The sequence below is a fragment of the Seriola aureovittata genome, chromosome 19, assembly GCF_021018895.1.
Source record: "Seriola aureovittata isolate HTS-2021-v1 ecotype China chromosome 19, ASM2101889v1, whole genome shotgun sequence".
Lineage (NCBI taxonomy): Eukaryota > Metazoa > Chordata > Actinopteri > Carangiformes > Carangidae > Seriola > Seriola aureovittata.
The window spans coordinates 3,172,205-3,421,640 of NC_079382.1; the positions used below are offsets into that span (position 1 = coordinate 3,172,205).

The following is a 249,436-nucleotide window of genomic DNA, read 5'->3' on the forward strand; positions in this document are numbered from 1 at the left end:
ACAGAGATTAAAACATGTACAACTACCTGCGACCATACCTTGTTACTAAATTAAATCTCTTCACTTAAGATCCCTAAATGTCAGAAACCTATAGTGCCTGCAGGCTAAACAGCTGCTTGGGAAATGATTGTAACACGTTGGAAGCCCACACACACACGTTGGCCGTAAGACAGTGGAGACTGACCTTCCTTGATGTTATTTATATGGAGTCATCAACTAAAGAGGAAAATGTAAATATGAGGCTCTCAGCGGCTGAGGCAATGAACTTTTGACTTTTGTATATGTCAAGGTTTGTCATCTGTCACGACCTACGTCCAATCCAGCATTCCAAGCCATCCAGCAGCTCCATATATAATCAGTTGTGGATGTTTTTTCCTCCATTGTTATTGTGTCTGTGTGGGTCTATGGGTGGGGTGCTTGGAGTTGATATCATGCTTTGCAGATCATCGTTGTGTTTGTGTCCATTTTAGTTGGAATTGAACATAATAAAAATAACGACATGTACGTCACAGTCCTTGACAACAAGGTACTGACCCAGTCTGGTCTTTGCTCAGAGGTGACAGATCAGCCTGGAGCTGGTTTGTTGCTTTCTGAGTCCAGCTGAGATAACACAGAGGAGTGCACCGTCCCTGTGCTTTGTCATGTTTCTTCAAACAACAACAAACTCTCATGTCGTAAAGACGAGGAGTTCGTGCCATCGTAAAGGAAAAGGATCAGAAATAAAATGTCATAAACATTTGCTCGGTGCCACGGCACCTGTACGTATGGACGATAACTCTAATGTAAACATGAGGAATCTCCACTGCTGCCGAACACAGCACAGAGAAAAAACAAGAATACAGCCTATATGTTAACCAAAGAAGGATGAAAAGATAAAGAAAAATAATGAGGAGGAAGAAGGAAAGAGAGGGACTGAAAGCTGTAGTGGAGAGATAGTTACAGTCACAACATCTGTAATGAGTCAAAGGAGGGAGGGACTAAAAGACAAACTGATATACTACTGATTTCCAACAAAATTTGGCATGTGGTAGGCAATTCAGAGGCCCACTGATAAGGGTGAAACTGTACGTGTGTGTGCATGCGTTCGTACGTGTGTGTGTGTGTGTGTGTGTGTGTGTGAGAGAGGGCTGGACTTTGTTCACAGCTGTTTCTACCATATGAGTTTATCACAGGCAGCAAAAAGAGACTGACTTTACATTGGAGCGGTTCAGCTGCTGTATGAAGTCATTCATAAACACCACTGAAGAAAACACTTATTTTTTCTTATATATATTTTTAAAAGTAAAAGGTCTGCGGAGGTTTTACTTCTGAGCCGCAGCCATGATCAGCCGAAACTTCAAGAACGTGTTGGTGGTCTCTGTGGGGTTTCTGTCTCTGTTCACGGCTTACGGAGGCCTGCAGAGTTTACAGGTAGGTGGAAGAGCTACATTTATTATTATAAAATTATAAATGTATTATTTATTGTTATTGTTCAACTGAAAACTGTAAAAAAAAGTGTCATTGTCATGGGGAATTAAGGGATTAATTCATGGGTCACTTCATGGAGGGGCAACTGATTAAGGGATTTTTCTTTAATTCCTTTTGTGCGTGTTTTACAGGGTAAATAATAGTTTGTTACTGGGTTGTGTTTTGGAAAAGTAATTTTCTTTAATTGTACCTTTAAAAAGAAAAATAATGGGTTTCAGAATTATTTTAACATTAGTTTCCTGTCTTTATAGTTTCATTATTTTAGAACATTTATTTTAGCCTGTAAAATCCATAATTCTTGATTAAATGAAGCAGGGATTAGTATCATGGTGTTTTAAGGGAAAATTAAGGCCCCACACGGGCCGATGATATGTTGTAGCTGTATTTGCCCTTTAACACACATTCTTCAGTTTCTTCTTTACATTGTCTCAAGCATGTCAAAATCATTTAGTGATGATGGGTTTGTTGCTTTAATTGTTAAAACCATTTTAATGTAACTTAAAAATCAAACAAAGGATATTGGGATAGTATTAATGTCGCTGTGAGGTCTTTCTATCATTTCATTATACACTGTTGCTCAGAAAGTTGGAATAAAATATTTTTTACCTCTTTCCATGAAATGATTGTTACAATGTGATTTATTCTTGACAGTTAAAGTGTATATCTTCTCAAAACTTTAGTCAATCTCTTCCAAACTGGTTACTGATGCATTTAAATAGGAATAAACAGATGATTGTGTCTGAAAACAAAATTATTCCAACTTTATGGGCAACCATGTATTAGAAAATCTTTAATGTTTTAATCAAACTATGATAAATTAAGATGCCATACCCTGAAAAAGTGGAAGTTAGTATCGTGGGAGTTTTAAGGGACTTATTCATGGAGGGAAAACGTATTGAGAGATGCATTTTGTGCATGATTTCCGAGGTGGTTTGCATTTTCTTGTATTTAAAATTTTATTTATCACATTATTTATCAGTGGCATACTTCTGCTGCTACTAATGACGATAAGAAATGAAATAAGAATAGATAAGAAATATCGTGGATAAATTCCATTTCCAATAATAAAAAGGATAAATTTTGAATTTAGATACCTAAGTGACACAAAATATTAGCCAAGTGTAGGCAGCATATAAAAATGTTAAAATTAAGGGTAAAATATGCAAATGAGTTATCATTATAAGCAGCTGTCTGAGACAGATGTGATCGACATTAGAACTTTGTGAAAAGAAGTATGGGTGTCAGGACATTGATCATTCTGCCCCCGGTGTTATCTGACACACTAGATCAAAGCAGAAGTGCATGTGTTCAACCAGTCTCACGTAAGACTGAAACACATTCCTGTTAAGACAAAGTAATAAACACATATAATCCTGATGCTTTGACACTGTTTCAAAGAACAAACTACTTTCAAATTCAAACATGAAAGATGACACAGTGTGTCTATATGAAAATTTCAACCAGTTAATTGAGAATTGACTCACTCCTCCATATTTAAACACTGATCTCTGCAGAATTCAAGCTCAAAATTGTCGGACATTTGGTGCTTTCACAGAATTCAGTTTTATGTGTAGAGTTTTCAAACTGAAATGAATAGCATGTAAGTAAGAGGCAGAAGAAGTTGCAAGCTACTTAAACTGACCTTCCCTTAACTAACATTGTCCCCTAATGGAGTCCTGTCTCTACTGTCTGTGTGCAGAGCAGTCTGAATGCAGAGCAGGGGATGGGCGTGGCGTCTCTGAGCGTCATCTACGCCTCCATCATCATCTCCTCCATGTTCCTGCCTCCCATCATGATCAAAAATCTGGGCTGTAAATGGACCATTGTTGCTGGCATGGCCTGCTACGTCTCCTACTCCGTTGGAAACCTCTACCCAGGATGGTAAATCATCAGTAGACTGTCAGGGTCTCAAGATGAAGACCACAACAAGTCATTATGAAATAAATATAACTGAAATAAATATATTTATAATAGATGTGAAAGGTGGGGGCTTGTCAGTACAGAGTGGAAGTTTCGGTGTCAGCCACTGCCAGTTACAAACTAACAAACAACATAAATAATTGACTAAGCTTACTGTTCTGACTGAGTCTCTAACCATTTTGATGCACACTGCTCTTTCAGCCACTGGGCCTGATCCCAGATTACTTCACTTTTTATGTGGGAAACCCGTATTAAACCAAATATTTTTACATAGTTTAAAACATGTCTGGAGAGGAACTTGACTTCACCCAAAGGTCAAATCAGAGTGGCACTTGGGGTGAGGTTTTTGTGCATTTGGGCATTGCATATAGGAGTAGTTGTCATTTGTGCTACTACAGGTGAATATCATGGAAAAGTTCATTTATTTCAGTAATTCAATTCAAAAAGTGAAACTCGTATATTATATAGATTCCTTACACACAGAGTGAAATATTTCTAGACTTTATTTCTTTTAATTTTGATGATTATGGCTTACAGCTAATGAAAACCCAAAATTCAGTTTCTCAGAAAATTTGAATATATTGTGAAAAAGTTCAACATTGTAGACTCACGGTGTCACAGTCTAATCAGCTAATTAACTCAAAACACTTGCAAAGGTTTCCTGAGCCTGTAAATGGTCTCTCAGGCTGGTTCAGTAGACTACAGGATCATGGGGGAGACTGCTGACTTGACAGTTGTCCAGGAGACAGTCATTGACACCCTCCACAAGGAGGGTAAGCCACAAAAGGTCATTGCTAAAGAAGCTGGCTGTTCACAGATGCTGTATCCAAGCATATTCATAGAAAGTTGAGAGGTAGGAAAAAGTGTTGTAGAAAAAGGTGCACAAGCAACAGGGATAACCGCAGCCTTGAGAGGATTGTCAAGCAAAGGCCATTCAAGAATTTGGGGGAGATTCACAAGGAGTGGACTGAGGCTGGAATCAGTGCATCAAGAGCCACCACGCACAGACGTATCCAGGACACGGGCTACAACTGTCGCATTCCTCGTGTCAAGCCACTCCTGAGCCAGAGACAACGTCAGAAGCGTCTTACCTGGGCTAAGGAGAAAAAGGACTGGACTGTTGCTCAGTGGTCCAAAGTCCTCTTTTCAGATGAAAGTCAATTTTGCCTTTCATTTGGAAATCGAGGAAGAATGGAGTGGGACAGAATCCAAGTTGCTTGAAGTCCAGTGTGAGGTTTCCACATCAGTGATGATTTGGGGAGCCATGTCATCTGCTGGTGTTGGTCCACTGTGTTTTATCAAGTCCACAGTCAATGCAGCCGTCTACCAGGAAATTTTCAGAACACTTCATGTTTCCTTCTGCTGACAAACTTTATGGAGATGCTGATTTCATTTTCCAGCAGGACTTGGCACCTGCCCACACTGCCAGAAGTACCAATACCTGGTTTTAATGACCATCGTATCACTGTGCTTGACTGGCCAGCAAACTCGCCTGACCTGAACCCCATAGAGAATCTATGAGGTATTGTCAAGAGGAAGATGAGAGACATCAGACTCAACAATGCAGACGAGCTGAAGGCCGCTATCAAAGAAACCTGGGCTTCCATAAGACCTGAGCAGTGCCACAGGCTGATCGCCTCCATGCCACGCCGCATTGATGCAGTAATTCATGCAAAAGGAGCCCTGACCAAGTACTGAGTGCATATACATGAACATACTTTTCAGTCGGCCAACATTTCTGTATTAAAAATCCTTTTTTTTTATTGATCTTATGTAATATTCAAATTTTCTGAGATACTGAATTTTGGGTTTTCATTAGCTGTAAGCCATAATCATCTAAATTAAAAGAAATAAAGGCTTGAAATATTTCACTCTGTGTGTCATGAATCTATATAATATATGAGTTTCACTTTTTGAATTGAATTACTGAAATAAATGAACTTTTCCATGATATTCTAATTTATTGAGATGCACCTGTATATGAAACTCTTGATATTGGGTTCTGTGGTTTTTCCAGAGCAATGGCAACAGTTTCTGCAGAGAGATGTCGGCGTCAGATTCTTTAAATGTTAGTATAATCAGCCAAATGTACTTTCCCTGCATTGATGTACCATGTGGCAGGAACATCTTAGTGACATACTAAAGGAGCATGGTTAGAATATCAAAGTAGTGTTAGAAAAACAGCAACTAAATAGGTTTTAAAAACTTCTCATGACTGACACTGTCGCCATCCATCCAGAAACCACTGATTTGATTATTTGCTGTTCAAAATAAAGTTGCAAAGGTAAAATTGGGCTATTCAAGAATAAATTTTGCTTTGATCTCTCCTCTCCAGGTACACCCTCATCCCCACCTCAGCGATCCTGGGTTTGGGTGGCTCTCCGCTGTGGTCGGCTAAATGCACCTACCTGACCATCTCAGGTAACGTGCAGGCGGCCAAGGAGGGCAAAAAGGGCTCCGATGTCATCAACCACTACTTCGGTATCTTCTTCTTCATCTTTCAGTCGTCGGCGGTGTGGGGAAACCTCATGTCGTCGCTCATCTTCGGACAGGACACCAACATAGGTAGGGAGACGGCTGAAAGTGAACTATGTGCATGTTAGTGGCAGTGAGGCAAAGTGATTAACACATACACTGTGAGGGAAAATGTATCATTTGAGCAGGCTGTCGTAAAATGGTGTGTAAAAGGAACTAGGACTGAATAGCTGGTTTAGTTTGCTCTTTAAATGAGCTCAGAATTCAGTTAGTTAACAGAAGGTAACTTCAGCTGTTGAATCAAGAGGTACAGTAATGATCAGACTTGCTTTGTGTTTACATTTTGGGCAAGTTTCATAAAGATATTTTAGACTGGTCTGTAGTGTTTTAGTAGTTAACGCAGTTTCACAAAAAGAAAGACTGACTGATTTCAAGCCCTAAAACGTTGCAATAACAGAAAAGAGAAAAAACATGGCTCAAAATTGTCATTCTCTAACGAAGTTGTGGAGCGAGCAGAAAAGAAAGAGTTCTTGGAAACCACAGTAATATGTTGGAAATATACAGCAGTGAAGACATTGCAAGTTGCTTTTGTTTGTCCAAGGAAACTATCCAGAGTCTGATGAGTTGGAAAAAGAAGAAGCCACTGAGCTGAGATTTTATGCTCCTGGAGGTTTTTCTGTATTTTTATTCTCTTTGCTGCATTTTCCTGCTGAATTCTACCAGAATGCAAGAGTTTCTTAAGGTGGCACAGTGGATGAATTTGAAGAATTAGTTTGAGCTATGAAAGTCTCGGGGTGCGGTCCGTCTGTGTGAAACTGACGCCTTGAACCAGGGGAAGCTTTCTTAACAGCCTCATGATACATTAACCTGTGATTGTCTCTGCATCCGCTCTCTACTGTCCACTATCATAAGGGCATAAAGGCATAAAATACTCCCAGAAATAAAAAAGGTGCAGTCATGAGTCTTCCTTTCAATGAAAGCGCCCTGAATTCAATGATCTAACATCATGGTTCAGATGTATGTATCTGGTATGCGTTTGCTGCATTCACTTCATTGCAGAAGTTACACGAGTGGGAATGTCAGATTTTTCTGAGAGCTCTGATACGGCACATATATATTCATATGGAAGTGCCAAAGAACAAAACAAATATAGATGCCTTGCATCAGCCAAAGGCCACTGTTCAATTAAATTAAACCCAAATTTAATGCGTATTGTGATATCTTGTCATGGCAGAGTAATCATACAACTGTCTGGATGACATGAAAGCTTTCCCATCTCTGTCATCCATGCTATATGACGTGAACACAACTTTAGACTCATGGAGATCAAGGAGGGTACATGTTGCTCAGATTATGCCCCCCCCCCCCCGGGTCAACGGCTCAGCCTCAGTTCCCGTCTTCGATCCTGCGTGTTGTTGATACTGCTGCACAGAGCCATCAGTGGGCAAAGTCTAACCAGGGACTTACAGCTTTTTTTTTATGGGTTGAGTTCAGAGGAGAATCAGAAAGAGTGTGTTAACAGTGGATGATGTTGCCAACTATGCAATATATTATTTTATTGCTGTTAAAGCTTATCAGCTAAAATGATTGCTGGGAAAGATAGTATGACACAGCTATTTATTCCATTTTTATTTCCTTTCTGGTTACGGGTCACACTGTTTATGTGAAAGTCTGAATTATGCTGGTTTAATTAGACTTCTTCATTTTCATTAATAACAGTATTTAGCACAGTGTGAATGTGTTATCGCTGCATGTTATTGAAGGTTTTCTTCCTTTACAAAAAGGGACATCTTCTGCTTCAAAGGCAATAAATACAATTCTTTTCTCCAGAGGCCAAATATATAGAGACGAAAGACATTAACATTACAACTAACTTGGCAATAGCCCCTTTCTTCCGTAGTGAAAGGATGTTTTTATCAAAACTAAAATGTATTAATTTTGTATTTTTTCTGACAGCGATCATCCCGGATGAGCAGCTGCAGACCTGTGGAGCAGCTGATTGTGGCCTTAACGTCAGCGTCAACGGCACCACCACCAGACCGGCACAGAAACTGGTGTGGACGCTCGTCGGATGCTACATTGGTCAGCAGCTACTTTGCATCACAATTAAGTGTCAAACACTAAATTAGGTTGCTCTTCCATATTGAGTCAACAGTGCAGATATCAGTAACTTAGCTCAACTGATCATGGGTTTCACTTGTTAAAGGCCAGAATGTAGATAAGAGTTTGTTTTAATTCTTCAGTTTCACTTTTAATCCAGTTAAATTTGCAAAATATGCATGTTAATGTCTCCAACTGCTAAAACGTACATCTGACCGTTAATTCCTATATACATATGTACATGTGTTAACATTCAGCAAAACGAGTCACTGTCCAATTAAATTATTGGATAAACTTAAATTAATATAAACGAACATAAATGACACATATGCAGAGATACACAAAGGCACATTAGTAAATGTAATTTAATAAGCACAAAATGGTTTCAAAATAAAACAGAAAATGAGAAGGTGCAGGTTATGGCGAAATAGGAGGAGTTTAAATTACACCGTCTACACTGTTAGTCAAACTGGAAAAATAATAACTCCAATACTGCAGAGACTCTTCATTAAACTTTATTTCATTAAACCTTTTAATATAACATAAAATAGATTTTTATCACATCCCATGTTGGTTAAAGAGCCAGTTTTATAGTTTTGCATTTTGGATTTCTCCAGAACTTACCATCCCTTTTTATTACAGATGGTACTAAAAGACATTTTGGCCTTTTGCCCGCATTCAAAAGTTGTTTAGCAGAAATCCAGATTACACCTGAGGTATTTCTACTGAAAACACTGATTAATACGGTCTCATGTCAATTCCAGACACTCAAGACAAAGACCAAACCAAACCACTGAAAAACTACAGAAAAAAACTAACATTAAAAATGTAACAGCTGGGGCGTCGTGTGGCGTAGTGGTTTAAGCAGGCGCCCCATGTGTAGAGGCTACAGTCCTCGCTGCAGTCGGCCCCGGTTCGAATCCCGCATCGGACGGCCTTTCACTGCATGTCATTCCCCCTCTCTCTGCCTCCCCGTTTCCTATCACTCTCCACTGTGCTGTCCATTGAAGGCATAAAAGCCCAAAAAAATATACTTAAAAAAAAATGTAACAGCTGTATACAGAACAGTCATACATAGTACATTTATACAAACAAATTTAATTAATATTTAAAAAAAACTAAAGCATCTTAACCCATTTTAAACGAACTGATTTTTTTGTTTAATAAAAAACAGAAAGTGGTGGCAAAACCGAGAAAATAAATCCCAGCATTAAAGAAATACTTGAGTTGTTCTTTAACACATCCTCAAATCAGCTGCACACTGGCTGTACCAGTGTATCAGACTATTGCAGCTGTCTATAGAGTCAGTGTTGTGTGTTCCTTCGCCTGGCAGGTGTGGGTCTGCTGGCCATGCTCATCATCGCAGTGTTTCTGGACAACATCGACCAGGAGCAGGCCAGTGAGTTTCGTGGGAACCGGGAGCCGTTCTGCCACACCTTCCTGGCTACGTTCAGACTGCTGAAGGACTGGAGGCTGCTGACCCTCATCCCTCTCACCATGTACAGCGGCTTTGAACAGAGCTTCCTCTCTGGGGAGTACACCAAGGTGAGCAGATCTCGACGCTTGAGAAAACTCTCCCATATACCATAAATAACTGTTGAAGCTGCACTGAAAAAGGTTTGTGAAAGGTATTTCAGAGATTTTATGACGTTTTGTTGAAAAATATGAGTGTTTGCAACATACAGCTGGACAACAGAGATTAGTTTATGCTTCAAGAGGTTTTAACATTTCGAAAAGACATTTTGATACGTTTCTTTGCTGTTTCTTCACTCTGTTTTGGTCCAAATATCCATGTTTTTAGTGCTACATGATCCACTTTGTGATTTATTTGCTAAAAAAGAATCCATACCAGGGGTGTCCAAACTTTTTGCAAAGAGGGCCAGATTTGGTCAGGTGAAAATGTGTGGGGGCCGACCATTCAGCCTGACATTCTTTGAACCATTAACATTAAATACAAATGAACTATTTTATGAAATTTTTATTGCAAATGCCATACTTCATTTTCTTTTCATTTTCAAGTTTTTGCCAAAATCACTCTGCCTTTCATATTTGAAGACCACATAAAATGAAGAAAACGTCTGTCTGGAAAAAAAAACTTTTGGGAAGATGAAACATATCTTGGTTCATTTGAAACATTACAAATGCTCACTGTAAACTTCTAAATTCAAAACAGTGGTCCGTGCATATTCAAAACTGTGGTTTTGATCGTCACAAAAAAATCAATTCACTGAGATTTTAGAATTTATCCACCTCAGAGGACTAAACACATATCTTGCCTGCACTAATGTGAAGGGTGATACTGAGATCTGGACTGCAGTATGTAGGCCTAGTCCAGGTCCGGCTCAGAAACAGTGGTTTTGATGCGCAAGACGTCACGCAGGTGAGAGTCACTTAGTCTCGTCCTCACGAGGCTCTTGTTAATGTTCATAACCGAGAATGTCTCCTCGCACAAGTATGTCGAGCCAAACAAGCTCAGCATTTTCTTAGCAAATGTTCGAATCTCTTGGAACCTGCCTTCATCCAGCTGGAGGTAGATGGTGAAATGTAAAATAGCTTTTTTTGTACGCGTGTATTTTATACTGTGGTCAACAGAGCTGGCAGGCCGCACATTATTGATTTTATGACAGAGGCTGCGGGCCGGTGAAAATTTGAACACAGGCCGCAATTGGCCCCCGGGCCGGACTTTGGACATGCCTGATCTGTGCTGTGTTTCCTTACAGAACTATGTAACGTGTGCTCTGGGGATCCACTATGTTGGCTTTGTGATGATGTGCTTTGGAGCCTCCAATTCTCTGTGCTCGTTCCTCTTTGGGAGACTCGCTCGCTACACTGGCAGAGCTGCACTCTTCCTCCTGGGTAAAACCTCTCTACTGAATGAGAGATGACTTCTCATTAAAACTAATGCTCACTCTCTTTTAAAGATGTAGTTTGCTTACCATAAAGCTTGGATATAATGATGCACGAACTGCTGATATTTGTTTGATTGTGGTATCTGTCCGTTTTCAGCTGCAGTGGCCAACTTTTCCTGCATCATTGCCCTCTTGTTCTGGAAGCCTCATCCTGACCAGCTGGCTGTCTTCTTTGTGTTTCCTGCTCTGTGGGGCATGGCAGACGCTATCTGGCAAACTCAGACCAACGGTAAGAGCCTCCCATCAGCCCTCTGGTGTACAGCGTGGAGTATAGCATGGAGTTTCTTTGCCCTCCGGATATCACTGTAAATCCTCAGTGTGGTTTGTCTGATAGTTGTTTGTCTTCATGCGCCGTCCATGATAATACACACGCGGTGTGTGTCAAGGTAATTGTTGTTAACACAAACTATCGAAATAATGAAAACTAGATGTGAAAAACATTTTGTTTACCTTCTTAAAATTAAAAATGGGGCTAACTGAACTGAAGTAACTGAAATTGTATTGAATATTTACAAAACTAACTAAAATTACCTTAGTTTTTGTCTTTGTCAATTCATTTCATAAATAACCCTACTAGTATTTTGGGCGGATATGAAAACTATCTTCCAATTGCTGACAATGAAAGTCAGGGTGAAGCTCCACAGTCCCATTTGAGACTGTGTCACAGACGAGAGCAAGTGCCTTGTTACTGATAAAACAAATACTCTCTAGAGCCACTCTCAAGTTAACTCCTGGGATTCCATCTAAGGTATCATGAGTACTCATATTCCCTAGAGGATGAATGCTTCGTTATCCACTCAGCTTTGCCCCGGAACCACCGTATTGTCAAAATTTCAAAAAGTAGATAAGAAATATCAAATTCTAATCTGCAGATTGCGTTGAAATTTACTCAGCACATTCATGTTCCAGAGGATGAATCCTTTCATTCTGGACACATAATTATTATCATTGTATTCATTATGTCCACACTGTGGTATTGTTGGATCAAGAACAAGCCTTTGTTTGCTTCTGTCTTTTCAAGGGTTGCCTGGACCAAACTGAACAAGTGCTTCTTTTATTTCCTTATAAAATCGGGACTATAAAATAATGTAATAATCACACTGCTGGAGTTTCTAACACCTGAACTTTATTCCCGCCTTTTGTCTTGCAGCTCTTTACGGCATCCTCTTCCCCCGGGACAAAGAGGCAGCATTCGCCAACTACCGTATGTGGGAGTCTCTCGGTTTCGTTATTGCCTTCGGCTACAGCACCTTCTTATGTCTGGAGTATAAACTGTACATCGTGCTGGCTGTTCTGCTGCTGACTGCCATCACCTACCCCATAGTGGAGTACCACGAATACAAGAATCCCACACCACCTGTTAATGAGGGGACCTACCTAAACCACAAGGAAACAACTGAAAGAGATGAGAACAAGATCATTTGCCAAACACGAATATAGAGACTCTGATACTGATGCCAAATTGTTCAAATTGCCACACTGAATAAACTATATGAGATATGAGAAAGGGTCAATATGAAACCTGTCCAATTGTGTTGGTCTTTACTGGCATCCAGTCAACCCTGCAAACCCTGACTTTATCTTTCACTGGCACTGCCCGAGCGTCTGTTGCGGGTTGATGTGAAATAAACTCTGATGCACTTCACTTTGGCTGGATAACTTTAGAGGAGGCTGGCGTTGACCAGGTGACTCAAAAATCTTTAAAAATGAAACATGAAAATAATTGAAAGTTACAAAATTACTCTGAGGCACTTCTGTTTTGTTCAGTTGGTCTTGACTTGGCTTATAAAATTAAAAGATCGCGCATGTTACTTGGAGCACGTGGCAAAGAAAGAATAAAGGAGTGCAAAAATGGCTAAGACCTGTGGCTAAAAGCTTAGAGCAAAGGGTGAATTGATCACGACTGTTTTATCCCCTGGGGACTGGCGCACGTTTCAGGGGCGTCACCCGTCTTCTCCTGTGTTTCCACTCGGAGAAGAGAGTCCTTTTCCACAGAACTTTTGAATAGTTTAATTTCAGAGTTTGCCAATAAACTCGCACATTCCTCATGACGACAAAACATTAAATGAAATAACATATTAACCTAATGGCCTTAATAATGAGAGAGAGGAGTAATACAAGTGTGGATTTCATATTTCATCTTTCAAACCTGGAATTAATCATGATACAAGTGGTTAATTGATCAAACAACAATATAAACATTTCCTAAAGCTAATAGTTTATAAATGTGGATTACACAGCAGTTCTTTGACTGTAATAATAATAATAATAAAGACATTCTGGATGTCATGTAGTGTGTGTTACCTCGTGTGAAGGATGCTGACAGTATGGTCACATGAAGGACATTGTCTTAAAATATACATGTTACATTTCAAACATCCTATAGGATAGAAGTTTGCAATTGAACTATTACATAGAAGCATCTCATGAGTTACAGAACAGCTAGATATTTAATTTTATATTCTTCCTTAGATCTGTGTCTGTGAAGAGAGTTCTGCTGGTCACTACCTCACTTGTGGTCGGTGAGAGTCAATACTTCAAGCCATCTTTCCTTTAAACTCACAAAGATCTGCAGCGAGTCTTTGCCATGGGAGTTTTGGTAAAGGCGTTGTGATGAGCGGTTCCCGGCTTTGGCTTGGTTTGTGCTCATTACAGTGTGGGCATGAGGAGACTTTCTCTTTTACCGCGTGGCTGATCTTTGGCCACCATATGGCATCCTTGTATCTCTCTCTGGATTTGTTTAGGCCTTGATGCCCATCGTGGATCCTCTCCAGCATCTCAGTTCTCATTGTTTGTGGGATAACTATTGCCCCTTTTCACCAGTCCGTTATGTTCACTAAGACTACTTCTCTCCATAAAATAGTCTAATGCTGGTCTAACCACATTTTGTTTGTATCGCGGCCAACCAGACTGAATGTATTTTCTGACCTTCTGCAGGGTCTCATCCTTCTCTGTCTCTGCCTTTATGCGCTCCAGGACTGTTTTAGGCCTCTCTTGCTCCTCGATAGCGTCCACGTAAGCCTGGACATCCTCGCACAGTCTTGAGTCGTCTATTTCCGACTCGGGGTGCCTTGACAACATGTCTGGTACTATTAGGTTCTTACCAGGGATGTACTCAGTGACAGGGTTGAACTTCATTAGACGGATCAGATGTCGCTGGCACTGCAGCAGAGTTTTGTCAAGGTCTCTGTTGTTGATGAGTGTCACCAGTGGTTTGTGGTCAGCAAGTGGTTTGTAGCTTTCCAGACCACACACATACATATAAAACCTTTCTGAAGCCCATATACTAGCAAGACATTCCTTTTCTATCTGTGCGTACTTCTTTTCCGCTTCATTAAGTGTACGAGAGCAGTAGGCCACTGGTTTGAGCTTGCCTCCATGTTTTTGCAGCAGTACTCATCCTAATCCATAACTAGATGCGTCAGCACCTACTACGGTGGGCAGTTTTGGATCAAAGTACTGAAGAACAGGGGTAGAGGAAATCAGTGTTTTTACTTTCTGAAGGCTGCTTCTTGCTGCGAGTCCCACACCCAAGCTACTGTGCTCTTTAACGGTTCGTTAAGGGGATGAAGGATTTGTGACAAGTTGGGTATGTATCTGTCAACATAATTTACCATGCCAAGTACCCTTTTTAACTCACTCACATTTTTAGGTGTCTCCAGGGCGTTTATGGCGGACACTCTTTCTGGGCTTGGAGCCACGCCCTCCTGACTGATAAACTGACCTAGGAAGTGAAGGGAAGTCTGCCTGAACTTACACTTCTGGCGGTTGAGTTTTAGGCCAGATGCTCGAATGGTCTCCATCACCCTTTTCAGGCGGCTGTCGTGCTCTTCCTCAGTGGCTCCGGACACGAGTATGTCATCCATGTAAACGACTGACCCCTCGTGATCCTGCAGTAGCTCTTGCATCCTCCTCTGGAATATCTCTGGTGCAGATGTTATCCTAAATGGGAGTCGTTTAAAACAGTAGCGGCCATTTGGTGTTATAAAAGTGGTCAGCTTTGAACTTTCCCCATCTAGAGCCATTTGCCAAAATCCACTGGCTGCATCCAGAGTTGTGTACACCTTGCTTCTGGCCAGTTTGTGCAAGATGCTGTCTGTGGTCGGCAAGATGAACTTTTCCCTTTTCACGTTCTCATTCAGTTTAGTGAGACCAACACAGATTCTTACTTTTCCAGTCTTAGGCTTAACCACGGGCACCATCGGTGCTACCCATTCTGTGGGCTCTGTTACATGCTCTATTATGCTATTTTCCTCCATTCGCTTTAACTCCTCTTCTACTTTAGGCAGCAGCGGGATGGGTATATGGCGAGGGGCTGCAACGCTGTATGGCTTGGCGTTTTCTTTTAGGACTATCTTTATGGGATCACCTTTAAGCAGTCCTAACTCGCCAAACACACTGACTTCTTCAATGTGATGTATCAGGCCCAGGCGGACACCGACAGATCTGCTCAGTAGGTTATCACATGTAGACTTTGCCACTACAACCCTGAAGTAACAGTCTGTTGTTTTTCCCCCTTTTTGCACCTGTATCTTGGCTAGGAATTGTCCCCGACAGGCCATTGTTCCTCCTGGACTGTCCAGTTTAGAGGTAACTGGACTAAGTTTTGGCTTAACACGGAGATGGTTATATGTAGCCTCATTTACTATAGTCGTGTCGGCACCAGAATCAATCTTGAAATTAACAGCTGTTTGGCATATCACTAGAGTTGTGCGCCATGCTGGCTCTGTATCAGTGATTACTTCATCCACTGTAACCCCGTTTTCAGTTGTAGTTTCCTCTATTGAGCATAAGAATAAGCTGTAAACTTCTTCAGTCACTTCTTGTATTATTCTGGTTTTGCATTTGTTAGCAAAGTGACCAATTTTGTGGCATTTATTGCATTCTCTGTCCTTCGCAGGGCATTTGTCTCTCGCATGCCTGCGCCCACATCTGCCACAGTGTCGTATTTCCTTTTCTTTTCGTTCTCCTGTTGCCTCGTGCCGTGTGTTTTTCCACTTACTTTTATAGGACTTTGATTTGACTTCATCATCGTGCCCTGATGCTCCAGCCTCACAGTTCTGTTGCTTCACTAGCTCTGAGTGCCTGGCCATGTCAGCTCCCTTTTTCAGAGTGCGGTCGCTTGTCATTTGTAGCTTCAGTGAAAGATCTTTGTCTTTAATACCTATGACAAGTCTGTCCCTTATTTCCTCCTCCTTTTCACGAAAGTCACAGTGAGCTGCGAGTTCATACAGGTGTCTTATGTACTGTTCAACGGACTCACCCGCTTCTTACGTCTGCGAGTGAAAACGTGCTCTCTCATAAATCACGTTTCTCTTTGGCACAAAGTGCTCATCAAACAGTCCCAGTACATAATCAAAATCCTCCCCCCTTGTCATCCTCCAAGGCAAATGATTTGTACACTTGTTCAGCCTCCGGGCCCATGGAATAAATCAAGGCGCTGACCTGGACATCGGCTGGCTCTTTGCTAAGCATCGTAGCTATCCGGTACCTGGAGAAGCATTGTTTCCAATCGGGCCATTCCTCTGGTTTAGCGAAGTTAAACTGCTCCAGCGCCGAAAACTTAGCCATCCTAGTGCCCTTCCAGTTTTCTTCTGACACCATGTGATGTGTGGTAACCTTCGTCCAACACATATATATGAGGAGACGGCTGCTAGTCGTTAGCTCGACTTTATTCAACAACATGAGAACAGTTTCCTTGCCTTGTTTACTACCCTGTCACCTATGTATACGTGCGTACTGACGTAAGCTCAGTCAGAGCTCATAACAGGTTTATGTGACAACAGGTAGCTCACATGACGGACAGGCTTCACAGTGTATAAGCTGACACAACATGTTCACTGACAGTCTGGAAATATCAGTACTGTAACTCGACAGACTTATGACTGAACTAAACTATCGTTTCTTACAGAAACACTCATAACAGTTAAACATTACCATGAACACAGTCCATTACAGTACGAAGCCTGAAAATGTCAGGGTTCTGAGGTAAGTAGGACCCAAATGCAGCCAACACATTGGGGACAGTGCAGACGGGTTTATTTCACACAAGATCCAGAGAACAACAGAGAGACAGCAGAGATAAACAGATGAACCGACCATGACAAAGGGGAGCACAAAGACTATATAGACAAAGGAGGCAAGGGTGATTGCACACAGGTGAAACACATTAGGGCGGGGCAGACAATCACCACACAAACAAGACCAAGACAGGAAGCAAAACACTGAGACACACAAGGAAACCTTATTACAAAATAAAACAGGAAGTTAGAAAGTCCAAAACAAAACTAACAAAAAGTGTCTGCCATAGCAAACCATGACAGAAAATGACGACAAAATGTGCCAAACTTGAACACAGAATTGAAAATGGCGGACTTCCAGTTGGGTTTAGTTTATGGGTCAAAGAGGCTTTTTTTGCAAATCTCAATACGGTAAACATGCTTACCGATTGTAATAAATCATCCCATCGAATTTCATGAACATCCAAGGACCTCGATGTTGATATGGCCCTGTGTTCAGGGGCGCTATGGAGCCCGCTGGACACACCCAAGCCCAATCACCATTGAAATTTGCAATTTGTAACGGTCTGGAGATCTGTGCCAATTTTCATGAGTTTTCGATTATGTTAAGACCCTCAAAAATCAAATGTTCCAGCAGAAAAATAATAATCTCTACAAAAGCATAATTCAAACATTCAGCAGCTGTTGGACTTACCTCAGGTGCTGCAGTTGATTTCACCCTGTACACAGTGTCACGACCGGCTCACAACCATGACAAGGAAAACGGGAGGCAACACAAGGAGTTAAAGCAAAGACACAATTATTTATTTTTAACCAAAGTCAACTCTAAGAATCAAAAATACTGTGAGGTGTGGGAGTCAGTCAATCAGTAGTGATAGCATGAGTGCATGAGTGAACAACGGTGTATGAAGTGTTGGACGGTCAAGAAGCAAAAAGACAGGGAGAAGACGAGGAGCGTGAAGCGTCTGGAGCAACGTTTCCCTCTGTGTCTCACTCATCAGGAAGAAAGTGGAAGAAAGATTCAAATAGCTCTTGGAACAGCAGGTCAAGGTGTATCCTGGTTTGTTTAAAGTTCGGCGAGATGATGAGGAATAGAAACAAATATTTTACTTACTGACCGCAGACTGTACACAAAGCCAGGGATGAATACTGCAAGATGGACGCTGTCTCCTCTTTTTTATTTTTTATTTTAATTGATATTTTATGACGTATCCCAGGGACTGCAGGCCTCAGGTGATGTTAACAGCTTCACAGGGGAGCTGTTGTAGCTGGCGTTTGGTCTTTTCATAATTTGTTGTGGGACGATCTACATGAGTCCCTTTCAGCCCGAGCTGTATTAGCTGCAGGGGTGGACAGTAACGAACTTGAGTACCGCACTTAGTATTTTTGTATGTTTGTATTTTTTGCAGGAAATTTTTCACAAGAGAAAAAACCAATTGCAGCCAACTCCTTGGAACCATGTTTAATATTCTAGTCAAACCAGTATCCTAGCCTTTGAAAGCATTGCATCAGACAGAATATGTCAGCCCTGCAGGCAAGTACGTGTCAATAAATGTGTTATTTAAAGTTCATGTTCATAAAGTTCTGCACCTACCTGGGTTCAAAAAGAGTTCAATACCATACGAGGTTGTTTAATCTCATTAAACATGCTCGATTTACTTTTTTGACAACACAAAGCTCACAATAAAATCTGATGGCAGCTTTACAAAGATATACAGAAGCAAAGTATGATTGATAAAGATGCAATATGGGGATCAAAGAACAGAAAAGAAAACCTTGTTTTACTCTGGTTTTATAGTTTTAAAACATGAAATGCAATAAAGAGTGTGTCTTAGAGGATAATCAGTAGCTGTGTTTCATCAGTTCACGTATGTAAATTTGTGGTTAAGTTATGCAAAATGACAATATTTCTTTCTGTACTCATATTTTTTGAAATCATAAATTTTCAAATATATTAACAGTATAGTAGAATATAACAATGTTATATATGTAATGATATCTGGCCATAACAAAAAGTAATTTTTGTAAAATTACAGAAAATGCTGCTACTTAAGTCAGTAAAAAATACTTTATTTTTCTGATTAGTTTATAAGCTGTTAAAAACAGCAGTATTGCAATTATGCAGATTTTTTTTTACACACATGACATATTTCAGTAAACTGTTTGTTCTCATACTTTTAATATGATTTTCCCATCATTCTGAAATACAGGGAAAAGGTCAAAATAATACCATCATCTGCAAACTTCTAGAAAATCTAGATGGGTAATAAAGACCATACAGGGACGACATGCTGCATTTCAAATGGTGCTTTTATTGCAATGTGTTGCATTCCCACATTCATAGATGTTATAGATTTGTTAGTCAAAGCATCATTTCCTCAAGGTTGGCATCCTCACCTTGGAAAAAAAAAGCAGAGGGATCAAATGCACGAGGTGTTTGTGTTTTGAGTGTAGTAGAGAAGTGTGTGTGTGTAAACTTGAGCAGCCACGAACATATGTATGAACAAAACCTCCAAATTTAGACTTCCAGTAGATGCAAATAAAGAGAGTTTTTAATTGTCAAACAAAAAGAGTTTTGTTTGTCTATCAGCCTACAGGGCTCTCACTCCCTGCAGGGACTGGACCCGGCCTGAGACTGATTGTCTACAACATTCCAAAGAAAAGGTAGATTTCTTTATATTCACGTTACACACCTGAACAGGGGGGTTGGGGGGTATTAAAAGAGAGAGAGAGAGCGAGAGAGAGAGAGAGAGAAAAAGAGAAAATATAACATGCATAAAATTCTCCCAGATGAACATTGTCACTCATATTGTCTTGTAATAGCTGCTCCGATGCCTCGTTAAAAACAAACTTTACATGAGTGTAATATACAAAACTGGACAAAAATGGGTAAAATGTATAATATATATTTATATATATATTTATTTATATTAATTTGTACAAGGGAGAAAGTGGAACCTTGGTCTTTTTTTCTCAAATTCTCCGGAGAAAGCATCACCGCCCCCGAAGACAACACAAAAGTGGTGAGTTAATAATAAGCCTTCCTTTAAAATCTCTGAACCATAACCAACCTCAGTCCCAATAAGGCAACACTTAACAAAACTTGACAACTGATGCTGCGGTAACTTTGACATAGAGCAGAGATTTGAACACCTGCATTAGGAATGAGTGGGTGTTTTGATTTCAAGGACTATGTAGAGTCTTAGCGGTGCACAATTACCATTTTGGACCAATGACAAGTGAGAATACTTCATATTTTTGAGTCAGCCTTAGAGAAAACAAACAAACTGCATCCTCTTTTAATTCGTGGAAATATTTCAAGAGTCAAATTGTTGAATTTTTTTGCTATGAATTTCCCTGACACCAAACAAGATTAGCTACACCAGACATTTTCCCGATCCTGCACCAGGCATTGGCCCGATCCTGGTATCAGCACACCCCTAAATAATCTACATCAGGCAGCACAAAAGTGTAACAAGACAAGCAGAACAGAGAGGACGAGCAACACAGTTAGTGTGTTGCCATTTATGTCAGTGCACAATTGTTGCTAGATAGCAGAGGTTAAGTCTCACACAACCAGACCTTTGACTTTTACTAATAAAAAGAAGCAAGTATCCACCTTGGTTCAAGGAAAAACACGTTCAAAGCTGCGGGAGAGAGGAAAAGTGGACGCCGAGTGGCTTTCGGCAGGCGGCAGCAGCTACAGAGCAAAGTGTTGACGGTTGCTGAAACTGTGTTGTGAGCAGGAATGTTCTGAGATTCAAGCTAGAGAAGGTTTTTAACAGTACGCCTGGCGTCAGCTGACAGCGCAGAGAGGAGGGCAGGGACATCACCTGAAGAAGATTGGCATAGTATTTATACTGAGGATCGGTTGGTGTAGACACAGAAAGACACTGAGAAAGAGACAGAGAGAGAAAACTACATTACAAAGAAGGTAAAGTGTGTACAATTTTTTGTCGTCGTTTGGATAATGGGTATCCACTACAGTCAAGTTCTTCATAAAGAACCTGAGCAATTTGTTAATTTTTTTAATTTAACTACTAAAACTAACATTTTCTTGGTACATTCAGGGGACATTACTTATTCTATCTCCAAATGCTGATCTGATTGAGACAGTTTCTGATGGCCTTTTCACTCCAAGTAAATCCGATATAAAGTGCAAAATTAGATTGTATTTGCAAATTCCTGGAATAATCTGATTAATCATCTACGTGTGTAAAAAAGTCATTTAAAATACAGTAAACTTTTTTTTTTTTATAAAGGTGAAAAAAGGTTTTAAAAAAAACCCTGGTTAACAAGGTTATTACTGTTAAACAGCAAAGGAGCAATCTTTACTGCAGAAAGTATATACACGAGGCACCTCAAGTTTGGTATAAAGTATTTAGTTAATGGAGAAAAAAAAACAAGTGTTCTTTTCTTTTTTCCAAGAATGAGATTATAAGATGAGAAAGGTCATCAGATATCAACTAAATTCACTGACGGGGGAAACTCCCACTAAAGGGGCTTTACTGTGAAGTAACTAAATGAATGATTCAGAATTGCTCCAGTGTTAATTCTACATACCCAAGTCAGCGTGAGGAAATGCTTGTTTCAGTAAGGTGCATAGCTAACGGTTGCAATGTTTTCTTTCTTTCCTGTAAACGAATGATAGCACTTCAGGCTCAAAAGACCTCATTGGCAAAGTTGAGATGTCTCTAAACTGACCTAACTTTGGGACATCACGTGGATTCTGTTGCTGATAGGCCACTTTAAAGGACAGATAGTGTCTAGAAAGTAACAAGCGAGGAAGGACGAGCATGCATTAACAACATTTCGGTGTGAGGAGGAGACAAATCCAAATGAACAAAAAAAGGGCCGCTACATTATGTCTTGTCCAGTGATGATGAGGTTTGCATATGATATCCATCAAACATCTTGAAGCTTTGGTCATTTACTATTGACAAATGCAAAAAAGGCTACATCAGTCAGACAGTTAGAAAATTAAAAATTAAAAAAGCCCACTCATATACACAATAACCCGGCAATGCTTCTCCATAAAACCAAGGCTCCACTCTCCCAGATCTGCTTAAACTTTTGACAACAGAGAAAATTAAATAATATGGCCTTTTTTTTTTTTTTTTTTTAAATTAACCCGTACAAAAAGCCAGTCCACACTGCTTCTCTCTCAGTAAAATCACATTCAGCAGTCGCTAAACCATTCTCTGGCATAGTTATCTGAAACACCCACAGGTACTGTGCAGGGTCTAAAGAGTAAAAGAAGAAAAGAATCAAACCAGGACATCTTCCACTTTTCCATCTTAGAGAACACCAGATATACAGTATTAATCACTTACACACACATACGCACTCACTGATAGTCATATACTTACATACATCATCAGAAAAATAAAAAAGTAGAAAATCAAAAACATAAAATAAAAACATGACGGAGGCGAGTAGTTATTTACCACAAACTCGGAGCACTACTTTTTTTTGTTGATTCTGAACAAATACATATTCACATTTCTCTGTTATATACATTATGTTAACATCTTGAAACCAATGTTATAAAAGAACCTAACCTTGTACCTGTTAATTGTAGTGAGAGGGGAGGGACTGTCGGTTCCATTGAATGGCTGTTGCATAAAAAAGATTACATATGCACTGGTTGTATTTGGCATGTTTTTTTTTTGTAGCAGGGTAAGCTGACAGTTGCTGTTGAGTTTCTGCACTTAACAGGGTTGTAGAGGAAACCATTTCCATAGGAATGCCTATTCCACGCAGAAAAGTGAAAGGAGGGAAGGGAGAAGAAGTTGGGTGGGGGGGGTGGGGGGTATCAATACTGTATGTGTGAAATCATCAGAGCAGATTAACAAGTGGACAGAAACCTTCCAAAAAAAACAAACAAAAAAAACCATTCTTCCCACTTTGTGCAGCTTCTGAATAATTTACACCGACCAAACAGTGGCACAGGACTGTCTGACTCCTGCGTTCACACTGTGAGAAACGTGATCAAATTTACAGGGAATAGCCACAATTTTTCTACAAAACCCATCAACTGGGGAAACATGAATGAAGTCCGGTTACTGACCATCATCTGCGCATCCCTGACTGAAGTGCTTCTCTGTCTTCCAAGTGCAAAATGGACAAAACAATATGTAAGTGCAGGCATGCATAAGGCGTCACAGCTCCGTCTTCCCCGGTCACCTCGCTGCTCCTGAAAGGGAGGCTACATGGGTTAAAATAACTCCGCTGTGGAACAGGTTGGCGCGCATGATTTGTATGACACATTAGAGGGAGAAAGTGGAATGGAAACCGCGTGTAAGAACTTTTGCCACAGTTCTTGACTACTGTGCTACTGCCCTATACTGTCTTCTCTTTTACTGAGCTATCCAGAGTGGAGGTAGAGGGAAGATTTAAACCGAGAAACCACAATGTTTTACATACATTTGAGGTTTGTGGGGGAGGTCAAAGGAAAGAAATCTTAAAAAACTCAGACACTGACGGTAAAACTGTTGATTACTTTGATAATCAATCATTTGTTTAACATTTATCAAACACAAAAAGGACCAAAATAAACTTTTTGTTTGATAGCCAGCAATATTAAATAACATGATGCACATTGCTAAAAGGTGAGGTAAAGCAGAAAGATTTACATGATTTTTCTTCAACAATAGCTTTGCAGGAGACTATACTGACGAGGTCTTTAGCCTCACAGCTGACCAAAACATGGCGACCACTCAAACAAGCTGCTCACAGTGTGAAAACATGGTCAAAAGGAAAGGTCATGAGGTAATAAAAAGGTGCTCATTAAAAGGCCTACTGATGATTTATCCACATGCTTTTATAATAAATATATACACACAGAAAAATAGAAGAAATAAAAACCCATCTCAGAAAGTCTTTGTGTCTGTTTGAGTCCAAAAAAGAAGTTTGAGGATTTAAATTATGAAGGAAGAATAAAGACTGCTCCTGGGCAACTGTTTGGGTTTAAAGTGAATGGATCTGCATATTAGTCGTGTCTAAATCCAGCTGTGCACAAAGTGGCTCTGACATCATACAACATTGCAGGAGTTGGTTGGGTGGAATGTCGACCTTGCATACTATCCCTCTATATCTGGGTAATGTTGCATATGGTGAAGTATCTCTGTAAGAAAACAGTACACAGGAAAGCCCTATTCCACTGACGTAGCATCAGACTGCATGTAGCTGAACCTAATGTGAGGGATGAATCAGGTAGCTGTGAACCTCATTGTACAGGGGCGGATGAAACGTCCTAATTTATCTGAAATGTGAGGTCTGTGCTGCATGCAAAAAATAAAAAATAAAAACCCTCTCCACAGATTCCACTTGAAAAAAAAAAAAAAAGAAGAGAAACAGTGAACCGGAAACAAAATAAGATTCACACAGGATTAGTTCCATCAGGGAATGTCTGGTTTTGTGCTGGAGTACAGACGTGGCAGATTTGACTGGAGGAAAAATCGCTGAAGACCTCTGTGGTCGTTACAAATCACTGGATGTTCCCTGATAAAATTTGTCCTGTGTAAAAAAAACCAAAACAAAAAGAAGGGCTTAAGAGACTGATAAAAAACCAGATGTAGTCTAGCATCCTACACTTGAAACCTTTGGGTATGGTGGTGGGACCATATGTGTATCTTCACATATAAAGAACATTTAGAGGCAACATCTCTGCAGGTTTTTTTTCCTTCCTTTTTCTGAATTCCTGGTAAGGTGCGTACTGTAAGTAGCACAACTTCTTCCTCACGTGCGAAAAAAAGTGGATTTTTTTCTCCTTTTTTTAAAGTTAACAGAGGTCTGTTATCGCTGAGAGAGACAGTGTCTGACTGAGCAACAGTAGTCAACAGAAAACTGTATGTGTGTGTGTAGCCAGTGGAGTGAAGTCTTCATCAGGGAACCAGAGGTGGAGGGAGAAGAAGAGGGTTAAATCAAAAAATAAAAAAAAGTAATTCTCGACGAGAACAACTCTGATTAGAAAAAACAGGTTTGCAGGAGGTGAGGAGAAAAAAAGAAAGAAAAAAAAATACATTTTTTGTGACTCAACCCCATCCTGTTTTCAATTTCATGACAGCTTTAAATTAATTATCCATCACATCTTTGTTAGGAACTTCTATTACTAAAGCCTCTACTTAAATGTCATTATATAGGAACAATATCCCAAAGCGCATCGTTTGCTGTGACGAGGTGCGCGGTGTTGATGCGGCTAAGTACCGTTAGCATCACCACGGGTCACAACATCACAGCAAAGAACACGGTTTGAGGAATTGTTATGCTTTTTTTATACAATGGTTACAAACACATGTACTGTCTGAAAAGTTTTTTTCTTGAAAGTATTGTACATACATAAGAATAAAAAAAGAGGAGAAAGCAAGAAAAGATGGCTAACTAGCTCCCTGGTTACCACAAGAGAAAGCAAAGCAATCAAACCCGATCCCCCCTCCTCCTCCTCCCGGCACCCCGATCCAACCCCCCCCCCCCCCAGAAAGTGTGGCTACTTGCAGCGCTGAATGGGGACGCAGAAGGGAGCGAGCTCTAGCTATATTTAAATTCAGTCGCTTCCAAATTTCTTTTCACATTTGCGAAGATGGAATTAAATTTCCTCCTCCACTGCAACACTGAGCAGTATTACAATATCCTGATGCCAAAAAAATAATCTCAAAAAACAGGAGCTGACATTATTATTAGAGTTTTTTTTTTCTTTTTTTTAAAAAGGTAACTTAAAAAAAAACCTGGATCAAATCACATTTATACATAGTTTTGCTGTTCTGAGTAATCAATTAATTAATTACACTTTTCTTTTTTTTTTTAAAGGAAAGCAGTTACAAGAGAAGAGTGAGCTCATCCCCAAGTCTTTGTCCTTCTGTACTGTACAATACTACCCGCCTGCATGGTGCACATGGCAAACAACACTGATAGGCTGAGAGATAGCATGAAAGATACACAGAGAGAGAGAGAGAGAGAGAGAGAGAGGGAGAGAGGGAGAGAGAGAGAGAGAGAGAGAGAGAGAGAGAGAGAGAGAGAGAGAACCCAACAGGGCTCTGTATTCACAGCTGCGGAGGTGAGGGGCAAAATGTGACGGACAGACAGTTAAATAATCATAACAGTCTTTTTTTTATACTTTGAAAATAATAAAAATAAAACCTCCTCCCAGGGGAGAAAGACACGTAAGTTCCAAACTGAGCAGCATCCCGTCTGTCTCCCATCCATCCATCCATCCATCCATTCTGGCTGTTGTCAAAGCTTGTTCTGATGATCATGAAGATGATGATGATGATGATGATGACGGTGAGAGCAGAAGATTTTTTTTTTAAACAAAAACAGAACAATTCAACCAAAAAAAAAATCTTAAAATAAAATAAAAATAAAAACCGAAGACGTAATAGAATAATATGTAGAAGAAGAAGCAGAGCTTGGGAAAAACTCAAACTTCCACCAGGCACTGTAGCTGATAGAGAGAGACAGTCACAGAACCAGCTGATACTGAGCTTCTATCCCACAATGCCACAGAGGTCTGAAACCTTAACATTCCCACATCGCTGAGAGACAGGTAGAGAAAAACAAAAACAAAACACAAACAAAAAAATAAAAAGCCAGAGGTGCTGCTGTGTGGGATACTCCCACACTTAAAAACGCCGAGCACAGCGGTACGCCGCCAACTCGTACTCCCAAGATGCACTGCTGCTGCGACGGCCCGACAGAAACCATCCGATCGGAAAAGAACAAAATGGAGGCCGGCCCTGATTTGACAGTGACGACAACTTGGCAAATCTACAATGATGTCGCAGTTGTTTTCTTGGGTCAGGAAGCAGGAAGTAGGTCACCAAGGAATGAGCAGCAAGACAACACTGCCTTTAATAGGCTGAGGCAGACAGACAGGTTGTCAGACAGATTAGACAGGCAGGTTTAAATACACTGCTGCTCCTTCTGACTTGAGTCTTTTCTTAAAGTACTGGGCGGTAAAACAACCAGCCCCGAACCCCCCCCACCCACCCACCCCCGCACAGAAGTGGTTAGGCTGTGTAACTCCACCGACAGCCAGACCTCTCTGAGCCTACTCTGTGGCCGTCCAAACATCCATCCTTCTATCCATCTATCCGAAAGGTGAGACAGAGACAGCAATGGGTCTGGTGCGCTGACCTCCGAGGAGGAGGCGTAGAAGTGAGAAGTAGAGGGAGTAGGAGAGCTGAAGGGGTGGGAGGTGTCACTCGGTCAGCAGCTGCTGGAGGAGGCTCTTCTGCTGGGCCTGGTTGTTCTGGGAGCCCTGCGGCCCGGGGCCTTTCTGGGACGCCGCAGCGCCGATGGAGCCTTGGTTCAGGTAGGAGTCACTGCCAACCAGGTTCACTGTGCACTGGACGTCCGCAAACACCTGAACCTGCTGCACCTGCAGAAACATGAACAATGATACCAGGACCAAACAGCACTGAATTGTCTTCTGACTAATACTGAATTTTCAGGGAGATACAGATATTCAGATAAGATCCTTTATTAGTCCCGCAGTGGGGACATTTTCAGTGTTACAGCACCGTTACATTGGTCATTATCTTTACCAGCAGAATTGAATTTTAGAGCAGGGAAGACAAAAAACTGACCAATGTTGTAAGTACTGTATACCAGGGTCAAAAGCTATAATAGGTTGATTGGTCAAATGTGTGTTTACATTCTATGGACTAATAACAGTCTCTGCACCACAGAGTCAGATGTGTAGGAAGGTAAACGGATGGACAGATAACACCACACAAGCCACTAACCTGCTGGTCGCTGCAAACTGAACCAACGTTGCTGAGGTTACTGTTGCTCATAACAACCGGCTGGCCCATGGGAGCTAATGAGCCGACACCACCCGAGCCTCCGGCCATGGAGACGGTGATGCTCATGTTGTTGTAAACCCCCTGCTGGCCGAACGCCTGCCCTGCACTCTGTCCTGACTGACTGAACAGGCTGTTGCAGAGAGGAACAAGACCGCGCGTCACATGGAGGCCGGGTCATTACATATACTGATTACACATACAACTATAACAGAACTCATACATAATTATCGCGGGAGCATTAACAACAGTGTACGCTTCCTGACCTGTTGCTGACCATGCCCGTCTGTTGCCAGCTCTTCATGTCTGGTGACTGGTAGCCAGGAGGTGGGGCTTGCTGAAGCAGAGGACTCTGGGAGGTTGAGTTTTGAGGTGACAACAACGGGCTGGTCGGGCTCATCTCAGGAGGGAAGGATGGGTCTTGCTGGACTATAGCTTTGGAAAAGAAACGAAGGAAGGAAGTTTTTCATGTGTGAAAGTCGAGATAATTTTAAATGTTTTGAATGATCATTAAAAATTTATTCAACTGGGAATTTGCTTTTATTTTTAAATTAGATTTTTCTACCTCTTAAAAAACTAATATCTTTTCTGTGCCGTTCAGTTGCTGCTGTTATCTTTTGTGGCAAGTGATTATTGCTTTCCTTGTTCTTCTATTTGCAAGAATTGTGTTTTCTTTCCCCTTGAATTCTCTTTCATGAAATACATGTTTTGTGAGTGGCACTGACTGCTAAGCCCTTTCTCACAGATTCTGACAGGTTGCTACTAGTTGGGAATTGAACCTTGACACTTGCACCACCCACCACTACTTAAAATACTCAAAAAACAGAGCAACAGAGTTATTTCCTACTCAACTCAAGCACATAGAAATACTTCAAAAAGCTGTTTGAGTGCGTAAATTACACTCTCAGTGCTAAATACGTCTGCAAGCTCCAGGTTTATGAGAGGCAGAGAAAGTCTGTACATGTTAAGAGGAGGTGATGTTAACAACCTTGTTAAACTTTCTGCATAAGGAGGCGCTACCGAGTCTTAACAACCAAAACTTTGTTGTGATTTGCCTATCTACAACGGAGCAGCAAAAACAAAATGTATTTTATTCCAGACTTTGATCATTGAGTGAGGAGCACGTCTCCTTGGACTTACCAGACCCTCCAAACTGCTGAAACAGGCCCTGCTGCAACGAGGAGTTCACGGTGCTGCTGAACTGGCCCTGCACGCCGCTCATCAGCGTCTGGTTATTCAGAGGAACTCTGGCGGACAGTTTGCTGTCCAGAGGGCCCCCGGACATGGGGCTGAAGTGACTCGGTGAGGTAGGGGGGTTTCCCGTGATTGGGTTGTACCCTGGTGGGAAGTTGAACTGCTGCTGTTGCTGCTGCTGCTGTGGTTGAGGCGTCGTGGGGGGGCCTTTGGGGACCCTGGCAGTTCCAATGGGCCCGACAGCTCCGGTCGGAGTGCCTGCCATGTTCTGCCTCATCAGCATGACCTTCTGCTGGAAAAGCTGGCGCTGGCGGTGCTGGATGCTGTAGAGTTCCCGCTGACGCTGAGCCAGCATCTGGGCATTCAGTGGAGGCTGCTGGGAAAGATGGTGTGGAAAAAGGATAGCTCGGTCTGTATTCTCCATGTAAATACACGACACAGGTTATTATCCATAAGGCAACTGAACTGTGAGTTTCAGAAAGCCACATTCAGACCTGTGAGGAAGACCTGATGCAAGATCGATGTGAGACCAATTTATTAACTACAGTAAGGAAGAAATCACAAGCTAATAATTTGGTTTAAAACAAATGTTGTAGTGTATCTTCAAATATTAAATTTAACTATAGTTCATTCAATTTTATGTATTTATTTACTGGCATAAAGACATTTAGAAAAAGTAAACTAAACAAAATGTCTCTTTATGGAATCTATAATATTAATTATTTACTTAAAAATTTTTAAGTTTTTAGTGTTTACTTCTGCTTAAAGCTGCAGTAGATGTGGGCAGCAGAACAAGCTGTAAATACAACATTGCTAACAAGTTCACCATATCAACATAAAAGGTGATGATATGTCAAACAGTTGCTTGTTTACATATCCAGAAGCTACAGAGCGACTTCAGCGTTCATTTGAAGTCATGTGTCTGGCCACCTGGGAAATATACTGTATGTCCAATATTCACTCTCTTCCTGCTGAGTTTGGCCTCTACCAACTCCTGAGGGAAATGTCTGGATTTTTAGCTGCTAAATGATCCACTGTGTTCACCAGCTAGTTCCTAACCTAAAGCTTTTTGCGGGAAAAAATGCATAATATTTTAGCAAAGCCGTGGCATTTACGTAAACTCATTCATTTTTATTTTTCAAACCGTGTAGAAAAGCAGCACTGTGTGGTGAGGCCGGCTGTATTTGCCACCACTGTTACTCACTTGTGAGGGTATTTGAGGCTGTTGAACCCCCTGACGAATACCCATGTTCACATGCTGGGCTCCTGCGGGAAACTGGTTTATGCCCGCCAGCCTGCTCTGGAGCTGAGACAAATTGACAGAGAGTAAATAATTCATCAGAGGCAGGACTGGTGTTCAAGGGAAGACAACATTTAAGACAGAAGAATAAATTAGATTACTGAAATATACATATATATATCTATCTTTTATTGGAGGAATGAGGACAGATGAGAACAGCAAGGGAGATCAGTTGAATATTAGTGATGTGAGGGAGGAAGAGGGGGAGGGGAAGGGAGGGAAGGGAAGAGTTCTTTAAAAATGATTTAGTAGGGTTCAGACGAACACAGAGAGCTACAAGTCAATATTCTGTGAAAAACAAATGCTGAGAAGATGAATGGTCAGTCAGGAGGAATCACAAAAACGTCTATAAACACAAGCCGCTGCCTCCGTGTCCTCACCTGCTGTGGGCCCTGGAGTCTCTGCTGCAGCTGCAGGCGCAGTTGGTTGGGTGGCAGCCTGAGCTGAGTTCCTATCCCCTGGGGTCGCGTCATGCCTGGCCTCAGGCCCATGCCCATCCCACCGGGGAAAGTGCCCCGAGGGGCTCCAAACCCCAGACCCTGGGGCCCCACCGTGGCCAGCTCTGGAGGAAACTGAGCTTGAGGAGCTGGTGTGAATTGGGAAGGGTAGGTGGGGACTTTAGGGTCCATGGAAACTGGGGTGGCAGTGGGTTGCTGGGTTTGGAAGTTTTGAGGCAAAGGGTCAAAGCAGCCACCCTGGGGAGAGAAAAACAAAAACAGGACAAACAGATGTTAATGATATGTTTCTTTATTACAAATTAAAACAGATGATAGTCATGTCATTTGAAAACAAAAAACTTTTGTTACATTCAGAGAAGTGAATTTCTGTTTTTCAAGGTCATGATTTCAAAAATATTCAGTAAAGTGTGTGTGATTCTCTGGCATTCTTTTCAAATCAAGAGTTTTGTCACCGTATTTGTTAGAATGACTAAAATGAAGCACGAGAGCCAGGAGCAGCCCTTGATAACAGTCTATACATATACATTATGAACAGGCTGTATTGTGATGCTAAACTTAAGTAAGAACTACAGCAGTTGTGACAGTAGGAATTACCTGCAAAGTGAAAACAGAAAGCACATCCTTACCAGTCCAGCTGTTTTATTTGTTTACTAAATCCAGTTTGGTGACACAAAAACACAGATCAGAGGCTGCCAACATATTATAGCAACACTATACAGTTAATGATGACTCACTGATGTTTAAAATTAAACATGTCTTTACACCTAGTATTATAATCCTCAGCACACTCTCACCTGTACCAGCTTATCGATACCCAAGGCCTTGTCCAGCTCTGCTAGCTCACTCTCATCAGTCCCACTGAGGAAGGAGACGAGCTGCTCTAAAAGAGCTTTCTCGTCGTTTCGGCCTTCAGGTGTGGTCGGAGGGCCGAGCACTTCGTCCAGCGTACAGGGCACGCACTGTCTACTCACACAGAGAGACACAGCCTCTTAGAGAGAGCACAGCTGCACATAATCACCCACACTGCCACAGAAACTACAACTACACAGGAATGGGTTGAAAAAAATGATTCTAGACTAGAAAATTACAGTTAAAAGAAGCTTAGACTGATTGTTCATATTTACTCTTGTGGTGATGCCAGGGGAGCCTGTAAGGGGGTTCCAAGACCATCAAAAGACAAGGATTCAGACAGGGGCAGAGGCTGGAACTGGGAGTCTCCCACGTCCATCTTGGTTAGGCCTGCAAGAGAATTGAACAGTTTTAAAGAAAATAACACACCTCAGTGAGAAAAATGATGATAATACTGAACCTTGACTTAAAAATGGGAGGAATAAATAGCAATAAATTTAGCCACAAATTCATGTACAGTCTGTAGCGCCTTGCAGTATTTAAACAGTCAATAATGTAACATAGTACTACTACACAAAATTTAGTGTCAAGTTACTCTACAGACATTTTCAGCCTGGGTGCTTTTATGTTATTGTTTTATAACACAACATTCAAGGTGTCATGAGATGATTTCGAGTACATTTTCAACGATCAACTGCCGACTCTATTATGTGATGTACCAGTGCTTGAACTGAATGGATTGATAACTTCTGCCTCTGGAAAGGGGCTGCTGTCTTTGGGGGTCTGAAAGGGGTCTCCCTGTCCCTGGGCTTGCGTCTGGCTTGGAGTGGGGGGACTGCAGAAATCGAATGACGACTGACTCTGGAGGCTACAACCAGAGGGCGGTCCGCCATCACTGAGCCCTGGGAAACAAACACACAAACAGGTAAATGACAATGATGCACAGACCTGTGGAATAAAATACTGAAACTCAAAGGAAGTGAATAATTGATTCTGGTTCCATGTGTGGCCTGTTGACGCTGCAATGCCTCCCAGCAGCCACTAGGGGGCATATAGACTAAGAATGTGTAGGTAAATAAATGAGTGAATAAATAAAGACAGCCCTTTGGATTGTACTACTATCCTGGATACTACTACTACTACCACTCCTGATAATAATAATAAAAAATACGAATGATAAATAAAAAATAAATAAAATAAAAACAATTATTTAGAATTCATTAAAAAAAATCAATTAAGATTCTGAGAAAGGCACTTAATATTTTGTTTATTTACATTAAATCTAATAACAAAAACTCAGTGTGTTTCAATTAAAAACTGTCTCTGAACTGATGCGCACTCCTCATGTCAAAATATTTCCTTCTCTGCATGACCCCCCCCCCCCTTCATTTAAGCTGAACTGTACCTCTGTTAGGAGTGCCAGGAGGCTCTCTCTTCACATTTACATTGCGGGGAGTGTTGGCCTCACCGGGCTGGAGCTGGGTGGGTGACTGCAGTTTGAGCTGGGGGGAAGGGGAGTGGAGCTGGGGTGACGGCGACTGCAACTGTGGAAGAGACTGGGGCTGGGACAGGGGGGACTGGAGCTGAGGCACGGGGGACTGGAGCTGAGCTGGGGGCTGGGCCTGGGGTGCCGGAGATTGAAGTTGGGGGCCTGCTCCAGGGGTTGTTGAATCCTCACTGCCCTGTTTGGCCCCACTTGGGCCTCTCAGGCCAGGCAGCAGCTGGGTGAGGGGGTCCATGTCAACAGGGCCACCGGACATCTAATGGGGGGAAACGCAGAGTGAAGCAAAAACAAATGAAAAGGCATAGAGATTAGGAAGATGGTTATAAAGAGAGGATTGACGAATGGAATGAATGGTGTAAGAGCAAGAAAGAGTAAAGAATGAAGGAATAATGGGTAAGGAGAAAAGAGGGGCACATGATCAGTGAAAGAGAGATGGAGAGAGACAAAAGGTCAAAGGCCAGTCAGCTTCAAAGGCTGCAGCTGGTAGCTGAGCCTACAGTGGAGACAAAGTCCAAGAAAATAAACATTCAGCTTGATTTATAACGACTGTCAGGAGACTGCCAATGCAGGAACGAAGCTCAGGAGAAAAATTTCAGTCTTTAATTGTGTTATATTCTTTTTGACACTATTCTTGAATTTGACAGCAACAGTAGTATGCAGGCGTGTTTGGTGGACACATGTTATGGGTACTGGGTCATTACTGTTATGATTTGGGTTTCATGACGGTGTGACTGGACCAAGTTAGAAGGGGTTTGGCACAGTTTAAGCCAAGTGACTCAGGCTGGTGGAAAGTGTGTCTGGTCTACTGGCCAATCATAGCTTGTAGTTTATTTGGTATAGTGACAACAAATACATATAATATACTGAATATCAGCTCCACACTAATTTTTAATCCTATTTATGTGTTTATTTTCATGTTAAAACAGTAATATATGGACATATATTTTTGATTTTTATCTTATAAGTTTTTCTGAAAATTAGCCTTTTATTAAATCCTGGCAAATGCAAGAGTATCCCCTGGGGTACAAGTACCAGAGTTGGGCATCACTGCTGCAGCAGACCCCCAGTGAGGTTTTTAAACTTCTCTTATCTTTTAACCTTTAAATGTGTTGTTTTGTTAGTTTAAAGCTGCAGTGGCTCATTACAACAGACATCACTTAACTGGATCCCTGCAAACCTGGGTAAGCTAAAAACAATCCTGCAATCAAGCATGAAGTGATAGACTTAAGTGAATGATAGAGGGACATATCTGCTATTGGTTGCAGCTGAAATCCTGCTGTTAAGGCCTACTCTTCAGAAGCACAGCTCCCTGGCTGGAAGTGACAATGTCCTCTTAATATCACCAACAACTGTACCGTGGAGTCTCTGCTGTCCTTGCGGCTGTCCCGGCGGTTCTCTCCGACAGGACTTGATTTGGGGCTGATGCAAACCGAGCTGCTGGAAACTCCCGCAGGTTTGGCTGCACCTCCCGCTGCAACAGTGGACCCTAAGCACGGCACCCCCTCCCCGCTGGCTCTCTTCTCCACCTTTACCCTAACCGTCTGCAGGCTGAGGGCAGATGGAGGAGGCAGGTCTCCCAGGTCCTGCAAAAACAAATGATCGTTTCAGTTAATATTTTTCAGGGCACCATAACTCCAGGAGTTAAATAATTTGGATTTTACAGGGCAGATATAAAGGCTTATATTTTATTTTTTCAGGAATTAAATGATTATTCTTTTTCACACTGACAGTAATCAAGGGAAACAATCAAAACATGGAAATTTATTTTAGGCCACTTAATACTACTTAGCTGTTTTTTTTATCAATTTTTTCCACAACATTTAAAATAAAATAAAAGGAGTGTTATCTTACAAAATCACAATCTCATCAGAGAATTAACAAAGGTACAGGTAACCTTCTCGTCTGTATCCAGGAGAAAGCGGAGTAACTGGTGGTCCTGCGGCTCTCTGGAGCTGGACTTGGGAGCTACTGTGCTAAGTGCTGGACTGGCGGGCGGCTCCTTCTTGATCTCTACTTCGTTTTTGTTGACTCCTTCCTCTGTGGTGGTGGCATCGTTGGGACTATTGTCCTGGAGCAGCCGGTGGAGGATCTTATGTCGTTCTGTTAGAGTACTGTGGGAGGCAGGGCACGGAGGGACGGGGAGGGGGTTAGGAGGATGAGGTGACGAGGTGCAGTTGATGCTGCTGTTGTTAGATTCAACTGCTGTCCCATTGCTTTCCAGGAGCTGATTGAGCCTGGGGGTACCCAGCTGTGAGGCAGAAGGGAGGGTGGCTTTAACAGAGTCCTCTCCCCCCCCTTCGCCTCCTTCTGGGGGTTTTGCCGATGGAGGCCGAGTAGAGGAGCCGGTGGGTGTACTGGCTTGTCTCTGAGGGACAGGAGAGGGCAAGGAGAAGGACCCTGTCGACCCACCGCTGGCACCACTACCACTATCACCACTAGACTGCTGCCGGTTGAGGCTGCCTCCGCTGCTTAGTGCCCCGGCTGGGGAATGGAGGCCTGGTGTGGAGGGAGAGAAGGGGTTCCCTGGTACCCGAGGGCTTCCCCCTAACCCAGGGCTGGCCCGTGGCATCCTGGGTGACATAAAAGAGGTAGGGGTGGCTGTGAGTGGGCTGCTCAAAGGAGAGGGACTGTTGACCTGTTGGGGACACGTCCGACTGGGCGTCAGATAGCCTGTGGGTGTGGCTGGGTTATGTCCGTGGGAGGAGGCGTTGCTGTTGTTGGGGTGAAGGCCTGAGCTGGCGAGGCCTGAAACTTGGGTTGAGTTGCTGCCGGGAGGAAGGGTTGGGGAGCGGGAGGGAGTTTGGGCAAGGCTGCCGAGGGTCGGTGGAAGGCTGGGGTTAGTGTTTTCCTGAGAGCTAGCAGTGTTGTGTTCCCTAGGAGAAAGGAGGAAAAGAAAAGACAACTGTAACCTGAGGAGAACATGTCGCAACACAGGAACACACACTGTCAAACTCAAGAGGCGCAAATTTAATCCTGTGCACATTTACGTGCTGATAAGTATTCTAATTTTGAGACTTATCGTGATTTTACATCTAACATGGAGATACTTGGTTATTCAGTTTCCAGTATTCAATTCTAATAATCCAAGTTTTTAGATCATATGTACCAGTGCTGGTATATCTTTGACTCTTTCATTTCTGAGTGAGTTAACACAACAGTTTAGGTCGCTTTCTTAAATATCCCCCTCTAATCAAAAGAAAACTGCAGCAAAATGAACACGTCCTCTGTGTTCGCAGTGTCAGACTTTAACTTTTATTTCAGACAGAAAATCAATATTAAACAGGCTATCACTGTATTTTTTTGTCTGCCTTACTAACTACTACGTAACTTGAGCTGACACTGCACCTGTGAATGATCAGACACCTGGATAAGGAGCACACATGCTACAGTATCCATCTGACAGATCCAGGTTTCCCAGAACCACGATGAACCCGGAGACTCCGCTATAATCTGCAACACCATCCATGCGCACACATTAGACAACGACAATCAATGTTTGTTTACCAACTGTTACAGCTTCATATATATATATAAGTGCAATTAAGTCAATTAATTTATACCCAAAATGTCTGCCTTGGGCATCTTCAAGCCTAGTGATCACATCTTTTCATCATGCCCACGCTCACAATTTCAAAATGTGTAAAAATTGTGACTAATTTGCACATAATTGGGCAGCAGTGTCATGAAGCTAAATTAAGCTCTTACACTTAATGCTATGCCAAGATGACACTTTCACGTGTCACAGTAGGAAAAGCGCGGATAAATTAAATCATAGAATTAATGTTGGCTGCATTCCATTTAGCGGCTTCAGTTTCATGGTCCTGGTATTGTGCGTGCTGGCTCCCTGTCACAATGTCATGGCTTACTGGGATGCTTGAATAGAACGGAGCCATTGTTAACACTTTTTCTACCATGACAAGTCAGAGTGTGTGCTGTGAAAAAGGCCTAATTTGTTTGCTTTGCAGTTGTGGTTGACAAACTGCTATAAAACTATTCTTGAATTAGATCCAAAAAAGGATCTCAATGCACCAGTGGCGTGCATTTAACCTTGTATATTTGTGTGTGTGTGTCCGTCCATCACAGTACCTGTCAATAGTGTGAATGCCCATGATGAAGGGCTGTACGTCAGGGTTGGGGGGGCAGCAGAACTTGCAGCGGGTCTGAGCGCTGAGCGGGGTGCCATCACTTAATGTGAAATGGTAAAGCGGGCTGATGGCGCTGCCGTGGGTCATCACTGTTGGAAACACACACACACACACACACACACACACACACACACACACACACACACACACACACACACACACACACACACAAACACAGTGTTTAGACTTTGGTCTCATGTCCTGTTTTCATTCCCCAGATGTGTCCAGGCTTCAAGAGCTCGGACTCCCCCCTAAGGCCTAAGTGATACCTTTACATCATAGCTAATAATTTAATTATCCTTTTCATTTAACGCTTGATTTAAGTACGTTAGCGATGTCTCCCATTCACTTTGTGATACAGCATGAAGAGGAAACATTTGCTATGGAATGAGAAAGACATTTCTGTGTAATTTGCTCCACCTCGGCTTGATCCTATCATCCTTGTGATTTACTGGCTCCATATCTGACAAAATTTGAACATATCATGAAATATTTTTATTTGAACTACAATTGTCTTATTAGGCTTTGCAGAGACTTTTAACCAGAGGATTTTGTTTCTGAGTGGGCGTCCATCTTTGTCATGTTTATGTGAAATAGTTCGGCTGCAAGCTTTTAAACTTTTAGAACCGACCTAGATCACTCTCAAGATGTAGTGGACAGAGTGATAATACTGCCTTGCTGTTAGAAGTTTGAATATGACCAAATCAATCTATCATAGCAAAGCACAAGAGTTTTCCTTTTTTAGGCAAAAAAAACCTGTAAAAATCTATAAAATAAAATGTCTCCAGCTTCTCAAATTCAAGGATTTGCTGCTTTTCTTTCTCTTGCTACTAGTAATTGAAATATCTTTGCTTTTTGGTTGGCCAAAAAAGCAATTTCAAGACATCAGTATTAGCTCCAGGAAATTATAACAGGCATTCTTTTCTTTTACTATTTTCTAATGTTTTATAGACTGAATAATTTATACAATAGTTTAAAAACAAACAGCAGTGGAATCAAGTACAAAAGTAATTGTATTGACTGTCTATTCTAATCCTTTCTCTTCTGCTTTCCTTTACAATCTATTCAGTGCATTGTGCTATATAAATCTGAATATCTCATCTTGCACAAAAACATGTGCTGCAAGTATGAAAAGTTATTGAAATTTAGCATTCAATTCAATCTATTATAATGGCACTGAAGTAGTGCTGAAACTCTGGTAACCATGGCTAAAGCTGGCAGAGAGTGTGCCAATGATTTCTGGGAGCGAAGCTCCAACAATCAATTGTGGCTACTCACCCTCATGCAGCAGCTTCTTGGCGTGGGAGGGCTCTTTACCCTGCGGCTGAAAGAAAGCGTAGATACACTTCCTGACCAGGTCCTCCCAGCCATGCCGGCCTGTTGCTCGCAAAGCACTCGTTTCTATGGAGATGATCTTCCCTGGAAGTGAGCACCCCACACAGACACACACAGACACACACAAAGAAGATCAGTACGCACCGATTTCAACATCTGCACTGACCTCTACACATCCAGTGCTCACAGGTCTGTGACCCTGAAATGCTGTTTTTTTTTTCCCTCTGAACTTTTTTTTTTTTTAGTCTGGTTTTCAGTCCAATTCAGACATACTACCACAATACATGTGACCCTTGACCCCTTGTCAACAACACCACATATATCATCATTCATTGTACACATACATAGAATGTTTGTTTGTTGCTCTTTGTGTACTTACACACAACAACAATTTCCAGAAGACAGATAGAAAGATATGCAGCTAAAAACTAGCAGCAAAACTGACCTATGATAGGCAAACATAAACATGTGAAAACAGGTGAAAAAAATATATAACAAACAACAGTAACAAACAATGTCTTTATACAAATGCTTCTGTAAACTGTACAGAATACAGCAGTGCAAGGCTGCAGAGTGCAAATACAGCTGGAATAAATTCTAAATGGGTAACGTAATGATTTACTTTATACACATTAATTAGGTGGTGATGTGCAGTATACATATTTATAGTCCTCACTATCATATCAATATCATACCCTGTGTGTGCGTGTGTTACCTGTGGGGTCCTGCTTTGTGATGAAAGACTCACTGCTGACAGGCTGGGTGCGAGGTATCCGACAGGCAATACAGATCAGGCAGCTCTGCAGGTCTGATGAAAGAAAGAAAAGACACAAGCGGTGAGGTTTGTGTTTGTGTTTGTGTGTGTGTGTGTGTGTGTGTGTTGTGTGTGGGGTACTGTCAGCCAATGGAAATAAGCCAAAGGGGCAAACAAAGAAAACACAGATATGGTGCTTGTGTCAGCCAATGTCATAACTCTCAAACATGAGAATGCACAGTGATGAAACTAGACAAGTGAACTCTGCTCGTCAACTCATGATCAAGTTGAACCTCGTCATCGAATTTACATAAAATACCGGATTTATATTTTTCTAAAATCCTCTCAGATACATACAGAACAGCAGAAGATACATGACAACCTGTCAAAACCCAAAAGTCTGACCATCATTTTGGTTTCTCTGTATAAACGAGCCAATCAAAACCTGGAGATGTGTTGAGTGAGCCGTCAATCACATCTGTGAGGCAAACAACAGACGCAGGGACTTAAAATCAACATTAAAAATAGAAAGAAGTAGGTGACAGTCAGCTCACTTCTATAAAACTGTGAATACAACTCTACAACCTCAAGGCCAGCTCTTGTAAAAATGACTGGAGCTCAACAGCACAGTAAATCTGCAATGCAGGAACTACATCACACGATTTTATCAAGACCATTGCACATTGCACCAGCGGCTCCCAAATATGACATGTCCTCCCAAGAATCTGCTCAATGTCCAAACTGGTTAGATAGTGAGGAATGTGATGGTGGGACCTTGTTTTAAAACCTTGACTAAAAACTATGGAAGATTAAAAACTACTGATTACATTTTTTTTTAGAGAGGAAAACCAATTATTTTCTTAAATAAGATAAATTTCTGACATATCCCACATTTACTATCTACAGGATAAATAGATACAAATGTCGTAAGAGTACCTGAAAGAAAGATTAAACCTTTATTCTGAAATAATAGTGCCAGGGGTCAGGAGGATCCATGTACACTTTTCACAACGCACTGCTGGCAACTAAAATATCTCAGTAGCAGAGTCACACCCGGGTCTGCATGATTCCACGATCTTCTGTGACAGGCTCTAATCTTGGAGATCAACTCGAGCCACATCAGTTTGAATGACTGAGCCAACATGTGAAAAGACAAAAGAGCTGCACCAGTTTTAAATTAACCTCATGTGCGATGTTCAAAACAACAGCAAAACAGAGCTAAAGGCAAAATATGAAATAAAATAAAGGGGAAAAATACAGACAGACATATTATAATTATATCATAATCAGCTTTCCTTGCTGCCATCCTGAGTATATATTTAAACTGGCTTTAAAAAAAAAAAAAAAAAAACATCTGTTGACTCTGTGTAGGAAAAGCTTGCAGACTGTGTTTGCATATACCATCTCCCTCCTCCTGCAAGGCCCGCGGCTGGGAAACGGTGAAACACTGCATGATCTCGTACTGCTGCCGAGCCTCCAGATTTTCTGAATCCGCCTCGTCCGGCGGCCTCTTCAGCATGCGACAGTTAAAGGTGTGGCTGTTCCTTCGGCCAGGTTCCTGTGGCCATGGCACACCGTTTACTGGACCAACAGAAAGAAAAAAAAAAAAGAAAACATATATAATATATATTGATGCGGAAAATCTACAAGAAACTGCCATAAGTTCCAGATCTGTTGCAAATTAAAATCAGGGGCTCCACCAGTCTAGTGGGCTGTAATGATCATCTGATTTGCATAACATCCTGCTGAATATGATCTGATCTGATGCTGGGCTGTTTTGATGCGTATTGCTCATGTCTGAAAGTTAATGTTTTCTGCTGCTAAGTGTGGTAAGTTTGTCAGAGAGAAGACAACGATTGTGGAACTGCAAGAGCACATTCATCCTGAAAGAAGGAAGCTGTGTGAGAGGAAATATTAGTTCAATCACTTCATGTTCTTAAGCTTAATAAAAAGATTGGTTAGATTTATGGTAAAAAAAATTTTACTTAACAAAAAAAAACAACAACATATTGGTCTACTTAGAAAGCTTCTCAGTTTTTCCAGATCTGTCTCAAAACAGTTGCCAGCTGCCCATATAGCCACTGAACTAGTTTTGCTTGCTGTCATCATTCCTTCTGTTCATACTGACTATAAAGAGATTGTCTCTTGCAGTGATTTCAATACAGGTGATTGGGGACACGATCAGTTTTTGTTTTGTGCAAAAATACATTTCAGACTTTAGCAGAGTTAGCCAAATTCGCAAAACATGATTTCGGCCTTGTGAACGCAATATCTCCGTAAAGGAATTTCTTTTAATTTGCTACAAACATTGACTTGGGCTCAAGGATAAACTGATTAGAATTTGGTTGTCAAAGGTCAAAGGTCAAGGTCATCAGACCTCACAAAATACTTTTTGCCATTAGCCACTTAGCCATTACTCAAAACTTAACACAGCAATTCTCTACTCTAGATAAACAGGGATATAACCTGTATTGAGTCTGAGTGGTGGAGGCAGACAACCGCGAGACTGTAACTCTAAAAACACTGCTATTGCTTTTACACCTGCTTTTTACAGACGTTACATTTCAGTCACAGTTTTCTCCACTGACCACTGCTTTACAAGAGAGCAGTGATAAATCAGAGGCAGCATCTGTTTGTGTGAATTTCCATTCCCTCTTTCCATATTTTGCGCCCCCTAAACTGAAACACCTAAAACACAAAGTATTTCATGAGCTCAAATGAGTAATTTTCCTCCGTTTCACCTGTGCGCAACCTCAATGTGTTTTGCTTTTTTCAGTACATAAGAGTAACATATTTGCAAATCCTTAGTAAGCAGCTTAAAAAAATATTACAACAAGATGCACTGAAGGACCCTCCTGTGAGAATAATATGTGTGTGGACAAGTTCACTAATAATGGCAAAAAATCCATTTGTTATCAAGTTTCTCTGCCAGAGTATATTTTGGAGAATGCAGAGCCGTTGTGGCTCCGAATTAAAAAGGATTAAAAAGATCAACAGAAAATACAACAGTTCAACCTTGTCGCCTACTGAACCCTGTTATCTTTCGTCCTCACACGACCCCCCTCTCCTCCTCCGTTTTCATTATAATCTCCTCTCAAGGTTGCAGCTAAAAATTAAAATAACATTATCACAGTGAAGAAAGTCATTGTTTCATTGTTTCACTCCTCCCTCACTCCTCAAACTCACCCACACACACACACACACACACACACACACACACACACACACACACACACACGCGCGCTAGCATGCACACGCGCCGCCTCTCTGCTCTTACTCCACTCTTTCTCTCCTCTCCTAGCACATTTGCCAGCACTGTGTGGACCACTTACAACTGTGTTAATTCAAAATTTCCGTATTTCATCCTCCCACCTTTCTTCATAGCTCCTCAAACTTGCCTCAGCTTCAAACTTGCCTCGAGTTAATTATCTGTATTAAGGACTGTTTACTGATTTTGCTGCCAAAGCCCTTCTCCCGAGTTTTATTGCCTCCTTAATAGGTTTCATTGGCATGGAAACCGTCCAGTTTGAGGACGCTGAAAATATAATTACCAAATATCTTTAAAAAAATAATAGCCATTGGCATCTTATGCTAGGATATGTAGTATTACACAGCAGATTGCACACACTCCTCCTCCTCCTCCTCCTCAGTTAAAACCCACGGTCCTTGCTCACTCACCGAGGCTTTTGGGCAGCAGATTGCGTACAAATTCATTGTGGTCTCCCACGTGGAGGATGCTGTAGACACTTGAGGTCATCAGCTCCTCCTGGGTGTATCCGAGGTAACTCGTCACGTTCTCAGAGACAAAGACGATGCGGCCCTCCCGGTTGACGACAAAGAAAAACCCATCGAGGGCCTGGGTGAGCAGGAAAAGGAGCAAGAACAGAGGGAAGAGGAGGAGCAGAAGAAAATCAGATTATGTGTGTTGAGCTGGAGTAAAACACTCAGCAGTGGTGGTGGTGGTGGTGGTGGGGGAAGATATGCTGTGTTTGTATTATTCACCTCTAGCAGCATGGGCCCCAGTGCCTCTTTCTCCACCAGCCCCTGGCTACTGGAGGAGATGTCGCTCTTCTGCACCTCGTCATCTGGAGACAGAAGAGCTGCTTTCTCTGTCAGGAGGAAACAAACACACGTCAGCAATGTGGATACATATACAAAAGAAGTAGCCACAGTCTCTATGTACACCTTTAAATCATCTGAAAGTTTGAGACTTAAACCCCAAAGCCATCAACATATACACTCCGAAAAAGGTGTATATTTTCTGAATGTTTTTCCATATATACTGTATATGTACTGAGAATACATTACGATGTAAATGAATTCTTAAAGTCTGTGGATAAAACGTGATTATGAGATATGATCAGCATAAAGAAATCACATTCTGATAAATATTTGACAGTGGTGGCAGAGGTGATGTAGGTGGGTAGATACACAGTTCATTTTCATTTATTTGAATTTTATTAGTTTGAGAAAAAAAAGAAAAAAAAAAAGATTCTTTCAGTGTAATAAAAACCTATAATTAATTTTGTTCAAATTATTAATTAAAAACCCGAGTGTGCAAACTTCTTCACAGCACAGATCATGGTTTAACTTCTCACGGTTAACCATGTGCTTTGTGTGTCTGCGTCTGTGTGTGTGTGTGTGTGTGTGTGTGTGTATCTGCGTCTGTGTGTGTGTGTGTGTGTTCCTTCACCCTGCTCACGCCGTTTGATCTGCTGGATTTGGTCCACGGTGCTCTTGAGGATGTGGCACTTGTCGGGCTTGACACTGAGACTGGCGATGTCGCCCATGTTGGACGACAGCAGCTCAGCCAGCTCCTCGATGTAGCGGCACTCCAGCTCCCGTCTCCGCTTCTCCAGGCTGCAGCAACAGACACACACATGGACGTAACATGAGTTTCAAACACGAGATCACTCGCATTTGGTCCTTTTTTCAAACATACACAATTGAAGTGACTTGTAATTCAAAATGTTAGGGCTGCAACCAACCAGTAATTTATTCATTATCAATTTTTTTGCTGTTTGGGCTATAAAGCAACAGAAAACAATGAAAAAAAACTCATTATATTTTTCCAGAATCCAAGGTAATTCAACACAAATAATTCAAATTGTGTGGTTTTTTTCTTTAGTTCAGTTCAGAAGTTCAGTTATTCAATTTAATAGAATGCAAAACAGAGGAAAGCTGCAAATCTTCACATTTGAAAAGCTGAAATAATCAAATATTTGGCATTTTTGCTTTGCGATCGACTTAAATTACGTGATTATTAAAATAATTGCAGATTAATTTTCTGTCCATTATTTCTTTCAGCTGTTTTAACCTCAAAACTACTTGAAATAACAACGCTTGATTACGGAGAAGGCGGAATCAATAAGAGTAGGAACACCATGAAATTAAAAGTGCAATGCAAATGAATAAAGCAAAAAAAATAAAAATAAGATAACTTTTATAAATCAGTTACTCAAATGTATTTGTTGACAAAAATCATCATTTGATATATAGAACATATATGTTTGATGAAATGTTTTCAAATATTCTGTTTGGGGATTTCTTTAGATCACACATTCTGAATAAGCCAACACTGAAAACTGTAGTTGTCAATATGGGCAAAATACAGCGCGTTCGCTCAGTAATTAACTTGTCAAACTGTCGGCTGTGAGTGACAGGAACAGAAGGGAAGAAAACCGAGGAAAATGGGAAGCTGCTGAGAGACCAGGAGGATGTGCTCAGACAAGAATAACCTTAATAATTCACGTTGTACAGGAGATCCTGCTGAGAGGAAGAAGGGGGGGTAGGAGGGGGCACACGAGGGGGAAATTGCCAAGAGCTAGATGGGTGAGATAGAAAGATATGGAGAGAAAAGGTGGTGAAGAAAGAGTAGGACTGACTCTAAGTGGTTTGTGGTTCTCTTGAATCATTAGTCAATCAATAAATCAAGTAAGTTTTACTGGATCTGGCTTCATATACTGAATATTTTCTTGTTTTTTTTATTCTCCTGTGAAAGTAAATTGAATATCTTTGTGTGTTGGACCGTTGGTCACACAGCTCGAATGAACCTGAGGTTAGAGAGTTTAAAAAATCTGATAATGAAACGTCAGAAAATAGTCATTTTTTAGCATAAACATAAGAATAACAAACATTTTTTGAGTGAGACAAGACTTGCAGGTTCAAAAAGGGAACAACCGAAAATTGTTTTTCTCAAACAACAGGTGGTTTGAATTATTATTTTCTTGTTGTGAAATGTAAAAGTAACATCACAACATACAGTTTTAGTGCAGTGGTTTTTTCACCCAGCAGCACTGACTGCCTGTTATTTGCTTTCATAATATGTAAGTGTAAAAGTTACCATATATTTGTAAGTTCAACACTGGTACAAAATAAATGAAATCAGTCTTAAACTCAAGCCTCCTCAGAGTCTTTGCACAGTCTTGTGTTTACCCTTATTCTCCAGTTGCAATAATATACTTCCAGACCGACGAGTTACAGCAAGGTATGTGGTAAACATGAAAAAAGAAGTGTGTGTGTGTGTGTGTGTGTGTGTGTGTGTGTGTGTGTGTGTGTGCATGTGTGTGTGTGAGATGACAACAGCAAAAGTAGGTCAGTGCATTGGCCAGCCAGAACACACAGGCGTGGTGACCGAGGAAGGGAGGGAGGGAGGGAGGGGTGAGGAGGGGGAGGACGCTGCTGTGTGAATGCGCAGGTCAGTGCCTGTGTGTAGTTGCTGTAGAAATACTAGCTGGGCTATTACATCAGCTTACATCAGCTATTGGGCCTTATATACTCTCTCTCTCTCTCTCACACACACACACACACACACACACACACACACACACACACACACACACACACACGCACACACACACACACACACAGAGCACATTCAAGCTTTAACCCCTACATGTCCCAGCTTAAACCTTACCCTAACCTGCAGCTGTATCTAACCTTAACCATGTCTCATCATGTGACAGAAATCAGCTTCTCCTTCTCCTCATTCATTCGTCCTACAGATATAAAAGGCTTCACACACACACACAGAGCAGCTCTCAAGAGTTTTCACTGTGTTCAAAGTACAAGTGACTGATGCCTCTGTGAGCCTCAGGTCCCCAACAACACAGTGTTGTCACTCATAAAGCTGCTCGGCTCGTGCTCTGTAGAAGGGTTAAGTGGCCATTGATGAGGCCAAATGATGGTTAGGAGAAACTGAATCTGACTCACAACACTTTATTGATCCAGAGGGGGAAGTTAGGTTGAGTTACAGTTGCTCCTCAGGAAAGAATAGAGATTATGAAGAAGGTTATAAAAATTAAAATAAAGATGAATGTATACACAAAAATATAAAAATGTCTTTATATTATAATGTATAAAATAAAAATATTGAATTATGTAAACAAATATGTAAGGATATGAGTTTTAAAATTCCACTTGTCACTTGTATGTGTAAATAAATAAATTATGATGTGATGTCTGCTAACCGGTGTGAGATTAAGTATTAAAATAAAAATTCCTTTTTTTTTGTTGGAGTGTTTAAACCAGCCCATCATTCTTGTTGTTAACAACAGCTTCTCTCACTTATCACACATTTAAATATGTCACCAGTCTTTTTCTTTCTCTGTTGATGCCTTTAATGTCAGAGAGAGAGAGAGAGAGAGAGAGAGAGAGAGAGAGAGAGAGAGAGAGAGAGAGAGAGAGAGAGAGAGAGAAACTAAACAGAGAAAGTGAGTTACGGATTCGATAGGAGGTTCACTGGCTGCAGATCTTAACAAATCTGGGCATTTCACCAACTTGGAACAGGATCCAAAATGGAACCAACTATCAGAACTCATCCCCAGTGAGGCGTACCTACTACGACTTGACCAGTGCAGCAATCAGCCGAGGGAAATATTCTATTGTTTACATCATTTGACAGCAAGGTGATTTCAATTACAGTGTTGGTTCAATAATCTGTCAGCGCTCATCCCTCAAGGTCAACAACACTGTATTATCTGCTTCATAAAGAACAGACAGGACGTTTTAATATACAGGATTCATTCTCAGATTTCAAAAGTTGCTCCCCAGGTTGAGATTTAAATTATCTACACACATTATGCATTTATTTTAGATTTTTTTTCTTTTCACACAAATGCTACATGTCCCACTATTGACAGCTTTAGAGACAATAGGCACCTGGGCGCAGACATGCGTAGGGGCCCCCCACCCTCCCACATAAGAGCAAGAGCCACAGCTTCAAAGAGTCTTTTACTTTTTCTTTGTGGTCATTTTGTGTCTTTTTGTGGTGATTTTCTGTCTCTTTGTTGTCATTTTGTTTCTCTTTGTGGTTGTTTTTAATCTCTTTGTAGCAATTTGACAGACTTCCCAACAAGAACTGTTAACAGTGACTTCAAACTGAGGTTCTGACCCAGGGGTCTTCCTGACCCCTTAGGCCCCTGGACCTGTGTCCAGAGGGTGCCTTCAGTGATATGTCCATTAATATCAATCTATGTTCCTCTTTTTGCTTTGTGCCACTGACCAAACAAAAAAACTGTAGTTGGGTCTTTACCTTTGCCCCGATGTGTCGCATGGTGAGCCCTTCCTCTTGCGTGACTCCGGCGTGGCAGGGTCCAGGGGGCTTTCCCCTACTGCACTCATTTTCAGCTTCAACTGACCTATGGAGGAGGTTCACATGGTAAAGAGAAAGGTCAGTAACAAAATAAGTGCAATCATTATGGTAAACGCCAACGCTCAACTATTCATTCTTTTTTTCTTCCAATGAGCCAGAACGAGTAGTTCTTAGTACTTGGAAGTTTTTTCGAAACCCTAAAACACACTTGTTGGACGTGTCATCCACCACCAAGATGTTGACAATAAGAGCCCGGATCTTCTTTTGTTCAGGATAATTCCTGTTATTTCAAGTGAAAAATCAAGAATATTCTCTGAGTAGATTTAATGAAACAGCAGACACATGGTTGGCAGACCATCATCAGCTCTGTAACAGCTGTTACTGCCATACGCTAATTATATTTGCATTTTATTCTGGCATAATGCCCGTGGTAAGGTTCACAAAATGCACAGCTTACATGAACTGCAGTTTAAGGTCACAGTTCTGTATGTTTTCACTATAGCAGAACAAAAACAGAAAAGCAAAAGATAATGCTGTTAACATGGCACGTGCAACAACAGGGTGAGAGGCACAAACATTTACATATGGGCCACAATTCCTCAAAAATAAACACAGCAACAAATAAGCATCCACATAAATAAATAAAAAAATAACACAAATAAATATGTCAGCAATGCTGAAAAATTTAGAACTCAACTTTGACTTTATATTCTCTCATTCAATATATTTTTTATACCTACAAAGTGGTGCAATACAGCACCTGAAGTAATAAAAAACAAAGATACTGTAGCTACTGCCTTAAATGAATGACATGTACAATATGTAGCCAATGAAGCTAACTTGTTTAGTTCAATCCACTGAAGAAAAGCACACTTTTGATCTAGTTAACATTAGAATATGAATTTAAATTTATTTATATATACGTGGTATTTAAATTTTCTTGGTATTTGGATGAGAACATAGCTAAAAGCGATGCACAGTCTGTGACATTACAGCAACGCTGCAACAGGCGCTTTGTCTGATCCTGGTTCAGTTTGTGCTGTTGCTGTGTTGGTTTTGCTGCATTATATTGAAAAGCCTCCCTAATATTTTGTCTTGTACGTCTGTGACTTCTCTCTGTCTGCCTTTATGGACTCGTGCCTGTTCTTCATCTGCTAAGTCTACAGTCTGCATTTCTCATTCACTCACTCCTGCAGGGGGGGTAACCATGGCAACAGGAAACGCCGCAACATTCGATGAAGCACTCAAATGCTGTATAGGGGACGGTTGAAGCCAGCCTGCAGGATCCATTAAGCCAAATATTAAAGTTAAAACCTTTTTAATGGTATCACAAAATGGATCTAAGACCAATAAAAACACATGAAGTTGCAAAATATATATAAATATATAATATATATAAATATATATATTTCTGTCCTAACACAGCAAATATGTTTTATGCAGGTTAAGCTCAAGACTCTTTAAGACCTCTTTAATACTATATATAATGCAATTTTATACCTGTCTCCAACAAACAGTAAGGATGATAAGGCCTGGAATTATTTCGTTTTTTTTTTTTTTTTTTTTGAGGAAACCGAAGTCAATGCTTCTGAGGACTTTGGCTATTTCAAATTGCAAACCATAAGTCACCAGTATTACAAGAAAACATTGAGGCAAAGGATGTGCGTTTCTCTCATGTTTAGAGACAGAAAGGGTAAAGGTTTTTTTTTTCTTAACTAATCTCTTAATTTGCCTTTTGACAAAAAGAAGCTTCTGAAAAACATTAATTAGTTTGAAGGTCTTTAATTTCCTCTTGGGAACTGTACACATTAGGGATGTCCACTAAAAGCTTAAATGTTGCTACCCTCACAAGTCTGCACCAGAAATACTTCAGTTAAACTCATTATTAAAATTGTATTCATTTCCAACTGTTGCATCCGAGATGTAACCAGGCCGATCATAACTGCAGCCCCCGTCTACCCGTGCCAACACCTGGATGGTGTAAGCAAGCAAGGTGGAAAGTGGGACAGATGACGTCTAGTAAAACCAGCATGGGTTGGCAGTCGAATTGTCTAAATGTAAATGTCAGTTTAATCGACAGGGAACTTAATTCTTAGGAACAACCCTAGAACACATCCTGACTAGGAAGTAAAAATGCACGCAAGGAGTGGATGGATGGACTACAGTCTCTCAAACTATAAAACCACATCTGTTACTGTAGCATCTGAATAAAAATCTGCAAAGCACAAACATACACACAAAATACAGAAACGCACAACAAAACGTTTTAAATCCAAAAAAAACAAGCCGCCATTGTTAAAGTGTTGGGTGCCGCTGCAGGGCCATGGTGCTCACACTACGCTAATCCTTCCTGACTGGCCTTGTTTACATTTCACCCCAAATCACCCCTGTCCTCCTTGGCCCTCTTTGTGTTGCTAACACGCAGCACTTAAAAAAAGATACATCTGACACAGTGAGAAATGTGCAGCCTTGTGTTGAGTGTGGAAATAAAGTCATAATCAGCAACATTTTCATTAAATCAATGCTTGTTTTCAAACAATACGTAACTACAAAAACACAATTCCAGTGTAAAATTACTTCCCTTTAATAGGGCTTGTTATCATTTGTCAATAAAATAGCTGAGTTTTGGTTGTGATACCAAACCATACCTCTTCTGAAGCGTGTTCAAATGTCTTGTTTTGTCCAACCAACAGTCAAAAACCCAAAGTTCTTCAGTTTAATATCAGAGGACACAGACACCGGCAAATATTAACATTTGAGAAACTGGAACTGGTCATTTTTTGTCTCTTTTGCTTAAAAAAATGATTTATTTTCTGTCAGTCATGTAATTGATTCATTGACGAATCGTTTCAGCTCTAATGAGAAGTAACAACACTTGTAAACAGAAGAGAGAGGCTCCATCTTCCCGCAATGACCTTGCTGTCCCTAATGCTGTTCATTTGTGATTGCTGACGAACCCAAATTACATCTGTATATTTCTGGCAATAAGTCAACACAGGTGCAATTTACTGACAGCAAGAGACCATAAGATGCTATAGTGATATTTGATGAGGTTTTTAGAAACATCAAAATGAATCCACTGGATATTCTGCACCCTGTGTGACCCCATATAGATGATTTTATTTATCTAAGTTGTAACACACGAACATGCTCTAGCTGTGCATTCACACCCTGAAAACAATTCATTTTCCTATAGAGGGAAGCCTGGTGCGTTTGGTCGATAAGCTTGTGCACAACAAGCCATCTACGGCCATCATTGTGTTTGTGGTCCTTCCTGTTTCTATACCACTTTAATCATGTTTCATGAGCAGCAGTTCCTCCCACCTGGTAAGCGTTAATGATTAAGGCTACCACATGCCAGCTTTTCCTACACATCACAACAACGCACTTGACAGAATGACCTCAATGAACTATAACTGAAGTCTACGACATGGATCCGGATGGATACAGACACTTTAACCCAGATACTGACAGTGTAAACAGTCAGCAGGTAATTCACTCTACTACACAGGCTAAACGTGAGGTAATTTTTCAGCTCACGTTCAAACACCTTTGCTTCAATATCCATGGTCAAAACACAAACATTTAAAGGTATTCAGGTTAATGTATACGACAAAGTAAAGCATCAAATCCTCATATTTAAGAAACTACAACCAACAAAGGCATTTTTGTTTGAAAAATCGAATAGTTGCCGATTATTGTTGTGTCAGTAGACTAATAATCAACTTATCACTGCAGCTCAACACAACCATGTATTTATTTTAGACCCAATGTCGCCTCACACACCGTTTCTTTTTCTGTGTGTAAATGTATGAACCAAATTATTGAGGGAATCCTTTTGTTGTGCCCCGCTATGTTTATTATGTAAAAGTATTGATTATGATTGATTGTATGTGCAGTGATGCAACAGTCGTGCTGCCCTTAGTAGAGTTACAGTGACTTGACTGTTGTGTAACACTTTTTTTTTTTTTAACTATTTCTGAAAATAAAACCTATATTCACTTAATTTGCTGCCTTTGACTCCTTCTCTCGTGAGCTCTCATTCAAACAGTCTTTCAAATCGTGTGTGTGTGTGTGTGTGTAGCTGTAGGTGCAGCTCCTTAAAGTTCAAAAAGGAAATATAACCATTTCATTAATAGCTAAGATTGCTATATTCAACTGCTGTTATTATCATTGTTTTAACTTCTGCTGCATCATGTCTTGCTTGTTATCTTCAATCAGTCTCCATAACTGAGACTGGACACCGCATTTATTGCCTGTAAAACAAGAAGTGCTTAGGTTTCAGTGAAAGCTGAGACTAAGGTAAAGGTATAGTTTCATTTTCAAATATTTATTTAGTTTTAAAAAGGTACCTATTACTGTGTTCAACATATACTATAAATCTACTGTACACATTGTCATGAGTTTAAAGGAATGAAACGTCGGATGACTGAGCTAACTTTACTGTGACACAGAGCAGCTAGAAACCAAAACATGCTGTGAACCATCAGGGTTAAAACGTAATATATTTATGCTTCCAGCTCCAATTCTTCACTCATGGTCGTCTGTGAATAATTTGGCTAAATGTATTTATTACTATCTGCCTGCAGTCTCTCAAATAACACTGTTAGAATGAGAGCCTCGTTGTTCTCTGTTCTGCTCCATTAATTTGCTGAGGTAAGTTAATGTTGATGTACCACTGTTGATACTATCAAGACTCCAAGAAGACTTCCTAAATGCGCTTCCCATGGAATTAAATGCCAATGCAGAACGTAAATGAGGCTTCAATGTGAAGTCTGAATTAGGCTTTTACTGTGAAATGTCGTCAGAAAACATTGACAAATAACAAACAAATAAACTCTGCAGGAGCTTTTAAGTTGTTCAGTTTTAGCTACTAAGGAAAAACTTAAAAATAAGGAGGTGAGGTGGTGAGATTATGAGGCAGAGAAGCCGTACAGGAAAACTTCAAACATCCATCATCTAATAGAGACGGCCTTTCCATGAAGTACATGACCTGTCAACACACAGGAGACAGCAGTGTGTACACAACACCAGTGATCTAGACCTGGTGAGTCCTCATGGTAAAGTGAACTGAATGAGTACAGCAGCATCTTTATTTTTTCCTTTTTTGTATTTGTTTACATGGAGCAGTTCAGCGTTATGATTAATAATCACGAACTAGAGGGACGCCAGCACCTGCTCTGCAATAACTGTTAAATTGATTTTTAAAAATATCAATATCCTTTTAGTAAACAATTTACACCGAGTAAAGTGTGAACCTTCACATATGCATGAGCAATTACTTGAGCAGCTCATTTACAAACAAGCATAAATAGGTCTATCCACTGGGCTGGAGTCCTTACAGCCAAATGACTTTCTACTACTACAACAACAACAACTACTAAAACTACTGCTGCTACTCTAAAGGGGCAGCAACATTGGTCAAGTTATTTTTATTCTAAAAGCTACTTCACAACTCAAGAGCCAAATTAGCGGTAAAACCTGAATCCACTGGCTCTGCGATGAAAGGGCCACATCCATGACAGGACATTAAAATGTTCAAATAATCCATTTTAACCCCTTCTTTTCCCATCTCTCTCTCATCCACACACATACAAAACAGCAGCACAGGCAGCAGAGCATGCATGTACTGTATGCTTCCAGCCAGGTAGTGAGGTAAAAACATGAAGCTCAATAAACTAAGATTAAAATAAAAGAATAAAAGAATAAAATAAATCTCTGCTGTCCTTAATTGATCCTAATGCATGACCATTCAAAAAGGTACGTACATAACTCACAGCAGTGCTTAACAGATGACAGCTTGCTCTAACACCCGGGCTGTTTTACATGTGACTGAAACAGGCATAATTAGAAGTGTCACAGCTGCAGTGAGAACAGAGCCTCAGTCACACTTTCACACATACCAGCCTTGCAGTAAACAAAAAAGAAAAAAGGGGGGAGAGAAAAAAAAAAATGTGCGGAAGAAAAACAACCGCCAGTCTAATCCACACACATACACACACCTGTAGACCAGGTCAGCCTCCTTTTGCACCTTCTGACCTCAACCCCCCCTCCCTCTCTCTCTCTCTCTATGTGACGTATGGTAGAGGGTCAAGCCTTCAGTCGCCAAAGAGGAAGAAGAAAAAGCAGCAGTAGCGGTAGCAGCAGCAGCAGCAGCAGCAGCAGCGACAGCGCAGCAGAAAAAGCCCTCTGAGAAATACAGTCCACTGCCTCCACAGGCTCTCCATTACAACCACCGCCGTCTCAGTATCTTTAGGTTTGTCTTTTTTCCTCTCAAAGTGTCCTCCTCCTTTGGTTTCTCATTTCACTAGCTGTACAGATCACTTCTCTCTCTCTCTCTCTCTCTCTCTCTCTCTCTCTCACACACACACACACACACACGCGCGCACATACACACACATACTTAACGGCAGCAATGTATGGCTTGCAGGAGGGGGGTGGGGGGGTGAGGAAGAGACCACCAGGTAGAGAGTGGGGAGTGAAGAATGTAGATTACCAGGGGAGAGAGAGAGAGAGTGTAAGAGAGAGAGAGAGAGACAGAGAGAGAGAGAGAGAGAGAGAGAGAGAGACAGAGACAGAGAGAGAGAGAGAGAGAGAGAGAGAGAGAGAGAGAGAGGGGACGGGAGACAAGAGAGCAAGACTGACAGTAACACAAATTCATTATTCCTAACATATATACAACCTTTCACCAGATCCTGTTTTATTATGTAGGCTCCTTTGAGAATCTATAGCAGCTGTTTACACCATATCTTTACTTTTCTACAAATCTACCATAGACAACAATATAAATACAAATCTTTTGTAAATCCCAGTAAATACGAGCTTGTAACATCTTATACTGTGTCATCATGAAGACATGCAGGCTATTTGAACTCACGCCAGGGTTAGGGTTAGGCATTAGGCTCATAGATACAATCCAACAACTGTTTTATAAATTGATTAATTAAATGAAATAAACAAACAAAACATACTGACAGCATACAGGAATGTGTTTTCCACTATGCTTGTAAACACTGGCCCACTCCTGGCCCAAGGTTGAAGCTCGGGCTGCAACATTTAGTCAATTATTCCATTAGTCAATCTACAGAAAATCAAATTGATCAAATAATCCTTTCAGTTAATTTTCAAAAATACCAAACGCGTGCTGGTTCCAGATTCCTATATGTGAAGATTTTATGTCATGATAGTAAAGATCTGAATATATTTGGATTTTAAACTGAAATCAAAACAACTTAGATTCAACTAGGGCTGAAGCTAAGGGCTGTTCTGCACATTATTTTCTAACTACTGACCCCTGAGCTACAGTTTATCTTGTTTTGCATCTTCATCACCTGTCAGCAGGGAGGAAATGTAAAGATGTGGGGTTTCTTCAATAACTTCAATTCTCCAGGTCCTGATGAACATTTACACTGAACAAATTGTTTGGTGACAAGTCCAAAAAAAAAAAAAAAAAAAAAAACCTCCTCTGAGAATTTATCACTTTTCATGTCTTTCTTTGCCTCAAACATTTCTCTCTAAATTACATAAATTTCAATGAACCCTGGAGAGTTGAGTACTCACCAGATAAAAAAATAAACATGATATAAGAGAATTTTGTTCATAATCTCAACTAAATGAGTAGTTATTGCCATAGTTGCTAATGAAATGCTAAAACATTGACATTATAACAAAAATGCAGCAACAATTATTTTCTACATGATCACCACACTGCTCCTGCATACAGTGTGGCCACCCCTCTCTGCTTCACTGACTTGGTACAGCCCATGAGAAGCTGCTCAGTCACTGTTGCTAAGGCCCACCCTCGTGAATATAGGACATGACCAGAGAATGTTTACAGCCTCAGTCAAACAGGGCGACAGTGCACCCACTCCTGGATCACATTCATATGTGCTGTGTTAAACATATGGACAAGTGAAATTTTGTATTAATTACTATTGTCAGTGTTCAGCTTCACTTCAGTCGAGACTCAACTGAGCAGCAACCCTGTGCTTCTGTGAAGACACATCAGGCTGAGATTTCTTCCCTCGTCTGTCTGCATGTGGCTTCCACGCAAGGTCAGGTTCAGGGTCAGTCCTCTCATAATTCAATTAATAAACAAACTCTGCCATAAATCAGTTAATAAACCAATACAGGCAGACATCTACCTAATCGTGTCACCAAACTCAAACTTTTTTCAACAAATCAAGCAAGTAACTGCTACAAAATCTTTACCAAAATACTGTCTGGTCATTGTCAGTGTCGGATCTTCAACCGAAAACAGGAAGTGATGTGTTTTAACATCCACCTTCGTTTTGAGCTTTAATTTGCTTAATTTTAGAGCTTGCTGCAATATTGCTTTTCCAAAACAAAAATATTACTCTGTCTGCAGGCATAATTTAATGTGACAAAATGTATCACATTACATATGAAGAGGGCTCCCTCTGAGAGACTGGAGAGTTCTGGCTGGTGTCTCAATAATGAACAAGGTTTCAACTTCCAACTCCAACAAATGATTGAACTTTTACACCATGGTTGCAGAGAGAAATCACAGAGATGGGGTTAAAATTTGCATTTGTACACATTTTACAGAAAAGAAACACAACATCCACATGACAAGAACATACAGGACAAACTGTGTGTTTATCATCAACATCAAAGACAGGTTTCTGCTGCCTTGCGATGGCCGACAACGTTTTTCTGAATCAACATATGCAGAGTTTCACAGATTTGCCACCTTCACACAACAAAATCCCATGCTGCTGTGTGTACGTTTATAGAGGGAGGTGCTCTTATCTGGTGAACTACACTAATTTATCAGTGGTGCCGCTCCATAAAGAACAAAGAATACAATTACAAAACTAATTGAAGTTATATAATCACTAAATCCACCAAGAAATACTTTGAAAGCACTTATTTTGTGTGGAATGTCACCTCCTTTGCTTAATTAATCTCAGCCATATTTAGAGACACCTAATCCCTTATATGAGTCACTTTATTTGTTATACATCGAACTCACCTAAAATGTGTCTAAGAGATTGTTTGGAATGAATCCAGTCAGGGCAGACCGACCTGAAAAGTCTACAGGCAACAGCAATACAACACTGACAAAAGGTGAAAGTATTTTAAACACTTTCATTGCTCATGAAACTGACAGTTATTGTCCTGGTTACTCGATTAGTTACATCAGGTTATAAAAAGTCAAAAAAGAGAAAATTCATCACAGGTTCCAATATGTAATCTTCAAATGTCAAATTGTTTTGTCCAACCAACCAACAAAAATGTATTTAATTTACTGTCATAGAGGAAAACCAGCAAATATTCACATTTAAGAAGTTGGATCCCATGGTTTTTTTTTTTGCTCTCTTTTGTTGTCTTGCTTACAAGATGACTAATCAAGCTCTTTACATGATCTTTACTAAAATGAAACAAGTTTAAAGCCTCTAAAAATAATTTTCATAGTGTAAATTACAACTACTACCGGTGGTAACAGCAAATGTGGTTTAAAACTACAGGTCACAGATTTTCCGGGGCAGCAAAACAAACTGTTGTCATTTTAATACAGAAGTCAGACAATAATCAGCCTTTTTTCTATCATTCTGTGAGCAACAGTGATCTGATTTTACGCTGCACACGGCATGAGTCCGCCAACAGTATGGCTCGGTGAAAGGAGTTGGTTACCTGGTTGAGAAGTCGGAGGTGTACAGCCTGTCGCCTGCAGCTCTTCATCTAACAGCTCACTTCTTGTTGCATTGTTTTCTGCGATATTTCAAACTGATCCACTGTCAAAAAAAATTATCAATGTCTTGTTGTGTAAATGCATTTTTGATGAACGACAGCGGTAAGCTCACTGACAAACACATTGCATTTCCTGTGACTACTTCATAATAAAAGTTGACTTTTGGTTCGCCAGTTAGATGCTTTTAATGTGAAGCTGCAGCAGTAGGAAATATTTGTTCTGCATTAGCAGCACAGACATGTAAATATTGCAATACTTTTCATCAGTGGCTCAATCACCATTGTGTTACCTCATTCAGCAATAGATAACGACTTTAGAAAAATCTAGAAAATCTTCCAGATTGCCACTTTAAACATTCAAAGACACTGTTGTGGTCCTTTAAGAGTCCCCTGCTTCTCAACTGAATACCCTGGTAAGTCCCAGTCCATTGTTTCCCACCATCTGTGTAGACCCAGATCCAGGATGTTTACCAAGGGGGAGCAATAACCTTGGACCGCACACAATTCCATGGAGACTGGCCAGTTAGCCCGACTCCTTAGTGTATAGAATACATAGTGTGAAGCAGTCTGCAGTGGTGAGGTACACCCCGAGCAGCAGATAGAGAAAACGGTACAAACAAAGCAAACAATATGTATGATGCAAATGTAAAAATTTTATACTAAAAAAACTTTCACTCTAATTCTTAAAACAGTGATCAAATATATTACTAATTGCATAATTGAAATGATACATACTTGATGATACAACAGCAGTATATCTGCCTCCTTAGTGCCTTTATCATTGCTCACCTAATTTTTTCACTCATTTCCAACCTCAAACACGTTCACTGCCAGACAAATAATTCCATGTGAATATTCATCATTTATTGAACTCCGCGAGTCTCTGTGTAATGCTGTGTAATTTGGAGTGTGAGTGTGGGTGTGTGTGTCCTCGTTTCAACTCGTGAAGCGCTATGGGAGGCCTAGTTAGACATGCTGGGATGTTCAGAGCCATGCAGCCGGTCTGGAGGCCCCCAAGTCTCAAAGCGCACAGCACAGGAGATTAATGCAGAAAGGCCGGTGAGAGAGAGGTATTATCGTTCTTGTCCTTCTCTCTAAACTATTATTTTAGCCTGAACTAAATGGTCTCTTTAAAATGAAATTGACAGGCTATGAAGTCTGTGTGGAGACAGTGAAGAGTGGAGTCTTTTCACCATTCAGCCAATCATGCATTCTAAGTGAGAACACTTACTTCCAGTTATTTTCACCCAGGGCCTAATTTTCATAGTTTTTGTATCATGAATATAGCTAGTATTTAAAGTTTTATCATCTTTTTTTTTTTTTTTTTTTTTTTTTTTTTTTTTTTAAATTGTAGATATTAAAACAAAACTCTTCAAAACATGCAAAGGTTAAAAAAACCCCCAATAAAAAGTCCTTTCAAATACAAAATTCACAATGCGTTTACAACTTTTAAAGAACATTTCAACTATGACATCACTTCTGACTTTTTTGAAGACTTGTGTCTTGTGACTGTCTTCTGTTTTAAATTCAGTTTAATTTATCTCAATAACTCTTAAAAGCCGCATATTGGATTAGTTACTATGGAAATGTTTTAAGAATGACAGCAAAATAAAAAGAAGAAACTTTGATGACACAAAATGTGGTAAAAGTAAAGAGATCTGGATACTTTTCAGATACATGAGACATTTTTTTTTGTACAGCGGTGATGCACTTTCTAAGCAACTCGCAACTGCTTCTTAAACAATTAAGCAACTAGTTGATCAACAGCAAATTAACTGGCATCAACTTTGATAACAGACTCATTTGCCAAGGAAATATACTTTACATCTGCCTCAAAAGTCTCTCCAAAGTGCTGATTTGCTGCTACTCTTCCTCTTGTATATCATTGTTACATCATTATCATTACATCGTTGGGGTTTTGGATTGTTGGTCTTCGACAACAATCGATCTAATGATGTTAACTTTAGCTCTCTCTTTTCACATGCACATCATTTGTAGACCAGACAACTGATTGAAAATATAATTGACAAAATAATAGCTAATGAAAAGAATTGTTAGTCGCAGCCCCACTAGCAACATTACAAACCAACATGAAGCCCATCCAGACACACGGTGCATGTGTGCACATTAAATCCATGGCTCATTTTCAGCTCAATACAGCAAAGCAAACAGCTCCTGTGTGTTGCTGTACTTCTCTGAATATTGAATATTGACCTCTGCTCACCTCTTACCACTGCCATCCTACAAACATGGCCTTGGGCTTTAGTTAGAGGCTCAATTTACACTATAACAATAAATAAAACATGCATTTTCAGTCAATAATGAAAATAAACGAACACAGAAACGAATATTCGGGTGACATTCAGTGGGAATCAATGCTGAATAATAAACAGGGTTACAAAATGCAAAATGGGCCATGAGCTACAAGACTGTATTCACCTGTGGGTTAAAGTGAGACATGCTGCAGCACTCAAACAGAGTGCACACTGCTGACAGGCCGTACTGTACTTACTTGATCTAGGGCTCCAGTGGGTGAGTCATGTGGTGGCTGTGGTGGCCTTGTCCAGGGCTCAGAGCAAAGCTAAATGGAGGGAGGGGAGACTGGGAGGGGGGCGGGCGAGGTCAGTGGTGGCCAAACAGCTTAGAGTCGAGATGATGGAGCTGTGGTGGTGGGGTTATGGCTCCACGGCCACTCTGTCACACGGCACCATCCCAGGTGCAGGGAGAAGCCGGTTGGCCTCTGATTGGAAAAGAGAGCAGACAAAAGAGGAGAATGTCAGCGCGCAATGCAGTTGATTTTTCACCTGATATTGTGCAAATTATATTCAGTCATCAATTATCACATGAGGTCTGCACACCAGAAAAGACCTCTTTTGATTAATAATGTTGTAGATTAAGTGATGCTGTGCTTTCAGTAGTCAAAAGTTCCCCCTGGAAATGAATGTGGAATAAAAACAATACTTAAATATTATATTAAAGGAGGACGCCTTTTATCCCTCACTTGATCACTATATGGTGATTTCCTGCTCATCTGTAGCACATTTGTCTTTTTTATTTATACCCTCTGTATAACCACATAGGACTGAGCCAATCAATAAAATCTTGATTGTTTTGAGTTGAATCATGATATTAATAAAGAATTTTATCCTGCATAACACAGCCAGATTAAAACATGATTGAAACTAGAACTACAACTAATGACTATTTTCATTATTGAGTAATCTGCAAATTATTTTCTTGATCGATTGATTTATTGTTTAGTCTTCAGAATGTCAGAAAATTGTGAAAAATGTCTGTCAGTTTCCCAGAGCTGAAGCTGTCATCTTTAAATGTCTTGTTTTGTCAGGCCAATGATCCAAAAACTAAATATTTTCAATTTACAAATATAAAAAAAAACCCCACATGCAATACAGTTGAAAAATCAAAGACATGAACCGTCTGCAAGGCTGTCATTTTTATACATATTCAGGTTATCCCACACAGCTATACACTGTCAGTGCTAGATGCTCCAACTAAGGAGAGCACTGTAATGATCGGTTTCAGCACAATCAGAGCTGACAACTCTGGATATTGATTCATCTGCTCCGGATGTTTGTGGGTTTTTTTTTTTTTGACAGGTTATCCGCCCTACATCTGCAGACACCTGGGCTAGTTAGACACCCAGCAGGTAGCGGCAGACTGAACACTGGAATATCTACACTGTTCTTTCAACTTATGTGTCTTCATGTCTCGTTATAATTACATCCCATAAACAAACACAAACCAAGAACCTCATCAGTCGTGTTTTCAGTCTGTCCCTCTCACAGATGCAACGGCTGAGTTCACTACAAGACAACCAGAGCCCGCTCTCACTTGGAGCTGGGAGACACCTGAGTCACAACTGTCATGTAAACAGCAGCAGATACACATATGGCAGCAACAATCCACATCACAGTTCACGGGACTGTTGTTGCTTAATATGGCTAATGTAGCCAGCTACCATCTACGTTACTTTTTGACTTAAAATGACGTTCTTATGCAAATAGTAATGGATATTTTACATGCAAAAAAATAAAAATAAAAAACTACACAAATTTGAATTAATAAATTTAATTTCCTACATCGCCTAGTGATTATTGTCATTATTGATTAATCTGCAGATTGATTTCTTGATTAAGAAAATACCTGCCTTTTTTTTATAAACTAGGGCTGAACAATTATTAAATTATTGAAATTACAATATGGCCAAGTGAAATATCCAATTCACAGGAGCTGCAATTTTTTTTTGATGAATGTGTCATAACACACCATAAATGAAGCATTGTGGTGCTACAGAGAAGCCCTGGCCTACAAGTCATATTGTACAGACATAAGGCAACATGCTTGTTTGAAAAAAATAGTTAAAGTGGCCCATGATAATTTCCCAAAGCCCAAGATGATCATATATATTCATATTGCATGTTTTATTTAACCAGTGTTGTAAAATCTAAAAAGGTATTCAGTTTACAAAAATGTCATGACAAAGAAACGCATCAAATCATCACGGTTGAGAAGCTTTAACCAGTAAATGTTTGGAATTTATGCTTGAAAAATTACTAAAGCGATTGATTATCAAAATAGTTGCTACTTTATTTTCTGTCAGTCCACTGATCGATAACAATTGCAGCTGTGGAACTGATGTGAAAAAGAAAATCATAACAGTTAAATCCATGATGCATGACTCAGAGCCTGTGACAGGTGTGGTTGCCCCTCTGGCGATGTAATCTTGCAGGAGAGGTGAATGTGGCTCAAGCAACGTGCGAGCAACAGAAATATGGTCCAATCAAAAAAAGAAAAGTAGTACCAAGTGGTATGTCATGACATTTAACTGCAACTGACCTGCTTCACTAGCAGAAAAATAACTTTTGCTCTAGTACCAAAATATTATTTTATAGCTTCCTGCTTCCTGTATAAAACTTGAAATTGAAGACTCCTAAACATAAAAACACAAACACTGTAGCACATATTTCCCTGGTCTCCTCACAAATCATCATCATTGTCATCAACCTCATGTTTGGAAGAGTCTGAGGTTCTCCTCATGATTATATTATGGTTGTAAATGTCTATCTGGATCTATGTCTCCTGGCTGGTCCTGATCCTCCACAGCCCTCTCCATCAGTTTCCACCTGTTCAGCTGACACATAGTTGAACCTGTGCAACATGTAGACCAGTCAGTCACTCAGTCTGGAGAAAGTGCAGCCGTGAGAGCTGCGCATGATAGTTATTTTCCTGCTGGTGAGGCAGAGTGTACACATCAAAGCAGTGCTGAATCAGTTGGCAGCCAAAAATCACTGCTGCATCATCATGGCTCTACATAAAAAGGGGGAAGTATAGTGATTTCAGATGTTAGAATCAGTTTCCTTGTTGCGTGGGAAACAACACAGCACATGGGAGATGTTCTCTCTTTATGGAACATGTTGCCAGCCCCAAACACACCAAATTATAATATATTCCTCCTGATCCCGTCCCTTTTATAACAGAGCTGCCAGGGCACTTCAGCTCTGCTGTTGCGTCTGGTCAGGAGATTATCAGAAACGTGCTGATGAAAGGCTTTGCCTCACACATGGCCTCCGTTTTTCAATAACTGTATAAAATTCATTGGATTTTATCAGACCACATCTTCCAGGTTGAAATTACACCTTGTCACAAGAACAGTAGGTACACTGGAAGATGACTAGACAGGTGCAGGTGTAACTTTTTTGTTCTGCAATGAGAGAGACAGTAACAGAGAAAAAGCAACAGAGAGCACAATGGAGAGAGTGAGCGAAGAAGCAAAACCAAGCAGAGACTGAACATAAACTTTCTTTGCTCCTCCCTTCAGTCTGGTTACTTACTGTACTAAATTAAAAATAGCTGATGAATCTTTTAGAAACACTTAGGGAGTGAGCACACTTGAGACTGCAGGTACTGGTGGCATGCGATGCTGAAGTGTTATGGGCCATAGTGACAACATCAGCCAGTCATCCCTTCACAAATATCAGGCATATTTAATGAGAAAGGGCCTCGCTCCAGATGTGTGCTCAGGAAAAGCAAGAGTGCTGATGTTCTCACAGCAGCGTGCCCTTCACCTCCACCTCATCTTCACCACTCTTTCGATTAACTGTAGCTGTAGATGTACTATTTTATTAAAGATGATAAAGCCTGCATTTCACCCACTCCTACATTTCACGTATTTCTAGAGGAAGCTCCATCTGTCCTTCACCAGGTTTCCTCTAACTGTGGTCTCAGCTTGAGTAGTGCAACCAACAGACTTTGTTTTTGGATCAGTGTGGCAGTCTTTATGCCTCATCTATCAAAGTAAGTACAAGGACAAGGTCTATGTGACAAATGGTGCAGATGTGGAAAAGGTCAGCTGGCATATACAGGCAAGCTAATGGCAAGAAGGTCAATTAAGGAGCCCAAAGTCAGAGTTTTTAAAATGATCAAATCAGAAATGTGCTTTCTGATTTCTGAGCTTGGCACTGTATGTATGCAGGGAATTCCGGTAAGTGCATCACCTCATAGAACATACTAGAATACAGGTTTGAGTTCTACTCCCACACCTTACTATGTAACAATGACATAACAACATTCACACCTATACAAAAAACGTAGTAATTGTTGATTGCTGAGAGCATTAGTACAAGACTGGCTTATAAGAACACCTTCAAAACTTATTACACTGAATTTCATATACTTGCCACTGTTTACTGAACACCTAGCTAACATTAATACAGTCTAATATAACAGTCCTGCAATAAATCCTACCTTCATGAAGGTTGTAATGTTTTTGAAAGGTGTTGATTCAACTGCAAGATAATGTTGGAGGATGTGCTGTTGTTGTGCTATTGAATTATACAGATAAGTGTTTCTGTTATTTAGCCTACCCTCATTGATACAAATGGGGTGGACAAAATAATATAAAAAGAGGAAGCAGCAGGAGCAGTTTGGGAACTGCGGCAGGCGGATATCATGGAGTCTTTAAGTCTCTCAAGGAGAGAAATGGCATTTGATTTGCTCACAGACTTTGAAAAAAAATATAAAATATTCGTATAAAGCACATATTTTCACACAACGTTCCCAGCATTTAGTCACACTGTATACAATTCAATTAGGGCTGCAGCTAATCATTATTTTCATAACTGCTTAAACTGCTCATTATTTTCTCAATTTGGTCCATAAAACACCAGAAGAACCAGAAAAATAAAAAAAATATTCAATTTAGTGTAATGTTAAGACAAGGAAAAGGAGCAGGTTTTCAAATTTGAGAAGCCTTAACAAGAGAATGGTTTTACTTTTTTACTCAATTACAAATCATCGTTGCATCTCTAAACACAATGAGACTAAAGACAAGAGAGTATTGTAGCTTGCTTTGGTAGCATGTTTTTTAGCAATGGTCTTGATGATGGGGAAAAACAAAGTGCAAGATCTTTTTCCAGTTTTCTGGTTGTTACCTGAAAACTGGTTGCAGATGATCCCACAGCAGCTGTGACATTTTCTGAACATGACGGCACTCAATCATGCCATGGCTCACTAGCTGCCTAATTACAGCTGAACAGGTCAATAATTATAGTTCTGTCCATGCTGCATAATGACAGCGGTTCCTTTTCACAGCGCATTAGGTGGCAACCGCCTCATCTTTTTGACATTTGTTTGTGTAAACATGGCACTTGACACTGGGTGTTTGGGAAACGTGCAAAAAAAACAAAAAAAACAAGTGTACACACAAACACTTTGAAAAACAAGGTCATCTGTCCATTTTACTTTCCTTAGCTTTAGCTGATGAGACCAATGATCTGACACATTTAAAAGAGTAAAACTTTCCTGGGGGTGTGTTTGTCATAAGCATTACATTAGGGATGTCATGATATCAGAAATTTGGTAGTTGATACCACTACCAATAAAATTCCACAATTCTTACGTACAAATTCAGCACCACAACATAACAGAGGCCGCTGCACACACAAAACACACACACCTCCATACTGTCAGTTAGTTGTCAATTGTTAGGCACCTTCAGCTCTGGGTATTTTTTTAAAGATAATTCACTGAGAAAGAACCAGCAGACTGGTGCGTAATAAAAATTAGTGTTTGTTGTAGGGCTGGGCAATATGGATGGACCAAAAATGGACAGGGGTTTGCGCTGAGAGACAGGGAGAGTGGGGGCGGGGTTGTGCAGAGAGTGGGAGAGAGGGAGGATGCAAACACTGGCATGACTTTACAGAAGAAACGGGTTACACAACGCCACATCAAACTGTATTGATAGAGATGGTGTTATATCATCCTGTGTCTCGTTTGAAAATATATCGATATACCTTCAAAAGCCAATATACCACACAGCCCTCATTTAATGTGGAAGTAAACATCTGACAGATGCTTCCCCTGTTCAGTATTGGATTGTAATGGGACAACACTAATTTGCTTCCAATAAATTAATGAGAAAACACGACAACAAAATGTTACATCCTCTTAATCTTAATTCCAGATGTTATAATCCCTCACAACTGCATGGTAAGCCCATTGACTGACAACAGAAGCATGAGTATCTGACACTGTTGACTGCAACTTAGATAAGTATGTTTCATTACCATCAACCAAACTAAAAACAGTTTGACAGGCTAAGAAACAGCCAATAGTGCAGATGAGAAGACATTCAACAAAAAAAGGAGTCATTTACATGCGTAACCTCACAGATGCTATTTACATGACTGTATTTGTAAAAACCCACTGCACACTAAACACACAACAACAGTCATTTGAAGCAGAAACTGAGCTGGAATGTAGGCTATAGATCTTAAAGACTTCAAAATTAAGGTCAAAATTTGGTCACAACGCAGCTAGAGGGAAACAGAAATTACTCACCGTCTGCCGGTAAACTGGGCTTTTACAGTAAACAGTCTATTGCAGAACATGTAAAGCGCGGTATCTTTCCTTAACCTGATTTCACACTGTAACGTGCCTTCCTGTGCGTAGTCAGTGAAATGATGCCATTTGTGTAGTCACTGCTCGCTGCAGTCATAACCAGCGTTGTCGCCAAAACCTGTTTTTCCTTTGCACATATTTACACGCCAAGTGCAGCCAAACAGTTGTGGAACTGGAAGGACAGAGGCGGATGATGAAAGCCACACCTCAGTGACCTGCATTTCAGCTGAATGGGACAAGCTGGAAAAAAGTGAAGGGAAGGTGGGACAGGGGAAGTAAGAGAAGCCGAATGGACGTTTCTTTAGCTATTATCAGGGGGAAGCTGAGACGCTTCAGTTCAACGACTGGTGAAACAAACCACTAAGTCAAACAATTTTAAGGAACTATAAGTAAAACAGACACAGACCTAATGATTATTATAGACCTATTGTATACCTTAAAGAGGATGTAATGTACACACTCTCTTAACTCTGAGAAAGATGTTTCATCTCTTGTTCAGCAGGATTCATTTCTAAAAAGTAAATTAACATATGGGGTTGAAGAAAGGGGTGAAAAGAGGCGACCAAAATGATGATGAAATAAGTTTAATGATTGATTTAATGAAGTCTGATGAATCTACAGCCAAGCTGTAGCAGTGACACAGCAGAGCTTTGAGCTCATGATGACAGTGCTAACATGCTGATATTTAGCAGGTATAAAGTTTACCTTGTTCACAATCTTAGTTTAGAGTGCTGTCATAATAACATTTGATAATTAGTACTGAAAGGGGACACTTTCGAGTGAAGGAAAGAAGTTTCTAGACTAGTAAGTAAACAGCTTTTGATGCTAACACTAGCTATGTAACAACAGCAAAACTTACAAATAGCTCCTTTAAAAGTAAGCTGAAGATACTGGAAATGCAATAATGTTTGCAGGTATTTGGTAAAAAACTGAATAATGGTACAAATTAAAATTTTGACAAAGCAATGGCGCTAGATGGCATAAATGATCATCTGAGTTATTACCATTCATCCTGAGGGGAACATAAATGTCTGCACCAAATTTCATGTCAATATGTTGAGCTATTGTCTTTTTATTTAACACCACAAATGTCAGTTTTTCAGTCTGAACCAATGTGGCAGACCAACAGCGTCATCCCTTGAAACACTCCACTAGCATGTCTACAAAGCATCTTTACTGCCCCTACCCTGACATGTCATATGATGTTTATTGGATAATCATGTCAACCATGCAAATCAGTTCCTTCACAGGAAAACCTATAATCAATAACTGCTGCTGGAAAGCTCTTCTTGTGAAGCAGTTACACAATATGTTGAGTTTGCAGCATGTTAACAGTGTACTGACATTATTAAGGGTCAACCATTAAATTCAAACAGTCCTCACATGCTAGTCTCCAACATCCCCATGCTTTCTGACAAGTGTTTACTACTCCCATTCTCCTGCAGCTCTTTTTTCCCTGTAATGACTTATCCTTCTTTTTAAGTTTCAATTCAGCTCAGGCAGTCCAAAGAAAATGTCTGGGAAAACCCAGGCCAGTGAGACAATTGGAAAGTCCTGGAAACGTTTCTTAAAAAAAAAGAAAAAAAACACAACTGTGTTGTCCGTTTTGTTTACAATACAATGAGTGGGTGCAAAGCTAACAAAAGCAAAGCAAATAACCATAATAAGAGTATGAAAACACCTGTGGTGAATAAAATCGCAACAGCCTAGAGTGAGCACTTGAACCACAAACAGTAGCTATTTGTTTCACGTTATTACCCTACACACAAAACAGAACAGAAAACACAGAAAACTTCCTTTCCTCTTAATGCTCTGCTTCCCTCCGTCAATGGCCACAGTCTAGACATCACCGCTGCTACAGGTACACCGCACTGCAACCATGCGACTGTGCAATAAATCTGGATGCTTCTCCTGCGACTCCTGTGCAAGACAAACCAGTTACGTTTCACTAGCCCTGAAGCTTTTCGTGATGCTAATTAGAGGACAGTGTTTCAGTCTCCTCACTACTGCTCTCACTGAAGCCTCCACTCACTTACATCACCACAATGTGACCTTGTATTACAAATCCCTCAGCCCTGAGCCAGGAGCGAGTCTGAAGTGGCCAGTACACATGAAACGAAAGTGAAATTGGTGCATTCTCATAGACAATGAGTGTCTGCAACTACAAAGAAACCTGGATTGAGCTTGATCAGCCACAGTCACCTGCCACTAGGTTCTATTTCCAGTTTACCTGTTTATTATTTCCACCTTGGATACATGGATCATTTGTGATACAAAGATGAATCAAGTTCGGAGGGAATCAACACAGTACAGGTTGTGTGTAACGCAACGGTGAGCTCTTGGGGCTAAGATTAACTGCAGATAATCTTATTCATAAATACCTATACTGGAGTACCTTTCAGGTAAACAAGGAAGTAAAACTACACTATAATCATATATTAATTGATTTATCTTGGCAGCACCTGTACAGTGATTAATTAATGACACTAAGTTTAACACACCACTGTTAATTACTCTTTAAAGCAATGATGAAGAAAAGAAAATTTTTATAAGAGGGGCCATTCATTTTGGGAAATCATCAAAAAATAGTGCCAGGGGCCAGTTTCACAGATATGGCAGGCTGGTCTGCTCAGTCTTAATTTTGCTCATAGATTAGTCTAATGTTAGTCAGACTGTTTTATGAAAACAAAGACCAACTCATTTTAAGCCAAAAACATTAGACACCATTCCCTCGGGCTAACTCAGGTCTAAGACCAATGTTACCATGGTGACATGGTAATAAGTGACACCTGTGCTGAGCAGTAGCACCCCAACAAAAAGGAAGGAAAACATGGACCATCATTTGTGGTTTACTAACATTATTCTGGAGAGAGCAACGAGAAGGGAAAGAGTTTTTAGAGTCCGCAGTGGGTTTTTTTTTTTTTCCAAATCAAATTTATGTTTTACTTTTTATTAGTCTTTGCAGAATTTCCCAAGAGAAATGTCCTCATACCTGTTGAATTCCTTCAAAAAGACAAACATTTTCTGCTGGGGTAAATGGAGCTGAGTGGTTGGATGCAGCTCCTCAGTCAAACATTTTTTTCATATTGAAAAGAGTCTTAATTTACCCAAAATACATTGTATCACAGTCTGGCTTAAGATAGTCAAGAACTAAACTGCTTTGCACAACGGATTAATTTAGACGTCTATCTGAAGTCCGACTATTTGTTATATGTCATAGTCAAAGTCTGTCTTTGTGAAACTAGCCACAGGTTTTCCTCTTCCTCCTGTAATATTAGATGCAACTTTTAGAGCAGTCAGAGCTTATGTTGTCTTTGTACATCTTCTCACATGGAGGGAACAACCCTTCAGTCACAGTAAACATACTGGCATTTGCACCCAATGTTATATGCGACAGCCTTTGAGATTACGCAAAATTCAATTTTAAATCGAGGAGATATACAGGAGACCTAGGTTGAACAATGAAAGTGATTACCACAAAAACAACCAAAGAGTGAACATGATGCCAGGTTACATCAGTCTTAAGTGCAGGAATAACAAATATCCAAGAAAACTAAGTGCTGACTGCAACTGAAACTTTGGAAATCTCTAGCTGCCCACCCATTTAAAACCCAGGCACACAGACACCTTTATGCTCCACTTCACAAAAGGTGTTTACATTACCATATGTTCATTACGCTCTCTTCATTTCACATCTGAGGTGAGATACCCACAACTGTTAAACTTCCTCTAATTCACTTGACGATGTCCCTAGGTCAAAGGCACACGCCCAGTCATGTCAGTAGAGAATAATGTACGTGTGAAAAGAACTTTTCTCTAACTCATCGCTTTCTCTATTCCCAGTAAACACATTTTTCATTAAAAACGCCAACACAAATCCGCCACTGCAAAGTGCAAACTATTGTGCGAGTCTTATTGCGGCCTGACCTTGCTCAGAAAAATTGAGCCATTGGGGCTTGATGGTTAACACGCCCACAACACCACAACAACCATTCTCCATGCTCTGTTTTCTCGCTTGCCCTATCAATTTCTTCCTGTATGCACTCTATTTCTCTCATTCTTCGCCTTTACCTTTCTCCTTCCTTCCATTTCCTCCCAACCCTCACAAATTCACACAGTCTGCTGCACAAGCCTTTTATTTTTTCCAGGCGAGAATGTAGGCCATCGCTCTGACAGCAGGAAGGCAGCGAGGAGTCGAAGCAGCGCCGCTCTTCTCTTCTTCCCTGCATTCTGCTCACTCACAGCAGCTGAAGACAGTACGCATGTATATGTGTGTGTGTGTGTGTGTGTGTGTGTGTGTGTGTGTGTGTGTGTGTGTGTGTGTGTATGTGTGTGTGTGTCTGTGCGCGCCTGAGAGTGTGTTGCTGTCTTGCACTGAGTCAGAGCACCAGAGTTGAGGGACAAACCACGGTATACAGCAGCCCGTGGTATACAGGCTACACTGAGAGCCAATCTGTTTCAGCTGTGTTGAAACGAGAGCTCCTGCACGTCCCATTGCATAATATCAAAGATGATCTGAAAGAAACTGTTTATCTACACGCTGCGATTTGCGATAACACTAATCTGCCAGGGCTACATAAACCAATGCCTCCACATTGCATGTTGAAACTAGACCAGTAATGTAGACATCACACCTGAATTAAAGGAAAACCGCATTTAAAAAAAAGATAATTTTCCTGCATATCCCTTAAGTAAACAAAAAACCACAAGATGTAGGTTGATGAAGTCCAGATTACTTTTTCCCTCACCTGTATTGACAGTCCAATTAATTGGTTGGCTTATCATTACATATATTACAGGTAAACTAACACTTTTAATGTTGTGGCTGATGATTATATATTTATATCAGTGTATATGTTGGCTGATGAGTGAAGTAAGAAATGTCAGTACAGAAATGCCTCAAATAAATGTTTGATTTAATTTGGAAAGAGAGAACTTCCAAGTTTATTTCTCAGCTGTAAAATGTCCCACTTTGTGCATATTTTGGTCACAATAACAACATTTAATGGATCCTTATCAATTGTTTATGTTATGATAATGCAAATAAATATCAGCCGATATATATCCAGTTTTTGCTGTATTGGCCTCAGTATCATTATCAGTCAAGATCTACTAGATTGCACCAGTAAAATACAGAATTAGATCTTTAAAGCCACTATGTGTTGAAGTTTAAAATTTCCAACTTTGGCACACCCTTGTGGTAGTAACCAAGAGACACTATGGCCGACACGAATGTACGCCACACGACTTTGTTTCCATTAAAGCAACATTGCATCCTGTACTGTGCATTTCAACTCTATGATTGGCCAATGTGAGGAGCTCTGCTCCTAATCCAACTCTATGATTGGTCCATTAAACGAAGCACTGGCTATCTTGTACACCTGACCTCACGTCACCACTTTCAATTCTATCTGAGAGTCTAATAAGACAAAGAGTTGACACAGGATGACCAAACTTGTAAGGATACATCATCTGGGCACCATGAATATATGTACCAAATTTCATGGCATTCAACCAAATAGTTATAGAGATATTTCAGTTTGCACCTGTGAAATTCCCGTCTCTGGCTAAATAAAACCCATGGGAGATGTCACTGATTTCACGGGAGTAGCTGACCTCTGAGCCACTAACTTGTGAATTCAAGGCACTCACTTGACTACACTGGGTTTGCTTTATTGTCCTTGTCCCTACAAAAAAACTGTGCATTGTCACATTTTTATCAGTATAAAGGGTTAGTTGAAAGGTGAGTTATTATCATAAATCATCCTTTTTTTCCCCTACAGCCCTGGGTTGTAAGAGCCATTAACACAATAGGGTTTAAATTATGGGTGGAATATTAAAGGTTGCTTTCGTGTAAATAAAGTGGTGAAAAGTTTGATCTTATCCACAGTGAGTGCACAATCTTTCACTTTTCCAAACACAACCAACGTGGTGGAGCTGACATGTTGCATCCCAGTGTTGACAGTGATCTTAATTTAAATTTTAAAAGGAGGATGTCAGCAGCTTGAATTTGGCTTCACGGTGAACAACAGGACAAACAAACCTCTACAGGGACGACCAAGTAAAGACAAGGCAATGGCATCAAACAGCCGCCAGTGCAGTGGAATGAATCATACATCCAAAGAGGTAGAGAGTGTGTAGAAGTAGCAAGATATTAGAAAGATGATGAAGACAAACCGGTTCAGGAAACTAAACTGCAAAATGCTGATTGTGAGACAGTGATTCAGGTTTTCTCTGAAATAGTATAACAAAAATATTCAACTTTGTGCTGCTCTCAAAAATAGATTTATAGTTATATGACAGCACTAACAGGCAAAGAAGTGTATACACTGAGACATTCAACTGCTATCTTCCCCCCAAAAAAGTTGCAATCCAGTGTGACAGGTTGACCCTCGCTGATCCATCTGCCACCACAGACCACCTTCATCAGTATTCACCATGTGCTGGACGTTCATTTCTGACCCCAAGTAAAAGCATCAGAGTGACATTTTCACAGGTTGGTTGCAGGTGTCCTCGGGGGGGTGGGGGTGGTGGTTGAAAACAAACAGCATGAATAACCTACTACAACTCCAGCCGAAGAATGCTGTGACAGTGGCAGGCAGGCTGCAGCAGTGCTGAGTGCTAAAATGGCTGCTCATTCTCCATACAGACACAGAGCTTAGCTAGGAGGAGGAGGAGGGCTCCCACTCCCAACAATTTGCCTCAAACGTGGCTCATCCTTAGGTAGGCTTGTGTGTAGAGCTAATAATGGAAATGCCATTTCAATTGCTTGCAACAGAATGAATATTAAACACATAGGATTAATCTAATGACAGGACGTGTCATGTTTTTCTAAAATCATCAGGCAGCAACAGTTTCCTCCCTCATCTGACTCCACAAACACATCAGTGCGCACAAACTCTCTCTTTTGACTGCAGAGGTGAAGGTGACTACAGCGCTTTAGCATGTCACCACATCGTGACAAGATGTAGTTAAGGGTCTTCATCTCTTCTCCAGATTCAAGTTGCATTTTTGGAGAACAGAGTGCATCATTTATGTATGATATGATACACAGTACCACATCTTATTTATATTTCCCTTTCACGTAAATCTCAGACTGTAGGTATTTGCATGTGTTGTTTAAATTGTCTTATATGCCACAAGGCAAAGCTAATAAGACAGGTTTTTATTATTTTAAGTTTGAGAAGTGACAAAAACCGTCAATGACTACTTTCAGTTTCTTACTACAGTGTTTTTGTTTTATTGTATACGGTCAGGTTGTACTCCATCTGTGTAGCAGGGGCACAAACTTTGAACTGCATAACTGAGGCCCACTTTGAGCTCTATATCCTGGCTCTTATCTGGACTACATCTTAGCCTAAGAGAGGCCCAGCTACTTCCCCACAACAACATCACAAAGTCTGCAACACCGGTACCACAAAAACAGATAAACTGGTATCATCAAGCAAAGTAAAGCAAAACCGAGTAGTCAGTTGCAACATGCCTCAAGATAATGAATTAAGTTAAAAAAAGAATTAAAGAAGTTGTATATGATAAGAAAGGGGATGTCTGTTGCTCCATAAAGCCTGATGTTGTATTAATGTATTGACTGCCACTGACAAAATTATAGTCATAAAAATTATGTCTTGGAATTATCCAAACTTACATGATTTGAAAAGAGAAAAATGGCTTCCTTTAATTCACCACTGGTAATCACTACTAACTAGTTCTCAAAGACAGAGTAGGGATTTTGGGGCTTTATGAGTAAATCATACTTGACTTAACGTCACGTAAGTTCAAACAGTCTCAAGTTGCTGTTGCTTTGCATTTACTTGCATCATGCGTCAGAACACAACCAATGGAAAATCTTAAAGGAGACTTTAATGTGCTAAGAAGGGATCATCGGAAATATCTTCTGTCTCTCTTTTACATAAAACAGATTCATGTTTACGACATGCAAAACCCAATTCAACCTTGATTAGCCGTTATTCATGTTTACATTTCAAAGACAGAAATAACTTTACCCCACTGCCTTATAACACCCTTTCCTGTCACCCTGAACCACCTCTAGCAGCCAATTTTGAATGTTATTCTAAATGACATAATGAGTTGGTCATAATTATGTTGTCATTCAATGCTACTCACCCAAAACACTTTGTGACAATCAATAAATCCTCTTTGTGATCATTTAGACTTGACTTGAGTTGTTTTACTTTCTCTCAAACAGGAAAATCTCAAAGTAACAATATGTGAAATGTTATTTAATGTCTTAAAAAAGAATAATTGAAAATCTGAATTTAACATGCAAGTGTCTGTTCATAAAACATAAAGAGTTTGCACTGATTCCTATCGTGAACTTCAAAGGACAGACTCATTATAGAGATGAAATAATTAGTCAGTTGATCGATTTGTCATCAAAAGAAAAATGGTCGATTAAATTATTTTATCAGCCAAAATTGTGAAAACATGCAAAATAACCTGATTCCAGCTTCTTAAATGAAATGAGATTTCCTGCTTTTCTTTGTCATATATCACTGTAAACTAAATGTGATTGAGTATTTGAGCTTTTGGTCAAACAAAACAAGAAATCTGAATGTCACATTCACCTCTGCAAAGTTGTGATGGATGATGGTTTTGACCTTTTTTTCTGACATTTCATAGACTCAGTGATTAATCTAAAACATAGCCTGCAGATTAATCAATGATGAAAACAATAAATTAGCTGCATCACTAATTCATTCATTCACTTGGTTGAAGCGGCTGACAATCAATATTTTGAGGCAGAGCCACTGAAAAGTATTTAAAACTAATACAAGTTTGTGTCAAGTGAAATTTTACAAAAAGGGTTGTGAGCTTTTAAGAAACTACAAGTATGATTAATAGAAAATATCAATTAAGGCAAATTTTGTGAAGTATATTAATTAGGTGAAGTTACCTGAATGCTAACATCCTGTCTAGCTGTAACATTATGTTCTTGATCTACTTCTGAGCACTGAGACTGTACAGGAGTTGTTGAGCTGCACAAGAGTTAAATAGCATCAGAAGCGTTTTGCCGAGTGCCATGAGATCAAGATGTCCTTTCAGTTTTCGCGTTTAGGACGCAAGTTGCAGGTGAATCAAATGCATTGCAGCGACACCTTGAGGCCGATCAGGCTATCTTACATAAGAACAGCCTGATCTCTTTCTTTGCAGGTGGCGAAGGAGCAAAATGTCCCACCGAGCACTGCACGTAATGTATTCAGTTGAAGAAGATGGTGTCGGGTGAATTGTAGTAGCGTTTTGTGGAAAAATCAACAATGAGTCAGGCGTGTTTGGAGGCCCTCAGCACATCCTCCCTCCACTGCAGCGGCCAGTTCAATTATGGTTTGTCAGGATGACATGCTGTCATGCATTTACAGGGGAGGGGGTCTCGGTGGGCTTACCTGTTTTGTCGTCCGTTTAACTTGTTAACAACGATCCTGCCAACGGGGTCTGGCTGCAAGTTGTCACGCTGGACGATTTATTCCCATGCAAACGGCAGCTTAGACTGTGCGTAAAACAAGCCAGTTAGCTAGCTCAACTAACCAGCTTAACTTACTGCTTGCTGGCGACAAGGATAGTCAGATGTCTGACTTTTTGATCCACTGTTACTTTGGATTGACAATCTTGCGGTCAACTGTGGCGATCATGTTATGAACCCAAGTGGGTTAACGTGGAAACCGAGCAAAAGTTGTACGTTAGCTGTCTCGCTGGCGATTTAACGTCAGCTTATGTTGACAAACAAGCCTGCGTGGTTAAAATCACACACGACTTGAAGCTAGCTAACGCCAAGCTGCTAGCACGGTTAGCTTAGCTAGCTAACCACCTTGCTAAATCCGAACCTTGTTCCAAAAATTCCTTTTTCGCTGTGTCCGACTTATATCCCATCGGCAGTAGCAAATCGTAAGTAACTCCGAGAATCACTTGTGGGTGGTTTCGGTGTTTCAATGACGGCGCACTCGCGTTTGCAAACCCAAGTTATCGCTTTGGTCTCTGCTCTCCGCCATTTCCAATCTCTCAACACAAACAAACAGGGCTGCTCGTGCACGCGGAGCGTCGAAGCGTGTTCACGAGGAGGGCAGCGGGCAGAAGCCTCCACTTTGTAGGTAAAGAAGACATGACTGTTAACTACAGGTCATTAATGAGACGTTTACATTAACACAAACGTCGTGTTTTGAGGATAAATGCAGTGGGCTCTGTGTTGACGCAGTCGGTGGCGTTGTTCTAAAGTCTGGGCCCCATACGTATGCGGCCTCAACAGGACCCCTTCCCCTATTAATTCATCAGTTGTCACATCTGTACAAGTAACTGAATCAGCAAATGAACACATACATGTCCAGTGGATATCAGGGGAATCAGCATGGATGGAGTACTGAACAGGTCAACAGGGTGCAGGTCCAGGGGCCCAAAGAGTCAGAGGACCCTGAGCCAGAACCTCTATTTGAACTGACTGTTATTTGTTAGAAAGTCAGTCAACCTACTACAAATAAATGCTGAATGAACACAAAGTGACCACAAAGGGGAGCAAAACAGAGAAACACAAAATATCAAATGATAAAGTTGCATGATAGGATATGTGGCCATAAGACTGTCACCACAAAGAGAAACATGCCCATCACAAAGAGACACAAAACAACCACAAAGATACATGAAACAACCACAGATACACAAAAGGACTACATAGCACTACAAAACTGTCATACCATGTACCACGTTGTCATGTTGTTTGTAGGTGTTTTGTGTCTCATTGTCGTCATGTGTGTCTATGTTGTTATTTTACATCTGCTTGGTTGTAAGTTGTTTGCATTGTTCTGCAGTCATTTGTGTGTTTTTGTGGTTGTTCTGTGTCTTGTAGTGATCGACACATGCACCATGTGACTGCATACTTTGAAGCAGTTTTGTGTCTCTTTCAGTCTGGGTGTCTCGCACCTGTGTGTGAGTGGTGGGGGGCCTTTTACACATCTGTGCCTGGGGGGTCCAGTTTCTCATAATCTTACCATGGTAATCAGTAATAAATTGTTTTTAACACATTTAAAACACAATCTCTGTATATCCCTGCCCTCTTATTCAACTCACTGTAATTACTGTATGAAGTTTGTGCAACATTATTCCTGGCTCAGTATGTTAGGTCTTCATTATGCTCTGGGCATAAGACAAAGATGGAAAACCAGCTTATTCTGGTCCTTACACTGAGAAATGATTACTATATTTCATTATTGAAGACAACCAAGTAAGAGTTCACTGTAATTAAGTTTTATTTGCACAATTAAGGGGAGTTAGTTTCCAACAAGTGCTAGCCCAGCCTGCTGCAATCTAAGAGAAGCATAATAACACTTCAGAAACTTAAAGGCAGATACAGACAACACAGGTAGCGTGAGTACTGAAACTGAAAATGCAGGTTTCACTTTTATTCAGTCAACAATAATTAACTTATAAAGCTGATAACATATCATTTCCTAATAGCAGATAAAAGAGACTTAACATTAGGCTTTTTGAGGGTCCTCTGCCTATGTTAGGACACTGAGTATTCATTACTGCTATTCACCTCACTGCTACTCCTGTGGATGCACTGTTCAAACTATAGGCTTCCTGAGGCACTGCACAAAATTCATGGCATCTGTTACATAGTGATGCATCCTGTCTGATGCACTGTGGCTGCATAATTCATAAGGGGAACAGTGTAGTTGGGATCTTTATTGCCTACAATGTGGGGAAATTGTCTTTGGCTTCACTACACAGCATTAAAAACACAAACACACAAGACAGTTAATGAAGATAGACATCAAGAACAAGAAACAATATCATTTAAAAACACATCAGTACAGTTAGGTGCTGAAACCACATAGGACACTATGGTTATGTTTTCTGTCATTTTCTTTGGGGTCTTGGCCATTTTTTTGTCATGTCACTGCTGCCTCAGATCTTTTACTAATCAAAAGTTTGTAAAAGTTCTATAGTGTAAAAGCAACAGCACAACCTGAGTATTTGAATATGTATGTTGCTGTGATTTCACATGACATTAGAAATAGGGACTGATTCTAGTGTTTATATAGTGTTTTTCCACCAGTAATCAATATTTCTGTAACAGAATTTTATTTCTCGTGCAGTTTTGGGCTTCTTACATTGTTCATGTAAAAATATTGATTAATGCAGATTTAATGCAGTTGCCCCTGGTATGAAACTATGTTTTGGAGACTTGCAAGGACTTTGCTCTGTCAGAGTATAGAGACTGTAAACAGCACCCTCTCCTGATGTGTACAGTTTTACCCTCACAGACTTGTACAGATGTTTTTAAAGGTAAAAAGTGTACCATACATTTAGGATAGTTCCAGCTAAATATCCTGAATCTAGTACCGCTTGCTGCCCCTCGCATGCGTTGTGCTAGTGAGTATTGTGATGAAATTACATGTCAGAATGAGAGTAGTGTGTGTGTGTGTGTGTGTGTGTGTGTGTGTGTATGGGCGTGTCTTCAGTAGATATTCTGGGAAATACTCAGAGAAGTAATTACATTGTGCGTATTATGTTGATTGGTCAATTACATTCCTTTGGAGCCTGTAGTCTCACTTCAAAGTTTAAGGGTATGACTCATGAAAACAGGCATTTGCATTCTTAACTGTTTGTTCGTTTTTCTTTTTTGAATTGTTTTCATTTTACATTTTTAATAATTGTCGGCAAGCAGTTCCTTAAAACATGCCTGGAAAGGGTGGTGGAAAATTAAAAACGACTCACACGAGGTTTCTCATTATAAAAACATTTTGGTAACTGTCCAGATTTCCTGTGTAGGCAACAGTAAGCTCATCCACATTATGCAAATCACCTGTTAATTCATTTAGTGCCACTGCGCCCTCAGCTGGCTTCATTCCCAGACATTTTCCTGTGTAAAGCCTGTGACATCTGTCAGTCCAGGACTGACACATTGAGCCTTTTATATTTTCTCAGTGAGACAATAATTTAAAGAAATCAGACCCAAAAACCCAGTGGAGGAAGTGGAATTAGCCATTAAGATAAATGACTTCCTATAAAGCAAGTAGCCCATAAACCAGTGAAGACTCAAAGTGCAGTGGTAGTGTTAAAATGTTCTGCTGCCATTCGACGAAAAACTGCATCCAGACAGAAAACACAGCTGAAAAACATGATTTTCTCCTCATTTCTTCCTTATTTGGTTAATTATATGAAATATGATACTTGTGCAAACACAGATGATGTTACATAACTTGTCTTTTTGCTTGTAGAAATTCAGTAGCTCTTATTGTTGCTTAAATTGGTTGACCGACAGGACATGAATCAGCAACTATTTCAGTAGCTTATAAACTGTTTAAATCTTTTTCAGGCAAGAATGACCAACATTTCCTCACTCCAGCTTTTGTGCTAGATTATCAGTAGTATTGCTCATGTATCAGCTTGGGCATTTTTCCTCTATTTTATAACCTGTTCTACGTCAAATAATCAATTTATTAATTAAGAAAGTAATCAGGAGGTTGATCAGTGAAGGAACTAATCATTAGTTACAGGCCTAGTGCGAAGGCAGGGACTGGAGGATCAACTCCACCCACGTGAAGCCATGTTTGAAACCACTGCAGATGATTTATTTTGAAATGCTTCCACACTGTGATACTTCACATTTGAAGTTTAAGGATTCATTACTAATGTATCAGTAACATAGACTGTTTGTAACAAGTAAAATGCCATTTTCAGATTCACTAACAAATGCTGTTATTTTGTATGTTTCTGTCCGATTCATCATCTGCAGATGTCTGTGACCTGTGTCACACAATAATGTTTTTACATCTCCAGGCATACAGGGTCAAATGGTGGGAGTCAGCTGCTTATTAGTTATATATAGTGTATATTTATCATGCACTGTGTAATTCTTCACATTAAGAAAATGATAAATACATACACATGAAGTACACACTGTCTAATATTTCCCTAAATAACATGTCTTGCAGACAGTAGACCTCTGTCATGGATTCTAAAGAGGACTTATTGCATTTTTACCACTTTTACACAGAATCACTGGAGCTGGAAGAATACCTTGAACTGCTGGATGTTATGGAGAGAACAGGTGAGCAGTTCCAGGAACACATCAGACAGATGAACACTGCTATATTTAATAAAAATGGAAGAGGACACAATTATCTGCTGGGTCTTGGCAGGTGAGCGGTGGTGGCTGTCTTTTACTTTAAACCTTAATGTACAGACACTTTATAAAGGTCTTTGCATTTTTGCACATTGGTTTCCACTGAAGTTTTGAAGCTCTTTATCGTAACACCTGTTAACTGTTTGTTACCGCGCTGCCAGGTCACACAGGGCCCCACAGAGCACTAAGTGAAATGTGAAGGTCAACTCATGTTGGGGCTGGGAAAGGTTAAACACCTGATATTGCAACAAGAACCAACCAGTCATATTAATTATTCATTTACAATACTTACATAATTCTGGCATTGTAGTAAGAGTTTTAACAAAGAAGACGGTGGTTGAGTTTTCCATCATCCATCTGTTTATAACAATTGCATTTCTATATACAGTAACTGCTGTAATAATCAGACACTAATTTCTCTAATTTTGCCCAGTGTGTCCTGAAGTACCTATGTATGAATCGTGTATTAGCTGTGCCCTCAGGGAGAGGCTCAGGGTGTCATGGTAAAATCCTTATCATGTCTGTCTAGTCTACTAAAGACAAATGTTTCTGTAAAGTTTAAGCAGTTGAAATATAAATTTCTCTGTCCATATTAAAGGAATTACAGGTGAGAAATGACAACTGAAGTGCAAATAGTGTTTGTAGGTGTTCTGATTCTGGCCAACAGATCTGACAGAAGAGCTACATAATTTGAGAACTAGATTCATAAGAATGAATGTATGAATGAAGAGGAAGTGTAAAACCACATGTAGAACATTTACTGACTCATGCCACAGAACAATGAGACAAGACAGACATTTTTCATCCTCAAATAAAGAACTGGTAACACTGAATGCAAACCATTATACACTTGGTTAAATTGTAGTTGGAGCCATCCAGAACATATTTTGTTTTTGCATCATATATACAGTGTATACTTATACACATATATATATATATATATATGTATATGTGTAAATGTTAATACAACTTATGCATATTGAGCTGTACTAAGATGCTGTGGGATAATACACTGCCAACTGTTGTACCTGCCAATGCTCACAAAATCATAATCACAAAACAAAAAGCATTGTGCAATCTGAGCAAATTAATCAGGATTCACTGAAATTGATCATTTTCTGATTTTAATCTTGTAAATTACAGCTGTTTTGATCCATAGACAGAGACAACATTCACACATTTTGAATGAAGCTCCTCAGGTCTCTCTGCTGTTATTTGAAAAGTATTAAGATACACTGCAATGTGTAAGTGAACACTTTTCAAAGCAACTTATTTAAAGAGTTTGAACTTGCGCAGCAGCGGCTGGACAGTCTCTTTAGGATATGGCTTCAGAGCCAGGCACGTGGGGATGTTCTCCGGCTGTTCGATCCAAAGCTTGTGGGACACACCAGCCTGAGTCAGGTTCTCTGACAGACCGGAGAGGGCGGCCTCGTCTGGAGCCTACAGACAAAAATACACACAAACACTTAAGTCAAGATATTAGAGAATTTATGTAACAGACCTGGATGATAAATACATATATACAGAAAACATTACTTCAGATTTAAACCAGGAAACCGGTGAGAACATGTTGTTATTTTAGTAATGAAAAGCTATGTCCTGTTTTGCAGGGATACAGTGAAGCAGGTCAATTCAATAACCTACAGGCTAACTAAATTCAGACAGGAAGTAGAAGTAAATCTCGTTTGGAGAAATAACTGTCAACACGAGACTACATTCAAAATGTTGACTTTTAAAACATTAATGGCTTTTCACCACAAACCTGTCGCTGCTAGAAAATAATTTACCAAATTATTAGAATCAATGGACGCAATTTTTCAATTCGGCACTAATCTGACACGCCAAACTAACAGAGATGTTTTTAAAAATCGCTTCTTTTGTGATTCCCATGATCCGGCACGTGTTAGCTAATTAGTTAAATACGCTTCTGTGAAGGAAAACAGCCGGGTGAAAGCTAACACTATACAGTAAATATGTGCTGCCGAATGATACCATTAGCCAGGACACACTGTCATTTATCATTATTTAAATGGTATAAGCGTTGTACGTTTGGTGACGATGTAGGCAACACTAAAGTGACAGATATTTGAACGGTGTTTGGCATAAAGTGTCGCACTTACCCCAAGCACTACTTTATGCATGGAGTCCAGCTCTGCCAGGTACTGCTGCGTGTCTGGGTCTGAGTAGTGCAGGTGGATGGCGGCGGTAGCAGCGTGACAAGCCTGTGTTATCACGGCCCCCAGGGGCCAGGACAGCTTATGAACCAGATCCGACCGGACAACAACATACTGGACCAGCCGGCTTGGAGACCCGGCTCCCGAGGCCGCCATGTTCAGTCTGCACAGGAACGGATTCTGGGTTTGTTTATTTTCCGGGTCAGCCGCTGTGAAGCTGATCATGAAGAGGTATGAAGAGGTATCAATGCCCCCTGATGGTTACTTTTAGAAGTTCGTGGTAAAGCCTGTGGTACCAGCAAAGAAACTATCAGTACTCTTTATTCTAAGCTACATATCATTTTATGAGTAAGTAAATATTTAAATAAATATGGGACATTCACCCACATAGATGAGCACAATTCAGAAAAGAAAACAAGCATTTTACCTTTCAAATTTCATTGCAGTTTACATGTTTAGTTGCATGTGTGTGTGTGTGTGTATATATATTTATATATATATATATGTATATATAAAGAGAGAGAGACAGACAGAGAGTGTGTGCATAGAGGCCTCACTACAACCGCACTATGGAAGTTTATTAATGACAAAACCAAAGAGCGAGCACAGGACAGGACAAATCCAAGCTTTTATCAGTCAAGATCTGAGAGTATCCAGGACCAGATACCTACAAGTTTTGTTTTCTTTTGTTGTTGACTTAGTTAATTCCCTTTGTATCTATAGCTTTTTTATTTGCCTAAAATACTTAAATCATATCCATAGAAGCCCATTAGTAAGCCTCCTCTCATATTATCAAGTGCACTGAGACAATAAAGATGAATTCAAACGGGCACTTAACATTTAAAACTTGTTCTGCATCAGATTTGCAACTAACAATTATTATCGATTAATTTGCAGATTACTTTCTTATTTGTGTATAAAGTGATAGAAAAACAGTGACATTTCCCAAAGCCCAGGATGCTATATTGATATTGCCTGTTTTATTAGACCAATGACCCGAAACCCAAAAATCAAATATGACAAAAAAAGAAAAAAGGAAAGCATCAAATCCCCACATTTATGCATTTATGAAGCTAACCAGCAAATGTTCGGAACTGTTGCGTGAAAAGTGACTAAAATGACTATTAAAGAGTTGCCAATTATTTTCTGATCGTCTAACCAGTTAGTTGATTAATCATTGCAACTTGACTTATTGTTAATGAACTATTATTATCTTACATCTCTTAAAATACTGACATTTTTATTATTTCAACATTTTTTTTTATAAAATGAAATGTAATTAATCAATTCATTTAAATAAATGACAAGCAAACACAGGTAAATGTCACAATAATTATTTATTAAGCATACACATTATAATATAAATATAAAATATGCTATTTTTGTTTTTAAAATTGGTGAGACATCATTATATCTGTGTTGAGACAGACAACCATACAAACAGGTTTTAATATTCTACCAAAATCTGCTGAAACTTCTATGCAGCTGTAACAAACTTGCCATGATGGTGCCGTCCTAAAATCAGAGCCTGTATTCATGGAGCATATCAGAGCAGTGTAACTGATCTAGGATCAGGTCCATGTAAATGTCACCATAAATGAGGAGGCAAACTGGTCTTAGATCAGCCCTCCTAGTCTAAGATGCTGTATGCAGTGGGCCCACGTACAGGGAGAGCACAATAACCTACTGTATATTTCTTTATATATATATTTCTTACTGTAGTCCAACAATGGCAATTAGCAGCATGATAATGCACCACTCATTTTTTCTAGTTCCAAGAAACTGCAAAATAAGTTAGGAAGTAAAGAAATAAAATAAACATCAAACATACTGATGATCATTGTCACTGTACTAAGAGAGAAACTCGTCCACAGTGAAACAATCAGAGATAATCAAGCAATCAAATCAGATCAGAGTGATGACATTTTGACAGCCAGGATCGGGTTCAATTCAGTTTCCCCTCAGCCAACAGCAGGAAGTGGATAATCATTACATTTTTACTAAAGTGAAAATTAATGACATCAAGTTCTGTGCGTTTCACTGACAGATCAATGAGAATTCATCCTCAAACCATGAATGACAGCGTCAGTTGACTGAATCTAAAGTGAATTGATCCCCAAACCTCTCAATGACAATAAAGAACAAATAGTTTGAACATTTTTTCTCTTTTTTTCTGTGTTTTTTTTTTCTGTTTAGTTTTTTTTAAGTTTGGTCGACATGCTGAATCCTTGTGTTTGCAGGTTTGTGGTCAATCAAAAGGAAAAGTATTGGGCAAACCACTCCTGGCGCTGGGCGTCCGGGGAGTCGATGGTGGAGTCCTTTGTTTCAGGAGGGCTTCAGGACGGGAGCGCAAAGCCAACACAACACAAATAAAAACAAAGGACAGTCAGGGAATAATCCACAGAGTCATTTAGCATATTTAGTCTGACAGATAAGGGCAAAGTCTGGCAGTGATGAAAAGTAAATAAGTACATTTAATCAAATACTCTACTTCAGTACAATTCTGAGGTACCTGCACTTTACTAGAGCATTTTAATTTTATGCTTCTTTATACTTCACTACATTTCAAAGGCAAATATTATACTTTTTACACAACTACATTTATTTGGCAGATATAGTTACTAGTTACTTTATGGTCAAACATTTTCATACAAAATGATTGTAAAATGTGATGAAAAGGTGACTGTATTATCATATCATTATGTTTGAACCTATTTTCCATGCAGATCTGCTTGTTTAAAGTACTTTCTAAAACTAAGACGATCAATAAATTAAACAAATTGATTTAAAATAACCGGTTGAATGTGTTCATTTTGCTGCGCTGACAGATTTTCTCACTTGTTTTAAATAAATAAGGTTTTTCAGACATAGTTTTATACAGAAATGTCTTAATGAGACAGAAGGTTATGTAATGTATGTATTTTTCCGCATAATAAGTACTTTTACTTTTGAAACATTCAGTGCATGTTGCTGATAACAGTGTACACTTTAAATGCAGGACTTTTACTTGTAATGAAGTCATTTTATATTGTAGTAAAAGATTTGATTACATCTTCCTCCTCTGTGTCTGCTTTCTTTTATCCCTTCGGTCTGTTTTGTGCTTAAACTTAAGTGATGTACATATTTTCCATCCTGCAGTCCCTCACCAGACCGCTTCTCCTTCTGTGCTATTGACAGTTATTTTAGTTACTAAAGCAATGTGAGTCAATGCGTACAGCACAAAACCAATTTATGATTGGATTTGATTTTGGCCACAATAAAACACAACCATCAATAAATACTAATGTGAGGGTTTAAAGGAATCTGAATGTGTATGTCACTTTTCTGTCCACAGGGGGGCAGCAAAGTCACAGTCAGGACGCAGTGAGTCTGTGCCGTGTCCCAGTTCCCAACTATCAGGGCTGGATGACCCTGTGTGTAGTCTCTGGGCCAAAACACAAAAACAAAATGTTGTTGGCCCCTGTTGCCTCCAAGTCCCTTCGAGTTTCTATTTCGATAAAATCCAACTTTACATGGGAAAGTTCAGACTTTACAACTGGATTTTACAAAACATCGTCACCAGATTTTGCACAGTCCAGTTAATACTGTATTTTAATGGTGCACATTCCCTGATAAACTTGCAAGAATTCAAATGATCAAAAAGCGACTGACATACAGAGACACTTGGGTTATTGTGGGACCCCGCATGGTTTTGCATGGTTGGTAATCCAGCCTTGCATACCACATACAAACCGTATAAAATAAAGCATAACTTAATTATTATAATACACAGTTTTTGAAGTTCGTATAGAAGAAGCCAGTGTGCTTTACTGAAAATCAACTCACGGACCATTTAATAGGAGATATGCATTTTAACTGGTCATGTGTTTAGTTTTACATTTGTAATGGGCCTTTACAGTGTTTTAAGGATGATAGTGTGTGTGTGCATGTGATATAGTATCTGTATCTATCTATCTGTGTCTATTTAAAAAAAAAAGAAAATGTCAATAATCAGTGAAATCTGTATGACGACATCAAGCTGCAGCTTTTTCCTGAACCAACATGTTTCCTGGGGGGGAACATGTTGTTTCCCAAAGTTTGAACTAATTAGGTTGAGCCTGTGCATCTATCAAAACAAACAACTACTGGAGCCACTTCTGCTTTCTTAATTGGCTACTTCTTAAACAAACAGTCCCATAACCCCAGGGTAATATATAAATGTTGGGGGGTAATTTTTTTTTCTGCGTCAATTACTTCCCACAAGGATTTCCTAATTTGTTCAGCCTGATAAATCATGTTTACACTGAACATGGTCACAATTCAGACTCACAGCAAATCGCTCTGCTTCCATGAAACACATACAGTGATATATACAGTACTTTACATACAATGTTTCTATATTAGACAAACACTACAGCACACTTGCAGCTTCTATTTACTATCAAATGACAATATTGCACTCTGTCTTCATTAGTATTTGTACTGTCAGCTGATTGACTGATACATAGTGACAGTTAAATAAATGAAATATCTTCAGTCGTACTGTATCTAGGGTAACATCTACTCTGCTGCGTCACGCTAACACCATCATACAATACACTATGCTGAAGGATCCTAGAGAATTAGCATTGTCCTGTGTAAATAAAGTAATTCAATGCTAAAAAGTGTGCAGTTTACAGCTGTTTTCTGCAGCCATGTTTATTTTCTTTATTTCAGGGGAGGCCAAACATATCCCCAAACTTTACAACATTTTTCTTTTATCTTTATGTGATCAATTCACTACAAAAAATGTTTATATATTTTATATTTAACAAAGTATAAAAAAATTACTGAAAAGCATCAGTGTTAAGTTTTTTCCTCCAAACTTTACCTACATAAAATAGTCTGAAATTAGCACAATTTTAGACTCTTACTTGTAATTGCTATATTTTTTTATCATTCAGAATAGTCTAGTCTATATATCCTTTTCTGTCCTTTTGTCTATTGTGTGTTTTTTTTTTACTATTTGCACTGATCAAGAGTAGCTCTCTGAATTCTGTTGTATATTTTGTACAAGACAATGAAGGTTTGTTATTCTATTCTATTCTAGTGTATATTAAGAGTTGACATAGAGGTCAAGAACAAACTAAAGCTTAAACCACAGATCTACAGGTGATAATGTAAACTGTATGTGCTGATCTGATTCACTGGGAAACAGGTAAAGTTTGGTTTGGGTAGAAATGTCAAACAGGTGTTTTTTTTTTTTTTTGACCATGTCAGTAAAAAACTTTCATCTCAGTTTACTGCATATTAGTGACTTATGATTAGTCCCTGTTATCACTTCTCCTCAACACCATCACATCTTCTATTTCCTCTCTCGTACATGTGTTGACTCACATTCCCGTCAGTCCTAATGGCCCCAGTATCAACTAAAATGATCCTTGTCATTAATGTTTAGATGCTCGCAGGCACATTGATATGCAACAAGATTTTAGTGGAATAGTCTAATTAATTTAGATAAGGTCTGTCATCTAATGAAAGCTGTTAAAGGGTTTAGGCGATGAAGACTTTAAAACCCAATGTTTTAAACGGGTCAGATTTACAAATTACTGATCACTCAGCTGTTAGAAGGGTTACTGTCAGGCCAGAGCGATCAGGCTAAGTAGAAGTGTTTGTCAAGAACAAAGAGAGTGCGGGGAGGAGAGGGATGAATCATTTCATGGAGTCTGAAAACATTTCAAAGGAGATCTGTAATATCTGACCTCATACTGTCATTGCTTGGCTCTGTTGTGTGTGTGTGTGTGTGTGTGTGTGTGTGTGTGTGTGTGTGTGTGTGTGTGAGTTTGTGTTGGAGTAGCGCTCCTGCTTTCCTGCCAATAGCAACGAGTGTGTTTTTGTTTCTTCAGAAAACCAGGATCACCTTTAAGAACATTTGTGTGTGTGTGTGTGTTTGTGTGTAACAGCAAAAGGTGGTTCCCATAATAAACAGGTTAGTCCCAAGCTTTTGCAAAGCAGCCATCACATAATATGTCATAACTCTTCTTTACAGAAACACCAGCAAAACATGCAGCAGAACATGCTCACACACACACACACACACGTACACACACACACACACACACACACACACCCATACACTCACACATGCTATAAACCTAATTAGTAGTGCTGCAAACCACACTTCTTGGCATGCAAATACACACACTGCATGTATTCATGTGAGAAGCATGTTTGATAATTTATCATCACATCAGTTCACACCACAGCGACCGACCAGAGAAGCATTTATTGGACCACAGAGATGAGCAGTGAAGCTTTTTTTTTTTTCAAAATAAGACACCACCACACACAGAGAGGACTGTCTATGATAGCAAAAGACAATATCTACTTCATTAGAAATTCACTTGCCAAAATAGTTTATTCACTTTGTACAAAAATAATCAATCCCATTTGGAGTTGAGGAGGAAAAGTGCGGCGTGTGCAACATGCTGAAATTCAGATGAAGATGAGGATGAAAAAACACACAAAAAAAAAACAGAATCACAAAATGACACAATGCAACAACAAAAAGCTACAAACAACAGTATGTTGTATAACTTCCTGCACAGGAAAGGGAAACAGCATGCACACTGTTAACATGTTCAGACTGACAGACACACAATCGTGGAAAGGAAAAGTAAAAAAAATAAAAAAACATGCCCCTTTTGCATTCCAAGGCCATTCTTTGAAGCTTCAGTCGCATATGGAACTCTTGTGTTTTTGTTCAGGTTATAATGTTATTTTATAAATATTCATTGCTTCTATTTAAAGAGCTGTGATGCTGCTGATGTCTCCGTGGTTCAGCAGGAAAATGCAGTCGTGTCCTTCAATCTCAACTGAGGATAAGTCACTGTTATATACAGTATAAACCTCAGGGCTTGATAGGAGGCGGACATCGTCTACCAGTATGTTTTAACTGACCATTTTCTAAATCCCTCCTCCGACCAGCCATTGTGCGGTCATGGCTTTACAATCCTAAGCAGGCGCAGCAGACCAGGGCCTACCGGGCACAGGTCCAGGGGCCTGAGAGGTCAGGGGGCCTCGGGCCGGAGCCCCTGTATGACACGAGTGTCTCCTTTGAACGATACAGAGCTCAGTTAAGAAGTGTACTGGACCTTCGTCGTCATGGTAACAATAATAAATGCATGGTTAAGGCTGTGAAACGGTCATGGTTTGGTTAAGTTTAGGAAAAGATAGCAGTTTGGGCTGAAATAAGCGTTTCCTTAAGTTTAGAGACCTTCGTTGTCATGGTTACAGCAATAAACACACAGTAAAGGTTACCGAACAGTCGCGGATAAATGAAACTATTAACTTTTGCATCATACAGGAAACGAACAGTGGTCTCTTGTGGGAAAGACCTCATGAAGACACACAGAACGACTACAAAGAGACAAAAAATGATAAACAGACGCAGGCTTTTACCTGTCTGCGCCCAGGGCGCCACTTTCTAATAATATAGCCGTGATGTCAAGCTGTGGATTTCTCCGCATTTTAAAGTAAGAGCCATACTTCATATGTAAGGAGTTTGGTTGGTGGTTTAACTCAAATAAAACCAAAATTACAAGCACAAACGGTGTGTGTGTTTGCTCTGATGTAAACTGCAAATGTTAGCAAGTCTGGCTAAGTAGTTTACTACCTGCAGTAGTGAGCTATCTTTACATGCTATGTCATTTTCAGGGGTTATATGTTACATTAAAAAAAGGCTTGTTAACAACCAGCACATCACCTATATAGACCCAGATGCTACTAGAGTTTTGCTAACGTTACTTGGCCCTGTCCTGGTCCAACAACCGCAGCTAAACTTGTTGCCTGAGATATCGTTACATTTGCCAAACACATCAGTGAGTCCTCATCCTACAAGCCTTTTCTTTTTTAACATTGTGAAACATACTTATACTACTTAGCTAATTAGAGCTCATCTGCTACAAAGAAACAACAGTCTAATCTTACATTTGTCCTAATCATACTTATTATAGTAAGACTGACAGGCTGTAATCATGTTGGTTTAATTAGTTAGCTGATAAATTCTACTAGCGACAGTTCAGCTAGAAATGAGAATCCTGCTCATGCCTAACACTGACTGAAATCAACCGCGAATTGCAATGACTTTTGAATATTGATCGCTGAACAATAGCCTGCGAGAACGGAAAGCTTGACAGGTGTTAAGACCAGTTACTGGGAGCGGTTTAGCTAATGGTCAGTTTCAACAAGTTTTTATTTTACACTCTGCAGCTCGTGATGATAATGATTTCATGCTCTTTATGGTTTGTGAAAGGGCCAGACGTGGCAGGAAAGAATGAAAATGTAAAACATCAGTTATTGTTCCACTGAGAAGTTTCTTTACAGAGCCAGAAGCAACAGAGTTCTGGGGTTTTTATTATCTTAAAATATAGCTTCTACAATCAAGGTTTGACTCAGGCTGTGAGTCAACATAGTAAAAGTGCTTTAACCTCTTTAATCCACAGGATTTTCTAATTAAACAGAGGCCTGTGATTGGATGATTGATGCATGGATTGACCAGCTTGCTGCCCGTGGGGGCTGAAAAGGTCTCACCTCATGAATTTCTTGGGTTCGGTGGGAGGGGTCGGCGGGGGAAGAGGTTTGTTGGAGTTGAGCTCAAGGTGGTGGAGGGGGGAGTTGGGGATGGGCTCTAGACGGCTGGGCTGGGCTGGGGGCGGGGGTGGGGGCTGTGGGGGCTGCCCACTTCCTGTACCCGCCACGCCCACGCCCATACCTGCTGCCTCCAGAGCCCTGAGATTAGGAGAGCTGCTGAATCTGCTGGCTGCTGTTTTCTCATTCTTTTTCTTTTGCTACACAGAAAAAAAAAGAAAAGGAGGGGCACGGGGGTCAAAAAGGGAGCAAAAGGGAAGTTTAAAACAAAAATAATAATAAAAGATAAGAAGAAATGGAGGGAAAAAGGGCAAATGGAGTACAGGGAGAGCTCTAGAGGTCGTAACAGTCCAGCCGGAGAGAGACAGAAAAAGAGCAGCGTGCTAACTTGATCATATTCAAATGTTGATCGAAGCAGAGTGAATGGATCAGTCTGAAGACTGGCATCACTCAGTCTCAGTCTTAAAGCACCAGTCGCTCTGAGCAGAATGGAAATTCAGATGAGAAGAGATGTATCAAAGCAGGAAACATCTCACACTAACAAATGGCTTGGAAAGCAAAGGAAAGCTGGAGGAAAAAGTCAGGAAGAACAATCGAACTGGGTGGAAGAACCACTCGTACATTAACACACACATGGAAAATAAAATTCTGTGAAACACACATCACATATACAGATATGTGGAAAAAATACATGTAACAGCAAGAACACAAATACTGGAAGTTATAGAACCCGAGAGATGATGTCAACAGTTATATACTGACCATGCAGTGGGAACATTCAACTCACACATACTGTTAAGAATGAACTCATCATGTTATCCAGGAGTTTTAAAGGCCCTGAATGATTTTTTCTCAATCAGCTTCTTCATATGAGTGATGAGATCCTACATGAACACACAATATTCTCACACAGTTACATCAGTTTTATTTATTTCAATTGAGTGATTACTGTATTCTTATTTTTTTTCTGCCCTTTTTAATGGTATGAAGTGGGCAGGGCTCAGTCGGTACAATGTGATGTCACATACTTCTATGGCCCAATTATGATTTAGCAACATTTGAATCAATATCTTATGACATTTGGTTTGATTGTTTCTGATCAAACCACACATACACACAGTCCCAATAAAACAAATGAACTGAAATAAATCATTAATAAATAACATATATTTTCAAAAATAACTTTGTAACTTTGTTGCTAATTAAGTCATAAATATTTAATGTTATAGAGTAATACTGATTTGAAACCAAGTTTTCAGGGGCTTTAAAGCATGTCAAACTACACATTTCTGTGATTATGTTTTAAAATTCAACTGATTTTCAAGAGAGCTAGTGCCACTTTAGATTTGAGATTAAATGCTATAAATTCAGTGAGCTACAGATGTGCATAGGACACAATAACTTGCCCATTAAAAATGCATTTGTTGATTTCATATGGTCAGTGAATCTGAGATCAGTGTTTCAAAGCAACAGAATTCCTTCTTAAAAACCTCAGTGCTGATTGTCCGTCAGATCAACCAGCACTGATGGAAATGAAATGAGATGGAGTGGATATCATCTTTGCTATGCAGTAAAAAGAAAGCGACAGGCTCATCAGAGTGCCCCTGTGTGTGGTGTGCTACAGGATATCCGCGCCTACCTTGATGAGCGGGTTGATAACTCCTACATTAGGACTGGCGTTGAACACTTTGTTGAAGTTGGTCTCCCTGTTGACGAGTTCCAGCTGGTAGAACTTCTTGTCGTCCTGGAGGAGAAAATCATGTTAGCTGACAGCCAGAAAGGCTGTGGAAGACTCAAGAGACTGAGAATCACACATTTAATGAGTTCTGTCTTCAGACTTTTTTTTAGAGGCACACACACTTGACACTGCAGTTTATGCCACTGCTTCAAAACATTCATTTTAACCATTATAACTGTCCTTTTGGTTGAAATTCTTCTTCCCGTATGGACCTGCAAGCTACCCTTAAAGCACTCTAGTGTTTTATTTAACCTCAAAACAGACTGTGGACCTCAGACACAAGCTCATGACTCAGAAACCTCAATGACAACAGCACCACACCGTGACAAATGTAAGCTGATTTATAAAGTCACCTTTACAATGTGATTAGTGCAGTGAAACTGCAGTAGCCTTGTGTTATTGTCGGCTGTGTCCCTGACAAACCCATGAAAATCACAGCGTTAATGAGGTGAACCATATTGGCCAGTGAGGCTGGCCCTGTGTAAAGCTTCAAATAAGTTAGAATAACAAACATGCAACTCTGCTGTCCTTTACCATTTTTTGAAGATAGCATACAAAATCCCTGAAAGCCAACATTAAAATATATTTGGCCTGTTTCTAAGTTTAGCCTTTGGACAAGTTAAAAGTCAGGTAGACAAATTATAGGTTGTTGACCCTTGATCTCAGTTCATTTAGTTTAGTATCTATTTAAAAATTGTTTTGTCATTACAGGTATTGCCCTTGAGTGTTTCCCATCATGTCTCTCAGGTAGTGATGTTTAAACAAACACTTTTATTAAAAGTGGGGTGCCTCAGGGCTGCGTTTTGGATCCTGCCTCATTCTCATTAACATCTTTTCCTCAGGTCAAACAATTATCTTTTATTTATACACTGAATGAATAACTGGATGTTAAAATATATGGCATGTACACAAAATATTGCCAGAAAAACCCTGTGGCTTTTTGTCCAATCCTGCAGCATTTACGAAACATATTAATGTCTTCTGTGGACCTGGACACAGTCACTCATGCTTCTGTTTCTTTGCATTTACACATCAGTAGTTCTCTTCAGTAACACCTTGCACGCCAATGACCTGTTGTATTTGGGAAACACTCTTGGGGGGGGGGCACAGTCTGTACAACCATTTGGTTTTGTGGGATACAAAACACAACAATAACTTACATCTGCTTCATTTAGAGGAAAACTAAATGATCTTGTTCTACCATACCTGAGATCTACAAACAAACAGGAGATGGAGCCTTTTTCTTTTCACCCTTAATACTGTGTATGGTTTCTTTTAGTTTAGGTATTACCTCATTGGCGGCTACCTACCACCAGTTTCTTGACTAGAGACTCTCTCTCAGAGACCATGTCCTTCAGCTCTGCGATGATCTGCAGATCTTCAGGTCGACTCTCCCTGTTCCTGAACTTCTCCTCTGTTCCTTCCAGCCTGAAATAGGAGACACAAAAAATACAAGAACATTAATATTCTGCACAAAGGATCCACTGAACATCATTCAGGCTCTGGCGGCTTAAATTAATACAACAGTGAAGAAAAGGAAAGGTAAGACAGCAATCCAGACTTCTTTCCAAACTGATGTGTTCACTTTGAATGTGATCTAATCAGGGTGTGTGTGCATTTCCATCAGTGTCAAATGTATATAAATGCAAATATCAATTAAACACAGTGTATATTTTGTATACTAGATGGAAGCATCTGTTAGTTGTGAACATTACATTTCTGTACTGCAAGGAGTAAAAAGATGAGTGATTCATAGGCTTTTACTTTTTCATTAGCCTGTGATCAATAAAGCAGTAATTGTCTCCGGTCCTTTCCCTGCCTTCTCCACTTCTCATTACAAAAACTATTAAAAGGTTGTAATTTGAAATCAAAAACAGAGCTGCGCAGGTCCTCCGGCTCAGGAGGTTGTTTTCGCTTCTGTGAGTTATGAGAACTTTCAAAAATACATTATAATGGATTTTTTGTTATTTTACCAACCGGCTTTTAGAGAAATCACCACTTGTGTAAAAAAAACCTCTGAGTCATTTCACATCCAGTGACATTTTCTCTAATGCAACATAAAGATAACGATAAAGATCGCTGAGCAGAATTAAATATTCTTCAAGCGAAAAACAACCAATCATAAATGACACCGTTGCTGGTAAATGACTCATTTTTTTTAAAAATTGGGATGAAATGAAACAAAAAGCCTTTGAAAAGCCTCCATTTGGCAACAGCGGGATATAGTTTATAGAACTTGTGCAATTGGAAAAGTCTTTCTCTGACTCAGAAATGTGTCTTTTAAATCTTACCATTATACAAGATGTGATATAAGTCATCACTTGCATCCTATTTTATATCATATCATTGTTTGAAATCAATTACCAGAGACATTTTGTTTTTATTATTATATTCACATCTCTAATTTATGAATTATAACATAACACCCTCTGAGATATAAAAATAGAAGTTTAAATTAACAAGAACAAATAAAAAAAATCATCTGAAGCTCATTGAGTTTCAGTAAAACACAAATGACAAAAAAAAATAAACATGAAACAGTCTGAGATCAGGTACAAGTGCTTTTTTTGGACGTAGAGATGAGGCCTTCTCTGAAAATTGTTTTTGATCAAACATGGTTTCTCTGCATGTTTAACTGTGATTCTGTTGGTGGCTTTACCAATAGCTGATGTGACAGTGAGCTAAACAGCCTTCCACTTCCCACACCACCACAGCACGAGCCACTGAAGGGTATCTTTGTGACATTTATGCCACAGCATGAAATCACACTTTCTTAAAGGCCGAGTACCGGAGCAGCTTGTCTTCCTGATAAACTGCGGCCTCTCCAAGGAATGTCCGCTGCTGTACGGGGGCAGCCACTGAAGCTCTGCTCGGTGATACTGATACATACTGATCTGCAGTTTCATCAGATATACTGTCGGCTCTGCTGGTCCGTCTGTGCTCTTCTGATAGCCGATTCATCATGTTCTTCCTGTTTGTCAAACATTTTCTGCAACTCAAGCATCAGAGTCTCTTTAGCTGCTCGGGCTGTGTTGGTGTTTGACACACACTGACTGATATACAGAATAAAAAAGAAAAGGGAACATTTAAGCGTAAATTTTAACAGCTACACGACAGTATATGTACAATCGTAATTCAACTACTAATAGCAGAATTAACACATTTTTTGGGGAATATGTTAGCTTTTATTATGGGGGCTACGGTTTACTATCAATTGTCAGTTTATTAGCTAAACCCAGGATCCAGCTAAAGCTAATGCAGCCTAATGCGATAATCCTCCCTTGCTGTATGGTCATCTTGGAGGATGTAGTTTGGACAGGTGTTTTATTATTTTATCTTTCCCATTTAGAGCAATGAAAGTAGGCTACATAATACAAACACCTCTCTGTATAATGCAATACAGTTCAAAAGCACCACAAACTACTGGCAGGATTTACGGAACTGTAAATAAGTATACCCAGTAAACCATTTCCATATTCAGCAGACATGGAGCAACATTAGGAATGTTATTGCCACTTTAAAGCTGCTTTAATCAACATTTTGCATTCAAAACAAGCAATGCAGTACCAAACCAGAGTTGGCATTATGCCGCTGTGGGCTGCTGCAGCTTTAAGGTTACTCATTATGTATGAGTACATGGTTTGAGTAAAGCTGCAATGCAAGAGTAGGGTTTTCTCCACACCACAAAGCTAAGTGCCTGTATAAGTATTGTGCAGTTTTAAGCTTTAATCTATTTGTCCCTAACAGTCACTTTGGCCAAGAATCTCAGTGATACAGTGACATGAGGGAAAAGCAGAGAGCTCACGCGTTCAGTAAACTCTTCAAATAGAGCCGAGACAAATAATGTCTTCTCGAGAGGAATAACCGGTTCCATCTGAGGCTGGTGGGGAGGTCATGATCAGATCCAAATATTCATAAGGTTTTTTTTATTGCCTTATGTACAATATGTTGTTCCACTGGATCTATAGTATATATATATATATACAGTATATGTGTCTGACTTTTGGACCCCACTGTTTATCTATATTTATCTCCGTGCTAGCTGGTTGAACTGTAGCTGAGTTTCCTCTGGGCAGGAGCACGCTGAAGCCAAATGCTTAGTGTCCAACTATTATTGCAGCAGCATCAGCAACCTTCCACTAAGCAGGAAGTCCCTCTGTCACACCAAGCTGGAGTGTCAGTGACACATGAAAGTCAAGGGAGTCCAGGGTCACCCGTGGCATCTCTCATCTTTCTGGGTTGGTTTCAGATCACGAGGACAGAGATGACCCGCTATTGCTCGGCTTATATGCAAGCCATCAAACTGATTTTCTTCAACGCAACCTGCAGGCGGGAAAATCCATATCTGCAGTGGTGTCACTTGAGTGGGAAAGTAGGTCTCAGACTGCATGGTTAAGCTAATAAGATACTGGTCAGACACTACTGCTCCAAACGTCAGTAGTAAAGCTGCAACAAGGTGTTAATGTGGTTTTTCAAGCGGTAGCTGATTTTTTGGTGAAGGTGGTGTCTGTGATAAGATGATGACCTTGAGTCTCGTAGTTGGAGTCGTTATTGTTGGAATTTAATAAAGCTAAAAAACCGACAATGAGTGATGGTGAAGAGGAAGAATTGGGTTTGTGCTTCTGTTATCTTCACTACCTTCTGGTTCTGTGTTTTTCTCTCATAGCTGCTGCTGCAGTTGCTGGCAATAAACTCAGTGTATGATGTTTGTTTTTATTACAAAAATGACTCCACTTCTTCTTGCTTCTTCACTTCTTTGTGACGAGGTGTGTAATTAAGGGAACTCAGATACTGGTAAAATTAGCTCCTACATCGCCGCCTATCAAAGCTGCTCATATTTACACTGGAAACAACAGAGGCAGCGGCGGCAGAAACCACTCACTGTCTGAAAGTACCTTAATGCTAATTCAGACATGATGATTACCAAACAATAAATAGTGACTAACTACAATCAACCATCAAACATGTATGAACATTTAAATTAGCCCTGCAACTAACTTTTATTTTCATTATCGCTTAATCTGAACAATATTTTCTCAAGTAATCAATGAATTGTTTTGTTATAAAATATTATAAAATAGTGAAATGTGTTTGTTAGTTTCCCGGAGTCCAAACTGTCATCTTCAAATGCCTGGATAACAGTCCAAAACCCAAAGATAACTGTCAAAGACAAAGCAAACCAGCAAATATTTAAATTGAAGATGCTTGAACATCTTTAAGCATCTATCTTAAAAGTGCAATAATTCACTCTTAGGTGTAAAAATAAAATAAACAATGAGCAAAAATGGATGAAGAACAATTAGAGGCCATGACTTTTCTTACAGTACTATTATAATATAGTTATAATACTATTTTCTTATAATAAAACTCATTGTGCATGATCACACACACATAAGCCATCAAGGGAATAATTATCAAAGAAAACAGCGGTGAAAGACACAAAGAAAAAGACTAGAATAAAAAAGAAAGAAAGCTGCATGAGGTCACATTAAGAGAGTTTGATACTATATGTACCGTAATAACAACAACACACAATTTAAACCAGAACTTCCTGTCTGTATGAAGACTATAAAAGCAGCATTGTGTTATCTACACCTGCCGGAGACGGCTACATCTGTCTAAGGGCTGTGTCATTTGTGTGGTGGCACGGTATTTTATCCTCATGAGATTCTCACAAAACACAAGGAAGATGGAAATTCAGTCTCATAAATTTCTGACAATCATGCTCAAAGTTTCTGTGCGTTCTTTGTCATGATGGACTTTAGAGCCATCTGCTCTGTTTGAAATACAGTCGGTGTTTTCACTGTTTCCGGTTCTTGCTTGGCCTCAAAAGTCCTGTTTAATCTTGCAGATGTTTCACTGGTGAGATTTAATTGAAAGGTAGTGGAAAGCAAAAGCATTGTTGCTATGGTTACTTGCAGTTTAGTAAACTTTATGCACTGATTTGAAGACTGTTGTTTAAGTGTTGACTGTAATTATGTTTCAGCTGTCCGGATGTATGATTTTAACAGACATCTACAAGCTGGATAATTGCTGATGTGACTACAGATGTGACTACAAATTGCAACTTTAGTTGTCATGACAACCAAAACCCAAACAAACACAAACTGCAACCCATAGACGAGCTTCCTAACTCTCAGAGGAATAACAGGACAAAAATATTTAAATATTCATGAGGCTTGAATGGTGAGGATATCTCAGCGGCTGCTCAGGGAGAGGGACTCGTCGTGAAGGAGACAAGGCTGTCGTCACCACAGTGATTAATGAGGCGGAAAGAGACTGGTGGTTAAGACGGATCTGTGTTTTAGTTAATTAGGTGAGAGGATCATCTCTGGGGAAAGTGAAGAAACAGTCAGAAATTAAAAAAAACTTGATGTGAATTAATAGTGAATTTATCACAAAAAAATAAGAGAGAAAGTCTCAGACTGTTTGACTACATTATACTTCATCACTTTACTGTATTTTAATTCCAACTTTAGTCATTTGTATGCTGGGTGCAGATGCTTTCATGCTTTTTTCAAAGTTTAGATTCTTGGGTCAAGTCAATTTGTTCTGGTAAACTTAGAAGAAGAACTGATGGATTTATATATTTATCCATTATATCAAATATGTACTCTTAATGGTATTACTTTGTATTACTTATTGGGCCTCAATCACTTCAGTACATGCATTCAGTTTGAGGTTTAGGTGAGTGCATGTCTTAGCAAGATTTAAATTAACTCTATAGAATTGTTACAGTAATTTGGAAATAAAACCCCCAAAAACTGAAACTTAAAATAAATGCTTAACCTTAACTCAACCTGGATAGGAAACCCTAACAGTACTATAACAGCCACTAGGCTGACTGAATAAACTCCACCTGTTGGTGAATACCATGAGATACAATTGAAAGCCTTAGAGATATTAAAACTGATATGTGGAGCTTTTATGCTGTATTTGTGAAAATAAAAGAGAAAAGACCTTAAACACAGTGAGAGGTGGTGCTGAGGTCTGAAAGAAAGAAAATATTGGAAGATTTCAACAAAATGTCTTCTTTAAATAAATCGTAAACAGATTGTGTACACTCTACACTCCTTTAACTATAGATCTTGTGTAATACTGTGTCTTGTGTAACATAATGTTTAACTGGCATTTTATTTGCAGATGAAATAGCAGCCAATAAAAGGTTATTTGATTGATGACTGTGCTCTGTTTGCCTGCAGATCCTCTGTGGTCCAGCAGGTGGTGCTTTGCTCTCAGCTGAGTCAGACTGAAAGGAGGTCAGCTCTGAGGAGGATGCTAGTTTGCTGCATGTCTCCTGACTCTGTCTCACACACAGACTCATTACAGCATGTGTTGCACAGAGTTTTTCCTATGGCTTTTCTATCTTTACATCACCCTGTTCTTATCTGTTGTATCTCTTTAACTCTAAACTCTCTTGTGGTTTGGTTTGTCTCTAAAACCACCAGCACAAAAATCACCTTTCACCTCATTTTCTTTTTTCCTGCTGCCTCCATCTTTTTCTCTGTATTCTTGTCTGTCGTCACCTGTACTTTCTGTCATATACACTCATCTGTCTCTTTAGTTGTAACCTACCTATCTACTGCATCCCCTCAGCTTTCTCTGGAATCTTTCAATCGATGCAGGCATCACTTTCAGCATCTGCTTCACCAAAGCCTAACTTGACCTCTCCTCAGTGTCCTCACAGCGTCATCAGTGATATAAATCTTCTGCTTTATCTCCAGTGATAAAAGCCGCATTTCCTTCCACTAATTAGATTCTTTTAGCCCTGTATCATTAGTTGCTACGCGAAATGTCTTTGATCCACATTTCATGTGAATCTATACATTTTCTTTGATCTCTGCAAGTTCTCCATCTGAGGAAGTTCTAACTTACATCTGGTTTGTAGACTGGTGTTACTGCATATTGTACGTTGAGCAGGACAAGACTTGAGCTCTATGATGTATAATTCATCTGATTTGAATATTTTAAGGCTGCAGGAGTCCAATAAATCCAAGGTGGTTGAACCCTTGGTTTCCAGTCTTAGAATCCTACATCACTGTCCCTCTAAACTCTGTTTTACAGTAAAACAAATGTGACATTTAGAAATCCTGATTTCATTCAGGATGTCAGAATATTGCACTATAAAAATATGTCATAACATTTTGGTTGGAATTAGTAGCATCTCAGATAGCAAAATGATCTTCTGACCTAACATATGCCTGGGTCCTCGGCCTTCCACATCTGGGCATCTGAGTCTCCTCCACTATTGACTGACAGCTGTATATGGGCCAGATTCAGGCCGTGGGACCAGACGTGTATTGGGCCAGAAGAAAACAAGCATGTGGCCTGAGTATGGAACGGATATATTTTGCTACCTGCCACTGACAGAGAGCTTATAGAGGAATAACAAATAATAATCCTCGGTATCTTCAAACAGTATTAACATACAGTAATAACCAATAATTCATTCTCCATGTGTGCACTAGTCATTGTAACACATTTTAACATAAATAAGATTCAGGAAAAATGACAGTTTGGGCAATGACGCAAATGAGGTACATTCACCAGACCAATCAACAATGGAGCTGGTTCATGGGAAGCCATTATTTACAACTGCCACAGCTGCAGCTACCAGCAGGGACACAGAGGTTATGTCCTCAGTAATTTGTTGGTTTTGATGACCTGAAGAGGAATTTAATATCACAATTACTGAGTGGCACTGGGGGGGGGGGGTTGGATTTATGAGTTCAGTATAAGTCCTGACAACAGCCACAGTTTGACTCAGTTAAGATAACAGCGAGCTCAGTGGCAATGTGATGACATGTTTGGAGTGAATAAATACAGAAAACACAACAATGTTCAGATGAAGACATCAGCCCCTGCTTACTATGTATGAAAAAGAGAATTCCTGGCAGATTGGACAGTTTTCACAGTTTATGTGACGCAGTTATGTTGATGCACATCAGGATAGAGGCAAACATAAAACCCAGGATTGAAAACTTTAATCAAGTTGCAAGCAGCTACTGAAACCTGCAGTCTGCACAGTGTTTTTTATTCAAATTGCCTCCACACAACAGAACAATATGAGAGCGCATGCATAAAGGCACATTATACCTCATGCATATGGAATCAAAAGCTGGCATTTGTGTTTCTCTCCTTTTTTTTAATCTTCAATTTCATGGAGTCATTTTATCTTTTTGTGATGTGCTTTTGTTTTGAAAATGGAACACATTATTTCCAGAAGAGTTTGGCTCAGGTACAGATTGAGGGTTCACGGGCCTCAGACTGCAGTAAATCTCTCGGCGCTGCCTTTCATAGCGAGCCAGTTTTCTTCATGTGCCGTCGTGCGTGGTGCAGCTGTTTATAACGTATGACACCAGCAACATGATTATCTGGCAGGAAAATAATTCATCACAGCCCCCCCCTTCCTATTTATACTCCACTTCACCTGACGCATATGAAAATAAAAATAGTCTGCATGGATGCTCCTGCTCCTATATGACTAACAACTGAAAATGTGTTTAGATACGCCCTGGTAGTCTATGATGCAGTGATTGCATAGGTCATTGCATGGACAAACAGGAAGTGCACAGTTTTCCCATATTTGATCATCTGCTTCATTAAAGTAGATGATGTGAACAAGCATGTTAGACGTGGATTAAGAGTTAAATCTGCAGAGGAGAAAAGAGAAACCAGGAGTGTTCGGGCAGGTGTGAATGCCTCGCCTGTTCCTCTCCCCAGAGAAAACTTGTCTGTTGTTTTTATGCTTCCACTTGGCACCTGACAATACTCAGTTACATTATCTAGGACAAATATGTTGACCTGTGCCCACAGCAATCATGAGCTGAAGAATCAGATAACTGTCATTCCTCTGTGCCGCAGACCTTCATTGCTGCACAGCTGTTTGACGACACCACACAAGACACACACACACACACGTATTCGAAGTGTGTACATACAGTATCTGAAGGGCGGAGATCTTGTCTTTCAGCACTTCCTGGGCTTTGTTGAAGTCGGACAGCATGTTCTGCGTCTCTCTGCTGTGGACGGCACTCAGCTCGGCGAGCTCCCTCTCGTGCCTCTTTGTCAGCTCTTGTTCGTGAACCCTGAAAAGGGAGAAGAACAGACGGTTGAGTTTCTGAGAGAAAAGTACAACTGTAGGTTTGAGTTAGAGCAGCGTTTTCATTTTCAACTAAAATGCCAATTATTTTCTGATATAATCATTTAGAAAATTCCAAATTTGTTTCTTTTGTCCAACCAACAGTTTAAAACTCAAGGATTTACAGAAAACAAAGAAAAGCAGCAACCGAGAAACAGTTTAACCATCATTCAACAGCAGATATCCATAGCAACATTAAATCTACTTCATGCGTCATTAGCAGTCCACTCTTATTGGTGGTGAGACAGACCTAACCACATGTTAAACTGGCTATAAATAAATGTTAAAAAATGGATACTACTTTGTACACAGTTTCTCTTTTGCACTGTGATAAGTGGCCACTACATTTGATGTGTCCTGATACAAAAAACAACATTCAACATTTTGCAGTGTTGAAATAATTATCCAGATCCTTTAATTATTTAAAGTAGCACTTCTGTCTTGCAGTATCACTCAGTTCTGCTCTTGGTTTCAGAATCGTTTAGAATATTTTACATGCTCCTTTGAACATTGTTATATTCTATGCTCACGGGGCGCATCAGTGGCTCACCTGGTAGTGTCATCAGTAAATGTGGAGTTTGTGGTCAGCACTGAGGAGTAATGTTTTTACACTGGGTTCCTGTTTTGTTTGGTATCATTTGTTTGCCACATGGCACCTTAGATAGTAAATGTACCGTGACCCTTAAAATACAAAATTTTATTTTAATAAACCTTTATTTTGGTAAATCACAGCTCTTATTTATGTCTTTATGTTATATCACTAGACTGTGCATAGTGATAGTGACAAAAGTTTTAATTAACACACGTAATCATGTCTAAGTCTGATCACCTTGGCTCGCATGTGTCAGATTTTCAATTAAATAGAAGCCACGCCACATCACGTCACGTCACGTCACGTCACGTCACGTTAATTAATTGAACATACCAACTGCATTACAATTTAACCTCCAGGATAGAGTGATGCACGCTGTGGCTCAGGAACAACTCACATTTCCATTTGTTAATCTTTGAAATGGGTGACATTTCCCTTTAAGACTTAATCAGCACCTGCAGACTCTCCTCCTCTGTCTGTCTGTCTGACTCTCCCAGGATAAGCGAACATAATGGATCGCCCCACGGAGGAAACATTGGTGAGATTAGAAAAAGGAGGCTGAAGGAATTCCAGGACCATGACTGCATGGGAACATACTATGAATGAAATGATGAGATATTCGTTTGAACAAAATATCAGCAGAATAAAATGAGACAATATGAAAATTCATAAAAACATAAATGTGGTATGATTTAAGTGCAAAATACTGCATGTACTATGTATACGTAATGTGTGCTAAAGTGTGTAGATGGAATAATAAACTATTCATATTATGAAATATATTCAATTTACCAACTAAACTTTTTGCTGAGGAAGGAAATGAGCTAAATGAAGAGGAAAATGATGGAAATTGGGAATAAGAGCTGATAATAGTGAAATGAGGAGGAGAAAAAAGGCTGATGAAAGGGAAGAGAAGGAGCATAGAGGCTGGAGGAGAAACATGGATGTCTGTCTGCCTCTCACTCTGACTGGGCCAACTCCCCCTGAGGGGCGCACATCTTATCTCTCTCTGCTTCCTCTTTATTTATTTATCAGCCTATTTTTATCCCTGTGACCAGGATTCAGACGGGGAGTTACGTAACAGAGGGAGAAATGTGCTGCGCATGAGCCTTCCAGCAGAGAGAGCGAGAGCGAGAGAGAGAGAGAGAGAGAGAGAGATGATGATGAGGATGTGTATGTATAAAGGCAAGCAGCACATGAATACATGTTAGAACTATCAAGCAGCTGTCAAGCATACACACATGTGGGCAAACCTTGAAACACACACGCACACACATCAATCCATGGTTACAGATTGATTCTAATGAGGAGCTGGACCACATTAGCCATACAGCACTTAAAAAAATTATAACATGCTGCAGGGAACAACATGATTATCATATATGATATATTCCATTCTGATTTTACCCTAAATAACCTTCACTTCTCCTAATCAATGGGCTCCTGACACTGGCTGAAAGAGAGAGGGAGACAAAGACAGTGTGTGTAAGAGAGAGAAAGAGAGAGAGCTTCGATTGGCTTCGTTTGGGCTTTTCTTTCACTCTCTCTTTCATCTCGGTCTATTTTCATCAGGACCGGAGCAGAGCGGGATTGCAGCAACTATCGTCACCCGAATAAAATCAGTGAAATCAAATTTAGCAACAAGCACTGATGACAGAGGCCACCGAGGGGGGAAAGGGTTGAGAGTGTGCACTAGTACACTTGTATCATATGGAATGGGGTTTAGATAGTGAGGCTATCCTAACTGTTGATGTTGTTTTTAAAGGAAGATGAATAATTTTTTAATCATGATTATTTGCTTTCAAATGGAGCTTTAAGTTGTTTTGCGCACATTAAGAAAACATACAATGTGTTAATTAGTTACCTTTAAAGGTGCTGGCAGGCACATTTCATTGCTTTTGGATAGAGCCAGGCTAGCTGTTTACCCCTGTTTCCAGTCTTTGTGCTAAGCTAAGCTAACAGGCTGCTGACTGTAGCCTTATATATTTTCTCACTGACTTTGTAAGCCACCATGCCACCTTTAAAGGTCCCATATTGTATAAAGGTAGATGTCCATGTGCTATTTGATTATAAAGAGAGGCTCAGAGTCTCCTCTCTTCTGATTGGCTCACCGACCTGTTGTTACCAGAGCTCCAGAGAAAAGCCAGCGAGAGGAGATGTAAAACTAAACTGAGGTGATTTTTGATTCTTAAAACCACAAATATATCTTCTTATGGATCAATACTTGAAATAAAACACAGGAGAAGTGTCAAATAATGGACATGAGAGCAAGTTTCTCTTAGACATCAAGTTAATTCAAGCAGTTCCCTAAAGTATCTCTTTAATACAACTAAAACCTAAATTCCTGGTTCTCAAAATCAAACTTTATCAACATGAATTTCACAGGAAGGGACATCATACGGGCCATACTGTTGACTGGTAACTGAACTAAGGCTGGCATTGAGCGCTAAGCCAAGTTCTTACTGCCAGAAGTGGAGTCAAAAAGAATAAAAAGAACGAGGAACTCAAGAATCACCACTCTGAATTCATGAGAAAAATATTCAGTAGTGTGGTTGCCTGGTTACAGTGCATCAAGATAAACTGAATTGTGAATTCACTGGTGTATGCTTCACCTGTGGGAGACAAACACACAGAGTCCAACTGTGTGACCATGAATATTTCACACAGACACAAAACTTGACGCAAAAGAAAAGAGTCAGATTCGGAGGAAAGATCTCGTATCAGACATGAATAAACAGGTTGATGTCAGTTTGGCAACTGCTACAGTTTAAAACGCCGTGAGTTCAGTCAGACGTCTTTTTTATACATGATAGAAGATGAATGCACCATTCACAGGCTTATTCAGATCAATCAGTGCTTTCAACGGCAGCAACTGAACTTTGACAAAAATAATATCAAAGTGTTTTACTATTTATAGTCTGTCCTGACACAGAATTGAGTTGAATGTATAAAAACCCTCTATTTTAATGGAATAACTGAACTCAGTAGTACCTGGTAGTATGATAGATAGGTAGTATTGTTTTGTATTGTGTTGTCCTTTCAGTGCTGACTCGTACCTTATCTGCTGATTGGCTTCACTGCGGATCTTGAGCACCTCCTTGCCCTTGAGCTCCAGCTCTTTAGTCAGAGTGCTGATGTTCTCGTTGAGTGTGTGGATCTGGTGGTCCATCTGAGCGATGTGGTTCTTCCTCCTGGACACCTCCTCCTGCAGCTCAGTGATCCGGCCCAACAACTCACGCTCCTAGAAAGAAAAAAAAAATCTGTATTATTCATTTTTTGCATTTTGATGAGATTTGAGTCCCACAGTGTTAGTTATCCTTATAACAGCATCATGGTTTAATAACAAACCAACCCTAACTTTGTAGGTCTTTTCTGGCAATGTAGCCATTTTTACCAATTTCAATGAGGTCAAACTACCATGAGGATGAATGTAAACACATGACCTCACACAGCTATACAAACTTAAATGGCGTCTTCATGCTATAAACAAGCGGCAACCTCCAAGGCTGAAAAATGAGGCCAACTTGGAAGTACCAAAAAAAAACAGCAGTTCCTAAAATGGCCACTTGAGGCTGGCTGCAAAAACGAGTCAATCCCCATAGACTCCCATGTTAAAATGTCCGACTTTACAGCAGAAATAATCATGTTTGCAACCTGGTACGAGAAATTATTTTGCACTCTATGGCTAATTTCCTCCTTCATGACAACTGTATGGGGGGTGGGTTTTTATAAAAACTACATCTTATTAAGGCTTAAAGTTCTGCATAATTGAGGGTGTGCTGCTTTGAGTGACAGGTGGGTGATCGATGCTTGTCACAAGCCGGCATGCGCCGAAGTCTGGGCTCCACACACGCCCCTCCTCTTTTCCCATTTTTGGATTAGCTGGGCGTTAGGCAGAGTTAGGTACAGGCAACATGGCGGTGGCGGAGCAGCTCACTCTGTGCTTCAAAACCACACTTCAGAAACCTGTGGGTGACGTCACGGAGACTACGACCATCTTTATTTACAGTCTGTGGCTATAAAGCATTCTGTCTTTGCACACACATCATGCAGTGCATTGTAGTAAGCAATGAAGCTCCGTAAGTCATCTTAGTTTTTTTGGGGGAAATATACTGTACTGAATTTTAGGTGAAATGCTATGCTAATCTAAATGTGGGTGCACAAAATGAAATGACATTAAATGACATTTACATGACAGAAGGTTTGGATTAACACCTTTCTGAAAGCATTTTAACAAATCTGGATATGATAAGCTTTAAAAAGATTTTAGTAAAGGGCTGTTGCATTGGAGTACACTGGGTGTACCTGGGTGCCAATTCAGTATAATGGTCTAATTTTGGCCATTGTCCCATTTTGTATTATGGAATATAACAAATTAACTCCATCTGAAATGTGGATTCAAGAATCAGATGTTTCTTCAGCAACACAAACTGGGCCCCTAATTAACAGAAAGACGAATGCAGTGAATCGCATTCATTCTGGTAAACTAACAATGAATGTTGAGTGATCTGACAATAAATGGTAACATTTATCATCATCCATTATTCATAAATACCCATGTGTATATTCTCGCTTTCACTCGTAGACATTTGATTTGTAAAAGGATAGTGGCAATTAATGCAAATCAACCTGCTAAATGTCAACTGTTTAGATAAATTCACAAGTATGAGTTAAATTAAATTTCAGTCATCAGCACTGTACGAGAATCTAGATCCTGAATCACTCACTCAGCTCATGAATTATCACTGACTGACTTTACATGAACAATGACCAACTGTCCACATGACTCAAGACCTCCCGCAGAGCTTCCACAGCGACACAAGATCTGGCACAAGATCTTTGTTGGTTGAAAAAAGTGGTTTTCTCCGCTGGGTGGGGGTGAACAATGCGTAGGTTCAATCAAACGCTCACACGAAGGCGACAACACAGCCTGCCTTCCATTATTGGAACGTCACTCAAATAAGTGACTCACAGCTTCTAAAACTTGAGGCTTTTTAGGGCGTGTTCAAATCAGCCTGTACAGAGAACAGCCGGTGAAGACATGTACAATCTTCACTGTGGCTCTGGAGTCAAACTAGGAATTGATACCCCATTTACACCTGTCATTAGAAGGTGATCTATATCTCTATTGGATTGTCTGAATAAGGTAAAACACATGTTAATGCAAGTCTAAATGCATCTCAGCAAAACATACAGCGAAACAACATTACCAAAACCTAATACCTAATTCTGAGTCTTCCTGCAAGCTTCTTTAAAGTCTTATCCATCTAATATACGCCCACTTTATTAGGAACACCTGTACACCTGCTTATCATCCAATCAGTCAATCATGTGGCAGCAGTGCAATGCTTAAAATCCTGCAGATCCAGGTCAGGAGCTTCAGTTAATGTTCACATCAAACATCAGAGTGAGGAAAAATGTGATCTGTGTGACCTCGGCATGATTGTTGGTGCCAGCTGGGCTGGTTTGAGGATTTCTGATCTCCTGGGATTTTCACACACAACAACAGCAACATCTCTGAATGGAGCCAAAAACAAACACAAAAAACACCTTGTAATCAGCAGGTGTGCTGACAGAAACACCTTGTTGATGAAAAGAAGCAAGAGGAGAATGACCAGACTGGTTGGAGCTGAGCGAGAGGCTACGGTAACTCAGATAACCACTCTGTACAAGCGTCTCAGAATGAATATGTCTGACCTTGAGGTGGACAGTTATGAATTAAACCAGACTGGTCAAAATCAAAATCATGGACACACAACACAACATCACCCACCAGACATCATTCTACTGAGAAGGTGAACACCTAAAGGTCAAACTATAAGTGACAATATGTGGTAGACTTTACATTGTGCGATATCAAGATTTGACTGAAATCATTTTATACCACTTCAGATTTTTTCTAAAAGACACAAATGTGGTTGAAAGCTTTGGAAACAAGTAAGTTGACATTAACAATCAAAACTGCCAAGTTCAGAGTTAATACACATGATGATGGGAGCCAGAGTGGGCCTCGTTTGCCAAATTGATCATTATGATTAGAGACTTGAACGAAGAGGCAAAGAAAGGCAAAGATATAATATGAAGTTTCACAGTAGCAGGTCACTGAACTCTAAAGTTATTGTCCACTTATGATTCCCCACTCTACAAAATCTCATTCAACTTGTCCCTATAATAATCTGTGCCAAGGTCTGTGTTCATATATCCAATAACCATAATTCTGTATAATAAACTCACTAACTGTCTCAATCTGGGTCTTAATTTAATGTAATTGGCTGATTCTTGCTGTCCAAAAATTTTGCGGTGCAATTAAGCACAATTACTCATTTACTCATTTTACTCTCCATCTCGTCAAACTCCTGACTTCATTCTGAGGAGACGAGGCAGAAAAAACAAGTTAACAAGAAAAAGAGAAAAAAAAAATGAAGAAAGAAAATTTACCTAAACTGGTTCATTTCAGGGAATCCAGGACTATTTGAAAAGTGTGTATTGTGTTACTTGGGACTTGAATCCCTGTTGGATTTTCACACTCATGGCAGATGAATGGAGCTGACTGTGGGCTGGTTTTGGGGCACTGAGATTTACAATATTTCTGCTGTTGCTCTGTCATCACTTTTTTATCCTCCCCATCTATTCTCTCCTTCACCATCTCACTTTCTCCTCCACTCCAAACATCTAAAATAAGCAGTGAAATTGTGAATATGCGCACCACTTCTTTTTTTTTTGCTAGCCCCTCTCTATTCTCATATTTAAGTCTTTGAAAAATAAATAAGGTTTTCAAATATTTATCAAGCGGAGGCATTAGCTGCTCGAATCTCTTACTGAATTAGGGTGTGATTTCCTACTGAAAGTGGACTTTTATCTTTTATAAAGGGATGATGGATGGATATTAGTTGGGTCAGTGTCATCCATCCAGTTTGACTGACGGAGTATAATTGATCTGTGCTACACTGGCTGTCTATAAACTGCCATTAACTTGAACGTGAAACATGACGTTTATCTTTAGTCTAAATGGAAAGTGTTAGTGTCCCAGTTCCTAAATGATGTATTATATATATATATATTATATTTATATTTTCTTTATTTATTTGTTTTTATCATTTATTTTCTTTCTCTTCTTTCCTTGTGTTTTTTTCTTTCTTACTTCATGGGCTATAATCAGACATATGCACAAATACCAACTTTTTAAAACCCATATACACATTTGGGCTGCAACACATATCGTATCAATTAATCTGCCAATTATTTTAATCAGTTGATCATTTTGTCTGAAAAAGCAGCCCTACACCCAAAGATACTACATTTATTCAATCTCACCAAACAGAGCAAAGCAGAGAATCCTCACAGTTAAGAAGCTTGTATCAGTGAATTCAATTTTTTTTCTTGAAAAGGTAATTGATTATCCAAATCAATACATTTTTGGTTTATTGACTAATTGATTAACAGACTAATCATTTCGCCTTGATTTCATACTCATGAGAACAAAGAGAAAAATAAGGGTGAATGAGGTAATGAGATAAAAACAATTAAATTGACTGACAGCTCCTCTGAGATACGTTATATTAAGTTATTTCAGGTACAAAGTGAAACGTTACAGCAAACACTGGACTGGAGCAAAGACAGAACGACTGTGTCCCAAACACCAAAAACAACATCAGGAGTAGAACAAGCTAATTGAAAGAGAACAGAGTGGATATTGGATGTCAAGTGATACAGATGAGGAGATGACTGATCAGACAGCTCAGCTGGATCAAACACGCTAAGTATCTCCCCTGGGACAGATGATGATGTGCACACAAACACACACACACACGCGCACGCACTTCATCAGTCTCTTCCTCCCTGTCTGTTAAGTAATTGCAGGTATAAAAACATTATTTAACGCAGCGTGACGACTTTCGGCTGCTGAGCTCTTCCACTGCGATGACTCAGCTCAGGAAGTTTATCTGCCTTTAAAGGCTCCGGTGAAGTAAACAAAGAATTCACAAACTCTCAAAGTCTACATGCAGCATCCCAACAATTAATTAATCATTTGGTTTCTTATACTATATTTTACCCGTTCAACTTTATCATCACAGACAGGAAATCACTGAAATCTGATGATCTGATTATTTCAAAGCACAAAGGGAGAATAACTGAACTCATGATGGCAGATGGTGAAAGGACAGAAAGGATAATGCTACCTCCAAATTAAGGCTGCCAAATAGTGACCTATACTGCTTAAGAGGCACAATATAACCACAATGTTCCCAGTTCACATACTTTTTTGTGTGTCACCCCCCACCCCACCCCTCCCTCATATTTTGTGTCTGATTCTTTGCTGTAGACCAGGTAACAGAGGCAGAAATGTCAGCAACCTCAAAAACAGAGGGAAAAGTAATATCGTCGAAAACACTGACACTGAGCTGCACAATAAGTTGACTTGTTAAATTAGTTGATTTAAGATAAAAAGTCAGACCCATGCAGTGAGCAGACACATGAGCATGTTCTGATTTCCATTGTGAGAAGTTCAAACTATCATAACATTTATATCAGGCTGCAACACTGCAAACCTGCCTACTTTGAACGATGCTAATGTAGATGTGTGGAACAGCCGGGGGTGTTTGATGGTGAGTCCAGCAAACTCAGCAAAATGAGGAATGACGGTATTCCACTGTGGTTTAGTCCTGGTTAGAGAATATGTGAAAATGATTTGTATCTCATCATATACAGTGGAGACAGGTCGACACAATTCACTACTAATTGGGACAAAATCGGACATGAAGGCCTGTGACCCAGTGTGAATCTACTGGTGGTGCTGGTGCACTGCAGGATACTAAAGGAGGTGACTGACACGTGATGTACATTTCTGCTGCAGCTGCTACAGACTGACGGTTTGACAGACAGGCAGTTCAAACTGTAACACTCCACCATTAGCTCTTATTGACTCCCTGTCGCCTTGGCAACTTAAGATGAGAGGGACTGATGGTGAAGTATAGGGGGTATTAAAATCAACCAGCTGTGCATCTCTGCTAGAACATCTGTACCACAAAGTGATGAAAGAGGAACCCATGGTGTTTGGGGTAATTAGGAAGATTTACTAGAAACGGTAAGAGGGTAGCCTGCCGGCTGGTGTGTGTGTGTGTGTGTGTGTGTGTGTGTGTGTGTGTGTGTGTGTGTGTGTGAGTCTGTGGCAGGTGTTATGGAAGACATACTGGTCATATCATCTAGTACTGTCTCCATCCCAATCTAATTTCTCTTAGACAGCCAGTAAGACAATAACAACAACAACACTGATGAATAATAAATACGAAACAAACAAATAATCTGAAGATTAAAAACAGCTGTTGCTGTGTAACATGGGATAGACAAGACTAGTATTTGTCACAATTTTAACTGAATTTTTCAAGAAAACTGTCAAATGAAAATAAAAATACACATGAGAACAGATGAAAGGACGCCCACCTTGTAATATCAATGTAAAGCACTTCTGTGCATTCTCTGTGTGTGGGCAAACAAACTGTGAGCAAAACACTTACCCGTTATTATTGCTGTATGTGTTGCATCGATCCAACAATCATTCAGACTATAAAATGTCAGAAAATGATGGAAAATGTTGCAAGGTGATGCTTTTTATTGTCTTTTAAATTAAATCAGTTAATTAAATTATTTAATTTAAAATCATAGAAAAAGCTTCTTTGCATAGAAGCTAGAATCAGTGACGGTTTGGCATTTGTCCTTAAACTTTCTTGACTTAACCATGATAAAAAACAACAAAAAAAAAAAAAACATATGATTTGTATGAAATAATTGATTAATCGACTCATTACTTCAGTAATAATTCTGGAGAACTGTAACACATAAAGAGAGAGGTCCATTTTTTTTTTAAATTGTCTGTTTCAATCTAAAAATACTGGTGCTGGAAGCAGCTCTCTACATTCTGTATGAGTGCGTTTTGAATGAGTATCATACAGAGGTAAAATAACTCTGTGTCTATCACTGGAACAACTTCCTTAAAGACTGTGGGTGTTTAACAGTGTGAAAGAGACTGAAAGCCTGTTCAGAGGTGTCTACATTACATTTTTCTTATTGACTCCTGTCACACAATCTTCACTGTGCTCAGGAAAGATAGAGAGCAGTGCTGCAGTGCTTGAGAGGATTCATACTTGACAAGAACATCATTTGCTGCAGTAGTTGTGTTTGTATGAAGCGGTGATGTGTCTATAAACATATATGTCAAGATAAACATAAAGATGGTGACGAGTTTGCAGACGTTAGGAATTATAAATGACAGGTTTGGTCTCTTAGAAGAAGCGCAGAGATGTGTAGAAGACAATTTGGGGTAATTTTCCTCATGATGAACTAGTACATGCTCATGAAGTCCTACCTGTATGCGGTTGTTCTCCAGTGTTTTCTCCAGCTCGGCTTTGGCAGCAGCTGACTCCTGTTGGTGGGTTTGTCTCAGGTGTTCGATGGCTGATGCGTGGATGTGGTTCAATTCTGATCGCAGGGAGGCTAATGGGAAAAAATGTAATGGAAGCAAAAGGACACATATTTCATTTGAACAGAAAATACTACACGTGTGGAAACAAAGCTTCTGGCTGCAAGTTTCAGATTCAGAGAAAAGCTTCCTCCAACCTTTAGTCTGCTCGAAAAAAAAGTGCTCATTAGCTGCAAAGGCATTTTTATTACAAAATAAATAAATAAAGTCCTTTTTACTTTGCACATAAAGAAAAGTGCCTTGGCTGCCTTTACCCAAGTGGCCTTTAATCCTGACTCAAATGAACACCTTTTATTGCAAACAGTCTAATGGTTTGAAGAGGGAACGCACATTGTTACAAGCTTCCTACTTGAACGTAACGTCAGAATAAAAAGACAAAAGCTGTGAAAGCTGAGTATTTCTGACCGACCGCTGCAGGAAAACACATGATATACATACGCACATGTACCGTGTATACACACACATTCACACACTGAAAGAAGATGAAAGAAAGTAAGAGAGGGAGCGAGGTAAAGAGAAAAAGGTAATAAAAAGATGTCAGGATGTGGGAAGTGAGAGATAGATGGGAGCAGCTCTCCAGTGTCAGGACCATGACATGAAGGTTAATGGAAGACCATTTATCACGGCACAGTGCTGGTGTGTTAGCACAAAAAAAAAACTGGGTAAGACTGAAGTTTTCCAGCACTTTTATAGATATTTTTGGTCCATCTTAAACTTCAGAGCCCTGCTAATGTCCTCATTTTACTTCTTAGCATAGACTTTAACTGCTGTTTCTACACCACAGACTGCGGCTTTTAATATTTCCTCTGTCAGATATCTGCATTAGCTTAAGAAAGAGAGCAGTAATTTTTCAGTCTGTGATGTGAGGATGGTAGTTTACTTATGTTTGAGGCCACACAAATAAAACAACATCTATATATCTTGTGTTCCACACTGTCCTAAAGACAAAATGATAAAACCAAATGTTAAATTATAGCAGCTATTTACGAGAAGAACTGTCACATCCCCATTATTACAGAACGACAGGACCCCACTTTGGCCCTGATACAGTATCAAACATCATCCTAGTATTCTTTTCATTTCTATAGTTGTTATTGTCCATGGCCTAAAAAGCATTTACCTCCTGTAGATGAGGAATAATAACACAGCATGTGAAAACATAAATCCACTCTATGTCCCTCCTCTATATCTATCCACAGTGTTCTAGACAATTTGTTCCTCTGTCTGTGTCTGTCACTGAGTTGAAATGAGAAATAAAGAACAGTAAATGGACACCACAGAATCAGTGTGTAGACTCAGGGGATTTGTTCCATAAAGCTGCACATTATTGTCACAGTGACATTGACTTTCGACAGTTGACCATCAAATTCTGATCTGTTCATTCTCGAGTCCAAGTGGATCTTTGCGCCAAATTGGGACAGACTGAGACATCGCCTTCAAGGGAATGGGAAACCAAAATCCTGCCCTGGCTGTCACTTGCATGGAGCTACAATAAAATCTTTGACCATCACTCAACAACATCTCATGACAAAGTGAAAACATGTTGTATTTTTCATCTTCTCAGAATGTATGACCACACGTTTCTACAAAGTACTGACATAAGGCTCTGAATACTTTTGTTGGGGAAAGATTTGATTTTCAATGAATTTCGAAAAAACACATTTTCACTTTGTCATTATCAGCTTCTGATTATAGGTTATACTACAGAGGAAATTGAACAGCACAACAGCAAGTTGAGGAAAACAGGTATATGCTGAGTCAGATTATCACCTGTGTTCAGCTGTGTGGAAAATGTGAAATAGCACATTATGTCAAATTGTAAAACTGTTATTTTCTTGTTGTTGCTCCACAATAATGGACATAGCATTATGCTAACTGATTGTTTGCTATGTGACCATGATAAGGCCTTAGCTGCCTCTTGGTGTAAATGCTTTGCCATATTCTCACCTTATATTTTTACTTTGAGATCCACAAGTTTTCTGAGTTTCTTTGTATAATCTTTTCTATATAAAAGGTTTTCATCCTTTATTTTCCAGTATTTTCTTCCATTATTAGTTCGGCCTTCACAGTAAAATCAGAGCAGACTGTGACCAGAAACCCCATATCAATGCAAAATGTGGCAAAAGGTCATATTAGGGTGAATATTTCTCCACACACACACTCTAAGACCTCACCCAGCATGGCTTTGCCCTCGTCCTCCAGTTCAAAGCGAAGCGTTTGCAGCTCTTGCTCCGACTGCTGTTTGAGCGTCTCGATGCTCTGGCGGTGAGCCTCTCTGAGCGACTGCAGCTCTGCATGGTGATGGTGGCGGAGACGCTCCTCCAGGTCCTGATGGATGGGTGGGAGGTAGGGGGACGGGGGGAAGGGGTGGGAGAGGATAACCGAAAGAACAAAGACAGGGCAGGAGAACAGGGAGACAGAGGAAAAAAGTGAGAGTGGGATGGCCCAAGAGAGAGAGTGAGGGAACTCTAGCCATTTTAAATCCTGTATGAGGCCAGTCTGTCCTTATATCTGTGAGGATATAAGGAGGAACTGGCCGATCATTATACACGGTCTGAAACAGGACTGATTCATCAGCCAAGAAAGAATAAAAATCACTTTCTTATTTATTCATTTCTACCATTCAGACTTTGTGAAAACTAGAGGTCACCTTCTGTGTCAAGTATAAAACAAAGACAATTCTCTTATCAAAACCTTTCCTTCAATGGTTTCCTGATGATTTCAATAAACTCCCCTTTAGAATGACCTTGAGGGCAACAGAATTAGAAAAAAAAAAGAAGTTATTCTATTATTCTATTATCATCATTTTGAGTAAAAAAGTGAAGCTGCATTGTCAAAATACATTATATTAATTATAATAATAAAATTCTCTCTCTTTATTCTGCACAGTTGTTGAGAAGAGTCAGAAGGTCACCTCATACTTCAAAATGCTTTTTAAAACATTGGCCTTCATATTTGAAAGATTAGTAACACATTCCCCTGGAGTGGATTCCTGTTCAGTACAGCCTTGACTGTAACGTTACTGTAGCTCACTGACTTTTACTTTGAGTGTATATATATATATGTACATGTGTATATAACTGGATTTTCCTTTTGTAATAATGATATTTAAGTCAATATTTTTTTAACATAATATTCAATATTGTTTCTTAAATTAAATTAGTAAAAAATATATTAATGATGTCCGTAGAACACCATAGTGATGAGTTTTAAAAAGAAAAAAATGGAGCTAATTTTCTGTTAAATCACTGTGACAGTTGTTCAGTATAAAACTGCTCATTTGCAAAGACCATCAGATTTAAAATCAATAATTAAACAACAATATGTTGAGTGAGAAAACAAATCAGTGTTATTCCAACAAATTTTGGGGAATTTTTTCACCAAACGTGTTGGTACAGGAGAACAAGAAGGAGAAGGACCGTAATCTTTATGGACAGGTGTGAATCAGCTGATCTGTTGTGCATTTCCCACAGTTCTCCACCATTTTGTTTATTGCATATATCACTTCCTTAATTAAGTGATTAATTAAATTGTGTTCAGTTACTTTCATCCAGCTGTTGATGACCTCAGTTCTGGTTTCATAACAAAAATGTAACGAGAGCAACGTATTAGAATATTAAAGAAAACTGACAAACACTTATACACACACAGTATTAGTATCAGGCATTAGCACTGCTGACTGGAGGGCTGCCACAACACACACACATACACACACACATACACACACACACACACACACACACACACACACACACACACAGAGCTCAGCCCTGCTAGCATTACACTGCTGGCAGCCAAACATTTACTCTGGCAGTAAAAGCTGTTGTTGATGTGTGAGGATCCACATTTTCGTGCCTGAGTGTTTCTGGAAATATGGTTTTACTTATTGAGAAGCACACTCATGGTTGGTGCTGCTGTAAAGTTATCAACGATTCAACCGGCGTCGCACGTGTCAAGCGTTCATTAAGCTCGTCAGTCTGACAAACTTGGCTGTCAGCTGCGTTTCTGGCAGAGAAAACAGGACCAAAATGACTTCTGACAATCAGCGGCCACCGTTCAATTCAACAGTAAACCTGTCTGGAGAAACAGATGATAATCACTTGATCAGACTGATTCAGTTTCCCTCTAGGATGTTACATTGTTTGACTTAAAGATAAATCAAATCAAATGGCTGTCAGTTCTGGTGCAAGTGTAAGGTGTTTACTTTACTAACACTTATATTTGTCTCTGCATATTGATATTAAAATCTACTTTGTCTGACTGCCTACTTAGATTCTGTGCAGGTGGCTGCAGGAAATAATCTTTTTACATATTTTGTGTTTAAAAAGCCTTTAATACACTGTAGTAAGACAGAAAAGAGTCACAACAAAAATATCGACCATAACAAAACTCATTTTCACCAGTGCATTTTGTTTGTGGCTGATGTAAAGATGTCTGAGGTGACAGTGGCACAAGGTCCAAGACAATTTAAAGATGGAAATAAGGAAAATAATCAAATTATCTTAGGATAAATAAATATATAAATTTTCTGGGTGTATACCTTTTGTGATATATCCAAAAAGTAATATACTGTGAAAATATACTGTACTTAAAGAACCACTATAAGTTTCAGTCTCATACCTGTTGTGCTCCTGTGTATTTTATTTTCTTATTCCCACATCCTCAAAAAATCAAAAATTCAAACTGTGCAACTAGTTAGCAAAGAAAGTCTAAAATAATATCCAGATACGTTATTAATGCAATTAAATTCAATTTAGGGTAGTAACCAGAGCCATTTCTTGCTATATGCGGACTGTGCAGATGCATAGGGCCCCTGCAGCTACTAGGGGACCCCCAGGCTGCAAGTTCATCCTCAATATATTTGGGGAGAATTAAAATGACCTGTCTTTATTTGTAGCCAGTCAAGCCTCCTCATGTATTTAGTGAAGCACTGCTCAAAAATGAAATGCAGGATATAAACAAAACTAAGCTGCAATGACGGGGAAGCTGTGGCTTGTGTTTGTGGACTAATCAAGTGAAAATCATCATTAGGCTGTCAGGCAATGAGTGACATCTGCCGACAGGTGTGATGGGATGACTGACAGCTGCACGTCACGTCAGTGAGGAGAATAACGCTAGGACATATCTCTGTGGTGCAGGAAAAAGAAACAAAAGAAAATTGAAGAAGAAAAACGCTCCCAGGAAAAAGGCAAGTCATTTGTTAATGATGTAGATTCACTTGTGGGGTGGAGGGGGTGGCTATAATGTTGCCAATTTTTGAGCAGGTTTGCTACTTTTGTCCTGCTGGCTAGCTCAGCTAACCTCACTTAATAAATAACTAGCTCAGGGGGCTAGGGCCCCCAAAAAGCTAAAAACCGCCCTGGTAGTAACAGGTAATAAACACCTTTTCAAAAAAAGTTTGATATGAAAGGGGAAAACACATCTGCTATTTCCAACAGCAGACGACAGAGTTCAGATCTCATTTTCATGATTACACAAAGCCCTAAAAGCTCACTGCTGTAGACAGGGAAACTGCAGTTCACGCTGAGTTCAAATCATTTTCCTTTGTCAGTAAAAACATTAAGATGCCGTTTTTTCAAATCATAACTAGAACCCATCAACAAGGAACGTCTAAAATGATATTCACAGAAGGCTGACAGCAACATCTGTGGCATTTTAATTCTCCAATATGTAATGCCTCTGGGAAATGATTCATGGAACAAAAAGAGCCCTGAATATTCAAATGGACCTGGCTCGGAGTTGGCGGACAGCAGTCTCAGACTCTTAATGTTTGACACGGCACCCAAGCTGTTTTTATAGGAACACTTCAAAAGCCTCAAATGCAAAACTAAACTAAAGCGTTACAGTTCATTAATTACATTAACGACAAGATCTTAAAGAGCGGGTGGATAAGAATATTGTTGTTGTTGTTGTGTGACCACTAAATAAGATAATAACCCTGCACTGTATTCTTATATATATAGTATTCTTGCTGTCTACATACAGTGGGCCAATATATATATATATACATGAATATATATATGAATTTGGTTAATTTATTCCTTGTCCTTTGTCGTCTAAAAGGTTGGTCCAAGGTCTGCATGCTGCTGTATCCACTAAGCCACACCCCCATTTCTGAGTGATCCAATCAAATCTCAAGCATTTGATTTACATCTCTCTTGCAATTAATCCCTCACATAACAGAAGCTGAAGATGCTACTTTGAAGTCTGGTTCTCTGTGACTTTTAAAGTGGCACCATCACATGTTTTTTGGCTCTGGAGGACTTTTCATTTTCACAGCTGACTCTCTCTGTCCTTAATCACTGAGCAGGTAAAAATATAAGCACAGGTGTGTTGAAACTCCGGCGGGAGGTTCTTTTTTTATCACAGTTTGAGAAAGTGACTCTTTAAAAGCTGCTAATCTCTTTCGTTCATTGGTATTGATCATTGGCCCTTTTGTGGTGTGGGTCAGTAAAAAAACCATTACTTTTATTCATTTAATTAACAGGAGCACATTAATTACTCCTAATCGCATTGAATCCTATAATTACAAATTGACTGTACTGTTACTACATTCACCTCCTCCTCCTCCTCCTCTTCCTCTTTCTTCTCTGTGCTGTTTGTGTGAGGAGGCCTGGTTGTTCAATTCTCATTCCATTACTGGACAGTCAGTATTTGTTACTTAGCTGGTAGGTGAACAATTTAACTAAGTAACAGGGGGTGATATTGATGAGCAAGCGTGAGGGATAAACACATGAAGGCATGAAATCAGACTGTGGTCTCCAGGGTCTCTGGCTTCCTGATCCAGCTGCTTCAGCACAAGTCTTAATCCTTGAACAACTCAAAGAGGCATCTGAAAGGGATGAAGCTTAAAAGCGTATCTCATATGTATTCAGATGCTCGACTGTCGACTAATATAAAACTTAAAAGCAGAATCTTAATGTCTAAACTAACCTGCAGCCGACATAAGGATTTTAGAACAGGTGTGGCCTGGGCTCCTTCCCTGGTCTTAGTCAGCACTCAAGCTGCTGCCTTATGATGATGTTCAGTTTGTTCAAAGCTTTCGTGAGCAGAAAAGAACAGAGAGCATTACACTAGTTGAGCCCATTAGAGATGAAGGCATACGCAGTATAACCTTTTCAGCATCTGACCGTGAGAAATGACTGCCTTCTGGCAGGTGTCCAAATGTGATAGAAGGAATTTTAGTCATATTTTTAATGTGTGCTTTAAAATTCAGATCAGGATCTGGATTTATGAAACTGCTACAAGTAAAATTTTTATATTTGAAACATAAAAGTAAAGCTCCCTCACATTTGCTCCAACTTACAAACTTCTTTTGACTTGAAAACGCTCTTAACCTTAAGGGAGCACCAGAGGTCCACATTTCCACATTTCACATAACTTTCCCTAAAAGTTTTTTTTATCATATTATATATCTTATTATACTAACAGCTAGCATGCTAGCAGATGTGATTAGTCAGTCACATGACCTTTGCCTTGCAGGTGGAATTGGTCAGTTGAGTCTCCTGGGAAAGTCAACAGATTTTGCAGATATTTGGCGATAAACCAAAGTATAACATTTACATTCTGGCACAATTATGGACCACGGAAGTGATGAGGATGCATTATCTGGGAACCATGAATGTCTGAAACCAAATAAAGGACCAATCCATCAAAGCATTTGACAGGACAGTGACCTTGACCTGCTGGTGGCGCCTTTTTGATCTTATAGTTTGATATTTTGACCTGAAAGGCAGTAATAACTGAACAGATGTAATGATAGTAATCAGTAGGATTATCGGTGAGGAGCAATCACACACTCTCAATTTTGATAGAAGAGTTTGGTAAAAGGAAACATTATTTGAAACAGTATTTGCCACTGATCTATCATGGCTTAAAGAAAGAGTTTTAGCTGGTTCTCTCAGCGTATTACAGAATATTAGATTTCCCAGGACCTACATTTCAACAAGTAAAATACCTTAACTTGCACTCTGGTGCTTAATTAGCATACTCTGCAGTTATCAGCAAGACCATCACTGTCTTATTGTTTTCCTTTTTTCCTTTTTATTGGTTTCACATGTTTTAATTTGTCTTTTTTTATTTTTATTTTTTATTATTTTTAAACACTTACTGCTATTGAAAGTTACTCTTTCTAACTGATGTTTATTTTTTATATAGTCTTACTGATGGATGAGTCATGTGGGACGATAAGGACTGAACTCAGGTCATTAGGATTCATCATCTGGGGATCATGAATGTCTGTACAAAGTCTATCTGACTGTCTAGATATTTCAGTCTGGACCAAGGCGGTTGATTGAACGTACATTTTGTACATTGATTTGTAGTAATAACCACATATCCACTTATCACTATAAAAAGAATTTGTGCCGTTAGTTTGCAGGCAAAAGAAAGTAAGGAGTCTGGGAAGTAAGATAAGAAGGATGATGGGCAAATCAATAGTCTGTCAATTGCTCCATGCATGCACCCACACACACACACACACACACACACACACACACACACACACACACACACACACAAACACACACATACACACACATACACACGCTTCTATTTGCAGCTTTTTGTAGCAGCAAATCCGGGAGCTAAATTAGGTTATGTGAATGTATGTGTGTGTGTGTGTGTGTGTGTGTGTGTGTGTGTGTGTGTGTGTGGGCCAGGAACTTGTAACAACTTTATTACTGCCTGGATATAACTGTCTGCGAAGTGTGAACAGATAACACTATTGAATCCGAATGTACCTCCCATCCACCCAAATACGTAAAGCACACATACACAAATCATTCCTCTAATGCCTCCACTCTGGATAATTGAGTTTTCCCTCCCTGCACTGCAGACAGGAATATAAACACCTCCCTGCCATAAAAGAGCCTCTGTGAAGCTTTTAACACTTTATTTCCCTGCTTAAAAACTAAAACCGTGACAGGAGGCAGAACAGAAGGTGGTCATTTTTTTGGCTATACTGAGTGAATGTGCGACAGCTACTTGCATGTGTGTTTGCATCAGAGAAAGAGGAGAGGAAGATCACAGGGAGGAGCATGTTTGTTATAGAAGTCAGTTTATTTTACTGGAAAATAATGAAGAGTGCTGATTTCATAAGTGACGCAGAGGTGATATCCTTTCTCCGCGCACACACACACACACACACACACACACACACACACACACACACACACACACACACACAAACACACACTCATCCTCACACACAAGGAGTTGCCAGAAACACATCATAAGGACGCTATTTTCTGACCTTCATTCTGCCTTAGGCATTAATACAATTACAGCATCCGAGTTGAAAAATGAATTTGGAATTGTGATGTATAGCTGAACCTAATCGACCTTGACTGTGAAATGGAAGGATTAGCGTTGAAGAACATTTTCTTGGCACCTTGAGGAGTGTGTATGTTGTGTTTGTGCGTGCATATTTTGACATTATGAAGAGCAAACACAGAGCTGTCAGTGGAGCTACTTGATGTAGAAGCTGTGCGCTGTCAGGGAGAGTGAGTGATGACTGCGATGACTCACTGCCAGTCTAACCTTGACTCTGACAAGGCTCTATTGGATTAAAATGTCATGGATGGCTTCTCCTGAGGAGCTTCTCTAACTGGCAGAGAAGATGACAGCAATGTTAAAGCTCTTAGTTCATGTGCACTTTAAAGATGTATTTACATGTAATTACAGAGTAATCATTGTTTAGTTTTCAAGAACGCATAAGAACTTAATGGAGAACTCAGTGTGCTCAACGTGCAGGTTTTCCATTTGCCTACTTGTAATTTTGAAAGCCACAATACCATATCAACATTAATTTGAGATATATTGAGGTAAATACTCTCCACTCAGGGACTAAGGCAGTTTTTGTTAATAAATATAAGTTCCAGGATAAATATTGTGATTGGTTGGATTTCATTGTTACTCGACCCTTTCAAAAATACTGGCACATGGGGGCAACATCTGCTCCAGTTTCCCAGGCGGATATATTGGCTGATATATAAATTTATACTGGCATATATGCTGGCAGATAAATAACAGGAAACTGCTGTACAGAAAAGCCTCTCAGATAATTTTGAAACAGTGTCACAATTACATAGTTTTACCTACCAGAAGGCAGTGATACGTTTAACTGTAAAATGTCCCACTCAGTACATATCATGGTCAAACATTTTTATGAACAAATTTAAGGGAGCAATTGTAAAAAACAAAAACAAAAAAAGAAAACAGTTTTTTATATTCTAGAATATCATTATTAGTTTTGGCCGTAACAATCAAAAATAATTTTGATTGGGTTCTATATTTAACCACTAGAGGTGCAATGGAGCCATGTTTTGAAGAGTGGGTCTGTGTTTTGTTTGTCTCTCACTCACAGGTGCACTCACAAGATTGAAATAGTCACTGATAAAAATGTCATGGTGACGCTTTCACAGTATTGTACTATACATCAAGAAACAGCAATAGGCAGAGAAGAAGAAGACTGCTAGCAAACATGTATGTAAACAATTAAGATACTGAAATGTTCAACAAAATCAGTGTTGCAACTGTTTTATAAGGAGGGAAACACATTTAACACATTTTTTTCTAGGATCTGATTTGGTGAGTAACACTGAATACAAACATGACTCCCAATGGTATTTACTGGGTAATTTTAATATCAGCTACAAAAATCTTTAAGATTGTACTGTTTATAAATGTGTGCATGTTCCCCGTCACCTACCTTCAGGTCACGTTGCCTGGCGTGCTCCAGGTCCTGCATGGCGCAGCATTGGGCTTCCTGCAGACGGTGCTGTCGCCTCTGGTGCTCCGTCTGCAGCTCGTCCAGCTGCATCCTCAGGTGCTCCCTCTCCTGGCTGAACTGGTGCTGCAGCTGCTGCAGCGACGACTGCGACTGGGACAGCTGCATCTCCAGACTCTGCTTCAACAAGGAGATCTGACAGGAGCAGACAAAAGCACAAACGCTGGACTAAGTGCACTGATGACACTTAGTGGAACAGTTGAACAAACCACTACACCTCTACAAGTTTGCATGCTAGCAGAAGTATAGTGGTTAGAGAGAAAGCAAATAGGAGGTGCAGGAATGGTGAGAAGCATAGGGAAGTGCAGGCTTTCTCAGGGAAGCAGCATATTTATGGAGCAGAATAACAGAGGAGGGCAAAGAGGGGGGGCAATCAATTAGGCTTAAACAAATATTGCCATATTAAGATGTTTATAACTCTTAAAGCCTCCAGCAAAAAGTTTTTATTTTTTGCAAATAGATTGTTTGCACTTCACCGCAGTACATAATAACTCTGGCTTATGCTGTACTGCAGTGAATACATTATTAGAAGGAAGCAGTATGACGCAACAAATTAGTCTGTCTAGACAATTTAAGATTATGATTATTTGGGCAAGTGTAGGGATAAACAAGTACAACCCTGCACGACCTGCTTTTGCAATACTGTATTTAACTGTGGTGATGCCTGTAAATCCATTCTAAATAAAAAAAATGATAAAGAAGTTTAATAGGAAACTTTAGAAAATAGAGGACTACATTCATTATTTGTGGGAAAGGTGATGTGCTACGAAAAGGTCAATCATGAGCTGTGTAAAGATCCCACATGTCCTGCGTGTCTGCTAAAAGGAACACTTGTTGTTACTCTTGCACTGGGATCATAACCCTGTCTGCTTTACCGAATGTTAAAAACCCTTGGAGCAAACTGACAGCAAGCAAAGTGAAATTAAATCTTCTAATCTGCGTATAGGTGAGACCAGCTGACACATTAATTAATAATCTATTAACAGTAAGTAGGTATTGATTAATTAACGGCTTCTGTAGCAGCTTACAGATGTCACAAAAAGCTGTGTCCCAAATTTGGAAATCACATTATGACAAAGGCATGAGCCACTCACTGTGTCATATGGTTAGATAGCTGTATTTCAATTTTATTTTATTCTATTTTACACTTCCTGTGTTTTATTTGAAGCTGATCCATAAGAAGATATATTTATGGTTTTAAGAACCAAAAACCATCTCAATGTAGCTTTACATCTCCTCTCTCAGGCTTCTCTCTGGAGCTCTAGTAACAACAGGTCAGTGAGCCAATCAGAAGAGAGAGTCTGAACCTCTCTTCTGATTGGCTGGCTGTTTTCTGAGTGATCCAATGAAAATACAGCAGATTTCAGGTAAACACTCAGAGAAACCAAATTCTGCAGTCCTGGGTCCAGGTGGGCGGGGCTTGCGGCATGGCTAAGAGCAGTGATTGCTTTGTTGTGACATCACAAAGTTCCAGAAGTCCTGACGGCTGGTTTTAAGGCTCAGTTTCTGAATTCAGGCTGTGTGCATTTCTCTGTAGACTGAGGCTTTGATACTTTCACAGTATTAATATAGAACCTAGACCTGCTTTATAATCAAAAAGACATAGTAATCTCACTTTATACAATATGGGACCTTTAACAGAACTGTATCGTTAGAGATGCTGTATTCTGATCCGAGTATTATCAAGTTTCTGAGCTCTGCAATGTTTTATTTGGGGAGGGTTATTGTAGACTATTGCTACTAAGAACTTGATAGTTGTGTGAAAGCAGTAAAAGTAATGTAGCTCACTATAGTTTCTTTCACTGTGTGTGTATGTGTGCAGCTGGCTCGTACTGGGATGCCTTAAAACTGCATTAAAGTTTTTTGCCCACTTAGAGGCATTGCAATAAGCTGTTAACACAACACAACAACCTTATTATCTGGTAGACACAGAGAAACGTTATGTAAGTGTCCACCAGATAAATGTCCAATTTTCACTCTCCTTTCTTGTCTAATTTTAGTTCAGCTTAACTCTGGAGGGAAATATCCGACTATTTAACTGCTAAATGCTCCACTAACTTCCCCAGCTAGTCTCCAATTGCAATCACAGTAGTATTTATGCTGATACACACATTTTCAGATTTACTTTTTTGAAAACATACTGTGAGGCATCTTGTGGTTGAGCAAAATTAAAACCATATTTTTTAAAGATCATATCAGCCCACATAACATTGCATCACTGGCACTGATATCTGTTGAAATAAAGGCCATTAGAAAAGAGTCTGTCCCAGCATTTGGTTTCCAACCAGCATCTTCTCTGTCAATGCCAATCCATCAAAAGATTGACCGCTGCTCTGAGTTAACATTAGAGTAAATGAATACGGTCCAGCTGATTGTGAGGCGTGAAGCACATCCATTAATCAGTGCATGGGAGCTGATGGACTGCAGGACATGACGGCGGCCGGCAGCTGATACACACAGCATGCGAACATGAACTTTAATAGAGATATTGACACCGTTTGTCTGTCTGTGTGATGACCATGGGAGAGCGAAGTCATGCTACATTAATATAACCGGGCGGTCATTAAAAACAGAAGCCTGCCCCTGTGTCTTCACCACAACACTGTATAATGACTGTGTGAGTGAGTTTGTGCACTAGGGTGAGGAAGAAATACGTCAGCCTGGCACAGACAGGAGGTCTTACAAGGGCAACATCAGAGAGGCAGTTTCTCTTGGTGCCTTACTCATATTCCCTCCTCCTAACTGAGATTTTACTACTGGTATAATTATAGCTATTCAACTACAAAGTGTAGGGTGTGATATTTTGTGTTCTCAGAAATCCACAGCCCAAACTGAAGATTAAAACCATCTTTAACTATTAAATGGGGGGGAAGGGGTTCTCAAGCCTTTTAACTTCCAAACACCAAAATACACAAGTAACACATCAATACACAAAAACAACACAAGAAAGGGAGGCTGGAGAGCCCCCAAACGTTCAACACATACTCATGTACACACACCCACATGCACTGGCGATAGTCGTACCTGTTCCAGCAGGTCCTCCACTTTCCTCTGCCAGCTCTCCCTGGCGTTGCTCAGCTCCTGCTCCTTGCTTTGTGCCAGCTGAGACAGCGCGGTGGCCTTGTCCTCCTCGTGCTCCTCTCTCAGCTCCTCACGCAGCTTCTTACACTCCTGCCTACAACACAACAACAACACACACACATTTGCATTTCTTTTTCAGGTACTTGGCTAATGCTGTTCTGAAGCATCATTCACTGAACCTGCTACAAAACCAGCATCAGTTCATCAGCTCAACTTAGCAAGAAAAAAGCCAAAAGCAAAGACTTGACTTTACACTCATCTCTAATATGTAATAGATGTATGAGTGAAAAGACAGAGGGTAACAGCTAAAGAGAGGGGGAGTTATAGTAGGTTTTAAAAATGATCCAAAGATGTAAGGTTTTTGCATTTATTATAAGCTCTTCATTACATCATTACATCATTGACTCAACATAGCCTCAACTCCCGGTATACATGTCACTCCCAAAAATCTCTTTGTTCCCTGCAACTCATACAAAATGCAGCAGCTAGAAAAAAATGTGATCGTATTACACCCATTTTAGCCTCCATACATTGGTTACCAGTGTCTTTTAGGATCGACTTATACCTCAGAACTGCCCTCCCCCTGTGACCAAACACGCTGCCTGAGATCCTCAGGCTAAACTCTGCTATCTGTCCCAGGTTGCTAAAAACCGAAGGTGACTGTGCATTTGCTATTAGAACTCTGCCTGAGGAGATCAGGCATGCTGAGTGAAAACATACTTGAATAAAGCAGCTTGTAATTCTTGATTTTATTGTTTGTATCTTTGGTTTCTACTTTTGGTTTTTCTGTTTTATTGATTTTATTGTTTTAACATATATATTTGTAATTCTTCCTGTTATACTTGCCTTCCTAATTGACACGTTTCCTCTCTTCTCTGTTAGTCTTGGTTTTGTTTTTAAATATGAGCAGCACTTTGTAACTCTGTTTTAAAGAGCTCTATAAATAAAGTCATTATTATTATTACTTATCTTGTTGACGTGAATGTTTGGAGCTACTTCATGCCAATCTGTTTTATGACATACAGTCGGTACTGCTCAATCACTTAAAGCCGCATTCATCAGTTTTGGCTTTCGTTATCCTCTGCGACTTGAAACGAGGCCGATGACAGAGGTGAGACTGAATCAAACAGTAAAGTTGTGAGCCAGACAACCAAAACAATGAGCTGAAAGACACTAAAGCACTTCTCAGAGCTCTTAGAGATATAAGAAATCAAGCAGCTGAAAGATGAGATTCAAACAAAGTTTCCTGCAAAGGTAAAGGTGCTTCAGAGAACTCAATAATTGCTTTACGGCAATAATAAATGGACCTTTATCATGGCTCAATACAGCATCTATTGAGCCACCATTCGTCCTTAACACTGCTGCTAACAGCTTTTTGCATGGCTGTGTGTGTGTGTGTGTGTGTGTGTGTGTGTGTGTAATGGTTGCGTGGGAGTTGAAATGGCAGCTGTTAAATGAAGTATCCAGGCAAACACTTTTTTTTGTCACTTCGAGAGCCACGAAGTGTCAGACTGAAGGCGGTCTCACACACACACACACACACACACACACAGGAAAATGCACACACACACAACAGTGCAGTCACGTTCATCATGCAGCACGCTTGACACGTGTCATCATTCATGTCCTTGTTCAGTATAAAGCATGCAGTTAAATACACCAATGCACATGCGCACTCTTTCAGTCTCTCTCTCTCACACACACACACGGACAAGCACATATACACACACACATACACACAGGCCTTGGGCTTCAAAGAGCTCTGGTCTTCCTAATAAGCGTTGTTCTATAGCATATGCTGGGCAGGAAGAGAGACGAGGGCAGATGGAGGCAGGTAAAGGGAAGAAGAGACGAAGAAATGAAGAGATGGAAATTGAAACAGCGAAGGTGCTGTCAAAGGAAGGAAGAAATATTCTGATAAAATGTGGGATAATTGGCTGGATTCTGGTGCCTGTGCTATGAACTATAAGGCAAACCTGCTCATTTAAGGTGTGTATTTGCATGTGTGATCATGCATATGGACTTGAGTATGACTGTGCATATTTCTAATTGTGTGTATGCCGCAGTTACAAGCCAGTCATTAGCTTCCTCACCATCTGGCAATAACGCATGTCTTAAGTGCATCTGAACTGTATAGAATACATATACAAATACAAATGAAGTTACATTTTGTCCCCAACTGTTCACATATCCACAGCTGTTTCTATCCTTTGAAGATAACTGTGTTCGATACAAGTCCTTTTTTGAAAGTTACAGTCAGGGCTGCCTGCTGCAATTGTATTTTTCAGTTCTTTGGTTGATTATTTAACTTTTATTTCCAAGGTCAGTGATGAACCTTCAAGTTCAATATTTTTACTGATGTTTTTTAAATACGAAAATTTTCACACCAAAACAGTTCAATAAAAAGGCATCAGAACCATATTCAGACCTTGACCTCTTATTGCTAACCTCTTCTTTTTAACTCCATTTTCAGATGTCACTGACAGCAGCTATGGCCCTATAGAGGAAAATGATGTGTTGAGCTTCTGCATTAGGGGTGCAAGAGAGATTAGAGTTAGCCCGTTCCTGCTGATTTGAGTTCAAAGTGACACTGTGCCAATAAAAGCTTTCAACAACACTCAAATGGGACTGGAGATACTGTACATGGTAATGAGAGTAATTAAATAATAGATGTTCTTCTGCTTTTCCCCCCATCAATGTCAAATCACAGATGGAGGTGCAAAGTTAACTCATATTTTCCTCAGCACAAACATTATAGCACACAAAACCTGCTAGAGGCTTCTCATACAAATGCTGCTGTGAAATTCAAACTGCCTGAAGACTCGTGCCAGGTGGGAAACTGAAAGCCTCACGTTGCAGGAGCTACAGAACAGCAGCTCTCCTAAAGACATGCATCTCAACATCCATTAGAAAGAACAGCTTCCACCATGTCCCACTCATGAAACCTACACTGACTATAGCAACCCATTAAAGACAAGCACGTAATGTTTCATTGCATTGTTTTACATCTCACGAGGCACCGTATTTATTGTATTTGTCAGCCTTTCTTGTTTGTGACCAACTGTGAGCTTTGATGTCAAATTGTTGACATGTCTGTCCAGATCTGAGTGAGATGCTACAGGAAGGACATTAAAATATGATCAGATATGGTTATAATATATTGTATGGATTATTTTTTAGCTTAATGCTAACTTCTGCATGCTAAAATTTGGATGTTTAGTAAATGTTAGCATGCTAACATGCTAATATAACAATGAACAACCTCATATAAAGACAGGTAAATGCTAAATTCATGGTATACCAAGTCATGTTGAATCAAAGCGATGTCATATAGTTTTATCTTAAAACCTTAAGTCAATAAAAAGTCTTGCAAACCACAGTTAAACAATTTTAAGAGCCTACATTCATGCTAGCAGCTCTGTAAAACTGCAGGCCATCACAGTGGTTCTTTGAACGAAATGCTAACATTAGCATACTCTCAACACTCAATATGTTCACAATACTAATACTAATACTCACAATACTGACATTTAGCAGGTAACGGTACTATGTTCATCATCTTAGTTTAGTGCGCTAGCATGCTAGTATATACTAATTACATAAACACAATGTGTGACTGAGGTTAATGGGAATGTCAGTAATTCTGAAGATCATAAACCAAAGTTTTGGACAAATTTGATCTGTACATGGTGATAGATGAAAAGTTAAAGAATTGAACAATGTCAATATATCTATGCTAAATTCCATCCAGTTGTTGTTGACATGTTTAGCTTACGACCACGTGGTGGTGCTAGAGGAAGCATCTGGGAGCCATAAATGTACAATATATCAAACCAGTTCATCTCATAAATGTTGAGATATTTCACTGGATAGGTGAGAACTTTGACCGGCAGGTGGTGGTAGTAGAAAGATCATAGAGTCACCAAAGCCAATCGTCTTCATCCTCTGGCGAACATCAATGTCTGTGCAAAATTTCATGACATTCCATCGAATAGTTGTTGAGACATCTCAGTCTGGACCAAAGTGGTGGTCCAATCGACCGTCACCACCATTCCGGGGAGAAACGCCGCTAAAAGTCAACATATTCATTGATACATCATCTGAGGAGATCAAGAGACAAAAGATTGAAGCCTTTGACATGTCCTATAAGATCTTCTGTATGACTGGGACAAAGTAGCACAGTACCTGTGCCTGTACTCTACTGATCTGCTGAACCTCCTCTCTTCATTTGGTAATCCTGAGAGTTCTCTCCATGATTACGCTATCACAGAGAGACCGTCTGTTTCCAGTGTGAAACAAGGATTAAAGCCTGCCCCCTTAATTCAGACGGCTCACTAACCACAGTGTACTCACCCCAACCGCCAAATGAATAGACGTTCTCCGGAGAATAAGGAGCTCTGCGCATAAAGACAAAGGAAGGTGAATGGAAGCTAATGAAGAGGAAAGTGAGAAGAGGGAAAGGGTGACAAATAGACAAGAGCTCTGTATGAGTACGATTACTTATTTATTAATTCTTTTGGGTTATTTCTACAGTGTGTGGACTTTTACTTTTAAGATTCATTACCATCATGAGTCTAAGATCTATTAGGTATTTAACTGAACAGGCTACAGTCAGTTTGTCAGGATAGCAGACAGAAAATTACCAAAGACATTCCCTAATCTGTCTGTGAAGCAGCCAATTTTACTCATTAATGTCACACCATCACTACTATTGCTGCTTGTAACACTGTTTCCTTTTGTGTTTGGTTTTTGTCACTTTTTATTATTTAAAATATATCCACACTGTGAAAATAATGGGTGTTATGAATATGAATATGAAGTAAAAATATTAAGTATCAGCCAAAATTCACATGATTAGTGAAGGAAGAAGGAATCCTGTTCTTCCTACTTCTAGGGAGGTATAAAAATAAATAAAAAAACGTGGAAGTAAGCTGCAGACAGATTTAGGTTGTGATGATACCTGAGATGAGAGAAGGATTCTTGTCGTTCCTAAACAGCTTCCTGGTATTAACACAGCTTTTTTCATAATTTGATGTAAAACCTAACACTTATTAACCCTCTATTTTTGTTGTCCCTTTTAAAACTCTTTCCTTACGAGGGAGGATCATCAGGCCCATTATATTCTCTATATTAAGTGTTTTTGTACAGTACAGACCTGGTCGGGGTGATGCTTGACCAAGATCATGGTCATGTGAAGGTTTGTAGGTTTAGTCAGATGGGAAGACTGATCTGAGGTGCTGTAATTATATCAAACACATGATCTTGAATTACAGCTTAAATCAAATTGTATTTCCCTTTTGCTCTATGACTTTTAATGACTCATGACTTTTTGAATTAGATATGTGGTGGGATTTCGTATGACGATATTGGTAGTGAGGTGCCATTAAAGCCTCCGAGTATCCAGAATCAGATGCTAAACTTACGTAGCAGGAGCACCAAGGAGACCAAAGGTTTAGAGTGGAGTTATACAATATATAAGTATATAAATATATAAATAAGTGGACAGATGAAATACATTCTGCAGTCAGCAGGGCTGTATATCAGCACTGATCCTCTGATTTGACTCTATTTCAATTCTAAAAACACAAAATCGATTTACTTTGATTTGATGCAATTGGGTTCTTGATGATTCAGTTACCTCAGATAAATACCAATGTTGCATAAAGCACTTCTCACAATTTATCCTGGGGACATAAATTTATTCTAGATTCAACAAGAGAGCACCATTGTTGTTTCCTTGAATATAAAAGCGTGTGAAGTGCACATTATACGAGAAGAGTAAACACATTCCCTGGTTATAAATCTGTGGACCAAGGACTCATTTTCCTTGGCAAATGCAAAACAATACATCTATACTTTTTAGGCCTGCATCTGCAAATCAGTTGAGGAAGAATAATGAAAAACCTGCAGCACTTACAAGGCTGTCATCATTATGGACATTTTAAAAACTACAAGGACTGTCAGTGGCAGACGTTTCAGCTAAGCACAGACATGATCAGTTTGAGCACAGACAGGACAGAAACTAATTCATCTGCCCTGTTTGAGTTGGCGAGACGTCAGTCTGATATCTTGACATGTCCTGACAGTCCTGCAAACTGTGGTGGGTCCACATAGGTTGTAATTATTCAAGTCACAGTTTACAAGAACGTCATATTATCCAGGTTAGTTTTTAACTCAAAAAAATCTTTTGGTGCATGTCGTAATGACTCGATAACTTTTTGTACATGTTCAGTGAGAAAAGATTCAGATGCAAAGATCGATTTTGGGAATTGATATTGGATCATTTAAATGAAAATGGGGATTAATTGGAATTTTTTTTTTTTTTTTAATCCAGGCCTAGCAGTCATGCACAAAGATATTTGTGGATTGAGCAGGTGCTTGAGACTGTAGCAGTAGGTAATAGGAGTGGCACAGGGTGAGAGAAAGCAGTGCACAAATTATTATTTTTTTGTTGAAGTGATAGCAAAAATCCAACAATGATGTATTGGCCTATTGTTTTACATAAAAAAACAACTAATTATCCTTTAATTTGGTCATTAAAGAATTGTGATCTAGATGTGAACTGAAAAATAAATAAACTTGTCAACTGTCAAAGTAATGCAGACTCACTATCTATGGCATATTTTTGCCATTTCTGTACTGCAATTAATTGTTGCTTATCAGTTGACATAGTGCCAATATGCCATGCATGCAATAAGCTAATATCGACCAATACATCAGCTTGACCAGTTTATCTCTCTCTCTTTATTTGTCACAAACCCAGAAATAAGAAAAATATAAACCACTACTACACCAGTATAAGGTCCGGAGGACAAATGTTAGTCAGACATATGGAGCCAAAAGGCCTCAGTCAGCCGCTCTGTACATTAGAGACAGTAAAAGTGGGTTTGATGTGACCAACAATGTTTGTTCTGACAGTCCTGACATCCTCCAATAAATCATTTTAAGGCCCGTCCACTCAAATTACAGGGGAAGGAAAGCTCTAGTGATATCTGGCCCTGATTTTTTCATAATATTTGTCCAGGGCTGGAGACAGAGTTGGGCTGGAGCCATCGGAGAAACGGGCTGGTCCACATGCGGAGTGGCTTTGTCACTGACATAGACGATTCAAGGAGGTGGACCTATAAGTGGCTGTGTCCATGGTAACAAGATCCGTCCATGTTTGAGATATCTGTCTGATTTCCCAATTAAAATGGGAGACAGTAGAAAGAGACACAACTATAGTTTCATTTGTTTTGCTCACAGCACTGAAAAATAGCTTGAAAAAAACCATTTAATAGAAAATTCTCTTTTTAGAAATACTGTCCCCTTTCTCTGGATAATCCAGAGGAAAAAAAGTCCTTCTGAAAACTGTTGACAGTGTGTTTTGTGATTTTTTCAACAGGAACTGGGACACTGTGACAAAACATGTTTTTTTTTACTGCAATTTGTTGAGCTGGTACAATTTTTCATTATGCATAAACTCTCACTGTATTTATACGCCCAGCTAAGTATGTGTGATTGAAGACACTTCTCTGCTTGGTTATTGTAAGGCATTCTGGTAAATGTCAGATTTCACAACCTCAGTCTGAAGAATACTTAGGGAATGTAAGTACAATAAATAGTCAATTATCACAAAATAAGTCCTGTAAAATTAGAAATAAAAGAGATCTAACACATTCAGCACTCCCAAGAGTCACTTCAGCATCAAACGGACAAAATCTTTGACCATTAAGATGCTATTTAATGCTGAGATGATCACTAATAGAGTCATTTCTTAGGTGCTGACTTCACATCAGTTCACACCTCCAAACAGTCAATTTCATTCTCTGAGGTTTGTGAATAATAACACTTCAAAGGTCTGTGAACGTTACCAGAGACTTTGAGCTGGCAGCTTTAACACTGGATTCAACTGAGAAGTTGCAGAGCCCTCCAGGGATAATGCTCTGTCACGGTCAATATTGCGAGCTGGTTGACCTGTGTGTGTGTGTGTGTGTGTGTGTGTGTGTGTGTGTGTGCGTACGTACGTGTGTGTGTGTGTATTTTAGAAATTGTGGGAAACGAAAATAGGGAAACAGAAAGACTTCAATTTCCTATCCAATCTTAATTTCATGCTCTGTCTCTGTTGAAATACGAGACAAAGACAGTGGGTGATACTCAGCACCTCTCACTCAAATACTCTCATACACACACACATGCGCGTACATGCACACACACACAAGCGCATACACGCACACACATGCACGCATACACATTCGCATTCGCACACACACCTGAGTGTTTCGGTCCATTTCAGCTCCAGCTCCAACGCCATCTTGTCCATCTTCAGTTTCTCTTCTTCTTTGGTGGTGATGAGTTTAGCTTCATGCTGACGCTTCTGGGTCTCCAACTCTCCCTGGCAGACAGACAGACAGACAGACCTTGGTTTCAGTGGAAAGTGTTAGTGTGCCATCATAGTCTAAATGTGGCTCAGAGGTTTTTTCCGCCCTGAAAAGAATCCAGCTCTGAAGGCAACTCTGAAAACTTTTTTTGGATCTTCTGTAGCGTGAAAAACAGCCAAAGCCTTTGGGAGTGACATTGCTATTAGCCAGCTCAAATGTTGGCTATTGGCAATGTCAATCCAAAAAATAAAAAATTATCAAGACAAGGAAGCCCTACAAAAATCTGGCCTACATTATATTGCTGAAATGATTGATAAACTGTAAATAAATTGGTTGTGTGACAGCTGATTATTTGTTTTAATTCTGTAACAGACTGAAATTATTTCACTATGTTTTTAGGATGTCTTCAAAGTGTGTGTGCATCATTGCTCAGGTTACTTCTGGTTCCACAAACTCAAACACAAGGATTTGCTGCTTTTCTGTAGTTTGTATCAGTGTAAATTTAATATTTTGGTTGTTGTAGTATTGGTCAAACTAAACAAGAAATGACAGATATCATCTTATGCTTTGGGAACACGTGGTCAGCATTTGTTAACATTTTATATACCACATAAGTCATAAATTAGAGAAAATGATCATGACTACTTTTTAAAGGTCCATATTTTACACTCTCCTGTGTTTTATTTGAAGTGTTGATCCATAAGAAGATCTATTTGTGGTTTTAAGAATCAAAAACAATATCAATGTAGTTTTACATCTCCTCTCTCAGGCTTCTCTCTGGAGCTCTAGTAACAACAGGTCGGTGAGCCAATCAGAAGAGAGGAGGCTCTGAGCCTCTCTTCTGATTGGCTGACTGTTTTCAGAGTGATTGGACAAAAATATTAAATAGATTTCAGGTAAACACTCAGAGAAACCAAGTCCTGCAAGGTTGGATGGTGGGTCCAGGTGGGCGGGGCTTGGGTCATGGCTGAGTGTGGTGACTACTTTGTTGTGACATCACAAAGTTACAGAAGTCCTGGCTGCTGGTTTTAAGGCTCAGTGTCTGAATACAGGCTGTGTGCATTTCTCTGTGGACTGAGGCTTTGATACTTTCACAGTAATAACATAGAACCTACACCTGATCAATAATCACACTACACATGGACATCTACCTTTATACTATATAAGACCTTTAATATCAATTATTTCAATTCAATAATGAAAATCCTAACTATACTGTGCTGATACAAGATACAGTGTGATTCAACCAAATAAGTTATACCCTGGATGGCAGAATTTGTCCAAGCACTGTGTGTATGCATGTGTCTGGACCTCACTTCTCCAAATAGCTGGTTGAGGATTAAAACCTGGTTTAAGGGTAGTTTAAGATTATGATATGAGGTTAAGCATGCCGCCGTGATGGCTTAGGTTAGCTATAGGGGCAAAGGAGTGAGTGTCCTCACAAGTACGATTAAACAAACATATGTGAGTGTGTGTGTGCCGACCTGCAGTGCAGTCAGGAGGTTGCTGGTCTCTCTCAGCCGGGCCCTGGTAGCATCCAGCTCCTCCAGCAGTTTGTCCTGTGCCTCCTTCATTGTGGAGATCTGACCCTCAGCTGTTCCGATGTCCTGCTCTCCCTGCTGCACCTCCTGCTGCAGCCGGGACACCTGCGGGGAGGACAGACAGACACACGGACGGAGTCAGACAGAGAGAATAAACCATATCCACAGCCTCTCCTCTATTGCACTTCAGGCAGTATCTCAGTGTGGCCTTGAAACTACGTCAGCATTTTATGCTCAGCGAGGTGGAATTACCATCAAGAATGCATTCAATAACCATTTATATTTCTGATTTTTAAATGAGCCAGGCCCATGTACTTTTTTTGCTAACGTGGCAACATAGTTAGTTCATTTACCTCAGTGTTAAAAGCACAGCACAACTTACAAAATGTGTACATGGAGGAAAAACAGCAGCAACAACAAACACATTGTTGCAGTGGGTTTATAAATAGGATAAATAGGAAACCACCGTCTTAAGAGAAAAATTTAAACTCTGTATTTGTGACCAGGACGAACAATATCTGATTGAACCAGGGACTGAACTGAAAAACCTTTGTTAAAAAAGAATGAAGTCTCTTTTGTTATTCCTAACCATTCAATTCCTGCACCTTGATCAAATATATTTTCAGGTTCATTCTTTCCCGTTTAGCTTTATGCTGCACCAACTTTGCTGATAGATAAATAAATAAGCGGCCAATGATTGCATTTGCCATTCCTCTAAATCACTTATAAAATCATCTCTTATCATTTAGAGAATTTCCATTTAAAATTGAAATGAGCTGTTCACATACACTTATGGCCAAAGTCAAAAATAATATGAGACTTTTGAGCTGAGTCTTTAAAAGGCTAACTGTTATCAATAACATAATTAGAAGTCTATGAGCCAATTAGGTCCTCTGCCACATTCAGGCTGTTAAATAGCTATAACTCTTGGGCTCAGTCTGGATTCAGTTTATTTTCCACATACTGTAAGTAATTTTGTATATTTTAGTGTGTCCTTTTAGTGAGATGGGAGCTGCATACTTGTGACCCTGGCCTCATTTTTCATCCGCTAATATGGCTGGTATATACTATTTACTTCATCTTTCAAATGGTAAATACTGCTCATTATTCAAGTCAGACATATTATTAAGGAGCTCAGGGTTCACACTCTGGTTTCTCCAACTTTTGGAGGTGACATTAACAACAGGAAGTTAAGAGTTGTGAATGATCAATCTCACAATCTGTTTGCAGCCACTGTTCTGGAGCTTTCAGTCAAATAAAATGATCTTCATCAGTAGATGATCAAAGGTCAAAGATAAACTTTTGAGCCAACATGGAAAATAAGTCCTTGAAATGTTCAGAAAACTATATATATATCTAAAATTTACATCAATCAAAAATCCATATGTCGATGAAGATCATTTTATGAGATTGAAAGCGCTAGAACAGCTACTAAATGGACCTGAGGCTCTTCATTCTTGACCTTATCAACTGTTTTTTACAAGGTCAAGAATGACCATTGCGCTGCCTGCCTCCAGCAAATTACATTCAACGGAGCAATGTTTCGATCTAACGGAGATCTTTGTCAGACAAATAGACATCACACATCAACACATTCCTGATGTCTATTTGACAATGTGTCTGTTAGATTGAAACATTGCTCTGTTAGATTAACTGGGGGATATCAGTGCAGCGTGTGGATCTGTCTGACTTCTGCGTTCAGTTGTTTTTTTTGATCCAGTGCCTGGAGGAGTGTTTTTGGATGTGCGTACCCTACACCCTGTTTATCAAGAATGAACTTTAAACCTCAAAATTAGCACTTGTTTGACTGTGGTGTTGAACCTTCGCTCATTAGCTAGTAAAACTACTATATTTCTGAATGTATATTTGACAAGGGAGGCTTATGAAAAGTCTTTTAAGTCTTTAAAGTCTTAAAATGGCTTCAAACTTGCAACTGTTTGTACACTTCAAGTTATTTCATTGCATATTTCATGCATGAATCAGTTTAAAGTTCTGGCTCTCCTACCTCCTCATTGGCTGCATTGAGTTTGGAGGTCAGCTCCTCCCTCAGCTCGTCCAGCTGCTGCCTGAGGAGTGTCTTGTGCTCCTCCAGTGAGAGGCGCTCCCTCTCAAACTGCTGCTCCAGCTCCTGTGGGAACCAATCAGAAACACAAATCAATGTCAATACAAGTAAGCAGTAAACAAGGAACTTGATTACCTGGATCAGTAATTCTCAAAGAGGTGAAACATTTCATGTCCCCAACCAGTAAGGCTGTGAATGTTTTATTGGAAGCCGAGGAGCATTTCATTAATGTTCATGGTGTTTTACATCTACAGAGATTCTCAGTCATCCAGGTAATAGAAAATCTGAGAGAAACAAGTTGTGAAACTGATGTGAACTGATGTGGTAAGTGGCAAAACATCATCCAGAGCAGCATTTTTCTTTGACCCACTATGACTTTATGAAGAACTAGGAGCCATTTGTAAGTATGTTTGCTATTGCTGCATAGCTACAGTTAGCATTAACACCTGTTTACTGACAAGGCTAGAAAAAAAATTGAAAGTTGCATCAAACTCTATTCCTTTACTCACCAAGAGCTCTCTCCAGCAGTAGACAGCAACACCAGTGTTAACTCTTGTTTTGCGTCCATTTCTATCACTTCTTTTCTTCTACTGAAATTAGCTGCTCAGAGGGTGCATTATAATTAAAATCATAATAGGCAAGACTGGTGAGTAAACGGCTGATAATGCTAGTGTTGGCTATGTAACAATAGCAAAAATTCCTTCTTTAAAATCATTATTGTGTTAAACAGGTCAAGTGAAGTACAATTCATTGTATAAGTTGTGCGAAATCAAAGCAAGGGGTGTAATATAGTTTTTTCATGAATTTTGTTAGTCAGTCAATATCAAGTCTTGAAAACCAAAGAGTCCACAACCATGCTAGCCACGCAGTGAAACTGTGAAGTCTCACAAAACAGACTGAAGATGGACATCTACTCTGACGGCAGTATCACACTTGTACAAACACAACTCAAATCTCTCATGCAGTATTCTCCTCGGTCATGGAGCAGATCCAGATTCTCTCTCCTCTTTATTTGACATTACATTCACTGCATACATCTGTACAAATTTCTAAAAATACTTCAAACTATTTCATTGTCCTTGTCAGAAAGAAGAGAAAGAGACTTGCATTGTTAGCACAATAAAGCTTATTATGCCTGCTGATGAATGGGGAACGATTTCTGCTATAGTGTGCGATGATTGCTACTTCCCAAGGACAATTAGAGCTGAGGGAAATTGCTGTAATGTCAAATGAAATCTGCCACCATTATTCATTACACAGGAGGATGGAGTTTGTAATGCTGTTACAAAAAAAAAAAAACATCCAGTGTATTGACTACTGTGACACATTTTCGTAAAAATGAATGGTACTTCACAAAAATTGATCTGAATGGAAGGAAGAGGGAAAAATCATAGTAATTCATGTGTGATGCTTCATGACATCCTGTATTTCACCCGCTGGTTAGGAGGTCAAAGAGTGAGGAAAGTTTCTCTGATGGCAGATGATAACTGTGAGAGCTGTTACTGTAGCTTTCATCGCTAAAACAAATGAGCACTGACATGACGATCTGTGATTCTTTGGACCAAATTGTACTAAAGAGCTTGAAACTGCTCAAACATTAGCTTGTCAGTGCTTTCCCTACTGTCTCCCTGTGGTCGCTTGCATCAGGCTCAACGCCCTGATGCAATCCTAAAAAAAAAAAAGCCAACACTGGGCCAGAGCCTGCCGAATCGGCACAAAATAACCTCATGCTACAGCAAGATCTCTCCCATCCGCTGTTCGCCTGGAGCCTCCTTCTCCCACAGGACCCTGCAAAGTCTTTTCTCTAGACTTCTGCTTGCTCATAAAATCGAATGTTGAAATGGGGTTTTGGGCAAAAATCTGGACTCTGGACAGCTAACTTACTTCAAGCACTCCTCTGTTCATACATGCTGTTCTAGGGATAATTACCAACTCAGTGCTTTGTTCTACCTGCTGTGATAACTTTTTTGTGTAGATGCGATCCCTACAGTCTCTGATCTATGGTAACTTGAAGTACTTGAAGCTGCCATCACTTGATGTTTTTTGATCACTTAGTTGAAGCGGAACAAACTGTGAAAACAACAATAACGTATCATCACTTTATGAAGTTGATACGTTGAACGTGTTAGCAAAGAGTTTCCTATTTACACATTCTGCAGACACAAGAGGAATATTAGCATTCATCTGCAGTTGTGCTTGTGTCCACCTGATTAATGAAAGTTTAATAGTCTGATAATTAATTCTTTAATAGTCTCTCATTTTAGCTCTGTTTTGGTCTGCATGAACTCCTGAGGGAAGTACCTGGCCATCTCTCTGCTAAATGCCTCATATTGACTTTCTGTGTCTGATGGTAGGTGTTTGGCAGGTAGCGTACAGTGGGTACATTATGCTGAAAACAGCTGCCTGCTGCCACTGGAAAGAAGACTAATGAGAGTGGTGAGAGTCAGCCAAAACAGTTGTGGCCCATTAAACCGAAACAGTGAGCTGAAAGAGCGGAGGACAGGAGCTGTAGAGGTGAGTGATACTTCTCTGTGGGTTTATCAGTATGTGTAACAACTTTTTAAACCAATGTAAATATACAAATATCAGTTAGTCCAACTTTAAACACTTTGTCCTGCCTTTTCTACAATAAAGAAAGTATTGGTAGTAATCAAGTAAATTAATGGCGATAAGCCAACCTTTTTTGTGTTGATCTACTAATAACTGGGATGATAGTAATACTACCAAATGTCTATCTAGTTGTCTTAAAGGTATATTGTATAAATAGATGTCAATGTGTTGTTTGATTATAAAGCAGGTCTAGGTTCTATATTAATACGCTACAGAAATGTACACAGCCTGTATTCAGAAACGGTGACTTGTAATGTTGTGAATGGTTGAGTGAAAAAAGTAGTAAATGGTAGTAAATGCTCAAAGGGCTTCAAGTGCTCAGTCATCTCATGAAAAATTTAGATAATATGTGCATTATGTTTTCAATTTTCATTTGATTGGGTACTGCTAGCAAGATTTCTTACCATTGTTCATTCTGAACATCACAAAAGGAAAATTAGCAAGTTTTGCCTTAATGATCACAAGTAAAATGTAACTACCAAGCACCACACCAGACTCTCAAATCCCAAATATGAAATGCAACAATCATGAAATCAGTCACAATAAAGAAGGAATTTTCTGGTCAGTGGTCAATCAAAAACAGACAAAGTCAGATAGGGAGTAATCAAATGTGACACATCAGGATTCATGTCACATCTCGCGGCTCCATTTAGAGGGTGAGACCGAGGTAGAGCCGACCTATCCATTTAAATTCCAAACCCAGCTTTCTCACAGACAACTCGCATTATAATTTAAAGTTATGAAAGAATGGAGGTGATGAAAGAAAAGATGATTAAGTAGACGTGATAAAACTGGGATCAGACAAAAGAATCGAATGATGAAGAATGGAGAGATGAGGACTCATTTCTTCTCATCTATCTTACCCGTGATTTAGCAGAAAAGATATGAAACAGACGACTGAACCGAGCGAGTGAACGAGGAGCGAGTGAACGAGGAGCGAGTGAACGTTCCCTCCCTGCCACTCTTTTCAATTGGGGCGTTTCTGCTCCAACACTGACAGCATAACCATGAACAGGAGTGAACAATGGCAAATTGTTGTGGCAACCGGAGCACAGCAGGGAGGAAATATGAGGCTATGGAAATCACATACGGTTATAGAAGAGGAATTCTGCATATGAAATACATATCTAATAACTATGGAAATGCATAACGCTCTGCTCTTAATGTAGCTGTCATCTCTGATCGGGTCTACTGCGGAATATCATTTAAAACAAGTCCTCATTATGCAACTTTGATGCAAGAGAATACTTGATCACTTGCTTTCACATAGCTGTGTGTGACTGGAATAAAAGGACTCTGTGGAGATTAGGCATCATCACAAGGCTATTTCAGGCTGGTGGAACTGTACGCCTCAGCTGCAGTCAAATTAGTTGTAGGCTGTGGTTTGGAACAGCTAGACCTCAGGCTCATTAAACCGGTCCCAGGGCCCAGTTTGTAATTCTAGGGGCAATTTCAGTGTCTCATATCAGATGCAAAGTCGCCATGATACTAGAATTTGGGTGTTTGGTTCAGAAAATCAGGCAGAAGAATTAGCATTTATATTCTGTTGAGCTGTGCTGGTTATTTTGTTGCTATTGTTATGGTCACTGTTACCAATATCATATATTATCCCGTATATTATATCCTATATTATCCTGTATCTGTTATAGCAGGATAGTTTGTATTTTAGTTTTCTCACATCTCAGTACATACCAGTATATACAGACGGTGACTATTTAAAGGGAAAACCTGAAAAATAAGTAAAAAGACAGGATGACAATGCCCCCACCCAGAGGGCATGACGGGCTACTGGACGGTTTGATGAGTATGAAAATAGTAAAAAGAAATGGACTGTACTTATATAACGCTTCTCTAGTCTTCTTAACCACTCAAAGCAGCATTCACCCAGTCACACACATTCATATAGCGCTTTTTTCTACAGCGGTTTTTTTTTTGCGACGATAGATCGAGGGCAATTTGGGGTTTAGGATCTTGTCCATGGAGACTTGGACATGCACACTGGGGGAGCCTACAGGCTCAATTCCATGGAATTGAACCACCAAACTTCCGATAAGTGGACGGCCCACTCTACATCCTGAGCCAGAGCTAAGTGATGTGAATCATATGCTATCACCTTTAAAGTCACCAGGTCTCAACCCAGTTGACCACCTATGGGAGATTTTGGACCAGTGCTCTCCGCCACCACCATGAAAACACCAAATGAGGGAATATCTTGTAGAAGAAGTGTCCATCCCTCCACTACACTTCAGAGAATCAATAACAAGGAGCAATAAAGCTATTCTGTAAGTCAATACACATTCTCTGGGATTTTATTGGCTTGGACAACCTAAAATTAAAGACACTCAAAAATTCATAATATAATGAAATCTAAGACCAAAAACTACAGCCTCAAAATAACCAGCCACCGCCCTGACAGTTATACTGTATGTTACAGTATAATATGTTCTGCTATGATAGTTTTTACTACAAGACTGTTCCATGGAATATTAAATATACATCACAGTGTACAAGGGGTTCTGTTCTGGTGATACATCTCTAGGATTTGTCTCTTTATGAAATCATGAAAGCATTTTTGAATTTCTAGGTTATCTGGTTCGTGTTAAAAAAAAAAAACAAGGTTAAAATGTTCTGGATCACAGGACTGATAATTTGAATCAGGTGTTTTCTTTGAAGGAGCTTCAAGAGGGATTCACATTAGCTCATGAACTGATCTTTGTTGAGCTGATTTTAGCTGAGGACAAAGGATAAACCTCACAAACCGAAACTCATATGTTCTTCTCAAGAGCTAAAAAAGGGAGTGAAAATATATACCATAGAATATGCAGTAGACAAGCAGCGTAAAAGCGCCATCTAAGAAGTGGGTGTATACTGTATGTATGAGCTTAAGCCCTGTTAGGGCCGACACACTCTGTGCTAAGTAAGTAGCAGTGAAATATTTATGCTGGAAGTTTTATAAACACACACACGTTAGCTGCCGGAGTTATGTCCCTTGGCCACTGTTCACATCCATCTCTTTCTCCATCACGTCATTTTCTCCTAAATTTGATTACTTTACTTCACTTGATACTCTCCAGTTGCAGTTTTATGTGCAATAAATGTCATCAGCATTACGAGCAGGGATGTGAATTTAAATCTCAAGGGTCCGGCATCCGTTTTAAATGTCAAAACTCAACACCTCTCCCAAGCCTTAATTTCCTGATTTTTGGAAATAAACGTCAAATAAAAATGTTTTAAAAGCACAGAAAAGTTCAATTTCTTCTCAAATTATTACACAACTTTTCACATTTCTAGGATCTGAAAATCAACACATTCTTCTACCGTGGATTTCCTCTCATGTAGGTAGCGCGTTAATCTAATTAGTTCTTCATTGTCTCCTGCACAATGGCACACTAAAGCTGCCGTGTGGGTTTGTGTGTGTGAACAGAACGAGTAGCAGTTTCAGCATGTTACAATTAGAGCGTCAACATACTTGTGTCACCTGTGTGACTCACCACTCAGGTTGCTCACACTCCCCACATGTGTCTCCCATCAGCTGCCACATCACTGAACTCGGTTTTCATTGACAATTTCTTTTTATTTGTCTTTTTTCTGATCTTTTTTTGTAACGTTATCTCACTGACAGAAGCTCCTCCAGGTTACTCACATTTCCACCCGCTCAGGTTGTGTGAGCTCAGAGGTGTCCTAGATGACATTTATAGGTGAGGAATATAAATGTGCTCCCACGTCAGTAGCTTGCATTTGTTCCTTTTGAGGTTGCCAGCTTCTTAGTCACTCTTACGGCCCCTTTTGATGTATTTTAGTCTATAGGCAACCTCTGCAGATACACTTTTTTTTTGCAATTATCATGTGTGAGCTTGTGTCACCTGTCATGCCTACATAAAATTTTGTGTTAATTTTATACTGCAATTTCAATGTGGGGTCTTTAATATAACCGTGTGCAGGGAGATAATAAATTCCAAACCTGTGTTCAGTATGTTAAAGGAGCTGCTTGTTTACCGACTCATACATTAGACCTGTCAGCAGACCTTTGCACCTGCTGACACTGATAAAGGAATGTGGGCATATGTTTATCCCCAAAAGAAAATCATAAAAATAAACAAAGATGTATGTTTTCTGTCTCTATCTTCAGGCCTTACCCACCATCTTAATCTTGTTTCTTTCTCACCTATCCTGCTGTTAAATTCTATAACAATTTCATGAGCTTCACTGACACTCAGCTTCTCCGTTTTGATATAACTGCTATAATTTAAAGATTAAAAAAAAGATTTACTTACAGCTCTGCCATGGTTTTAATAAACACACTCAGGCAGTCATGGATATGGTAGCCCAGAAGGGTCAACACAGTACAAAAGCCACAACACGGATACAAAAGTCACATCACAAATACAAAAGTCACACCACAAATACAAAAGTCACAACATGAAAACAAAAGTCACAACACAAATACAAATACAAATGTCATAACACAAATACAAATGTCATAACACAAATACAAAAGTCACAACATGAAAACAAAAGTCACAACACAAATACAAAAGTCACAACATGAAAACAAATACAAATGTCATAACACAAATACAAAAGTCACAACATGAATACAAATGTTACAACACAAATACAAAAGTCACAACATGAATACAAATGTCACAACACAAATACAAAAGTCACAACACAAATGCAAATTGTGCCACAACTGAAGTGAGTGACGGTCCATTGATATTATTGGTCCTAGTTGCTTGGGGACAATAATTGCTGGCAGACTATTATGACTGGGAAAGATTTGGAAGACGTTTGAGAAGTAAGTGGAAGATTGTTGCTAGATAACTGTGATTAATGTCGCTATGTGTTGGCACATTTGAGAAATGTTGTTCAATATGTTTGTATCTTCATATTTACATGCTCTGCCATCCAGCGTTAGATTATTGTGAAGCTAGCTGTGCAGTAACCTACGGCACTTAGGTTATGTTAGTAAATCAAATGAATGTAAAGCTGTAACTGTGTTTGGAGACATATTAATGATATTAGACTAACCTTAGGGCAACAGTAGATTAACTGTAGAGATTGTTCTTTGAGAATTGTGTGTATTTTAAACACGTTCAAGGAATTAAAACCTAGTACAAAGGAACATAACATCTAGTCTGCCATGTACGGTACCCCTGTGTGAGCAGTATCCCCTCTTAACTCTCCACATGGTTTAATTACAGGCATTTATCAAGAGTAGAAATATTTAATACAGATGTTTGTTGGAGCAGCATACCAGCATATTGTCTATGTCAGTGGTTCTCAAAGTGGGATCCAGGGGCCCCCAGGCGTCCTTGAGGTGGTTACTGGGGGTCCCCAGCAAAAAGGGGAATAATTAATTTTCACTATAATTCCATCAATAAATAACACAATGACAGAATGTTTCACTGTTTTGGTCATGGGTTTCAAACACTTGTAAGGAAAGATCTAAAAGCAACTCATATGCTATCATACAGACCACTGGTCTGTATGACATGAGACCTATCTCTATTCCCCATTTTAAACATTGTTGAACCTGTTTTAAGAAGTCTCTACTCATTGTTACATCTTATCTCAAAGTCCAAGAGAAAGTATGTGCTGTCTATAATTAATAAATTATATGCTCTAACATTTCCATCAAAAATCTGCATAATAATCTAGTTTATTCTTCATGAGAGATGCACATAAACGTCAGATCTGCATTTCATTACCGTACCAACTTTTACAGACAAGGCTGCAAACTGACAAACTGTTGGAAGGAAGGTATTTTTTTGTAGACATAGTGAAAGTGTTTCAGAGGTAACAGTGAGTAGGACATCGCCTATATTCCAAAGCCAAATTAATTGGGTGCCAAACTCAGTATTCAGCGTTTCCTTCCATAATTTTGTTTGTGTCAAGAAAGAAAAAAGCTTTTGGAACAATATTTTGAACTTTGTGAGACACAACAAATTCACAGTTCAGAGTCTCGAGGCAAACGAAGTGAGTAGCTGCTTTCCAGCTCTTGTAGCAGATGGTGCAATCAGTCAACAATGTAGAATTAGCTTGGAGGTTAGAGAGGCAGGCTTGTGACTGGTTACTTGTTGAAATCCCTCAACCAGCTCATAGTGTGTCTTTGGGGAAGTAAATGAATGGTGTTGTCTCCTCTCTGAGGAACTTTACAGCAGCTTCCAACAGGAAACAGTAGTGAAATGTGCTCATACTGTGGTGGGTAGAAAATCCCTTCATTACCTGTATTTTTTATGTAGATACCAGTGCCAGTGTAAGGGTCAATATACCTTGATACATACACAATATAACTGTGATCATTGGTTTGGTTGTTGATCAAACTAAAGCATATGCGGACACCACAGGATCTCTGTCATTCATGATCACCACTCGTTTATTAACAAATTTAACATCAACAGACTGAAGTGCTGTGACAGGTCCAAATCTTTTGGCAGGCGGCGAGTCCAGTACACAGAGAGACTGCGAGAGCCGACAGCTTGTATTTTGACTGAGTCAGCCCCGATTATCACACAGATAGATTTTGTATTAGTTAATATCAGCAGTCATTCCAACAACTTGCAGATTAGCAGTGAGTGAATAGTGGATTCTTTAGGAAAAATTGTTGAAACTGTACAGGCGTTCAGCAATACATCACTTCTATCTATCTAAGCCCCGGTTTTCCTAGGAATGCCCTTTTGCTAGTGGAACTTTCCATCCTGCCACAGCATGATCTTTACCTAATCCTAACTGAGGCTGTTAGTTGGCTAAACTATCTCTGTAAAAATAAACCTTTTAGGCATTGTAGTCACTGGACATTAAAGGAATGCTACTTCTTCAGGGCAGACTGGACATTACTCAGTATCAGAAAATGAAGAGAGCCAACCAGGGTGGGGCTAGCTGATTAGCTTGCTAACTTCAGTAAAAGAAAGGAAGTGATAGAAATAGGAGCAAAAACAAGAGGGTTGCTTTCTACCTTTGGAGACAGGGCTTGGCAAGTAAAGGAACAATGTTTGATGCTCAGCTCACATCGTTTCTTTTAAACTGGTAAGTACACAGCCGTTGATGCTAATGTTGCTAATGTAGCAATAGCAAAACTTCCAAATATCTCCTTTAAAAACTGTGTATGAATGTAGTCCAGGGATTTGTGGTATCATCCATTTTGAACATTGTCTCATGAGGGTGACGCAGTGGTGATCTTTTACTTAAACAAAAATACCAACACAATAGCATTGAAATTATCTAATATTACAAGTTAAAGTATGTGCAATGAAAATTCTGTTCAAATTACACTAGGACTGTCACTTTTTATGCACAATTCAAACTTTCATTTGAATTATATTCAAACTTTAATGACCTGTTCGAACAGAAAATTGACACTTTATTAGCACAACCAACATTTTGAAGTCGTTTGCCTTGTGGTCAGAGGGCGCACTTAAAATTCACTAACAGCATAACCTATTGCCGCCCTGTTGATCTATTACTAAAGTAAGCTAATAAATAAATAATAATAACTAAATAAACAATTGGAGGAGATGTTCTGATCATGACAGAAAAGGATCTGAAAAGGATTTCCTGGAAGTATTTTGGGTTCCGTGTAGATGGTAAAATTACCAACAAAGACTTTGTTCGCCAACTTTGAAAAAAGCAGCTGCCTTACTTTGTAACGACAACAAATCAAAGAATTTACCTGCTAGCTAGCCACCCAAGTGACAGCTAGCAGAGGTACCAGAAACAAGTGGGGCAAAAAGCTCATAAAATTCGAATTAATTTGAACATCACGGGTTGCGTTACTTCAAATTTGTTTGAACATGACTTTTTTGTGAAAGTGACTTCCCTAATATGGCATTAATATAGAAGTATTATAAACATAATATACTAGCTCCTTGCTTAGTGTTATAAGTTTTATGTTTATAATGCAATAATGTAGTATGTTGTGGTTGCTTGAGGTGAAGTTAACTGTACCTACTTTATACAAAATTAGCTGTATGAAATAGTTAGTAAATAAATACCAAGGCGTCATCTTTTAGCTGTAACATAACTAGTGACTCCATCAACGAGATACATGTTGTGAAGCGAAGAGCCAACATGTCCAACTGCATTGTTGTAGACTAAAAGTATAAAATCGGACAAAATGGAAAGTAAAGTAAAATTTAACTAAATTCACTTTCACCTCCAGTGTCGGTACAGAGAATAATCCTATCCACCAAGCTGCAGAAAACAAACGTCCCAAGGACACCGTCTTTATGGTTTGAGATGAGCCCCGAGCTTGATGATGCAGTATCAATTAACATATACAGCTGTTCATTTTTTCTCTGGCTCTCAGCAATAAGCACTTATTACACAAGATGCAGCAATCTGAAAATGAATCTAATTTTTGTTCATTGTGCAGAGTGAACTCACCATCTGATGCACCCTCTTTCAAATGCATTCTCATCTCTTCTCCATCTATGGATTCTATTGTTTTCATCGAAGCAGACTCAACATCTTTATGATCTTTTATGACTGTGTGTGTGTCAGATTCAGTTTCAGAAAAAGGTAGGGTTCATACCAACAAAAACAGCTTTGTATATTGGTCTAACCTTGTGTGCGTGTGTGGGTGTATGTACTCACAGCCAGCAGGCGGTTCTTGTCCTTCTCAGCACTGTTAAGAGCGTTTTCCAGGGTCACTCTGTGCTTCTTGGCGACTTCCTCCAGAGCCCGAGCCTGGCTCTCCTTCATCTGGCTGGCCTCCTCTTCGTACTGAGCTCGCACGTTGTTCATGTCCTTCTCATGGGACACCTTCTCCTCGTGCAGGGTCTGACAAACACGGAGAATAAATATGCATGCACACACGCATTTAAAGTATGCTCAAAGGTGAGTGTTATGATAGACACACACATGCACACACAAACAGAGGATTCACACCATATGCTGTATTATTCAGCCATATTGCCAGTGTTTACTGAGCGACAGCCAAGGAATCAATACTGCACTCTGTCTGTCTGTATCTGCAATTTTGTCTCTCTGTTCCCATCTTCCCTCACAACTTCAGACTCAAATTTGTTTTTCCTGTGGCGCTAAAACCCGGTATCTGAAAACAGAACACTCTAAAGCACACTCCATCTGGCATTATTGATAATGGGGTTATTGATTATGGAGCTATGAAGCCTATAATCAGTTGGCAACATACCCCGACCATCATTATGATTCTAAATGGAGTGTTTGTTGCTGTCTTCAGCTTCGGGAGAGACAGATGCATTCGTGTGACCTTTTGCTAAGCTCCGGCCCTCTTAGTTACTGTTGCTACGTTGGTCAAGCTGATAACAGGGGCAGATTTAGCACTTGAAATTCGTAGTTATTTTTGAAACGATGGGTCTCTGATTTCATAAAGAGAGAAACCAATAGCCAGAAACCGTCAGTTTTGTCATCTGAAATGACCAGGTGCTACAGGATGTTACCAGCTGTGCTTGCACTTGATGTCACATACAAGATGTGATGCTAAAACATTAAAACTTAGAGTAAAGACACATAGACCGGCAAGAGCAAATGCCGTCTACACCAAGCAAGCGAGTTTGTCACTGGATAGCTGATACAGTATGAATCAAGGTTATGGCCACAGTGAACAGTGCTTTTTCTTGGGAAACTGAAACTAGATAGAACTAGATTATTTACTTTAGGTTTAATCAGGGGAGCAGCTGTTTCTTCATTGCATGGGTTTAACAAAAAAATTTAATTAGCCAAATCATGCCAGAAAAGCCACATGGGAGTAGTTATATCTATTACTTGAGCTGACATTAGGCACAGGAAGAGACTCCTAAAGTAAGCCAACAAATTCTCTGTATAGCAAGACGATCTGACTACTAATAAGGTGAGATTCAATACAGCTGTAGATATATGTGTTCACTTCAGGTATTCTGCTGACGTACGAATCTACTGTATCTCACAAATAACAGTGTGAAAGTTTCACGTCTTTGCTTTGAGGCAGTTCACTTCCAACACTTCTTCTTTGCGTGTTTGACATTCACAAAAATGTTGAAGGACCAAATGGATAAAGATAACAAGGCATAAATTCAGTGATTCGGTTTTAAGTTTCTGGCATATTCTGCTGAATATTGCATATCTTCCTTTAACACCTGAGCTAAACTCAAGCAGATGCTGCAAAAAGGCTTCTAGAATATTTACAGTAGTGTCCTGTAATGACAGTGAAAACATTAAAACTTAAATTGTTAGAATAAATCAGACTGATTGACCAACACAGCTCTGTCATTGCCAATGCACTTAAACGGATTAAGACAGCTGATAAAAAACATTCCCATTTACTCCTTTGGCAGACGGTTTTGTTCAAAGCGACTTACAAGTGAGGGACATCACTAAAGCTTCAGTGCAGTGGGAGACCTTGGTGTAAGTACTAAGTACAACATCCATCCAATAAGTACAAAGAGATCAGCTAAAGAAGTGTGCTGTTAGTGCTAGTTCGGCATGTTAGGATGTTAAAGGTGTTGGTGTATTTGATTTTAAGCGGCCATGGGTAGCCAGTGGAAGTTGAAAAGTAGCAGACAGGAGAACTTTGAGTTTGATCGAAGACCAGATGGGCTGCCGCATTCTGGACCATCTATAAGGGTTTCACTGCGCGTGAAGGGAGGCCCACCAGAAGGGCATTGTAGTACTCGAGGCGAGAGATAACAATGGCCTGGACCAAGATTTGGGTGGCGTACTGAGTCAGGTAAGGCCTGATTTTTATTATGGTGTATAGTACAAAGCAGCATGACCAGGAGACGGATGCAAGGTGGTCAGAGAAGGTTAGCTGGTCATCAAACATGACACACAAGTTTCTCGCGACCTTTGTTGGAGTAAGAGATGAAGGGGTAATTTTGATATTGATATAATGGAGAAACTTAGAGAGGCTCAGTTGAAAGTAGGGTTCCTTCATTGATTGCTATTTCAGAGAGACAAGCCGAGATCCACCCAGAGACCGTGGGAACAAAAAACATACACAACTTATATTCTATTTAGCCTTTACCAGTCACATTAAACTAGTGGGTATGAGGCAGATTATCAGACACTGGCAATAACATGAAAAAACTTTAATATGCCACCAGGGATGAAATCGTATTCTTATGCAATAACTATTTTGGAAATCCACCAGGAGCTGTCCACCAAACGGGGCAAACTGAGCAAGACTGCTGTGATATCATATAACAAACCTGAGGGGGAAACATCTTCACAGTGTGACACAAACAGCAGGGCTTAAAAACATCCTGGGAGGTTAATTTCTCCTTTTGCAGAGAGAGGACAAGGAACAAAGACGAGTAAACGAGGAAAAGACAATGGTAATAAGAGAGAAGGGAAAATAAGACCAAGCATCCCATTAATGTAATGACTTTTCTACAACTTTTTATACTTAAGTCAGACCGCTAACATTATCTGAAGTGTTCTTTCTTCCCCAGTTTGCTTATTTTCAAGCACAATTGATCCAAAAATAAGTGTGAAAAAGTTTGAGAACAAACAACAAACACATTCTGCTACAGAAAACCAAGTTTGAGTTTACCAGATATATTTTTTTAAATGTAACTATTTTAAGTTAGAATTCCTCAATAGACATTACTTTCACCAACAGCCTGATTACTGTGAAAAATCTGTAAAGCAGAAATCAGAGACGACGCTGCTGCCCTAACAGAAAGGTGCTGTAACGTCTAAGTGGTACGAGATCGTCTATTATCCTCATGAAGACATTCAAATTCACCACAGCCTCGCTCCATGGGAGAACTCTCCCCGTGCTCCCAGAGGATTACATGCACAAATGTCAGGGATGGATGAGAAAACACACATGAAGCAGCGACACTTGACATTTACCGTCGGGTGTGGTTGGTTTGCTGACTACACTGTTCTTTAAATCATCTGACCTTCAAGCTTCTTGGTTTTAAAAAAGAGGAGCAGCTCGCTTTTTTTCCCCACAGTATGTAAATGCAGGGATCGACAAGTTTGACTCTTTCAACAGTTTGATGACAACAGGTCAGGACATTTTTGCTCTCTGATGCCCACGTGGCATTTTACAACTTTGTTGCATACATAAGATGTTTTTTCTCCTTAATCTTTTTTGCAGAAGAATGAAAGTAACTTGGGGTTCAGAAAGGTAAAGAAAGAAAAGGAAAACTGCACAGCTATAGTATATGCTCATACCTTGACATTTCTCTATGAAGAGCTCCAATATGTCAATTCATGACAAATACTCTTTTACATCTATAAAGACTGGCTTTAGGCAAAACCTCACAAGAGTGCACAGGGGTATCATTGGCTCTGTAAAATCAAAGAAAAATCAGTGTTGCAGAAATAAAATAAATAAGAAAAAATAGAAGCAAATTAATAATTCAGTTTTCCTCTCAGTTTTGGACAAGTAAGTATGAGGATTGCTTCACAGCCCAAACAAATTTTGTCTTTTACTTTTGGGCTTTTCTCTCCAAAGGGCTGAATTATGGGGATTACTGGAGAAAAAAATGATGACAGCAGTGACTGATGACCTAGATGAAGTAATGCCCTATTTCATGTCACACAGGAAAGAAGAATGCAAACTTCCTATTTTTCCCCCTCAAATTAAATGTGACAATTTAGCTTCTCTGTCTGTCAAATTATAGGCTAGGACCAAAGTTAAAGGTATTGTTTAAAGAGAGATTTCCAAGTCTTTTTGATTATACAGTAAAGCAGGTCTAGGTTTAATATTAATACTGTGAAAGTATCAAAGTGGTTTTTGTTCTTAAAACCACAAATATATCTTCCTATGGATCAACACTTCAAATAAAACACAGGAGAAGAGTCAAATATGGGACCATCAATATATCTTAAACTTTACTTAAACTTCGTGTTCTCTTATAGAGGTCTAAAGTAGTGTGTTTCTTTTTTATGCAAGGCTCATACCCAAATATGAGCACAGAATTTCCTACTAGTTGTTGTGTTTTAAAGATGATAAACAGGTCAAGAGTAAAGTATAAAGAGTCAAGTCCCAGCATCTTGATGACTGATTGGCTATACAAAGTCAGTTAATCTAGCCTATATGTGAATACAAAATACACCACCACCAAACACACACCTTGTCCAGGGACTGGATCTGTTGTTTCTGTCTTTCGTCCAGGGCCTGGCTCTGGCTCTGCAGGGCCTCCCTCTCTTCTTCCATCCTCAGCACCTTGTCCTTCAGCCGGCTCCGCTCGTTGTCCAGGTCCCTGATGGCTGCTTCCTGAGTCATCTGGGTGGCCTGAAGGCTGCTTATCTGACCTATGACAGGACGGAGCCGACAGGCGTGAGAAGCATGCAAACAAGTGAAGTGATCCCATCTGAATACTGTCATTCTTGCAACCAACACATGTGCCGAACAAAACTGTTGTCAGCAAATCTCAATTTATAACTTTGTCTTTGGAGTAAATTTGCTTAGCCTGATACTCTGTTAGACCATTTCTTGATAGGAGGGAGTGTTATTTTGTTTTGTTTCGCTCTAAGTAATCACTAGTACGTGACATATCCATCAACCCGATGCCATTTGCACTTGACACGGAAGCTGCAGTGAAGATTGTTAGGAACAGTTAACTTAATTTTCAGGACAATCAAAGACAGTTTAGGGTTTTAAGTTTTGTTATTATTGTAAATACAATGTTTATAGCTGTGTCACTCATATCAATACTACATTTTTCTGGCCAGTTTTCTGTCACCCTTTCCCAAGGATATAGTTAGGTAGCTAGGTATCTAGCAGAGAGATGATGTTGGCACTTTTACAAATCTCTGATTGGTTGATTGTTGATTCTCTCTATAGCCGGTAGACAATGATTCATAAGTCTGGAACAACGCTTAAATTTTCTGGCCTTAAGTGAGTAATTCTCATCTGTTAATTTCAGGAAATAATTTGTTGAGTTAAATGTAATCATAACTAACAGAAAATGGCTTAAACTACAAAAGTAAGACCCAAACTGTAACCAAAACAGTGACCAAAGGAACCCATGACCTGTGCTAGGTGGTAAATGTGACTGCCATAGCTGCATTTACCAGCTGGATCTTATTTGCCTCTCTCACATGCAGCTCCAGTGGAAAGTGATAAGGCATTCTCATTGGGCACGAGGAGCTCATAGGAGCTAATGGGCCGAGCATAATTCTGTGCTAAGTTGCTGCTATTGCTCACACATTTCAGACAGTAATGTTTAGGCAATGTTGTTGTGCAAAGTACTGACGGAGAAACATCAGGAGATATTAAATCCGATTCTAACATGCAACAATTTACCCAGCACAAGTGCGCACGCACACGCGCACGCACACGCACACACACACACACACACACACACACACACACACACCTTAAACTGGGCATAATTGATGTGAGAAGAGTTTCTTCTGCCTCTCAGGGACTGGGAATACCATTAGCTTGGATATACAGCAATATGCCATTAAAGAGTTACAGACCATGATGCCTCATACAAGATGAGAGGAGCTGTTAGTGGATATGTTTGATGTGTTTGCAAGATAAATTCAGGATGTGTCTTGAGGGTGGCATTGGTGCAAGTGCTCACTTGCATTTTAACTACAAGTCCACATGAGAGGTGGAGAGAAGAGGCTTGAGGGTCTTACTAGCTTTGAGCAGTATTTCGGTCGCTTGCTGCTGAACTCGGTCTCTAGCTGCCTCGAGTTCACACTCGGCTTCCTTCTGACGGATCTCCACAATCTCTGAGTTCTGGGTCACCTCGTCCAGCTGCTTGGTTAAGTCCTGAAGAGGAATCAAATCAGCACAGAACAGAGGAGATGAAGGAAAAGTCTGTTAACACCCGGCAGCCACATCTGACTCAAACAACTATGGAGAAAGAAATACACTTTATAATTTATTCACTGTTTAAGTGACTCTTGCACATGAACAGATTGAAGCATCTCAGTGTCACTCAAAATATCAATAGCTCTGGTTCTTCAGAGCAAAATGAGCTATCACCCTTGGTTGTGACCCCTCATTAAGTGTTGTTATAATCAATATATAACACATAATAACATGTATCTGACGACGTAAAAACAATGAGTGAATGTGAAAAAGGTTGTTCCCATGAACCAACAGAGAATTATCCCCTGAATCTGCTGCGTTATGAAGCTCTATAGTGAGTTTCAGCTCATTGTTTAGCTGTCAGCTGCACAACTTTACTGTTCAGCCACAGCAGGCAGCCAAAAAAATCCCCACTGTACTCTACCTGCCCAGCAGCAAAGAGCAGACAGACTCAGTTAGAGACCAGCTGGTGAACACAGTGCAGCATTTAGCAGCTAAAGAGCCAGATTTGTCCCTCAGGAGGTGGTGGAGACCAAAGACAGAACTAAAAGAAGAGTGAATAATTGACTTAGATTTGCTAATTGGCCCAAAAGGATTACCGCAAATGAAGAATAATTTTGCTCAATAACTGCTGGATGTGTAAATCAGCAACTGTTTGCTAACAAGATTTCTATAGAAATGGAAAAGATCCCCATTTTTGCCCCTAAGTGTGTTTTTACTGGTTGTATTTCTGCGTTCATATTTTAGGTTTTTGAATTTAAAAACATTGACATGCTTTGAATGGAGTAAAACATGAGTAAAAGTAAATCTTTGTTGTTGCACTTTACCAGTTTATCAGTATATGACTGTTATTTATTGGCTCTAAGTCCATAGTTGCTCTTTGTTTCAACAAACACCTCACAGATTTCACTGATCAGTATGATTGCTTTTCTGTAGTGATACAACATCATATTTGATACCTTCTCTAATAAAAGCATTTTGATTGGTCATTCTTCAAATGAAAATGTGCCACACAGTCGTACTTGAAGAAATTAAGAAACTCTGAGAGACAGATGAATGGAAGTAGAATAAAAATGCAGTTGTTGGACTGGGACAGAAAGGGTTAATGTTATAGAAAAATTACATAAGTTGAAAATGCAAATTGCAAATGAAAATGTACAGCGACAGAGGGAAACATCCACATGCTCTTGATAATTTATTTCTAAATATTGATAAATTTAACAGCTGCTATATGTTTAAGTAGCAGTAAACACTGAAGGCAACAGTTTCAGGGAGTTTTCAGACGCCTCAATCGACCAGCATGAGGCATATTGGTAGCATACTACTAATAATGATGATCAAGTATGTAAATTCTGACTGCTGCGCAGTTAATAAGAACTAGTCTTCAGGGAGGGATTTGACGTGCACACACACACACGCACGCGCGCACACACACACACACATAGAGTACAGGAGCTGTGTGATTTAGCACTCTGAAAGAACTCATGAGAGGCAATTTCACATCTTTCAATCCCATCAAACGGTCTGCCTCAAACTTAATTACTGCTGCTATGGCTAAGACAATGAAATCTCAGTATGATAATAACCACTGAGGAGTCACACACAAATTAGACTTGATGTGTGTGTGTATGTGTGTTACAGTGTGTACGTGTATGTGTGCAAGTATGCTGATTTCCCTGATGAGCTCATGGCAGGTAGCTGCACATGGTGACCGCTGGGTTCAGATAAGAGATCCATAAAAAGAGAGAGTGTGTGTGTTTCCATTTTCTTCTTAAGTTAAGGTTTGGGTAGAGATTGGCTATCTTTGAAATTGTGAGTGTCAATGAGCATCCCTACAAGTGCAGTGCACGAACGTGTGAGTCTGTGTGTGTATTACTCTATGTTATATGACGATCAATTTGAGTTTTAGAGTACAACAATTTTGAGGACAGTGAGGTGAGGTGAAGTATTTTGGGAAAGCAAGTATATTTTTCACTCACTTCATAAAAGGCTGTTAGAAGCTATTAAACTCAGCCAATTTGTTCCCAATGAACATGTTACTCTTGAAAACTGGTCAAAAATATGTGCTTTGATTTTTTAAAAAGGATCAGTAATTTCTTAAAACACCTGAGTATCACACATTTTAACAAACATTACTCCGAGAGGAGAAAACAGCTCATTAGGCAGGGACAATTTTCAGCTGAGGATTAATACACATATTTAATATCGCAACAGTGTGGCTCATCAATGTATTTTAAAAAACAATTGAGCTCTACGGTACAGAGCAATAAGATATATCAGGCTTTGGATACAATCACAGTTAGTAGGATCAATTAATTGTTGGTTTTCATCTTTACATGAAATTTGTTGATAATAAGAAAAATAAAGGTTAAGGGTAATGTTGAATTTAAGTTAAGTTTAGGTTTAGGGCTGGTGTCAGGCATGAAGTTGTTAAGGTTGGGTTAAGGGGCTCAGGAATACATTTTGCCAATAGGGGTCCCTGCAAGTATAGTGTACATGTGTGTGTGTTTGAGGTTGGAGTAGATGGGTAAAAATACCTTAATTAACTGTATCCCTCTTGATTTATCCAGACTAAAAGAAGAATACCACTGTTACAGACATTTAGTCATTACCTCTGATTCACCCCTATTCATATTTAAACACAAAAAAAATACACAAAACCCTTGCACACACACTCACACACACTGCCTCACTTCTGTCAATCATCCTTATTGTGCCTGGCCGAATCCAGCATTGCCATTTAAATATAAAACTGTGCTTTGGATGATTTATTGTTTTATCTCACTAAAAGCTTCCACCAGGTCCAGATAGGCTTTACCTGAGAGTGAAGTATTTAGTCCAAAGATGGTGACAGCAGCAATTTAACATCGCTTCAGAGGAACTATTTCACTGGGGGGATTATTTGTAATTTTTGGCTTGCATGTTCCTACGGAAGCCTCTTGAACAGTCAGCCATTAATTACGTCTGTCTCAGTTACTGCGAGTGATCATTTGCTGACATTTCTCTGGAGATTCTTCCCACTAAATCATAAAGCTGAAGGAGTATGACAGAGAACACTGAAACAGGAAGCTGTGGCATCCTGACACCAACCATGAGTGCTTTACACTGGTGTTAAGTTGATATTAGATGTTGCTATTTCTACCCATGAAGTGTGCCAGTATAGTAATTATGCCTCCTGAGACTAGGGGACATTTTGATTAGGTTTAACATTTTTATTTCCAGAGTCTAAAAACATCACTCAACTTGAGCATAATGCTCCCAAAATGATTACTAACTATAGGCAAGAGGAATAACAAGATATGAGACATGTATTGTCATGAACCAAACATTAAAGTATCTGCTGTGAGCTTGTTAAGGTTAAATTAAAAATCTATTATCTCTCAACAGGAGATGAAGGATTAAGAGATATGTTCATGGACTGGGGCTGTTATTAGGAGATAATTGTGATATTACATTGACAATACAATATGTCAGCTCTGTACTGTATGAAAGACAGAAACTGTCGAAGATCAGATCATTTCTACCCTCTGATATCTCGTCTTGTATCTCTATATCAAATGAGAGAATCTAGAAGAGCTGTCAAGTGAGGTTGGTTTCAAGCCCCATCCTCTGTTGCTCTGTTGTCATTTCTTTATCTAAGTTACAGTTAATTGCTCTGAGACTAATGAAATTAGTAACTCCAGGCACACCACAACCACTGCTGACCTTGATCATATTTTCAGTAAAACTGAGAGAGAAGGGGTTAGGCGTCCTGTCGTCTGTGTAATCCGTGGTAATTTCACAGAAACTGCAGAGCATATCACAACAACAAATCAGACCTACTTAACCAATTTCCCTAGAGCACATGTCAACTTTATTTTCAACGGTGGATTAATCATGTGAGTCTACTCCAAAGACATTACACAACTCGGAAAGTACAATTTGAGGGAGCACTAGGGATAAAAAAAAAAAATACCATACAATTTAACATACTATAAAATACACACATTACTTCCACAGTGAACTCTTGGCATAATGTATTTGGTACATAGTCCATTACCTTCCTGGCCAGGCTGTCAAAAAGTCATTTTTAAAGGTCCCATATTTGATACTTCTCTGATGTTTCATTTGAAGTGTTGATCCATAAGAAGACATATTTGTGGTTTTAAGAACCAAAAACCATCTCAATGTAGTTTTACATTTCCTCTCTCAGGCTTCTCTTTGGGGCTCTAGTAACAACAGGTCAGTGAGTCAATCAGAAGAGAGGGGGCTCTGAGCCTCTTTTCTGATTGGCTGACTGTTTTCTGAGTGATCCAATAAAGCAGATCTCAGGTAAACACGTACAAGGTTGGATAGTGGGTCCAGTGGGCAGGACTCAGGGCGTGGCGGAGGGCTGCTTTGTGACCGCTTTGTTGTGACATCACAAAGTTCCAGAAGTCCTGACGGCTGGTTTTAAGGCTCAGTGTCTGAATACAGGCTGTGTGCATTTCTCTGTGGACTGAGGCTTTGATACTTTCACAGTATTAATATAGAACCTAGACCTGCTTTATCATCAAACAACACATGGACATCTACCTTTATACTATATAGACCATTAAAGTATCTGACCTGTCTTTACAAACTACTGCAATCCCAACAGACCTTGAATTGTAAATTATAGTCTCATTAGTGCAAAAAAATGTCTGAAGTGGCTCAATGTCAATGGCTAAAATAATCAAATGTTTGTGGACAGACCAGGCTCCATTTAGCAGCCTTTTATACAGTAGCTCCTGTGTGTTCAGGCAAATGTTAAAAGGTGGTGCAATTGCGAATGTGATTCCAATGCAAGATTGCGATTGCTTAGAAAGCAAGAGGTTATTTGTGAGCTCTGTGAGAAAGCTTCTAACTAGGCTGAAACATGGACACTATGGCCTAACCAGCTACTTGAAAGACAAAGGCAAACATCCAGATGGAATCTGTCAGTGTGGCAATTTAGAAATAGTCTGCCATGTCATATCTCCCTGTGATGAATAGAGACACCAGCTATTCAGGGATTTGGGACTTTCTTCTTTTTCTTTCAAGTCTTTTTTTTTCATCAACTTACTGGAAGGGCAGTTTCAAAAGTATCTACACTCCACTGGTCTGTATGTGAAAATATAAGATGAATAGGAAGTGTCTGACTGTGGAGGGCAGCATTATGCCTCGCAGCGTGCAGCTTGTCTGAGACTCATTAGAAGATGTGAATTCGCCTGGGACGGCGAGAGTTCAAAATGTTTCAGCGGGAGAATCGGAGTCTCTGGTGGCTGAGTTCTGAGTTTAGTCAGAGGTTGAGCTGCCACACACACACACACACACACACACACACACACACACACACACACACACGCACACACACACAGTAACAATGAGTGTGTCTGTTGCTAGCTAGCTTATAACTACAGTTGGAACACTGGTTGTTTTAGGCTATTCAACAGACTACACAGCTGGTCCAGAGTGAAATTCACTTTCTGTTTGAATCACCTTTAGAAAAAACTAAAAAAGATCCAATACTAGAGATGGGAATTACATCAGTATAATGCAGATTTCATATAAAAAATTAACAGTGTATGAAGATGATTTTCCGATGATGATGATGGCAGCCTGGAATAGATCTATCTGCTATCTTAGTTTGGCCATTTGTGAAAGATGATTGATAAACTAATCCCATCAGTGCAGCATGCATATCTGTAATACGTAAAATGACACTGACTGGTTGCATCTTTTAACTCAATGAAATGGATGTATCCAGTTAAGCAAATCTAGAGAAAAAAATACTACAGCAGTACTTTGATGTCTCTTAAACCCACACACTTGCTGAGTTTCAAGTGATCTCTGTCTGGATTTTCAATGTTTGGATGGTGGTTATAGTCTGAAATAGGCTCAGACTCAGGGTTTGGACAAGTGACAGATGAATGTGCTTTAGGCAATTTAATCTGTGAAGAGTAGTATCAACACAGGGATATCCACACAAAGTGGATATTTCTTGCACTTTATCTTTTTTGTGCCATATAACCGTTGCATTTTATCTCCATTTTATCGTCTATTACAGAGGACAAATTTTGTAGGCTGTCCATAAAAACTGTATCAGAATACGACCAATCAGATTCGGGAGTATGGTCTATTAAATTAGAGGATTTTTCACCACCCTTGTCCTGCCGAGTCTTCTGTAGCTCTGTTACAGCCGGAGCATGTGACCTGTTTGCCTCGGACTCACCTTGATGGTGCCCTCAGACGTGGTGAGTGACGCCTGCAGCTTGTGGGACCTCTCCCGGTTATCCCGGGCTTCGTCCGTTACCCTTGCCAGCTCGGCCCTCAGCTTGCCGAGGGTTTTCTGAAGCGCCGCCTCCTGAGTCTGAAACTCCCGCCGCAGCTCAGCCTCAGTGCGTTTCCACGCCAACAGGTTGTCGGCGGTCAGCTGCTGGGTTCTCTTCATGGCCTCCAGCTCGCGCTCATAAAATGCCTGAGCCTGGGGAAAGAAAAACCTGGTGTGAAACTATCCAACACCTAAATCCAAACAGCTTAATTTAAATATGAAACATAAAGCAAAAGGCCTCGAGGACTGCGCTTTGTTTTACTTCTTTCCTCCTTTGTTTCTTCATGGAAATCTGGATTGCAATTTGAACAATTTGAAAAGCTTTCTCATCTCATGCTTCAAACGATCGACTCTGGTGAAAGTTGAAGCCAAAACGAGATGGCTGACAGTGTTCACTGTCAATGAGGATGGTTTCTGTAAAAATTAATAGCTTCTGAATGTGGTATTTAAATTGTGCCCTTCTGCTTTTGCTGCAGACGAGTCTGCAGATCACAGATTCACTTTCTGCAAGGTCGACGCGAGAGCGCCAATGAATGTAATTCTCTGCCCTTTTTAACCATTATTTATTCAAGGATGTTTAGTAGAGCGACAGCACCTTGGAATGGAATCAATTCTAGTAGGTCCAGATGAGATATTGTATGTTTCAAGTTGTATAAACATGGTATGAAAGCATATGTGTACCTTTTGAATCTGTGCAATGCTACAAAAAATTTCTGACATTCTGAACATGAATTACTATTTACAATTCAACTTTAGAAAAAGGAGCATAATGTTGAACATGAAGTTCACTATAAATTAATCCAGGTTTGAAGAAAAAATAATGACCATGCACAAGCACAGTTGCATTAATTCACTTTACATATATGAATGTATTCTCTTTATAAAATATAGCTTTTTAGACTAATGCGTAGATGTAATTACAGCCTAATGCTCCAACCTAAAAATGAGTGGCTGTAGTACCTTGCTGAGTTTGGCCTCATACTCCTCCACCAGTCTCTTCTTGTCTTGTTTGAGCTCCTCCACTCGCTCTGTCAAAGACTCCACCTGTAACAAATCAGTGTGACATGTAAAGAGCAGCTCAGCTGTGGTAGAGTTTGAAACAATCTTCAGAGCCTTAGTGATTTTGTGAAGAGAGGTAGAATCTTTCCTGACACCTGTGATGTAATAGGCAGGGGCCTTATATAAAAAGTTTGACCTGCTGTGCTCTAGAGTTGATGCAGCAGGTTAATTCTCTGGCTCATACACAAACAGTTAATAAGTCAGTAATCACTGCTGTCCCACTTTCTTCTGGTCTTCCCCGGGGTGATTTAGTTTGTTGCTCTGGCTTTCAGGAACTGCTCTACTTTTGCAGTTAGTTGGTGTGTTACCTCAGCCTTATGGAGCTGTCCCAGTTTCTCCTGGTCTTTACTGTAGTTTGCGTTCTGGCTCTGGTGGCTGCGGAGGAGCTCCTGGATCTCCTGTCTGTGCTGGGCCTTCAGCTCTTCCAGAGCAGCCCTCTTCTCCTGCTCAAACTGGGCCTGGGCCTGGCTGAACGTACGCAGCTTCTCCTCAAAGGACCGCCGCATCTCCTCCACCTCCCTCGACATTGACACCACGCGCTGCGTGTGCTGCCAGAGAAGACAGGAATAAAGGCCTGAGCTAAGAGGAAGAATGATTTATGGGTTTGTGGGCTTCTTAAACAGAGGGTAAACTTTTTAAACACTCCAAGCCAGGTGGTGATGCACTGGCTCAGGGGAATTTGACCTTCTGGCTGCCAATCTGTCTGCTCTAAATTAGCACTGAAAACCAGCAAGCAGACTAAACAGACACCAAACATTTGAACAGTAAGCTACAGATCAGGGCCCGAAGATAACAAGAAAACTATTATATTGAATTGGTCTAGCATGTCAGTATCACTCAGACACAGATTGATACAAATATTCAATACTGACTCGATGGGTGGTCTACAGGACAAATAATAATCTTCTCCAGATTTACACACATACTCACACCTTTCATTTAATTTGGCTGCACAGTCTGAAATTAGCATTTGATTAACTACAGCAGCAGATAATTACACATTCACTCAAACTAACTACTAGTTGCAATTTGAACCTGAACATGAGCTCAAAAGGTTCATTTGAATGGTGAATTTTGTGCAACACGGAGTTCTCAAACAGCTGTGGAATCACATAAAAATTAAACCACGAATCTAAAGACACGAAGCTTTAATGCAAGTTCAGTCGGGAAGACTACCTTAAAATCACAAGCACCGTTTCCTGCTATCTCTAAGCTTCACCAGCTCATTCTCTACTTCCAATCACAACCTGACACACTGACCTTTAGCCAATGACACTTAAGCTGTCAAACTTTAAAACTTTAAAACAAACTTTAAAAACCCTTCGATCACAATATTCCCTCTCATCAAGATGTTCCCATCCTCGAGCTCCATCCTTCATCACCACCACCAGTGTCTAGGCTCCAGGGAAGTTTCCTGTAATGGTGATCTAATTCCTGCCGGGATCTGAGCGTATTCTTTCTGTTCACAATAAAATCCACTTCTAAATATTTCTCATATTCTGCTGTTCCTGTTATTATTCTCTCCTGATTGAAATACAAGCTGAGGTCAGAGAGAGCTGAGAGCTACTGATAAAAGAGCTAGTGGCGGGTGTGACTGACAGCATTTTCTTTCCCATATCAAGGTCAGAAGCATCATCAGGTATTGTACTTTTATGACAACGCCGTGTATGTTCTTTCTATCAGTGTCACTCAAAATCATCCATCCAGTTGTTTTTCCATCCCTTCCTTTGTACCTCAAGGAAGCCTCTGTATATAAATCTATACATATAATGTCATCCATCTATCTAATCTGTCATCTACTATATCTGTAACAGTGTTCACTGTCTTCCATACACACATGAAGAGAAAAGGTCATACACAGGATGACTTATATACTGTTATATACTGTATACTGTGCACACACTTGACACTGACACTTAATACAGGAATCAAATCAAAAAGTCTTTAGTTTTTAGTCACTTTACTTTATGGTTATGTCTCTATCAGTATGACTTAAGGAGGAAGTACTGTTGCTACTGTTAGCACAGTTAGCACACTAGCCACACAATGGTGGTTAAGCCAGAAGCAAGATCAATGTGAGGTGTCCTAATATTAAAGGCCGATCAGAAACATGTATTTTCACTAGGAAAATGCTATAATAAACAAAATACACACACACACACACACACACACACACACAACCACACACACACAAGCCTTGTGAGGAAAGTCATTTACGCTTCATGTGTCATTGGTAGGATGAATAGCTAGGGGACATCAAAAAAGGTGTAAAAGCATTCGAGACGCATTGAAATCCAATTGTTCAAACCCCCTCGGGAGCTGTTTGACATGCATTCTAGCCTGCGTGGTCCCTCTGTGCTGTGGTGGAACGAGTTACCAGACTCGATTCGGTCAACAAAATCCCTTTCCATCCTCAAAAACGTGCTCTATCCGAGAGTACTTACTCACCTAATATGCCCTCTCTCTCTCTTTATCTCTTTTCTCAAAAAATAAAGTAATAAAAGTAAATAAAATAATACATTGTCATTCCCTAGGCACTTACTTACTTATTTGTGGAATTTGTGTCAGATGCAAGACTTCTCCTTGAAATACTTTGGCTTGGATTGTACCTTATTTGTATGTTGCTTTGGACAAAAGCCTCTCTCAAATGAATATGTGCTTTGAAAAGGTGCAAATGCATCTGTCTCTTTAAGACGCGTAGGTAATATTTGCTTCTCCCAGCTGTACCTACGTCGGTCAACAACCTGAAGATAGTCACTCACAGGGCCTTCCTGTTTCATGAACCTAAAGCTACAGGAACAGGCAGCACTCTGAACACATAAGATGATACAGAAGTCGCCCTCTGATCCCTGACCACAGATTGATCCGTGTGGGTATCATCCACATGACTGTGCTAGTTTATGGATAGCTATAAACTAACTACAGTAGCTTAACTGTTTTGTTGTGACTTAACTATTAAAGTGTATAAGATATCCTTCTTTTGGTGTTACCAAACAGCTTCTTGTGCATTACCACCATTAATGGCTGACACTAATTAGCATGTAGCCTGAGAGGACCAGGACAGATTGAAATCATATTTCTGACCTGGTCAACAGAGATGAATATATGTGGCTAGTTGTAAACTAGTAAAAAACTAGTAAAAAGTTGTAAAATCATCATCTTTTTATCTGGATAGAAAATACCAGAAATAACAATCAAACATGAGGCCTAAAGGAGCCCCGATAACTGCTACTGCTACTACTACACAAAGAGTCAAATGACCAAAGGAAAGAGGTGCTGTTGACAGAGCGACTCTGCAGCCTCACAGCAGGACGGACAAACAGACATTAGTACTGATTACCTGCAGCTGTGACTGCAGCATCCTGCAGGGCACAGCTGCCGATTACCAGGGACACACACAGAGACACTACGTCACACCACACCCTTCCTCTTTCTACCTGAGCCTCAGTGCAAAGCTGCATGTCCTCCACCCTCTGACGGTAGCTCTCGAACTCAGCCAGCGCCTGTCTCTTCATCCTCTCGTGAAGCTCCATGGACTCCTCCAGAGACTGGATCCGCCTCTTCAGGTCCATCTCATCGCTGATCTTGCTCTTGTACTAGAACATACATATAAGATTCATGTGTTTGGAAATGTTTAAGGGTAGGAAGTGTAGGAAGGAAGGATAGGAAAGGATACATGTGCCACATTGAAGGGGAAATAATGTGTGAGAAAATGCACAAAAATGCCTTGTGCCACAATTTCTAAAAATATCTTTCAAAATTCCACCAAACTTCACTGACATTTTTACATAATTTAATAAACAAGCCAATAGACAGAAAGTATAAAAGGAAAAGTAAACAAAGGTAGAAAAGTCTCCTTGGTGACTTGGTGATTTCAGCTTTAATTAAAACTGCATTTTTGAATAGACTGGCTGACGTGCTCAGACTTCAGATGCTGCAGAGATTTAGCTCATTATGAAAAGCAAATTAAAAGATTAAACAGGTACATTAAATTCAGTTGAATTCACTACATTGCATTCAAAGCACAGCAGCAAACTATCCCCCTGGTAGACTTTATGAAGAAGTATAGCATGTAAATGTCAGTATATATGAGCTTATTGGTTCAAGGTTAGCCACACTGCTGTCAGGGAAGCAAGTCGTCCTCATTAGGAATGATGACATATAGATCTAAATTATTAATATTCAGCTGTTTAAACATTGATGAATTTGTTTTGAACGTGATCTCAGTTCTCTGGCTACCCAGTGGATCGGCTGCTATCACCTACAGAAGAATAATGTGTGTATCAGCTATAGATAACTGTATAATATACACTGATACTGTCTCATCCTGACTGACCTGAGTCCTTTTGGTTGTTAAAATCCTCACACCCATACCAAAAAGTACAAAATCTTTGCTGCACTACTTCAACAATTTAACAAGAAAACGTTATTTATAACTCATGATCTGTCAGTCATTCCAGAGGTAATAATATGCATTTTCTTATTCTCCCCGGGAAGCAGCAATTGATTGCATTACTTATTTAAATTAATATTCATTTACACACACCCACAAAACTGCTTTCTCTCCTCACTTCAAATGTCTGTCAAGTCAGCTCCCTTCCATCTAAACTGCATGAAGAAAAAAGTAAACTTTTCTGACTTTCCTCATCAAAGTGGAAGGAACGCTTCTACTCACAGAACATTGGCTTTGAATTTTAAAAGTGAGACAGCAGGGTCTTAGTGATAAAAAATAAATGCAGAGTAAGGATAACTGAAGAAAAAGCGCATATAAACCTGTAATATCTTCTCCCTGGTCTCGGACAGGATCTGCTGCACCTCCTCCTCGTGGGCCTCCTTCAGAGTGGCGATGGCCGCCTCGTGTTCGTCGTTTTTCGTGTTCAGTGCATAGATGACCTGCGACGGAGAAAGAGAATGTACAGTATGAGAGCCCGGTCTGACATGCTTTAACTGCAGTGTTTGGTAGATTTCATTCAAACATTAAAGTGGACTCTGAATAAAACAGTAAAACATTATAGCGTGCAGTTAAAGTGAGGAAAACAGGTAGAATAGGAAAACAGTAAGATAAAAGGAAGCCTGACGTTGATGTGTTTTTTTGTTTTTTTTTACAGAAAGGAACTGCCAAAGCTTGATACCTTGAAACACTGAAGAATCTGGATCAGGCATTATGTCACCACCACTGCTTGCGCTAGGTTGACAAGTGAAAGAACAGTGTGTATCAAGGAAGGAAACATTGGATAGACTCAGCCACATGTTTGAGCCTCAGTCAGCCCCAGATTCAGGAGTTTATGACGGGTTTGTTGTGACCAGAATCTAAGACGTATCAGAACGGTTAGCATAGTTAACTGTTTGTGTTGTTTGTTAGCTTGTGACTGGCAGTGGCTGACACAGCGTTAGTGGTTGTGCTAATACAAACTCTTCTTTCCGTACTGATAAGGTTTTGGGTTTATTTTGCCCCCCCCCCCCATCCACACAAGGTAACAGGATTGGTCCCTTTGGTTTTTATAGCCGTATTTCCATGAACCAGGATCCATTCACATTATTGGTTCACTGCAGTTCCAAAGTGGAAATAATCAGTCATGGTGTTGACTGATTATTTCACTCATGATATGTCTTGTATTATAAAAAACATCACACTTGATTTCATCCATACATGGATAAATTTGAGCAAAGAAAATGAAATTTCACTGCATGTTTCTGTTTAAACGTTGCTGTGGCCAATGTTATTTCTACCAAGAGACCATCATCTAACCAGTATGTAGGCAAACCCTTGTCAAAGCTAACATTAATCATTTATTGCATTATATATTTCCTCAAACCATCTTACAGATCAGCTATAATGAAGACGTGAAGCAGGCAGAGAAATGCAAATGACTGCCGTATTACTGCGTACAGTGTATTCCAGTTGGGGCCTTGATGTTTTCTAGTATTAGCTCAGAAGCATCAGTGATGCCCCACAGTCATAAATTAGAAATCGGTTGATGCCGTGTATTGCTGGGGATAAAAATAACACAAGCAAACTGTTGTGCATGAGATTGACCTTTTAAATCCGTCCCAAAAATACATGCAGCCATCCAGAGAGCTGTAATCTGACAGCACAGCGATCCCCTGCTCACAGGCAGAGAGAGAGGGAGAAAGGGAGAGAGGAATGGGTTTTACATTTCCACATGAAAAACCATGAGAGAGTCTTCCCCATGCTTCTCTCCCTGCCGTGAGAAACAAAGCTATGTGTTGCCTCTTTGAAAAACCCCCAGTCAATAATTCAGCACATTGAACTGTGCCATGGTGCTAAACAGCCTCTGTTTACTTTGGACCGAAGTCCGTCAACAGAATTAGAAGTGGGAGCGCAGAGAAGAGAGGCGAAAAAATGAGGGCAAAAAGCTTTTTCTTTGAAACAATGACATCCACTTTTTTATGCCTTGCCATGCCTTGCTGAGAGATGAAAGGATTTAGCTTGACAAGTGGTGGTGTTTTTTCAAATTCCTATTTGTTTATTCCACACACACACTTTGTTTTTTCTGACAGCCACAGAGCTCAGTGAGAGAAACTAAGACACATTATAATCAGGAGGTTCTAAACCCCTCATTCGATTGTGTTGGCCTGTTAACGCGAATAAGATCACTGTCATTTATTTTTTGCTTAAGCAGGTGTAATGTTTCCCATGTTAACCATCTTAATTGTGTATGTTAGCATGTTAATTACCTTAAACAAACCAACTAAGCTATTTGCTGATTAGCACTAAACACATAGAATGTCATTAGTTTTGTAGGTACTTGGTCATAAATCAAAGAATTCAACAAAAGGGGAATGGGACACAAATCATTATGCCAAATTTCATGGCAATTCATGTAACAGCTGATCAGACATTTAACTCAAAATCTCAAATGTCAAAAATCAGTAGGTTTTATCCTCTGGGGAACACGAATGTTTGTAAAAAACTACCCACCCGACATTCATTCGTTAACCATACCGCTTATCGTTTAAGGGTCGCACGGGGGGCTGGAGCCAGCTGGCACTGGGCGAGGGCGGGGTGCACCCTTGACAGGTTGCCAGTCTATCACTGGGCTGACAAACTACCATTCACACTCATATACACACACTCGCCAATCAAGCTAACCTCCATGTCTTTTGATTGTGGGAGGAAGCCGAAGCACCTGGAGGTAACCCACACAGGCATGACGAGAACATGCACATTACATACAGAAAGGCCCCAGCCGGCCTGACCCATCCAACAGTTGTTAAAATATTTCAGTCTGGACCAAAGTTGTTGCCAGACCGATTAAAATAGCCACACCACTAACATGGCAAATAATCCACATATTACCAAGCGTCAACCCACATGGCTGAAAAATTAAGCCAAAATGGAAGAACCAAAAACTGCAGTTCCTCTAATGACCACTAGAGTCTGGCTCCAAATGTGAGTCAATCCCCGTAGACTCCCATGTTAAAATGCCCAACTTTACAGCAGAAATAAACATGTTTACACACAAAAAACAGTTTTGCCCGCTAATGTCCCCCTTCATGACAACTGTACGGGGGGTGAATTTTTATATAACTCATCTGTTTGAATTTTATTAAGGCTTAGAGATATACATAATTGAGGGCATGGCCACTTTGAGTGACAGGTGGGTGAGCATATGCTTGCCACAAACCAGCACACACCAAAGTCTTTTTATTTTTGATTAGCCAAGAGCTAGGCGGAGTCAGGCCCTGCCCAGATGGTGACGGCGCAGCAGCCCACTCCTCTCATCAGAATCCTATAGGTGATGTCATGGAGGCTGTATGATTGAGACGTATTAAGATGAAATGAAAGGTTGTAACAGAAGCATTTCAAGTAAAGACAAGATTATCCACAAGGGCTTTACAATCTGTTTGGACCTCTCATGTCACGTCTCTTTCACTGTTTTTTTTTTTTCATGTGCTCAAATTTGGAATGAAATGTCCGAGATCAGAGATAAACCACGAGGACCCAAACAAAGCTGAGAAAATTCGGCATGTTATCCAAAATAAAACATCTTTTCCCACACAAGTCTAAATTATTCAGCCAGCTCAGTCTCTCATCAGCTTAGAAAGTGAATGGAGCAGGCGTAAAAGTTAGAGCAGCTAAAATCTCCATCACATCCCGAGAGTCATCAGCACAGTTCTGCAGATGAAATGCTGTAATCATTCTGCTGTGGGGTCTTCTGACACACACACGCACACACACACACACACAAAATAGCATACACACATATATACACACATAAGTACCGAAGTAAACACACACACACACACACACACACACCCCAGCAGAGGCTGTCAAGATCCTCACCCGTGTCCAAACTCATCAGTGTAATTCGCCTGCTAAATGGTCAGAGAGACAAGGAGGAAGAGACAATTGTGTGTAAATGTGTGCGCTTGATTGTGTTAGCCTGAAAGACAAAGGCTGCAGAAGCTGCCATCATTGTCATCATGAGAGGTCGGCCAATATTGAATCTTGGAAGGCAGCAACAAGCCAGAAGCTGATATTGTTTTAAAGGGGGCTGTAGATATCTGCCAATATTGTGGTTCAATATTCACAATATTTGAATATGACATTATTCATACGAGGGATTTATTTACTATTTTAATGCTATATAATAACATATTTTAGGTATCATACAACATGCTAGGCACATACAGTATATTCAGGGCTATCAAAGGAACCATCCTGACTTTTGGGGCTTTGTGAGTTGTATGGTACACAAGATTTAGGGGGCTTTCTTACCCTTAACTGAGCCTCTGAGGCAGTGCTTACTCCCAGACTGTGGTCTTGTTAAGCCTGTGCACAGCCTCAAAGAAAGTCCTGACTTAAGGTGGAATTATGATTCTCTGTCATGGTGTTGTGCGGCAGGTACACACAGAGTTTGGCTCATGATTTAACCCTTTGAACTGCCACAACACAAGATACTGTGCAATGCATTGTTATACATATACTTGATTATATATCCCTTAACTGTGCTTGCATTCCCTCATTCACAGTGTGACAAGAGTGTGACAATCACAGCACGGACAAAGTCCTCATTTGTAAAGGTTTTTCTAGATCACAAAATACAAAATTATCATTTTCTCTTCACTGTCAGCAGACACTATTGGTTCTGGAAACATGTACAAGGAAAACACAGGTCGGCCCAAGCTGACCAATTTCAGCTCTCGCTGTTTTCCTATAGCTCATGCAGGTCTGATGTGTAGCTACATTTTTGAGGAGGAGCCAGAACCACAAATGTATATACACCAACACCTCAGTGGAGAAGCATAATTCTGCTTTAAAGCTGCATGAATACAGTTTTTTGGCCAACAGAACAAGCTGTGCACACAGCAATAACACTTTATGAGATTATGACTAATGCAAATAATGAAGCAGCAGTAACACTCACTTGGAATTGTGTCTCCGCCTACGTGATGAATATAAGTCAAATATTCACTCTCCTTATAGCTCTGTTTTTGTCTCTACCAACTCCTCAGAGAAATATGTGGCTCTTCAGCTGTTCCACTATGTTCACCAGCTAGTCTTTCACGTTGTCTGTCTGCTGTTTGATGCTGAGCATGTAATGCACAACAGGTTCATCAAGACCGTTGAGCTGCCTGCTGCTGCTAGAGATGACATCCATGACTGGGAGCCGAAAAATTAAAGCTGCTGCTCGTAAAAAAAACCAAAACGATGAGCTGAAAAATGCTTGAACACTACATAGAACTGATGGGAATTTAAGTATTGGGTGGGTTTGACCCCTTTCACATTATGCATTGTCGTTTCATCCATTGTTTAAAAAATGTATTAGTGCAGCTTTAAGAGTGACAGGGGAAAAAAGTGCTTGCTAGCTATGAACACATCAGGAACACAATGCTATCATGCAGACGAAAGAAAAGTGAATTTCCAATTTTTTTTGCTTTTGGTTCATCACCATGTTGGATGAATGTTATTCTAAATGTAGTTTTATACTGTTGAGTCTAAACTGAAATCTCATTATGGGAAAAGTAAATATCATTGTTAAATGAAATACATGTTTGTGCCAGCCTCAAACATGGGTTTCCTTTTATCAAATATAATAGTGGTCTGCTTGTAGACATGTCGGTGTGTGCATCTTTCTAAAGTGTGACTGTGTGAGAAACAGAGAGAGAGAGAGAGAGGGAGAGTGTGAGAGAGACGCAGAGAGAGGGCGAGCGTGAGAGCGTGAGCCTGGTAGCAAGCGATCTTTTCTCATCTCCTTGGGTCGATCGGTCCATGTCCTTGGAGGAGCTTGCATAAATGACAGTGATATCAGGCAGATCGATAAGGTGACGGCGAAATGCCACAAATTTTGCCTGTCAGCTGGGAGAAAGTCACAGCTGAGAAACTCACTAAGACTTTCAGCAGGCGTGCCGCAGCTGAGTCCCTGCTAGCTGTGCCATGAAACATGACTGTGCTGTCAAACAATGTAAAAGCTGAGAAAAAAAAAAGTCGCTTCCTTCACAGAACTTCCTTCTGCTCACTTTTACTTTAACTTTAATCTCTGTTGTACTTTCTTGGCTTCATGTTATTCCCTCCATACAAGACAACTACAAAACCGTAAGAATTTTCCACAAATGTAAACTTTTTTTTCTTTTATCTTTTTCCACTGTTTTTGTTTTGATACAGTACTTGTTAGTAAGGAAGAATGTCAAATTGTGAATATTCTGCATTCTACTCTTGACATTTGCTTGTCAAAATAAAATTCAGGAACCAGGTTCAACACACAAACTGTAACTGTGGCAAAATGCATCAAATGAACGTTCGTTTCTGTGAATATATTAGCAAATGCTAACAGCTACATCATCTACATAGAAATAACATTCAGTCAATCTGGAAAATAAAAACTAAACTGAATCAGCTTTTCACGTGTCGGACTACAAAAGTCTCTTATGAAGTCATGTGTCTACAGTTGAGTACAAATAACCTTGTTTTCTTAGATCAAGCGGAAACATTTTTCCAACAGAAATCATTATGTACCATAGAGTACACTCTATTTTCTAGAATTTAGTGCCTTGGGGAAGGTAAAGAATAAAGATGCAGGTATTAGAATCAAGAAAAATCTTGACTGGTTTTTGAAAATATATGAGAATATTCTAACTACAATGGCAGATATATGAACTTATTCTAAGAAAATTAATCACCAGAAAGGTTAGCAAGTGAGACATGTCTCATTTACGTCTCATCTATGACAAAAATGCCACCAACAAGCAACAAAATCCCTGCAGAACATTTCAACAATAGCAGAGTGAGGTAGTCCGACAGGGGAGGTAAGTCATAGCTTTTTAATTAGGTAATAAAATACAAGATTCTGTGGTGTGATCAAAGCAGAATATGCTGTTTCATCTTCACTTCTCCAACACTCTCAAATCTGAAAATTTGTCACTCTAAATTGCTTATGAGCACTATTTTTAGACTTCTTGCTTTTTCCCAGTGCCAGTGTTACCTAGTCGGTCACTAGTTTCCCTCACGAGGAAAAATATGCCCAGTTTTTGTTTGCACAGTTCTGGTTTATAATTAAATACGTTGTTGATTTGTTGCTGTGTTTTTAAAGCCAAGAGAAAAAGGAAATTTATAGTGTAGCTCTATGTGCAAACGCTTTGATTAGATATTAGATATTCATCTATTTCTTCATGCAAGTAATATAAAACACCAGTAAAGGAAGTAGGGGGTAAAAGTTTATCAGGATTTGCTGAAGGTTACACTAAATGAAATGGTGTTTGTTAGAGTCCACTGTGCTGCCAAAGTCTTTGAACCGGCAGGATGAAAGCGACCAAAGTAAAGTCCGACTAAATGTTAGTCTGTGCAGCAAATGGGATCACAGAAGTATCTGAACCAATCTACAGACCCAACAAACAAATTTTAAGTCAGTTTGCACCCAAGTGTGAATGCAAACATGATACCAAACGTGCAACATTTTGTTCCTGTGGTCGGGTGTCATCGGCTTTACACAAGTCAAAAGAGAGAAATAAAAGAAGAAAAGACACTGCTTCACTAACAGAAACAAGGTTCAAAGGATCTAATGACTCCAAACAAACCCTGACTGGCAGTTATATCCTTTTATTTCACTCTCATAGGCCTGAACACACACACATCCACACACACCTAACTCATCTCTCAGCTCCAGTCTCTCTGTAGGCTGATGAGACTTTGATGATAATGAAGATGTCTAATGATGACCATTTCACTACCTTAACACTAGCTAGGAGTCATTTTCCAGCCTGTGGCAGTAGAGCTTTGTCTTATGAGTGCAGTGAGTGTGGGCACATAAAGGAGAGTGATGCAGCATGATGAAGAATGTACTGAGCACTGAAGAAGCACTGCTAACTGCAGTGTGGTTAGAAGAATGGAATGGCTGCCATTTCTTATATTAAAAATCATTTTTCATTTTAAGTTCATGAATTTTGCCATAGGAATAGTTTGACAAGCTACTGGTCCCAGGACACAAACCCCCTTAAAACTGCAAGTTGTTTTTACACGAATTAAAAAAGCTATTTTCATGTTTTGCTACTGCTACATAGCCTGCATTAGCATTAAAAGCTGTTTACTTTCTTGCCAAGAGCTTCAGTTTTGCAATTACAGTACAAGAGATTATAGTACGTCCCCTGAGCATCACTATTTCATCAGGGCAAACTGGACACTATGGTTGACTTGGTGTCGGAAAGTGAGAAACCAACCGGGCTTGGTCCAGTTGGTTAGCATGCTAACTTCAGTACAAGAAAAGAAGTGATAGAAAAGGGTTTCTTTCCACCGCTGGAGACAGCTGTTGGTGAGTAAAGGAATGACGTTTGATGCTGAACTCACAACGTTTCTTCTAGACTTAACAGCTGTTAATGCTAACATTAGCTATGTAGCAATGTTTTTAAAGTTACTTTCTTTTAAAACATTTTAAAATATTATTTGTATTTTTTTATTATATTTTTTCACCAAAATTATATTGTTTTACAAATGACTTGTTGGTCCACTTGCAATACCTTGATGGCCCCCTGGAGGGGCAAACCACTGCATTAGTGAGCTTTAGAGGTCCTGGCTGGTGCATTGTGTTATATTCAAACTATGCAAGGCAAGTTTTTCCAACTGTTTCCAGTCATTGTGCTAAGCTAAGATAACCAGTAGCTGTAGCCTTTTATTTAAATTGAAAGATTTGAGAGTATTGATCTTTTGATCTCACTCTTGCACAACGAATTCCCCAAAATGCCAAACTAGTCCCTGAAGATCAATTTTCATTCCTGAGACAGACCAGAGAGTGAAAAAAAAAAAACATAAAAATGTCAAACAGCATGTCAAATTATTTCAGCCACACATGTAACATACAGTAGAATGCGGTGCGTTATACATTATGGAAAATGCTGTATTATTTAGAATCATCCAAACCACTTTCTCTGACCCCTTACTGTAATTTTTGCTCAATTCAAAAGTAAAATCTTGCAAATATGAATGACTGCAGCAGTGTATTGATTTTGCAAACTTGTGGATAAAATCGTTAACCGTGTGGAAGAAGGGCAACGGGGATAAGCGGCATTTAATTGCTGCAACAACTATTGATGTGTCATTTCGCTGGCAGAACGCTTTTAGAGCAGCGGCTGTTGCAGAAGGTAGTCAGTTTAGTGGAAAACTAGTTTAGCAAGCAATTAACTTCATCATTACTGCTGCATACCAAACCATATTGTTCTGTTGGGTGAGAAGCCGGCGTCGTTTTCTTCTTTTTCCTCAGCTCATTCCCTCTATCTCATGACATAACCCTTTATATATCCACAGGAGCAAATACAGTCATCTTTAGCAGTGTAGTGGTAGTTGTCCTTGACTAAAAAAATATCCTTACTTCATGAATAGTTCTTACATTTTCTTTCACCAAATTACTTATTGGTTGATTTAAAAAAATGTTGAATTTGTTTTCTTTCTTTACAAGTTTATTCTTGACCTTGGAATCAATTTGTGTGACAAAATCTTAGTTTTTTTCTGAGCTTTCAGTTGCATTTTATGGTCTTAATCAGTAAATGGAAATTCTCTCTCTCACCTGAGCAAGTTCGATTCACATATGAAGACTGTGAGCTGCAGTTGAAAGCTTCTAAAAGCTGATAAGAGGACCTTGAGCTGAGATTATTTATCATAGTTTGTAGATGATGCTTTATAGCTATATTTCCCCTTAAGACCATAAACAAAAACCAAGCGAATTGATCTTTAGTTCATAAAGATCCTATCAGCTAACCAGAATCATCAAGTAGAAGTAACAGCCCTGTCCACCCCTGTGCTGTTCATCCTGGAGGTATTTTGGACCTAATGCTTGATAACTGTAATGGTTTCAAATACAACTCAGCTGAACGATGTGATGAGACATGAGTGCAAAAGCCTCCTGAGCCACAGTGAGGTACATTAAAAGGTAATTATCATTATCTTCTTACACTCATTATCTTTTAATCATTGTCTAATTGGAAATTTAATTTCTAATTTTGAGTGCGAGGCCGCGTTTGTATCACAATTTGATTGCATAATTCTTCACTCTATCTGTTCGGTTCACTTCTGAGGATGTATTTTACACCCATGCCATGAAGCAGATGGGGTCATTAAAGTTAACATGGTGCCTAAAGCCAGTTCTTATCCAATTAACCAGTTGTTAACCTCCATGGTGTGTGCTAAAGTTGGTGTCTGTGCAGAATTGTGTATGTGTGTGTGTGTGTGTGTGTGTGTGTGTTGAGCTAAGAATAATTTCCAGTTTCAATTAGTCTGCCCATTATTTTCTTCCTGAATGGATGAATCATTTATTTAACCTGTATTTAATCAGGTAGTCTCATTTAGATCCAGATCTCTTTTGAAAGAAAGACCTGGAGGATCAGTGGGACTTGGAGAATATAGTGAATAATGCTGTCAGAATTTCCCAGAGCCCGAGGTGACGGGTTCAAATTGCTTGTTTTGTTAAGCCAATGGACCAAATCTAAAAAGATTGACTATCATGTTTGAAATACAGAAGCTTACAAAATATATTTTGGCTTTAAAGAATGACAATTAATAATCAATAGTCTCCATTATACTCTCAGATAATGTCACTTTCTCAGCCTAAAGTATAAGAATAATGTATGAATTTGACAACATAAAAAAACTAGAATCACCTCCTTGTGGTTGTATACCTCAGAAACACACAATGAAACAGAAATGTTTTTGCAGAACATTATGATGTCACCTTGGACAATTTGGATATAAATGTCATCACTTCATTTTATCCTCATGTACATTTGAGTTAAATTTTGTCATAATTAGTGAATGAATTTGTGAGTTATTACCAAAAACATGTTTTGTGAGGTCACAGTGTGACAGAAGTAACGAAATTCCCTCTGGGCATTCCAGATACATTGCATTCACAAGAGCGTGAGATCACAGTCGACTTGAAACCAGTTCATCTTTGACTCCAACTGAATGTTTGGGCCAGATCTCAACAATTGTCCTCAAGGTGGTCTTACCAGAGACCACATTCAGGAGGCCAAAACCTTGTTTTGTGAGGTCACCGTGACGTTGACCTTTAGCCACCAAAATCTAATCCCAAAAACTCATCCTTGAGTCCTGATGAATTGAGAATTATTTGTTATAACCTGAGTCATTAAAACAATTCTGTCTAAAGAAATGAAACACCAGCTATATGCAGATTAAACCTAATATTGGTATCAGCTACTTTTCAGCACTGCAGTGTGCTGCACCACCAGTTCAACTTTCCCCCACCACCACTGTCTCAAAGTTTCAGAAAAAAATGCACACAGAGGCGGCGCGCCATCTCATTTCCACAGCCTCAACATTATGCGTTTGCTGGGAGTGAATTTAACGAAGCAGAGAGAGAGCGAGATAGGAAGCATAATTACTTTAATTATAATGTGTAGCTGTGATCTGCTAAACTGTAAGGTGCACCTTAATCCGCCAGCTAATTATGGGACGTTCTGCGGTGGAGTAAGTTGCGGTGCTGTTGAGATGGAGCTGAGCTGGCGAGTAAAAGCGCAAAGTTTGGCCTTAATTAAACGCTGAATCTGAGATCAGTGGTTCAGATCTTTTAGGATTATGGCAAATAAACTGCATCAGCGTTGGATTTTAAATTAAGGAATCTGAAAAAAAAAAAAAGTTGTGATTTAGAATCCGTTTAATCGACTGAGGAGGGAAGTGAAGCTCACTGCAGACTGTACATGTCCTCTGCTCTGTTTTTTGGGAAAGCTTTTAATGCAAATGCCTCACATAGCTCTTGAACACTGCTAAATAAATCAAGAGGCCACTCACCAATGTTTTTGAGACGATAACATTTGAACGCATCAGTTATATACAGACTTTGATATAGCCTACTATTTCTGAAGAGAATAAGAGCTCGAGAAAAATGTGTAAATTGCCACAAAATAGGAACCTCTACCAAATAGAAACGGCACTGCCTCACATGGTGCAGGTTCTTTGTTTAGAAGTGAATATTTTACAATTCTGATTCTCAGGTCACAACATTTTTCTAAAAATACAAGAAGAACAGATAAAAACTGAGATGTCTAAGTGGACGGAAATGCTGTACCCTTTCAAAAGTGCATCTCACTTCAAAAAAAGTGTCCAGCGTGACTGTCTACTTATGATCCAACACTGAGATATCAACATCTGGCAAGCAAATCTTACTCAGTATAAAGTGAGAAATCTTGTAGAGTTATTACTGAAAGGTTTAGCAGCCAAAAGTATTTCTGTCACACAGTTTACCCACCACAGTGAAAATGAAAGACCCGTCACAGTTCAAGCAGAATATCAAATCCAAACAAATATCAAACAAACACAGAGTCCTATTTAACTCATTTAAATTTTTACTCTTAAATATTGCATTTGTTCCAATGGGAAAAATAAACCACTTATTTTCATTCCGGTTTATTTACTCGCTGCCTTGTCTTCCCTCTGCCTCCCTGTTTGGCAGGGACAAGAGCAGCACGTCATCCATTCAACGGCAGACATTAAATGTTAGAATTAAAAGACTAAATACAAGTCATTGGCTTTCAAATTCTACTCATGATAGCTTCATTTGCGGTGATGTGTAACTGAATGAACACATTTTAATTTAACAGTAGCAGATTTACAGACTTCTGCATCTCGTTTGAGATGTCTTCACAGCTCAAAGACAAATATGTTATTTACCACGAAAAGGCTCAGAGGTGGGGGAATGCTGCACGTAAACAGCACCGTTGTACTTTTAAGTATATGCATTTAAGAAAGGATCAGGCAAATAGCAGTAAATCCACATTCACCACTGGTGATAAATCCTTTGTATGTTCTGAAGGGGGAAACACTTCAAAAAATGGAGTCTTGTGCAGGAAAAAGTAAATGTGGGCCTCAGTTACCGTTTTCTATGCAGGAAATATTACCAAAACACAGGTGGCCAAACATATGTTTAGAGTGAATCTAAATCCAAATCTTAAGTTTCGTTTTGCCTGGGGAGTATTTCAAGTTTAGCAGTTGTTGGCATGACAGCCAAAATTCAGCACTACGACTGGATATTTAACCAGTTATTCTCTCCTGTGCTGCCAATACACATGTAACCTACAGTAAAAGCATATGGCTTCTAAAGTCTATATGTGTATATTTGTGTGTTGTATTATGTAATCTACACACTAGAGCAGTCTTTAATTGAATAATAAGCACCATCTGGAGCCATTAGTACACTGTAAGTTCTGAGTGCATTTTGTTGTTCTTTCACACGCACACACGCATGCAGGCACGCATGCACACACACACACACACACACACAAAATAAATGTTGCTGTTGCATAATACTGGAAAGCATCTTAACTATTTTATGGAGATAGAAATTCAGACAATATATATCCACCACATCTTCATTATGTTAGTACATTATTTCAAAAAGCACCAGTGTTAGTATAATTTGCACTCATACACACACACACACACACACACACACACACACACACACACACACACACTGAGTGTTAAAGCAGATGCCTCAGCTTCTTTCATGTCTCTGATGGCTGCATGGATAAATAAATGACAATGTGGGGCTGTTATAAATTCTGCATTATGGTGGGTTTGTCTGTGGCAGATGCATTGACTCATGCATGTGTCACAGAATTAATGGCGATAATGTCTTTGTTTACTAGACTGGCTGTCTGTGGTTGGCACTGTGTGATTTCATATCTTTAACATCATCAACTATTTCAGCTTTTATATTCAAGAAAAGTGGGAATGTTGAAAAGCTGAAAGGGAAAACTACAACACTTGATGCTAAGAAATCAAGGCACAAAGTCAAAGCAACACATTTCAACTCGTGATTTGCACTGCACTGACTTTTGCTTTTGTTTTAAAAACACCCTTAAAAGCACATCCTGCTAAAAGTTCACAGCAAGAATTTTTAAAAAATATGTTGGAAAAGTCACTCTCATGTGAATAAGAATAAAAAATTATTGAATGAAGCAGATTTTGATCCTATACACTGGCCTCCTTGAGGTGCCTGGAGAGCTAAAGCACATAGTAACACAATCACAGTCATCTATAGCAGGAGAGGTGAGATAAGCTGTCAAAGAGGAGTCTTGTGAGCCATGTGAAGAACAATGTCAGCTCCTGGGCCTTTTGTCCTTTCCTTCTAGCTTTCAGATCTCTGATACAATTGGGATTCAGCCTGGGTGCTGTCGGTGGCCCTGTGTTTGTGTGTGTGTGTGTTGTGGACACCCTGAGTTGATTACAGCCTTTCCTCTGTTTCTTTTCATCTTTCCATGGGTCCCGGCAGTGTCACACTTCTACAACAGGTCTTTGGCCAGGTTTTGTTAAGGCGGACTGAGAGGGTTCATCCTACTCTCTTCCTTTCTTCACAAGGATTTAGTTTACCATTGAATTCAGTCAGAAAACCTATCAGCTTTACTCTGTTTGTTGTCACCATATCTGAGAAAGCACTTCAAGTAAAGATGTACGTGTACCAAATGCAGTTTCCCTAGGAATTACGTTCATACTGGACCTTTAACTCCACACGTCACTATCCATGTCCAATGCTACGGTTTAGTTCCAATGCAGGGAATAATGTGTCTTTTATATAGTCAGGTGTAAAGTAAGGGGGTGTGGCGGTCAGGATAGGGGATGGGGGTGTAGCGACTTTCATGCAGCAAACTAAGATTTGTGTCCAGTCACTGAAAACCGAATAAAATTAGCCTTTTTGTTAAATGCATATATTCCTACCCAAGTATTTTTGTACCTTAAAAAGTTTACTCGCCATAAACACAACCTTCCCCTAAACAAACATACTGTAGATACCATGCAAAGAAACTATTCAATACTGTAATTTAAAAGGTCCCATATTTTACACTTTACCTGTGTTTTACTTGAAGGTTTAATCCATAAGAAGATATACTTTTAGTTTTAAGTACCGCATCTCTCTTGAAAAGAGGAATATCCTGCCACTGCTCTTGCTTAGCATCACAATTTATTGAATTTATTGTTTTGTAGTACCAAAAACCATTTCAATGTACTTTTCCTCTGGAGTCAGTGTGTTGTTTTCTGATTTGATTGAATAAAAATATAGGAGATTTCAGGTAAACAATCCAATTTGTGAAAGGTTGGATGGTGGCTCCAGGTGGGCGGGGCTTGGCTGAGAGTGCAAACTGCTTTGTTGTGACATCACAACAAAGCTAGAAAGCAAAGGTGTGGAGGTCTGCATTTAATGTTTGCTTTTTGTTTGACGACGTTTCCAGAACAATTATCAAGTGATTTAATTGCCTAACCATAACCATACATTCGCCATTGTTTATTTGTTATATGCATATGTACCATCATTTACAGCAATGGCAAGAATGTGGCTGTACTTTATGTAATAAAGCTAAAGCTGTAAGATGTTGGTAGATGCACAAAAGCACAAGAAAAATCTCTCTCTTTGTATCTTTGTGAGAGAATAACAATAAATTCCCTCTTTACCTTGAGAAAACATCAGGGTAATGGAGTGCAGACAGCCAAGAACACAGTAATGTGTCACATATTCACAATCTTATCTTGCTCTCACCTCTATCTGCAGATGTTACACAACTTTGTGTTTTAACCAGTAAGTAATTTGTCATTTTTTCAACAGGGGGGATGGTAGTACCCTCCCTGCTTCCACCCCACCAACACACACACACACACACACACACACACACACACACACAGGAAAATGTTGCAGGATGCCTTAAGGATAACAGTGACATTTCTAATTCTACAATTCCATTTTATCCGTTCTCTTCCTTCTCTCCCTTTTACAACTGTCTTTTGCAGCACAGTCACTACTGAATGATCAATAGCGACTCCACATTGCTAGTTGTCACTTTGATCACATACATGACACCACTCTCTAGGGGATATAGGCTCCTATATAGTATAGAATTGAGTATTTATAGTATATAGTTCAGAGAATATCATACATCCAAAATGAAACTGACAGAAGAGTAGGACTGAGAGAAAAAGGGCACTGCAAATTCGTCTGCTGCTTCAGCACCACGGACAGCGCCATTGATTTAAACAGCATAGTTAGGCTCCTGATATATCAGAGCCATGGTTGGGCCAATGATTCTAACTTGCACAAACCTCAGTCAGATAAAAGGATAAATGAGTCCAGCAGACTAGACTTCAATATTCAACCTAACAACCCTCATGCCCCTGCACTCACTCTGCTACTCTGGGATGGAGAGAGGGGATGGCACGCTAACAAAGGAGATGCATTTTGGTAATTTTGCTAGTCGCTTCTTCTCTAGTCAGCTATTGGTTTAAGTTCTTGCTTTTCTAAATTTGTAACATCAGCATAACTGTCATTACGATGGGAAAAAAAAACAGCTGCAGCTGTTTTTCAAGTAGAAGCAGCATCAAACAGATGAACCACTGAGCCGATGGCCTGCAGCCAGAAACATATCGACTTGGGCAACTTGATTATTTCTGGTTTTATTTCCCACCAAGTTATCCTGTTATCTGATCTGCTGGCTCACTTCCTGCTCACGTTTCTTCAGACCAATCTGACTGAATTGACTCGAGTTCAATTTACAACCTGAAAAGTGAAAGCTTGCTCCCATTGTAGCAGAATCAGTTCATCATCAGTTTGTGCTATTGTTAACACATTGTCACTGACTATTAAAAATTTTATTAAATAGCAACAAAAATCCCTGCATACGCTGGATGACCAAAACACCAGTCGACAACCATGAAGCTGCAGGGTACAGCTGCGCAGCAGGGAGCTGGCAACCTTTATCAGGTTTGATTAATGTATTGGAAAGAGGAACAAACAGAGGCACTAACATCCTCATGAATTTACCCTTTTTTTTTTTTTTTACTGCCGCTCCCATTCATCTTACATCGTTAGTTATGAAACCTCGAAGAAAAGAGCTAACTCTTTCTCTTCCCATTCTGCTGCTGCCCGAGAGAGAAGCCGAGGGGGATGGGTGGGAGCAGAGGATTAAATAAGTGGAGAGAGTTTATCATTCATCCTTCCATCCATCTACCCCTCCCTCCCCACTGTCACCCAAAGGCTCTGAGCAAAACACGCTGATCTGATTACGTTTGTGAATGTCTGTGTGTGCCTGTTTCAGAGAGAGAGAGAGAGAGAGAGAGAGAGAGAGACAGAGAGAGAGAGAGAGAGAGAGAGAGAGCGAAAGAGAGAGAGAGATGTGTGTATTTGAATTACAGACAACACAACCCTGTGCTGGACAGACTGAGTGTAGTGGAAGCTTAAATCCCTCACAAAGGCAGCATGACCGACTTGCTGAAATGTGGTTTTTTGGAGCTGCACTTAGTTTTTGATAGACTAGCAAAGGATGATGTCGCTGGTAAAGGAATAGTTAATTTTTTTTTTTTTCTCTTTTTGCTGTAAATGTAGTGAATTGCTCTGTGGTGGTGGCATAGATACATGGACATTAGCTCAGGCAGTTTGTCCTGTGGTCAGTAATCTCCCAGCAGACCTGTAGACTGACAAAGATAAACAGCAGCACCACACTGCTCGATAAAAAACACATTTTAAAACTGAACACAATCACCTACAGACACAAAATGTGTTTTATGTGTTTCTGATCCTTGATTTTCTTGCAGTTGTACTAGAAAAATATACTTTGGAAATGGTATATAACATATATTATGACATTCTTCAAAATACATATTTGCAAATTAACTGTCTTCATTTTTTCTGTGATTTTAAATCTAAAAGGCATGCTGTGTGATTTTTTTTTTTTGTGTCACCTCTTTCATGTTCATTCTCAGGCATTTTGCAAAAAGAAAAAAAAAAAAAAAACCTACATCCACTTCTCTCTGTGTGGTTTAATCATTGAAGAGACAGAGGAGAGGAGGAAAGCTCCTGTGTGAGGATAGAAGAGAGGAAGCGGTAGAACTAATCTGTCTGTGACATGCAGCTTGTGTGTGTGCGTGTGTTTCTATCACCACCTTTATCTCAGAAAATGTCAGCGCAGTGAGTGGAGAGCTACAAAAACACAGATGGAAGAAAAAAGGGTTTTCAGTTTGAGCTCTTCTGTGTCTGTCATTAGTTGAACCTACAGAAAAGTGCATGTTTTTTTGGCTTTCTTTGCATGTGTGTGCGTGTGTGTGTGTGTGTGAACAGCCTGGCAAACTCACAGGACTCTGAGAAGATGAGACGGTAGAAGATGAGAGAGTCTGGACCACTTATGCCTGATTTATGCCCACTGCTGCCCTCTCTTCAGCACCAACATATCAAAGATTGAAAGAACTGCTTACGTCGTACTTAAAATATACAGTGACGTCCTCTGTGTGTACTACCACACTTTCATGTTTTCTTGATTGGGCTAAAGCTGGTTGAGCACCTTGACTGGATTTTCCGAGCTGCCAAGAAGCAGATGGAAGGTCTTATCGGTCTCTGTGCGATTGTGCCATCTTGCCAAGATGCCATGTAGCGCCACGTATTCAGCCTGAAGATCAACAGCAGATTATTCTCAGGATTTTGGGCTTTCTTGCCCAGATTCTCTCCATGTTTAGGAATCTAGTAACTTAAATATTGCAAAAATGTAAGAACATTATGTAGTGTTAAAACATGAGTTCTTTCTGAGGGTAAAATACAATACAAAATAAATGTTTGATTACATTTACATGGAAAAGAAACACTCAGCTAGTTCTCAGTCAGAACATTCTTTCTGAGAACATGCTGTCATGTTATTAAAATTCCCATAATCCTGCACCTGCACACATAACTGCAGATTATTTCCATTATAGACATTTCATTTCTAAGCAATAATCACTTCAGGTTCTTACAAATGACTGTTTTGCTGCTCTCTGACTTATATAACAACATAGTATATTAACTTAAAGTAAAGCCACGAATGCTTTTACATCTGGCAGCTGGAACTCAGAGCAATCAGCAAAAGGTGGGGCTCTCTTTAGATAATGACAATAAGGAGCAGTGCAGTGTTTTTGAGTGCTGTGTTTGGTTTGTGGCCCTGATTCATTAAAGGCTGAGCCAAGCGCCTGCAAAGTAAATTTGATGTACATCTGCTGATGATGTCTCTAAGCCAAGCAAATGCCAATTTAACCTCACCAGACCAGGGGTATTTGTGAGCTGGCTTAGATTGACTGCAGGGATCGAGATATTTTATGTTTATAGTAGGTTAGGAATAATTTGAGAGCGGTTAATAAAAACAAGTTACAAGCAATTAACACCAAAGAAATAAAAATATATGAACCTCACCTTTACTAGCAAGACACTTAATTTGTCTTCCAAACCAAATTCTCCATCACCACTGTAAAGAACTGATAGCACTAAGCTGTACGTTCTGAAAAGCTGACAGCGTAAGTGGTATACTGACAGCATGCTGTTTTATGCATGTACAGTTGTTGTTGTGCTGTCATGGTTTTACACATGTTGTCATGATGAAACTCCCACCACAGCATCAGCATTCCACATGAGGCATGGCTGTGCTGCCAAAAGCCAGTTTGCACAATCAAAGGAGATACGTGTGGATGTTAATTCAATCGGACATAACATACATTATGTAAATGTTCATGAGTTAACAGTCATGTTTTGACCGTTTTATTCATCTATTTATTGCAGAGCAGAATTCATTTTAAAGGAGCTATTTGTAAGTTTCAAGCAATCTAGAAGAAACTTTGAAAGTTTAGCATGAAAATTAACTCTTTTACTCGCTAAGCTGTCTCCCGTGGTGGAAAGTAACCCTTTGTCTTGCTTCTACTATTACTTTTTTCTTCTACTGAAGTTAGCATGGTAACAAGTTAGCCCCAGCCCGGTCGGAGTGTCTTGGCGCTTTCCAATACCGAGTTACTGTGAAAGTGCTGCTCAGACGGCCTCTTGTCTTGTAAACGCAACAAAGACTGGAGCTCCTACCAAGACTGGTAAGTAAAGAGCTGTTGCTAACATTAGCTATGTAGCGATAGGAAAACTTAAAAATAGCTCCATTTAAGTCAGTATATGTTACAACTGTCAGATTTTTTCTCGAAAATCAAACTTTTTTTGAAAGTGGACAAAAAAAAAAAAAAAAAAAATCATGGTCAATTCCCGCAACAGACCAATTGAAGCAGTTTTCCATGTGGTCCAGCAGAAGGCGCTCTAAAAGTTAACTACCAACTTGACCTATTGCCTCCCCGCCAACCTACTGAAACAAAAAAGATTTCCAGTTTTCACCAGAGTTGTCTAATTTGTCTACAAATAAAAACTTCATCATAGAAGCTGACCTTGAATAAACTACTTCTGGATCAAATGAAGAGATGCAATAATAATTTATTAGGGGACAAGGATACACACTTTCTGAAAAGCTCTCCTTTAAGACATTTATGCTGCATCTGTTTGCACTCACAAAATATGACAAAAAGTAGTTGTCTGAATGATAAAAAAAAAAAGGAAACTTGAGAGAGAATCTCAAATCCTGCCTACCTTCTCACCTCTGCACAGTTGACCAATCACGGTGTGAAGAGGGCAAACTTGTCGGATTGGAGGTTTAGGAAAGTTACAGAAATTGTCTAGACACAGGTCACCCCAAATCTGACATCAGAGGTTTCAAACTGTTCGACGATCCAACAAACACCTAATTTGTGACGCTTTAACACTGTCCTTCTTCTTCTTGACCTCCAAGTCAGCCACATGAAAGAAAAACAACAACTTCTAACCCATACACACTGTTTGAGAATTACTGCGAGAAGATTCCTCCGCTCTCTCTGCCATTTTAGGAGAAAATAACAGTGCTGCTGTTATACTCATTGCCTACATGAAAGCTTCCACTTATCTTAAAGGGATCCGACCTGTCTTGTGTTCAGGGAATCCATCAACAGCCCTATGGGTCCAAAATACTGCATCTATAATACAGTACTGGCTTTTAAAATGGTAACAGTACAGGTAATATTTTAATTCTGTCTGAGTTTCGTGCATCACAACAGCATGGTTGTGTTCAAAAGATACTAGAAGGACAAGAGTGTAAAAAACTCAATGGCTTCTGTTTAGAATATACTTGTATATTTCAGTGCAAAGTTTTGACTTATCATGTCTTATGTGGAACTGTACCTGACGCTAGAATATGAACTGGACTGAATCTGGCATCTCAATTTGTGCTAATGGTACAGTATGTTCTTCACTGGTGTGATAAAATTGTTCAGTTTTAGTGCAGCTTTAAGCATATTAGAAGAAGTAGTAGAGCCAAGCTACAAATTGAAAAAGGACAATGGCATTATTATCTTGATTGAAAACGTGCCAGGCCTCTAAATATGCAGCCCTTCTTTTTCGGTCTCTGTGCTCAGCAAGGCATTTGTTTTTACATGGGACACCAAGCTGCCTGCTCATTGCTCACAAGCTGGCAGAAATATGGCTTTTATTCCTCTGCGATTTTTTTAAAGTACCCTTCAAAGAGTAAAGGACAAATGGGAAGGGGAAATAGTAAATACTATTTAAAGCGCAAATTTCTCATTGGCCTCGTAGTTGAGAGCAGCGTTTAAAGAGAAGTATTTTTCATATTATTTTCACCAGTGTGCTGACTCTGCTGCTTCACGCTGGAGGTAATCCCACAGATTGGGCCAACACGAGCTGCACTGCTACTGAATACAAAAATGAATACGAACAGGGTGCAGAGGTAAGATCAATAAAATACCTTTCTAGAAATTGTCTTTTGATGGTTAAAATTAATATAACAGTCAGTCAAGCAAAAGCATGCTGGTTGATATCGATGCTGTAGGTCCTCATAGATCACATAGACATTCCATCATTGAGGCCATAGCTTTGGTTTAATGGCTCTACCTTAAACAGAGTTAAAACATAGTGGGAAAAGAGAATAAAACGTTTACAGTATATACTGTACATGAATACGAGGCCATGTGAGCCTTTTGCATGATTTAAGATCTTTTACAGAGACACATTGTCAAGCTGAGTGGAGTTCACAGCTGGTCTGCTGCTTGGCAGTACATCTAGTTTGTAGATGCCAAGTTTTACAGTTGAAGTATTGATTCTAAGCAGGCAGGTGAGCGGTGAGTGAGACCAGCTCCCAGCTAAAAAGACTGTGACCTGGGTATCCTGGTGGCTGAGTTGGTACAGAGGTCTGTACAATGTGCAGCTTTGACATCCTGGTTTTCAGTGTGTCCAATGACCTTTGTCATGAGAGTGCAACCTGTTCTCCTTTTTAGCCATGCTAGGCTTTAGGAACGGCGTCGGCCTCATCAGGTGGTCCTGACTGAATTAACTTAAAAATCTATCAATTGGGTTACCAGGAACTTTTCCATGGAGCATTCATGGTCCCCTGAGGTTCCTCTTACATTTTGGCTTAAAGTGAAATGTCTTCAATTAAATTTGGCACACAGGGGATGAATCCTAAGGACCTTTGCGATCCTGTAAACTGTTTTCTAGCAGGTAAAGGTTGTAAAAGTTATACTGTGAAATGTTTTCTTGATGGATTGGCACAAAATCACTTTGCTGATTAGTTTACTTTTCAACACCATTATCAGGTCAGAATTTTAATTGACTTCAAACTATGACCTAATACCTGCAAAGCTAATGAGCCTCAGCGGTACTTAGCGTTTAGTACTAATTAGCAAACGCTAACAAGTTAAACTAACATGATTATACCTGCTAAATAACAGCATCTTTGCCACAGTGAGCATGTCAGCATGCTGACATTAGCATTTACCTCAAAGCACTGCTGTGCCTCAGTAAAGGCTTACAGAGCCGTTAGCATAGCTGTAGTCTCTTAGTCTTGTTTTCACCCTTCAACTCTCTACAGAGAGTCCAGAGAGAATCCACTAAAACTAATACTATATATATTTTTCAAAAACATTTACACTGAAATCCTGCCATACATGGATGAAACATAATTGCATAAATGCCATGCACTATCATATTTATGCATCATTTAACACATGTAACATATATCAGACACAGAGGCGCTGAGAAAAATCTGAAAGCCAATGTGATAAAATGTTCTGGTGCAATGATGCTGGAAAATAGTACTATCACGTAGGTCTCATAGACACTGTGTGGCCATACATTAAACAGCAAAATGTGTTTAAGTGCATCTCATTCTGACTTAAGGATGCATGAAGGATTTCAATGACTCTTGTCTGATCGCTTCGGAAACTCAACCCTCAGCATGAGAGCCACAACTTTAAACTCTTACACCAATCTAGAACCTTAAAATTTAAAACCTTTAAATGGCTCTTTCTTAAACTGAGAACCACCCTGCTCTTTTTTTAATGTCTTTCAACACACACACACACACACACGCACATACACACTATATGCTCTCATTACCCTGAAGTGTTTCAGATAACGCCAACTGAGAATAACTAGAAAGTAATTTCTCCTCTCTCCCTCTCCTGCTCTCATCCCTCATCCCTTCCCACCATTCTTCCTGCCTCAGCAGATATCAGAGCAGAGCAGGGAGAAGACGACTTTCTTGCTTTTTGTAGAGAAAGTGTGACGCTCTCGAGAGGTCCACATCGCAAGCCAACAGGGTATAGCAACGGGATGGAGGCGAAGGAAGAGGGAAAACGAAGGAGAGCCTGTGGAGACTTGGGTTGACACATCTCACTTTCTTCCTCAGTTTTTCATTCTTTTTCGGTATCTGATTCCCCTCATACAGGCTACCCACGCACATACACACACACACATACACATCCAGTTAGCCTGTAATCTCTTTGGTCTGCTAGTCGATCTTTTATGTTTTCCCTACAGTCCTCCCAGCATGCTGCAGTTGGCCGTGTGTTGCTTCAGTGAGGATTGGAAGAATTAGAAATACTCTCATCAATCTGTTCATTTTGTTATATGTCGGCTGCAGGTGAAGTTCATGCAAATGAATTAAGCCTCGTGGCAAATGCAACATTTCTCAGCAAGCAATCTGGATTTTAAAGTCATTACAAAAAGTAATTAAGCTGCAGTAACTGATTACTTTGCACTTGGGGTGCAGTAGAACAAGATGTAAAACACAACATTCACATATTTAAGGCAAATAAAATGGCTGGTGAATACAAACAGTTGCCGATTTATAATGTCCAACAGACACAGAGCAGCACTGATAGTCATTTGTAGTCATGTTTCACGCCACCTGATGAATACAAGCCCAATATTCACTCTCTTGTAGCTCTGTTTTGGTCTACACCAACTCCTGCAAAAAATGTCTGTCTGTTTACGCTATGCTTCACTATGTTGCCCAGGTAGTCGCTAACATTGTATATCTTCTGTTTGGTGCCGAGCTGGTAGTGAACAGTTTAACAGAGTTTATGAAATAAATTAAATAAATGTTGTTTGCTAGGTATGAAAGCAGAGATTGTATGCTAGAAGCAAAAGATCGATCTGAGAGGAACTGCAGAATTGGTGGTAATTCTCTGTTGATCTGCCCTTTCACATTTGTTAATATAAAAATACTGACTAGTGCACCGTTAAACATGTAGATATACATCAAAAGGATGAAGTCAACAACACTGGCTAAACCAAATCCGATTTTAAACAAAGACCATTTATCACTCACAAATATGTTTTTCTAGGTCTTACATGGATTATAAAAGAAAGATGTGGGAAGACAGAGCAGAAAGACGTGAGAAATGGACTGTGGAGCTTTCTGAATTTTTTCAGTATTTCAAAGTCCACAAATTCTGTTGGAATCAATCAGGTTTCTCGCAGCTACTTTCATCTCACTTCAGCTCTGATAGAGGTATTCTACACCTCATGCACAATAACAAAAGGCAGATGGACAAAGTAAGCGACTCTCTGCTGAAAAAAGTTCAACAACCAGCAGCCAAGGAGCCAGAAATTTTTCTCAGTAGTTTATGGACACCAAAACAGCAAGGAGAGTGAATACTGGACAGGACTTCAAATGAATGCTAATGTTATACTGAGCCTGCTGAATACATAAATAGACTTGCTTCTACCTTAGCCATAGGAACTTTATACAGTAAGGTAATGAGCTCAATTATTACAGCTTTAAATACAGATTCAGGCCAAACTGACAGGCTATCAACCCAATACATCAACAATGACTCAGTCTGTCTAACCTTATTTTGCACTAACACTCTTTCTTGAACCTCAGGGACTTCTAATTAGCCTGCCTGAAGGAAGGAATCCAAAATACAGCTTGACGCAAGTTTTCTCCCTTTGTGTACTTATTCTATAGTAGTCAAAGAAAGCAGTGAGAGATCGCTCAGGCCACACAGCTCACTGTAGCGTATAAAAACCCGGTTTAATAAGCTGCAGAGAACGGCAAATGATCACTGCTGCAGCCTTCATTTATTTATCTATTGAGAGACAGCGATGTGTGTGTGTGTGTGTGTGTGTGTGTGTGTGTGAGATGGTGGACTGCTTTTTGTGTTAATTGCAGAATTGTGGCTCCGTGCGTTCAGTTCAGAGGCACAACAGGGCTGAGGACATTTGACTGTGATCAGTCGAGACTGAGGACAATGCAACAAAGTGTACACACAAACATGCACAACATTGTATATATATATATATGTATATGTGTATGCGTTCACATGCAACAGTTGCAGCTAATGATGTTTCATCTGTTGTTTGGCTTTAAAGCAGATGGAGCAAGACAGAGGCTGGAAAATAAAACTGAATATACACTGAAAGTCCTGATTAATCTTTTGATTATTTTTTTGATTTATCAATCGATTGTTTTGTCTATCAAATTTCAGAAAACAGTGAAAAATGCTCATCCCAGAGCCCACAGTGCAGTTAAAAAACGGGGTATTAAAACCACGACCTGATTACATTTTGTGTTTGTTTGTTACTAAATCATACTATAATATTAAAGGATAAGGTTGGCATTCTATATTGTTGTTATTGTCAAGAAAATCTATGAAAAAGTCGAAAGTTATGTAATGTTATGTCTCTCAACACTTTCAGACTTCTCTACTCTATCTGTGGCACTAAAGTGGGTCAAAAATATTGTTTGATTTTTTTAAAAGACTAAGTAATGTCCTTAAAAAAAGCTGGGTACTGTAGTTTTTTCCAAACTTCACTCAAATGCGAGTTAATAGTGTGTTCTGATGGGGGACTATTTTTAGCCGTGGATTAATCACATTTGGTGCCTTGGTGAGTACTTACGGCAGCCAGACGGTGTCGACTCAAAATAAACCACAGCGCCCGTGTTTATTATAATGAAGGAACATGTCAGCCGGTGCAACACTGTGGTGCACTGATGTGTTTTCAACAGATGTAGACAACAACACAGGGAAATAAGCTATATGAGGCTTTGGCTGCACAGACAATACTTAGGTTTGTTTTGGTCTTTTCATCAGTTTTCTTCATGTAAAGCTTTTTTTTTCTTCCTCTTCTTCTTTGCTTTACTGTCACCTGCAGAAACTATCCTCTTACACAGTATTGCAAAGACAATGGGTGCATGAATAAAGCAGCACGAGAATGAGAATCAGAATGATGTATTGCTCGTTTAGTGTTTCTATCATTACTCCAAGCTGCACTTTGTGTTTAAGCAAGGAGAAAAGAGGAATCCAGCCATGTAATCAAAGCCTTAAGGACGAAATCAGAGTACAAATACTGCCGATACACTGCACAGACGCCGCTACATCTCAGACCACTGTGACCAACAATTCAGCTCGCACCTCATCTCAGGGTTTGTCCCGCCTCCTCTACAGGCAGGCATATAAAAATGCCATGGCTCCTGGAAACAGATGACAGGTGCCACAGCCAAGCCCAGATAAAACTGATGAGAAGGCATTATCTTTGTTTCACTGAGCAGAGCGCATGGTCTTTTTTTCCCCTCTCTCCTGTGAGGCACACGGTTGGTTGGACAGGGACGGTCGTAGCGTTACGGGAACGATGTTTGGTCTAAATGTGAAACTCACTTGCAGAGAGAACTCTTGATTGAAGGCTTTGTGACTTAATCATTATGTGTTGGAAGTGACCACACGTAACCTTGACTCTTTGTGATTGAAAAGCAATACAAAATGTATTAAATCTAAAGCAGCCGGTTGTCTTGGTGAGTTATGAAAGAAAGATTCTGATATGGTCACAGTAATAAGACGCTTCGAACGCTTTGTTGACACCCCGATGCCATCAAGCTGCTGAATGTGTGGCCTCTGGCACTTACACAACAGACTTGCAATTGCATTTTGTTGCTGTGTGTCTCAGCGCTGCATTTTTGGCCATGAATCAGTTGGAAATAATGATGAATAAAGGTGCGCTCGCACTCAGCTCTGTAATGTAGAGGTGGATGCTGGATCGACAGAACCAAAAATCAATACATCACAAGGACGGAACAACAATGAGATGATTTAGTCACACAGACATTGTGGGCAGACGCAAGTTCTGAAAAAAACATTTTAAATCTCACTGAGATTTAAAATGTTTTGATCAGTTAAAATAAACATGGTTAAATTACAGTTAATTAAACAGAAGTCCCATGGACAAATAAGATAATAAGATCAAATTAAATAAACAGCCAATGTAATATCTTTTATCTTATAATTATATCCATCATGAATTTAAATATACACTCTGATCATTGTTTATACAAATACATATCTGAATGTATATTTAAATCACTGAAATCTTGTATCTCTACTATTAATATTCCTTTTTGTTATTTATTAATAATAATAATAAAAAAATATTGCATAAAATCTCTGAAATGCTGCGTAGAAATGCTGAAGAGAAGCAAACTGTGGAGAACGTGATTCAACATGAAAAGGATCCATTGTCTTCACCCAACTGACACTAGTTTCAATACTCAAAACAAGACTTAGTACTGACAGCATCAATACTTTGACAGTAGGTCTGGAAATATCCCCAATCACTGTCTTATAAAATGTTTTTACAGCTCTAACTACTGAAAGACAAAGACAAGAAGTGTGTGTGTGTGTGTGTGTGTGTGTGTGTGTGTGTGTGTGTGTGTGTGTGTGTGTCTGATGTTAGATGAGAGCAGACAGACAGAGAGCTGACCAACTGCCCCAGAGAGCAGCAGATTCTCCTGAAAAAGCCCGTATGGGAGTGTGTGTGGACACATCTCATCTTCTCACCGGTCTGCACCCTTCTCTGAATCTGTTTACACGTGGGACTCGAGCCACAGCAGGAAAGGAAAAAGATGCATGTGGGCGCATCTTTTCCGCCAGGGCAAGATGCAGTGTTTGCAGAACTTTGATTATGAGCAACAGTGGCAGAATCACAAATATGCTTGTACATTTGTTGGTAATGCATGCCATCAAAATACAGTACTGCAGTGTTTTTTGATAGCTTGAGGGCGAGTGCTGCATCCCTTCCAGCTAGTACAAGTGCATCTGTAATGTAATGTTGACACTGGAGCTGCACAGGCAGCCTTAGCAGGAGATTTTGTTTATTTGAATAAGAATACTTGGATTAAAAATTAATGACGTGCAAGGAGATTAAAATATTATTATTCCATTTCATCACTAGATAATGTTAGACTCAGGCTGCAACTGGTAGTTAAAAAGCACTGATGATTTGTGGATGTTTGATCTAAAATTCAAAAAAGACTGAGTAAAAACGTATTTTTTCCCAACTTGTGCTTAAAAAAGAGCAGGATGATTAAACAGAATGGAATTGATCCAATCCTTGAAAGGTAAGTTGTATGTCATCACTTCCTTACATACAGAAGTCAAATGCTTTCCTGAGTAAAACAAGCAATCATCGTGGTTTAATCCAGAGCACACCACTGCAATAAAGACCCCTGTAAAACAGGGTGTTTGCAGTTATTTGGTAAACTGGAGTCTGCATACTCAGCCAAAGATGGTTTGCAAAGGAAGTAAACATTGTCTTATATTACCAACAGACTGGTGAGTCTGTTGAGTCAGCTGAGTGCTCATATCATTTTCAAGGCAGGTCAGTTCTACTTCACATCAATATTGGGACTTATAACGTCAGATAACACTGCATTAACTCAGCCACCAATGTGCAGACAGAGTTAACAGTGAAGCATCCATCGTACATGAAAATGTTTTGTCCCCTACTAAGCTTTGACTGTATTCATGATTTGGCATCACAAGTGAATTTGAAGAATGGTCTGACTGACACTGTAGTGTGGCAATTATTCCACACAATAGAATTTTAAAATTTCAATTTGGCTTGACATCAAATTAGCCTGACGACCGATGGAAACTGAACAGTTTTAGCTAAGGCTGAACAATTAATTGAAATATTATCAAAATCGCAATGTGGCAAAGGTAAAATGCGTCACAACATACACTCCCCTCCAAAAGTATTGGAACAGTGAGGCCAGTTCCTTTATTTTTGCTGCAGACTGGAAACATTTGGGTTTGACACCAAAAGATGAATATGAGACAAGAGATCAACATTTCAGCTTTTATTTCCAGGTATTTACATCTGGATCTAATACACAACTTAGAAGATAGCACCTTTTATTTTGAACACACCCATTTTTCATGTGAGCAAAAGTATTGGAACATGTGACTGACAGGTGTGTATTGTTGCCCAGGTGTGTCCTATTACATTGATTATTCAAACAATAAATAGCACTGAATGTCCACGCTCAGTTTCAGATTTGGATTTTATAGTTTTTATATATAGCATTTATAGTTAGAGGTGTAACTAACATGAAAACCAGAGAGCTGTCTATGGGTGAAAAAAAAGCAATTGTGAAGCTGAGAGAAGATGGAAAATCAATTACAGCCATTGCACAAACATTGGCCATAGCCAGTACAACCATTTTGAATGTCCTGAAGAAGAAAGAAACCACTGGTGTACTAAGTAACAGACATCGAATGGGTAGACCGAGGAAAACAGCAGCAGTTGACGACAGAAACATTGTGAGAGCTGTAAAGAAAGACCCTAAAACAACTGTTAGTGACATCAGCAACAACCTCCAGAGGGCAGGAGTGAAGGAATCAGAATCTACTGTTCGCAGAAGACTTCATGAACAAAAGAACAGAGGCTAAACTAGAAGATGCAAACCACTCATTAGCAAGAAGAATAAGAAGGCCAGGCTGGAATTTGCCAAAAAAGTACAGAGACGAACCTCAAAAATTTTTGTTTTATGGACTGATGAGGTAAAGATTAACCTTTACCAAAGTGATGGAAAGGCTAAAGTTTGGAGAAAGAAAGGATCTGCTCATGATCCCAAACATACAAGCTCATCTGTGAAACACGGTGGAGGTAATGTCATGGCTTGGGCTTGCATGGCTTCTTCTGGAACGGGCTCATTAATCTTCATTGATGATGTAACACATGATGGCAGCAGCAAAATGAACTCAGAAGTCTACAGAAACATTTTGTCTGCCAATTTAAAGAAAGATGCTACCAAACTGATTGAGAGATCATTCATCATGCAGCAAGATAATGACCCAAAACACACAACAAAGGAGTTCATCAGGGGCAAGAAGTGGAAGGTTTTAGACTGGCCAAGTCAATCTCCAGACTTAAACCCTATAGAGCATTTTACCTGCTAAAGAAGAGACTAAAGGGAGTAACCCCCCAAAATAAACAACAACTGAAAGAGGCTGCGGTGAAAGCCCGGAAAAGCATCACAAAAGAAGAATGCAAAAGTTTGGTGATGTCAGTGGGTCACAGGCTTGATGCAGTTATTGCATGCAAAGGATTTGCAAATAAATATTAAGTCTTATACACTTTAATCTATTTTAAGTCTATCTGTTCCAATACTTTTGCTCACCTAAAAATTTGGTGTTCCTTTACAAATAATGTTATCTTCTAAGTTGTGTATCAGATCCAGATGTAAATACCTGGAAATAAAAGCTGAAATGTTGATCTCTTGTCTCATATTCATCTTTTGATGTCAAACCCAAATGTTTTCAGTCTACAGCAAAAATAAAGGAATTGGCCTCACTGTTCCAATACTTTTGGAGGGGAGTGTACATGTACCAAATGAACAATGTGGTGCTTCACAGACGCCTCGGCCTACAAATCATTTTCACCACAGGTTAAGGAACATGCTTGTTTGGTACAAGACCCAACAAAAACCACATCATCATAATTTCTTTTTTTTCAGTGAAAATGAAATGCAAAAAGGACCAATCTCCAACTGAAATAGTGATCCATATCGCAATCTGCCAAAACAATCGCAATATGATATCTTTTACATAACATTCAGTTCCAGTTATAGCCAATAAGAGATGAGCAAAAGGGAGGCAAAAAATAAATAAATAAAATAGAGCTGCAACTTCTCCAAGTTCCATGTCAGCTCTGCTTGTGTGTTGTGGCAGCTGGAGAGGTGGTGTAGGTGTTTTTAGGTTTTTTCATGGCATTAGAAATCAAGTAGTGTCTACTCCCTCAAGCAACTAGTCATGAGGTGTGGAGAAAGTTGGGCTGTATAGGCTGGAAGGAAGTGAAGTCTACAGCAATCTACTCTGTCCTAACACTACTGCAGCTGAAGTTTCCACAGGTGCCTGCTGAAGGTTGAAATATATTTAGAAGCGAGTGGGTAGAACTGTAATTACACACTGCATAGACAGGTGGGGGGGGGGTTAAATACTAAAACTCTCTTTCACACACATACACACACAAACACACATGCGCCTGATTGGCAAGGCTTATCGCAACGGTTGCCATGGTAACTAGGCACAGCTGCCTCTATAAAAAGGGAGGAGGTTGAAAAAGGTGATGGAGAGAGTGAGTGGGGAGGGGGGGAGGGGAAAAGGAAAGGGGGGCACAAGTGAACAAATGACAGAAAAAAAAAAAAAAAAGACAGAGTGAGATAAGTGGCAGAACATATTCTAATTCAAACCCTGTAATTTTGCCTGAGCTGGTGACGCACGCACTAAAAGCAGTGATTGAGTTATGGGAGCGAGGTGGGCAGGTTGGCATTCAGGTGCTATCTAACTAGCTGCGGGAACACAACTCACTGTAGACGGATAATGACTGATCTGATGGGAGTGATTATGACCAATTACGTCCCAAACTGATTAAAAATAATTGTACAGAAAACTTCTGTCCGTCTTGGCTGGACGGCTGTCACAGAGAGGTGAGACTTCAGGTAAAAAATAAACAACATATTCGTCATCATTTGCATTGTCTGCTGTCTTTAAAACGCTAATGGTATAAGCTTGAGATGAAGCTGTCATTTTCTTAAACATTATGTACTAACTCACACTCTCACAGTCTGTACATGCATAAATAAATACACCCAGTTTGCATCAGACTTGTTTCCTTGCTTATGCACTGTTAAAGCTCAGTCTGTGTGAGATAAGGTGCATATACAAAGCCCTCAGCCCACCCCCATTATGGTCCATTAATGGACATGGATGCATCAACACAGCCCTGATTATCGACATTCAGCTAAAGCAGTTTTGCTGTACGGCTTGTGAGTGGCTCAGGACATACGGTTAGACCGTGGTTTAGACATATAAAGCAGAATCTCATGTATGGTTGAGGAAGCACTGTGCAGTAATGGACAAAAAGAACAGTCAAAGGTCGAAGGTTAGCTCTCTTCCACTGCCATTCATCTGCAATATATACATTTACATTAAATATCTCATAGTCCGGTCTGCTAAGAACTTTTGAGTGATCTTAGTATCTCTTAAATAGTTTTGATGGAACTTAATGTTTGTAGAAAAATTAGATAATCCCACCGGAAATTTGGTGAAAAAGTCTGATTTGCTGTGAGCTAATTCCCTCTAATTGTCCCTTGGCAGGATTCACTGAAGGTACTTTTAGACAGTTTGCAGTTGCTTCTGCTGCAGTATCCATTTCAACAACCATTTCAATGTAAACATGATAGCAGCTGGGCCGCCGCGATCAGCAGCAGCTAAATAAACATGCATGGTGCTATCGCTCTCTTCACCGCCGCTGTCTGAGTATACAGACCCATCTAGGTTGAAGGTGGAAGTAAACAAGTCACCAATTGACGTCCCATCCCACCGTGATGGGACGTCAATTGTAAATCCACGTACAGTATATAACTGTGATACATGTGTAGGATTTCACTTTTTAAATGAAGATCCTGGAGATCCTGTCACATGGTGACAATATCAAATGCCATTTAAACAAAGGTTACAATCTACAAAACTTCCACATTCATACAGATGACCTCTCTCTGCTGGAGGGGGAGATGAACCATGATTAACCCAAACATCTCTGCTGTCTCCGTCGGTGTAAATGAGCCACTGCAGTGATGGCCACAGCACTTAAATCTGCCACCAGATTCATCTACAGAATATGATTAACTTTTTTCCACTTGCTGCCTCATCTCACTGTGTGACCTTGGCACCCAAATAAATCACACAGAGGAAAACAATGCAGGAGCTAATTATACTGGTATCTGCATTCCCTGAATTATACCCCTCCAGCTGTGAAGAAAACGCCATGATCTTCAAAGTTTGATGATCCAGTTTGAGCCAGAAAACAATTTTTCTGATATTTGTTCATTAATCTTGCTATATTAAGTGTCATATTGCTAACCATTTTATTTTTCAAGCAACAACTGGCCCTTCTTGGTTACTCGATGACAATAGAGAAGCTGGATAAGAACAACCTGTGGTGTACGATACAGGTTGCTGTTAGGATTGAATGTAGCTTGTAGTCGTGAGGGAGGATTTTAGCCCCAATCACACACAGTGGTAACTGCTCACTGTCTGGAATCGCATTATCTGTAAATGTTCAGGCTGTTGGTCAAATTCTAAATTTACAGTCTATACTTGGTGAGACATCATTGATGTATTGCTGCCCTATTGACCTGTCAGTAAACTAAAATAATAAATATAGATTGAGGGGGACACTAAGAGTGCTAACTGGATATTCACAAAGCAGTCTTCTGTAGTATTTTGGGTTGTTTGCTGTAATTGCAAAATTACTGACAAAGAGAAGGCAGTTTGGCAACTTTGTACCAACAAATCAAATCAAGTTTATTTATAAAGCATGTTTAAAACAACCAGAGTTGACCAAAGTGCTGTAAAATAAAATACAAAGAAACACTCAGGACATGTGTTTGAGTTTGTTGGAATGAATCACATGCCTTTTTGAATTTGCTTGAACTTGGCTTTTTGAAGAAGTGACAGACCTAACATCTAAATACTGCTACAGCTACCTTGAGGCTTTCACATGTTGTAGTAGCTAACAAACACATTGTACATGTTGTTGTTAAATACTAAGAAAGTGATGGTTTCTTTGTCTTGGTTGAAATGAATTGTTGTGTAATGTAACCAATACAGTAGCAGAGACCAATAAATTACAGGTTAATTACAGATGCTAGCAGAATGGAAGCTAGTAGGGAAAGCTAGCAGGACTCTGATCAGGCTCTCTATACTCACTTCTTCATCTTCCACCCCAGCAGACGTTTACAATAATCACCCCTGTGGTGAATTATTGCACTTAATGAAGTTTTCCATACACATACTAGACAGGTCAAATCAGAGCTAAATTTAACAACACTGCGCTAGCCAAAACACTGATTATGTAAACAGTGTTAACAATACAAAGATCGTGTGAAAGCATAACATTCCACATATGTTAACAGGTAGGTGATAGATGTGTGTTTCATTGCGTTTTTCTGCCTCTGTTGCTGCGGCTGTTCAGAATCAGGTCAGATGAGTCACCAGCAGCACAGGCCCAAAGCTACAATCTCTCACTCTCTAATCCACTCTCAGCCTGATGTGATAATGTGATCTCATTCAGCTTGCTCTTCTGTTGATGGCTAATGTCTCACAGTTTTGTGTGTTTGTCTACTGGTGCATGGTCATTTGTTTGAGTTAGGGGTTTGACTGATTCAGGGTTTTTCGAAGGTTGTCTTCACTGTGGGATTGAAGCTTCTGTTACCCAATGTTCAGTGTGACTAACCTCAACGGTTTTCTGGCCAAAAGCAGGAAGAGCATTTACATCAGAGGTCCAAGTCTGTTATGAACAGAAACAAGAACTGTTTGGTCAAAATTAATTCATTAATTTAAATTTTGGTTCTGGTGCAGATACATTTCAGTTGAGTGTGGTCTCTTTTATTAGTCTTGTGTAGTGTTGTTAATCTTTCCATGTTTTCTATGAAACTAGAGAAAATCAATACTGAAAATAATTGTTTATTGAATCCCTACAGTGGAGTTGCTCAAAGCAGTGAAACTTTTGAAAAAATGTTCATTGATTCTTTACATCTATTACATTGCGTTTAATGAGCAGAAGTCTCAGTGGCAGAGACCTCCAAACAGGAGCAAGATAATGCCAGAGGTTATGATTGTAAAGTTTTGTTTGTTGCAAATTGGAGAACAAAAAAGACACTTCAAACAGAATCCAGCCTAAACCACTTAATATATTCAGAGTGGCTATTCACTTTGATAGCATGGGGAATTTCAGTGCTCTGAAAGCTTTTAAGACATTACGAGAAAACACTAGATTTTGGTGTCAGTTGTTCAGAATCAAGAAGGTTGATACTGGACGATTCCACAAAAGCCCAGATTGCATTAAATGACAATCTGTTTTAATGTTCACTGTGGTATGGTTTCCCTTACACTTATGGAAAGATCATTGTTATGGTTAAAAAAAGACAAACGTTGATAAAAGGTCTGTAATGGGACGCGAGCTGTGGTCTTTCACATGAAGGTTGGACCTGACCTTGCTACTTAAAAGGAACACTTCTTCCTGCTTTTTCGCTGAACATTAACATTAGATACAAATTGTGAAGAGCAGCCAATTATGAATGTAATTCCTAGAGACATTGGCCTATGTTTTCAAAGCCAGTTTCTCCACCCACAGTAATTTACTAAAGTATACTAAAACGCGATGATCTCATTTCATTCTGGGCTCGATCCTCACACTCTCCAGGTCCTCACCTCCTACAATGTAATATTTAGATTTCAGATGAATAATAACATCGTCTGTTGCTGGCAAAACATCCAGTGACACTCACTGTGAATGACTCTTTGTTCTTGTTTTTCTTTCTTTCTTTTTTGTGTGTGTGTTACCGTGTGTATGTGTATGTGTATGTGTATGTGCATGTCCAGGTGGTGGCCGGTTTGTCCAGTCGACCGTCTCTCTCCAGCTGTCTCCCTCACTGCACGGGCTAACCCTGACTGACACCGACCCTGCCCAGAGGCTAAACACAACACAGCAGTTTCAAATATATACAACCCCATACACACATACACACTCACACAAACGCACAGACACACACCCCACAACAGACACACAATGCTTGGTTGTGGCAACGACAGCTTGATCTAATCTGACCTCAGCCTCGGATGCCTGGTTTTAGGTATTTGTGCGTGTGGATATGTGTCCACAGCTGTTGAATGATGAGGCCTACTCCATCACCTGCTTGCCAGTCAGCCTCCTGTGAAATAGAGGATGACTGTCCCCTGAAACCAGACATGCAGACACACACACACACACACACAAGCGCGCACACATACACACAGACACAAATGTCTGGATTGTGCTCCTTACTCATGCCCCAGTGTCTCTTGTCTGTATCCTTGTCTTAATCTTTCTCTCTCTGTCTCTCTCTCTTCTTTTTCTAAAAGTCGTCTGCAGTCGTCTTGCAGATTTCGACAAGTACATGTGGTACAGGCAATATGCAAGTCCTATATCAACTTTTTACCACGATTTGAATAATCATATTCACTGTTGCTAATCAATGCTTATTAAAGCAGAATACACATTATCATAAATACACAGAACAATATGAATGCCTCTTCTCTTTGTGTGTTTTCTTTGTGGGTGTTTCAGCATCCCATGATCAAAAAATCTGGAGGCAAGAATTTTAGAAATATTTCTGCGACAGACGATAGTATAAAGTGAAAACATTATTGGCTATTGACATGTATTTTTATTCCTATTTGCTGTACAGACTTTGTTCTGTGAAATGCTTGAAGGATTTAAATCAAGCCATTCATCAACTTTGTTAACTTCCAGTGAACATCACAGGATTTTATCTGTTAAATGCAGCTGAGCAAACATGTTTGCAAGCTGACTGTTGCAATATCATAATGAAGTATCTGAAATTCTCTGGGATGAGTTTGCTGCATTGGCTGGTGGTTATTTATCCACTATTTCTAAAGTAGTTTCCAATACATCACAATATACATCAACTTCGTACACAACATAAAACATAAAATCAAGACCACTATACAGTATCAAAACTGACATTATCTAAGAGATGTTGTCATTGGTATTAATTAAACAGAAAAAGTTTTGTTCCTTCATTTGTTTTATAGTTGATTTGACTTCATCGTGTGTTATGTTGGCAGTCATTGTGCTAGATGGTTAAGTAACTTGGGGTTAGGTGATATGTTAAAATTTTCCAACCAGCCACCATCAGTCCAACAGCTGGCAATTGCTGATAAATTCACGCAGGTGTGTGTATTCTGTTAAATGTGCCTTCACCTTATCTTCTGTTATCCAGGCACTTGATGTGAGAATCTAATTTTACTGAGATCTTTGATAGGCAATAAGCTGTAAAGACAGGCTGAACAGCTGCCCAACACTATATGAAAACAGAGTGATGGTGTCAGATGAAGGATGCCTCTGCTTGCAGCTTCCAAATTAACAAATTGGTGAGGATCTCAAATGATATTAAACCATCAGGGTGCACAACATGCAGTTTTATGTCCCAAAAATATTTAGCACCAATCGATGATAGCAAATTCTAAAGACATCTTAATTGTCAATTAGTCACTGCCTTGTTTTGTGAAAGACAGAAATCAGTGCGAGAAGAACGCACCCAACTCCAACCGCCAGCTCCCATTAGTGCACGCTTTGAACTACAGGTTAATTATATAGCAGACTGAATCCTCAAGGAGGCAGACCATTAACTTAGCAAAATAAAAGACACAAACATTATCCCAAAAAAATCACTTGCCGACAGCCAATATATCATCCGGTCTCTACTATGGAGTATAGAGGTCAGCACCACCATAGACCATAGAAATAAAAAATAAAAAAAACCTCAGAATGAACTGGCGCTCTATGTGATCAGTCCCACACTGTGTCTCACTTACAGCCTTCTGCTTGTCCTTTGCCATCACCAGGTCTGCCACTGGAGCGTGGAAATTATTTAAGGTGTGATCACTTTCTGTTGAGTCATGCTGTAGATTACAGCTACAGGGCGAGAGGTCATTCTCTAAATCTATAGGGTCTACTGTCTGATATGTCTTAAATTTAAATACCTGAATGATAAATCATAGCTTCAGTACTTTAAATCTGACATGACTGGCTGCAGTCTGACAGAGGTGCTGGTTAAAGCCATCATCACAGGAAAGACTGTTACGAGCCTGCGTTGCACAAGATGTGATGTATGAATGGGACGATCATTATGGAGAGAGTGTTAAGAATAGCACAGCACTGGATCCCTCTGGGAGCTTGCTCTCTCACTCTGTTTTGCTCACCCTCTGTCACAGCACACTGAATTCCATTAGCAGTGGCATCAGTGTCTATAGCACTTGTAGCCTACAGCCTCTCTGTTTCTTGTGTGTGTGCGTGGGCATGTGTGTGCGTCTGTGTGCGTCTGTGTGATCTCATCATTTGTTGTATTTTAGACACGATGGAAATGAGTGAACCCTATTTAAATAGCACAGGAAGACGTCAAGCCGGAAAGAAAACTGGTCCACTTTGTACATGTGCTCGTAATCACTCCATCAAGACAAAGAAAAAAAAAAAGAAACACTCATCGTTTGGCAGCAATATTAAGGCTTGGATGCCATGCGTGCGTGCGTGCATGCGTGCGTGCGTGCATTTAATAGGGTGATAGCAAAGACAAGGTCAGGATGTCATAGCTCACCTACAGAGCTGTCATATAAACAAGTACACAGATAAAAAAGCAAGGGAGAGCTGGAGGAAAGCAGCATGGCGCTGTTAACACGAGCCAGTCCAACATTCTACCAAAGTGGTAATAAGCTGTGAATCCACGGCTGACTGTCCACATATTGTGTTGACTGGAAAGCTTGCAGTACTAACACCAAGAGGGCTCGCGCAGGCTGTGCTCAGACTGGCAGGACAGATCTGAATTTGAGTAAATCAATGTTGAATTCAGACTGATTTTTATTAAGTTTGGACCAAAAAACAACAAAAAAAATCAACTTTGCCCCAACTCAGTTATGTTTTGAAATTCTACTGTGTCAAGTTTTTGTGATGCTCACTTCTTTTATAACAGATTTCCGGGGGGGGGGGGGGCTCAAGAAAAGTTGAATCAAGGGAAACTGGACTTGGTTGTAGATACTTGAAGACATTTTGCCTCTCATCCAAGAGGCTTCTTCAGGTCTGACTGACTGATGAGGTGCCCCTGGTATTTAGCTCTTTGATGAGAAGTATCTAAAACCAAGTCCAGTTGCCTTTGGTTCAACTTTTCTTGGATAACAATGGCCTTGATGGCTGAGAATCTTCACAGACAAAGCTATAATGGAAAAGATTTTTCAGCATCCTATGGTTTTAAATGACCAATAGTTCTGATTGGCCAATGTGCTAAAACCATGTTTCCTGGTTCTAAGTGAAGGTTATTTCCATTATCTACAAATTACTGTCTGGATTACTCAATTAAGGGTGCTGTCTCTAAAATATAACATCTTCAATTTGCTTATTTTTCCTACAAAACTGTTCGAAACCCAGATATGTTTAATTCACTAATACATAGGACACAATTGAGAGGCTAGAGGTAGGTCAAGTTTGCCATTTTACTTGATGAATTACCTAAAGGATTGGCTGGCTATTATTAATTTCCTGTTGGTCAGTTGATGAAGAATACTTTTTTTTTTTTAAAAAGAAAAAAAAAGTTCTGACTTTGCAACTTTGATTTCATTTACATACCGTACTTCATATTACAGTTTGTTTGTTTTTTAGATCAAAATCCATTCTCTACCAGAAAAAAACAATATAGCTGCAACTATATCATATATTCCTATTTCATTCATACCTGTCTTGTCTGTCCAGCTCTGACACCTCAGAAAAATCAACATGGGTGTAAAAACCTTTGAAATCAACCTATAAATTCAGAACCCTGTAAGTACGCACTGATCAACTAACCTTTGCAAAGAACAAGAGCCATTCCACTGTGATCCGTACTTGTCATTAAATTTAATTTTGACTTTACAGCTGCCATGAGCATACTGTGTAATAACCACTCCCAGCAACAATTTCAGCATGGAAAGAGAAATTAAAAAGTTATACTCAGCTACAGCTGTGTGATGCAGATAATTTGCTTTTGGATTTAACATTATTGAACATTCATCACTCTATAATTTCAGAGCTGTGTGAAGGTATTTATCTTTCATTTCTCAGGATCAGTGTCTGATTACACACGGACAACTTCTGACCTGTCATTTCTAAAAGACAAACTTGATATGCTATCTTTCAAACTGAGCATGATTTCACAAGCTATTAGTAGCATCATAGAAAGATCTGAGTATTTATCTATAGTGGCCAGGAAATGACAATAATGATAATAAACTTTACTTATATTACACTAAGCGCTTTAAGGCCATGCCACCCTGAGCATGCCTGATCTCATCCAATCTCACAAAGAAATAATCTAAATAGAGCTGATGCACAGATAAAGGAGAAAACCTGAACAAGTTCAAATGGTCCAATGAATGTAATATACTGAATGCACTTTTATTATGTACAAAAGATATTTAAGTAGGGGTGGGCGATATGACGATATTAGATCGTGAAGGATTACAACGTGAAGACGATCTTTAAAACTGCAGAGATCGTGGGATAGTATAGGGCACATTCTATAAATTGCAGTTCTATGCTAATGCACCGACGCACCAGACGTATTGACGTCGTCAACCTGACCGACCAATCATAGCGAATTACGAGCAGTGATGCGCTTTCCTACCCGCCTCCTTGTTTTTGTGTGTAGCGGTAGCACATGGAGAGCGGTGGCTGAAAGCCAAACGGAGTTGGTCGCTAAAAAAAATTCCACCTCCATTATATGGAATTGGTTTGGATTTTCCGCAACTGATCAAGCGCAAGCAAATGTAATTTGCAAAGTTTGCACAGAAACCGTTCGCACATCGGGTGGTAACACGACGAACCTGTTTAATCACCTGAAGAGGAAGCAGCCCAAGCAGTATGCTGAGAGCCAAACAGCTAACAGATAATTCAGGTTATACACATTGCAGTTTGATATTTTTTGTTCAAAACTGTTGCACTAAAAGAGATAACCACAGTCACTTTAGTTTGGATTTTTGCGTTTCAATAAGCTATTTAGTGTTTTGATAAATAAATCCTGTTTAAATGACTGTCAGTAATGTCTTTGATTGATATTTTTCTTTCTGTTACTACTTTTGCAAGAGTGCACTTTATTAGAATGTTGTTGTTGTTTACCTTAAATTTTACGTTGTTTGCACATGCAGGCAAAACTGCGACTATTTGAAATAAAATCTGTTAAGAAAGGTGCTTTGGTCTAAATTGTCTGTTTTTCTTTTTCCAATTTAAGATCGTGATAAAATCGAAATCGTGATTTTATTTTTAAAAAATCGTGATATGATATTTTTGCCATATCGCCCACCCCTATATTTAAGTATATTGAATCTTGTTCTATCAATGCTGTTTTCAATTCCTCTTTTTTTCTTGGGTTCATAATTGCGTTTTTTGTCACAAGTCACAAGTTTTTGGCACAATCTCTTTCCCAAGCCTTTCATATGCGGCCAAATACAGACAGAAAAAAAACAAACAAATATAACATAAAAACAAATATTTAGATTGGACAAAATAATATGAAATCCCTTAATCAACCAAAAGACTGAACATTCTATAATTTAGTTGCTCTAACAGACAACATCTCAATGATGAAAAATAAAAAGAATCCAGAATCCAACTATGACATGTCAGTCAGTAAGGAAGGTCACTGTCCTTGATTGGAGACTGCTGCATGAACCAGTGGCGGGCCGTGCATTTCATACCCTAGGCCTTCAGTGATGTCCTACTTACTCCGGCTTCAATAAATACCTCTCATAATACCATCATTTATGACACCACGGCTGGAGAAATAGTATACAGAAACACACTTACGCACTACTGGGCATTGCATCACCTCAATTGTGTACAAATCGGGCTATTTTCCGGCGCATTTAAAAATCAATAAACCCGCATCAGCAATTGAAATATTTCTCTACGTGGTACTGTCAAAACTTAAAAATAAAAGGGTATTTAAAATTATCTGTCCAAAAAGTTTTAAGAAGTCCACAAAGTATAGGCAAGCTTTAATAAGACTGTACACTAAATGGCAAAATCGCAGTTTAATATCAGAATTCCCAGCAGAACAATTTGCAGCGCCTATCGGAAGCCGTAAACCAGGGGTATCGCTCATAGTTGCTTGATTGGAAGTGGCGGACAAACCCTTTCCCCGCCTGGGACAGGTTAGCTAGCTCGGGGATTGGCCGACCTCGTCTCACGAGATCTAGCTTCTCTTGAAAGGTCCGTCTTGAAAATGGCCTTGCAAGTATATCTGGCTCCTGGCGTCTTTAGCATCCCAGCTAGCAGCTCTGTGCAGCCTAAGCTTTTAACTTTTAGTAAAGTTTCCTCCAGATGTTATAAAATGTTATGTTATCTATGTCTCTGCATAAATGCAGTTGGAAAATGCTTTCAATGTCCAAAACCTTGTACTTCTTCGTCTGGACATCAGTATAATCAATGGATGGTATAGCTGGCTGCAACTGCATCACTGATTGGGGTATAAAAGTGTATGTTTGTGCTTTGAGAGCAGTGAAGCAGCTGAATTTTCTCCCCTGTGTGATTCAGTTTTTTTGGTTTGTCAGCTGCTCTGGGCAGAGAGGTGCCCATATCAACAATAGAATTTAATTTGGACAAATAGGGTGAATCTACAGCTCCCTGGTCACTGGAGCAGGGATGCTTTGCTCTGTTACAGCCCTACTTTTTGATTAGACTGATTAGACAGCGAGATTCTTGCCTGGGGCTGCTCAATTATATGTAAATGGGCTAAACTTCAAAGTTGAATCTACCTTTAAAAAAAAGAAAGAAAAGAAAAGACTAAGTAATGGGCAAGCATATTCCTTTTGAGAGCCACTACGGTAGCTGTGTTGGCCTCATAACTGTTAAAAATGATGACTTGCATTTATGTTTAATATTTTACAGTACACCTAGCCAGACTGGACTGTCTCTAAAACGCAACCTCCACTATAAAGTGTAAAAAAAAAAAAAAAAAAAAAAATCAAATGACAAGGACCAAAAATGAATTAGGCACAAAGAGGCAAAGAGTAGCAAGGTCGGCATTTGTGGAGAATGAGCCTTATTGATTGGACATAAACCACCACTCAGAAAACTGATTGGTTTAAAAAGGAGCAATGCTGAGTCATGGGGTTGTCAAGCAGTCAACCACTCAGGGTAAATACAGGTCAGAGGGCTGTGTGGTTAAATAGATATGTGGGGTAATCGTCTGCAATACCCCACTGAGTTATAACAAGCCCTTTTGAAGATTTGTTCTTATTTATTTTCTAACAGATTGAGTTCTTATCAGTGTTTCTTCCTTTTCTACCATCATCTCTGTGATGGAGTCAGTTTGGGGTCAGGGATTTTCCATATACTTTGTGATTTCAAAGTAAAAGAAAAGCCTTAAATGTTGATTGTATTACATTGACATGGAAGGTGGGAATGGAAATATTTTTATATCTTAAAATATACTTTCCACAAACTGCTGGCTTCCACAGACACATGGCTTGACTAATGAATTGCAAAAACTATTGTGTCTCCATGGCAACAGTAGATAAAGTGGAGAGGGTATGACTCTTCTATTCCCATTTTTTCACTTGTCATTTGCTCACTTCCAAAATCTAAATATTTCAAAATTTCTCAGCCACACATAATATATTCAATTTACGATAAACTTCCTTTACAAATATTATGTAAGTGCCAAGTTAGTGTATTATTACTTCCTTTGTACTCTTACTGTTTGCTCTTTTAATGGCCCAAATATCCCCTTAGGGATTGGTTTCATCTTATCTTAATAGGAAGACAGACCGAGGGCTGGGTGAAGTCACAGCCAGCTCCGTTGTTGTTTGAATGTCCTTTAGCTAGAGGGAAGGACAGACAGATAAACAGAAGCATGGAGAGAGGACGTGAAGGAGAGGAGAGTAAACAGGCCTGCCAATTTTAGAAAGAGCCAAGATGGGCACAGTCTTCAGGAAAATGAAGAAAAACAGAAAGGGTAAGTAAAAAACTGAAAGAGGTAAAGAAAGAAAGGCTAATTTCATTCATTCATCATCAACCTATTTTGTTAATACATATTCCGAATTATAGTTTGATATGGATATGATAATAAATTATCACATGGGGTTCTTTAAATTATTGTCAAAAAAGTTTCACGATATGCAGACGATTCCTTTTTCTACATATCTGAACAAACCTTATTTATAAGTAGCGTCTTGTACAGCATCCAATACATCAAAGAATAAGTATACCTCTACAACACACATACACATGTACAATGATGACTGCTATATCCAAAATGCGATTACAACCTGTCTGCCATATATGGTAAAGGTCTTAAAATTTAAATTATAGTCAGTCTAATTTGGTAGAGTTCCATTCTATTGAAGCAGGTCTCAAGCCTGTGTGTCAATATGTCTCATAATCAAGTGAATCAAGTGGTGCATCATAATGATTACATGAAAAGGTGTGTTTGTTTTTTGGCGTGAGACAGAGTGTGAATTGTGAAGTGAAGGGTCAGTGTGTTGCTATTCATTTCTGCTGTGCTACTCATTAATTTGTCCCACTTAATGCGAGTCTATTCTGGTCGCTAACGTTTTGGATTGGATCAGTTATCCTTGGGTTGATTTTGGTGCCGTCTGTCCACAGGTCTCGTTCAGATTCTCTTTTCAGATTCATTTATCAAAACTTCCACTGCTTTATTAATTATTGGAGGGTACTGCAACTCAGCAAAACAATAAATGTGCTAGCTAAGTAAAACATTTTCAAAAAGAGCTACACTGTCCAATATCTCAAACTGTTTTTATAATCTAAATAATAGGCCATGAACTCATTACAGTTTCTCAGAATTCAATAGATTTGAGAGGTCAAATGTTAAGAAAGATTTTAACAGTTAACAGTTGGAAGTAGTGAATGAAATCAGTAAACCCTGCTGATGAATGACAGCATTCCACCTTTGTCAGCAGATGCCTAATGTGGAAGCCACAGCCTGCAGCTACAGCTGTTCCTCCGAGTCTTAAAAACCCATTTGAATGATACTCTTGATAATGAAAAGAGGGTTACCAGCGAGTGTTAGGTCTTTGTCTGTCTCTCCCATCAGGAAAGAGAAATATAACCCAGTGAGTAAAGACAGGTCCCTGGTGGCCATGCAGACTCACACTGCTGCCAAGAAAAGAAGAGAAAGTCGAAGCAGACGAGAGCCTCTAAAATCCAGATGCTTACTCGCTACTGACAATGTCTGCCAAAAAGCTCCCTTTTCCTGTTAAATGTGTGGGCTGGTGTCAAGAAGGGAGGTCTACACTTTATAGTTTCTTTCAGGTTAAATTGGTTTTAAAGGCTGATTCCGATACTTACCTATCTAAGATATTGACAGTTAATATTTGTATACTGTACAGTATTTATAAATCAATATGGGGCCATTTTATGGAAAAACAACTAATTTTTTAATACCCTCTGCTATATTTATCTGTAGACTACATAAAGGTTCAAGGAACATTCAGGGACGTACCTTGGCTGTATAAACAGGAACAGAGGATAGCAGAACATAGTTTGATGTAAAATGAAATGGGCGAGGAGAAGGGAAACCTGGCCCACACTTGTCATTAATGATGGATTGTATATGGATTTTTCAGCAAAGCAAATGCACCCACATTCAAATTTATGCAACTTCCCTTTCCACATTAAGGCTGTTATGTATACAAGTGCCTACCTCCGATTCTCTCCCTATTTTCTGTGTTTTGCTAATTTCAGAATGTGGTAGCTTTTAGCTTAGACAATGTCTTGCATTCTGTGTTGTGTGACACAGTAAGTGAATAACAGCTAGGAAGCAGCAATTTTGAAACCTGCAGGACTGAGAGTTTGGCACTAAATTAAAGGAAGTTTTGCAGATAAATATGTGTCACAACATGCCAGCAAGTTGAGAGTAAATAATTAACAAGACTATGTCAAAATCTAGCATATGGCTGGACTGCGTTGTCGGCTATTTGCATTCTACCTAGTGTCAGCCAGTTTCAGCCATTCATCTGTTTACTTCTCTCCTACTCTCTGCTCACATATACAGTATTCTAATAGAGTCGAATTACAAGCCATTCTCATTTACATATTTTTCTTTTTCTGTTGTCAGAAAATGGAACAAGTATGAAATGGTGACTGAAATACTTGCAAGCCATTTCCAAGCTGCTGATTTTATAGCCATGACATTGTCTGACAAAATCACCACACACATCAGTAAAGACACAGCTGTAATGTGATTTCAGCTTGTAAAAACAAACTTAGTAAAATATCTAAAAATAAATTTTTATTGTAAAATGATCACGCATTGAAAAAGTTAGAAGCTCATTCTCGTCACCGGATTTGTAGTTTTTGCTTTTCAGTCACTGAAAGTGTCTGAAAAGGTGGTAAATCTAGCAACAAAGGCACTAAGTCAGCAACACTGCAAGTTCGTGCCAAATCATTCTGAAAGAGCAACAACCAGGAACGTCAGCTCGGGAACCAATGGTGTAACTTTATCACTCACTCAGTCAGCAACATTTGCATTTGTTAGAATGGTTAACATATTGTACAGTACCAACATTATTTTTTAGCTCAAAATCAAATATATTGATGACTAATGAAATTGTTTGTCGTTTCTATTCCAACACATAGTTATGTTGTACATCTACAAACACTATCTGCTCTGCACAGCTGCTGTTGGCCACAAGCTGCTTCCTTTCAATACGGCCATCAGAAGGACTGTTACATCACCTGAAAGCCCTCACTGTTAAACAATCCCGTGCAGACTGAGGCTTGTTTCAGGCAATTTGTGGTAAAGCAATGATGGGCTACATACTGCTGGGCTGGCCCACCATTACTGGCTCGTAGTCCCTGATGGAAATATCTCTGGCTCTGTTTCTTGATAAATCTTTGCTTTAGCTTTGAACAAGCTAAAACCTCACAGGCGCAGACAGATTCTTCCTCCTCTGCTGGACAACCATGAACACAGAGAGCTGGGTAATAACAAAGAATAGAGAAAGATGAGACAGGAGCAGACAGGTGTAAAACACCTGAGGGTTCCTTCTGGAGGGAAAACTGATGACAAGATCAGCTTCTTCCTCTCACTCGCTCTCTTTGTCTGATCCTGTGTAAACCTGCTCTTTTACTCCTCTTTCTAATGAGCAGAGGGGCCATGAAGGGAACTCTATTAAGATATCAACACTAATATTTTTGATTGAATTCAACTGATACAAAAAGCTCATTAAAGGAGCACATCAAAAACAGCAAGGTTGTTGAGTTAAAAACCAGCAATGCCATACACAGTGTAATGGATCTGATGAAAGCGCTGGAAAGCTAGTATTATTAGGTTTGGATTAAAGCCACTAGTATTCAATATCTTGTGAAACAATAAATGGAATTTCAAGCCCTAAAAATTCCAAAACCCCACATTAACATTAGTCATTCAGTGAATGAGTGAAGCAGGTTTCATTGCAGCTTTTACAGTCTGTTGACTACAGTCTGACCACCACACCGCACTGGAGTGAGCTCTCAGGTCAAACATCTCATAAACACCTATAATAAAAACACACTGGCTGTGTTTACAGAAAAAACAGCTCTTATGAGACATTACACGTAAACAACTGAATATCTGTCTCATATATCAGCGGTATATTACAGCCAATCATGCACTGGCATTGCTTTATGTCTCGCCTGTTGCTGCGACATGACTGACTGCAGCAACAGCCAATGAAAATGGGCCAGAGTAGTAGTAGGAACGTGGCTTCTGGCTGCCCAGAGGCAGAGGAAACATTCAAGGTCAAACATTAAGAATGACTCATCAAAACATCCTCCATACACACCTTGGAAATCTATGAGCCACTGTGTATGTGAGTGTGTGTGTGTGTCAACAGGCATGTTGGCAGTATTTTATTTGTAGTGGATAGTGCTTCAGGCCAATATGCCCCTCTCTCTCGCCCTATCTTTCTTCCTGCCTCTGTGTGTGTGTGTGTGTGTGTGTGTGTGTGTGTGTGTGTGTGTGTGTGTGTGTGTGTGTGTGAGAGAGAGCGTGTGTGAGCATATGTGAGTGTGTGGGCGTATCTTAATGAAATCTGACAGAGAATTGTGACAATCAGTGAAGGAGCATCCTGCAGAGGTTAATAAGCTGTACTCCTCACAGCAGCAGGCCAGCGCACACACACACACACACACACACACACACACACACACACACACACACACACACACACACACACACACACACACACACACACCAATCTCCTGTGCGTTTTCATTCACCTAAAATTATATTTAGGGATTACAAAAGTCTAAATTCAGGGCCTGTTTCTTTAGCACGCGGGGAAATCTTTCCAGTTTGTCACCTCCAGAAAAGACTCTCAGGACCAAAGCAGTGACATCGCTCGTCCTCAAACATCCTGTTTTCTCTGATAAACAAGAGCTTATAATAAGATGTCACTCAGCTTGTTTTGTCATCTGTCCTACCCTGCATCATTTCCACCACTCAGTTTCTCTAATCTTTTTTAAAATGAAATACAGTGGGGTCCAAGAGTCGGAGACCTCTTACTCATTCACGTGAAAGGGATAGTCTTAGGCTTTTGAACCCCACTGATGTGATGTGCAAATTCTCCAAGTCAAGTCAAGTCAAGTAACATCTCATAAGCTAATTTATAGTTTCCTCTGTGTCTTGGGAGCAGGTTTTCGTTCATTTAGAAGGATATTATCATGATTTTAATAACCTTTGTTGCCAATATTTAGACTAACAATATTCTAACAACAGTAGCAGGTGGAAAAGTTGTTGTAGCAGGGGTATTTTCACTCTGCCAAGAATAACAGATTTTTTGATACTCTAATATTTTTTTTCTTTGATAGTCCTGGCAGAGAATGTATGCATTTTGATCTGAAAATATACACATTCAATTGACAAATTTCCCAAATGAAAAATCTTAAATATTGGCACGAAACGCAACCACATCACAAATTGCGGCTTTGTTTTTGAATGAGCAGTATCAGACTTTAAAATCCCCATCAGTCCTTATACTCAATCCCCAAGTCCGGAGTCGTGTTGCTCTGACCATCTGCTCTCTAACCCTGCCCAGGCTACACAGATCACTGCACTACCACCCCTGGATTATGGCATCCACCCACACACACACCACACACACACACACACACACACACACACACACACACACACACACACACACACACACACACACAACACCACACACACACAACACACACACACACACACACACACACACACACACACACACACACACACACACACACACACACACACACACACACACACATCTTGGCTTTCGTGTTGCTGCCAAGTGATGACAGTGTATTTGTGTACAAGTGGTTTTTCAGCAGTATTTTCAGCCAGTACAGTCACTTAAGGCAAAAGATTTGTACGGACATATTCTTCCACATTATCCTATATAAACTTACCACACTATTGTCTGTCAATATTTTCACATATTTCATTCATAAAGGATCATTGCTTTTCGGAACATTTGGGGATATAACAAAATTAGAGAACTGTTGATGATATTTAAGTCAGAACATGACTTAATACACAATCAGAGAATGACACCAAATGCTCTTATTGTGGTCTGGACCATGTTTTGAGTCTATATGTTATGGCTTGCAATACAAACCATGTAGTGGAGTCTACATAGTCATGATGAAACTGAAATTGTAAACTACAAAATCATATTTGTAATATTCAATAAAAAAACTCAATATCAGATGTGTACTGTATCTGTACACCCACATATTGGTAGAGGTGATTCTGTGGTGTCAGCTGTATTATATCATAAGGAATTGAAAGAGCATAGATTTGGCAAAGCTTCAGAAATGTCGAACAGCTGGCAGGAAGATATCAGCAGAGAGATTTTGAGGTCATGCTTAAAAAATTGTTTTTCAGATTTTATTCTTCAACATTTCAACGCCACCATCTTCAAATGTTTATGTGCATGATCATGCTGTGATGCTGCAGCACTATAGAATATATGGCTTGCAAACAGTGCACACACACTCACACACTACAGTATTTCACTATCTCTGTCTCTTTCAATCCCTTCGTCCAGAAATACATGGAGAGCTCAGAGGTCTATTTCTGACTCACTTCAACACTAAAGTCAGTCAGGCATTGCTGATGAAACACACACACACACACACACACACAAAAACACACACACACACACACACACACCCACCCTAGGCTAGGTAATACATTTGTTATAAAGCATTCTCCTGACGATGCAAAATGACATGCTGCCCTCTCTGTTTCCCAGTGCTCTGACAACAACCAGAAACTTCAGCCCTGAGTCACTGCGGACAGGCTACAAAATCAGGCTTATTCCTTTATGAAAAATCCTCGGCCCATTTCTTACACTACATGCCATTGCCCTGAATTATAATTTATATAAAACTTGTTGCCATAGCAGCAAAACCCCTACACCGCCTTCTTTTTGACAGAGGCGCTACAATAAAGGCAAAATCATCAGAGAGTATAACTAACGTCCCAAAAAAAAAAAAATCATGACAGTGAAATCCGCACAGAGCCTGAACTACATAAAGGGCTGGAAAGCAGCTTTGTGGGATTAAAAATTACTGCAAGAAGTCTTAAATAACAGTGGCAGCAAACAAGTCTTGCATCACAAATCATGAAATGCAACGCCACGGGAGAAATGCAATCAATGACTGACTTACTGACTATGGATGAATGTTGCTCTATTTGCAGGTAGAAGCGTATATAGCGTCAAGGCTAGGCCACAGGTGAAGGGAACTGACAGCGCCGCTGCACATTGCTCTTTTGTACTGATGCATAACTAAAGAGTAACCTGATGAGTCTGATTATCATTAGTAGTCAGAAAATTCAACGAGTAAAAGAAAGGACAATCAAAACTGGAGCGGAGATGAGATGAAAAATTCAGATCACTCTCGAGTGATACTCAAACACAGCAAGGTGGAAATTAATCGGCCTGGGAAGTGTCAGAGAGGTTTCCATGTTGCTATACATTCCTGAACGCAGCTTTGACTCCACAGAGCTCAGCGGTCAGTGTGTGAGCAGATGGCCTGAGTGCTATCGGCCTCCTCCCACTGCTTTGTTGTGCCCTAATGCAACAAGGCACAGGAGATACAAGTCTCAGATGTGTCTCCTGTGCGGATGTGTAGGAATCATGTGACTTGACATATGAAAAATACAATTCACTATTGTTTTAGTTGGTAAATAGTAGTAGCAAACACTGTTTTATCTCAGCTTTCATCTGCTTATATTCTGATACCAACATCAATCAAATAACTGTATTGAATATTCAGTGAAACTATGTTTAATATTGTTGTGTTATTTTAAAAGAAGCCAATTAACTGAGCACTTTTCATAAGCATTGCCACTATTTTGATTGCTTTTTTTAATGTTACACTTGAAGTGAAACACAGCCAAATGTATCACACACTATCACAAGCGGATTATGACGAAATGTACATAAAATAAAATCACAAACACAATCAAAAATGTGTGCAACGTCACGTCTTTCCATCCTGTTGCTCAGCAGTGATCTGGGATGTACTCATATAATTACTCAGCCCAGTTGCATTCAATGTTATTGAGTTTTAAATATCACTATGCACATGTAATCCTTGGCAGAGGTTTACTAAAGGCATTAGTGTCCTTTCCCTGGCCTATCCCTCAAAGCTGGCGAGGCACCTAACCTTAATGTTTCGTGCATTATTTTTCCAATAAAAATGTTTTTTGCCAACTTTTTGCATATTGTTTGGCATTCTTCTGTGGCCATTTGTTTTGTTTTTTTGCAGGTCAAAATATGCCTACAGATCAGTAGCTAAAACATGTACACACTTATATTATATTTCATCCTGTATCAAATACTGTTAAAACATAAATGTAAAATAGCTCACTTTTCATTCGGATTTTAGTCTAGACATCTACAGGCTGACATCTTTTGACATGCAAATCACATCACATATTGAATCCAGTACTGGTGAAAAAAATCAAAAAAGTAATAAGTAAAAAATACTTCTACATAGAAAATTAAATACTATAATGTGTGTCATATTCATGGCAATTACTGTTAAATAAGTATACTGCATGTTATATTTAGTATTAACTAACAAGGTGAAAAGCCTTTTTTTTCATTTCAATGTGACTTAAAAGAGCTCACACTGCACTAGGGCTTGCATACACCTAGCCCAAGGCTGCTGAATTATGATTTCTTTTTTCCAGCCTCCACTTCCTAATCACGAAGAGATATACTGAGAGCACAAATCTTACAGTTAAGAGTCAGTAGCCAATGCTTGGACTGAGGTGTCAAAACCCTTCAGTTAGCGAGTAGGAGGCATCTCCAAAAGGCCACCTGGAAACATGTGAGGCACTGGGAGACCTCCAGCTTGATGATAATGACATACTGGAGCCACAAACATGCTTCGACCCCGAGTGAATGTTGTGGAGAGGTTGATGCTTTGTGTTAGAAGTTGGAACCCTGTAATTTTGCCAAGTGAGGGATGAAAGCATTGATCCTCAGGGCAAAAAAACATTTGAAATGCCCTTGAAACCCCACAGGTGCAGTCAGAGTAGTGATACAACATCCTATAGTCAGCTGAACAAAGCAAATAAAACGTTTAACTGAACTAATTCCTGTTAATAAGCTCCTAAATCTAATATATACTGTATTAACAAGACACACGTTTTCCTTAAAGTAAAGATTACATGCTGTATAAATGAATATTTAAGTGAAATGTGCATCAACAGACACAAAAAATTCATATTCAACACACACACACTCTGGTATAACAACAGGGGAATTGCAAGGCATGGAATAAAATATTCAAAATAAGCAAATAAGGAAAGGGAATTGTATGACTGTAAGAGGATATTCAAATGCACAATTATCCGTTATGCCTTATTTTCAATCTGTCTCATTTTCAAGTCAATAATAGGGGATCAAAGTTTGGAGGAAGTGTCTTACTTAGCTGCGTGATTATTTATAAGGCCCTGGACCAACATTAACATGGGCAGGTGAAACAAAATGCCTGCACAGTCTGTTTTGCTATCACTGATTAATGACTGATCTGATTAATGTCGTGGCTAATGACCCGTTATTGATGGATGCAGGATCCGAACAGACCGGGATCGCCTTCAGGAAGCCGATAACTCCCAAGCGTGCCGTTCTTTCTAGTAAGAACAGAAATTCATGCCAAACTTGGTAAAAGAATTCCACACTTTTAGATTTCTCCGTCTTTTACCTTCAATATATGCTTAAGTCACGGGTCTTAACGTATTTTTAAAAAAAGGGGGAAAGCTGCTTTTATTTCGGCGTGTCATTCAAACACTGAGCAGCATGTATGTCAATTAAAATCCAACTTTAATAATGATTTCAAGTGTTATTCCTACTTCCCCCTTCACCAAATTACAGCTGTAGTGAGCAGTCAAATTAAAGAGTTATTTACCTTATCGGAGAAACTGCTGTTTTGAGTGTACTGGAAGTACTAGAAGATTCAAAAGATTTAGGAAAAAAATCGAAACTTTGATATACCTATAAGGAACAAAATTACTTACTAAATAGGCTAAATTCCTAATGGAGTTTGGTGCCAAGCGCTCACACAAGAACGATAGGTATGGGGGTCTAACCCAGGGGTTGACACACTGTTCAGAGAGAGTGAGAAATAGGCCTGAGAAAAACACCCCTTACCTTTGTTAGCTGTGCTATTTTCTTGCTCATCTTCAGGTGCAGGTCTTGGGTATATTCCATGGCGATGCCGGACTGAAAGGGCACGTTAGACGCCGAGGAAGAAGTAAATTTCCCCTGACCGGCAGGGCAGTAATACTGCTGCCAACCCGACCCAGTCGCCATCTTCACGATGATGCTTCAGATGCTTCAGAGAGATATGGGCTGTAATAATAAACTGGACGGTGCTACTGAGACGACCAGCGCGCGGTGGAGAGGAGTGGGACAGTGTCAGATTTTTTCCGAGACACAATAAAATTTATCAAAAATACGAAGCCTTTTTAGCCCGCAGACTGTTAAAAATTGATTTCATTTTGCTTGCTTCCGTTTAATAGTACAATTTTTTAAATTTTAAGCCCCACAAACGTCAGCTACTACCATCCTGTCCGTTCAAAATGTTGCCGTTTTCAGCGGTCCGAGGTGCGGGTCCTGTCTGCTGTCACCTGGCGCTGATGTGGAGCTAGTTTGCGGGCAGCTGGCTGGCTGGCTGGCTTGCTGGCTCCCGGTCGGTCACCTTGATACCGATATTTCTCAGCTGGAGCCGTTAAGAGTGATTTCTCCTCGGTGCATTCCGGCTACATTGACGGAGAGTGTGTAGAGATTGAAGGTATGTGTGTGTAAGGAAGAGTGTGTGAGTGTGTAGGACAGGCTCGGCGGTTGGTTGCTGCTCCTCTGTTGCCATGGATCACCTCAACAGTTTATGCTGCATTCACGTAGGATGGGAGCAGCGCTGCGTTCAGGTGCTGTCGGAAAAACAGAAATCAGCAAGGTGAGCACACATGAAAGCGTTGTGAGCACATGACGATGAAAGCGAGATGTGACGTTCAAAGGCTGGATGTTGTTTGATTTAAATCTATATCGCACTTTGATGAGATTAAATGGCATGTACCTAGTTGTTTGAGGTGCATACTTAAAACCTCGGGTCTCTTCAAAATAAAAGACTCAGACAAGCTGGCTTCATGAGGATTGGATAAAAGCAGTTAGACAAACCTATTATTAACAGTAGATTCAAGTCAATTAGCTTGGTCAAATCATCTTTAGTCTCATGACATTGACAATCTATCATATATCTTTTGGCTGTGGCAATATCTTTAACAAAATCAGACGTGAAATAAAACATAAGAGAATAAATACAAAAATATATGTACAATAATAATCAAATGCAATGAATAATCAAATAGAGCTGCAATGATTAGTCTGTAAATTGATTAGTCAACAAAGCAATTGAATCGGCAACTATTTTGATAATTGATTGATTCATTTTTTTTAATTTTTTGATAAAAGGAGCAATGTGAGGATGACGGTTTGGGCTCTGTGGAATTTTGTTGAGCATTTTTCACAATTTTTTGATATTTTATAGTCTAAGTTATTAACTGATTAACTAATCAAGAAAAATCTAAAATGAAAATAAGTTAGTTGCAGCCCTGCTTTCTAACCTATCAGGAGAATGTTGTGGTCTCAAATTAAATTTTATAATGCAGTCGAGAATGAAAGGGATGTAGCCAATAGAGCAGATACAGTTTCATTTTCTATTATCCCCTCCTTTCTTTGGGTGTCAGGGTTGTGACAAAGAAGTTCACACATTTTAAGAATGGGCAGAAACAGTGCAGGTTAGACTTTCACACCGAATTGTGCTATTGATTGGCCATTCTCACCCTGAGCTGAAACAATGTTTTTCCAATATCACAGACAAAATATTGAAAATGAAAGCCATATTCTTGCTCAATAGACTGGCAATCAACCAGGTGCATATTTATCACTGTATATCATGATTTTTTTTTTTAAAAAATCAATCTGGTTACTGGTTATGGTCTTTGGACGGTTGTTGCATTACTATATTTAGTGTAAGTTGACTTCAGTCGTAAAGATGACAACTTAAGCTTCATTGTATAGCTAGTGTATTTTAATTGATTATTACTCCTTTTGTTTTAATGACGATGTTTTCAATCATCATGATTATTCGTAGGTTTGCACAAAACTCATAACAACCACCTTTGGCATACACCTCACACAACAAATCAAATTATTAAGACCCCATTTCATGTTATACAGATTGCCATCATGACCTGTATAGAGCTGTAAAAATACAGTAATTGTGAATATACATGTAACATGACATTTATGTGCCATATTATGTAGGTACAATGCACCATGTGCCTTTTATACAGTGAAAACATAATGCCATATAATGATTGTTAAACTTCCATACCATTGTAAATTTGTTTTGTTCATGCCTTGGCTTGCCTGAAAATACCATCCATTACCATCCATCGGTATGGTACTTCTTTTCTGTATGAGTCAGTTTATGAGATATATGCATCAACTTAGACTCTCATCTGAATCTGCAGTCCGGCCCTTTTCATGTCATATGTGAAAGATGGTGAACGAGCTTCCAACCTGATGCTATTCTCTTCAGCTTGCACGGCATTGCATGTTTTCAGAAAGATTAAAACCTGGCCCACCATCTGGTCTGAAAATGAATGTTAACTCTCACCATGCCTCCTATTTAGCCCTACAGAGATCAGAAAAGTACTTCTTCTTCAGGAAAGAAAAAAAAACATTATAATAAGTTTGTATAAAATAAACTTTCAAGATGGACAGAATCTGTAGCAGATTTCTTATATTCTCTTTTCTCAAATGTGAACAGTAATTCCCAGAAGGGAGGTCATATGAAGTGCACAGTTCTTCCATAGCACATGAATGCACCAAGTTGAATTTTGGTGACGTCACTTCATCTATCAAAGCTCAACTGAAGTGAAATAAAAAATTTAAACTGACTGGAATGGCAGCTGCAGGCTCTACCTAACATAGTCATAATCACAGGGATGACGCAAACAATTTGTCTTATGGTTTCTATTTATGATTTGACATGATTTTTTCAACCCTGTGGGTGTTCACTGGATGTGTGTGCGTGTGTATATATATATATACACGATGGAGGTGTTATAATTTATCCATTACAGTTTCCCGCATGTTGCAAACTGATGCATATCTGCATGACTGTGCTGGTATTCTCAGTGTGGCATCAGTTTGCATTAAAATCTACAAACAGACAACCAGCACAGTAACCAGTTTTATAATAACTCTGTCATCAAACATCTGACACTGGAACTGGATTCGTGATAAAAAGAGCGATATTATTAAATATCCTTTTATCCAGAATATTAGTGTGCGACTATAGGCTATATAATTTTATTTCCACTTATCAAAATAACACCAGCTAATCACAGCAAAGTAACTGGGTACAGGGGTGCTTTTTTTGCTTTCCAAAACCAAATATATAGGAGCAAAAGTGCAAAAATTGAATAACAGAGTGGTTTATCTGCTCTAACGCAAGCTGCAATTATTAGCATCTTGGCTAAACAGCTTACTACCTATAGTAGTAACCTAACCCAGTGTTATGCACCAAGTCTTTTAGAATAATATTATGAATCAGGTGTATATTTACATAACGTTTACAGGTATCTTATTTTAAAATGAATCAGCTGGAAATATTAAAATGTCAGCCAGAATTGTCATTGTAAACTGCAAAGGTGTTGTACAGACGTAGCAACAACTTCAGCAAACTGTCAATTTTATATTTTCATAATTTTTTTCATGACTAACAATCTTGAAGGGAAAAAAATGAAGGGAACACTTAATCATCACTGTATAACACCAAGTCAGTTTAACCTCAGGGACATCAATCTGTCCATTTAGGAAGCACAAGTGATTGTGAATCAGTTTCAGCTGCTTTGGTGCAAATGAAAGTGACAACAGGTGCAATGGAGAGGCCAAAGCAAGACAACCCCCACAAAGGGAATGGTTCTACATGTGGTGTCCACAGACAGTTGCTCTCTCCTGATCCTTCCTCACTGATTCTTCTCTAGTTTTGTGTTTTGCTGGTGTCCTTGTCACTACTGGTAGCATGAGGCGGTACCTGCAGGTCAATCAGGTTGCACAGGTAGTCCAGCTCCTCCAGGATGGCACATCCATATGTTCGGTCTCAAGAAGGTTTGCTGTGTCTCCCAGCACAGTCTCAAGAGCATGGAGGAGACACCAGGAGACACCAGGAGACACCAGGAGACCGGCCGTTACACGAGGAGAGCTGGACAGGGCCGAAGAACAGCATCAACCCAGCAGCAGGACCGCTACCTGCTCCTTTGTGTGAGGAGGAACAGGAGAAGCACTGCCAGAGCCCTACAACATGACCTCCAGCATCCATGTGTGATTTACGTGCCCCCTTAATTTTTTTGAACAGCGTAGTTACAAGACCTAACCGACCACAACCTGAACATACAGAGAGACAACAAAAAAATCTCACTTTCCTAATGTTACATCATTTTAAAGATTCACCAAGTGAGAGGTACAAGTACAAACACACATATACTACACACACAAACACACACACACTTTATAATCACTCTTGTTCGCTGAAGCCTGAAGCCAATATGAGAGCATTAATTTCTGTGTTGTCTTTGTCTTGCTGTGGGTCAATAACTCTTCAAACCTTTGAGGACGATGAAAAGTTATTGGTGGTGGTACACAAAGCAAGTAAGTGGAACTTTATATAGTTTTTTTTTTTTTTTTTTTTTTAAACACACACACACACACACACACACACAGACACACACACACACACACAGACACACACACACACAGAGGCAGGACAGTGAGAGACAGACCAAATAAACCAACACACAAGACAGAGATAGAGGTCCATAAAAAGGCCTGCCTGGTTGGGGAAAATGATTCCACATGGTTGGGGCTAATAGTGATAAACACACGGGTCTGATGTATCTAGTTATTGGGAGACAGCAATGGTAAGTATTCAAAGAGTTCATTTAATATCAGGTTAAAAAAGAAAGAGCCTCAAGGTCCATCAATAAAAGGGATTTAACTCCCAGGTGCTGAAATGATTCATTACAGCCTACAACGTTATCGAACAGGCTCAGTTGTTGGTTTAATGTGCAGATACCCATGGCAGGAGCAGGGGGCATCAATAAGCTCCAACAAATCCCCTGCATCTGCAATCATTTAGCAGCAAGAGCTACAAAAGCCTCAACTTACAAACAGCATAAAACATTCAGGGACAAAGTGAAGCAATAGCTGATGAGTGACAGGATTTGGTCAGGGATTACTTATATTGCTGCAAAGTATCATCAAAGAGACAATGACAATACTGGTTCCTGAGTGGTTTTTCTTTTTCAAGGCCACTCGAGCAACGTAGCTCTAGGGAAAATAGTGTGTTGTTCTTGACTGTATATTAGTTGGTTGGTCAGTTATGTTCCCTAGTGGAAGAATTCAAATCATTTTTGCAATCCCTGACTTTTCATCTAACATCGTGCTGTATTGAATAAAACTTGAAACTTGCGATTGTGATCATAAACTCATCAAGAAAATGTTCACTTAGGTAATAAATCAAGTGTGAATTAGGGTCATTTTCCCATAGTCCCATTTCCCATCATCTATGCAAACAGACTTCTTTTTGCAGCCAGTGGAGTCGCCCCCTGATGGCCATTAGATAGAATTCAGGTTTAAGGCACTTCTGCATTGGCTATAGCGAGTTATGCAACATAACTACGTGAGTGTTGTTGATCATCTTCGTATGAAATTCAGCAAGAAAGCGAAGAAAGCATATTTCTGACCTGACACTTTGCTCTGGCACCAAACCACCAATTGTGAGCCTGGTCTGGCCTCTACGGCTGCTGGATTTGGTTTCGTAAAAATCAGCTTCAGTTAGCACCGCTTGTTGCAACTTTCAGCCAGTGTGAACTCCTGGATACAGCTTTGTGTGCTTAGGCCAAATTTAGTGCATCATTAAATGCAAAAAGCCGAATTGAGGCCACTTTTGGGCCGAGGTATTTCGGCAACTTGGGTGATAATCGGTGAAATGAATATCAAAGATCACATTTGTCTACAAACACAAATATTGCACGACACAAATTTCTATCACTCATGCCCATAGCTGGTAAACTATTAAACTCCATGAGCCTCTGTTGTTGTCAGTATTTGTCACTACACTGAGGCTTTTATAGGGAGAAGGACCATTATTTAGTGAGCCCAGCGCCTCTGAAGGCCACTTTCCTTTGGCATCATGTGTATGTCATTGAGGTGAATTGCCAGGGGACATTTATTCCTCCCTCCTCATATCAGTAAATCAATAAAACTAAAATACACTCAGAGGGAGCACTATCCTTGGCTCTCTTTCTTTGTTTTTCAACAAATCTGGTCATTTCGCAGTGACAGGAACAGAATAACATCGGCCTTATGTCCTTTCATTTATTAAATCCCGTCTTGGGGACACAAAAATCTAATTACTGTAACTGACCATGTACATCGAGATGGTGGATTCCTGGACTAGCACAGTTTAACAAACACCGCTGCCAGCAGCATGGTATACTTACGACTCCTGAGAGATAAGTAATGCTCACAATACGGTTTAAATTGCACACACTTAAAATACACAGTATCTCATTTAAATTTTTATGGCTTGTAAGTGTTCAGATAGTCTGTTTGCACGTCCAGTCAGTCGCTGTTTGACGAAGACCTTGATAACAAGACGTCCTTCATTCAGTGGCAACAACAGACTTTTGTCTGGATTTTTAAATAGGCAGGAATCAGACAAAAGAATGGAACACTACTGATGGTTCCCTCCATTAAATTTGATTTAATGGAGCTAAATGTTTAATTAATCATCAGGCATTATTCTCCTACTTCCTGGAAAAATGTTGAACAGGGATTATTAGATTTATTAGGAGTGGGAGTTTCTGTGATAACTCTTTCCTTCTTGGATAATTTTCTGTATTGTATCTTGCTGAATTTCTTCTTCAATTATATTTCATATCTTTTCTACTTTTGTTCTAAGCACTGGCACACTCTGGCCTAGTATGGTGTATAAAACATTAGCTGTGTTTCCTTAACTAGCCTAATTTGCAATTTGAAATTACGAGTAATGGAAACATAATGGTTTTCAGACTATTTGACAAAGCAATGTTTTTGTATGTTTTTGGTAAAGCCAGTTCCAACTGAGAGGCAGATGCTGGAAATCTGTCGTCACGTTTAATTGGAAGAATATAGTGAGAGGAGAAACCCCGGCTTTATCTGCATAACATCCCTCAATGGAAACTAGGGGTGGGCAATAACAAAAAGTTTCTTTTTGGTTCTGATACCAAGTAATTCAAGACCAGAATTGTCGATACCAATACAGATACGATACTTTTTATCGTTAAAAGCAGCTTGTGTATTTATATATGGAAGACGGCAGTGTCATGAGTCTAAATCTTAACACATTTTAATGAGCACTAAATGATTTGCCCGAGGTCTGCAATCCTTTTAAGGATGATAGAATTGACCTACCTGTGAGACCTGGGTTTGACAACTGAAGCATGCATGGAGCAGGTGAAGCAGAACAAAAAGTGGCTTCATTCATTCATGCAGCACTTTGTAAAAAAAGGAGTCAGACATCAATATGTTTACTCTTTGCCTTTTCCTAACGCGATAGTGACATTGAGAGAGACAGGAAAGCTGCTTCATGTTCGAGTGCCCACGACATGAGAACAGCAGTGGCAAAGAGTGGGTGAACTTATGTGTGTTCACGACAACAACATTGTTTGCACAAACAGTTCTTACTCTGAAACGAGTCCAGCACAGAAGAGAGAAACTGAAACTGGTATCGATCCTGCTGACATTAGAATCAATCCTCCAAAACGAGACGTAGTATCGAAAGTAAAAAGTCGAAAACTGCTCCAGTTTCTGTTTTGCCTGACTATTGCCTTCAGTTTGCTTTTTCGAGATCAAGTGCCTAAAAACATTTCTTTACACCCTGCTTGTCTCCATCTTTTTAAGTGGAAAACATGACTGAGATCCATAACTGTTCATTCCTCAACATCACAGCTGGTCACACTCCAAACATTTTTAAAAAGCTGCTGGACTGTGGGGTCTTTCATGCACTAAACCGACCCTGTTCATCTCATTAGGAAGCAAATTCAGCCTGTTACAGCTTCATGGTGTTGTAATTACAGCAGATGTGAAACAGCAATCTATTATTGAGAAATATTAGACCTCAATATGTTTGTTGGCAAATAGAATTCAACAAGTCCCCACAGGAGTACTAAACCGAGTTGTGTAAACACTCACTGTAATTGATACCACTGCACTTTGTGTGGGCTGAAGGAGGATTTTATTTTTCATTTTGAAGAGAGGATATATCACCTGAAATAATCAAGATGCAAACACATAAACATGTAGAGTACTGTGAGTTTCCCATGAGGAGGTTTCAGGGAACCATGCCTACTTTTGTGAGAGAGAAAACGGTGAAATGTGTGAAAGAGGAAGTGGAAGGAAGTATTTTTCAAACCCTGACATTTTGAGATTTAAAAAAAAAAAAACACTGATATGTTGTCTCCCTCTCTCATGCTCTTGATATTGGAAGTTCTCTGACGTAATTAGAATCAACAGCTGCCAGACACGATACAGTCATGTTTGGTTTCATTTATACATTCTCAGCTTGAAGAATCAGTTGACAGATTTACTGGTTCCTGTTGGAGCCACATTGTACCAGTTAGTTGGGACAAAGACAACAGGAGGCTGCTCAGTGACTTTCTGACATGATACATGCACAGACTGAATCCTTTAACCGTCATTATTATGAAAAGAAAAAGTTGTGTTTTGTTATGTTTGAAACCCACATCGAGTTCCCCTCGTGTTTCCTTGTAACTACAAGAAGAGTGGTCTCTCTCACACAGTGCATGCTGGGAGACTGCAAATATGTGCATGTGTTTCCTTTTAGAAACTGAGAAAATGAGTTGAGTCAACCCTCATCATACATTCAACTCATGTCAAATGACATCCAAGTCCGAAGAACTCCTGGCTCTTCTCTCTGTGGGGTCGCCACAGCAGATCGTCTTTCTTTATGCTCCACATACAGAGGCTTTACATCGGCTTCGCTTCCTGACGCAGCCCTCCCATTCATCCAGGCTTGGGACCGGCGCTACGGAGGCACTGGCTTGAGCGTCCTCAGTGGCTGAGTTCGAGGCGCCTTAATTTCTGTAACTTATCCTACAGGAATATGATAGCATCAACTGATCTTGTGTCATGAAGTCAGCGTAAATGTTTGTTTTACAGTGTATGTGATATGTTTGTAAAACAAGATGGGAATGACTAATCTAGTGAATTAAAAAAAAAAAAAAAAAAACCCTGCAAACCCGCACAGGTGTTCTTAATTACTTTGGTTGATTAGTGATGTGTAGACCATTTGACTGACATCTCCCTCATTCTCCTGTTAGCCTCACTGCACATGGTTGGGCAGGACAAATTATACCTTTATCGTACTCAGCAGTACGTGGAGGTTAAATGAGCCACAATAACTGAAAACACTGGAGCTGTGCAGGGCCTTTAAATATCCAACAAATCAATGGATGTTATCACAATGATGCAGATAATGTGATAATCTGCCTCGTAATACAACCAGAGATATTTAAGAAATAGCTACTATACCTCAGTATAAACACTATCACATCTCCAACATTTTGTCCAACACTACGCTGGATGTTGCACAGGCTAATGGCTTCATATCTGGGCTATCAATCAGATCTGAATGTGTGCGTGATGGGGAGCATGTATTTTAAGAGTGATCACTGACTCTGGTGATTTGTAAATAGGGCATATCCTCGTTTAACTTGCTCTTAATGAATAATGAAGAGGGACGTGCTGGCTCAGTTTTTCGCTGACTGAGTCTCAGTTCTGGAGATCAGCTTTTTAATCGCAACATGACAGAGCAAAGCAAAGCTAATGAAGATATATGATGTGCGCGTCCGGGCGTGCATGCTCGGAGTATTGCTTTTGTATTTCTGACACACATTAAGTATGACCATGAAAAAAACAAAGCAAAAAAAAAAAAAAAAAAACAAGTGGTGTGCTGGTGTTAGAGAAAAATGAAACTGGGGGGAGCTGTGGGAATATGGCTGGTCTCTGGTGCAACAAAATGATGGAGTGCTCTCTATTGTTCTCTATTGTGTACAGAAATGAGTTCTGAAGGTGGAGGGGGAGGGACGTCCAGCTTTGGATGACATAATAGGCTAGTGAACTTTCAATCTCAGGCTGGCATACCTAACCTATCATAAAATAATTTTTTCTCCTCTTTTGAAAGCACAGTGGTCTGATCTGAACAAGCAGTGAGCACTCTTCTGAGAAACACTTCATGTGCGTCCTTACATAAGAAATTAAGAACAAGCAACCATAAGTGAGTGGCTGCAGAGACTGAAGTAGGTCTTTATAATGGAACGAATGACTGCAAATCTACAACTCAAGATGGACGCTTTTATACAAAAGGGGGAACTTGTGTTACACAACGCCCAGGTGTTTAAGTGTGGTGGGTTGTTGTTAAAAAATGATGCGTCAAATAGAGTGTCAGTGAAAATGCCAGTTATATCCCTCTGTAACTGGCAAATGTGTGTTCTCCTAATTATTTATCTCATATACTGTGTGTGTGTATGTGTGTATATATATATAATATATATATATATATATATATATATATATATATATATATATATATATATAAATAAAAAAAGATAAATAATGATGTATAAGTATATAAATATATATAAAATTATCATTTTTATCTATTTTTTTTAGGTTGTATGTCAGTATATCGTATGTCAGGCGATGTATTGCTATGTAAAATGACGTAACAAATAAAAAGTTCCAGAAAAAAAAAAAACTACAATCCATACATTCCTGTTCATCCAGCATCACAAAATATTAACCATTTGTGTTAGATTTTATCAGGATTCTTGTCCTGAGTTCTAGTTATAAAGTGTTTTGTGCGGTCACGCTGATGTTGACCTTTGACCATCCAAAATCTAAAATCACTTCATCCTTGTGTCCAAGTGAATATTTGTGGCAAATGTGAAGGGATTCCTTCAAAGAGTTCCCTAGATATTGCGTTCACAAGAACAGAAAAATGTCAGTGTGACCTTTGACTGCCAAAGTCTAATCAGTGAGATTTGAGATATCGCATGCATGAGAAAGGGACAGATGGACATCCTGAAAACACTACGGCCACCCTGGCTCTTGCCGGTGCAGGGAAATTAAGAACAAGTGGTGCCGACTCAAAAGAACCACTGATACGGCTGATATTGGCGAGTCACAGATATATTGGTATTGGCACATATATTCTCCAGTATGTGCCAAATACTTGCATTTTCTTACTCCCCAATATCGGTATCAGCCCAAAAATCCAATTTCGGTCGGGTTCTAACACACATCTTAATGTTCTTCACTCCTCCTCAGAACTGTTGCACTGTAAACAATCAAGGAACCAACCGACCAATCAGTACGTTTTTTTCTTTAATAAGGTTCAAAACAGAATCAAAATGAATAGCCTATTAAAACTTGACATCGAATACACCTACTAACATACAGATAGACAACAGCAGAGCCAGGTTTACTTTCCTTTGCTTGTTTTCCTTCCATCCACCTGAAAGAAAAAAAAGTTGCATTGTCCCCTATCCCAGCACTAGTAGTACTGGGGATTGATATCTCTCTCTCTCTCTCTCACTCACACACACACACACACACACACACACACACACACACACACACACACACACAGACACACACACACACACACACACACACACACACACACACACGTTTGTCATCCATCTGTGTTTCTCACACAATTCCGCTTCACTTCTTCAAGCTTAATAATTGGAATATTTTATAGGTTTGAGCTTCCTCTTGCCGAGGGAATACAGACTACCACAATCCAATTAGGAGAGCCCGGTGGCTCACCCAAAAAGTAATAAAGTTGACAACATAATAACCACAACAATCTAATCTCACTGAAATATACAGTGTGCAGTGTTAACACTGGAGGGGAAACGATCAAATTTAAACATAATTGCATAACTCCACAGAAGGTAGTAACCTTCTGTGTGTGCAAGTTTTACAGAGGAGGCAGCATTGGGTCAATTTAAAGCACACCACAACTGCTGCTCCGGGGTAAATCCTCATTCACACCGTGCACCAACACACCTGTGACACAGCACTTATATTCCAACACAACTAATGTGTGTGAAAACAGAGCAGTGGCCTGTCGGTGTCATGTGCAGGATTCTTCCTCATGTAATTCATGTTAATGAGGGTTATGTTCATCTTTTTCCATTAGATCTGACTAAATGTCTTTGTGTTGTAGGATGAAGTTAAACTAGTTTATTAGTCCGGCTTCCAGTAATGTGTAGTGAGGGTTTACATGAGAGACCGTGATAACTGTGGGAGAAATACAGATTTATATTTTTTAAATGTTCTGGAAAAAGAACAGTCAGATTTAAAAGAGACCGCCCATAAACAAAATGTATCGTTTTTATACTGACAATTTGTCAAGCCACTAAAGTGAACTTCGTCAGGACACAAACATATGCACAATGAGGAATAATAATATGAGCTCCCAGAATGTCAGTATCATAGTAAAACTTTAACATGTCTGAAGATCTATAAGAAAACTTACAGCATTATTCAGCAACCTGTACCTCACATCTATAACATCAGCTGAAGAGTTATTCTTCTGCACAGATATACAGCCAGCTACAGTAAACACCCTTTCTATAAAAAGGTTAAAGAAAGCAGATGGCCTTTCAGATTATAACTGCAAGTCAATGATATTGATCACAAGTCTGTGAAATATACTTTAAACAGTGCGACCTGATTGCTGAGTGGTAAGGGCGCATACCATTTAGGCTTAATAAGGCTGCTATTTTGTTTGTTGTGCAATTCTGAGTGTGAAATCTCTGCTAGTTCTAAATAGAAGCAAGAATCCCACATTGCAATACATCAACTTTTACATAGATGCAACAATTACAGCCTCTGTCAGCGATGACATGAAAATATAAGTCTCAGTTTACAGCGTGATTTAGATTAGACTGTCTCAATAAGTAGTGATGAATATGTGAACAGGCGGAGGGGTTTCAGCCTGTGTGTCAGATTTCCCGCACTGACCCTCATGCCAGGAAGAAACAAACTATCACCAGGGAAAGACCCTCACTGGAGAGTCATTATTCTGGTGAAATTACACAATCAACAGGAATAAAAAAAATAATAACTTTTACCCCAGCATCAAATTATCAGTTAGGCAACTCAAGATGTTGTATTACCAGAACACTAGCCTCAGGTGACTGGGATAACAGCTGGTTTGATCGGCACTAAACTAAATTAACAAATTGCTAATGGAAAACATGGAGAGAAACTTCTGCACTGCGGCTCCTGGTGTCTGTAGCACGTCAGATATGTGCGGTATGTTTATATATCTGTACGTATGTTACACATTTGTTCTTTTAATCCAAGTTTTGCTTAACTGTAGCCAAAGAGTTTGATTGCCGTCTTTAACTGTAACGTCTTTTGTTGGTTGCCACAGACACTAACAATCACAAAACATCAATGCAGCATTCACATCAGCCTCCAGTATCAGGAGTTTCTGACACTGATCGTATCTCCCACTGGGCGAGAAGAACTACAGACATGTCAATGAACTGTTGGTAGAATGGCTGCAAATGCATCACTGCTGGCAGTTACATCAGAATAAATCCAGTATTAACACTCATCGGATCAATTCAGGTCATTTAACAGAAGTTTCACACTGGTTTTATCTGGTAACTGCTACATATACATACATTCATAACAAAAGTAATTTAAGGGGTTTATCTGGTCAGCACAAGAGCTAAGCACCTATGAATAACGTGTGAGTAAGTGAACGCAGCATATAAGATTACAACAGTTGCAGTAACATTTCCTGTATTTCTTTGAGCTCATGTTAAGAGCTTGTGTTAAATAATCTAAATGCACAATCATATCCCTAATCTCAAATCTTTCTGGACGATGTGTCAAAAATGATAAATGATGAATAATAAAATCAGTTTTCACTAATAGGAGGGGAAAAGTAGGATCTTTGTTTTCTTACCTGTTCTATTCTTCACCTTTCGTTCTTCCTCTCTCCGGTGGCGTCCCAGGAGGAACTTCACTGACAGCTCCCTCGATAACAGAGAATGCCAAACAAGCATGCATATGTATGGCCTGTTTAGGGATTCAGCAGGTGTGTGAGTGTGTGTGTGTGTGTGTGTGTGTGTGTGTGTGTGTGTGTGTGTGTGTGTGTGTGTGTGTGTGTGTGTGTGTGTGTGTGTGTGTGTGTGTGTGTGTGTAAAATGTATTCAAAGGCACTGTGTCACTGCTGTCATCCCTCTGCTCCCCTGCCAGCTTATGGAGAAGGCTGTAGAGTAAATCCACATCCAGTCTCTCTCTTGCTCTGCATCCTCAGTGTTAGCAAAGTGCAGAAGAGCGTACCATGCATCCATTATTCACAGCTCAGAAGTGTCGCCTGCAGTGATTTAACATGTGACTAAAAAGCGGCAAAGCTCATGTTCCTCATGTTTAAAAAAAATTTTATGTTCCATGTTACTATAAAGGCTTTTTAAACTGTTTAGGGTTGAGGGTTTTAAGTTATTCCAATCTTTCCTGTATTTTGATGCTTAGTCGCAATTGTACTACATTTTTACATTAACTTTCCATCCCAGGATTTAACATGAAAGCACCGACAACCAGAGCAGCACAACTTTCTACCACTAAAAGCCTCATTTCAGTCTTTCTAAATCAAAACATGAACATTGTAATTTGTTATTCATGGTTGGGGCAGATGGAGAGCAGGTGCACATTAAGCTTACTTAATACTGAAATAAGACATTTTTTGTTTTTGCTCTTTACTGTATGTTACAGCCTAATGGCACGTATTTATCGATCTAAATGACTGTTTTAAAGAGGTGCTGACAAAAACAAGCCTCAGGAAAAAGAGATGGAATCCAAATATACACTGTCAGACATCAGATGCCAAATATCGTCCACAGCGAGAGACCACTGACACAGCTGCTCCGGGTTGAGCCAAGACTGAGGAAGTTCTGGAGCTGGTCGCTGAGAAATAAAGAAAACTCATTCATCTGACTCTGAATTAGAGAATGATTTAACTTGATCTTGATTTGACAGACCATAACGATGACAATGACCACAAACTTTTGGTAATGTTTGTAGTCAGGCTATAATGGAAGTGTGGTTATCTGTGCCTGGACCGCTGTGGATGCCTGAAGAACTTGTTGGAAGAGTAATAATGTAAAAACCCCATTTTTAAAATCTGCTCAGTTTGCACATTCTGTCAAAAAATAGCTACAGGCCAGTTTCACACTTTCTGGAAAGCAAACTTTGCTGCTCCTCGCCTCACTAACTGGAAGAAAAGCACGGACATGCTAACATTAGCATAACACTTATAGACTTAAAGGGCCAGGTACACACACATGCACAGGAGATATTTCATATTGATGAAGAACAGGAGACTTGTTATTCACTCACGGACACGCTGTGACCTGCTGTGCTGTACAGGCTCGAGCTGAGCAGCAGCGTCCTGAGCGTAATGCACAGGGACCCAGTGAGCGTCGTGTACCTGCTGGAGCTGCAGCCGTCCTCATGTGGAGTCACTGCAGGAGAGGGTTGTGGAGTTTGAGATGCTAGTGCAGGCTGGAGCAGAGGAGACTCACACCCAACAGCATGAGATCCTGTGTGATGAGGAGGAGGAGGAGAAAGAAAAAAAACAGCTGGTAAATGACTCTGGAGTCAATGAGGCTCATTAAGACTCAGAAATTCAAATTCAAGCTCTCAGACTGCAGGTGATGTGTCCTGCAAATGCAGAAAGTAGCACAGAGGAGGAAGGTGATATATTTTTGTTTCTACATTGCAGCAGGAACAAACCATTTACTACTCACTGTGCTTCGGTGTGTTACATTGAATTCAAAAGTCAAACACTCTGACTTTAATGGAGTAGGTGGTGATAGTTAAGGCTTAAAGGCAGGAACATGAACAGCAACAGGGAACTGGACGACAAGCGCAAAGCCCAGAACATGAACGATACAGACTATCGGGGAAATGACTGGGAGGAGGGGGGCTGCTATATAAACTGTGAGCTGATTGGAGAATTGGAAACAGGTGAGGTAGGTGTGGGAAACAGGACCGGGTGATTAGGTAATGAGGGACAGGTGTGGAGGTGGGCGTGGGGAGTCAGGTGACTGAGACAGGGAGGAAAGTCAGAGGACACTCGGTGGGCTGAAGGAGAATGGCAGGGAACATTTTTATCATCTAAACCAGCGGTTGTCAGACTTTTCACATCCAGGACCCTCAAACTGACACAAATTAGAACACGGACCCCCATCAGTTGAGATATTCTACTGGGGTCCCTGATCTCATTTAATATTTGAGAAACCCATGAACAAAATGGTCTGGGGACCCCCAGGAACCCCCTCAAGGACCCTAGGGGGCCCCACTTTGAGAAGCACTGGTCTAAACATAATTTGCGAGTACATCACATTCAGGTAAATTATCGTGTCTTTCTTCTTACATTCAACACATAAGCACTTCATGTAAACCGCCATGTGAGTCAGAGTGAATCCTTGCGTCACTCGGGGTCGGCTGGACTTAGGTCTATTAGATATTCACTTTTTTCCTGGAACTTGTTTTCTAACACTTTAAATTGGCCTGTGAGTTGATTATTTTGTCAAACTTCTGTTCCTGTAGGGTCGGTTAAATGAAGAGACACACATCTCAATAAAAGCTCAATAAAAACTCTTTCTTCCTGTGTGTGTCTGTAAGTGTTGCGCTCTCTGGATTTTCATTCAGCGGCACTATTGTCAAGTGAGTGTGTGGACGTGGGCTGGTGATATAAGTGGTGCGCTATTATTGTCTATGATATGCCGGTTTGACTGGGCGCTCAGTGTGTGTGTGTGTGTGTGTGTGTGTGTGTGTGTGTGTGTCTGTGTGTTAGTATGTGTGTGCATGTGAACTGCCTTTGTGCCAGAGCACTCAATCCAGAAAGACATATTATGACATCCAAGGAGATTCATCTGAATATTCATAGGAAATCATGTTGAAATAATTACATTATCAGCTCAGACATTTTGTTTCTTTACAAACATTCATGAAAAACCTTTTGATTTATACATCCACAAATTTAGTTTTCAACCTTACACATGAAAATAATCTGTATATCAGTTATCATCATGATTTAAACTGCTGTTTACTATTAGTGACACATAAAACAATAAAAAAAAAAGACAATAACAGTGATCCAGTATCACAGTCAAATATCAGCTCAGTTCAAGAGATGGATAAATATTTGACTCATACACACTGGTGGTGATATTAAACCACACAGCTGCTATATAAAGAAAGCACACAGGGTATGCATTTAGATTTACTGTTGCACTCAGTGTAATGTGCGTATATACATAATCACCATCAGGCTTTATAATCTGATTCACTCCCAGAGCTACACTACACCACCGAGAATAATGACAGTTATGTAATGAATAAGCTCTGAAATGGATCGTAATCTGGAGAAACCCATAGAGTCCATAACACACACACACACACACACACACACACACACACACACACGCACACACACACACACACAGATGTTTTGGTATTCAGGCTGTGAAAAGCAGATATTTGATGCCAATATTAGAAGACACAGAATAAAGAATGCTCTCTCTGATCTGACCTCACTCATATTTCTGTTTCCATGTGGGTAAATGTATGATGATTGTATGTATATGTATTTATAAACACGGTCCACAGCCCCTGGATCCACTGTGTCCGTCGTCAGGAAAATATGACATTTTTCATTGACTCATCCTCCTTTTTTCTGACATATTCAGTTGTTACTCCACTGATCAGTGAATTCACAGTTTCCTGCTTCTCTGCAGCTTTAATATCAAAGATCACACACAAGTTTTCACATGGTTTGTCCCATTTTTCTTAATTTGATGAATGAGATTCTGAGTCTGCTGTGGCCGGCAGCTGCAGTGTGTCGTTGTGATCTCTGCCTGACAGTTTAAACAATTTAAGCTCATTTTCTTTTTCCTCTCATTCTTACTTGTCTCTTTTTTATTTGGTTCCTTTAAATCCTTCATTGTCTTTCTCTGTCTTTGTATGTGTCCTTCCATCCCCTCTTTCTTTGTCTTTGTTCTTTCTTTGTTTTTCTGTCTCTTTCTTTGTATTTTTCTGTCTGTCTTTGTCTTCTTGTCTTTTTTATGTCTTTGTTCCTTTTTTGTCTTTCTTTGTCCCCCCGTCCTGACTTTGTCTTCCTTTCTGGCTTTCTCTCTCTCTCTCTCTCATTCTTCCTTTCTTTTTCTTTCTGTCTCTCCTTCCTTTTCTTTCTCTCTGTTTTTTCTGTCTTTCTGTCTTTGTACTTCTGTCCTTCTTATGCCTCTCGTCCTTCTTTTTTTGTCTACCTTTGTTTCTCTGTCCTTTTTTTTGTCTTCCTCTTATTTTCTTTCTGTCTCTCCTTCCTTCTCTCTTTCTTCAGGAATGAGATTTGTCTTTCGGCTGAGTTTGATTGTGGCTGTTGGAGCTGAGTGGATGAGACAGTGTGAGATAAGAAATGGACCGGTATGGAGTTATGAAGCAGTGGAGGGAGAACAGGACGGCCAGAGTGAAACAATAACATTAACTATGATAATATATCATAGAAAACACGCTCAGTGGAGTCTGTGAAAGGATTACATTCGGCAGCAGCGTGCATATTGCTCGCATACTGCACAATAAAACACTGTATACAGAAACATCCATCAGATTGTTTACAGGAAAGTTGAACTTCTGTGGTGAGAGTATTAAATGAGGAAGTAAAACGGCTAAATACAAGAAAGACCCTGAAGTCTATCTTGTCTCTGTTGTTCAATAAAAGATGAGCACAAGAGAGAAAAACAGTTCCTCCTTCAGGGTTATTGTGGCTCAGCAGATTTACTCCCAGTTCCTCTCCCTCTCTCTCCACACACACATACACACACACACACACACACACACCCACACACACACACATGCACACACACTTGAATCAGGGAATTTTCAGGAACGCAGATGCAGGGGTTGCGTCCTCTCCTGTTCTATAATCTGCAGCTGCTGAATGAAAGTTGTTTACTATTTAAAGCTGCGCTCTATTCTCCTTGTTTAAACGGAGTCTAATCTGAGTCCTCTGTTGTTCTGCAGGTGGACGGGGGCAAAAACACTTTGAAGGAATCATATTGTTCATTTATGCATTTGGGAGGTCACAGATACGTCGATGCTGAACACATCGTTAAAGGTTCACAGACACTATATTTGTTTTCTGCCAAAATATCTGATCTTGCAGAACAGCATCCACTTGTAGCGACAGCATTATTAAACTGTGACGTCTATCTGGCTGAAAGATCAGAAAGATGTTGGACAGACGTTAAATTTTATTTGGAAATGAAAATCAGGTTGATGTCATAAACCCAGCGTTGGCCGATCAACAGCGTCATGTTTCGCAGGCGTTGGGTTTTTGGTCAGCGTTTCATCTCAAGATGGCGCTGGCGTGTGATGTTTGGAAGACGTTGGGTTCTGGTTACTAAGCAACACAATTTAAAACCAAGAAAATATCACCATCAGCTGTCGGCAGTATTCTACATCAAACTTTGGCAATAGACGTACTGATGTTGCCTTTTGGTCACCTGACATCACAACCTACTAGATACCAGCTTCTAATGATGCAGTGACCAGCTGCGTGGACACCCACAGCAGTTGGCTGAGGGAAAGATGATGGTCTGGTTTAAGACGGAAGAAGTTGACAGAAGGTGAAGCCTGGACCTAACCACGGACTGAACTGTGGAGGTGAAGGTGTGCTGGGTCTGCCCTCCCCCTCTCCCCCTCTCCCCCTCTCCCCCTCTCTGCCTCCCCCTGACCGCCTCCTCATGAATCCACTGCTGATAATAAATGTGCAGCTTCATTCATTCAAGAAAAAAACAAAACAAACAGACAAAAGCTCGACTTGTATAGAAACAGGCAGGATTGCATCGAGAGGTGAGACACGTGACACATTTAAAATGTGAAATGAAAAAGGGACAGAAATAGTTGTGTAAAGTTTGAGAAGAAGAGAGTAAGAGAGAGAAGTTCAATCCCCAGCTCTTTCTCACCTCCACACAGCTGACTAGTGTCAGTGTGAGTGTGTGTGTGTGTGTGTGTGTGTGTGTGTGTGTGTGTGTGTGTGTGTGTGTGTGTGTGTGTGATCATGTTTCGGAAGGAGAGGTGTCTCTGATGGAGCGCACTGGCTCCCTAAAGCTCAATAAATGACATGTTGCATCTCAATTGTTTAATCCGCTCACACACAGAAATGCCAAGGCTTGGCTGTGGGCCCTTTCCCCCTGCCCCCACACTTTATGCTAAGCTAGGCTAACGGTGCTGTGGCTCCGGCCCCGAGCTAAACACACAAATCTTATCCTTGTGATCTATCTCTCGACAAGAAATCAAAGAAGCTTTACCCACATAAATATCTCCCTGAGGTATAGCTCCTGTGAGCGGAGCCGCTGCTGCTGTATCAGGAGCCTGCTGCAGAAGAAGAAGTGGTGCTTCTGTATTTATTTGTTTTAATGGAGCAGCCAGAACCATCAGGCTGAAAATGAGCGAAACCAAAGTGCAACCCCTGCAAATCCTACGTCTCGCATGACACGAACCAACACTGATTCAATTTCGATAATGGCAACAGTAAAGCAGAGCTGTGAATTATTGGATTGAAAGAGTCTTTTGGTTTATTGCTGCTTTATAACCATCAGAGAAACGTCACTCAAAGTCAAACTAAAACACGTGTTTACATCCTTCAACCACATGTGAAGCTGTGAAGATGATCTGTCGACTGTGATTGATTCAGTCATACTGATCACATGAGTCAACACTGATCAATACTGTTCAGTGGGTGCGGGAGCGCTGCAGGTTCAGTCGTTGTAATTTATACCGGCTGTGTGAGGAACTGGAGAGCCGTCCAGGATGTGAGCGCTTCCTCTGTGCATCAGCTGCTCATGTGCCGAATAATGTTGCGCCGCTTTGTGTAAATATACACAAACACCTCTGTGATCACCTGACTGGTTTCACAGCTGACACATCGTTCATCATCTCTCTGGATCATTTGAGAAAACAAATAAATAAACAGACAGTGAGTGAGTCCCCTGATGCTGCTCCACTGTGGAGCTGACTCATAGTATTGTCACATTAGCAGCTATTGACACTGATGTCTGGATTAATGACATGTTTCCCCCCAAACATTATGCCATCAATTAAACTCTTCTGAGACGATGAATCAACCTGCCATTTTGAGACAAGAGCGCAAACAGGATTTATTCAAGTCATCAGTTACATACAAAGCCACTGTGTAAATACTAAACAGGCCCAGAGTGCCCATACAGAAATGTAATATATGACAAATATGTCCCTATATCAAGAGTGATGTTTCCATATGTGTCACCTATCAGGAGATATATTAATATCACATATACTGTATACATGCTCTGAGTATATGAAGATATAGGTTTATAACATATATGAAATACCCACAGTAAAATTTGTATATGTACACACAAATATCTATAATCAATTTTTATATGGTTTAACATGCTGTGACCATGTTTGTTAATGATATGTATTTCATTTATATATGCAAGTTTATTAAAAGAAAATACATATAAAAATGTCTATATATTCTATCTTTATATTGCAGATACGTGTTTATTTGAAATGTTTAACTGCTGGACACGAGATGCCTCCTGATGAAAAGTCTCAGTGTCCAGTAGTTTCAGGTCTAAGCTGCGTACTGGACCACGACTGGACCAGAATCCTGCTCTTATATCAACATGTTCAACTCAGATTTCAGATGAGCTCAGAGAAACTTCTCCCTCCAGCAGCTGAATGTGAAAACAGTCTTCCTGTGTCAGACATCATCCTGCAGTGAAGCTCAAACGTCCACGTGGTCACACCTCTGAGCAGAGGCCCACATGTTTTCCCACAATATGAACCCCAGCAATCAAATTAGGGAAACATGTCCCCAAACTAATTATAATGAGCTAAATGATGGTGCTGATCGAGCAGTCTTTACATTATTACTATCTTTAATCCAAAAATTTGTATCAGCCTTCAAGATCTGTGTGGATCAAACCCGCTCCTCTCCTCCCACACAGCTCTTATTCTCACGCCACAGGGGTTACTGCTTTTACTCTCTGAAGACAAACCACCTTTGTGCTCTACGTAATGGGAGGATAAGCTGTCTGGACTTTTCTGGGCTTTTAGACATCATCAGGCTGAAGTGGTTATGCTGCCAGAGGGCCGGCTCTGTGCACCCAAGAAGAGTTAAAAACCAAAACCATAAAATAACCTTTTAGATTTTCAGACGAGGCTGAGGGAAGCGAAACAGGAAAATTAACAAAAAACTGATACAATATTAAAAAACACCATGGAATATTAAAATATTAAATGTAAATGTATGATAAGCATTTAGATTTAAGGTAAAAACAAATGTCATGGTGGTCCGCCTCATGGAAAAACCATAACAAACGGTTTGTTTGGTCCTCTGCTGCCCTCTGGTGGTTTTAGGAGCGCAGTCCTGTGCACAGAGAACAGATGATATAAATGATCCTGGATCATAATACAAGATTTCATATTAAATTAATCAGAGCTTGTTTTTCTGAGGTTTTCATTTTGATACTTTGTAAATTCAACCAGAAACATATCTATTTATATGAATTTTACCTGCAGAAGAAAGACTTAGATAAATAGATACTTCATTTATCCCCTACGGGAAAAATGAAGATTACCAGATATATTAAAGAGGACCTATTATGGCCATTTTCAGTGTTAATCATTTCATTCTTGGTGTCTCCTAAAATAGATTTACATTCTTTATTGTTCTGAAAAGACGTTATTTTTCTTCTTCTTCTGTACTCCTTGTAGTTACTGAAAAACAAACTCAGCGGTCAAACTGTGGATCATTTATCTGAGCTAACGAGGTACAGCATGTCAACACGTTGAGCATTTATATCTTCGCTTTGCTGCTTCTTACTTACATGATCAGGTCGCGGTAACTGGTTAACATCACAGATCCACAGTAACAATGCAGGCTGACAGGCTGTGAGCCTGAGTGTGAAGTGTGAATTACATTAAGTGTGAGTTACAGAAATAACCGTTGTCTAACTGTGCGTGGTTTCTGAAGCAGTCCTCCTTGATGTGTGGGCTCACACTATGATGTTTGGAGCAGTGGAGAACCGTGGAAAAAATAAAGCAGACTTCTGCAGGCAGTTGAGAACATGGTGTCTTTTCAACTAAAGAAAACTCTTCATTATAAGTAGCTATGTGGGGGCGTGCCAAGCTTGCAGATGGGCAGCACCAAGAAAAGTATTGACGTCAGCAGGACCAGGAAGTAATGGCTGGACTGAATTGGGTTTTTACCCGGACAGAGTTTCTCCCTTTGATGTAAACTTTGATCCTTGTGACTCTGGAGACCATTACATGCACAAATCTATATAACACACTCCAAGAAAGGAAAAACTCAGAAGAGCATAATAGGTCCCCTTTAAAAGGCCTCATGTCGTCTTCTTGATAATGTTGGCGTGTGCTGGGCTTCAGCTGGTCTTGATTTGTTACACCTGTTCTAGTCAGGTGACGGCGCTTCACCTGAAGAAGCCTGTGTACCAGAGCACTGATGTTTACAAGTTGTAATGAGTTATGGTTGAATTCCTGGTACAGCTGTATTCGACATCATGAGGACGACGTTAGTTCACACACAGTCATGAAACAAGACTCGGTGGGAAATGAAGGAGTTAGTGTTACTAAGCAACAACATGCGATATCAAACCAATAGAGTAATGCATATTTCATGATCAATAAGGTCATTCACAAAACCTACATACAGATTGTAATTTACAAGATGATTTACACTGATATTCAACACATAGAAGAGTAAAGTTGCTCCAAAGACAGAGGCACGCTTCTTCTCAAGCTTTCGGTTTCACTTTGAGACCAGGTCATCAGGAGCAGACAGAGGTGACGAGGAAACAGCAGCAGGTCAAACCAGCTCGAACGATTTACAATTTCACTTTATTTGACCATCACTATGGAAACAAAGAATTATTTGCGTCTGTTTTATTTTCTGGTTTGTTCTTGTTGATTTCTTGATAATGTGGACGTGTTAGGCCTTTAGTTTGACTCATGCGTGACACCTGCGCTCGTCAGTATGAAGCTGGATCTCTGGAGCTCAGCCAGAGTGACCATCAGGTTCTCAGTCACGTCTCTTACCACGATCCTTCTCCTCTGATTGCTCAGACTGGCCAAGAACAGTCCTGATTCTTCCATGTGAGAATGACGGAGGTCGCTGGGCTCGTGGGAACCTTCAATGCAGCAGAATTTTTTATGTATCTGTCCCCAGGTCTGTGCCTCGACACAATCCTGTCTCTGAGATCTGCAGGCAGCTTCCTCCTCCTCATGGTTTAGTTTCTGCTCTTCTCCTTCTTCTTCTTCCTCTTCATTTTTATGGCAAGTTGTAACCATATGCAGCATCATCGCCACTTACTGCTGAATTATAAGAGTCCTTATATTCTTGTTATTAATCCAGTGTCTTTTAAGTGTATAAAATAAGTTTCCAAATATCATTCCCAGGATTATTTGTATAAACTGCTCCAAGATCCAGACGATTAATCCCTTCTTCTTCTTCTGAGTTTTTAATGATGTGTTCCTCTGTTAGCTGTGACACCTTTTATAGACAGGTGTGTGCCTTTCCCAATCATGTCCAGTCAGGTGAACTGAACACAGGTGGACCCCGATCAAGATGTCGAAACAGCTCAAAGATGAAGTGAAAAGTGTCACAGCAAAGTGTGTGAATACTTTTGTCGATGTGAAATTTCAGTTTTTCCTTTTTAATAAATCAGAGTTGCGTCAGCGTTATGAGTGTGCAGCTTGCACTTTCATTTTCTGTGTATTGTTGATCTTGTCGTGTGTGAATCATCTGTTTATTTACTGTAACACCTCCTGTCATATGGAAGACGGTCTATGAAACGCCTCACAAAAAAATAAAAGTCTTTATTTGATTTGGTCCCAGTGCTGTGAGAGCAGTGAGGGACGATCAGCAGCTGGACGGTGTGTTCTTTGTGACGCAGAGCAGAACAGTTTGTCCCAGCTTATCTTTTCTTAGTCCTGCCTCCTGCTCATGTCCCACGCCAACGGTTCAGGCAGATAAGAAAAATACTCTCAATCTTTCAGAGCGCAGATAAGACAGAATTAGTTAGAGAAAAAAATGAGTTGTGTCAGGAAACAGCGACCTCCGTGTCTGTGATGCCCGTCTTTATTATTTCTCCTCTAAAGACAGATAGTCAGAGAGAACATGATAAACATGGTAGTGGCTTATTTTTGCTTTTATCACTTAAATATAACAGAATGAAGCAAAAACTGTTGACAAGCACTTCTTTCTTGATGGATTATTTCCCCCTTGTTGTTAAGTGTACCTGAGCTGAGTCTTATTCTCAGGAGAGGAGATCAGAAATTCATCGGGCTCGACTGATGGGAGTCTTCTGTTATCATTGCAGAGTGAAATGAATTCTGATGAATTATTTATCAAGGCAGGTTAAAGTGACACCAAACCCATCAGAAGTCAGTTTATGTCGTCTTTTATTTCTAAAGTGGTGAAACTGTTGATTCACAATATGCTGGACGTATCATGACACACAAGAAGAAAGTCTTTTGATATAAAGATCTAAATTAAAGGTTCCATTGGATACACATTCACTCATTAGAAAAAAGTCCTATTTACTGCCAGTCTTATTAAATCGTGTGAGCTAACATAAAGTTATACAAAGCTGAAACTCTTGCTCAGGACTTCATATCTGTTCATCTTGTTTTATTTTGCTCGACAGCAAAAAGATTTTGGACAAATGTAAGAAACACTTTCAGTAATATTGAACTTCCAGGTCACAGTTTGGTCAGTTATGTGTCTAATGAGAAGAAAAGTGCGACATTAAACCCGGAACAACACGACAAGCGACTATTTATAATCAGTGTTTCACTCAGTGAAACAGGCAAAACTCGTCAACTGGGAAGCGACCAATAACAGTCGTTCGTACTGACGATGACTGGTTCAGTGACTTTGTAGACTGATGGGTTTCTATCTCAGCTCTAAGCGGAGCAGCAGCTCTGCTGGGTGTGGTCAGCTGTAACCACACCCCGCTCCACCTGGAGGACACGTCTACATCGCTGCAGCGAGCTGAGACGTTCTCCGGACCCCAAATCTGATCACGGAGGAACAGAGTCTGTTTCTGTGTGAAAGGTGAAGGATCTTTTAGTTGCGTCCATCACAGTTGCTTGACTCTGTCACACCGCCAGTACTTTACCTCTTCAGTTCTGTGTCTGAAAATGATGCACTTTTGTCTTCATTCCAGTGACGTTAAGCTCATTCAAACAAAGAAAGAGTCTTTATATGACATGCACC

The 249,436-nt window shown here is 39.7% G+C and overlaps 4 protein-coding genes across 8 annotated transcripts; 1 reads left to right on the plus strand and 3 right to left on the minus strand.

Annotated features, from left to right (window-relative positions):
• The first annotated feature begins 1,167 nt into the window (after nt 1–1,167).
• unc93a (unc-93 homolog A) lies at nt 1,168–12,516 on the plus strand. The gene is made up of 8 exons (XM_056405660.1): nt 1,168–1,410; nt 3,167–3,348; nt 5,723–5,952; nt 7,819–7,944; nt 9,296–9,507; nt 10,683–10,818; nt 10,969–11,100; nt 12,022–12,516. Exons 1-8 carry the CDS (start codon nt 1,321–1,323, stop codon nt 12,309–12,311), a joined length of 1,398 nt encoding a protein of 465 aa, XP_056261635.1. The 5' UTR covers nt 1,168–1,320; the 3' UTR covers nt 12,312–12,516.
• Nucleotides 12,517–26,870: 14,354 nt separating this feature from the next.
• Nucleotides 26,871–76,462, minus strand: ncoa1 (nuclear receptor coactivator 1). 4 transcript variants are annotated; one of them, XM_056405105.1, is made up of 22 exons: nt 75,860–76,462; nt 60,052–60,279; nt 47,766–47,871; nt 43,926–44,092; nt 43,235–43,341; nt 42,911–43,088; nt 40,634–40,813; nt 39,194–39,286; nt 38,422–38,562; nt 37,085–37,232; nt 34,893–35,871; nt 34,354–34,581; nt 32,900–33,254; nt 32,214–32,396; nt 31,770–31,884; nt 31,440–31,608; nt 30,568–30,882; nt 30,092–30,193; nt 28,834–29,260; nt 27,960–28,128; nt 27,637–27,826; nt 26,871–27,269 (listed from the first exon to the last, which is right to left on the minus strand). In XM_056405105.1, exons 3-22 carry the CDS (start codon nt 47,852–47,854, stop codon nt 27,090–27,092), a joined length of 4,515 nt encoding a protein of 1,504 aa, XP_056261080.1. In that variant the 5' UTR covers nt 47,855–47,871; nt 60,052–60,279; nt 75,860–76,462; the 3' UTR covers nt 26,871–27,089. The 4 variants fall into 4 exon arrangements, with proteins under 4 accessions (XP_056261080.1, XP_056261076.1, XP_056261078.1 ...); XM_056405101.1 differs by having other exon boundaries at nt 28,834–29,263; XM_056405103.1 differs by lacking the exons at nt 60,052–60,279; nt 75,860–76,462 and adding an exon at nt 53,828–54,195 and having other exon boundaries at nt 28,834–29,263.
• A 5,244-nt stretch (nt 76,463–81,706) lies between these two features.
• On the minus strand, nt 81,707–82,968 carry ptrhd1 (peptidyl-tRNA hydrolase domain containing 1). Its single transcript, XM_056404546.1, has 2 exons — nt 82,716–82,968; nt 81,707–82,035 (listed from the first exon to the last, which is right to left on the minus strand). The coding sequence occupies exons 1-2, from the start codon at nt 82,923–82,925 to the stop codon at nt 81,865–81,867; spliced, it is 381 nt and encodes a 126-aa protein (XP_056260521.1). The 5' UTR covers nt 82,926–82,968; the 3' UTR covers nt 81,707–81,864.
• Nucleotides 82,969–84,087: 1,119 nt separating this feature from the next.
• Nucleotides 84,088–223,824, minus strand: fam184ab (family with sequence similarity 184 member Ab). 2 transcript variants are annotated; one of them, XM_056405430.1, is made up of 22 exons: nt 223,075–223,824; nt 169,656–169,775; nt 168,320–168,478; nt 165,191–165,430; nt 164,784–164,867; nt 163,725–163,976; nt 157,336–157,471; nt 155,816–155,997; nt 151,363–151,548; nt 140,101–140,223; nt 138,039–138,200; nt 136,447–136,568; nt 128,138–128,288; nt 125,036–125,248; nt 116,499–116,652; nt 114,211–114,338; nt 106,904–107,088; nt 103,056–103,202; nt 94,425–94,542; nt 93,016–93,120; nt 91,320–91,576; nt 84,088–85,103 (listed from the first exon to the last, which is right to left on the minus strand). In XM_056405430.1, exons 1-22 carry the CDS (start codon nt 223,234–223,236, stop codon nt 85,022–85,024), a joined length of 3,468 nt encoding a protein of 1,155 aa, XP_056261405.1. In that variant the 5' UTR covers nt 223,237–223,824; the 3' UTR covers nt 84,088–85,021. The 2 variants fall into 2 exon arrangements, with proteins under 2 accessions (XP_056261405.1, XP_056261408.1); XM_056405433.1 differs by lacking the exon at nt 91,320–91,576 and having other exon boundaries at nt 223,075–223,821.
• Between the last annotated feature and the right edge of the window lie 25,612 nt (nt 223,825–249,436).

Excerpts from the sequence above, each read along its gene's own strand:
- unc93a (XM_056405660.1), top strand. The coding sequence starts at position 1,321 with ATGATCAGCCGAAACTTCAAGAACGTGTTGGTGGTCTCTGTGGGGTTT. Across the intron at positions 5,953-7,818 it reads CGGACAGGACACCAACATAG|CGATCATCCCGGATGAGCAG; the intron begins GTAGGGAGACGG and ends TTTTTCTGACAG. Across the intron at positions 11,101-12,021 it reads CTGGCAAACTCAGACCAACG|CTCTTTACGGCATCCTCTTC; the intron begins GTAAGAGCCTCC and ends TTTGTCTTGCAG.
- ncoa1 (XM_056405101.1), bottom strand. The coding sequence starts at position 47,854 with ATGAGTGCAGTAGGGGAAAGCCCCCTGGACCCTGCCACGCCGGAGTCA. Across the intron at positions 28,129-28,833 it reads TCAGCAGTTTGGAGGGTCTG|CTATAGTCCAGCAAGACCCA; the intron begins GTAAGTCCAAGG and ends TCTTTTCCAAAG. Across the intron at positions 27,270-27,636 it reads CAGTTTGCAGCGACCAGCAG|GTGCAGCAGGTTCAGGTGTT; the intron begins GTTAGTGGCTTG and ends ATGTTTCTGCAG.
- ptrhd1 (XM_056404546.1), bottom strand. The coding sequence starts at position 82,925 with ATGGCGGCCTCGGGAGCCGGGTCTCCAAGCCGGCTGGTCCAGTATGTT. Across the intron at positions 82,036-82,715 it reads TGCATAAAGTAGTGCTTGGG|GCTCCAGACGAGGCCGCCCT; the intron begins GTAAGTGCGACA and ends TTTTGTCTGTAG.
- fam184ab (XM_056405430.1), bottom strand. The coding sequence starts at position 223,236 with ATGGCGACTGGGTCGGGTTGGCAGCAGTATTACTGCCCTGCCGGTCAG. Across the intron at positions 169,776-223,074 it reads AAATAGCACAGCTAACAAAG|GTCATCTATGCACTGAACAC; the intron begins GTAAGGGGTGTT and ends TCTCCGTCGCAG. Across the intron at positions 91,577-93,015 it reads TTATCAACCCGCTCATCAAG|CAAAAGAAAAAGAATGAGAA; the intron begins GTAGGCGCGGAT and ends TTTTCTGTGTAG.